General features: G+C 42.2%; 2 protein-coding genes across 13 annotated transcripts in view; one reads left to right on the top strand and one right to left on the bottom strand.

The window, feature by feature from the left end:
* Positions 1–24930, bottom strand: part of NUP205 (nucleoporin 205) — a 77994-nt gene extending 53064 nt beyond the window's left edge. Inside the window, exons 1-12 of the mRNA XM_050933881.1 lie at positions 24590–24930; positions 20858–21000; positions 19399–19570; positions 18148–18292; positions 16805–16964; positions 13656–13884; positions 11209–11373; positions 9439–9614; positions 5104–5220; positions 2454–2591; positions 1260–1410; positions 1–193 (exon numbers count right to left, since the gene is read on the bottom strand). The exon at positions 1–193 is cut by the window's left edge and continues 13 nt beyond it. Coding sequence (XP_050789838.1) covers positions 1–193; positions 1260–1410; positions 2454–2591; positions 5104–5220; positions 9439–9614; positions 11209–11373; positions 13656–13884; positions 16805–16964; positions 18148–18292; positions 19399–19570; positions 20858–21000; positions 24590–24617 — 1817 coding nt within the window. The 5' untranslated portion in view covers positions 24618–24930. The remainder of the gene's footprint in view (positions 194–1259; positions 1411–2453; positions 2592–5103; positions 5221–9438; positions 9615–11208; positions 11374–13655; positions 13885–16804; positions 16965–18147; positions 18293–19398; positions 19571–20857; positions 21001–24589) is intronic.
* Positions 24931–52018: 27088 nt separating this feature from the next.
* On the top strand, positions 52019–182729 carry CNOT4 (CCR4-NOT transcription complex subunit 4). 12 transcript variants are annotated; one of them, XM_050933923.1, is made up of 15 exons: positions 52019–52239; positions 54290–54379; positions 60825–60912; positions 115989–116255; positions 131690–131887; positions 135254–135340; positions 135933–136034; positions 136615–136740; positions 141424–141557; positions 146462–146617; positions 149769–149826; positions 150175–150424; positions 153044–153541; positions 180373–180585; positions 181347–182729. In XM_050933923.1, the coding sequence occupies exons 4-15, from the start codon at positions 116082–116084 to the stop codon at positions 181646–181648; spliced, it is 2298 nt and encodes a 765-aa protein (XP_050789880.1). In that variant the 5' UTR covers positions 52019–52239; positions 54290–54379; positions 60825–60912; positions 115989–116081; the 3' UTR covers positions 181649–182729. The 12 variants fall into 12 exon arrangements, with proteins under 12 accessions (XP_050789880.1, XP_050789870.1, XP_050789861.1 ...); XM_050933913.1 differs by lacking the exon at positions 60825–60912 and having other exon boundaries at positions 54290–54383; XM_050933904.1 differs by lacking the exon at positions 60825–60912.
* Positions 182730–218712: the final 35983 nt, after the last annotated feature.

Raw genomic sequence — 218712 nt, forward strand, 5'->3', positions numbered from 1 at the left:
GTAGTTGTAAGCTGTAAAAAGGAAATCAATCCATCCTGTTCTTTCTGGGTGATTCCTCGGAGAGGGAGGGGACGGTATTGGACACTATCTGCACTTGGCAAGTCCTTCCTTAAGTGCTCGTGATATAGCATCAAGGAGCGGAAGAAATGCTCCCAGGAGACAGGGCTGCCACTGGTTCCTTGAATGTTTTCAGCTAGGAAAGAAAAATGTTTAAACTCATTACAAAGTAATTTTGCTCTTTTACAGGGTGGCAAAGGGGATACCAAACTTTAAAAAAACAGCCCTTACTTGTACTCAGCAAAGTATTCTGGAAGCTGAAGTAGTAAGAAATTCTTCTATGTATGAGAAGTTGTGTGCTTTTATTATTTAAGTTAATGCCCGCAACATGCGAGATGCTTTCCAAACATTCTCAATGAGAGTTGAGGGGAAAAAAGTGCCTATTGGCATTTGTAAAACAAACACACACATACCCTTCTCCATAACCGTCAGTACCCTGCAATAGCACACCAGAACTGAAGAGATAATCAGTGATCTCAACTTTCAGTTCATATTCAAAGTGGGACAGAGAGGAAAATAAAGTTTATGATAAAAACCTGGTGTTGGTGACCTTTGTGCTCTTATGGTCTTTTTGAAGAGCTATGATATTACGAATATGATAATCAGGTGCAAAATAGGTTTACTGTTTTAATCATGCTATCATATGGGTTTATGAATCAGAACCTTTGTAATGCTGAATGTGTAAAGAAGTTAGTCTAGTAATTTTTTTCCCCTGACAAGTTAGTATGAAAATAAGACAGAAACTAGTCTCTTACATTAACTGTGTTACAAATGATGGCACTTTCTCAGGACACCTCTAAACGCAAGCTCAGAAATGCCAGCCATCATTTAAAAATGTATTTGCAAATACACAGCCTGGCTATTTTATGCTAAGAAGTGACTCTTCAACTTGCTGTACTGAGCTAAACGTGATATATTGAAGCTCTCATTGATTTTAAAATATTTTATAGCTTTCTGTTAAACATATTAGGAATTCAGCCACTCCCATAATCAGGACACTCAAATATTTAATCAACATATATAAACCAGTATCTTTATGCAGTTGAAAGTGAAAATGAGTTTTACCTCCATACTAAAAGTGTAAGACTAATAGTAGCTAACTAAGTAATAAACTACAATTAATCTCATCTAGGTCTAAATTCTTGTCCACCTTGTCTAGGAGAAGATTGGGAGGTGAGCCTACTGTCAAACACCTTTCTTACCATGACTGCTGCCATTGACCTTCAGCAAACTGAAGCAATAATGAGCACACTGGGGCCCACTGGCCAATCCCTGAAGCATTTTCAAATATGGGATGTAAATTGTGGAGGGGAGTAGGTCTCCCATCTGTCTAACGAACTTGGACAAGACGACCTGCAACAAAAAAAGGTAAATGTTTAAAAAGAAATCTAATCTTATTTTGGGGTGACAAGAGACACCAAAATGATAAAGTATATTCTGGTTTGGACTTAAAAAACACAAAACCCGCACCATAACTCCAAAATAAATATATTTGTGAACTGCTTGTTCTGTTTCATTGAATAGAAAATATCCACATTTTGAAGAAAAAAAAGGATGCAAAAAATATTCAGAATATTGCAAAGGAAGACATTAATCAATAAGGGTGCAATAATCTTTCATAACATTAGCTGCAGTGATGCCAAAAGGGGAAAACTATGACAAAAATCTAATATATGCCTTTAAAAATAAATCTAATCTGAAACCAAAAATGCTGAATTTGGTAATTACATGTTCCTACAGGGCACAGCTAAGGTTGTTTGGATGCCTTAATTGTGCATTTCGTACCTTAACATATTTGGATTGTTTTTAATCCTAATCTTATATCCTTGGGTTTTAGATAATTACAACATCCTCGTAATGTTTTCTACCCTTAAGAGACTAACTGCACCTTAACAGAGTTTTTCTTCTGGGAATATCAACAAAACACTTCGATATAATCAGAGAGAAGGTACAACATAAGTGCAAAGCATTATTATTAATAATGTTCACTGAGAAAATGTAGCTGCTTGTGTAGAAGTCTTCGATTAGGTAGCTCAAGCATAAACAAAAGCTTTGAAAGAGGTTAGATTCTTTCCTATTAATACCCGCCGATACCCCAGAGAACAATCTACAGCCAATGACAACTGGGAAAAGTTCCCTTTATAGCATGCCAATGGTGCCCATATAACACTGGGTGGGAGCACTGCACTAATATCTTGGCAATGGATAACAGGTTCTTAAGACCATATGAGAGTGGCTCTACCAGTTCCTCAAAAAACATCTTTACTCCTCTTGATTCCAGGAGCTACTGCTGCTCCAGCCTCCAGCTTTTAATACCATGACACTAAAGTAAATGACAAGTTAAAAAAAAAAATTCCACTGCAAACAATGGAGGAAAAATGTTGAATTTATCTAACCTGGCGTTGAGGAGGTCTCTGATGGGCTACTCCAAGATAAGATCCCATAATGGTGGAGCTTTGGAGAGGTTCTGAAGGACACCAATACTCAAGAGCAAGTTCCAGATTAAAGGGATCCTTCCTGTACAACTCCGCAATCTGTAGGGGGACAGAAAATAAGTTTCTAGAGCGAAAAAATGTCAACACAAATAAAAAGGCCAAGTAACAATGAACACTACTTCAGCACAACCTGGAAATACAGGAAGAAAAATAATCTCATTGTTAATACACAATTTTTTAAATATTCCCTTCCTGAAAATGGCAGCTTCTATGCAGTAATGTGACAACAATCCATAGCTAAGAAACCCTGAAATTTCCAGATTTTTTAAATTATTTTTATTTGTAAATTTCAATGGTATTCTCCCTCTGTTGCCTATAAAACCCTGGACATCAACACACTCGTATTTCCTTTAAATGAGAATTTGGGTATTTGTGTTGCAGTTAGTTTAAAATCAATGAACCAATGTTGGGATGAAAAGCTTTTAACTGTTCTTTGACTGCTCAAATTTCCTTCAGAATTATTTCTGCTTCAAGTTCTTCATTTTATAGGTGTGTTATAGCTTTGTACAAGAGCCATAACAAGTTCTGGTTAAGAAGGCTTTTTTATTCTAAGCCACTTTTTTAGTGGTTTATAAAATTGTCTAATTGTTTTTGTGGATAAAAATATTTTTAATGTGTCTCTAGCTTTAAAATGGCTAGACTTTAAAATTTCAAAACTTGCCTTGTGCACTGTATTTAAGGATGAATTTTGTATACTTCACCAAATTCTTTTTATTATAACATTTATTTCTTAATGATGGAAAAAATGTACACTACCCACATACAGTATTTGAATATGTTATCTAACTTTAACAATCACAAACTGAAATAAACACACAAGACCAACTTTATTTCTTTCAAACAAAGAAATAGAATGGAAAAAGACCCTTCTACAGAGGCAACATTATGGCTGAAGTTTTATGCTAATGAAACACAGGAAATTTAGTTATAATTCCCACATCAGCTGTAACTTGGTCTTTTTGCATTTAATATCTCAACACTATGTATAAAGCAACCTTGAAAAATTGTCATGAAAAATTACAAGATCAGATGCAAAAATCTACACCCACACCTTTTACCATAATGACTAACGATCATGTAAAAATTAATGATATTTTATTCACCCAAGGTGAGTAGATAGAATTTTGATAGGATGATGCAGAAACACAAAACACTACATAAGCACAAAGTGGCTGAAATATTGTTAGATGGGAACCATAGTTCTGAGATTTGTAAACTTGGAATTTCAATTTTAAAGTTGTGTTAAATGAGGGGAGGGGGGTACATTTAAAATACTGCAAAATGTATGTACAGTCATATGTCAAGATACTCAGGTATTTAAACTGTTGCACCACAGTACTTTAATTGCAACAAATGGTGCAATATTTATATGTTGAACAAAATAAACTGAGGCCTGGTCTACACTAGTCTGTTATTTTTGAATTAGCGGAGTTAATTAAAAAAAAAAATTCCATCCACAAGACCAAACTGTTTTTTTTAATTTAAAGGGCTCTTTAATCCCAATTTCTGTACTCCAACTCGGCAAGTGGAATAGCGCTTAAATCAAGATCGCAATCCCGGGTTAAATGTATTGTGGACACAATTTGATGTTATTGGCCTCCGGGAGCTATCCCAGAATACTCCCATGTAACCACTCTGGACAACACTCTCAACTCTGATGCACTAGCCAGACGGGCAGGAAAAGCCCCAGGAACTTTTGAATTTCATTTCCTGTTTTGTTACCATCAGCACAGGTGACCATCAGAACAGTCCACCATCATAGGAGATCACGCAGTCCTGGATTCGCAGACGAGCTCCAGCATGGTCTGAACAGGAGGTACTGGATCTCAACGCATGTTGGGGAGATGAGTCTGTTATGGCAGAACTACGTTCCAAAAAAAGGAACACAAATATATAGGAAAGCCATGACGGAAAGAGGCTACTCCAGGGACACAGAGCAGTGTCGTACAAAAATCAAGGAGCTCAGGCAAGTGTACCAAAAAGCCAGGGAAGCGAATGGGCGCTCTGGGTCACAGCCCCATACATTCTGCTTCTACTGTGAGCTGCATGCAATTATGGGGGGTGACACCACCACTACCCCATCACTGTCTGTGGACACCTGCAAGGAGGGAGTTGCACGGAGCAAGGAGGAAGAGTCACTGGAGGAGGAGGACAGTGCAGAGGCGGCAAGTGTGGAATCCGTTTCCCCCCGTAGCCAGGAATTATTCTTAACGCTGGAGCCAATAGCCTCTCCCCACTCCCAAGGCAGGCTCCCTGACCATGACCCTGGAAAAGTTACTTCTGGTGAGTGAGAGCCTGATCAGAGCGACAGGTGGGAGGCAGGGGGAAAACCTAGCCGCACTGGGCTGGTTGGGTTTAGTTTGAAAGGCTCATCCCTGATCAGAGCCTCATCGGAGCCACGCGATGGGGTGGGCGGGGGAAGTGTTGTGTGAACTGATCATCCCAGAAAGCCCACAGGCCCTCTTTTTATATGGCAAAGTTATCAGAAGTTTTCAATAGGAAAACCTCTAAACAATCCCTTTTTACAAACATAATTAAAAGCAGGGCTTACTAAAAGCATAAGATGTTCCAGATCCCGCCGAAGGGAAATAGGTGGCTCATTACCCATCTGCATACTCATGTGGATCATACGAGCGTCTTCATCTGCACGGTTTCTCAGCTGTTTCACCTACACAATTTATGCAGTAGAGAAAAATGTCTATTTTTAGCCAACAAAAAAAATTATCTTAAAGATTACAAAGAGCAACCTAGTCTTATCTATTTTTATAAAACAGATTTTAACATTCCTTAGCATGTCCTTAACAAACAAAAATGCTATTGTAATAGATTGAAATTCATCATCAAATTGCAGGGTTTTATTTTAATTTTTTGTTTAAATTGTTACCATATCATCCAATAGTGGGAAGAAATTCTCAGTGGTTCAAGATATAAATCAAATGACTGATAACCAATAATATGATAACATCGTGATTATGTCCACATGGATCCCTTCTTCCCTGCTACTATGGAGTCTTTCTCCTCTAGGACAGTGGTTCTCAACCAGGGGTACGCAGAGGCCTTCCAGGGGATATATCAACTCATCTAAATATTTGCCTAGTTTTACAACCGGCTACATAAAAGCAAGAGCAAAGTCAGTACAAACTAAAATTTCATATTATGACTTGTTTATACTACTCTATATACTATACACTGAAATATACCACTACCCCGAAATAACGCAACCCGATATAACATGGGTTAACATACAAGGCGGTAAAGCTCTGACACGCTGCTCTGAGCAGCGTGTTAAAGGTGCCAGGCCAGGCCGGGGCCGAGGGGTTCGATAAGAGGCAGAGGGTCTCGGGGGTGGTCAGGGCCCTCCCCGGGTCTGGGTGACAGGAGCTGTGGGAGGGCACTTTTGGGGGCCCCGCAGTCCCAGAGTGGCCCAGGGGATTAGCATGGGGCCGGGAGCAGCCCGCTCCGCTTCCCTCACCCCGGCCCCAGCCGTGTTGCTCGGAGGAGAGGGCTTGGGGGAAGGGATCCCCCCAACATTCACCAGCAGCAGCAGAAGTGGAGCAGCCCAGCCCCAGCCCGTTCCACTCTGCCAGCTCCCAGCAGCAGCACTCTGCTTCCCGCTGCAGGTGAGTACGGGGGGGGGGGGGGGGGGGGGAGCGTCCTTTTCCCAACCTCCCCGCACTCATCTGCGGTGGGAAGCAGAGCACCGCAGCTGGGAGGTGGCAGAGGAGAGAGGGCTGGGCCACAGGTGAGTACGGGGGCGTCCTTTCCCCAACCTCCCAGCACTCACTGGCGGCAGGAAGCGGAGCAGCCCAGCCCCTGCCAGCTCCACTCCGCCAGTTCCCAGCCGTGGCACTCCAGTTCCCGCCGCAGGTGAGTGCAGGACCTTTCCCCAGCTGCCCTGCAGTGACACAGGTGGGGCTGGGACTGGGGCAAGGAAAATGGAGCAGGCTGGGGTCGCGTCACTCTGCTTCCCACTGCAGGTGAGTGCAAGGGGGACATCCTTTCCCCAACCTCCCCGCACTCACCGTGGGCAGGAAGCAGAGCACCGCGGCTGGGAGGTGGCAGAGTGGAATGGGCTGGAGCTGGGCTGCTCCGCTTCCTGCCTCTGCCAGTGAGTGCCTGTCAAGGGGGGAGGGGGAATAGGGGTTGGAGAAGTCAGGGGACAGGGAACAGGGGGGCTGGGTGGGGTCCTGGGGGTGATTAGGGATGGGGATCTCTGCAGGGGGCAGTCAGGGAACAAGGATCGAGGGAGAGCAAGTTTGATATAATATGGTCTTACCTACAACACGGTGAGATTTTTTGTCTCCCGAGGACCGCGTTATTTCAGGGTAGAGGTGTATTTATATTCCAGTTGATTTATTTTAAGATTATATGGTAAAAAAGAGACAGTAAGCAATTTCTCAGTAACAGTGCGCTGTGATACTTTTTTATTTTTATGTCTGATTTTGCAAGGAAGTAGTTTAAGTGAGGTGAAACTTGGGGGTACATAAGACAAATAAGACTTCTGAAAGGGGTACAGTAGTCTGCAAAGATTGAAAGCCACTGCTCCAGGATTCTGTATTGGTGAAGGAACTGAGGGATGCTTTGACCTGCCCAGCCCATTATGCCCTCCGGTGAAGGGGCACAAGGTTCAGGCGCGATTCCAACAGACACTGCCGGGAAAAAGAATTCCATCATGTGTGCATGGAGAGCATGTACTCCAAGAGCAGGATCCATGTGGACAAATACTTGAAGAACCACCAATAATTTGTGGAGCCAATAATCAAGAAAGAAATATTTAACCACTTCCTTTCTCTCAAGGCTCTTTGCATCTGCAGTGAGAGCCTGATCCAAGTCAATGGAAGTATTTCCATTTACTTCAGTGTGATTTGGATTGGGCCCCAAAACTACATTCTCTAATATTTTCAATTTGGAAAACTAGACAGATTAAATGAACTTCTGTACCAAAATCAAAAATTTAAGTTAATTATACTAATAAGTTTGTGTATGTGGAGAGAGAAAACAGAGGTAGCATTCTAGGATAGTGCCTTGTATGAACAGAATTCAGAAGAAAAATTCCTCAAGGAATCAGCTACTATACTGAATGGTAGCAAATGTCTTCTTTATCTTTTTGAAGAGTTCTGGGGTGACCTAGAGAATTACATGCCAGTTAGCATTGCTTCAATAGCAAGAAAATTGTTTGCTATAATTAAAGTGTTAAAATGGCTAGATGAATGCAATATGATGGGGGAAAGAAAAAAGAAAATTGTGCCTCTCTAATCTACTAGAATTCTCTGAATGTGTCAACAAATCATTGGATAAAAGAAACAGATGACATAATTTTTTTGAATTACAAAAAGCCTTTGACAAAATACCACACAAGTGACAACCACAGTTATCAGTGCACTGGCCCAAAACACAATTAACCTGCAGAACTCTCTACCAAAATGTATCATCGAGGAAAAAAGAGTTTAGTAGGATTAAAAAATAAGATGAAGCATTTATGTGGATAATAAGAACATTCAAAGTTCTATAATGTAATAAGGATATAAATTCCACAATCTGACCATTAACTAACAGGGATTGGAAAGGATTCTTTTATAAGCAGGAACTCTCTCACTGTCTGCTACAAGGATTTTACCTCTGAAGCAACTATTACTGGCCACCGACAGAAACAGGATACCAGAAAAGATGGACAGACCACTGTTCTGATTCTATATGGCAATACTCTGTTTCTAAATAGAATCCCTTCATACCTCTAGGTCATCACTTTAATCCAATCCAGGGCTGTAGCTAATGGAAAGACATCACCATACTGTGACTAGTCAATGGATTACATGAAATGAGCCTATTTCCTAAGGGATACGTCTGTATCTCAGCCTTAGCAGAAAGGCCAAAGCCTGTTACAGCATGTTACTCCCCTCTAAGTGTTTGTATGTGGTCCCTACAGAAGTGGATTGAGGCACACTGGTGAGGCTGTGTACACAGGATACTTGTATTGACATTGTCAGTGTTGTACTTGCTATGAAGTCAGAAAAGCTTTTAAATCAGTTCAGCAATTAACATAATAAACAAAAGAGAATTTAAATTAAACCGTTTACAATATGTTTATATGTGCACTCAAAAAGATTCTTAAAGCGGAAGGAATTATTTTTTTCCCCAGACGTTCTCATGCCAGCCTAAAATGAACAAAGAGATACCCATAAAAAAAGAATTAAAATTATGACTGCTCAGTCATTATTTGGCAACTCAAATGCACACACAACTGCTCGACGCAAAAGACACAAAATAAAGCTTTCACCAATTATTAAAAAAAGTCACTACACTGTCTCAGAGCTCTTGCTTTCAATGCATGGATACAAGTTCTTGCACAAATGAAATCGCTCACACTGCTAAAAACACATCCTTTTCATTTTTGCAGCACAAAAGTTTGAATTCCTGGTAAATTAAATTGTTATTTCCATAGGAACAGTATTCTGCTGCAAGGAAGGATAGCACCCCTCTCAGACACGTACGCAAAAGTCTATTCCTGGCAAAAAATTAAAAAACACTGACACAGTATGGTGGGATTACTGATCTTTTCCCATTCACAAATTACTTCAGCTTGTGGTACTACGTCTATAGAAAAAACTGGCATTTACTAAAAATTGTAAGTACTACCACATGAACAGTTTGCTTTTAAAATTTCACTATACTTATGTAAACTTTGATTTTTAGAGCATCGTTATTTGGAAACTAAACAGAAAACTGTATTAATTCCATTAATCAAATACATAACTAATTGGCAGTTTTCTGAATCCTAGCACTTCAAGACCATGATGATAGATGCCTTATCTAGTCCTGTACATTAAATATGGATTATACATCCAAAATGCTCACGAACCGCCAGTCCACATGCATAACAACTTACTTTCATTGGCATGAGTGCAAGAAAGTCTGTGACAAGGTTATGAATTTTGCGGATGTAAAATTCTTCCTGGTAGAAGTTTTCAGACCCCACCACAGATTCAGTAAGGAACAGGAAAACATCATCAGCAATTGCTAGTTCTGCCATTGCCTCATCTGCTTCAGTGAATTCTGCAAGAGCTAGAAAGAATGAAGAAAGGGGAAAGGAAGAAAGAATGCAATTATCTCACTTACCAAAGTACGCATGTTTCAAAGTTCCTGGCTTACTTGCAAATCAACATAAATGTATATCACCTGTATCTTTTGGATGTTCAAAAGAACAGTGGACTGTAAAGGTTATGCCAATACAGTGGGACATCCAGTACTTGAACTCTGACCGAAGAGGAAAGAAGTGCATAATCCACTTAGTTCTCTGAATAAATGTGACCAAGTCCAGTTATGCAGGGCTGTAAGCCCCTATTATTTATAACAATCAAAAACTATCCTTTAAAGACCGTTAGTACTGTGAAGTTTAATTATCATTTAACTTCACAGAAAGGATATTCTGAAACTGATCTGAGGGCTTGGCTATACTTGCGAGTTAGAGCACATTAAAGCAGCCGCAGGCGCCCTAGCTCATTACCCGTCCACACTGGCAAGGCACATAGAGCACGCTGACTCCACGGCTAGAGCACTCGTGGTACTCCACCTCAGTGAGAAGATTAACGCTTGGTGCGCGTTGGCTGAAACACCCACGCATCAGTGTGAGCATTATGTGCTCTGATCCACCTCCAGAAACGTCCCATAATCCCCTTAAGTCAAGTGGCCACTCTTGTCATTGTTTTTGAATCACTACAGGAATGCGGATATGCCCTTTGAAAGCTCCATTTCTGACAGCTGGCATGCTTATCTGCTCCGAGACAAAACAACCATTAGTGCGGAATGCTGTGTGGGAGAGAGGGGTGGGGGAGGAGGGGGGTCTGCTGCGGTCTGAACTTACAAGACAGCATGCTGACATGCTCTTAGTCCCCCAAAAACTCACTCTCTTCCCCCCCCACACATACACACAACACACTCCGTCACATTCCACCCCACTCCACCCCACCCCCATTTGAGAAGCATGTTGCAGTCACTTGCATGCTGGGATAGCTGCCCATAATGCACCGCTCCCAATGACACTGCAAGTGCCCAAATGTGGCCACACCAGTGCGCCTGAAGCTGTCAGTGTGAATAGACTGCAGCACTTTCCCTACTGCGCTCTCCAAAGGCTGTTTTAACTCAAAGCGCTCTACATCTGCAAGTGTAGCCATGCCCTGATTCTGATCCACTACAGCACTTCAGAAGTCCACATCTTTTGGAAGAAAACTATCCATGGTCCTCAAATATCCTTTCAGCAGACAATGTGTGTTACAATATCCAGCTACAATGGAGCTGCCTTTAAATCAAAGGCTTTTACACAAATTGGAATCTATTTTTGTTTTTTTATTGGTGGAGTTACCAGCATAGGGCACCAACTGGTATTAAATGAAATGTTATACATTTTTTCAGCACAATATTAATTTGTTATTGAAATGAAGGGATATTATGGAGTTTATATCATGAAACAGTAAGTATTTCTAAACCTGTGTACTTTTCAGACTAATATAATTCTCAAACTCTCAAATACAAGTTATCAGTGGCACAGTTCTGTGAGAGGGCAGCTACTGTTCCCCTAAAAAGTAGCAGCTGCTCTGATTTGTAGTATTAAGGGGCCCTGAAGACTTAGTTACAGCAGTTCCATTTTGGATTCATTTACCTGTCACATCAGACAGTTGGGATATTCCTCGCAATGCTAGTGCCCATGCTAATCTAACAGTAGCTTGCAGCCCCGGTAGTTTCCATGGTTGAGAATCCTGAAGGCGAGTGTGGATTGTTGCTATGTACTGTCTCTCTGTTAACAGAGGCAACTGGTGCATCAAATCTGGAAAAACAAAATGACTCATCATTATATAAAAAAGTTTCCATTAAAACAAATATGAACGATTCCTGAAACGTTTACCCTTGGAGAACAAATGTAGCTTCCTTCTCCAATTAGCTATTACAATAATTGTCACTTTTCGTATCTCTTTAAACTGATCAGTTGATTCTTTCAAATAGTCTGAAGCCCAAACAGTATACAGTAACTCCTCATTTAAGATTGTAGTCATGTCCTGAAAAATGCTACTTTAAGCAAAACGATGTTAAGCGAATCCAATTTCCCCATAAGAATTAATGTAAATGGAGGGGTAGGGAGGAGGTTTAGGTTCCAGGGAAATTTTTTTCATCAGACAAAAGACTATATCTTATATATACAGATATACATAAACACATATGTACACACACACAGAGTATAAGTTTTAAACAATTTAATACTATTCACAGCAATGATGATTGTGAAGCTTGGTTGAGATGGTGAAGTCAGAGGGTGGAAGAGGGTGGGATACTTCCCAGGGAATGCCTTACTGCTAAATGATGAACTAGCACTCGGATGAGTCCTCAAGGGATAACACATTGTTGTTAACGTAGTCTCACACTCTACAAGGCAGCATGAATGGAGGGAAAGGGGACAGCATGGCAGAGAGAGACAGACAGACATACACACCGTGTGTGAGAGAGAGAAAGAGAGAGACACACATTGCCCCTTTAAGTACGCTGACCCCACTCTAAGTACACTGCCCTTTTAAGTAGTCAGCAAGTTGAGACAGCAGCTGCTGCCAGCAAGCTCCCTCTGTCCTGAGCCCTGTCATGTCCTCCTCTGCTCTGCTGAGATGGTGTAAAGGAGATGGGGACGAAGGAATGGGGACTCCCTGACATTAGCACCCCTCTCCTTCTCCCCTCCCCACCCCCCCCACCACCCACACAGCAAGCAGGAGGCTCCCAGGGGCAGCTCCAAAGCAGAGGGAAGGAGCAGCACACGGCAGCAGGGGGAGGCACAACTGAACTGCCCAGCAATTGATAGCCTGCTGGGCAGCTGCTGCACAGGGAACTTAGGGGAGCAGGGGGCTGATAGGGGGGCTGTCTGTCCACGCTGATTACAAGCCCTCACCAGCTAAGCTGCAACGGGCTGCTCTTCTTGCAAGCATTGGACAAAGCGGGCAGCTGCCAAACAATGTTATAAGGGAGCATTGCACAACTTTAAACGAGCGTGTTCTCTAATTGATCAGCAATGTAACAACGAAACAATGTTAACCAGGACGACATTAAGTGAGGAGTTACTATACAATATGCATTAATTTAAAAGTTTTATGACTCAACATACATTTTATACTATTTCTTTCTCTATGTAATAAAAAAAGCAGCCATAATTCTCAGGATGCACGTACAAAGCTATGAAAAAGACCACTACTACCACCAAAGTCAACCTAAATGACTCCCTTCCAAAAAACAAAATTTGACTCTGTCAATCTGCTTCCTCAAACAGAAGCCCACATAAATCAATAGGCCTTGCAACAAACTCTTAAAGTTATAAATGTCAGACTCCATCAATATAAAAGGGAAACAGAATCTCGCACCTTCCCTAGCTTAAAAAAAAAGACTGCCCCATTGTACATTGAAATAAATACACTAATGTGCAATTACTTACTCACATGCTCCTCCCTTATTTAAAAAAGGAGAGAAATTCCATGAAGTTACTTTACTGCACTCTTAGAGGTGAGAGTTTACATGAACAAGTCAGAAAAGTTGAGTCAGTTTTAACTGCGTGTGTGTGTGTGTAAACAGCTTAATGAATCGTAGAACAGTATAGTTGTTCATCTTCAAAACTCTTTCAACATGAATGAATTAAAAATCCACATCCCCGTCAGGGTATTCTCAGCCCCATTTTACATGAGGAAATTGAGCCATAAATAACTTAATTCATTTACCCAAAGCCACAAAGGAAATCAGTAAAATTCAGGATTACAACTCAAGAATATCCAGGATTAAAACTCCAGCCCCATACTCAGACCAGGCCCTTCCTCTATTACCTACATAACTGAACCGAGTTTTTTTCCATCTAGTATCAAGTACAGCACTATAAGTAGGTTTCAAGTCAATCTTTACTCCACTGCAGTATTTTCACTGTATCAGAATTTTTCTACTTAAAATGTATACCCCACTCAAGTATGATGCCTTACTGTAGTAAATAATTATTAAAATGTTAGTGATAGTAACAATTAAAGCTAATACATTTTGTGGAATAATAAAATACCTATCTCCACAACTTAAGAAAACTCTCCCAATTACCTTCCCGATCCTCTGTGCTCTGTTCTAGAAAGCTGACATCAAAGCAGTAAAGTACAGCCATGAGGAGGGCCAAGTTCACAGAGTCCAATAAGCCATCAGCTTCAACTGTCACTTTCTCCAGATAACTAATAAGGATTAAAGTATCATCCTTGCTCAGTGGAGACTGGCAGGTCCAGACGAACAGGCTCTCAGCCAATGACTGTCGGCATTCTTTGATAAGATCAGAAACCTAGTTTAAAAAAAAATCAATCAAATTTACAGTTATTTTCATACAATTATCTTCAAATTGTTCAAGCTTGTCTTGCTCAGTCAGTCAATATGACCAGGACCAATTATACAAGCTTATTGGAATCCCAAATGAACTTGTGAAACTGCTGTTCTTTAAAACATGATTGAATCAATTCAGATTTATTCTTGGCTTGCTATATATATATATGCCATCGCCATTAACATGAATAGGATTTACACATGCGTATAGATAGGGCCTTAACAAATTCATGGTTCATTTTGGTCAATTTCATGGCCAGGAGGATTTAATATTAGTTAAATTCATGTTTTCAGATCTTTACATCTGAAACTGCAGTGTTGTAACCATAGGGGTCCTGACTCAAAAGGCAGACAGGTTGGGAGAGTCGCAAGACTATTGTAGGGGGGGTCATGGGATTACCACCCTTACTTCTGCCCTGCTACTGGCAGAGGCACTGTCTTCAGAGCTGGGAGGCCAGAGAGGAAGGTTGCTGGCCAGGCACCCAGCTCTAAAGCTATCACCACCCAGCAGCAGCTGTGCAAACGTGAGAGTCGTAGGGTATGGGGCTGAGAGGGGGCTTTGCCGTATGTCCGGTTTTCCCAGCAGTCTCCCACCTATGTAGGGAGTTAACAGCTGGCACCACCCCCACCCCGCGCAAGGTGGTGACAGCTGGCACCGAGGAGCTTCCTTCAGCTGGGGTTGATCCCTGAGATGGGTCTGACTCACCCAGAAGCAGCCCTTGCAGAGGAACAGGAAGTGTGGTCCGTTCAAATCCCTGGCCTGGACTAGCAGCTAGAACCCTGTAGAGGGTAGGAGCCCCTGGCTGGGCACCAGATTTCACAGGGAAGATCAGATTCCACGTCCATTACACATTTTTCACAACCAAGAATTGGCCCATGAATAGGGCCCTAGATATAGACAACCCTGAGAGTCTGAATCTGTGTACTTTTTCAGTCTCCATTAATGTATGGAATAAAGTGTGTAAACTCATTTTTTCTTTCTAATGCATACAGCATTTTCTAAGCATGTTCTAAATCTATATTAGTATTCAAAGCCTTGGTAAAATCTCAAACTAAAAAGACCCCTCTCACAAAGCCAATACTTTAATTTATCCTAACGCTAAACTCATAAATAAGATTTTATCTGTTAATAGATTCTCTTCCTTTCCCCTTCTCCACTCCCCCAAAGACCTGTATTTGAACAGCTTTTGTATATCAGCTAAAGGGGAAAGAGTTTTCAAACTTGGAATATTCCCCCTACATCACTGATTTGGTGCCTTTGGGTGACTCAGTAAAAATCAGATGTCATTTGGCTGTATTTTATGAGTTTCTAAACTGCATTTGACAAATGCTCACCATTTCTGATAAAATATAAAAACTAACCATCTGCCAACATCCCATTTTATTGTGCATTTTTTATTAATAGAGTGAAAAACTGATTAGATAATCTTTTAATATTCCAATGGATTTGTGCGTGTATGCATATTATACTTGAGTACAGTATCAGTTTTAATTAATATGCAGAATATTCTGGAGTACCATCTGTAAAATTGCATATGGAAGGAAACAAAGGTCTGAAATAAATTTCCTAATCACTTTAATGTTGGTTTAACATTCATACACAAAAATGTAATGTAAACATCATTGTTCTTTACATGATTCCTGGAGTAACATCAATGTAGTTGAGAGACTAGCTCCTTGCTTTAGGCCCCCAAACTGCCAAGACCATATATTATTATACTTTTCAGAAGGACTGTCACTATGAGCTGTAAGCACAGAAAAAAAAAAACTTGTAATGTTAAAGTTTGGGTCTGATCTACTTCCTATTGCAGACAGTGGCTACAAGCACAATCACTTTAAAGGGTGCAGAAATTAGCACTCTATTTTCAAGTACTTTTTGGTATTTACTATTTAACAGAGGTATGTGTTGCCATATTAAATTTAACACAGCTGGATATACAAAATATGCTTAAGTGACTGGACCCTATTTTGTCCTGTTTACTTTTGAATTTTAGTTCTCCATTTTTAATCCCCCTCCTTTTTTTTTTTATTTGTAGTGCTTAAAGTAAAATCAAAATTACTTTGTGTTTTAGATTTTACGCGATATCTTTATATTTAAATTTTCTCTTCTGTTGTCCTTGCTTCTACTTCTTTGCTGAAGGCAGAGAGGGGCTGCTCTGGTAAAGAGTTGGGGAATTCAAGCAGAACAAGCATGCAGAAACTCACCCCCTGAACTGCGGAAGAGAAGTTAATAATAATATTTCATCCAGTGACAAAGGATGCAGAAGTAGAGAAGAGGAAAATAAAAATAATCTCATAGGTAATTTTGGAGACGGAGGGAAAGATGCCACTACAACTCACCAGCAGATCTGAAGGAAGGAGGGAAGTCAGAATCACAAGCAAGGGAAGGAGATGACAAGAGTATCAATAGCAGATCAGCAGGCTGAGAGAGAGCTTTTCATTTACCTGAGCAGTCCCTGTCTGAAACTACTATCAAAAACCAGAATTTTATTTTTTACTCCTGAAAGCTGCAGCATACAGCCTCCATTGGGTCTTTCCTCACCACCCAAACACAACTATGGGCACAAGTTCTTGCTTCCTCAAACTGAATCCTCTCTTTTATTTGATGTAGTGTCCCACCCTAAAAACTGGAACCGTCTGGTTGATCCATTTCTGTTCACTGTCTGATCTACAGAATGTCCTGGACCCTGCCCTCAATCAGTTAGTGGAAGAAGTAGCAGATGAGGAGAAAGTGACCTAAAACCGAGTATCACTTAAAAAGAAATAAACGGCCAATGAGATTTTATTAAAGAGAAGACGCACAAATTTAAAACAAAATATTCTCCAGGGGATTATAACCACATTTTAATCTTTGCAGTAATTTGGCAAAGTGATTCTCTTACCTCTTTGCGATGTTTCTCACTGCCTAGACCTCGCTCCCTCTGTAGTTTCTCAAACTCATTGTTCACATCTATATGAGATACCAGAGTTAGGATCTTCTGAGTCAAACCCTGCTCCATCAGCTCATCTGTAAAGCGCGTTGTCATGGACACCAACTCTGTGCTATAATGAAGAGATAACATATTAACAACTGAAACAACAAATAATGCTATTCCTGATCACAGTAGAAGAAATGTGATGAATAAGGCTACGATTTAGTCAACAGAGGTCACAGCAGTCATGGATTCCGTGACTTCTACGCTTCAGGAGGCAGAGGCGAGACTGTGCGCCCCTGTCCTGCAACTGGGGCTGGCAGGAACCAGGACCCTGCAGCCCCAGCCCTGGGGCTTCCGCTGGGGACATGCGCCCTTGCCCCACTTCATCCTGGGCTTGGTGGGGGCTGCAACCGCAGACATGTGCCTCAGCCCCCCAGCTTCCGCCAGGGGCTGCAACCGGGGCCGTGAGCCATAGCCTCCCAGTATACCAGGCTTGGTGGGGGCTGCAGCCAGGGCTGTGCGCCCCACTTGCAGCTTCCCAGGGCCGTGCACCTTTCTAATTCCTCCATTACCTTCACTGTAAGTAACAATGCCCACAGTCACATTCTACAGACTTCTCTTCCTCAACAATCCTTGCAACTGGGCAAATTTCCATAACCCCACCACTTCGGTGAGAGATCCATAAATTGGTCATCCCTATTACACTAGGGTATGTGTGATTACACTATATTCCAACTGAATACAAACTGTATTAGTATAATCTATTTACATGGAGTCAACCAGCCATGGTATGTGTCTACTGTATACTGTGTTTGTTTTGTATTTCACCAAGAGCACCTCACATGCATATAAATTTCTACAGTAAAATTTGCATTTAAATAAAAATAAGTTAAAACTTCTCAGCTTCCCAGATTGTAAGAGCTACGAGTCTTGCAAAGGCCGAGAACTCAGTCTCTGTAGTGGACACAAGCACTTCACATCATGCTTGAGTCACTATCACTTGTCAGTGCTTGGAGCAGCATTAACTGGCTCTACAAGGAGCAGCACCTGCCACAACACAGAGCCAGAAGGTGAAGGGATATGCAGGAGCAGAAGAAAAGGGGACTCTGAGGTAACCAATAAAATGTATTTACAATATGGAAGAATACTTGCTGAAAAGAAGAGAAAGCAACACCATCAAGTTATAGTGAATGAATCGGAAAATTCTTACATCCCCAAAAGCTAACCCGCCTAGAATCCATCAGTGGCCAACACAGAGAGCTCTTTAGCATGCCTCATATCCAAATCCCAGATATAACTAAAAGACAGACCTGAGTTCCAATGTCCATGTCTTGCCCCGCCGTGACTGGATGAGGGCTCGCAGTGAATTGGCAATGCATCTTTTTCCATCCCAATATAAAAGAACTGCCACTAAGCCCCTTGTAAGTCCAGGAAAATGAGGTTGCTGGTGCTCCCCTACAGAATGAAAAATACAGAACCACCAAAATAAACGCCTCAACATACATAATCAAATCACATCTTAGTATTTGATCATCTTATTTTTTAAAAAAGAGAAGTACAACAAGCCTATAACAAAGCTCTGAGTCCAAATTATATTTACAAACAAATGTTTATCTTAGCCTCATACACTGCATAAGCAAAGGCCAATAATTTAATTGTACTTAAAAGTCAGTATTTCAGGGCTCATTCAGACAGAAAATCTTAATTTCCAATTTTGTTTAACTTGCTTCAGGACTTCATAGTGACCTTTCACAGGTGACCAACACGGTCATACCCACATTTAATAAAAATATTCCAAAACTTGGTATAAGATGTGACAAAGTAGCTAATAATGATTCCTAATTGAATATCTTTCTTAAAAGATAGACTTTAAAGTCAGAAGGGACTATCATGATCATCTAGTCTGCCTTCCTGCACATTGCAGGCCACAGAACCTCACCTACGCTCTCATGTAATAGACCCATAACCTCTGGCTGAATTAGTGACATCCTCAAATCATGATTTTAAGACTTCAAGTTACAGACAATTCAAAAACATCACCACTTTTCTGCCTGCCAGATAATGTGGATTACTTGCAATCATATTATTCATATCCTGAGCATCAGTTTCTGTGTCATGGCACATAGTACAATTAATACACACTTCACAAAATGAATCACTACTACATTGTTTTATCGAGAAATTAATAAATCAGTTATAAAAAAAAAATCAATTTCTTGAATCCAGAGATAAATTACTTGTTCAAAGTAACTAACAATATTGATTGTTAGCTCCCTACAGATTATTCCCCCTTTTACAATGACTGACTAAAATAATTTAATGGAATCAAAATAATATTTTTCTACTGCATTACAGCGCCAGGAATAATTTTAGATCTTTATGAACAATTTATAGAGTTGAATACTAAAGCCCTAATCCAACAGAGCATTTAAACATGTGCTTAGCTCTAAGTAAACGAGTAGGTCCAATAAGAAGCCTATAAGAACTGAATTTCCCCAAACTCTCAGGACACATTTAGTGTTCAATTAAACTATTGTCCCCGCAGTTCAGTGCCTCCTTACCAGCTAGAAGGAGCTCAACAGCTGCCAGCTCTCCAATATCAAAGAGGTCACTCAGGATAAACGCTTCTTTGATGAGCTGTTCTGGCAAAAGTCTGGTACCCTGCTGACCCTGGATGGCAACCCCTTCAGTACTTGCCTTCTGAATCTTCTCGTGCTGTTGCACATTCTTTGGCTATAAAAGAAATAAGTAACAGAAGTTCCCAAAATGGCAAGATGCTGAACAATTATTCATTTCTGTCAAAGCTGATCAGAGAGCAAGCAAAGCTTGTCACATTAATTCTTATTTACAACTACCACTCTGACATGTAGGCAATGCTTGTGATGAAAGCCTAACATTTTTTACATGTAGATAGTAAAGTTGTCCTCAAAGTTATTTCATATTGTAATGAAGAACAGGGCCTCTTGTGAGGCTATACCAAAAATGACCTTATATCATCAGTGCTGGAGCTTACTTTACTTAGAAGAATTTAAGGTCTCAAAATAGCTTTTGATATATTCCCAACAGGAATTTTCCCATCAGAAACTGATCTAACCTTGATGAAAGTCATGTTGATGAGAAACTGTTAAAGAATAAACTGTTTTACAAATAAGACATTATTCCTTTTTTGGATGTCGATCACCTGCTAAAATGTAAAAGCAGCAAAGAGTCCTGCGGCACCTTATAGACTAATGTCTGTTAGTCTATAAGGTGCCGCAGGACTCTTTGCTGCTTTTACAGATCCAGACTAACACGGCTACCCCTCTGATGCTAAAATGTAGAGAAACGAGATCCTATATGTGCCTGAAGTCTTCAACCTATCAACTTTACAAATAAAAATGAAAACTTCTACTATAAATGTTGCAGGAAAGGTATTTTTTCCTTACTGTAATGTTATTTCTAAACAGATATCTACTCCTCCATCAGTAAAGTGCTAAATGGGTTTTTCCACCACATCCCACAATCTTCAGAAAGAGCATCCTGTATGCTTTTTATTTTCAGATGCTTACCTGCTTTGCCTGCTGGCATGCTTCAATAACTGCATCATAAGCATGGAAAAAACACAAGCAGAAATAATTATGTGCTTCATCTCAGAAGCCTGGATCAAGTAGAAAAACCCATCAGCACTTGATTGACTGAGCAGAAGGTATCATGATGGATAAATAAATTATTCCTCTCCATACAGTCTGTTTGAAAACCGATGAAGCAAAATTATGATCAACATCAAATTATTTAAGTGTTCACTTGCAAAAGAAGCCAGATAAATAATACTCTTTCAAGTAATTTTTATTCTTATAGCACCTAAGGGTTCCAACCAGAATTGCGACCTCATTTTGCGAGGCATTTGATAAACATAAAACACAAGATTATAACTCTATAAGGTAGGGGTTAATTTTAAAAAAGAAAAAAAAAAGTCAAGACAAACAAAGCACACTGGTCTCTCCCCAAACCATTACAAAAGAGAAGAAGTTAGTTAATTACCGGATTTCTGTACAGTGAGATAAAGTCAGGCTTGTGTTTCTTTAAAACCTGGTCCAGGAGATGGATGGCTTCAGGTTGCCTTTTCCAGATAGCATTTACCACTGTTTGCCAGATGTCCTTGTATGGACCCCACAAACTGGCAGCTAAAAAGAAAAATTTGAAAAAAAAAACAAATCATATAGAAAGTGCGAAGAGTAGAGGAAAGATAATTTCTCCACACAGTACATTCTAGAAACAGACTTATTTACATTTACTGCATAGTCTCAACGTGAAAACACAGGAAGTTATGCATACAAATCTTTTACATCCAAAATGAGAATATGCCACTGAATAAAGACAATGCTTTTCTTATTTTGGGAGGTGGAAATCTCCTTGGATTGGGTAGGGAGGGGGCAGGGAGTGGAGAAGAGATAAAGGTGACAGCTGATAAATTCTGGAACCATATTTTCTTTACACAGACATATTTGTTACAAATATAGGCCTCATCCTGCATCCTATCAACTTCAGTAGGACTACTGGGATAAGTAAGGGTTGAAGAGTGTACCAGAATCAGAGGCAAGGCAAGCTTCCTGATTTCAGCTGTTGATACAACAGATCAAAATGGAACAAAATCAATAATATCAGAAACCATACTTGAACAACAATGCTCTGTCATACTTGATTTATCATTACATCTGTCTATGTAAAACATTTTGTTAAGCTACTAAGTTTATATATATATATATATATATATATATATATATATATAAACAAACACCTTTAAAATGTAATCATCCTTTTCTGTTTTTAACAGAAGTACAGTTTAAAAGATGATTTTTATTTACCAGATCGTACTATATTAATAAGTTTTTTTCCCCGACGTTTGTTGCTGCCATACCACATAATGACAGGACAGTGAGAAATATAGTAAACAAAAACAAAGAATACTAAATAAAGCATTGCATTGATAAACATCTTACCGAAGTGTAAATTCTGGCTATTAATATTTTATACTAGATTCTTAGGACTAGATAATACATGTTCGTCCTCTACAACAATAAAAAAGTCAGTTATAGAAGTATGAATTTGTTTTACAATACAAAAAGATTAATGAACCAGCATTAAATTAGTACACTGAGATGCTTTTCACAAGGGTTACTTTTGGAAGCTACCCAGCATCACCAATTGTTATTTAGGCCAAGTCTCAGACCCTACTCTATAATCCAACTCTCCTCCTTCACTTGTCGCCACTGGCACAAGTTTTGCTTGGAAATGCTATATGTGAATTTAGCTCTGAGGATGAGCAATCTCTCCACATTAGAAAGGATATCATTCTGGATTAAAGTTTCTTTGCACAGGGAGGAATTTAGGAAGCTTACACTAAAAGTTTACTTACTTTCTTTCATCAGCACATACACAAAAACAGCATCCTACATTATCTATCAACAACCACCTTAATATTCAAACACTGATACCATGCAGAATCAATCTTCAATCTAGATAGTAAAACTGGCAACAGTATGAAGGCATGATATTTGGTAAATAATTCCTGCCTACAGAGTATAATCTAGTATTCTGATTGTTTACAAAAAACCTCTCCAAATAACCAGCCACCAATCTAACGTAGAAATTCCAAAGTTTTGTTTGCTGGATATATCTGATATTACTTAAACAACTTTCATATTCTTCTCAAACCAAATCACCACCAAGAGTACTGTATTATTATTTGTATCGCAGTATGCCTAGAGGCCACCAAATCAAGGATCAAGGTCCCACTATGCTAGGTACTGCACAACACATATAACATAAAGATAGTCTCTGCCCCAAAAAGCTTTCAGTCTAAGGCCTTGTCTACACACACAACTTGAAATACTTAAACTAAAACTGGGTTAGGCTTTGTTTTCACTGCAAAAAAGTGCAACATCTCAGGGGTAAACTCATAGTGGAGACAAGGCACTGATAGTTTTTAAACTCAGTGTTACTTGTAGAGGTCAACTTTATATTGGCAACCTGGGGGTTACCTTGACTGACTACTCAAGGAATGAACTACCCTTGCCTTTTCTCCACCATGAGTTTACACTAAGATAGTCATACTTCTTTGCAGTGAAGACATAGCTTTAGTTAAACCAATGCAACCTCTATATACATGTACATAAGTCAGTTTACACAAGGCTTATATCAATTTAGTTTAAGTCCAACTAGCAATTCCCCCTAGCCAACCAGTGAAAATAGTAGCAGAGCGAAACTGACAATTCTGATCTGTTTCATTGTTTCTTAACAGCCTTGGAAACAGCAGCAAATGGAGCAGCAATCATGTCTATTTCGCTCAGTGACAGCCAGAGGAAGACACCAAAATTTGTGAAACTGGGGAAGACAAAAAAGGGGAAGGGAACAAAAAAACTTTGGAGAGTGAAGTGCTTTCCACTCTATAGCATCTAGAAGATGAAAGAGACTGGAGACACATTTCCACCATTTATTAGCTAAACCTGGATTCTCTGAGCAGGGTCCAACAATAGTACCCTTGTGGGAATTACAGCATGTCCTCCCACTAAGCTGGATAATGTATGTGCATGTTCATGTGCATGCAGCACTCAATTACTAAAAGTTCATTTGGCCCCAGCTGCAGCCCCATCACTCTCTCTCATAATCTCATAGGAGTTTTATTAGTTTATTTCAAGCCACAGCAAAGATTCTCTCTCATGAAGAATAAGCCACATGCTATGGCCTCAATCCTTAACACACGTACATGCTTCATTTTAAGCAGGGGAGTATTGCCATTGGCTTCAAGTGTTCATAGGATGGGGCTAAATCTGGTTCCACTATTTCCAATTTATGAGTAGGGCTGTTTATAAAAGGTTAGGGTCTAGATGTTGGAAATCTAAGGGCTGAAGGGAAACGCCTTGCACCCATTAGGCAGCCATAAACACACCAAATGGCACCACAGAGCAGGGAGTTCTGCCTCCCAAAGCCTTATCTTCCTCATGTTACCTAGGCTGCCAACTCTCACAATTTCATTATTTATATTGCTGTAGTGGCTATGAGCCCTAGTCTTGGACCAGAACCCAACTGCACCAGTCACTGCGCAAAAGAACAAAGAGTCCCTGCACAGAACAATTTACAGGCCGAGAGTGAGACAAGAAATGAGAGATGGAGTCAGCAGACGGGGGACTACAAGGAAATGAGACAGCATTGGTCAGCACCATAATCTGTGGGCTCAGCTCACCAGCAGCCTAACTGTTGTCATGGGATTTGCTGACTAGGGGCACATTTTGTTTTTCTTAAAGCTCCAGCTCCTGGACTCCTGTCACTGAGACTCAAAGTTTTCATTTCCATGCTGGGGATGCGTTTCTAGCCTTGGCGGCTGCTGAGAACCACGGGGGAGGGGGGCAAGAGCCCCTACGGGCTCAGAAACCAGAAGGCAAAGAACAAGCCCCATTTATTCCTTTGACTTCCCCGGGGGGCCGCTGGCGCACGCGCTTTACCAGCTAGGAACACGGCACCCGGCAGCCACCGCCGGACCCAGACTCCGAGAAACGGAGGCCCCGACTCTTCCTGCCCCGCCCAATACGCCCGTCGAGCCCAGGACGCGGGCACAGGGGCCGGAGACGGCGCCTCCTCAACTGCTGGCCCCGCGCGCTGGGACAGGGGCCGACGGGGCGCCCTCGCCTGCCGACAGAGGCATGGGGAGCACGAGCTGCTGCTGCTGCTGCCGCGCCGCCCTCGATAGCGGCCTCGCCCTCATTCTCATTTTACCTGAATTTACCGCCAACAGCGCCGCCATCTTGGAAATCAACGGACAGGCAGGCGCCGCTGCCGCAGAGAGGCCCAGAAAGAGCTGGGGGCGCCGGAGGTGCTGCCTGCCTAGAAATATCACTCTCCTCCCCGGCTACAGATTTCGCTGCTCCCCATAAAACCCCAGTGGGAAGGTCCCTAATATGTTTGTAAACTATACGGCCCACCCCATGTAGTGAATCGCTTTGAAACAGGCAGGGCTGCCTTTGGAAAGCCGGGGGTCTTCATGGGCAGAGCGCGATGCATGCTGGGAATTGTAGTTCATTTCTGGATCGTATGAAGTTATGCAAGCGACTGAACTAAAATTCCCACGTAGCCCATCTGCCCCACACTCTTTACCCAGGGTGAAACAGGATGGATGGATGTGTTCAGGACTTTTATTCTGCTCAATACAAAACCACATTATTAGCTTACTATCATGCGTGCAAAAAAATTCATATGCACAAGAACCACACTAGAGATAAACTCTACTCACCCACCCTTGAATGAGGAAAAAGTGTTATCTTACTGTCCTGTTTAATAAATAAATAAACTGTTTGCTTAAAAAAAAAACTAGAATTTCCAGAGCTTATATTAATAATTTATTTTAGTCACAATGATCAACCTTTCCTCCTCTATTGGACCCTTTATAGTTGTCTCAGAAAAGTTTTTTTTTACTAGAATGTATATTAATAAGCTGAATTGCAATGTTACATACTAGATCAAGGGCTGAAAAGGAAACAGACCTCATGTCCCTCGACTCCTGATTTTGCTACTAGAAGCCAGTGGAGGTACATTTACAAAAATGACACAACTGTAATAAAAACAAGTATCAACAGTGTGCAACTTAGTTTATATTATGGTCTGTGAAGTGAGTTCAACAGCAGTTATAGTATTAATAGGAGAAGTTATTTGGAAGTGTTAGGGTGACCAGATGTCCCGATTTTATAGAGACAGTCCCGATCTGTGGGTCTTTTTCTTACATAGGCTCCTATTACTCCCCACCTATGTCCTGATTTTTCACACTTGCTATCTGGTCACCCTAGCCTTAGTGTGCTTGTTTCCTTATTAATTATATATTTCATATTAATGGTTTCTTTGTATTAATGTGTTTTCTACTTTTATTAAAACATTTTCAGTGGGACTACTCACAGTAATAAAAGGAGGCATATGTATAAGTGTTCACAGTATCAGGGCCACTGCTGGAACCTTATGAGCCAATCAGACTCTATGCATACAGTGTTGTTGTAGTCGTGTCAGTCCCAGGATATTAGGGATACAAGGTGGATGAGGTAATCTCTATTTTTGGACCAACTTCGGTTGGTGAGAGAGACAAGCTTTCAAGCCTACATAAGGCTCTTCTCCAGGTCTGAAGTTGGTCCAGAAAAAGATATTACCTCACCCACCTTGTCTCTCTAATCAGATACTATGTTTCATAACACCCATCTTACATAATGAAAATAACATATATAAGTTTTATCCCTCTCAATTTTTTCCTCCCTTCCTTTTTCAGGTCCTGATGAAGAAAGTGCCTTCCATTAGGTGTCTCTCCTTAGAGCCATCACTGTGGGAAAATATGCCTGAAGTGGGTGCCCTAAGCAAAGTATATGATTACATTCATTTCTATAGACAAAAAATTTCCCCATTTTTCAACTAAAAGCCATAAACCAATAAATACATTTCAGGTTTTCAAAAACTGAGTATATTCAATTTCTGCAGTTGTTCATTAAAAAACAGGGAAATTTTGAAAGAAACAAATATTTTCAAAACATGTTTTTTGATGAAAAATGGCCTTTGTTCTGGAAAAAAATCATTTATCAAAAAATAAAACCAAATTTTATTTTTAAAAAATCCTAACGTTTTTGACCAATTCTAAAAGCAGGTGTATTGGATTTGGAATCAAATCTCTTGTAGTCTTTGATTATGGACTAGAGTTTCCTACCCTGCACACTAGGAGACCTAACTATCCCAATGGAGTTCAACATGGGACAAGGAACATTTAAATTGTGACAAAATCAGTAGTCTCAAAAGAAAGTTGAGGAAAGGACTGTCAGAAATTAAGAGGAAAATGCACAGAAGAGACTCGAACACATATCTAGAGCTAAGGAAGGTGTATTAATATCTGACAAGTCTCCCACATCTGAATATCGCCTACTGCCCTCCTGCTTTGAAATATCTCTTGCAAGCCTCTTCTAGCCATTATAGTGATTGCAACTTATCTTCAGCATATTCCCATAGAGATCGGAGATGCCTTCAAGAGACACATTTATGTCAGTGGTCAATAGCCTAATATTCTCCCACTTGAACTTTATTAAAATTAAGTTTCTCTTGCTGCAAAACCATGTTCTACAAACTATATCCATGGAGAGCAGACAGCAAATACTAACGAAGTAGAGGGGAGACAGACAACAGGATAGGAGAGGAAAGAAAAGAGACAATACAGAGAAAGCAAAGATAGTCAGGATGAATTAGGGAGAGACAACTAAGGAAAAGAGACAAAAGCCAGAACAAAGGGAATTACAGTGGAGAGTAGTCTAAGCAGAAAGAGGAGAGATGAAAAGAAAGGAAAAGAAAGAAAACCCATCCTGCCAGAAAGAATTCCTCTCACGGAGCTTGAAGAGTAAATATTTGAGAAAGGGATATCTTTTTTTTAGACCATTGCTTACATTGAACTAATTAGTTTATTTTAATAAAAGAAATTGTATTCCCCTAAACTCTTCCTCATTCTGGTCCTGGCCATTTGTCAATCATAGATCTAGCCCACTCAGGGGTCAGAAATGACAGGTAACAGGAGACTCAAATTGTTTGATCTCCGGTAGGAAAAAATGGTGCAAGAGAGGGGGTGGAAATAGAAAGTAAAAAAGATAAAGGAGAAAACAAAAATAGGAAACAGATTTCTTTTGGCAGAAGGGAAGGTTGTCATATTTCTTTTGGCATTAAAATGTTTCCAGATTGTATACATTTAAAAAAAATTCCATTGAAAAGGAGATCCTGTGTAACCCCCACAGATCTAACATTTAAAACTTCCAGATAATTCATCAACCTGCTCTGCCAATAGCTTAGATAGCAGCAGCAACAACAAAATACAATGAAAAATGAGTAGGAGAAGAGGTCTTTCAGGAAGAACAAACTGTTTGGTCAAGTCTATTTACAGTTTTTACACCAGTTCAACTTTGTGTGGGTATGATTTTTTTACCAAAATAGTTATATCAATACAACTCCTTGGTTGAATTCAGTTATACTGGTACAGTAGTGTCTAATAGCAGTATAGCTTATTCTCTTTATTGTATGTGAATAAGTTATATTGGTATAAGCATCCGTGTAGTGTTCAAACTAGGGAAATTGTAAAACTTTATCTATGCTGATATAGTCCACACTAGGGAGGTTGTACTGCTTTAACTATACTGATATAGTTAAAGTAGTACAACTTTTGGTGTAGACAAGCCCTTAGGCAATGATCCTTTGCTTATTCCTACTTTATTTGTTATCTTGCAATTTATGATCCCATTGTTCATCGAGAATCACAGAAAGGTGTAATATGTCTTAGTTTACACTTACAAGTTATATCAACATAGCTACATCACTTAAGGTTGTGAAAAAAACACACACACACACCCTGACTGACGTGCCAACAAAACTCCCAGTGTAGATGCAGCTATGTTGACGGAAGAATGCTTCTGTTAATATAGCTAGTCGTTTGGGGAGATGGTGTTCCTACACCAATAGCAAAAGTCCTTCTGTCAGCATAGGCTACATCTACAATAAGGGGTTATGCCGGCATACCTATGCTAACATAGTCCCTGTAGTGTAGACACAGCCTAAGACTCATTGATCCTGCTGGCTTGGAGGGCTCACGTCATGCCTGGTTTAGCCAATGGAGCATGACCAGAGATGGATTTGATGCATTGTGCTTTAATGATATTCTGAGATAGAGTTTAGACACAAAACAAGAAAAACAGTCAGTTCTGTGGCTTTTACTGGGTATTACATATTTGGTTGTGATATATGAGATCCTCATATGAAAGGTGCTATATAGTGTAAGTGGAAATTATTCCTAATAATTAAAATTATTAGCACAGTGGGACCCTGATTGGCATTCTAGGAGCTACCTACTATAATACAAATAAATAATAGTATAGATAGACATCATGGTTGTGAGCTAAGCCACACATTTAAAACAATGGCATTATTTTAGTATCTTTTTCAATTTACCATAATTTCTTTCCTACGCTTAAGTCATAGTGGCCTTGTTATCACCTGCAGCTTGATGAGCTAGAGTGAAAATTAAAAGGCATTTCTGCATTGTAGCAGACAAAAATGGTTTGTAAAAGAGGTGCTCCTTTATGTAAATACAGTACATTTTTTAAATTGTGAAATGTGCTTATGCATCCCAAATGTTGCAAGAGATGCAGTGTTGACTACTGATCAGAGCAGAAGAATTTCTGAGACCTGTCCCTGCTCTGACACTATCTATGTCCCAGGTGTGTCTACACTATGCACACTATGCCAGCAAAGCTATGTCAGCGTAGCTGTGCCAGCATAACCCCATTGTATAGACACAGCCTACACCAACGGGTGGGGTTTTTCTATCCCTGTAGAGATGCCACCTCTGAACAACTATAGCTAAGTTGACAGAAGCATTTTCCCATCGCCAAAGCAGCATCTATACTTGTAGTTAGGTTGGCATGGCTCCGGCATTCAGGGCTGTGTTTTTTCACATCCCTGACTGACATAGCTATGTAGATCTAACTTTTAAATGTAGATCAAGTCTCAGTTTACTCATCTGTAAATAACTGGTATAATATTTTACAGTAGGTCTGGACTGCTGAGCAGTTGGGTGATGATTATGGTAGAGATTGTGTCCCTGCTTAGACTTGCAAAAAGGGTGTATTTTTCAATTGTGTTAGCTCAATTGGATGAAAAAAACCTTTACCACTTGTTAACATGCAGGCTAACATATCTGAAACCAAGTTAGGGGACTATGGCTATGTCTTCTCTGAAAAAAAGCTATGTTTTATACATCAGCTGTCTCAAAGTAAAATATTAGCGGAGGCAAGCCACAGGTAGTTTTTACCTTGCTGTAACTAGATCAACTGGAGGTATAGGGCTACAATGAAGCAATAACTACAGTGCCTTGTCTCTAGTAAGATTTTACATGAGTTGGGGCTTGTCTACACTTAAAATGCTGCAGCTGTGCTGCTATAGCACATCAGTGTAGACGCTATCTATCTAGGTAATCCATCTTCACAGGGGGCAGTAGCTAGGTTGATGAAAGAATTCTTCCGTTGATCTAGCCCTGTCTACATAGGGACTTGGGTCAGTTTAACTATGCTACTCAGAAGGGTGGATTTTTCACATCCTGACCAACATAATTGTGCCCATCTAGTTTTCTAGTGTAGATGGAAAACCACAGCTTTTTTGCAATGATGACGTTACCTGTGCTGTCACTTAGGGAGGAGCATAAATTTTAACTTCATCAGTTTAGCAATTACAATTTCTATGTCATGACTAGAGTTTTAGAAGGTGTTAATCACCCCTCTGAATCCTAGTTTAGACAAGACATTTAGCTAAATAGGTTTTCAAAAAAAAACATACTTCTATTTGACTTCCCATCTTAGGTACTTCTCATGATACCTAGACTAGTCAGGAAAACAATACTAGGTTGTTGCTAGTACAGTTGCAACTCTGGTAAGGAGATGGGTTCTTTCTACTCCAAGGCAAAAAATGGGCTGAGAGGTCTTAGCATTTCTTGAATACCTGCCTCAGAATTTGTATGGGAGTGAACACTGACATCTATTGGCCTTCTTACCATAGTTGCAACAATTAGCAATTATTATACTAATAATATATTTTGAAATAATTATTTATTTGTTTGATAAATAATATCAATAATCTTTTCTTCTCAAAGGCTGGATCTCTCCAATCATACATTCATGCTAGAGTGGTCAAATAATTACTGTTATTGGTCAGATAATGCATCCTGATTTGTGTGGTGAATGAGACTTTTCATTAGATAATTCCTGCTGGCTGGCCTACTAGTCTGTCTATCTTTTTCATCTTTGTTCCCTGGCATGGGGTTAAGAATATGTTTTGCTCTCCCTTCAGAAATGACTTCTGATTTTAGCTTCTAAAGGGAATGGGGATGGGTCCAGGTCACAGAAATAATCTGATGATTGTGACAATTTATCAGCTGGTGGCTGATTGAAAAAAAACATAGTTAACATTTCCCTATTACGATATAAACTAGGATTCTACCACAAAAAGTGACTCTAAAAAGGGCAGTGTGGAGTTCCATATTACTATTAGTAATTTGTATTGTAGTTCTGCCTAGAGCTTCCAGGCCCCATTGTGCTAGGCACTGTACATATGTAAATAAAAAGACAGTCTGTGCCCCAAAAAGTTTGCCATTCTAGTATGATGCGAGAGATCATAGTTGGGTAAAACAGACAAAAGGGAGAATGAAGCAGGAGATCAAGGTACCAGGTAATTATAGGCCTATCAACCTGACATTGACCCAGGGCAAGATAATCAAGCATGAAGCATCTGTGTGAAGGCATAAGGGATACTGTTTCCCTGGGTCAGAGGCCTGCAGCTGGCTAATTAGTCCAGCCACTGCACCTGGGAAAAGACCACCAAACTTAACTGGCTGATCCTCATAAAGAGAGGAGGAGGAACTGGAAGGGGGTTGCAGTATCTACCAGAGGCTAGAATAAGTGTTAGGAGGAGGAGTACAAATAGATAGAAGATTGGGGTAAGTCCTGGTATCACAGATCCGCTAAGATAAGAACCAAGAACTTTTGGGTTGATGAACTTATTGGGTGAGGATAAACTTGGGGTAAGGGATTTAATCCCTACAGACTCTGAGGGGAGAGGCTGTGAAACTTTGATCCTGTTTCTGTTAAGAAGGCTGAAATAAAACCCACAGCAATTAGTCTGTCTGAAAACTACCCTCCCTGGATTCTCTGAAAGACCTCCAGGCAGAATTTGCCTAGGGGAGAGAGTGGGCTCAGATGGAAGAGGGTGCTAAAAGGTAAGCCCCAATCCTTTACAAATCAAGTCCTATGCCAAGCTGTAAAAAATTAAAGGTTAATGTAATTTCATGCAAATCAACATGGCTTTATGGAAAATGGATCCTATCAAACTAGCTTGATACCTTTTTTGATGAGAGTTTAAGTTTGGTTGATAGTGTTGACATAATATATTTAAATTTCTGTACCACATTTTGATTAAAATTAGACCAATATAAAATGAAGATGGCACACATTACATGGATTTAAAAACTAGCTAACTCATAGGTCTCAAACTGTAGCTGTAAATAGGGAATTATTGTTATAAAGGGGATATGCTTCCAAGGGCATCCCTTGAAGATTAGTTCTTGGCTGGGGCAGTGAGTTATATGGGCCCATGTTCCAACAACATTCAGGGCCTTGGGGCCTGGCTCCACCAATGTTTGGGGCTGGGTCTCTTTTGCCAGGCCTACCTGCTACCCCTGTGTGTCTCCCCCAGAGTGTCCCTGCCTGGGGGGCTGCTCTGCACTGCACTCCCTTGCCTGCCGCTGCTGGTTACAAAAGGGAGCAGAGCTGGTGGCAGGCTGAGCAGCTACCACCTGAAGGAGGAGGAGGAGGAGGGAAGGTGGTGCACACATGCTAGCAGGCCCCCTGCCCACCAGTATGGAGGTGAGGGGGCTTCCTCAGCCTGATGGTCCCTAGCAGCATCTGCACTGACAGTGGTGCGGAGTGAGTGTGCTGGAGGAAGTCAGAGGGGGGCTGCTCCCTTCCCCCCCCGAGCTTGCTGGTGAGGAGAGGGCTGGGGGGGAGTCCTCTCTATCCTAGCCCGGGAACAGCCTGTCTGTACCCCCAAACTCCTGATCCCTGGCCTCACCCCAGAGCCCATACTTCAAGCCAGAGCCCTTACCCCCTTGCACCCCAGCCCTGAGCCCTCTCTTTCACCCTGAGCCCCTCAGCCAGAGCCCTCATCCCCCCAACCTTCTGCCCTAGCCCCCTCCAGAGCCCCCACTCCCTGTCAGAGCCCTCATCCCACCACACTCTCCACATTGTGCAATAGAGGGAAACTATTAATGTAAAAATGGACAGTAAGCATTTATTTAAAAAAAAATCAGCTTACAAGGCAGAGGATGGGCAGGACTTGGACCTGTTCTGGCCACCACCAAAGATTATACAAACTTGCTGACCCACACTGGAACCTATAGGGGATATCATCAAACAATTACATTCCATACTCAATAAGGACTATATCCTGAAAGAAAGCTTTCCCAAACTCCCTCTTCTGGCCTTCAATCAACCCTCCAGCCTTACCAAGCTCATAATCCGAAGCAAGCTCCCCACAGGCTAGGACACACCAATTTGAAGTGGCACTGGACCCTGTCAGAACAGCAGATAAATCCCCACTGCTACAATGATCAATACCCACCACAGCACACCTTTCCAAGATTCATGGGTCCTAGATGGGCATGTCACAACAGGTGGTTTACTTCCAGTGCATCAAATGCCCCAGTAACAACTATGTGGGTGAAACCAGACAATCACTAAGCTTTTAAATGAACTTGCAAACAAAAATGATAAAGACAACAACTCCATATCACCCACGGGTGAACATTTTTCATACAGTGATCAGTCCATATCTGATCTTTCAATACTCATCTTTAAAGGAAACCTGCACAACACTATCAAAAGACAAGCTTGTGAACTTAAACTCATAGCTCTGCTAGACACCAAAAACCATGGACACTGGTTTTATGGTTCATTACAACAATTTGTAACTCGCCCCAATGCCTGCTCTTTAATTGCCCACTTCAAACTCCTTATGCATAACAACCTAATCCTCAATTGCTCACTTCTTTTCAAGTGGCATCCTACAACATATTACCTCTTATGCTTAACTATCTGTCCCAACTTCTATTTAGCTCAGATGCTATTTATTCCTTTCCCCAGACCTGAAGAAGAGCTCTGTGTAGCTCAGAAGCTCTTACCTACCAACAGAAGTAGGTCTCGCCTATCTTGCCTCTCTCAAATACAAATAGGCATATGGACCAATCTGAAAAGAGCTTAAAAGAGGAAAGTGGTTTTCAAGTGGATTTGAAGAAGGAATAGGAGGAAGTTTGGCACATGGAAAATGGGGAACTTCACCACGCAGGAGGGGCAACATGGAAGAGGTTATAAGACAAAGAATAGGAGGAGGAAAGGATAAGGGAGTAGAGGAGTGAGGGGAAGTGTAGTGGGAATTGTGTAGAGGCTTGAAACTGGTAAAATGACTTGAAAAGAGTGTGGCATTGCAAGCAGCAGGAAGCATCTTTGTCTTCTCCACTTCACCTGCATGCTAACGTTGGTTTGAGTTTTGTAGAAGGAAAGGATTCTCTGTAAGAACCTTTAGAATGTCAAACTGCAAATATCCTTATATCAGATGATTCCATAGTCCTCTTGGAACTAAAATTGGAAGCAGAGACTAGAAACTTTTATAAATGAAGAGCTAATTGGTTTCTTCTACAGGCTCTATGAATAATTCAGGATCGTTAAAGAAGAGAGCTCAAACTGAGCCCATCTTTGCATTCCCATTTCCTTGTTTTTTTCTTTAGCTACTAAGTATACTTAGTATCATTTAGATTTCATCATAGCAATTATAGGTCTGTTAGCCTGACATTGATCCTGGGCAAGATAATGGAGCTGCTGATATGACAATGGATTGATTAAGAACTAAATGAGGCCAGTGTAATTAATTCAAATCAACAAATTTATGGAAAATATATCCTAGCAAACTAACTTGATAGCTATCTTTGAAATTACAAGTTTGGCTGATAAAGGTAATAGTGTTGACATAATATACTTATATTTCTGCAAAGTGTTTGACTTGGTACCACATGACGCTTTGATTAAAAAAACCTAGAATGAGATCAAATTAACATGGCATCTGTTAAATGGATTAAAGACTGGCTAACTGATAAGTTTCAGACTGTAACTGTAAAGGGGAATTGTCATTGAGTGGGTCTGCAAGGATAGTTCCTTGGTTCTATAATAGTTAGCATTTTTATCAATGACCTGGAAGAAAACATAAAATCACTGATAGTGTGCAGATGATACAAAAAATGGGAGAGTGGTAAATAATGAAGAGAACAAGTCACTGATTCAGAGGAATCTGGATGGCTTGGTAAACTGGGCATAAGTAAACAATATTGTATACATATTAAAACACATCTAGGAGCAAATGTAGGCCATACTTACAAAATAGGAGGCTCTACTCTAGGAAGCAGTGACTCTGAAAAAGATTTGGGGGTTGTAGTGGATAAACAGCTTAACATGATCTCCCCATGTGAGGCTGTGGCCAAAAGAGCTAATGCGAACCTGGAAAGCATAAACAGAAGAATCTCAAGTAGGAGTAGAAAGGTTGTTTTACCTCTGTGTTTGACACAGATGTGACTGTTGCTGGAATACTGTGTCCAGTTCTGGTGCTCACAATTCAAAAAGGATGTTGATTAAATTGGAGAGGGTTCAGAGAAGAGTCATGAGAATGATCAAAGGATTAGAAAACATGCCTTATAGACTCAAGGAGCTCACTCTAGTTAGCTTAACAAAAAGAAGGATAACAGGTGACTTTATTACAGCCTATAAGTAGCTACATGGGAATAAATATTTAATAATGAACAGTTAAATTTACCAGAGAAAGGTAAAACACAATCCAATGTCTGAGAGTTGAAGATAGACAAATTCAGGCTAGGAATAAGGTGTACACTTTTAATAGTGAGTAATTAACCATTGGAACTATTTACCAAGGATGCTTGTGGTTTTTACATCACTGACAATTTTTAAATCAGGATTGGATGTTTTTCTAAAAGATAAACCCTAGGAATTATTTGGGATAAATTCTCTGGCCAGTACAGGAAGTCAGACTAGACTATCACAATGGTTCCTTCCGGCCTTGGAATGTGTTTAGTATAATAAATTACAGTGTCAGCAAATCAACTGCCTTATTGGCATTCACTGTGTTCAGTAATTTCCATATCTAATTTGCAGGCAGTAGATGTTTTTTCTAACTGACAGCCCCACAAACTCAGTCTGGGTTTGGACAATTGAGCTGGATTCTTTCTATCTTGTATATCATTTTGCACCAATTGTATACCTTCTGCAGACTAAATTTATGCCCTTGGTTACATTTGTGCAATCCCACTGATTCCAGATTATGAATTTGGTGAAATGGGTGTGACCCGGCACAAAGGTAATGGGATTGCACAGGAGTCAAAGGCACAATCAGAAGGTAATGGGATGCAGAAGCATATCTGTGGTCATAAGATAACCTAGAGGGTCTCTATTACTGCAGGAGATAAGGGGGAAAAAACCCAGCTTGATAAATTGGCAGAGCTGGCCATTTAATACTTGCAAACTAAGCACACTTCCTACAGGAATAGATGAGACTCAGTGAATATGAACCCCACATTTTAGGGTAGAGACATGTTTTAAAACTTCACAAATTATATTGCTATACCATTCATTATTTTGCAAGGTGCAGGTTTCTTTAGCGTTCTGCATGTATTCCTATTCCAGTAGGAAATTAGAAACAAAGCCTTGTTTGAACAGTCAGCAAAATCAGTACACATGTAGGAAACTGTAAATGGAAGGAGCAGCTTTCTGCTCAGATGTTTAGCACCTACTGGCTTGGCTATAAGGAGGTTCCATTTCGGTTCCCCTGAACCTGTCTATGGACCACAAGGGTCTTTGTTCATGCCTTGGCAGCAATAATTTGAAGGACACACGAGTACTGAATCTAGTCACTGATGGGGCAACTCTGCTAGTTGACTGAGTCTACTCTAGTGTCTGACCTCCAGTTAACATGGCTACAACAACACTGCATACTCCAGTTAAAAAAGTATTGAATTGCAAACCACACATCTGTTACAGTTCCCTCTTTCCGTGTCACATGGGCTGTGTGTGGAAAGATGATGAGATGCAATCTCAGCTACTATGGGGCTATTGTAGCGACTACAGGCTCAATAATTCCTAGTGAGGTGACACCTTAGATGTTGGGAACATTGAACTACCTGACGTGCTTGAGTGATGAAGGCTGAAGTTTAGGTTCATGCTCTCTCAGTTGCTCAACTGCTTATTAGTGGGGTAGGGAAAAACATTTTTCTTAAGTGCAGGTTTCTTGAGCTGCTTGGCATTTGTAACTCATAAATCTCCTCTGAACAATGTTGGTTAGGTGGTCAAAATACATGGTTGTGACCCTCCCTAATACTAGAGAACTTTCCTATCCTACAACAGCCTGGTTCAGGGAAGTTAAATCTCTGCCTTCAAAATCTGGGGCTGAAAAACAATTGATGACTAGACCGAACTCTAAAATAAAATGAGCACCAGCCATTAAAGAAGATGAAATTCTCAATGTTAAATTTATATGCTTGAATTAGCAGGAAAAGAATGGCTCATTGATGTAGATAGCAATTATATTAACTTGAAGAAATATGGACCCTGTTTCTTGATACATTTGGATAAAGAATGCTGCAGTGGGTCAAATAATGTCATTCCATCTGACCGTTCTGCTTTTTCCCTACATCTACCCAGCTGTCTCCTTTCCTTTTTTGCCTTGTCTTTTTTTCATCCTTTTCTTAATTGTTACTCTCTATCCTAATGTGTTCTGTCTGTGTAATATTGTCTGATTTTTGCCTGTGTAATATTGTCTGTGTAATTTTGTCTGGTCTTTGTCAAGTTGTATATTGCATAACTGCTATAATTTTATTAACTATCCTGTGAAATGTTATTTGTTACCATATTCAAGGTGCAAGTTGTTTACATCTTTGTATCTTTTATTTTTGTTTCTCAAGTAAAATTAATAAAAAATATTTACAAAAATGTATGTCTTACAGTGACAAGCATACTGGAGTGCCAATCACTGACTGGGACTGCTAGGCTCTTCTGCAAGTCAGATAAATAATAATTATAATAATAATAAAGTGAAACTTAGGGGAAGCATAAAGGAGGATGAAACTTACTTGGGAGGCTATCCTTGTATCTGTTGTCTTCAGTATAAGATATCAATTTGTATATATAAAACTGAGTTGAGAAGCAAGGTTTCAGAGCTTAAGAAAACTCACATCAAACAGTGACCCACTTCAATTGTGGGCTTGTGTCTGCACAGAGACATCACATCTGTTGTCTTCTTTTAATATTGTGGTAGCTACAGCTTGTGAATACGACTTCAGTAAATACAAGATCATAAGTCTTTTGTTGTCTTTAGAGAACTCAGTCAATACTTGCCTGACTTCTCAAAGCGCTCAGTAAACATCACTGTGTTGCATCCCTAGGTGACATGATCTCATTAATTACATCATTTCATAGCTTTTTTTAATATCATAGTTTTAGCATTATTTAATGTACAACAAGGATGTACAGTTTAAAGGTCAGGGCGGAGTAGGAGCTGGGAAAATCTTGAGTTACTGATTCATTGTACAGCACAGGGGATGAGGCTTGCTTTATGCCCATTCAAAACAAGCAGCCATACGGGGAGAACCAAGCTGTAAGAGGCCATCAGAGAGGGCTTGAACTTTATTTGGGTTGCAGTGCTCTGTTTACAATGCGCTATTCTGGAGATTCTCCACGTTCCATGAACAACCTTATAACAGAAGGATCCTCCCAAAAACCCAATCTCTCACTGTTTAGTTTTCTAATGTCTCATTCTGTGTAGCACCAAAAGAAGGCACCACAGACATATTTGAGAACCACTTCTCTAGACTAACTCACCTGGTAGTGGTCCTGAGTTATATGCACTTGCCGTCCCATTAAACACCATGTTAAAGAATACACATCTGTGGTAACTTTTGTAAAAGTTGCCACTAGAGGTAGTGGATACTAACCTGTCATGTGAAAGAGGTACTCATCCTTTTTGTAACCTTAAGCCATGTCAGGTTCCTGGAGACAGGAAACAAAGTCTGGGTTTTTATCAGTGCTCCTGTGGGTCGCACCTTATTACGCTTTACCTCCGGGCCACTACACTGCAGCCATTAGCCCTCTACACCTTATATTTGTCTCCCACTAAAATAGTCATGGCTCACTTTTAGTGTGCTTATTTGAATAGCTGCTGTTGGTCTGGCCTATAATTTTAACAGGGGCAGTGTTCTTACTTTTGAATGTCAAATCAATTAATGTCTCTGTCGACCAGTGGGACCAGGAAACATAGTGCTTTCTCTTTCCATCTTTTCTTTAATATTAAGTCATAAAGCTTTAATTTTCTTCATAAAAACTCCTTTGCTTTTGACCCCTTATGGAGCACTAACAGTTCACTTTAGGTGCTGGGGGTGAGATCCTCAGTGGCAGGTAAAAGGGCTGGAGTGGTGTAAAAAGGTTCTAAAAGCCCTGCATCCAGTTAGGGTAGAATTCCCCAAGTGCAAGCACTGAGCAAGACAGCCTCCAGTTCAGGCTGCCTTCTGAGACCTCCTTCACAAGCCCTGCCACAGAGGGTGTTTTGGGAGCAAAACATAGACCTCCTCTGACCATAATCATAGCTCTGTCACATACCTTAAAGTAATCCACACACATCCTCATGTCACAAATATACCTTTACCAAGCAGGCCCTACTACTGCCTCCATCGTTTAGTGTAGGTATACTGAACACCCACCCAACATGCTGACTGAACCTATGATGTATTCAAAAAATTCCCATTAGTTGTTGCCAGGGGAGCCGAATGAAGGTGTTGCGTGCCCTGGATAGACAATATCCTGTAATATCCTGAACACTCCTTATGGAGTTAGGATAAACTTTACTGAATGAAGATGAACCTTACTGAGTTAGGGTTAACATCTTTTGCGTTCATATGACAAATGCAAATGTTTATGTACTGTTGTGAAATTGTATGACACTTCTTTAGCAGGAAGACAAAACTAATGCAATCTCTGGAAGATATGAGGGAGTTCAAAAGACTGAAACAATATGTGAAGTGGATTTCCTTAGGATATATATTGAGGTGAGGGGAAGAATTTGTCTTCACCTCTGAAGTCAGCCTTTTGAAGCTATGTCCTAGGGTAAGAACCCCTTTGTATACAAACTACCTGTTTCTGAAAACTGTATGAAAAGGCAATTGAACATGTTATAAGGGTGCTTGTTTTGAGCTGAAAATCTGAATGTGTAACCCCTAGAATGCCCCTAGGGTGGGGCATTTAGACTGCACTTGCCAGAGCACTTGTAAGAATTGGGATGAACTTTGGTAAGCTTATTAGCATGAGTGTAGGTTCTTATTTTTTAAAAATGTTTTCTCTGTAATGCTTTGTACCTTAAGAATAAAGTAAGCTTGTTTAAAAAACTGTGGTAACTTTTGTCTCTAACAATTACATTATTGGTCTCGAGAGAGAAAGCAAGCAGGGCAACCCATCTGTGCTAGGAATGACATGGTGAAAGCAGGGAACTGTTCAGCCTGAGAATGCCATGGTCAGAAAGGAGAGAGGTGCATGTTTCCACCCAAGAGAGGCAAGAGCTGGAAGCCTGAGGGTGGGTACCCTTGCTGAACCCCTGAGGGGAAATACACATGCAGTTGACCTCAACTATGACAGCATGAACTTTCTTTTTTGAGGGGGGAGTTCTTTAATAGATGGAATCCTGTTGGTGAGCATGAATGGGTTGTAAAAGGAGATGAAGAGTTTGTACATTTCAGCAACTGTGGGATTGGCAGAGTAAAGGTATAGGTGGTGTTGGGGCATACTGGGGAATTGCTGAAAGAGGGCAGAGGTAAATATGCATGGGCAACCTTAACTCTGCATTTTCTGGTTTTCAGAAGTTGAGTTTTGCTCAACTCCATGTTCTGCAAAGTGGATGACATACCACCATGCAACCTGAACTTTGTGTCACCAGTTTTTTGCCATTGGATTTGTCATTACTTTGCACCTTGTGGAGTCACTTATACCTTTGAATAGAGGGTATAAAATGCTACCAAATCAGAATGGGAAATGTCTATACAAGATGTAATAAGTGGAGAATCAAGCTTCAGAAACCATAAGGTGCCCCTGTTTGGGCAAGTTATGTCGTCTTTGTGCCTCAGTCATCCAAGATGGAAAGTTTTTCTACTCAGACTAAATATGGTATGACAGATGAGTTTCCTAGAGAAATAAATTACCCACAAAATCACTCTTTAAAATTTTTTTGGCTGTTCAGTGACATCAATAAATATAAACTTTGCATAATAAATCTGAATTAAGCCATCTATTTTTCTGTTGTGTAATAGTACAACAGAGCCATTGTTACCCCCTCAATGTTTCTATTTATATATTATGACTCACCAAGAAAGGTGTGTGGTGGTATTCCACCTTTCATGAAAATAAAAAGGTCTATGCAGCGATCTGCATGGGATTTTATGCTGCTCTTGATGCAATAGTATCAACATCTAATCGGTGAATGGCAAACCTGAAACTGAAACAAACATATTTTTCTTTTATTTGTATCAGCTGTTCTTCATAGATTCCAAGGCCAGAAAGGACTGTTGTGATCATGCAGTCTGATCTCCTGTGTAATACAAGCCACAGAACTTCCCTAAAGTAATTTATAGAGCAGATCTTTTAGAAAAACATTTATTACTGTAGTTTAACTGACAACAAGGCTTAAAGGTCCTGGAAAGGAAACCAATGAGGTCATATCTTCATTAGCATGCGCCCCAAGTGTTCTCACCACACAGTAATTAACCCAAGGTAAATCCTAGGGAAGAGAACTCAGTTTATAGTTTTCACATGTTAACAGGTTGGGGCAAAACCCAGGCTCCCCACTATTGAACGTGGGCTGCTGGTGGCCTGCTTCTTCACTCCTATGCTGAAGAGAGAAGTCTGTTCACCAGCCTTGCTTCCTTCACCAGGATTTTATCTCATGTTACAGTGAGTTAGCTAACCCATGGTAAGAACACACCTTTCATCCTAGCAAGCACAAGGCCTGAGGCTCTTTCCATTGATTTCCATGGTTTTTAATCAGGCCCAAAGTGAAGAAAGGTATGTCTTGTGCATGTTAAGGAAGAAAGGCTGGTCAGAAGATTCCATCTCCAAAGCGTGCAAGTGGAGTAGCAAGCCACCAACAGTCCATCTTCTTCCATAGTCCTGATTTCTGAAGGAGGAGCAGACTTTCAGCAATCTCTCACTACAATCCATCTGTTATCCAAGCGAGAAGAGACTCATTCGCAGCTTTCCCCTATGATCCTGATCCTCCTCTTTCCATGGGGGAGGCGGGCAAACTGACCACCAGGATCTCACATGAATTGGTTTTCTCTGAAGAAGACCAGAGCTGTTCAATCACCCTGCATCAGAACCTGCTGGCACACATCATCTTGTGTATCTTGCAGTATTGTAAATTCTTAATACTTGTCTCAGCAGATTTTTAATTACCTAGAATTCTGCTCATTGTGATTTTTTTAACCTGAAGTATTTCTAAAATGTATCTGAACATACGCAGTTAAGCCTCCTAAACTATGAATAGTTTTTTAGATTACATGTTTTATTGTTTGGATCCTGGTACTTACCTATTACAGCCAAAATTTTGATATGGATGTTTAAAATTCAGCACATAAATCCATTCCGCTTATGTGGAATGACTTTCAGAGGTGCAGAGCTCTCACTGACATTACTTGAAGTTGCAGCGGGCCAGCACATTTAAAAATCACTTTTTTTAATGTCTAAAATATGTATTTATGTGCATAAATTAAGCATCCCATTGATAAATGTTGGCCTACAGATATGGAAAAGAGATTACATTTATTAATTGAGGTCATTTGTCTGACTGAAAAAATCTCAGCAATAGAAACTTACTAAAAACACCCAGTTGTACACTACATTTCCGAGGTTTGGCCCAAACTGATTTTGTACAAACAGTCAAGCTGTCTAGAGTGGCTCCAGAGCATGAGTAGCAGCCTCAGGGCAGATTGTTACAAACTAGGGCACAAACCCCAAACTGATTGTGAGTTCCATACATTGATCTTACCAACTAAGCAAGTACTACATGTCCTTTAGGGCTAACCTGGGCCAAGCACTGGGGATCTTTTACTTATGCTTAGTAATCCTTGCCACTCAGAATCCAAGCAGCATAAAAGCTACAGTTTCTCCTTGTCAGGGATTTTTATTCCCTTCCCCTAGAGTTCAAGCTGATGGAACAAGTGCACAGGCATGTCTTCTCTTCGTGTGTGTGTGGGGAGAGGAGCAAAGTATCTTGTCCTCAGATGTTCCACAGTGGTTTGTCCAGTGCCTATGGCCAGGAGCGGCGCCAGGGTTTTTGGCACCCTAGGCAGGGGTCCTTCCTCGCTCCCGGTTGTTGGCGGCAATTCTGCAGTGGAGGGGGGTCCTTCCGCGCTCCTGGTCTTCAGGGCACTTCGGCGGCTGGTCCCGGAGCGAGCGAAGGACCCGCCGCAGAATTGCCACCGCCGACCCAGCGCGCCGAAGGACCCCCCGCCGCCAAATTGCTGCCGAGGGCAGCACAATGCCACCCTCCCAAATCCTGGTGCCCTAGGTGACCGCCTAGGTCGCCTAAATGGAAGCGCCGGCCCTGCCTATGGACCTTGCTTTGTTGGGCAGGAGATACCACCTCCTTTGGCAAACTAGTATTTCAGTTGGTAATGCTTCTCTCTTGCCTAGTGGTTTAGTTTTAGAGCAAACATTTAAATATTTGCCATATAACATGGGATATAGATATTATAAGTGAGATTAATACATGCAGCAACATATCAGCATTTTATATGGGCTAAACATGTTCTTACAAACCTAACATCTATTTTAACAATGCTAACACACAGGTGAGCCAAAGTGGTTTCCAACTACATATTGTTCAGTTTAGGTCTATGGGCCTACGCATGAGTTGACACCTGGTCTTCCAGCATCACACAAACCAATTATAAACACCTCAGAAAAGTGTGACATTGTACCAGGGAAGTGCAATGACAACAACTTTAACTGTAGAAGCACAAGAGTTGCTATTGTGAAATGGGTTATCAGTCTTATTTATACCTGAAACTTTTATATAGTTATTTATTATAATAATGGTATAGATATTTTCTATAAATAATTCCATTTTGGGTTTTAAGATATGAGATACTACCACAATCAAACTGCAGCTTGCAAATAAAAAACACTAACATTTTATAACCAAGTTATAAACTAGAGTTAAAAAAAAATATTGCTTCCTCCTGACCTACAATTCAAAGTTGGCTATTGAAGGCTAAAAGCTGAGGGGTGTTTATTTTTTTAATCCAGATTAGAGTAATATTTATTAGCTCTATTCAACATTTCAATCTTACAATTGGTCCTGTAGCACTGAATTCTGTTATGATATAACATAGCAAATATTTTAAAAATTCTATAGAAAAAAAACACATTCCCATAATACATTCTCTGTTTCCTTGTTTAACACATACTTTAAAACCCTCCCCTAAAATATAAATTTCTATATCCTTGGTGGTCATGATACCAGGCTGGCATCTATTCCCCTCTTGATACATACCCTGTCAACACCTTCAGTGGCAGTCAATTTGCCCCTGTAATGCCAAATGGCACTCAAAGGGACATTAACGCAGCAAGAGAACAGACCAGAAAACAGCACATAGCATAACCTTCAGTCTGTCAACATGTCAAACATAGGCTGTAAAAATGAGGAAATGTCGTGTATCAGAATATAAACCTCTAGTTCCTTTGTACAACAACCACATTTGTATGCCATGTAGTTGTGATTAAGGCTTTGTCTCTATGCAAGACCGATCTTATTGTTCTAGGCTCTCTAATCTGTCATTGTAATATGTTTCTTCCAACTCTGTAGGAACATCTTCACATTCCTATTTAACATACTTTGGCTTTCTATTTAACCTGTTTTAATTATTCAGTCTGTCTAATGTCAGGCTGTCTGTCAAACACCAGGATTAATAAATCAGTTGTGTTATCTAATATTTCTCTGGCAAAGGAAAAATTAAGCCTGGAAAATTGCAAATTATAGCTGGAGCTTGTATGCTGTGATCTTTTTGCTAGTGTGTGTGTGCACCACTACCCATTACTGAAGGCAATGTCAGATCTTCTCTACATGTGGGATCATGTCACACCTGGCCCATGGAGGATGTAAGCCTTAATGCAGGGATCTCAAACTCAAATCACGGCGAGGGCCACATGAAGACTAGTACATTGACAGCCCTGCCCCTTCCCCACCTTTCTCACCCCTTCCCTGTCCCCATTCCAACCCCTTCTCCAAAGTCCCCACCCCAACTCTGCCCCTTTCCTGCCCCTATTCCAACCCCTTCCCCAAATCCCTGCCCCTGGCCTGTCTCTTCTTTGCCTCCTCCCCTGAGCTTGCAGCTCCCTGCTCCTCCTCCCTCCCTTCTGGAAAGTGCAGTTGTTAGGTGGAGGGAAGCACCTGGAGGTAGGCAGATGAGCGGGGATGCGGTGCCCTGGGGAGGAAAGGGGGCAGGGAGTGAGGGGAGCTTGGCGGCCACAGGAAATGCCTCCCCTCCTCCCTCCTGGAGTTAGGGAAGCTTGGTGGGCACAGCAAATAACTTTGTGGTCTGCGTGTTTGAGACCCCTGCCTTAATGCTTAGAGTTAATGGAAATTCTCTTCTAACTAAAGTGTTCTATTTCCACAATGGCCATGGAATCAATACACTGGGCAAAGTATTGCATTTTCCCAGTTCATGCACTTTTTACTTAATCTCAGCAGATCCCTTACATCTGAAGCATTGTTACAAGAGAACTACTAAATTGAAAATCTGGAGGAAGTACTACATGCTGTTGAATGCCAGCATAGGCAGTGGAGAAAATTTTTTTTTTTACTATAATAATAAATGTGCTTAACTAATAAGTTAATACACAATATTTTCTTCTTATAATGTATGTTGCACTCTTTTAAAAAACTGATCACTCCTCAAAAACAATAACCAATATTCTGCTTCGGCCTTGTCTAAATGGGAAAGGTTTTTTTTTAATAACTTCAATTTTTCCCCCACATAAACGTCACTGTATCCAAGCACAATTCCGCCCTCCCCCCAAAATCTGGCTTTTTATTCCAAATTAACTAATTCACTGTGAAAGTTAAATACTCTGAGTAATGAGGTTTTTTTTCTGGAATAAGGTTTATGTGGATGCATATAACAGTTGTCATATTTTGGATTAAATATTCCACTTGTGGCAATTCTCCCACTGCTATCCCGTGCTGCTTTGCTTCTTGCCTGGCCTGGCCTGTGTGCCCTTTTTTGCTCCGAGATCATCATGACCAGAAGTGATCTCCCCATTTAAATGCTGGTACACTGCCAGATGCGTGCCTTTTGTGATACCAGCTTGTAGCAAGTTCACACATCCAGAATCACATATCCATTATTGCAGCCATGCCCTGTGCTTCTAAGCGGACCCCGCAGGATGTCCTGGACTTCCTTTCCCTCTAGGCCCCTGAGAACAGCAGTTATCAGAATACCAAGATCTACAAGCGGTTGGAAGAGCAAATGCAGGAGAAAAGGTACTTCTGGGACATGGACTAATGCTGTATCAAAAAGAGCTCCAGTAGAACTATAGGAATAAAAGGCACAAGAACAGGCCCTCCAGTAATTTTACCTACCTATACTATCAGGAGCTGGACTGAATTTTTGCAATGGAGGCCACTACTGAACGCTGGCATGTGGCTTTGAATAGTTTGCGAAGGAGGGCTTTGGAAGGCACCCACATAACCCTGAACCTCAACCAGGAGGAGATTCTTCCAGACAGCCAAGATCCTTTCAGTACACACCACACTCAAAGTCAGAGATCCAAGTGCTGGAGATGCCCTGCGAAACCCAAGCAGCAAGCTAGCCTGAAAATGGAGCACTACTAGTAATGTGCTGTATTACAACCATATAAGGGGGATTTAAAGAACTTTGTTCTGGGTTTCTGTTGGGTGCTGGATGTGAGCTCTGAGCCTTTCTTCACCTGTTTGGCTTCCTCACCATGAGCATGCTCAAAATGTTATCCCACAGCTATTGGCCAAATGTTCTTCCCCTCCAACCTGCTTCATGTGTTGTTCAGTTCTCCCTCTCTCTCCCAGTCGACCATGGCACCACAGGGGTTAAAAATCAAACATACTGTATGGTACTCATGTTTATTGTAACAGCAGATATAGAAAGAGAAAAAGCAATAGAAAAAGTACTTTGACTCAGTGTTTGAGCTTTGAGCCGTTTTTACATTTTCTGAGGTAAACTGCCAAGATTAGCCATAGAGTTTATAGCCATGGCTATTTTTCATCAGAGCCTCAGCATTGCTAACCCCTTGGTTTCAAACTAATTACATCAAAAGTCTATTTATTTTGTAGTGCACTTTTAAAGAGCATTTAAGGCAAATTTCCATTTTGGCATGAACATTACCAGGTAATACAGCTTTCTTGGGGGAGGAACAGCCTGAGCCATTTTGCCAGCCAGAGCAGAAAACACCTCCTGAGCAGTAGAGTAACAAAAAGATCTCACCCCCCAGCCCCACACACAAAAAGGCTGAGTGCAGCAGTTCACTGCCCTTAGGAAGTCGGTTCTGCCATGCACTGCATCCCCTAGAACCATTCCTGCTTTCTAGGGACGCCAAGATCACCAAGACCAGATGGTATTCACCCAAGAGTATGAATGGAACTTAAATATGAAAGTGCAGAATTACTAATAATAGTTTGTAACCTATTGCTTAAGTCAGACTCTATTCAGATGACTACTGGCTAGCTAACATAATGCCAATTTTTAAAAAAGGCTCCAGAGGTGATCCTGGCAATTACAGGCAAGTAAGTCTATCTTCAGTATCATGAAAATTGGTTGAAATTATAGTAAAGAAAGGAGTCACCAGACACATAGATGAACACAATATGTTAAGGAAGAGTCAACACAGCTTTTGTGAAGAGAAATCATGCCTCACCAGTCTATTACAATTCTTTAAGGGGGTCAACAAGCCTGTGGACGAGGGTGATCCAGTTGATACAGCATACTTGGACCTTCAGAAAGCCTTTGACAAATTCCCACACCAAAGGCTCTTACGCAAAGTAGGTAGTTATGGGAGAAGAGAAAAGATCCTCTCATGGATCAGTAACTGGTTAAAAGATAGGAAGCAAAGGGTAGGAATAAATGGTCAGTTTTCACAATGGAAATAGATAGATAGCAGGATTTCCCAAGGATCTGTACTATACCCTGTGCTGTTCAACATATTTAGAAACGATATAGAAAAAGGGGTGAACAGTGAGGTGGCAAAGTTTTCAGACAATATAAATTTATTCAAGATAGCTAAGTCTAAAGCTCATTGTGAAGAATTACAAAGAAATCTCATAGAAGTTGGTGACTGTGCAACAACTAATGAAATTCAATGCTGATAAATGCAAAGCAATGCACATTAGAAAATATAATCCCAACTATAAATACAAAATCATTCAGTCTAAATTAACTATTATCACTTAAAAGAAAGAGATCTTGGAGTTATTGTGGATAGTTCTCTGAAAACACTGCCCATCGTGCAATGGCAGTCAAAAAAGCTAACAATGTTGGGAACTGTTAGAAAAGGGATAGATAATAAGATAGAAAATATCATCATGTCACTATATAAATCCATGCCATGATCATACCTTGAATACTGCATGCAGTTCTGGTCAACCCATTTGTATTAGACTTGGAAAAGGTACAAAGAAGGGCAACAAAAATTATTAGGCATATATAACAGCTTCCATATGAAGACAGATTTTAAAAAAACCTGATCAGATTAGAAAAGAGATGACTAAGAGGGGTTATGACAGAGGTCTAGAAAATCATGAATGGTGTGGAGAATGTGAATAAGGAAATGTTGTTTACTCTTTCACATAACACAAGAACTAGGGCTCATCTAATTAAATTAATAGGCAGCATGTTTAAAACCAACACACAGTCAACCTGTGGCACTTGTCGTCAGGGGATGTTGTGAAGGCCAAAAGCATAACTGTATTCAAAAAAGAATTAGATAAATTCATGGAGGAAAGGTCCATGAATGGCTATTACCTATGATGGTCAGGAATGCAACCCAGCGCCAGAAGCATGACAGGGGATGGATCACTTGATAAATGCTCTGTTCTGTTAATTCTCCCTAAAGCATCTGGCATTTGCCACTGTGGGAAGACAGGATACTAGGTGAGATGGACCATTGGTCTGACCCAGTATAGCCATTCTCACATGGCCAGGTGGTTTTCCCCTTCCACTCCTGTACCAGCTAGGTCAAAGCCAAGCAAACTTTTTGGCCTGAGGGCTGCATTGGGTTTCCAAAATTGTATGGGGGGCTGGTTAGCAGAGGCTGTGCCTCCCCAAACAGCCAGGTGTGGCCTGACCCCGCCCCCTATCTGACCCCTCCTGCTTCTCGCCCCCTGACAGACCCCCGGGCCTCCTGCCCCATCCAACCCCCTCCATTCCCTATCCCCTGACAGCCCCCGGAACCCCTGCCCCTGACTGCCCCCCGCCACCCAATCCAACCCCACTTCATTCCTGACTGCCCCTTCTCCCGGGACCCCTGCCCCATCCAACCACCCCTTCTCCCTGACCACCCCCAGAACCCCTGCCCCTGACTGCCCCCTGCTGCCCAGTCCAACCCCTCTTCTCATTCTTGACTAGCCCCTTGGGACCCCTGCCCCCATCCAACCACCCCTTCTCCCTGTCCCCTGACTGCCCCCTACCACCGCATCCAAGATCCTGTCTCCTTCCTGACTGCCCCCTGGGGACCACTGCCCTCATTCAACCCGCCCTCTGACCGCACTGACCTCTGTCCACACCCCTAACCCCGACTACCACCCCAAACTCCCCTGCCTTGTATCCAAACCCCTCTGCTCCCTGCCCCCTTACTGCACGGCCTGGAGCACCAGTGGTTGGCAGTGCTACAGCCGTGCCGCCCAGAGTGCCAGGACAAGCAGCCACACCACCTGGCTCGAGCCAGCCATGTCACTGCGCAGCACGGAGCACCAGGTCAGGCCGTGGCTCTGCAGCTGCGCTGCCCCAGGAGTTTGCAGCCCTGCCGCTCAGAGCATTGTGTGGGCGGTGGAGTGAGCTGAGGTTGTAGGGTAGGGGGGTAGCCTCCCAGGCCAGGAGTTCAGGAGCCGGGCAGGAAGGTCCCGTGGGCCAGATGTGGCCTGCAGGCCGTAGTTTGCCCACCTCTGAGCTAGGTGAACATCATCCTGGTAAATAGCAGTGGTGTATATCTTCCCAGTTTGCTCACTACCTTTTTTAATAAGACTCTGCCCTACCTCGTGGGGACATGGCTCAGAGTAACATCCTCCAATGTAAGCATAGCCTGCAGAGAGACACATGCAATTACTAACCTGCACCCTGCTGCCTCCCCACCTGCCAACACTGACACAACATTGATTCAGGGATTCTATAGAAAGGAAAAGTAAGGTAGAAAATGTCTTACTATCTCCAAGTGCACCTCATACTGGGAAAATCAGATGGCAATGGCATTGCAAAATTGAGAAGAAATAAACTTTCCATCTTTGTTGATATGAAGACTAGTATTGGGACTCAGGGACTGTGGAAGAAAGAGAAGACTATTTATAAAGTGGGGAGATTTGTGTGAGGTGCTAGCTAGAGAGAGATGAAAGAAAAAATCAGCTGCCACTGATCACAGGGCAGAGGTACTTTACTGGAGGCTTCCTGCATGAAGGGTGGTGTGCAGTTTATTACTACCTCTGCTTAAGAAAACAGGACCTGAGTACATTTTGTAGTTAAACATATGACACCAAGAAAATACCCCACTCAATGTCACCGATTTCCATTCCAAATGAGAAACTGACCTGCAATGCTCTATAAAAATGCTACTGCAATAATGATTTAATTAAAAGGGGTAATATATAAATTATTACTATATAATAATGAGGTCTGTGCACACACAATGCTCAGAAAAAAAAGAGAAGAGGTTTACAGTGATGCTGAGTATGCCAGGCAAGGCAGAATGACAGCTGCCACTGGGGCAGCAGCAAGAAGTGGAGCAGTATCAAAGGCTAGGACATGGGGCGAGGTGCAGCAAAGACTGTGGATGACTGGCAAACTGATTGGTGGAAGAGGAAATCAAATTCTGCAGATTCAGAGGCAGAGGTCCTCATGAAGATGGTATCCTTCCCATCAAGAACTGCTACTTGATCTCTATTCCCAGAACATCTCTGCAACTGTGGGGCTAGATTAGAGGGATGGAGGCAGCGGGGAAGACCTACCACAGCTGGGCACTATGGTAGTCAATTAGAGGATATTAAAAATGGAGAAAGCTGTGGCACTGAGTCAAAAAGGTGTCATAGGACCTACAACTTGCAGGGTGTATAAAGCCATCAGGAGACAGCTTGTGTGTATTCACTATCCAGAATAAGAAACCGCTACAGGCATCCCTAGTGTACACCATAACAGGTTTGGGCAACAGGACAATCTGTCAATGGGAGGTCAGGGTGCAAATATCTGTGATCTCTGATAAGGTAGCAGAACACTGAAAACATAATTTCTCACACCTGAGATGTTATCATGAAGATTTCCTGCTTATCTCATGCCTGTAAATGAGCAATGGTTGTTATGAAATGTATTTCCATTTAAGTCAATGTCAAAAAAATCCACTAACATCAGCAGAAACGGGGTTGGGCCCATAAAACCCACTGAAATCAATGGGTTCATGCTCAAAACTAATCACAGTAAGAATTTTAACAGCTTTCCTTAATGAAATCCTATTGCTTGAAATATACCTGATACCCATGAATTTTTAAAAGAGAGTGAACTACATGGACAATCTAAAGTGGGTAATTAATAACCAACTGGTTTTGAGCGAGGGGAGAACAAAAGAAAGTTAGGCAAAAGCCAAAATTTGAAATCAGCATAACTTTTGAATGAGCTGTAACAATACAACAGTTTGTTGACTTTTCAGCTGACTTCGCAGAAATGTTCCTCCTTTGCCCTCTAAATAAGTGTGGTTAGGTCACCAGTTTTCAGGTTTGGTGCAAACCGTGGCCATGGTGGCAACTTAGACTAGGGGTGAGGCTGGAAAGTGGAGCAGGTTAAAGCTCATGGCAGGTTGTGAGGAGGGGCAAGAATAGGAAATGGAACGAGTCAAAGTCATTGGCAGGTTAAAGTGACGGGTAAGGCTGGAAGGAATTTGGATGAGTGCGGGATGGAGTAGACGGTGGCAGGGCAAAGTAGACACATGGTGATGCACGGTAGAGCGGTCGCAGTGGGGAAGAGGATGCCGGGGAGGAGATAGGGTGATGCCGAGGCCTCAGACAGAAGCTAGCGGGAGAATCAGACAGCCTCAGATCCGCAGCTGGCAGGGGCAGGTTAATGCAGCCCATCACCACTCATCCGCTCCCCCAGCCGCCTCTGTTTCCTGCCAAACCAGACTACAAGTCCCATCGTGCCCCGGGCGGCCGTCTCTCTCGCGGCACGTCTCCACCCCGCCCCCTGACGGCTGGTGCGCAAGCGCGTTAGCGGCGGCGTCTAGGGCAGTCTCCCTAATGTAAGATGGTGGCCGGCCTGGCGGCGGAGCGCACGGAGCCCGGAGCTTACCCGTCTCTCACATAAAGGTCGTCAGAGGAGCCACTCCGCTCCCTCCCGCCAGGCCCGCGCTACCAGAGGTCCCGCCCGACAGCGCCGCTGCCCCTGCCGCCAGCCAGCCGGCCGCCGTGAAGCAGGAGAGACTGCGGGCTGGGAGGGACGAGGAAGGCGGGTGAGTGTGCGAGGAGGGGCCGGGGGAGCCGGGCTACGAGAGAGCGGAGGCTTCGCAGGGTCCGCGCAGGCCTCAGCCTGGCCCCCGGGAGCGGCGGGACCCCACTGTCTAGGGGGAGCGGGGGCGCCCCTGCTCGAGCGGGCTCGAGGAGCGCCCAGGGTCTGCCCGTTTTCCGTCTGCTCGCGGGGAGGGAGAGCCCGGGGCCGTGCTCGGCACCGAGGGGCTGCCGGAGTGGGACGTGGGAGAGGAGGGGGCTGTGCCCGGGAGCGTCTCGTCTCACCCCACCCCACCCCACCCCCCTATCTCGTGGGGAGGCCGCACTGCTTTGAGTTCTCTATTTCAGTGTGATTCTCCTATGGCTTGGTGGAAATTTCCTTTTTTCCTCCTTCCCCTCTCCAAAACTGGGCTCCATTTGTTCTGATTCTCACTTTTGTGGGAGACAGATGGTAAATGGCAGCCTCCTCCTTCTTCCTATTATTTTGGACAGTTCATTTAACCTCCTCAGATTTGTCTCTTAGCAAATCAGCATTTAACTTTCCAGGGCTTCTAAAACATGCTCAGTCCTAGAAACCTTTTCATAGGTTGAGTTAGGAGAAGGAAATGACAAGGCTATGGGCTCACATCGTGTTCCACGGATTGCCATATGCTCTATCTGCTAGTTTCAGTGTGAGTTGGTGGTGATTTCATGTACACAATAAAAGGAGGAGATATCTGCTGAATAGTCATCCTAGAAGACTTCACTGCTACAGCTCAGAAGATTCATATGGCTTTGGCCTGTGTGCTTGGGACAAGATTAAACAAGGAGTTATTAGGAGGGAGATAAATGCTATGTAGGATATATGTTACTCTTTAAGCTGGGTGTGCAGGTCCTGAAAAAGGTTGGCTTAATTTTACCAAAAAGTTGCGAAGGTTATGTTAGTATATAGCATATTTACAGTCTCTGTACTTATTTCCAGCTTACCTGTGCTTATATGCAATACTGCCTGTGTTACATTCTATTTTAGTTTTAAAATATCTGAACTTCAGTGAACAGAGATTTTTGACATCACACTTACGTGAGCATAATCACAGACATTGACTAAAAGATAAACAGTAATACTGAAAGGCAAATCTGTCGAAGAATCAAATTCCCCCCCTCCCTTGTATCTGGAAATTCAGGCTATGAAAAGGAAGAAGAGCGAACAAGCAACGTACCTTAGAGGTTGGATGGAGTTCAGGTGGCCTATGAATACTCCAAATGTACATCTCAAGCATACTTCTAGTTTCTCAGTAGCATCACTAATAAAGTAGTTCACAGTCTAGAAGTCAAGTGTATCACACCTCAGGGTTTTTATGGTCCTCTAATAGACTCTTTCCATTCCATAAACAAGACTAACACATGTATGAGTTTAGAAACATTTGGCAGTCAGACTTGGCTGACTGTCAAGGAAAGCTCATGCTAGGAGAGGATTGTTTTTGTATGGTAAGGGGTGCTGACTATAAAATGCACTCTTGTTCTAACTTGCATGTTTTCCTTTTAAATTCCCATTAAAAGTTTTCAGGAGATGTATTTGTTACAGAAAATGTTGTAGGTGCTTGTCAGGCTTAGGGCTCTAGTTTTTTTTTAATTTGGAGTGGATTATTTCAAATGGATGACATTGTGTAAACACAGAACTTCAAATTGTCTGATTATAAAATGTATTTTAGGCCTTAGGTAACCAAATCCATCATTCATAGACCTGCCTCAGCTTACAAGACTATACCTTACCGTATGGTGCAACCAAACACAATTGCTTGGCAAGGCCACGGTATCAGAGGTTCTCAGACTTTCACAAGGGTGAACAACATTTTAAAAGACTATATGGACCACCTTTCATCCCACTTGCAATTGCATAACATCCCTGTGACAACTTCTGCAATTGCGTTCTTTGTAAAGTAATATTAGGAAAGTATTCATATATTTTTAGCAGTCTTTAATATGCAGTTTTCTTTTTTGAGAAAGTTAATGACACTGTCTTTAACGTTCAGTTCAATATATTTCCTTCTTTACTATCTGTCCTTTTTCTCCCAGCTGGAGATGACCAGAAGAGTCTGGGCTATAGGACTGCCCATCTCTGTGAACTACTACTGATCCTTTGACCACAGTTTGGGAATCTCTGCAGTAGGTGACAGAAATAATACTCAGTTCTTAAATATTGTCATCTGTAGCTGTCAAAGTGCTTTATAAAGGAAAGTAGTAGTATCCTTGTCTGACCAATGGGGAAACCGAGGCATAGAAGTAAATTATTTGCCTGGGATCACATGACAGACTTTGTTAGAGCTAGGAATAGAGTTCAGGTCTTCTGTTTCCTTAGCAGTGTGTTGGGCCTTCTATCAAGATCTGTGTGGTTTTGCTGTGCAGGAGGGAGTGCAAGATTTGAGGCACTCTGATGAAGAGTCTTATTCCAGGAGAAATGAAAGGACAACATTGATTGTAGATAGTGGGTTGAAAAAAAGCATTTCTGTAAATAAAATTGCATCATTCCAGGGTAAATTATTTGGCTCAAAGATAGCAAAACCAGATAATACACACACTTTCTACAGATATTTACTGAACCAGAAACTTCCACTATAAATTAGTAATTTTGTAAGATATTTTCCTATCAGAATAAGCAACCTTAAAGCAAAAATTGTCCAGGCCCCACATCCTATGTATTTTCCCATAGTTGATGCAGTGGTTTTGAAGCTACTTCAAGTATCAAATAATTTAAAATTATGTTTCTAGTAATGCAGTGAACATTTACAATCACAGGCTTGACTTCTCACTCTGTTTGGAACTCTGGTCATCCTCATGTACGTTAGTGGACTGACCACCTGTCTGGCTTTGAAAGAGAAAATACCTAGTGATTTGTAAATGGCAGAACAATGAAATTCCATTACTGGAGATCGTTCAGGTGTTCTGGGAACATTGTAACTAAAATGCACTATATCATTTCTCACAGACTTTCTTCACCCAAACTAAGCCCGTAAGTACTTCTAACCACACAGATTCATCTTATACTGAAGAATGCTTGAAATATTCTGGAATTACAAAATAGTATTTGTGTGACTTAGCAAGGTTAGGAAGCTTGTATCCAAATTTATACAGGAATTCAGAGGCCGGAGAATGACATTTCTTTCCATCTCCTGCACAATCTCTGTAAGATGTATACACAGATTTTTGTTTCTAGATGTTATCTTAGAGCAGCGGTTCCCAAACTTTAACAACCTGTGAACCCCTTTCACTAAAATATCAAGTCTCATGAACCCCTTCCTAAAAAAAAAAAAAATTTCCAGAGATTTTCTTCTTTACTTGAGTATAAACTATAAAAGCAGTGATCTTGGAAATATAAAATTTGTTTCTATGACATGCTTGTTACACACTATTAATCATTGCAGTATTTAAAAACAATACTAGCTGCCTATTTAATTTTAAAAACAGCAAAAAAAAATCCACCTCCCTTTCCGTTTCTTATAAGGAGTCTTGATAGATATGCTTGCTTTGATCTGCTTAGCTCTTGGAAGTCCAGGGGCTCCGAACTGCTGGCCCTGGGGTCCCTAGGGACAGCTCTGTCTGCCATTAGGGAATTTTTTCCCGAGAACCCCCTGTAACATTTCGTGAACCCCCAGAGGTTCACGATCCCCAGTTTAGGAGCCACTGTCTTAGAGTTACTTCCATAGTCTGTTAAGTATATAAACAACATTTGACAAACCAATCATTTGATCACAAGACAGAAGACTTAACCTTCTTGCTGTCAGTACTCAAACTGGTAACGAGTTGAGGTGGTGATGGAAAGGGGGCTGTTATGTCTGAAACAATTGTAGAGCTTTTTACAGTTCAGTGATAAAATGTAGATGGATGCAGAAACTTGAGTAAACACTACTGAGGTGAGTGGAGACCAGTTGCTTGGAGAAATCCTGTTCCCTCAGCAATGGGGTGGGCCTTGTGTCAGGATCTGTGCAGGAGGGAGTTCAAAATTTGGGGTTCTCTTGTGAGGGTTTCCCATGTGCTGCTGCACAAAAAGGATTTGGGGCATGGACTGCTGCCTTACCTCTCCACGTAGGGGAACACACAGTGGGAAGATGGCTCCAGCCGTAGGCTAAACTACTGGCTATAAAGAGGTTCCACTGTTTTATGGTGGTGAAGTTTTTTTGTGGGTGTGAGGAACGGTAATATATCACTTCTCCCATTCTAGTGAAATTCCTAGGAATATCCGAGCCTTAAACATTTACACTTGTAGAGTTTCAGGTTGACTGCATGAAAACTACATGCATTTGATTGATACTTAGGTTTACTTTGCAACTGAGTGCTAGAAATGCACTTATTTGGAAGACTAAAGATTATGTATTGATGCATAAGTCTGCAAAGAAATTGGTGGCTAACTGCCTCACTTGCCAGAGAGTGGCAAGTAGAAAATTGGTGAGTAAATTTATCAAATCCTGAACATAATACAAGCAACATTACAGTAATGACCAAAAAGTTGTGATCATCTTGTGATAGCATTGGACATGAGCAAGTAATTTAGTGAGCATCCAAAAAGTACTTTATTCCTAATTGTTGGTTCTGCACACTTTAGGCTACAGGCCATCTAACCGTAATCTTGTTAGGTCTTCAGTAACTGAAGATATAATTTGTTTAGTAATGTTGGTTAGAGGGAGTGATATAAGTGGCAGTTTAAATTCTCAGTGTAAGAATACTCTGAACTCGTCTGTATTAAACTGGTAATCATAAAAGGAAAGCAGTGACTGCTGCGTGAGAAGGTTCATCACAGTTGCTTATCCCCTTGCTGCTCTGCTTTACAAAATATTTAACAAAATTTGAGGACTGGAATGCAAAAGGATAGTGTGTCAAAATAGAAGTACCTTAAATGATTTGCATTAGAAAGTTCCAGGTGGGTGGAGGTTTGGTGTAAGAAAATGCTTGGGGTAAAAAATGGAAGTGTTGTGGCTGTCACTCACAATTTCTGGTTTGCAGTACAATTTAGAACAACAAAAAAATAATGAGGTTGGGAGGAATTTAGCAGTAACAACTAAATGTCATAAAGTGTACTTAAAGTCTGTGTTTCTGTTCGTTCAGTGCAACAAATAAAAAGGGATGAATTGATGGGCAGTGCTACAGTAAAAGATTTGAAGCTTCATTATGATGAGTAGAAGTTACCCTAGGCTTTCAAATGTATTATCAAATAGAAACCTCCCTCTTCCTCCATTTGTTTATCTCCTGTTTCTCGGAGTAAAATGTAGACTGAAGGCTTGTCTTCATGTACATAGCTACTGTGACAATAGGAGTGATCCCATCTGCTATGTTGATGTGAGAAGCTCTCCTGCTGATATAGGTCTGTAGTGTCGACCTGGCCTTAGCTTTCACCATCTATTCATTCCACCATAAAGTCTTCTGGTAGTCCCTAAACTAGTAAGAAAACTATAGGTCAAAATTGTTATAGGTCAGTTTACCTTGTAGTCCAGATCTGTTTACATGTTTTTCCTATTGTATTAATATTATGGGCCTAAATCTCATTTACGCTAAGGCTCCCTTATGCTGTCAGAATTATGTAAAGAGGCCTTAGTGTAAATAAGAAATAAGCCTATTAAAACACCTCCAACTTGGCTAGTGACTCAGTCTCACTGCTGTTGTGGATCCATGCAACTGTTTTTCTGTAAAGCATACCATTTTGTAAGTTTTCTGTTCATGTTCTCCCTATAAGTTGGAGAACTGTCCTTCCAGCTTTTGATAAAACATAAGTATTGGGGCATTTATAACAAAGAAAACTTGTTTTCAAATGACAGCTCATTTTTGTCCTTGAAAGCAGCAGTAAAGAAATTTTCAGCAGTCATCTGGCAAAGCATATATTAAGTTGAAACTTTTTATATGTATAGCTTCATCATTAATAGCCAACTGGCTCCAGGATGCCAAATTGGAAGTCTCTGGAAATTAAATGATGGAGAATTATGCAGTTTATTGTGGCACACCAATTCTACCTCAATGTTTTTGTGTAGTTTAAACATTATTCTTTTAAAATATGAAAGACAAAAGTTGGGAAATTCAAGCAACCATTGGCATTTACAATAATCTGCAAAAGTCTGGAGAAAAAAAAAGTAGCTTAGAGCTACCTTCCTTCCTGTATGGGTGGTAGCTGAGTAGGAATTAATACTAGAACTATCATAGGTGAACAGCTCAGAACTATAACAAAAAGATTACTGACATTAAGATTTCTAAAGTTTTTTGTCAATTTAAAAACTGCATGACTTGAAGTCAGCTAACTATGTGCTATGGCAGGCCTGTCCTCCTATCCATTTGTACTGTGGCTAGCGTACTGGGACCCTAAATCTGACCTGAGGCCTCTAAGTATTACTGTTTATATAGATATATAGCACAGTGAAACTTCATGCAGGCTACCTGCCTTCGGCGAGCACCCGAAGATATATTCCCAGATAACACTAAAATGCTAGTTTTAAGAAAACATCTTTCTATGATAAGGGACAGTCTAGAATTGATTCCAGATACAACAGTACATTTTTGAGGAAAACAGCTCAACTACTTTTGACTTTGCTGTCTGTAAAGTGCACACCATGTATAGTCTTTTCAGAGATTTCTGCATTTTCCTTAACTCAGTGTATAGCAGTAAATTATTTTTTTACACTGAATCTCTGGAAAGCAGTTAAATGTAGTAGAAATTCCATTTTTATTTCACCTGTGCTGAGTAACTGATGGACAGAGCATTATGGGCTGCAACAAGTAACCTGTTATATACTTTAAGAAACAAAACCCCCCCTCCTAATACAATATTTGTATTTTATTTTTATAAAATACTTTAATCTAAATATTGGTAAATTAAGTGACTTGCAAACAATAAAATAAGTTTTGGAATCAAGTGTAATTTGGCTTTGTGGAATTCCTTTCAGCTTTCTGTATTAGTTCTTTTTATTAAAAGACCCAACTTTTTATCAGTCCTTGAGTGATCAGTTAATATAGTTTCCACTGTACTTAAAATGTTTTGACTGAGAGAATGGTGGAAGATAACTTCACTGAAAATTGGATTAGCATTTGACGGCACCAGTTCATTGTTTGATGTTTATAGTGGGGTCAGATACTGCTGAAGACCAGAAAGTTGCCAGTGTATAGCAGCACAGGGGAAGGGGGAAGGAAGTGCAAGTGCATTGAGACAACTAATATTGTTATGTACACTATTTCAGAGGTGCCTTTTCCCCTCAGTCTAATTTAGCACCAGTAGAAATATTTTGGGGCTTTCTTAGTGTCTATGCCAGTGGTCCCCAACGCGGTGCCTGTGGGCGCCAGGGCGCCCGCGTTGTGCCCAGCAGGGGAGAGAAGCCATGGCCTCACACCTGCCAGGGACAGAGAACTCCGGGGCTACAGGCTGTGGGAGCCAGTGTTCTCGGTCCCTGGCATGTGCAGGGCTGTGGCTTCTCTCTGGTTTCTCTGGGGCTGCAGACTGCGGGTGCTGGTGTTATTGGTTCCTGGCAGGCGCGAGGCCGCGGCTTAAGCCAGAGAGAAGCCGTGGCCGGAGAACTCTGGGGCTGCGGGCGCTGGTGTTCTTGGTCCCTGGCAGGTGCGGGACTGCTGCTTCTCTCCGGCTTCTCCGGGGCTGCAGAGTGCAGGCGCCGGTGTTGAGTACCTGGCAGGCGTGGGGCCACGGCTTCTCTCCATCTTTCAGAAACCGCAGCCCCGCACCTGCTGGGGACAGAGAACTCCTGGACTGCAGGTGCTATTGTTTTCTGTCCCGGGCAGGTGCGAGTCCTGCCTAGTGCCCAGCAGGAGAGAGAAGCCAGGGCCCCGTGCCTGCTGGGGACAGAGTACTCCAGGGCTGCGGCTGCTGGTGCCCGTGTTCTCTGTCCTCCCGGCTTCTCTCCGGCTTCTCTCTGCACTGCCCAGAACTGGCACCAAAAAACTAAAACCAAAACCAAACCAAAAAACTCTCCGACTCTGCAGAACGGACGGAATGTTGCCCTGTAGCATGTGCTGCCCCAAGCACGTGCTTTCTCCACTGGTGCCTGGAGCCGGCCCTGTATGTGAGTAGTTGTTGGTGCCCGCCACGCTCTTCTGAAAACATGAATGTGCTACTGGCCACAAAAAGGTTGGGGACCCCTGGTTTTTGATTTTAGACTTATGCTTACATTCTCAGTCTTTCTAACTGTTCTTCTCTTGACCTTATTAAGCCGACCTTTTGCATGTAATATGTTTTGGTTATTATATTTTTTCTATCTGAAGAAATTTGTCAGTTCTATGAGGGCAGTAGAAATGGAAGAACTGTTTTATATTAAGTAGAAAATGACTCAAGGATCCAGCCTTTAAAAAGGCAGATGGCTGAGCCAGTATGTTTGCCATTAACTTTCTTTTCAGACGAAGGTTTTTTGCGGTATACGTTTGTGTGTTCATAGACTAACAGATAACTTGCTGAAGGTGTTAACTCTTGAGTTTTTGTCCTGCAAGAAAGGACTCAAGTTTAGCTACCCAAATAGATCCAGTCAGGTGTAGCTAGACAATTGGGGTGATGACAGGTAGTGAACTTGTTACTGTTTTTAGATTGTAAAAGATATTTGATTTAATGCTTTGCTTTTTGGCACTTTCCTAGAATGCTACCATCGCTGATGCTTCTTATGAAAGATGACTTAATACAAGAAAACTACTTGCATAGGAATTTTTGTCCCCTAATAGTTCAGGTAACTTTTAGGTTTTCTTCCGTTTTCCAGTTCTCATATGATCCTCTCCGCCATAACCTTTAAATCCGTGGCAATGTCCTGAATGTGGTGGTCTCCAGAATCTTTCAAATGTATCATCTAAGATATCTATAAGTGTTTATGCCAAGTAGTGATGCGCTCCTATCCGCTAAATGTGTTTCCTTGAAAGTGCTCCCAACTTCTTTGACCTTGTGTAGTAACACACATTTGTATTTCCTGGCATAATGGAACCAGAGGTTGACATTTGATGTGTGATCACAGAAATCCCCATTGTTCTTCAACTTTTGCAGTTTTGAGTGAATCTTGCATAAGACCACCATGCTTTTCTGGGTTTCCCACAGGTGTGCAGAGAAGCTGCTAAAGCATCCTGCACTCCTTGTAAGTTTTACCTGCTTCTGTTACCGCAGTGGTGCATAGGTATTAAGTGCAAGATTCCCTCATTCAGCGCTTAGAAATATGTGACTGTATAGCGATGTTGTAATCTTGATCCAAGTTTAAAATAGCTTTCTTAAAATATCTTTTGTCACAAGATAGAAATGAATGACAAGGCCACACTAAAATTCACCTTTCTTATATCTAGACCATTTAAAAAAAAATCTAGACTTGATTGGACACAAACAGCTAATTCTTGTTTTTGTTGTAACCTGGAGGATTCTAACTTCCATTCTCCCCCTCCTCTTGAGGTCCTGTAAAATCATCATTATTATTAAAGTGTAGCACTATGTGATGCTGTTCTAGGAGCCTGTAAACTTCACCCCGTCAGCCACAGTAGCAACATTTAAGTAATACAAAACAATCCTTCCATCTGATGAGCTTATTTCCCTATGGTAGGTCTTTAGCTACTTTAAAGTCTTCGACTTGTGCATTTATCAGCCTTTGTCTTTGTCTCTGTTCATGTAGACTTTGTAAATTCCTTACCCCTTATTTCCCTTGGAAATATTATACTATAATTACTAATGTGGGCAGTGTAGATTTTTTCCTCAGGCTGTCCATCTTAGAAAAAGACTGCCAGTAATTTTTGTCAAGGATATAATGTGGATGTTAAGACATGTAGACTTGTACTTCTGAGACTTGAATCCAAAAATACCAAAAGTGAGAGATGATGTCTTGAATATTGTAACTAAGGTTGTACAGAATGTTTTATTTAAATTAGCCTTAAAATTTAAATCAGACTTACTTGCATTTTGTTGGTTCTTCACTTTATTTTGCTAAAGTGAATGTTGTTTTTTTCTTGTTTTTTTGGAATTAGTGTCATTAGTAGAATTTCAGATTTTAGATAGAGGTTTTCTCTTAAAAAGCTTCTCACTTAATTCTTCTTTATGCTGAAAATGACCAGCCCATGGTCTAACTATTCCTTACTATGAGAATCAAAATTTTTCCTCCAAAATTGACCCACTTCTCAAAGATATTAATTGCCCCTTTAGCCAATTCACTGTAAATCTGCCTTCACGTCCAACCTGTATCCCTTTACTCTGCCACTTTAGAAAAGTCTGGGAACAGTTTCAGTATATGCTTTTCTCCTTGTGTTGCTTCTGGGGAAGTACTCAGGGCAAAGACCAATAGCTCTCTGGTATGGTCCGTTGGTGGCATTGTTCTGTAAGACTGTTTTTACTGAATTGTGTGAGGAAGATACAGGGTTTGTGGGTACCCCATACCAAGCTGATCATAGTTTGAGAGTATGAATCTGCTTGTTTCAGTAGAGGTTTGGAAGTTGTGTTGTCTATTGATTGGCCTATATGAAATGAATGACTAGCCCTAGCGTGTGTGAAATGGATTGCTAGCTTTAGCAAAGAAGAACCCGCTTATTGAATGGAGACAGACTAAAAATAAGCTCTCTTCCTGAGAGAGATTTCTTGAAGTGAAGGCTGAAACACACTTGTGTGGTATAGAGAAATCTGTATTACCATTGTTGCATCTGATCTGTTGCTAGAAGACTTCAGTTTTTAGAACCGTCTGTCCAGCAGCTTTCAGAAATGCAACATTTCAAATTCAAAATGAAATGCACAAAAGTGGTAGGAAGGTACTTTCCTGTACTCTGTCCATGGTACTGCATGTATGTGTCCTGCCCTTAGCCACCATAGCAGGGGTAGGCAACCTATGGCACATGCACTGAAGGTGGCATGCGAGTTGATTTTCAGTGGCACTCACACTGTCCGGGTCCTGGCCACCAGTCCAGGGGGCTCTGCGTTTTAATTTAATTTTAAATGAAGCTGCTTAAACATTTTAAAAACCTTATTTACTTTAAATACAGCAACAGTTTAGTTATATATTATAGACTTGTAAAAACGTTAAAATGTATTACTGGCACGCGAAACCTTAAATTAGAATGAATAAATGAAGACTCAGCACACCACATCTGAAAGGTTGCGGACCCCTGCACTAGAGCAAGTCTGAAAGGGTATTTGAATCCTGGCTCAACAGCATATCACTTCTGCATCTTAAGGCTGGAGCAGAGGTATGTGTATTAATCACAAACTATGGCAACGATTTTTTGTTTTTGGTTGAGATTACATTTATTTGCCCTTCATGATTGGTGCTAATTTTTAATGCCCCAGGAAATAATAGTGGCCTGGCATATGGTTAATACTATAGATGACAGTGGTCCCTTCTCTATATGGTATATATGAATAACTTAAGTGAGACTGTTCACTACTTAACCTTAAAATGTATTTTTACACTAAAAAAAACTCCAAATTACTTTATACAATTTACTGCAAAAGCATCAGACTGATTTGTTACAAAATGTGAAACTACTTTGTTTTGTGGTTAAACTAAGAGAGGTTATGTTATGGCGGTCAGCAGTAAGTTTTGAACCAAATGCTAGATAAAAGTTCAAATTGGTTGCTGAAGGTAAATAGAGTAGTTCACTGCTTGTGCAGTGTCCCTTCAGGAAATGCCCAGGAAAGGAGGGCTGTCTGACCTTAACATATGAATACTGTCTTTTGCTCTGGAGTGGACCTGCCTGGCAGTGTGAATTATGGCGTTCATCATGGACTTGTCAGGCACTATCTATGGATTTGAGGATTTGTTTTTTTATGCCATTTAAGAAAATGTTTATAATTAACTTAGTCATGTTAAAAATGTTAGATTATAGAGCTCAAGGGTATAGAAATAGCTGCAGTTTTTTTTGGTACTTGAATTACTGAGTCAGTAATTGAGACTAATAACTCTTTACTCCTTGAACCCAACCTTTTAGCCGTACAGAGGCTTAGGGTGGGGTAGTCTTACGGAGAACAACTTATTTATCTAGTGTACTAGGACAGTTTAAAAAAAACAAAACAGATCCCAATGTTTAAGAATTCTGTTGCATCTTGTGAAAGTGCTGAAGTGACAGTACTGCATATTGAAGCCCTCTAATTGTCCAGTCAACAATTACAGTTTGGATAATGATGATGCAAGGTTCCTCTACCAATGGACTGTGACCTTGAAAGTGAGGATAGCTCAACCTCCAGGCCGATTTAATCCTTGGCTTCTTTAGATTCCTGCTAGACTGGTGTGTGTGGGTAAGTACTGCTAGTATGGCCCCCTGTCAGCTGAACTGGACTGTGACTGGCAAATATGTAATAACTTGGATTAGATTTGAACAGGTGAGCTAAAGGTGGAAAAATGTAGAACTCTGTTACTAATTCTTGGTGTAAAATAGCTCTCCAGAGAGCACACATTTGAGTTCCTCTCTGACGAACGCAATGGAGATGACTTTTCTAGCATTTTCTGCCTAGATGCATTAACTCTTATTGGAAGTGTCGAACATAGCAGGATTATTCTTTTGTAATTTGCCTACCTCTATAACTTATTTGTGAACTGCATTTAGCATCTTTTCACATCTAAGAATTTTATTGAAAGCAAGTGTAAAATATCTTATTAGCCTTTCCTTGTCTAAAAGTAAGAATTTAATGTTAATTTCAAAGTTGTAAAAGTTTAATCTTCTTCTAAAAATTTCCTCCCCTGCTTTCCTGAAAGGTCCTTTAGTGTCCTCAGTGAGAGGCCTCTCACCTTAACCCCTCAGTTCTTCATGTGTAACAAAGTGGTTGAATATCTCTGCTTTGTATGCGAAACTCAGCCTTAACTATAGAACCACAAGTGGTACTTCCATAATGTAACCCTTCAGAATTTATAGTAAAGAGTTCTATGGTCTAATCTAGCCCAATTAGTTTGTACACCTACCATTCAGTCTTATGTATAGCAGTGCATGAGCCAGAAGCTGGAAATGGACAACAGGAGATGGATCACGTGATGATTACCTGTTCTGTTCATTCCCTCTGGGGAACCTGACGTCAGGCACTGCTGGAAGACAGGATACTGGGCTAGATGGACTTTTGGTCTGACCCAGTATGGCTGTTCTTATGTAGTATATTTCTAGGAAAAATATGCTAGAATTGTAAATGTCACTTAATTTAAAACACAATTAGAATTACAAAAAACTGAAATAGTTTCACTGAAATGTTACTTCTGAAAGTGAACATTTTCCCCCCTGACCTGTGTGTGTGGTTTTTTTTTTTTAAATAAACCATGCTAGAGACAAGCCATATTCTTCATAGTGGAAGGTAGAAGCATTTCCTTGGTAGAATTCTATATAATTTGCCTCATTCCCCTGCAATTATGGTAACAGTGATTGCTTGAAAAACAGGCAAGAGACTCTGGCACCAGCTATTTCAAAGACCCATATTGCCAAAGGACAGTAGGGGTGGGGAGGGAACACCTGTGTTGCTAACATCCTCAAAATGTTCATCCTGCTGGGAGGGAAAGCTCTTTCTGTGTCCCATAAGTACTATAGATTCTTCAGGAGATACAAGGTCTTACCCATCTTGAGTCTTGTACCTATGGGTCTTTTGAAGTTGTAACAGCAGCAAGAGTACCTTTTCTCTAAGCAGCTGTTGGTTACCTCTCCCTGTCATGTAATCTTGGGATCTATCTGGGTGCTGCATCTTTCTAAAATGGGAAGGAGGGTGCAGCTGGGAGCCATACATGTCTAAAATTTGCAACTGCATCTTTAAAATAAGAAAGACTTACCACTTAGTCATGCTTGCCCTTCTTCATTACAAAAGTTGCTGTAAGTGCAGCCATGTTAAAATTCTTTAGACAACCTTAACTCTGATCCTTTACTAATGTTAATATATTTAGCCATTTGAAACCCCCTTAATCACAACCATTACTCTCATTCATGCTTCCAGTAGTAACCACAAACCTTTCTTTACCTCACAGTGCTGTATTACAGATATAGAACCTGTCAGTCTGATATTGGCCACAAACTCCTTCTCTGGTTCATCCTACTGGTCACAAGGCATTTCTCTATAAAATCTCTCCTTTATATTGCACTGCTTTCCTTTCTACTGAAATGGCAAAAATTGTTTAAAGGCCCAGAATTAAATCTCTTGCAGGGATAATTTAGCAGTATCCTGAAAGGACATGGTTCTGTTAGAGGCAGCAAAACCACACCAACTGCCCTTTAAAGTACATTGTTAGTGTTCAGCACCTTGCAGGAGAGGTCCCTGTACCCTAAATACGTAGTCACTTACCATGGTCTGTAATCACACAGCATCCTTCACAAAGCTGGGAATGCATGTTTGATCCATTAGTTTGTTCTCCCACTTCTGTATACAAAATTTCAGATGAGACATCCACAGTTTCAAGACTAATTTTGGAAAACAGATGCTTTCATAAAGTTAAGAAGAGAAGTAAACTGTGTTCTGTCTTTTCATAGGGAAATGGAATCTGATATTGTTACAGGTAATGCCTTTTGCAGTATAGTCACTACGTGATAAACATTAGTGTAAAAATAAATCTATCACTTAAAATGGAGAGAAGTCCTATGTGATGGTCCCTTGCATTTTGAACTTGCCGACGAGCTGCAGAGGACAAGAGGCACAGAAGGAAGGAGATACTGGCTTCCAGTCATGGTCAGCAACCTCCTGCTGAGCCCAAAAACATCTGCCCTCATTGCAATAGAACTTGTGGTTCAAGGATTGGCCTTATTAGCCGCCTGAGGACCCATAACTCCTATGGAAGATGATCATACTCGGTAATGAGTGGTTGCCCATCATCAAAAATGCAGAAAATATTATATCCTATAAACCATCCTAATTCCTTTTATTAGTATGATTCCGTATGCCAGGAGAATGGGTATTCTAAACATTAAACAGTGATTTGGAGTAGATTGTTCTTACGGAGTGCAATTGTTGAGTTGTTTAAGGCTTATTTGCATAGCTAATATTTCAATTATTTTGATTAACATGGGGCATGTGGCTGTTTAAAATCTGCAAGTAGACTGATTATATTCCCTTCTAGAATTAGCTGTGCAAATAATTCTCCTGTAAACTAGTTGTTAGAATTTTGTTTTTACAAAAGGCAGTTTTGGAGTAGGTAACCCCCTTCTTCATGGGATAGCATTGCAAAAGTGTTTGGAATGTAAGCAACAAAAGGATGGAATGTAGTACTGACAAGAAAATAGTGTTTAAGAGTGTAATCATAAGTGATTGATCTGTGAAGACCAGAGTGAGGATGTTAAACAGTCTTACAAGTATCATGAGACGTCTTTACATTTAATGGATCACAGCACTTGTGGCTTCTTATATGAATGGGTCTTCACATTTTGGAATCAAACTAACAATGCACATTCCTAGCTTGCACTGTGCTTTGTGATGCTACATGAACATCATAGCTTAAAATGTTAGTTGTTACATCTGTTTTACACACACAAATATTATTTGGCTCTACTAAGCTTAATTAAATTCAGGATTTTACCTGGCCGATCCTGGACAGTGAAAGTTACCTTCACTAGTAAGCAGAATTTTAGCTAGAAAGATGCTAAGTTTGTAGTCTGGGCTTTAAAGCTCTTAAGGGCTTAGGACTGAGTACTAGCAGTCTACTATACAACTCATTGTAGAAATTCACCTTTTTGCTAATACAAAAGCACCGAGCAACAAAGAATGAAAATGAAACATCAGTATGTAGTTATACGTTTTTGCATATTTGACAGATAATTTTGAACTCTACATGATATCACAAACACAGAGGAGACTTACATACTAGATCAAACATCAGGAAATATTTTTCAGCTCTTCATCATTTCCCAGTGTATAACTATGGGAGATCATAAACTTGCATGACTTATATACCTGTTGCCTGGTTAACTACTGGTAACTTGCTTCAGAAGTGCTTATGAAGTTACCAGTCATGGAATATTTGTTTTGCATTTTTTAAAATCAGCAAGTCTGACTATTCAGCCTTTTTGTATTTATAGCTTATTCCGTTTTTTTATAAAGTGCGTATTTTTGTTTCAGTTGTTAGTGTGTAATGTCTTCAGATAGGAGGGAAGGTGTTTTGTAAACAGCTTTTTATGCTTCTATTCAGTATACCTGCAGACCTCTGACCTTGTGCCACACTTTAGTCACACAGTTTAGTCAATTTTACGCTAAACAGCCAGCCATAGCTGTAGAGTTAGGAAGTGAAATTAAAAATGTGTGTGTGGGGCAGAATATCATCCAGAAATACTTCCAAATGTAGCCTTTTCTTTCAGTAAAGGTTTAGTGATAAATATTTTAAACTGTTGTAGGTCTGTATTTCCCAATAAATATAATTTTGTTCCCTTTCCCCGGCATTGAGTGGGAGAACCCTGTTAAGTTCTATAACTGTTTGCGTTTTGGCTGTGTTTTCATTTAAAACAGTAGGTTATTTCACTTTGAACCGGGAATAATTGAAAGCTTGAAAAATTTGCCAGATTCCTGGCAGCCAGAGATTGATCTGAAAGATGAGATTGTAGGATTCTGCAATTAAATTCCAGGTTCATTGTTATGATAAGAAGCCCATATCCATCTTCTGGTGATGGTGCTGGGATGTTTTTAAGGATGTTGTATCTGGATCCTGCTTGGAAACTTTCTTTGTGTATCTGCATTGGGCTAGTATTTGTGTAAATTGGAAGTCCCCAGGAGGCTACTGGAAGGGAGGTGGAGTTTCTCTTCCACCTACACAGAGTATCTTGATTGGAGTAGGGTTGGAGTTTCCGCTATTCTGCTTCTGCCAGTCTCCTGGTGGGAATGCAGAAAACAGTTTAATTGCTTTCTGCATGGTAATGAATATTGGGAGTGAAACAATGAATATCAGGAGTGGAATGGACTAGAGGCTTACTGTAGTTCATTACTTAGTTCATTGCTGATGCTTATAAAAGCTGAGTAGCAGCAGAAACATTACCACTTATTTGTCTGCTGACAGGAAGACTACTGTACAGGTTACTATCTGAAAGGTAATCCTCACAGGTATTATGCCTAGAAACTTAACTTCATGTTGAATGAGGATAACTTTTTTCTAGAAATTGTTGTGGGTTTTTTCCCCCATCCCATCTCACCAGTGATAGATGTTTACTTGACAGAGGTGATCAAACAAGTGAATTTTTCAAGCATTAGAATGTGTGGCAGCTTTGAAACTAGGAACTTGAGGAAATGGTGGTGTGGATTTTTTTGTTTTGTTTGGTAGAATAAATGAGAAATGTATAGATTGTTGTTTCCTGAAGAAAAACAACATTCTCCACCGAAGTTAACTTGGATTGGCTAAACTGTGTACCTTCTTAAGGATGCTTACAGGTATTTTCAGTATGAATATTTATCCCTTCTTTATAACCACTGTTGGGAAATTTAGAACAGGGATTTTAGCTAATGTGAGGACCTGAATTGCTAGCACAATTCTCACTGATGGTAATTATGAAGAGAGATAAAGGCTAGTTTGTAAACTCATTTTTGTATTGTTCACTCAGCGAGTAGGGATGGGAATAATTCAGGACACTTTAGGCTCATAACCATTCTCTCTTTTCCCTTATCTGTTCCTTTCTTCCACATTTCTCATCACTTTTGGTGTCTTTGGGTTCTTCAGTGTGCAGATTCAGCACTGGAGAGAACTTACTTTATGAATAAAAAAACGAGTAGTCCTTGTGGCACCTTAAAGTGTCAAATCACAAATTTATTTGGGCATAAGCTTTTGTGGGCTAGAATCCACTTTATCAGATGTATGAAGTAAAAAATACAGGAGCCAGTATAAATACATGAAGGGATGGGGGTGCTTTACCAAGTGTTAGGTCAGTCTAACAGGATAAATCAATTAACAGTGGGATACCAAGGGAGGAAAAATAACTTTTGAAGTGATAAGGGAGTAACCCATTACAGACAGTTGACAAAAATGTGTGAGTAACAGTAGGGAGAAATTAGTATTGGGGAAATTAAGTTTAGGTTTTGTAATGATCCAACCCCTCCCAGTCTTTATTCAGGCCTAATCTGATGGTATCTAGTTTGCAAATTATTTCCAGTTCTGCAGTTTCACATTGGAGTCTGTTTCTGAAGTTTTTTTTGTTGAAGAATTGCTACTTTGAGATCTGTTATTGAGCAACCAGAGAGGTTGAAGTGTTCTACTGGTTTTTGAATGTTATGATTCCTGATGTTGGATTTGTGTCCATTTAGTCTTTTATGTAGAGACTATCTGGTTTGGCCAATGTACATGGCAGAGGGGCACTGCTGGCACATATGGTAGATGTACAGGTGTATGAGCCCCGGATGGTGTGGCTGATGTGGCTAGGTTCTATGATGGTGTCCCTTGAATAGATGTGTGGACAGAGTTGGCACCGGGGTTTATAGCAGGGTTTGATTCCTGGATTAGTGTCTTTGTTGTGTGGTGTGTAGTTGCTGGTGAGTATTTGCTTCAGGTTCGGGGGCTGTCTGTAAGTGAGGATTGGCCTGTTTCCCAAGGTCTGTGAGTGAGGGATCGTCCTTCAGGATAGGTTGTAGATCCTCGATGACGCTCTGGAGAGGTTTTAGTTGGGGGCTGTAGGTAATGGCTAGTGGCGTTCTGTACTCTCTTCCTTTTTCGTCCCCTGCTGTAAGCAACTTTTGCTTCCTGCCCCAGGCTTCACTCAATCCCTTTTCCCATGTCATATCTTCAGTGCAGTCCTCAAAGAATTACCTTCTTCAGGGATATTAGGCAATGGATCCTCTCCTTCCCCAGTCTTTCATAAGAACAGTTGTTTTACAGTCTCATGCATATCTGACACTAAACTTGATGCATTAGCCTTTATTTTTTTCATGTAAGCTCCACACAGTTCAATGAGCTGAACCTAGCAAGTTTGTGTATAGAGATGCTACATCTGTGCCTAAAGACACCTAGATAGCTGGCTGGTATATGGATTGATAGAGTTCAATCCAATGAGATGCTGAGTGCCCTTTGTGTCTTGCAGGATCAGGCTCCTAATGAGGAGTTGTGAGGAAATTATTTCCTTTATTATGTTTATCTGATCAGGACTTCTAAAAGACTTTTGGTGGGATGTGCCCAATTACTGTATCATTATGAATAAAGCTCATTCTAGTTTGGCAAAAAGTAATGGTTGTATAAGGGAACCAGAATTTGCTTTTCCCCAACCTTAGCTTCACCTTAACAGAATTGGGTAGGAATTTAAGGCAACAAGGAAAATGACATTTTACATCTGACCTGCCAAAGTTTGTAGTTTATTCTGTCACAGCATCACTTGCGCCAATAGCCTGTATTTTATACTTGCAATTTAATCGTACTGGTTATGCACACTAAGACCAAGATGAATTGATTCATTTTGGGGGTGACTAGGGGAGAGAGAAGAGGCAAGTGAATGCTATTTTCTCTTTATATATTTTGTATTTTTAATTTGTAATAACTATATTCTGGTCAGTAAGTGTCACTTGCACTGGACAGATTTATTGCATTCAGATAAAATATACAAGACAACTTGAATAAACTTTCCAAAATCCATCTTAAATTGAATGTAATCCTATTTGTTTAACTTCAAATTGGGTGAACATTTGTCATTTCTTGGAGGGAATGAGAGTTGCAAAAGGAAGGAACAGAAGATGGTGTGGCCTAAACCAGTTCAAATGCTGTTCCTGGCCTCGTATAGAGTGAAACAAAGTTCGAATCCTGTCATGTGTGGTGACTGAGCCAAGGTTGGTTGGTTGACTTTGGTTTGGCATTTTCTTTAGCAAAATATCCAGGCCATGAAAAAACCTGCTGTCCAGAAATCAACAAATAACAGATTGGACAGATGAAATGTAATATACACTGGATGTGTCAATGACCACTTAATATACCTGGATATACTGACCTCTGTATCCAATTTTAGGTTTGAAACTAAGTTGGTTTCCTTCCTCTGTTTCCTATAGTGTGAAAAGTGCTATATAAGGTACGCATTCTGTATTCAGAGCCTGAAAATTGGGAGCAGGTTATTTTTCCATATCTGCAGATTCATTCTTGATCTGGTAAGCTGCCCTTAAGAGTATTTTCTTAGAATAAGAAATCATCTCTGTACAAATGTGAAATACAAACTTGCACAGCCAAACTTATCTGTGCCTGGATTGAATTTAGAGACACTTGGTTAAGAAAAAATGAATAAAACACACTTTTCCCTATAAAAAGAAGGGGAGTTAGATTAACTAGAATCTTTAGTTTGTTTTAATGCCCTTTTAACCTGACTATTTAGCTTTAATGGAAGTTGCTGAGTTTTCTCCTTAAAGTATTTGCAGGTTATCTTTACATAAAGTTCAAATAACCAAAGAGAACAGCTAATTTATGAAGCACAGGATCAGCTATGTACATAAGAGGGAAGGTGTATGTTGTGTGGTAGGACAACCTACATAAATACTTATTAGGATATAAACCTAAAAAAACTGCTTTAATGGTGGGTGGCAGGAGTAGACTTCATGAAAAATGTTTGGGCAGAGGTTGAAAATAAGAGCATGCTGCCACATTTTCTCTTTACTTTACATTTGAAATGTCTCTTCCCTATTGTGAATCTACAACACTTCAAAGAAAACAAAACAGCTTAGTTTCCTTGCATCCTTACCCATTGGCTATAACAGTATTTCCCAAACTTGGGACATGGCTTGTGTAGGGAAAGCCCCTGGTGCGTCGGGCCGGTTTATTTACCTGTTGTGTCTGCAGGTCCGGCCCATTGCGGCTCCCAGTGGCCACGGTTCGCTGCTCCAGGCCAATGGGAGCCGCTGGAAGCGGTGACTAGTAGGTCCCTCGGACCGCGCCGCTTTCAGCAGCCCCCATTGGCCTGGAGTAGCGATCCGCAGCCAGTGGGAGCCGCAATCGGCCGGACCTGTGGGTGGGGCAGGTGAACAAACTAGCCTGGCCCACCAGGGGCTTTCCCTACACAAGCGGCATCCCAAGTTTGCGAAACACTGGCTTATAGGATCAGGGATTCACTTGTAATGTCAGGAATTTATGAATTTTCAGCCTCCAGCCATGTATGTAACATCCAGATGTTAGATACTTAGTTCTAAATGGAAATTCCCAAGGTAATGAGTGAATCAAGCAGAGGCTGAAGCTCTGCAGACTTCCTCCCAGAATTCTAGGTTAGCTAAAGTAGATGATAGGACCCTGTTCCCTCCTGAGGAATGAGGACCCTGTGGCCTGATCTACATTTAAAAACTGGACCAACATAGCTATGTCATTCAGGGTGTTTTGGTGCTGGGGGTGAGAAGCTACTGCTTTCAGGGATATGGTGTTATGCTGGTTTACCCTCCTGGTGTAGTGCAGCTGTGTTGATGGAAGAATGCTTCCTACACCAATGGAAAAAACTAGGGCTGTTGATTAATTGTAGTTAACTCACGTGATTAAAAATAAATCATGATTAAAAAAATTAATTGCGATTAATCGCAGTTTTAATTGCAGTGCTAAACAATAGAATACCAATTGAAATTTATTAAATATTGTGGATATTTTTCTACATTTTCAGTTACAACACAATACAAAGTGTACAGCTCTCTTTTTATTTTATTACAAATATTTGAACTGTAAAAATACGATTTTTGAATTTACCTCATACAGGTACTGTAGTGCAATCTTTGTTGTGAAACTGCGTCTTACAAATGCAGATTGTTTTTGAGTGCAGTTATTTAACAAAACAATGTAAAACTTTAGAGCTTACAAGTCCATTCAGTCCTACTTCTTGTTTAGCCAGTTGCTGAGAGAAACAAGTTTATTTACATTTGTGGGAGATAATGCTGCCGGCTTCTTACTTACAGTGTCACCTGAAAGTGAGAACAGGCATTCACATGGCACTTCTGTAGCTGCCATTGCAAGTTATTTATGTGCAAGAATGCTAAACATTAGTATGCCCTTTGTGCTTCGGCCACCATTCCAGAGGACATGCTTCCATGCTGCTGATGCTCGTTTAAACAAATGTGTTAATTAAATTTGTGACTAAACTCCTTGGAAGAATTGTATGTCTCCTGCTGTATTGTACCTGCATTGTGCCATATATTTCATGTTATAGCTGTCTCAGATGATGACCCAGTACATGTTTATTTTAAGAATACTTTCACTTCAGACTTGACAAAATGAAAAGAAGGTACCAATGTGAGATTTCTAATGATAGCTACAGCACGTGACCCAAGGTTTAAGAACCTGAAGTGTCTTCTGAAAGGCATGCTCCACACCTTGTCCCTCATATTTCAGAAATCTTAAAAGAGCAACAGTCTGATGCGGAAACTACAGAGCCTGAACCACCAAAAAAGAAAATCAACCTTCTGATGGGATCTGACTCAGATGAAGAAAATGAACATGCATTGGTTTGGATTGTTAGAACCCATTAGCAACTTGGACGCATGTCCTCTGGAATGGTGGTTGAAGCATGAAGGAACATACGAATCTTTGGCTCATCTGGCACGTAAATATTTTGCGATGCCAGCTACAACAGTGCCATGCAAACACCTGTTCTCACTTTCAGGTGACGTAAACAAGAAGTGGTCAGCATTATGTCCTGCAAATGTAAACAACTTGTTTATCTGAGTGGACAAGTAGTAGGAGTGGACTTGTAGGCTCTGAAGCTTTACACTTTTTTAATTTTTGAATGCAGTTTTTTGTTCATAATTCTACATTTGTAAGTTCAACTTTCATGATAGAGATTGTACTGTAGTACTTGTATTAGGTGAATTGAAAAACACTATTTTTGTGTTTTACAATGCATATTTGTAATAAAAAATAGTGAGCCCTGTACACTTTGTGTTGTAACTGAAATCAATTTATTTGAAAAGGTAGAAAACATCCACAAATATTTAAATAAATGGTATTCTGTTTAACAGTGCGATTAATCACATTTATTTTTTTTAATCGGTTGACAGCCCTAGGGGAAAAAGCCTTCACTCAGTGTTGGCTGCATCTACACTATATGGAGTTACAGCAGTGTAGCTGCAGTGACCTAGCTATGCCTGTTTAATCTCCATAGTGTAGGCATACCCTGAGTCGCAGTGCTGTCAGTATCCACAGATGGTGTATGATATGCCAAGAGGTTAGAGGATGCTTCTGGTAGGAAGTTAAAAGCCCCCATGATACATTGAACTCTGTAGGATTTTGATTTGGGGAAAAAAGAGACTAGATGCAGTATTGTCTGCATATAGAGGGCATCACAATGGGAGATATCAGTTGGTTCTCTTCATTTCAATAGGATATTAACTGAAGCTTAATTTAAAATCTCTAACTATTTCATTGATTTTTAGCAGAAGCTTTTGTCAGAAATTAGTCATTGCTTGACTTTTCTGTCCCTTGTTTAGGGTGTGAGGAGTAAGTTATAAACAAATCTATACCACTTTCCCAGAGTTTTGCTCTCCATCCACAAATAAGTAACCAAAGTAGCCTCATTCCAGCTAACTGAACAGCTAGAGAAGGGAATTTGGAAGAAGACACCTAACAAGTAGGTAGAGGCACAGAACTAATGTTCTCTGCTGCACATTATCAAAATTTAACCTTACCAGGTAGGGCAGATTGAAGGATAGCATCTCTACAGAAACAGTTAGTTACCTGTGTGCCGTGACTTTTAAAAGAAACTCAATTTTTCAAAAGTACAGAAATTCATAGGCAAGTCTAACCTTAATTCTGAACTTCCTGAGTTTTGAACATGTGGCTTTTAATTCTCATATATAAAGTTTAATGTGCACTGAAACCACTGGTACAGCCTTGGCTACACCTTAGCCAAGTGTTTTGTATAGGAATAATATAAAGGCCAGTCAGTACAGCTTCTGTAAGAATTGTGCCTCTCTAACATGAGACTTCCAACATATTAAGAAGAAAACTGATATTTCAAAGACTTTAATAGTCCTTCATAAGAGTAGTAACTGATGAGAGGTAATAACTCATGCATTTAAAATTCTCTGGGAGAGAAAGCAATAAGAATAAATGGCCTTTTCCTAGTGTAAAGAGAGGTTAACAGTGGAGACCTCGTACTAAGATTGCTATTGTATGCTTTCGAGAAGATGGCTGAATAGAGGTGGCAAAAGCTTTTTAATGACACTATTTGCTTAATCAAAACTAGGAAAAATTGTTAAATTCCAGAAGGATCTTTAAGTGTGTGGGAGAACATGGTAAATAAAATTCAGTGTAGGCAAGCATAACATGATGCACATTAGAGAAACTAAATTCAGGATCTGAATTAGATTCAACATGTTATGAAGGATCTTTGACTACTCATTGAAGTCTTCTCATTTTGCAATAGCATTCTGAAAAGCAAATAGATTGCCCTATAAGAGGATGGCAAATGTTATATAAGTTCATATGCTGTTGTGTTTAATACAGTAGGATTTGTCTGCCTCATCTTGGTCCTACGCAGTAGTAGAAACTGAAAAGCTTCAGGGAAGGGCAATAGAGAGAGAGAGGTATACGAGCAGGGCTTTCTGCAGGAGTGATTAGAAGGAAGAGGGGAAAAAAGGAGCTATACTAGTGGTCTGTCAACTGTTGCAGAAAGGCCAAATAATATGTTCATCTGAGCCTATCTTGTAATACAAGAATTAGGCAATACACTTAAGCCAAAATTAAAACTGAACATAAGAACTACCGTACTAGGTCAGACCAAAGGTCCATCTAGGCCAGTACCTATCTTCCGGCAGTAGCCAATACCAGGTGTCCCAGAGGGAATGAACAGAACAGGTAATCTTCAGGTGATCCATTCCCTGTCTCTCAGTCCTAGCTTCTGGCAAACAGAGGCTAGGGACACTATCCCTGGCCATTCTGGTTAATAGCTATTGATGGACGTATCCTCCATGAATTTATCTAGTTCCTTTTTGAACCCTGTTACAGTCTTGGCCTTCACAACTCCCTCAGGCAAAGAGTTCCACAGGTTGACTGTGCATTGTGTGAAGAAATACTTCCTTTTGTTTGTTTTTAAACCTGCTCCTTTTAAATTTCATTTGGTGACCCCTAGTTCTTGTGTTATGAGGAGGAGTAAATAACACTTCCCTATCTGCATGCAGTGTTCAGGATGTGGGCGTTCCATGGATTTATATAGAGGCAATATGATATTTTCTGTCTTATCTATCCCTTTCTTAGTTATGCCCAACGTTCTGGTCACTTTTTTTTGACTGCTGGTGTACATTGAGTGGATGTTTTCAGAGAAGTATCCGCAATGATTCCAAGTTCTTTCTTGAATAGTAACAGCTAATTTAGACCCCCTCTTTTTATATGTACAGTTGGGATTGTTTTCCAATGTGCATTACTTTGCATTTATCAGCATTAAATTTCATCTGCCATTTTGTTGCACAGTCACCTAGTTTTGAGAGATCTTTTTGTAGCTCTTTGCAATCTGCCTGGAACTTAACTATTTTGAGTAGTTTTGTATCATCTGAAAATTTTGCCACTTCACTGTTCACCCCTTTTTCCAGATCATTTATGAATATGTTGAATAGGACTGTTCCGATGCAGACCTTCCTGGGGGAGACACTGTTTGCCTCTCGGCATTCTGAAAACTGACCATTTATTCCTACTCTTTGGTAACTGCCTAAAAGATAGGAAACCATCTATGAGAAGACCTTCCCTCTTATCCCATGACAGCTTTACAACTGGTAAAAAGTATTCTTCTATGCAAGCCCAGATGTTGAATTTTAGTCTCTTCTTGCTAATACATGGAGACAAAACACCTGAATATTTGAACTTACATTCTTCTGAGGATTCTGAAACAGCAAAATCCTTAATTGTTTGTGTTGAGCAGGTAGAGGAGTTCTTTAGCCCCCCACACCACAAGTTTCAGAGAGATTCTACGTACTTCAGGCAATACGTGAGCCAACACTTTGAGGTGGAGCTGCTTACATATCATGGTTATCAATCTAAGTGGCTTTAGTTCTCAGGTACAATAAGCCCCTAAGGCTACTTCTGTAGCAGGGGTGGCCAAACATACTGACCCTCTGAGCTGTATATGATCTTCATAACCTTGAGAGATGAGCGCACCTGCCAAGGCTTGGGGCTTCAGCCCTGTGGGGAGCACCTGCTGGGGCTCAGGTCTTCTGCCCTGCAGCAAGGTGCTGGGGCTTCTGCCCCATGGGAGGCATCTGCCAAGGTTTGAGGCCCAGGCAGGCATGGCCTATGGGACTGAAGCTTTGAGCCCCACCAGAAGGCAGAAGTCACGAGCTCTCCTCCCCACCAGTCTGTTAGGCGAAGAAAAGGGGGGCATGGTGGACTCCAGGAGAAGCACTTTAACTGTAAAAGAGCCACATGTGGTTCATAAGCTGCAGTTTGGCCATCCCGTTCTATAGGGCAATGAAGTATCTGTGGCTGGCCTGCATCGACTGACTCAGGTTTGTGGGGCTTGGGTTGCCGAGCTATAAAATTGCAAGGTAGCTGTTCAGACTCGGGGACTTGCAATATGATGATTACACTATGATGGGCAGCATCAGAAGCAATAAGAGTGCTTTAAAGGCTCTTGCCCATCCTATTACAGCATGCATTCTGTCCTTTAGATGTGGGTCTTTGAGGATGGTCCAAAGTCAAATAGCTTTGAATTTTTTTTAAAAGGTTAGACATTTAGTTTCAGCATATTTGCTAAGATTAAAATGTCAAGGGCTACCAGTCGTACAGTGGAGTTGTGAATTTATATGTAGCATCAAGAAACATCGCTTAATGTGCAATACATCGTTAGATGCATTTTACTGGTTTATATTTTCCCTTGAAACCTCTGGTCTCTCCACTGTTGAAGATTCGATAGATTACAGGTATATAGTGGTATCGTAACTGATTTTTATTACGAGGATTTGTGAGGAGACTAGGGATCACGGCAATGGATCTTAAAGTCCTATACACACAATGTAACCCATCTGATCCAATTTTTGTGGACTTATTCCACAAGATTATGCCAGGAATTTTACGAAGCAGCTAGCAAATAAGTGGCTGTACTTCGTATATTCAGATCATATAGCTGAATGGATACTATTTTGTATTTCAGTATTCTCTTATCTGTATAAGGTTCTGTGTATTTACAGCCTATATAATATTGTAAATTCATTCTCTCATAATTACTTCAAGTGTTACATCATGTTAGTTAGCCTATAGCTTAGAATTGCCCATATTGAGTGTTCAGTTAGATTAATTTGCCAAATTGATGTTCTACTGAGGTGTGTGTAATCTTGTGGGATTAATGGTTTTGTGTTATGTAGTTTGATCTGTGTGACAAGACTAGCAGTCTGTTAACCGCTGTCACTTTCACTTTACATTTCAAGACTATGGCAAGTATAGATGATCTGGAAAACAGTCATTCGGTTATCTGAAGAGCAGTCTGAGTTGTAAAATGAAATGGTGCCAGCAGGCGGGGAGGACACTTGCTGAAGGACTTGACCTAGCCAATTAACACCAGGAAATGTCCACTCTGGAAATCATTACTGCTATTATGAGCTAAAAATGTAAACACGGAAATGGACTTATGATAGAACTCCCAATTATCTAACACTTAGAATCATAGATTATTATGGTTGGAAGGGACCTCAGGAGATCTAGTCCAATCCCTTGCTCAAAGCAGGACCAATCCCCAAATGGCCCCCTCCAAGGATTGAACTCACAACCCTGTGTTTAGCAGGCCAGTGCTCAAACCACTGAGGGTATGGCTACATTTGGAATTTCAAAGCGCTTCCCCAGCAGCGCTTTGAAGTGTGAGTGTAGTTGGAGCGGCAGCGCTGGGAGAGAGCTCTCCCAGCGCTGCATGTAAACCACATCCTTTACGGGTGTAGCGTGCAGCCCTGGGAGCTGCGCTGCCACCCTGATTACACTGACGCTTTACAGCGCTGTATCTTGCAGCGCTCAGGGGGGTGTTTTTTCACACCCCTGAGCGCGAAAGTTGCAGCGCTGTAAAGTGTGAGTGTAGCCATGGCCTGAGCTATCCAAAATAGACTTGACCATGCTGGTTGGTTCTCTTGATTAGACAATTGGTTGACTTCACCAATAATCTTACTCCCTGGGGGAATTCTGTGCCAAAATATTAAATTCTGAAAATTTTATTTGTCAAAATAACACTATATAATCATGTTAGTTTTGATTTATTTTGCTAATTTATTTCAAAATACCTCTCTGCAAGTATGTCTGTAACAATACAGACACACACCAAATTTCCCCCAGGAGTAGAGAGTTAAAGAATTCCCCTATGACAACCCAGTTCCTGTTTCTCTGCTCTCTTGCTGCCTGGCCCCCCCAGCCCAGACACACTCACTCCCTCCCCCTCAGAGGCCAGCTGCACCCTCTCCCCCCCCCCCCGGCCCAGATAGTCTCACCCCTACCCTCCTAGAGCCGAGGGATCCAGAGGGAGAAACAGCCTGATTCTATGTCCCAGGCTTGCACAGAGTTTCCTGCATGCCACCATCTCCTTCCTTCAGGGTGTGCTGGAAAATGCAGTTGCTGGGAATCTTCCAGTCCTCTCCTCTTCTCTTTTCCTCCCCCCCCCCCACACCCCCTCCCATGTTGCATTTGTGAGCTGGGCTCTGCCAGGTCCAGCGGCCTCCTAGTGGCGGCCAACATCTCCGCATTCCTCATTTCTGTGGGGGGGAAAAGGAAATTCTGCATGCACAATAATTTCTGCAAAATTCTGCATTGCGCAGTGGTGCAGAATTCCCACAGGAGTATAATTTCCAGCTCAGTAGAGGTGCTAGAAGAGGCAACTCCTGGGAGGAAAGGGATATGTGTCTGGAGGATGAAGCTGCGGGTGGCTGTATTGTGAAGAGTTTTAGGGACCCAGAAAGAGACCTTCCCACCTTAGAACCTCATCCAGGCTTCACTTATTTGAAACTACTGGTAGGACATTACTCTGCCTTGGTGTGTCATTCAGATAATTGAAATTCTACTATAATTGCCTTAATACGACTCTTGAGCTGTTGGTGCTTCTATATTTAGTGCTGGGCTTCTAATAGACCAGTTACAGTATGACTTCATTCTAAATATTTTGTTCGAAACATATAATTCACTTTGTGGAACTTCATAGTAACATTATTTTTCTTTCATATCAGTGTGCCAATGAAAGGTCTTTATCGTCTCTTCCTCCATGTGATTGATACGCATTTTAAAAATGTTCAAAAGCCTTTTATGTATTAAGCTCTTTCAGATCTGAGTGTTTTGAAGAATTTAAATAATTTCTAACAAAATAAATGTTGTTTGGTCTTATCCTGCCATCATACCTCAAGGTGTGTTATAAGAAATATATTTTGCAGTGCTAGGTGAACAAATGGAAAGGGAGGTCATGGTGGGCCATATGAGTCCTTGGTTTGATTTAGAGTATAAGAGTAGCAATGCCCCTGACATCTTGGCTCAGGAATTGTCCAAAAGGTAGCATTAAAAATGACTGAAATGACAGCAACAATGACAGTGTGTACATCAGGAAACTTACCCATTTGTTGACAAATGGGTATCAGTGACTGGTACTATTAGATTGATTCTGAGTGCTTTAACTGCAAGCGTGGGCAGTACCCTTACTATGTTCATAACTGCTCTAGAAACTGATTGACCTTGGATTTGATCCTGTTCACGTTTGTGGGGGAATCATTCTTGGTGCGGATTCAACTGCACGTGACATCTTTTAGCAATATGCAAATTACATGGCATATGCAAAGCTTCAGTGTTGCATGCTTGATATTGACGTGTTCAGTCCAGCATCACATTATCACAGTTGATTCATGGGCATGTATGGAGGATCTCTGTATGGCTATGTCTGTGCTAGCCTTTTTTCCTTAGGTTTTGCACTGTTACCACCACCAGTATTAGCAACAGTGGAAATGCAACACCTAACATTTTAACCAGTCATCTAGACCTGCTTTAAAGCAGAATTAGGCAAAGATGTTAATGGCTGCTAACATCTTGTCTATACAAGTGCTACTACTGGTAGAGCTGTGGAACTCGGAAAACTAAGTTTCTGAAACTAGGACTGGGAGAAACATGGTCTCTTATCTTTCTGTTTGGATCAGCCCTTATTTCAGTTAATAGTTGCGAAAGATGTTAGGATCATACAAGGTCCGTAAGCCTATAAATTCTGTTTTGTTTTATTTATTTATTTTGGCCTGTCCACTTCTATTTTGCTATTAAGCTTTTTTTCTTAGTGGAAAGTAACTGATTTACAATTTTCATTCATATTTTTCATCTTTGAGATGATCATCCTACCAAGGTATATTTCATTATACTGCTACCTCGATATAACATGAATTTGGATATAACGCGGTAAAGCAGTACTTCGGGGGGGCTGCGCACTCCAGTGGATCAAAGCAAGTTCAGTATATAACACAGTTTCACCTATAACACGGTAAGATTTTTTGGCTCCCAAGGACAGCGTTATATCGAGGTAGAGGTGTACTGGTTATGTGAAGCCCTAATATTCAGTGTGGCTTGATTGAGGTTGCTGATTTTAATAATTTAAGTCAGCAAGCAGGAAACCTTGATTTTAAATAATTGATTTGAATTGTGCTTTTGCATTTTTACTTTTTAGTTTCCTAAACACACAAACAAAAAACCCACATTGATTCTTGTTGGCTTGTAACCATTAAAACATGTTGATTTGCAGCTGAATATAGCAGTTGCACTAAATTCGGTGGTCCTTACTAATTGGAAGACTCTAAGCACATTTATTTAATCAGTTTATATTGCTTAACTGACAAACTTTTACTTTTTAAAAAAAAATTGGGTTAGAAAATGGCGAATGACATTTCTTAGATTTTTTTGGTTTATTTTTTACTCTGGATTTGTCAAGTTCTGTTTGGATGGAAACTGGAATTCAAGTAATGTGCAGAACAAGTATTTAATTGTTTTATGTGCTGAATGCATAAGGAAAAAGATAAAATCATATTTTGCATTCAAAAATGACTTAATAAAGGAAGTATTAACTGACTGTCTCTGATCAGCATGTCTATCAAGATTTTAGAATTAGTAGATCTCATCCTCTCACCTAGTTCTTATTCACAAATTGGAAGAAAACAATCTCTCTTGCTTTTTTCAACTCATGTAACTGAAGTAGTTGGTTAAACTGAAATGAAGAAAACATTCTCTGCCCCTGCAGAAGACGCTACTGCTGTCAAAAGCAGTGTGTGTTCTTCAGCATTCTGATTCCATGTATTTAGCCCAATACTTCCACCAGTTCAGTGCTTTGACTTTCTTTAAAACTTCTTCAGAAAACATAGCTAAATCTCATTCTTATTTAATTATTTTGATAGATTTAGGAAAACCTGTATTAACACCTAACTTCAAATTAAATTTTAAATAGGTTTATTTTTAAAAGTATTTCATTTAGGTTAAAATCAGACTTTAAACTCATTTTTGATTATTTTTTATTTAAGATGACTTTATATCCACCCTGTTAATATCTAGTACACTTTTTCAGACGCCTTTTTGTAAAATTTACTAAAGCTTACATGTGTCCAGCTAGTATCTGTGTATATACAGACGCTCTCTGGGTTACGCAAGACCCGACTTATGCGAATACGCACTTACGGAAAAAGTTCCATAAGCCAGAAATAAGGTTTTCGAGTTGCAGAAGTTTTTATGTAATGTACAGGTATACGTTTCTGACTTAGCAAAATTCGAGTTACGCAAGGCTTTCTGGAATGGAATGATTGCATAAGTTGGGGGGCATCTGTATATAGATATTAAATGTGATACTTTTGTTAAATTAAGCATATAATTGCTTTTGGTGCTCATAATCACTGTTGCCGAGTGAAAAGCTGAGTGAATAGGAATCTTTTTCTGGTGAATGTCATAAAGTAAAATTTAAGCTTTTATTTAAAATGTTTCTTGCCCTGATGATTGCAGAGAACTCTCTAAATTTGAAGTGGTATAGTGTTCCTGATCCTTCAGATAGCTGAGATTGGATTACAGTAACGTCATCTATTGAGACTTATGAAAGATACTGAACTTAGTGCCGAATGTCTGCTGCCTTTGTTAAGCAACATGTCATATAAAATACTCTGTACTAGTGTCCATACTCTGCCATGGCTGCCAATAAGTATCCAGGTAGAGCTAAAGGCATTAGAGTAGTGCCTAAAATCTCAGCTATTGGCTTTAGATTTTAAAAGACCTAAATGCTTTGCAGCCTGGTTGCTTCGGATCAGCAGAAGCACTCAAGTTGGAACAACACCTCAGCTTAAACAGAAATGAGCTGTAGAAAGGGCTTTTTAAATGAAAGTTGCTCTGCTTTGAGACTTGCTCCCTCTTGATTTAACAGCCTGTATATTCTTTCTTATACCCTACACAGCTAGCAAATTAAACTAGTTGACAAGGAAAATATGGAAGAAATGATTTGGTTTCTTAATAAAACTGATTTCATGTGTCAACATGTTTTGTATCTGTTGCTGTTTTTGAAGGTGGTCTACAAAACACTTTTGGGTGCTGTATGATGTAGAAAGGTCTGAAAGTTTTTCATTTTTTTTTCTCACTTATTTTATTTTGAAAGTATCAGATATTTCCAATATGATCTTACCTGGTTTTCCTGGAGAATCTTTGGAGGAATTGTAGCACACAATAAATATCGTAGTGCTTTAGTTGATGAAGAGAGAGTGTTGAATCAAAGCTTGGAATAAAGGAAACCTTTGTCATTTGAAGCTAAATGGATATTAAACAATAAACAACATTTGTACACTGAAGACTCTCTTCCCCTCTAAATTGCTTAGGTTTCACACTTTGCTTTAGTGACATAGCCATTAGGGCTGGGTGAAACTTTTTGGATGAATAGTTGATTTGTTGAAAAATGTAGTTTGGTCAACCCAGAGGCCTATTTGCCTAACAGTTTGTCAGAAATCTTTTTGGGTTAGATTCACAAGGGGACTTTGCCATTCATAAAACAGGACTCAAGAGATGCTGATGGTAGTGCTCCTTTAACTTTAAGCCCAGTGATTGGGGCACTCACCGGTGATGTGAGACACCCAGGTTCAGTTCTCCTTTCTGCCTGATGAGGAACAGGAATTTTAACTTGGGTCTCGCACCTCCCAAAACAATGTGGGTAATCTGGGGCAGCACTCTTGTCTGTTGAAGCTGCTTCACTTTTTATGAAATACTTGAATAGTTATTGAGACAGAGAGAGAGTGTGACTCCAGCATGGTGGTTAGGACACCTGCCTGTTAGGAGGGAGATCCAAGTTCAGTTCCTTGCACCACTGAATATTTAATTTAAACAAAGAGGAATAGTGTGAACTGGCCCTGGGGGAGGAGGTTCGGGTGGCCGCCCACCAGGGCTTTGACGCTCACCCGGCCTCCCAGGAGCTGCTGGCCACGTCCTTCCTCGCCCGCTGCAGTGTGGAAGGCAAGGCGGCTGCAGGTATGAACATCCCCCGGGAGCAGCAGCTGTACCAGGGGCTTATGAGCCTGCAGGTGCCTGCAGAGGAGGTGCTGAGCTGCGCCCTGCAGGAGAAACTGTCGTCTGATCCCAGCCTGAACCCAGCAGGGAGCCTGCCCTCGAAGGTCCGGACCTGCTGATGTTCTACGAGCCCCAGGAGCTGTTCACGGAGAGCCTGTACTTGGGTGTGGAGGGGCTGCCCCCCCTGCGGCTCCAGCCCCATGTCTGACCCCCGGCCTCCACCTTCCTCATGTTCCGCAAGCTCCAGCAATGGGAGGCCTAGCAGGGCTGGGACGCGGCGGCTGCCCCCCAAAGAGACTGGTTCCATGGGGGGGTTCTCCCCCCAACTTACACATGTGGTTCTCACTCTTTGTACCTGCCCCCCAATAAACCCCCCATAGGACTCAGGAGAAAAGAAAAAAGAGAGATTGAGACCTACTTCCAAAGTAGAAGACCTAAGTCCCTTTGCTTGCTGTGGAGCAGAGATTTGGAGGAATTGAACCCATGTCTCCCACTCCTGGGTGAGTGTCCTAACCACTAGGCTAAAGTTACAAGGATAGCACCTTCTTCTTGGCCATTTGTGAACCTAGTTCTTTAAGAATGTCTGGAAACTAAATTTTTTTCTGATCAAATCATGTGCTTCGTTTGACTCAAAAATGGCCTCTTTCTATTTGTTGACCTTTGTTTGGAAAAGTTTCAGTTTCGGCTTAACTCGTCCTCCCAACCTCCAAAAGAGAGCCTGCAAACCAACCCCAACCCCCAATGTTATTTGCCAGCCTCCAGTGGCTGTAGTCTTCAAACCTAAACAGGCCCCAAATTTTTCATGTAAACAAACAAGCATACATCTTTTGGGGGAAGCTCTCGGGCCATTATACATTAAAGAAGCAAATGACCCAAGTCCTTTTTTTCCCCTTGGGCCTTCTTACGTTTTGGAATGTCAAGAAAGTGACCCTGCAAGACTGAAAAACAATATATTCCTTACCTCAGAAACTCTTGACTGATGGAGTGTGGTGTAGCTCATTTTACCCTTTTTCTCTGACTCCTGGATGCTGCAAAGGTGGAACTGTGAGGCTGTCCACTACACTTCTGTACATCCTCTTTTCTGTCTCCATTGGTTGGATCTGCCCTCCCCTTTTATTATCTCCACTCCCTTGTCCTGCTTTTGAAGTGCAGCATTAGTGTTTAAGCTGACTCAGTTCTTGGTTTCACTGATGTCAATTGGATTCTGAATAGCAAGCAATATTGAAACTGACCTGGTGCTTTCTTGTCACCCTTCCTTGTTTCTTAGAAAAAATGTTCAGCAACAGAAGCATTGGGGCAGCCATCACCGCAGTGGCTCACATTTGGAAGTTTATATTTACTTCTATGTAAGTGCTAGAAACTTACTTTAAAAGCTTAGGTTCTTCAGAAATTAATGCCTTGGACCAGGGTTTCCCAAGTTTTCTCCTCTTAGTGTGGACTATCTCCTTCACCTTTCATGATTCTGTAGCATCCGTATGGAAACTGCAGTTGTTAAAATATTGTGTTGAGCTGATTTAATGCATTTAACAGCTGGTCACAGGATTCTGGCTCTTCATTCCAGCTAACTTCCAATAGATTACCAGCAAAATTCTCTACAGGCCAGTTTAGGAGCTTCTGTCTTAGTCCATTCACCTACCCACTTGCTATGGGAAGGTTTCTGCTTGCCTCTGGACAATGGATGTTGCTTTCCATAGGGAGTTGAATGTTTCTGGGACACTGGTGAACAAAACTCTCTAATCCATTAATGTGCTAGGGACAGAACCCACTACAAATCTTCTACAGGATTTCTGTAGTATGCTAGCTGTCTCTGTCCTAAGAACAGAACATAGTGCCCAGGTATATTAAGCTACTTGAGATATGAATACTGTCAGGTTCATATAACTAAATGAAAAACTTGTTATGTAATGCACCTTAATATATTATTATTTTTGTTAATTACACCATATGCATGCAGAAAGTGCAGTATGCTATGAATGACTCAGTGGCATGTAACAGGATACTTACAGTTTAGAGGACGGTAGTTATCTAACTTGATGCCAAAAATATGTATAGGGAGCGGACTGAGGGAAGTCTTCTGGAATTGAAGGTTCTCTAAGTTCATTCAGGGAAGACCAAAAGACTCTTAGCCCTTCCCAGCCCCCTTCTAGGAACCAACACGGGAATCTGTGTACTGCATGTGTTTTGGTCCTAAAACAGTGTTTCCTTTGTTATGCTATTTATGGGCTGCAACAGGACTGAGTGGTTTTATCTGACTTCTAAGACCACTGTGCCAATCCTGCTCATTGCAGTATCATGAAAATTTAAAATTCTTAACTTAAACCTCAAACTATTACCTTATGTAAAAACTGAATTTCACGTAAGTAATTTTTTTTACATGTATTGTTAACTACTTTCTAATAACACTCAGTTGTGGTGTTACATTCCATGCTGCAGTGCATTTCAGTGGTGAAGTGACTCCTTGTGCGTGGGTATCTGTGGAATAAGCCCAACTGTAAGATTTATTTATGGGAACTATTTCAACTGGATTCAGAGAGTAAACAAAAGTCCCAGTGTCAGATTATTTATTGGATAAAATGGCTGCTGGTAGGTGGCTCCACAATGCCAACTATATTTAAATTTTACAGTCCCCCATCTCTACGTGGGGTGAAGTGCTTCACTTTGTGAATTTCTAGGTTGGCTTTCAGTGCAAAATATAGCTCTCTTCAGAATTGAATGCTGTCTAGAATTGAATATAGGAATATTGGCTACATTAAAGGTCTAGAGAGAAACTAGTGTACAAGATGATTTTATTACAATTACCTGTTCTCATGCCTCTTCACTGAAAGAAGGAAGCAGGCTGAATGAAAACCCAAATATGCAGAAGCCTTGGACACGGAAAAGTTGGGTTTCCTGCCTGCTGGACCAGTTGGGAATATGCTGAGTGGCATCTGACTCAGCAACATTGAGATGCCAGTCAGAGGGGAGAGTGGTAGAGGAATAAAGAACTGAACTGACTTGGGGAGAGGAGAATGAGCTAGCTGCTAGTCAGAGGGGCCTACCTGGTGTAAGCCACACATGTAATGCCTTTGGAGAAGGAGAGAGAGGACCAGAAATGTACTGCTGAACATGTCTTGAGTCAGAGCCTCGGTTGGAATGTATTGGGGCTTGTCTGCATTAGAAAAACTGCTCATGTAATTGGATTTTAAACCTCTCTAAATCATTGTAAACACCTAAAGAAGATGCACTTAAACAGTTTTAACCTTCCTTATCAATTTAGCTTATATTGGTAAAATACTGAATTAAGCTAAACCAATATTAAGCAGAACTTAAATGTTTATCTCTAATGAGAGTTTGCACCACTGTCAGTTAATTCAAAATCAATTTAAAAAAACAGGAGTACTTGTGGCACCTTAGAGACTAACAAATTTATTTCAGCATGAGCTTTCGTGGGCTACAGCTCACTTCTTCGGATGCATAGAATGGAACACAGAGACAGGAGATATTTATACATACAGAGAACATGAAAAAGTGGAAGTATGCATACCAACAGGAAGAGTCTAATCAATTGCCATGAGCTATCATCAGCAGGAGAAAAAAAACTTTTGAAGTGATGATTAAGATGACCATAGAAGGTGTGAGGAGAACTTAACATAGGAAAATAGATTTAAAAAAAAATCAATTTAGTTAACCTGGTGTTGTTTCTAGAGAAGTGCATAGCACTTTGATCAGAGGTCTTTGGGGAGGAGAGCAATTGCTCTGGGCTTTTTAGTAGGTCAAACACTATCTTTTGACAGGCTAACATCAGGTTTCCAGATGAGACAGTTGCTTGTGCAGTAACATAAACTTCAGTTCGATTATTTACTATTTTAGCGAAACATGATTTAATATTTTTAATAGGCAGATGACCTTTCTCTAACAGTCTTGTAACTGCAAAATAGGGTGGTGCTGCCTAGCACAAAAACTTAATTTGCAAATTAGTCCTTAATGATTTTAAACACATTTTAAAAAACAAAAAATGATATGCATGCAGCCTTGTTTGGGGTTTTTATTGAAATGTGTGGAACTCCTCCAAATACCCAGCTGGGGTTCTTTAAAAAACAAACAAAAAAAAAACCACCTGACTCAACCAAGAACACTGAGGGTTCTGGGTCATATAAGCATGTAAAATACGTGTGGTAAGAGAAATTTAGATGTAAAATTTACTTTCCAGAATTCATGGAAAGCTACATGTTCATGAACCTTATGTCAGAAAGATGAAATATTTTTGTATTAATTGTAGAAAGCATGAGAAGCTTTTTTTGATACAGGCAACCCTACTATGCTTATTATAGCAGTCCTAAAGGTATGTTTACATAGCCTGTGGCAGCGAGCCTCCCAGCCCAGGTTCACAGACTCAGGCTAGCTGGGCTTGCGCTAGTGCTATAAAAACCAACTGTGTAGACAGCGCTTTGAGGTTGCAGCTTGGACTCTGAAGCCTAGGGATGGAGTAGGGCTTCAGAGCCTGAGATGAAAACTCAAAGGACTTTCTACACAGCTATTTTTTTAGAGCACTAGTGCAAGCCTGGCTGCCCTGAGTTTGTCAGCCTCGGCTGGGTGACTCGTTGCCGTGGGCTTTGTAAGCGTATGAGTCCAAGTCATAGACTAGGACTGTGTTGTGCTAGATCAGAAGTGAGCAAACTATGGCCCGTGGGCCACTTCCAGCCTGCGGGACCGTCCTGCCTGGCCTTTGAGCTCCTGGCCGGGGAGGCTAACCCCTGGTCTCTCCCCTGCTGTCCCTCCTCTCCCTCACTGCCATGAGGGAAGCACTCTGGCCCGCTGCTCTTGCTGGGCTGCGTGGCTTGTGCCCGCCCACCTCCTAGGCTTTCCAGTAAGCCAGTCCTGCCACTCTGAGTGGCAAGGTAAGGGAGAGGTGATCTGGGGGGCATTCAGGGGACAGGGAGCAAGGAGGCAGTTGGATAGGGGGTGGGATACCAGGGGATGGTTTGAGGCAGTGGGTCCTGGGGGGTGGTCAGGGAGCAGGGGGCAGTTGGCTGGTGTGGAGGTTCTGGGGGGGGGGGTTCAGGGGATGGGGGGTTGGATAGGAGGAGTCCTGAGGGGCTTGTTGGGGCGGGAGTGTGGATGGGGTCAGGGCAGTTGGGGCGGGGAGGGGGGTTGGATGGGGGCAGTCGGGGACAAGGAGCAGGAGGGGCTCTGAGGGGAGCAGTCAAGGGATGGGAAGTGGGAGGTGGCGGATAGGGGGTGGGGGCCAGGCCAGGCCTTCCCTATCCAGCCCTCCATACCATTTTGCAACCCTTATGTGACCCTCGGGCCAAAACGTTTGCCTACCCCTCTGCTAGATGCTGTACAAACAGAGCAAAATACTCCTGTTCCCCAAAGAGCTTACTATCTGTAAATATAAGACAAGGAAGAGATGGATACAGACAAATGGAGGTCCATCCAACCCAACATCCTGTCCCCCAGCAGCTGCCAATGCCAGGCAGCCCAGAGGGAAGGAACAGAACGGGCAGCCATCAAGTGATCCATCCCGTGTTGCCCATTCTCAGCCTCTGGCAAACAGAGGTTAGGGACACCGTCCATGTCCATCCTGGCTAATAGCCATTGATGGACTTATCCTCTGTAAACTTATTTAGTTATTTTTTGATACCTGTTATAGTTTTGGCCTTCACAGCATCCTCTGGCAAGGAGTTCCACAGGTTGACTGTGCATTGTGTTTAAAAAAATACTTCCTTTTGTTTGTTTTTATACCTGCTACCTATTAATTTCATTTTGTGACCCTTAGTTCTTGTGTTATGACAAGGAGTAAATAACACTTCCTTATTTGCTTTCTCCACACAAGTCATGATTTTATAGTCCTCTATCATATTCCCCCTTAGTTTATATATTGGAATTAGAAAAGGTTCAGAAAAGGGCAACAAAAATAATTTGGAGTATGGAATGGCTTCCATATGAGGTGAGATTACTAGAACTGGGACGTTTCAGCTTGTAAAAGAGACAACTAAGTGACACAATTTTGGCTAGTATGATGGGCAGTGGTCTCAGTTCATTAACTGCTTCATGGTAGTCAAGTGTAAGACACTTAGAACTGATTTTTTTTTTTACATGCAGATTAGAGCACTGTTCATGTGAAATGCGTAGAAATAACAAATATCACTGTCAAAGTTCCTATTGCTTAGTTGCTCCCTAAATAGATCATGAAATCCATATATTTTCCATCTTGCTTAACACCATTTAGTCACTAAACATGACTTCCATTTGAGAGATTTTTGAAATACTCCAATTTACAGGTCAAAAATCACCTTAATCTTTGATTAAATGATGTTACCATTCACAAAGTGAAATGTTATAGAAGCAATTTCAGAATCTCTTAGGTAAATTTTACAAGTGTATACAAATAGCTACATTTTATTGTGCTTGCAGAAGATTCCACTGGCTGGGCTGCAGCTGATCAAGAGTCACTGTACATGAGGTTTGTGTAGGAAGAGAAACCTTATACTTTACTTCCATAATATACGTGGAAGCTGGGACACTTAGTATTGCGTAGAATAAGAACAACTTTAAGGGTTGTAAGGTTTAAGTGAAAATAACCTAATTCAAAACTGATTGGCCTGAATTCAGTTGGTCCATCTTACTGATGTATTTGGGGCAATGGTAAACTATATTCATAAAATATCAAGGTTGGAAGGGACCTCAGGAGGTCATCTAGTCCAACCCCCTGCTCAAAGCAGGACCAATCCCCAGACAGATTTTTGCCCCAGATCCCTAAATGGCCCCCTCAAGAATTGAACCCATAATCCTAGGTTTAGCAGGCCAATGCTCAAACCATTGAGCTGTCAGAAATTGGGTTGCTAGTCTGGCCAGATCACTGCTGGTGGTAATAGGAAAAAATTACTTGACTGTCAGCCATTTAAAACACATAATGTAGAAATTGAGCTTAGGGGCTGATGCTGCCTCAGTTAGGGATCGTCTTAGGGCAAACAAACTTGTGCGCATATCATTTCATGATCTTAACTGCTGTTAGGACTGAAGTTTTGTTTCCCTCTTCAAGGAAAGGATCTCTTGTTAGATGCATTGCACAGGCTGTGTCTTTATCACCGAGATTAGGGCCAATGTTGTGATCCAGACCAAGAACTGCCGTGGCTCTGTGTCCCACTTTGTGCGAGACATCGTTCCGTCTGATCTTTTACTACCCTTTTGAGAAAAGCGGAGATAGGGTTAGAACTGGCAGTCTCAGCAGCTGCATTTCGCGCCCGATAGTCCTGCAGGAACAAAAATACACCGCGTCCACAGGGGGTGTTGTATCTGGAAATATAGTTGTAAATAAAAAAAAAAATAGAATTAGTTTATGCAAACAACTTCATTTGTGAAACGTGAACCCACTTTAATTTACCATTTTTGTCTATGCGGTAAATGAGAGGGCTGAGACGGTCCACTATGGAGTAGAGACCGGTCCATTTTGACTCCAGTGTGCGATCTCTTTTGCCCAACTTCAAATACATTACCTGATCCCCTGGTTCCCACAGTAGGGAATCCCCATTCTTATTTTGATCCATTTTTGTATTCATGAGCTCAATGGCTTGGCTTATTCTATGCTGCAGGGTTGCTTTGTCTTCCTGCAACTGTTTTAATCACTGCCAGTGCTCATGAGTTGTAGTCTCTGATTCTGCTGCGTTGTTCTGGGTTGATGACCAACCTCATTGCCTGTCCAAAGAGGATCTGGTATGGCTGGATCTTAGTTTTCAGCCTGTTACTGCTGCGAATGGCTGCTAATATTAGCGGCTGTTTTTCCGGCCAGTTCTTACCGGTGTTGTCTACAACTTTCCTAAGGGCTTCTTTAATAGTGCGGTTAATTCTCTCTACTTGTCCAGAAGACAGCGGTCTGTATGGGACATGGAGTTTGTGTGAAACTCCTAATGCTTTAAGTAGTAGAGTAAATATGTCTCCCACAAAGGATCCCCCGTTGTCTGAGTCAATAATCTCAGGAGTTCCATATCTGCAAACTACTTCGGAGAATAGTTTTTTAGCAGCTGTGCGGGTGCTATTCCTAGTAGGGAAAGCTTCCACCCAACCTGAAAAGGAATTTATAATTACAAGTAAATATCAAAATCCTTCTTGACTCCTTGGCAATTTATCAATGAAGTCAATTTGGATTCTATGCCAGGGTCCCAGTCTTCTTAGATGTAGCATCTGAGGCTGGTGTGGAGGGGGAGCTTAATCTTTGGCACACTGTATACAATTTCTGACCCATGTATCCACATCGTCTCTCATCCCCTTCCATTCTGCCACTTGCTTTAACCTTCCCAGCGTTCCTTCCACTCTTTCATACATGAACTGATGAGCTATGTTCACCAGTTCCTGCCTTTCAGTTCTTCCTGGGATGCGGACTGCTTCTAATACCTTCTTTTTCTGCCTTGGGTCACCGCTGCTGTCCCTTCATAGTCTCTGCTATCAGCACGGTTATTCCATACTGTTTCAGCTGCGGAGCCTTTTCCATGTGCCTTGACATGCTTGATTTTAAGCTGGTGGGGATGAGAGGTAACCAGGCATAAATCCATCTCCATTCATCTACGTATGCTATCTCTTTCCCGTCTGCTGCTTTCCAATTGTTCCTCTGCCAATCAAACATCCAATATTGCACTCCGTTTACACAATAATTGCTGTCAGCATAGATTTATACAGTCTTGGGGCAGTTCTGTTTCATATTGTTTTAGGACTTGGTATATGGCATGGAGTTCAGCATGTGCTGAGCCATGATCTAAGTACCCCTTCAGTACTTCCTCTTCTAAATTGATGGCTGCATATCTGATTCTCTTTTTACCATGCACCACCATGGAACTGCCATCCATGAACCAAATATTTCTCTCCTGACCCACGGTATCCAAGTCTTCCGGGGGAGTGCTTGGGCTTGTGCTATTCTTTGTTCTAGTGTGACTGCTGGACATACATGCTTAGTCCCTTTTTCAATAAGAGCATGTGTCAGCATGTCAGGTTTAGATACTGTGTCAGTCTGGACTCCTCTGTTTACCAGTGTTAGAGTCCATTGTGCCATTCGGGTGTTAGACACCCTGCCTCCTATTAGTTTTCCAGATAGGATGTATGTCAGAGGCATATGTGTGCTTTGTATAGTAATTGGGGCACTGCCGGTAAGCGGCTCAAAAGACTGAACGGCCCATACCGCTGTCAGGCATTCACGTTCACAGGCGTCAAAATTTAGTTCAGCTCCCTGTAGTTTTTTAGATTCATAAGCCACAGGTACCAATGTTTGGTTTTCATTTTGTTGAAAGAGAGTAGCCGCCATGGCTACCTCATTAGCTGCTAACCGGATGACAAATGGTTTAGATTCATCCGGGAAGCGTAAAGCAGGGGCTGTTAAGGCTTTTTGCTTCAGGATATTTAAGGCATTCTCCTGATCTGGACCCCATTCCCAGTGCGTCGTCTTTTTTAGCAGTTTCCACAAAGGAAGTGTAACTTCTGCATATTTGTATATATGGGATCGTAGAAAGTTAAATCCGCCCAGCAAAACCCTTGAGTGCACATCGGTAGGGGCTGGCATTTCAATTAAAGTCTGTACCTTTCTTTGATCTACCTGCCTTCCCTCCTGGCCAATGATAATACCTAGATAGATGACCTGGGTTTACACCAATTGTGCTTTTTCCAGGCTTACCTTGAAGCTGGTATCCTGGATCAGTGCAAGGACGTCCTCTGTAAGTCTCTGCACCTGCATCTCGAGCTGGCCAAAAACCAAAATATCATCCACATAGGAATAGACAAGTGGTCAATCAGAGGGACTTAACTGGTCCAGCATATCTACCACATGTTTGTGGGCGATAGCTGGAGAGTCTTGGAATCCTTGGGGTAGGTGCCGAAATGTGTACTGCTGGTCTCTGATAGTGAAGGCAAATCGGTCCTGTGAATCAGGATGTAATGAGATGGCAAAGAAACAGTTAGCCAGATCTATAACTGAAAAATACCTGGAGGTGGCTTGCACCCTTTGGATGACCTGTGTCATATCTGCCACGATGGGGGCCATGGGTATACTTCCTTTGTTGATTCTTCTATAATCAGTGGTTAGTCTCCAGGTTTGCCCGTCTGCCTTCATGACTGGCCAGACAGGGGAGTTAAAAGGGGGGAGTTAGTTTTTCTAATTACTCCCTGCTCTTCCAGGTCCTGAATGATTTGGATAAGCTGTGTTTCTGCTTCCCTGGGATACTGATATTGCTTCTGTGGGGGCACCAGTTCACCTACAATTTTAACACAAGCGTTAATTCTACCACAATCTGTTTTCTTCTGGGTCCAGACCGTGGGAAATTTAAAACGCCACTTCTCCTGCTGTTCTGCCGTGAGTGCAGCAACTAGATTATCACTTCTGTTACTGACAAACTTATCACGGCTTGCTGTAGGGAGATAAGGGGGGAGGGTTTCTAGTCTCCATAGAGCGCTTCTGGTGAGATCAATAATAATGTTTATTTTTGAACAACCAGTCCGTGCTTTTAAGTCTGAGGCTGATGCTGGAACGATAGTGACCTGTTCATTTTCCCCACCGTCTACCGGGGTGGTCACAATGCGCCGTTCTATGGCTGCTACCGGAGCCACAAGACCCTCTTGTGGGTCATGCCAGATATCTCTCTGTCCAATTTCTCGGGGGTCCCAAATACCTGTGTCCCAATCAGATTGTATTTTACATTCGGTTTGGTTCCATTTTCCTGATGTGACAGCAGCTGCTTGGCTGGTTGCAAAACCTAATTTGTGTTTCAACTGCTTAATAATAGAATCACAGTGGGTATAGTTTCCTGAGGCTTTGCCCTGTTCTAATGTTAATTTCTTAACCATGCCTTGTAGGATTTTGTTTTCTTTAATCAAAGCCTGGTTTTCTTTTTCTAATTCTGTGAAGGCTGTAATTTGGTCCGTCAGGAATCGTTCTTTACTTTTACTTTCCTGTAATGCTTGTTTTATTATTTCCATTTGGTTGTGAGAATTTGTTGCCATCACTTTCCAATTTTCCACCCCTTTTTCTAATTGGGATATTTTTTCTGTTAAAAATACTTTTTCCTCTTTACAGGCTATTAGTCGGAGGTAGCTGTTATTACAAGCCTCCCATAGCAGCCAGATCCCTGCAACGTCTCTTTTTGCTGCAGTTAGGGGTTTGCATATGAGGATATATTGGGCCAATCTATCCTCTAGGTCTGAAATGGCGCAGGTATCTGCAAGGGCTTGTTCAGTCCAAGGACTGTGCCCATATCTTTGAAGGATTTGTTGAAAAGGCGTTATCTCTTTAATAAAAGGTGAGGTAGAAGCTACTTTTGACTTCATTTCTTCCTCTAGGATTGTTTTCCCTTGCCTTTTCTTAAACATTTTTAATTTTGTTCAGCAAGCAGCACTGTCTGGTCCCTGAGACCCTCTTGTTGCCCCTGATTTTTCTTTCTTTTCCTGCTACCTGTCCGGAGGCCAGCAGGTTTTGTTAACAATTTTATGAGCTCTTTATTTTCCTGCTACCCACACGGGGGCCAGCAGGTTTTGGTTAACCAAGAATAGAACCGTGCTCTGTAGAGCCGGTTGTGTGCACATAGATTGGTTTACAATAAGTGAGGCAAAAATATCAATAATCCCCCTTTCGCTATTCTCCACCAAAATGTTACACCAATTATATTAGTCCAGTAAAAACCAGCAGGATCTTATTAAAGGGGACAAGACATTTGTCACATTTATTGTCAATACCATAATAAAATAAAAGATAACAGCAAACAATGTTGTTTGGCTACGTATTCCTATGATTACTTATATATCCATTCACACCATCATTCATACAAGTTCTGTATAGATATTATAATTACCAGCCTAAAGTTGCTTGTGACAGAATACTGGCCAGGTACCCTGTACACAAGAGTGGAGCCAAGTCCCGGTCAGGTGCACCTGATGCTCCTGGAGGCTGGCAGCAGAACCATAGACTCAAAGTCCTCAGTCTTCAGAGTCCAGTTTTATAAGGATTTTTCCCTATGTTAGTTCATGGGAGTTGTTTCATTCTGCTGTTGCTAGATCAATCAGCAGGTGGCTGGCTCCATTCTGTCAGATGTTTGTTAGGTGCTTGAGGTGGATTCCAGTTCGCCCTCCTGGGGTCATCTGGTTGATTCCACTTGACACCTTCTTCGGCGGACACTGAATTTTTCAGGCTGGTAACTCCATAACCATTCATTCATCATTTAAACTAAGCACTCATTCACATACACTGTTTATCTTTTGGGGTGTGACACTCCCTGTCTTTAGATAAAAATGAATTTACAGAGGTGGGGTCTCTATTTGTAGTAATTATACAGTTTTGCCTGAGGCATAGGGTCAATTGATGGCTTGCGCGCTGAGTCAATTAACCAATTTAGCAGCTTACGGAGTCTATTGACTGCTCATGCTCTGAGTCAATTGACCAATTTAGCAGTTTACAGCGGCCATTACAAATTAAAGTAGCGACTACAAAGTTTCACTTAGAGAACAGGCACTTAAGAGTCCATTGACATTTAACAAGTTTTATACAAAGTATCTCTTTTGAGTAGGCTTCACACAGACACAGCTATTTCTAACAATAAATCATTACAAATTTACTTCAACATAAACCTTAAGTTATAAAGTATTAATTAACAATAAATCAATAAATCATTTCTGACATAAACCATGTTTAATATAAACCTTTTTTTAATATCCCTACACTATGTTGGAACTCGGAGCAATGAAAGCCTATCTTGGCCATTACTTCTAAATCCTTACTAGGTATGGCACCCTGGAACAGGTACACGTTATTGAGGCTAAAGGCAAAGATATGGAAGCTCACCTCCCGCACCCCCCCAATGTTTGAAGCTGCTGCTGAATATTCACCAGGCCACAGTGACCACCATTTCCGCAGAATTTGTGTTGCCATCATGGTTTAGTGACTAAAAAATATTGGCCAATTATGGTAATGCAGAAATTGACAGTCTGCTGGACTACTTTAAACAGATGTTGAGTGCCCTATATCAGTGACTACCTTTACAATTAAATACTGTATTATCCACAACAAATTACTGCACACGAACATTCAACAAAGCTGTTAACCACTATGCCGTCTGCCTTTCAGAATAAATTGTTCTTGGTGGAAATAATGGTGTAATTGTCCTATAGAAGTAGCTTTCAACCTGTGGCCCACAGACCCCTGGGGGTCCCTGGTCTGTCTGAAATTTCCAAATGGGCCCGTACTGCCAATAAACAATTTTTAGGGGTCCTCAAATGAAAACAGGTTGAAAACCACTATCCTTGAGCACTGCAGTGATAGAATGTGGGTCTTCCATAGGGAAATCAATCCAGATGAGCCTGCACATGTGTGTAGCAAAATATATTCTAGGTCTTAATAAAGATAAATATGAGTGGCGCAAGTACAGTGGTTGAACCCTGTCAAACAGTTTATTTACTGGCTTGGAAAAGGGACCAGAAACAATGCATCTTAGTGGAATTGGCCCAGTGACCATTTAACAGCAAGCAGCCCTAGGGGAAGATTAAACTATTGTTACTGTGTGATCAGATCTAGATTTCAAACCAGGTGGACATTATAATGATATTTTGATATTGGATTTCTTAAAAACTTGACATTTGAATTATATAATCTTATTTCTGTCCCTCTTTTGATGCTGAGAGGCATTTTAACTTTAATTAAAAAGATGGTGAAATTACATGTAAAAAGCAAGTAAATGGACACACACACAAGAAAGTATAAATTAGAAACTCTGGCAATGTAGTTCAGACCAAGCGGAATGCAGTGAAATTCCTTTAGGTACTCTCACAACACTATTTCACTTTAATTGAGAGAATAATATATCCCAAATACTGGAGCAAGCACATGTCCATGTTGGACAAGACCTGAAGTTTTGGCTGCTTCTGGACAAATAATCAGAATCGTTTGTTCCTAGCCTGTAAAGATTATTAATGGAGGTCTTGATACTGTCCATGGCACACAGTGAATCAATTCCTTTAGAATACATAATTTCTTAATGCACATAATTTGAAATAAACATCTGTTATGTATGGTGTGTGCTGTTAATCTAGCTGTGCATAATGGCATAGTCTCAAATTTATTTTTATGTAAGCTTAATGTGGTGGCCAACTTTTGTTTTGATTAATACAATGGAGAATTAATTGTGTAGGTTTTTTTTTCCTTTATCACATAACTATCTTAAAATAGTTCTGCTGAATACTAGGTCTATAAACAGTGATCACATCACCTCTGATTCAGCAGTTGGCCATCTGACACCTCTGTTTTGGCTAGCAAGATGCCTTGAGGCCATTCTATTAATTCTTCAACTTTATGTAGAGAACTCTCTTCGGGGGCATTGTGCCGACTAGCTTGTGGCTTTCATTTTGCCTGTAGAGTTGCTAGTGGATATTGCCTGGTACTGGGGCCTACACTGAGAATCAAGTAGTCATCTCAGTATCTTGCTAACCTTACTGTATCCACCCCTTTGACTCTGACACTTGTGCAATGGTTGTATTATGGTTAAGTGGGTAATGTCGACCACAATACAGCAATCTGTTCTTCCAGAATGAAGACTGGGGGAGAAGCAAATTGCCTAATTTTAGGGTAGGAATTATATGAACTTTTCAACTACCAATATGGCTTAATTTAAATGTTAACTGGATTGGTAGCGGAAAAGGAAATAAGAAATAAACCCCTTTCTCTTGTCATCCACAGAACAAATGAAAATAAAGCTGGATGCTTGAAAGGCCCCTTCCTGCTCAAGAGTAGGGAATTTTGCTATCAGTCAGCAGCAGTAAAGTAAAATTTGAAAAGTCACGATCACTTTTACTGCAGCTATCCACAACCTTCTGATTAGCAATGTCACTGACCAGATTGTTGTGTAAATCATTGCTGCTTGAATGCTATGAGCCTTAGAAGCAAAATGCCTTGATTTGATGTGAGGGTGGGGTAATTGGGAGAGGTGATCTCTTAATTCTCTACTCACTGGAAGGGTGAAGTATCTGCTATGTTTCAAAAAGTTAAGGGTAACCAGAAGACCAGTGAGCAGGAATGGTCAGCAGGGGGAAGAGAATGGGACGTTCCCTTCACTTCTCATCAACTCGGACAGTGTGGAGCTTCTGTTTATAGTCAAGAAAAGCAAAAGTGAAGCTTCATCCCCTAATGATTTCCATACTGATAGGTTAAGTTGGGGAAGGGCAAGTTCCAAGAGTGTGTCATTTGGGAGGCAAGGGTCAATACCAATGAGGTCATCTCAAACAGGCCTAAAGAGTGACTCGGTGAGAACATCATTGCCACTTTGCTAAAACTAGGAAAGGAAACAGGCATGTTGGGATCCTCGCCAAAGAGCAGTAGCCAGATTCTGTTTGAAGTCTTTATTTTTATCAGCCTTTGTTAGTAGATGAGTGAGGAAACTTCTTCTGTTTCTGATATTGGCACGTTTCTGCTGGTAGAGAGAGAGTTGGTTCAGTATTCATTTGTGACTGCTGTGTGGCAAACACGGGCGGCTCTATGTATTTTGCCACCCCAAGCACGGCAGTCAGGCGGCTTTCAGCAGCATGCCCGTGGGAGGTCTGCTGGTAACACAGAGTCAGTGGCATGCCTGCGGGAGGTCCACTGGTCCCGTGCCTTCGGCATGCCCACCGCCAAAACCACGTGACTGGCAAACCTTCTGCAGGCATGCCGCTGAAGGCAGCCTAACTGCTGCCCTCACAGTGACTGGCAGGCCACCCCCTGCGGCTTGCCGACCGAGGCGTGTGCTTGGTGCACTGATCCCTGGAGCCGCCCCGGTAGCAAACCAGAGTTGGCTGGGTGCAGTTTCAGCACCTTAGACTGTTACCACAGTGTTCCCAGCCATTTCCTCCTTGAACTCCTGAGGGGGGAGGGAGGGAGGGAGAGAGGGAGAGAGAGAGAGAGAGAGAGCGACCGACCGACCGACCGACCCCTTCTTTGTAAGGATCCAAAATAAGGAAATTTAAGTAGCAAAAAAAGGCAATTAACATACTATTCGAAGTTAAACATTGGCTCTCATTTTGAAATGTGTAGTATGTACAATTTGTTCCTGAACGCTTACAAAAATTAAATTCTGGGGCCTCAACTGATGAACAAGCCTTGGATTCCTCTTTCCCTCATGTGATGTTTTTCCTTCCCTGCTACCACCAAAAAAATCTGGCCCTGTCCAAAAGTGAAATAATAAAATCACTGAAATGTAGGCCTGGAAGGGACCTGGATAGGTCAACTAGCCTAGCCCCCTGGACTGAGACAGGACTATTATCTAGGCCATCCCTGATAAATGTTTTTAAGAACAGGTTAGACAAACACCTAATGACAGAGATTTCAGTCTCCCTAGTAACTTGTTTCAATGCTTAACTGCCCTTACCGTTAGGAGGAGTTTCCTAATGTCTAACCTAAATCTCCTTTGCTGCAAATTAAGCCCCTTATTACTTATGCTGACCTCAGTGGTAAAGAGAATAATTTATCACCCCTCTCTTTATAACAACCTTTTATTTGCAAAGATTGTTTATCATGTACCCCCTCAGTCTTCTCTTCAGACAAAGCAAATCCAATTTTTCCAATCTTTCTCATAGGTCATGTTTTCGAGACCTGTGGTCAATTTTGTTGCTCTTCTCTGGACTTTCTCCAATTTGTCCATATTTCCTGAAGAATAGGGCCCAGAACTGGACATATTACTCTAATTGAGGCCTTATCAGTGCTGAGTGGAAGAATTATTTCTCGTGTCTTGCTTACAACATTCCTGCTAATACATCCCAGAGTGATGTTTACATATTTTTTGCAACAGTATTACATTGTTGACTCTATTAATTTGTGATCCACTATAACCCCCAGATCCTTTTCTGCAGTACTCTTTCCTAGGCAGTTATTTCCCCATTTGAGCAATTGATTATTCCTTCCTAAGTGTACTACTTCGCAGTTTTCATGACTGAATTTCATCCTGTTTCGAACCATATCTCCAGTTTGTCAAGATAATTAGAGTATCTTATCCTGTCCTCCAAAGTGCTTGATCTCACCCACAAATTTTATAAGTGTACACTCTGTCATTATCCAAATCATTTATGAAGATATTAAATAGAACCTGTCTCAGGACAGATTCTTGCGGCACCCAACTCAATACTACTGAGTATGGTTTTCCAACCAGTTGTGTCTCCACCTTACAGTAAGTTTGTCTAGCCAGGGGTCGGCAACGTTTCAGAAGTGGTGTGCCGAATCTTCATTTATTCACACTAATTTAAGGTTTCACGTGCCAGTAATACATTTTAATGTTTTTAGAAGATCTTTCTATAAGTCTATAATATATAACCAAACTATTGTATGTAAAGTAAATACAGTTTTAAAATGTTTAAGAAGCTTCATTTAAAATTTATATTAAAATGAAGAGCCCCCTGAACTGGTGGCCAGGACCCGGGCAGTGTGAGTGCCACTGAATATCAGCTCATGTGCTGTCATTGGCACCTGTGCCATAGATTCCCTACTCCTGGCGTAGACCTGAGGGCTCTGCATTTTAATTTAAATTTTAAATGAAGCTTCTTAAACATTTTAAAAATGATACTTACTTTACATATGACAATAGTTTAGTTATATATTATAGACTTATAGAAAGAGACCTTCTAAGAACTTTAAAATGTGTTACTGGCACGTGAAACCTTAAATTAGAGTGAATGAATGAAGACTCAGCACACCACTTCTGAAAGGTTGCTGACCCCTGGTCTAGGCTATACTTCCCTAGTTTGCTATGAAAAGGTCATGGGAAACTATCAAAGGCCTTATTGAAGTTGAGATACTCAATATCTACTGCTTCCTCCTATCCACAAGGCTTGTTACTCTACCAAAGAGAGGTGGTATTAGGTTGGTTTGACATGATTTATTCTTGACAAATTCATGTTGACTGTTATGTATCTTCTTATTTTCTTCTAGATGGCTATAAATTGTTTGTGCCATTATCTTTTAGGGTACTGAGGTTAAGTTCACCGCTTATAATTCCCTCAGTTGTCCGTATTCCCTTTTTATAGATAGGTAGTACATTTTGCCTGTTTTCCAGTCCTCTGGGGTCTCTCTCATCCTTCATGAGTTCTCGAAGATAATCCCTAGTGGCTCAGAGACTCTTCAGGTAGTTCATTGAGTATTCAAGGATGTATTTCATCAGGCCCTGCCAAACTGAAGATCTCTAACGTATCTAAGTTAATTCTTAACTTGTTCTTTTCCTGTTTTAGCCTCAATCCTACCTCATATGCACTGATGTTCACTGTTAGTTATCCAATCTCTGCTAACTTGTTTTGGTGAAACCTGAAACAAAAAAGGCACTTCAACTATTCCTGCATTTTCTGGTATTGTCTTCCCCTCCTTATTGAGTAATGGGCCTTCCCTGTCCATGGTTTTCCTCTTGCTTCTCATGTATTTGTAAAATGTTTTCTTGTTACTCTTTGTCCCTAGCTAGTTCAATCTTGTTTTGTGGCTTGGCCCTTTTAATTTTGTCCCTACATGCTTGTGGTGGTTTTGTTTGTGTTCATTCTTTGTATTTTGACCTAGTTTCCACTTTTTTTATGACTCTTCTGAGTTGCAGGTGGTTGAAAATCTCTTAATTAAGCCAGGTTGGCCTCTTACCATACATCCTCTTTCCTGCACATTGGGATAAGTTGCTCTTTAAAAAAACTGCCGACTCTCCTGAGGGGTTTTCCCTCCATAGACTTGCTTCCTATGGGATCTTACCTACTGGTTCAGTGAGTCTGCTAAAGTCTGCCTTCTTGAAGTATATTATCTTTATTCTGCTATTTTTCCTTTTCCTATTCCTTAGAATCATGAGCTCATCATTTCATGACCACTTTCACCCAAACTGCCTTCCACCTTCAAATTCTGTACCAGTTCTTCCCTATTTGTGAGACTCAAATCTAGATCATCTTCTCCCCTAGTTACTTATGCACATAGATGAGCATTTATGTGCATAAGTTTAAGAGAATTGATAGTTACAATGGATTGAAAATGGGGATTTCCAGTGGAATGGGCCTTTTAGTCTATGCTGAAGGTAGCTGTAGTATTACGTAGGCAGAATAAGAAATAAGTCTACTGGTCGTATTTGAGTCTCTGCAGAAGTGGAGTTTCAAAATATATTAGGGCTTTGTAAAAAATCTCCTAGTTTGTTTGCCTGCATTTCAGCAGATCTTTTCTGCAGGTTCAATCCATAGACTTTGTGACCTGCTTCATTTCAAATTACTGGTACATTAGAGAATTCAGTGAAACATAAACCGAAACTCACCTGCACTTCCCTACTAGGGGTCCCTGGTTGCCAGAGGTGTTCTGAAAGGCTAGTATTTTATTCATTTGTCCTCAGCCTCATTTTGATGGAGTTATTGGCTAGTCTGCTTCCTAAGTTTAAAAAAGAACTAGATAAATTAATGAAGGACAGGTCCATCAATGGCTATTAGCCAGGATGGGCAGGGATCATATCGCTAGCCTCTGTTTGCCGGAAGCTGGGAATGAGCGACAGGGAATGAATCATTTGATGATTACTTGTTCTGTTCATTCGCTCTGAGGCACCTGGCATTGGCCACTGTTGGAAGTCAGTGGGCTAGATGGATCTTTGGTCTGACTAAGTTTGGCCATTCTTTTGCTGCTCCCGCTTGAGCCTTAGAACACGACAAGCACACTATGTCTTCTCTATCCCCTCCCCCCAAAAGTTCCCAATATTCTGGGTATTTAGCCCCTTTTCTGCAGGCGAATGTTTAGAATCGGTTCACTCATGCAGCCACAGAACAAGAGAGCTGCACCCTTCTGGAAAATGTAAGGTATTGGGTTGCGCAGAAACAAGCCTACCTCTTGCCAGTGCCCTTTAGGGAACAACTAGATTGGGTTAAAAGCTGTCAGCTCTGTAAAGAGCTGTGTGGAGTTGGTGAGGTGGTTGCCCCTTGAAAACCTTAAATACGGAAGATAGCACACCACTGCTGCCCCTCTTCTCCCCCCCCCCCCCCCCCGTCCCAAGTAAAATAGGAGGAAAGGAGTGGCAGGGTGTATATCCTAACTAAATCCAAAACTGGGCAAAGCCTTCCAGCCAAGTAGAGAAATCCCTGAAGGTCACTAAACTTTAAACTTGAAGTTTTGGCAGTTTTCAGCCCAGAATGCTCGACTAGCCTTTGTCTTGGGTTTGGTTACAAAAGGTTTTGAGAGACTGTTGTCCCTGCCTGCAGGTATATGGGATCTTGGGGAGCAATTACCACACAGGTGGGGTGCAAAATAAACTTTATTAAGAAAATGCAAAAACAGGGAAAATTTAATAGTGAGGGGTATGGGGTTTGTTAAGGTAGGCAATTGGGGAGGGAGTTCTTTTAGTATAGTATAGGGGGTTTCAATAGTGGGGTACAATACAGTGGGGTACAATACAGTTGGTAACCAACTAACACTGAAGTATAAATGTAACAGGTAGCTAACAATTTCTAGGTAAAGGGTGTGTCACAGCAGCATATAATCAACTAACAGTTATGGGTAAAATGTGTTAAATAACCAACAACTCTAGGTAAAAATGTGTCACAGTGGTGTAAATATAAAATGTGAGGTGTGTGAGAGAGAAAAAGGGTAACCAATGGGGTTTTATGCTAGACTTCAGTAATACAATTGAGGTTTGGCAGCAGTAGGAGCGGGGTGAACACGTGGGGGAAGGGATTAAAAGAGAGAGAGAGAGAGAGAAAGGCAGTGGTAGAGGAATGAGGTTAGGGGATGGGGGAAGAGGAGCACGTGGTGGAGCAGAAACCAAAGATAGAGGCGCTACAGAGGGAGATTTAAACTCAGGGAGACACAGAGAGCAGACAGGCTGCAAGTTTAAACAGCAGAGAGACTGCAATGAGTGACTGGGGAGCTCGGGGGGGGAGGAGGGGATTGGGGCAGTGGGAAGACAAATTCAAATAGTAAAAACCTTATCTATCCCCTAACTTAATCAAACTTATATAAAATGACAAGCAGCTACAGAATACAACCAGGCAATGATTTTCTAAACTTATCTTAACCAACAATTAGGCAACACAACAAATATCACAGAAAATTACAAGCTCTACAATCTTAACAAAGTATGACTTATTAAATTAAAAAAAAACAAGACCTATGGTGCACCTTATGCTATGGGGAGGTTACAGAGGGCAGAGTGGTATGTATCCAGGACCCAGCTCCCAAGGAAGCCAAGGGATGGTGGCTACAGCGGTGGATACAGCTGAAAGCAGAGAGCCCCAAGGCAAAGCCCACAGGAGCAGAGCTTAGCAGTGGCAAAGAGCCCTGTAGTTTAAGAGAGGTTTTAAGACACAGACCAAGGTTTAGCTTGAGTCTGTGTGCTGGGGAAACAGAGCCAGCAGCTAAAATAATAAAATAAAAGTATAGAAAGTTTTTACAGAGGGATTCTTACCAGTCCCCAAGGCAGCAGCAAAGGCAGAAGCAGCAGCAACATCAGAAGAGGCAAGGAGGGTTCGGTACAGTCTCAATAATCAGGAGATCTCTCAGGTAGCAATTCGTTCTTCGTGGGGGGGTTTTTTTCAAAAATGGGGGTACGCTCAAAAATAAAACGAGAGCGGAGAAAGGACCCCCCAGAACCCCTGGCTGATCAGACCAGGCAGCAATGCAGGAACCTTTCTGAGGTGTGTTTCAAAAATGTCTGGTTTTAAAGGCAAACTTGGGCAGTTTCCCACCAGTAATCCTGATAGGCTCCCTCTGTCACAGGGGAGGGGGCACAGGGGAAAAACTGAAGGTAAGCCCAGAGACATGCCTGGACATAGTCCTGTGCAATAGGTGACTCAAGAGCACATGAGACTGACTCATGCCCAGGATCTTAAAACCACAATAGGCCTTGCAGCTCTGGACATTGCCTACCCTACACCAAGCCCAGGTTCAACGAGGTGATAACAGGACTAACCCTTTGAAAAGGGCAGTGGTCCCACTTAGCATGCAGCACAAATGGCCATCCCTTTGAGAAGGGCAATGGCTCTTGTTAAACAACTTAAGGGGCCCTCCCTTTGAGAAGGGCAGTGGCCCTGGTAAACAACTTAACAGCCAGGGAAGGGCGGCCACAGGAGAACAGAAAACAAAATGGAGTCTGGGGAAACAAAATGGAATAGGGGAATAGCTGTAACGGACAACTGTCAGTTTAGCTGGTTTCAAAACAATCATCTTAACATAAACAAAGAAATATAATCCAAATCTCAATAGCACACCCTTTCAGTAGCATGCCCTGATTTTTTTTTTCTCCCAGTGTTCTGAAGGTTTTTTCTGCTGTGCTTTTATAAGGTTTTTTTAGGGCTGTCAATCATAGTTAACTCAAGTGTTTAACTGAAATTGATTGCGATTAAAAAATTAATCTCTAATTGCAGTTTTAATCACACTGTTAAACAGAATACAAATTTAAATTAAATATTTTGGATGTTTTCCTACATTTTTATATAGTAGTCTGTTGTAACTGAAATCAGTGTATATTTTTATTACAAATAATTTGCACTAAAAAGGATAGATTAAAGAAATAGTATTTTTCAATTCACCTCATTCAAATACTGTAGTGCAATCTTTGTCATGGAAGTGCAATTTACAAATGTAGATTTTTTGTTATATCACTTCACTCGAACAAAACCATGTAAAATTTCAAAGCCTACAGGAGCACTCAGTCCTACTTCTTGTTCAGCTAATTGCTAAGACAAACCAGTTTATTTACATTTAGAAGAGATAATGCTGCCCTCTTCTTATTTACAATGTAACCAGAGAGTGAGAACAGGGATTTGCATGACCTTTTTGTAGCTGGCATTGCAAGGTATTTATGTGCCAGATATGCAAAACATTCATATACCCCTTCATGCTTCTGCTACCGTTCCAGAGGACATGCTTCCATGCTGATGATGCTCGTTTAAAAAAAAAATGCATTAATAAAATTGGTGACTGAACTCCTTGGGGGAGAATTGTATGTTCCCTGCTGTTTTCCCTGCATTCTTTGGTATATTTCATGTTAGAGCAATCTTGAATTATGACCCAGCAAATGTTGTTCATTTTAAGAACACTGCAGAGTTCACAAAATGTAAAGAAGGTACCAGTGTGAGATTTCTAATGACAGCTATCGTACTCAACCCAAGGTTTAAGAATCTGAAGTGCCTTCCAGAATCTGAGAGGGACGAGATGTGGAGCATGCTTTCAGAAGTCTTAAAAGAGCAACACTCCAATGTGGAAACTACAGAACCCAAACCATCAAAAAAAGAAAATCAACCTTCTGCTGGTGGCATCTGACTTAGATAATGAAAATGAACATGTCTGTCCACACTGCTTTGGATTGTTATTGAGCAGAACCCGTCATCAGCATGGATGCATGTGCCCTGAAATGGTGGTTGAAGCATAAAGGGACATATGACCTTTTAGCGCATCTGGCACATAAATATTTTGTGATGCTTGCTACAACAGTTCTATGAAACATCTGTTCTCATTTTTAGGTGACATTGTAAACAAGAAGCAGGCAGCATTGTGTCTCCTGCAAATGTAAAGAAACTTGTTTGAGCAATTGGCTGAACAAGTAGGAGACCGAGTGGATTTATAAGGCTCTACAATTTTTACATTTTTATTTTTGACCACAGTTTTTTGTACATAATTCTACATTAGTAAGTTCAACTTTCATGATAAAGAGGTTGCACTGCAGTAGTTGTATTAGGTGAATTGAAAAATATTATTTCTCTTGTTTTTACAGTGCAAATACTTGTGATCAAAAATAAATATAAAGTGAACACTGTACAGTACACTTTGTATTCTGTGTTGTAATTGAAATCAATATACACCTCTGCCTCGATACAATGCTGTCCTTGGGAGCCAAAAAATCTTACCGGGCTATAGGTGAAACTGCGTTATATCAAACATGCTTTGATCCGCCGGAGCGAGCACTGCCCCCGGGAGCGCTGCTTTACTGCATTATATCCGAATTTGTGATATATCGGGGTAGAGGTGTATTTGAAAAGGTAGAAAACATCCAAAAATTTCCAAGAGCGAAATGGACTCTCTTGGCTTGGCAGAACTTTTTATCTTTATGATTTTGATGAACAAGATTGGTTTTGTTTTTAAGCATTTTTTATTTTGGCTATTCAAATTTTCATAATTACAAGAAATGAGCGGTCAGACAATTTTATGACCTGTTGAGATTCAAAAAGTTAAAGCTTTATCATTAAAACACAAATTGTCAACATCTGGTGTCAAAATGTGTAACGTAAATATTCTTATGCCTTTAAACTCTTAAGTTCTCAAGCAGTATTTTTCTTTCTTTGTCTGTAAATTTTGATTATTATAAATGAAAATATTTGTCAGTTTGTGTATGGGGAAAATCAACTTTTACCATCATTTTACCAATAAAAATCAAATCCTTCCAAGTCTAACTTGACAGTGGATCAGTGAAGCTGACTAGACACAGCTGTCAAGGGAACCAAGTAAACAAACTGAAAAAATGGAGAAACTTTTTCACTTCTTTCTAGTTATTTGGATCTTGGGTGTTTAGCTGTGGTAGGCACACAGTTTTCAGGCAAGTGTAACTTTCAGGTTGAAGGTGTCCCTGGCAAGAAGCCTATTAATTAGTTTCATATTTGACATATTTGCTTTTCTTATGCAGACATCCAACAATCTGGAGGACAGTGCTAGATAGTGTCCAGCTGTGCTGCATTGTTGTGTAATGTTTTAAAAGAAGGTTGTCACCAAGGCTCTCCCAGAAACAGGAAGTGCAACTGTTAGAGCCCAATTTGGCTGTCTTGTGTTGTTGGACAGCTTTTACTTTTGGTACCTTTTGAGCTTTTTCTTCTGAGAAGATATATTTAGTTTTTTAACTTTTGGAACGTGATCTTGAAAACCAGATACTTTTTGATTAAATGCAAGATATTAAAAGGGGATATGATATAGTGGGAAAGCCAAGATGATGGCAACAATCACACAAATATTCTGAACTGCCCTCCAACTGGTATGACCTTATTGCTGATTAAATATCCCTATGTATTTTGGTCACTCTATATGAATAGTCCACTAATGCTGATTTGTTCTGTGGATAATGAGCATTGTTCTGGTGTGGCAATGGCACACTATCCCGGTGTATTATCATCTCTGCAATGGGGAGAGACTTGTGTGGCATCTCTTTAAATAACCTTTTCCAGAATAAATAAAAATGTTGCTTTTCTCTTTGTTTCAAAACCACAGCGCACAGCTGCTCTTTATCCTTGGCTGGAATATAAAACAGGCCTATGGCAGACTACACAGCAATCTACTGGCTTTATTACCAGTAGCTGCTGAACTCTTAGTGCTAACTTAAACAGCTCATAAATGTTAATCACTTCGCAGTTTTGCTGGAGAGCCTGTCTGCATGTCTGAGGCGCTGGCTAATAAGTTCCATGTTTTTCATGAACTGGTGACTTTTTTTAGCAGAAGGTCCAAATAGCAACTTAAGTTGTCAATAGAATTATTAAATGTTGGCATCCTTTCGAAATTATTGGCATTGCTTGATTCATACATATTTGCTGAACATGCGGTGGAATGAGTAGACCATTCAACAGAATACATTGTTGGCTTACTGGCCTGTTTTGGACATCTCTGACTAAATTTAATCCAAATCTAATCTGAAGAAATTCCATACAATTCTCCCTGCACTACTTAGATAGAAACTAATTCCACCACTTATTCAATTTAGGTAGTCTACTTCCAGCAAAACTGATCAGATTAAATACATATGCAATAACTATATTTAATTTTTTGCAAATTTAATGTCAGGAAATGTAAAATTTAAGGTTTTAACTGAAGTGTTAACTTGACATTGCATGCATTTGCTTAGTAAAACCTTAAACAGCAATGTGTTAAGGTGTCCGTTTTAACAAGAGAAACAACATAATACAGATCCATAAAATAAGGGCAAATTCCAAGGCATGGGAACTTTTACTTATTTTATTTTTAATTGTTTTGTACAGAACATACTACAGAAGGGCCCTGAATCTGACTGGGGCCTCTGGGTGCTACTGTAATACTGCCACTAATAAAAGATTTGTCTTGTAGCAATCCTAACTCTTACATTAGATTCTTAACTATATATCCTACATTTAGTTAGTATGTTTTTTGCTTTTTACTTTCCTAGGGAATCAAGTAGGAAGGAAAGGGGGCGGGAACTGGGAACAGCAGAAATATTAACTGGTGCATGCCAACTAGAAACATAGTACCTTTGATATGTCTGCTTCTTTTAAACTCATCATTACATGACCATTAAGGATAGTGGGCACTTAAATACACACTTGCTTTTTTTACTAGGACTGCACCTGACTTCATGTTCTTGAGGGCCAATGTTCTATTTAATATTTTCCATCCATGTTCAAAATAAATTTTATGTGCACTGAGGTATCTGTGGCTGTGTGCCACCAGTAGAAACAAAAAATCTAGAGATGCATACTTCTAAAAAAGTTACCATAGGGATAATTACTCCAGCCAGGACAGGTTAGGCATTTTAGAACTCACACTTGAATTCTTTGCGTAGTAAGGGGAAAAAAAATGAAATGCATATACCAGTCAAAACACTAAAATAATACACTTTGAAAGAATAAAATTATGGCAAATATATGTGCATTGCAGGAAGTACCAAGAAGTAATAACAATAATACAAGTATGTGTTGGGAGGTGAGTGTGAAAGAGACTGCATGTGATCCAGAGACTGTGTGTATGCTGGCTGCTGGGGAAGTTTCTGAGGGCTTGTCTACATCAGAAAGTTGCAGCGCTGGTGAGGGAGTTACAGCGCTGCAACTTAGGAGGTGTACACATCTGCAGGGCACCACCAGCGCTGCAACTCCCTGTTTGCAGCGCTGGCCGTACTCCCGTTTTGTCTCGGGTGTAGAGGATCCAGCGCTGGTGATCCAGCGCTGGTAATCAAGTATAGACACTTACCAGCGCTTTTCTTGACCTCCGTGGAATAAGCAGGTATCCCAGCATACCTGAGGAAGCCTCTGGTAATCAAGCTGGTCTCCTTCCCCGTCTTGCTCTCGCGTTCCCCGAACCCCGAGCAAGCAGGTCTCCTTCCCTGAGGTTTGCTGGGTGGTTCCGGGAACGCGAGAGCAAACCGCGGCGAAGCTGGTCTCCTTTCCCGGTTTGCTCTCGCGTTCCCCGAGCAAGCAGGTCTCCTTCCCTGCGGTTTGCAGGGTGGTTCGGGGAACGCGAGAGCAAACCGGGAAAGGAGACCAGCTTCGCCGCGGTTTGCTCTCGCGTTCCCCGAACCCCCGAGCAAGCAGGTCTCCTTCCCTGCGGTTTGCAGGGTGGTTCGGGGAACGCGAGAGCAAACCGGGAAAGGAGACCAGCTTCGCCGCGGTTTGCTCTCGCGTTCCCCGAACAAGCAGGTCTCCTTCCCTGCGGTTTGCAGGGTGGTTCGGGGAACGCGAGAGCAAAACCGCGGCGAAGCTGGTCTCCTTTCCCGGTTTGCTCTCACGTTCCCCGAACCCCCCTTGAAGCCGCCCAACAGCGCTGCAGTGTGGCCACATCTAACACCACTTGCAGCGCTGGTTGCTGTAAGTGTGGCCACTCTGCAGCGCTGGCCCTATACAGCTGTACTAATACAGCTGTAACAACCAGCGCTGCAAAATTTTAGATGTAGACATGGCCTGAGAGATACCAAGCACGCCGTCTTTAAGTCACTCCCTGGCAACTCTCTTGCTCTGTCCTGAGCCCTGTCTCCCCTCCCCTGCTCTGCGGAGGTGGGGTAAATGGGCTAGGGGGAGGGGAAGAGTGTGTGTGTGTGTGTGTGTGTGTGAGGGAGGGAGAGACTGATAGCTGGGGAAGTCTCAGAAACTATGTGCTGTCTCTTTAAGAAAGGCACTTGCTCAAGGTTCAGACCTCAGACCACACTAGCTAAGTCCTGAGCTCCTCTGTGGAGATGGAGTTCCGGGGGAGGGGTAACACTCTGACATCAGCTTCCATCCTCTGCTGCTCTGCTCAGGCAGCAGGAGGGTCCTGGGAGCAGCTGCAGGACAGAGCAATATGGCTGCAGAGCAGTGGCAGGAGGGGCACCTGAACACATGCTACTGGATGTGCGCACACTGCTAATCAGCTGCCCAACCGTGCAGCTTACAGGGAACACAGTTGAGGATCCTCCCATTTCACCAGACTGGATTGGTATAAAAACCCTCCTTGTCGTCTTCCCCATCTAGGGAGGGGAGTATGTGACAGACCTGCTCCTCAGACATGTGATCTGGGAGCGGACTATGGACTTGCTCCCAGTCATGTATTTTAGGCTTCCTCTATACCAGGGGTAGGCAACCTATGGCACGCGTGCCGAAGGCGGCACGCTAGCAGATTTTCAGTGGCACTCTCACTGCCCAGGTCCTGGCCACTAGTCTGGGGGGCTCTGCATTTTAAATTAATTTTAAATGAAGCATCTTAAACATTTTAAAAACCTTATTTACTTTACATACAACAATAGTTTTAGTTATACGTTACAGGCTTATAGAAAGAGACCTTCTAAAAATGTTAAAATGTATTACTGGCACGTGAAACCTTAAATTAGAGTGAATAAATGAAGACTCGGCACACCACTTCTGAAAGGTTGCCGACCGCTGCTCTATACTCTTCATACAGGCAGTATGTCCTTCCAGTTCTCTTACAGTGGCCAACCACACTTCTTATGGTGCTCAAGGTCCCTGCAATGACAGGAAAATGATTAAATGAGATAAATGTCACCTGCACCCCTGTGCTGCAGAGGAAGGCGAGCCCTGCCCCATCCCCTAAAATCACTGCTAATCTAATCTGGGGAAAAATTCCTTAATGACCCATATAATGTGATCATTTAGACCCTGAGTATGTGAGCAAGAGCTAGCCAGCTAAGCACCTGAGAGAATGAGGTAGTACTGAGCAGAGCCCACCCCACCAGTGTACCATCTCTGGCTGTGGCTGTCCCTGTTACTGCAGAAGGAAGAAGAGAGGAAAAACCTCCCAGAACACATTGGGGGAATATCTTCCTGGCCCCCTGTCAGTGGCTGGCTGAAGCATGAACTTCAGGAACTTAAGATATAAACCGGAAGTGAACCCCTGGGCCGTTGAACCCTGCTCCCCGTCCTCACAAACAATATGTTGATGTTTGCCTGCCAAGTTTCAAACGTAAAAGTAACAATTCCCCAGTCACAATCCCTGGATGTAACTGTTTATCAAGAAAAGCTTAGGGTATGGCTACACTTGCACTTCAAAGCGCTGCCGCTGCAGCGCTGCCACGGCAGCACTTTGAAGTTTTGAGTGTGGTCGCAGCGCCAGCGCTGGGAGAGAGCTCTCCCAGCGCTGCATGTACTCCACATCCTCTACGGGTGTAGCTTGCAGCGCTGGGAGCCATGCTCCCAGTGCTTCAGCACTGATTACACTGAGGCTTTACAGCGCTATATCTTGCAGCACTCTGGGAGGTGTTTTTTTCACACCCCTGAGCGCGAAAGTTGCAGCGCTGTAAAGCGCCAGTGTAGCCATGGCCTCAATCCATCTCCTCCGTCAGCGTGCGCACACAAATGGATTTTTGTCTAGGCTTACAAATTTTACCTTTGAGCAAAGCCCCCCCCCATTTATTGAAAATCTTTTCTGAAAACTATCCTTTTGGAAGAAATTGAGTACTGAAAATGGATGTTATAACAGAAGCTGTTTTAAAAACTTAGCTGTAGTATTAGTTATGCACAATGTAATTAGGTAAGCAAATGCAATAATAGCTTTTGGCAGCATACCAATGTTAGTGTGAATTTAACATTGATAAAAAGCTCCAGAGTGATGCCACTAGAAAAAAGTAATAGGCTGGTGGACTACAAAAGTGGGTTGATCAGTTGTGGTGAACAGGCATATGTACATATCAAACATAACTTAATGGGCAGCCTTCGCTACTCTCAGCAGTGTCTGAGAATGCAATAGATGCAAATTGAATTCCTCTCATATAGTTGTTTCAGGTCAGGGTTGAGGAAAAGAGCGTTGACTGCTTTTTTGTTAAGTTCTGTGCTTTAAAAATTTGTTTCTTAACCTACTGACTGAGACTGAATTTGAACCAGTGAGCTTGAAATGTTTCCAAATCTCTGCGATATTTTATAAAACAAGCAAGTTCAGTTTTTCACTTCATTGCCAATTCCCGAATTCGACTTCAGACATTCCCTAAATTGATCCAGGAAGGTTTGCATATATTTCATGTATTGCTTTTAGGTATTTGTGCTCATCTTCAATTACAAACCTAGGGTTTGTTGGGCAAGGGCACTTGGTCAGCAACAGTCAGAGCAGTGTTCCCTTTCCTAGGTAGGGAAACATCAGTAGCACCTTTCCAACAGCTCATATGACTCAGAAGCAGAAGGAGAGGCTCAAGTTTGACTTAGTGAATAACTTTTGTAGGAAAGACTACGGGAGTGTAGAGAGGAAAACCTGTGGAGAATTGAATAGATACAACCAAAAGTCTAAATCTGTCTTCTGGGTTTTCTGTGCTGTTAAAGTGAGTTTTGCAGTACAAACTTGAATACTAACTCAATGACACATTTGTCTTATTTTCTTGCAGATCTTCAAGTTGCTCCATTTTAATTTTCAGTGCAGACCTTTCTGCTCCCTTAAGTTATTATAATCTTTTTTGCTGCTCTGCAAAGACGTGAAGATGTCTCGCAGCCCTGATGCGAAGGAAGACCCTGTGGAATGCCCCCTTTGCATGGAGCCCCTGGAGATTGATGACATCAACTTCTTCCCTTGCACCTGTGGCTACCAAATTTGTCGCTTCTGTTGGCACCGTATCCGCACTGATGAGAATGGACTTTGTCCTGCTTGTAGAAAGGTAAATATCCTGGAATAACTGCTTGCTTTGCCTATGTCATGAGGGTCCTGCATTGATTAGTACACTCTTACATCAGGGAACCTTGCTTCAAATGACAGTATATATCTGGTGTGAGCATCTCATTTTCTGGATCCCATCTGTACATATCAAAATCATTATGCAACTAGTAGTCATCTCTGCAGAATAAATCCAGAAGTGGAATAGCAGTGGAGCATGCAGGTCAGGACTGAGGTGTGTGGGTGGAGTTGTTAAAGGAGAACTTAAAAAAAAAAAAAAAAAAAATGTGGGAATCGGGATAGTGATGCACTGGTGTATCTGTTTGTGGATAGATGGTGAAGATTAAAACAGCTGGCTATGCTGCAAGTGAGCATAAAGGTCTGGTGGTAGAGCTGTGCAGGAGTTCATAAAGCACCCCTTTTTGCTGTACCTGTTGAGCCAGAGCTATTCACTTTTATTGACACCTACTTTACAAGCTATTAATTCTTGGTGAGAGTGCTTGACAGGTGTCTAGTTTCTTCTACCTTTGTCACCAAATGCTCAGATGTACCTTGAGTGCCATACTTACGACTTTGCCCATTCTGTCCAGTCACAATTCCAGTTACCTGACATGTTTTGATTGTCTGCTACCCTCTTAAACTCTTTAAAACTGATCTTCAAGTCTGCTGACCTTCCTGTCTCCTAGGGTCACAACTTTGGAATCTTTGACTTTTCTCTTTTCTTTCCTCCTCATGTAGTCTCAGCTAAAATCTGTTGCTTCCTTCTGCCTTCATCACCCAACACACCTCTTCAGAAATCCTTGGTAATGTCTCCTTTGATTATTATAACTTCCTATCCTGTCTCCTAGCTTTTCACCTTTTTCCCTCTAAACCCAGTTACAGAGGTCCCCCTTTTTTCCCTGTTTTAAGCATGTACCTCTTCTCACTGAGTCCCTTCATTGGCATCTTGTCTCTTACGGCATCAGTTCCAGCTCCCTTTCTAGGCCCTAAGTAACCTTGCTATACCTGCATCTGTGCACTTGCTGCCTCTTTCTTCCATATGCACCTTCAGTCATCTTACCATGTTGCTCCTTTTGGGTCTTGACTACAGTAAAGAAATTTTGGCATGCTAATCACTATTTGGACTCTCTAGCAAGCCTGAAAAGCACCACACATCAACATACACGTGTAATCAGTGGTGCACAGAAGCTAGCTTCACTGTTTTGGATTGGACTTCCTAAAAGGAAGACTAATCAGTGTCATCAGTCACTCTCTGTCTCCACCAGTGCAATGCCATTGTCGACAGTAAATTCTGTTGTAATAATGCCAATGATATGATTATTCCTTCTGCTACAGTCCCACAGTACCTGTCACTGCTTTTGGAGCCTGTCTGATTTATCTTCTATACTCTGCTGGCTTGAGGACAAACTTTCTGGAATCTTTTTACCTGTACAAATACTGCTTCATGCCCCTGAAATGTTGTTGTACAGTATTTCTTGCCAGTATTCACTCTTTTGTGATTACTGTGTGCTTGCAAGCTGGTTTTGGAGCATGTCTCAGAAGCCACCGTAGAAACATGCTGCCAGGTATTCCTCAGCAGACTTTTGAGCACTTGTGAATGTCTGGATTAAGGAAATGGTTACAGCTGACCCCTGTAATTTGGAACACTTTGGCTCACGACTGGGTGTCCGAATGCCTTACTGAGCTGAATGTCATTTGCTCAGGAAAATAGTGCTGGGAGAAAAGAGGAGGACTGGTGGTGCAATATTAAGGCTGGGGATGTCAGCAGCCATTCCAGGGCAGGGAGAAAAATCTGCCTTTATGATGAACCAGACAATGTTCTTGGCATTCTCCCATCTTTGGAGCATGAGATGCTTTTGAACAGAACTGTGGCACCCACCCCTGGGCTGTTGAGGAACCTGGAAAGAAGAGAACACTGCCTTCCAATGCGCTGTGTGAAACCAGTTGGGCAGATGAGGACCTAGGAATGCCAGAAGCTTTGCCAGGATCCCAGTAACATCTCTGTCTAAAACTCTAGAGATGGTAGCTGCAGCAAAAGCAGTCATATTGGTTTGTGAAGATGACACCTTTGGAGACTGAAGGAATATCTGTGCAAGGTATATGTGTTTGTTTTTTTAACTCAGGTTTTTGCATGGTTGGGGTTTGGGAGCAGTTTTCTGGGTTCACATGAACATTCGTATTGGTGTGAAACAGGATGAAGATGTAGCATCATGTGAAGATAGGAGTTCGTCTCTTCCTACCTGCCTTTTCTAGTTCCCCTGGTGCATCAGTGCTCTAATTCCCTCATCCTCTGGATATTGCTAGTTTTGGAAGTCCCACCTGTAACCCCCATCACCACCTTTCCACATTCAGCTACATGGATCAGTTCTGAGGGCAGAAGCACCCTAGTAGCTGAGCCATGCCTTGTGATCATTCTAAGGCTAAGTGCACTGTATGGTCTGGTGTAAAGTATTCACTACACACCACACCTCACCAGCACAGGTATAAACATCTCTGTAGATGGTGAGCCATTGCTTAGGTGAACAGAATGTGCCAGAACCTTAGGGCATATACCTTATGTGGTTCTCTGCTCAAGCAGTGTCTCCCCAATCTACACTGCTGTTTTTAGCAATTTAATGTCCGACTCTTGGAACCTGACTCTCTCTGCCACACAGAGAGACTATGGCAGTAGAGACAGCAGGCAGAGGCTCATTGACATAAGCATATTGACTCACTCCATATTTCTCATTTCAGAGATCACTTCTGCAACAAGGCAACAAATGGGAAATGTTTGGCATATCCATTACATGGCAGGAATGTGACCATGCATCTGGGAATACAAGAAGCAGAGTGCTTGACAGATCCCTTGGGCAAGGAAAAAAAAACTAGATCTGTTTTTCAACATTTAGAAAAACATGTAAAGGAACAATTTTAAGTTTGAAGGAAAATGCAACTTCTTTTTAAATGCCAAGGGAATTTATCCAAGAGGACAAAGAATGTGTGAGGAGCTATGTACATCATGATAAAGAAATAAAACTTCAAGACAGAGTTCCCCTGTGAACTTTTGATGGAGTACATGCAGGGCCAACGGCAGTTTGCATAGTTAGCCCAAATTTCAGCATAAAACAAAAGCTGGCTTGCTGTCTTTTTGTTATGTATTAGCTACTTTTTTGAAGGTAGCTTCCATGTTTCGTGGTAAAATAAATTTATGCAAATTAATCTCAGTTAATAGTTCTGCAGGCATAGTTGAATTACCTTAAGCAACACTGCTTTACTACCCCCATATCCTCTGTGTCCAAAAGCATCTAAATGCTGGTAATATTTTTATTAAAAATTAATGTATTGATGGTATCAAACCCAGTAGCAACTATAGAATCAGTGATATTACCTTAAACTGCTAACATTTCAGTATGCTGCCTTCAAGCATTAAGAGTATTGATCCCTTTGCATTCCTACAACGGCAGAATATGAGCACAAAGCAACTCTGGTTTGGTTCATATGCCTGTTGCAGTGTTCATAATTGTCACACTTTTGGTGGCACATCTTCACTGTTCACCTCATCCTTTGCTGCAAGACTCATGCCTTCCTCTGTTCATTGTCAAACACTTCCTTTGCTTTTACAATATTGGACAGAATACAAGAACTGGATATCACGACGCTGTTCACTGTATTCAGTAGGTATTTCCACTTTGCTTTCAGCGGCACACTTGACCACCTTCCTGCACACAGTTTGTAGCTGTACCACTGTCCGGGCTTGTGTAATTGGGATGTGACTTCTTGACTGAGAGACGAAATTGATAAGCAGTTGCTGAGAATCTGTGGAATGGAAAGAGTACTCCTCTGTCCATTTCTGAAAAGTTGTCTTTAAAAATTCTGGTACAGTGCACCCTGCCTTCCCTCGCCCATTCCAGTAAACATCTAGGAACTATGCACCATGATCTTGTAAGGCTTTTGCCACCATGGAGTGGTAGACTTTTGTTTATTCCTGGCCTTGATCAGGTGCACATTGGTTCATCTATAGCTCCAGCAATTCAGGAAACCCAGTTGTTCGAATCCATCAGTGGTCTTGCAAATGTTTGCTTGCTTGATTGTGTGCCCCTGAAACACTTGATCTCTGTTGCGATATTCAAGGGTTTCCAGTCCGTCTGGTGCCTAATTGACTGGTTGGTATCCAGGGTATACACCTTCCTTGGGACAAACACTGCTTTTTTCTATAGAGAATGATGCTCTCATGCAGGTGATCTGAAGCTTCCCAAAGAGGTGCAAAAGTCTTCTCCTTCGAGTAGTGTCCCTATGGGTGCTCCACTGTAGGTATATCTACGTCCCTGTGCCTCTGATTGGAGATTTTGGTAGCAGTGTTCATTCGGCCTGCACATGAGCTCTCCCTACCTTGTGCTCTGCCTTGAGGCTAGCTAGTAATGCGTGGTTGAACCATCCCCAGTTCCTGTTTAGCTGCACCTGGCCTGAGACAGAGCGAATAGCGGTCCGCTTTCCTTGTCAGAGTTTGAGTTCAGTTTCTTAGCTTCTTTTAGCATTTCCATTAGAATTTTCTTAATTTGATAGGGTTTCTAGGTTTTTTACTGTTTATAAAAAAAACAAACAAACCAACCTTTTTTTCTTTCCCGTTTCTTCCGTTTTTCCCATCTGGGGTCGCCCCCCATAAGGGGCATGCCTGACTCTCCTGAGTTTAAATGGTGTCTTTCCTGCAGGGAGGCAGTACCGATTACAGATGACACTGCTGCTGCGTCCGATGCCTATGAGAGGCTCACATTCCACAGAAATTTGCCTTCTGTCAGCAGTTGAAGGCTAGATCCTGAAAGAACCAGGAGTTAAAGTTGAAACTCTTTGTGGAGGATGTTCTTAAACCGACCTTTGACCCTGGTCCCGCATCCCCTCCCAGTGAAGATTGTCCCCAGAGCCTTCTGCGTCTAAAGAGGGAGAACCAAAGAGGAAATCTTTGTACTCTCCTCTCAAAGCCTCCAAAAGGAGAGCTGCAAGTCCTCAAACTGAGCCCTGGACCAGCCAGAAAGATCTCTGGCATGGTCAGTCATCTCGGTACTGATGGCTCCGAAGCACAGTGTCCAGAGGACACATGGGTCCTCCGGTGCAGACACCATATATACACGTAAAGACCTGAAGGGTGGAGGCCCTGAAACGGTGGCACCACCTGTCAAGGGCAAGAGCAAAGACAGTAATGTCTCTGCAAAGGCAGTACTCACGTGGAAACCCTTGGTACCAACTACTTCCAAACAACCCTTGGCAGACTGATCATCTCATGCAAGATCTCTACCGATTTTCTCAGTATTGGGGAATTGGCACCAACAAACTCTGATGGTACTGATCACTTCAGTACTGCAGGAGTTTCATTTTCCCAGAGATCTCATGGTGGCTGAGACTCCAAGAGTCTCCTGCTTGCTTGATATCAGGGCCCCGGTACTGAGCACATCTCGATCCCTGGAATCACCACTGGCACCAGAGTGTTTGCTTCCAGTCTCCTTGATGGTTCCAACACTGTCCAGTGAGGACTCAGATAGTGACCAGGATGATATCCTCTTGCTACCCTCACACCATGGTCCATCTCTTCATCAACCAGGGCCCCTCTAGTTACACCGTCAGTCCAAACCTCAACCTTCTTGGTATGATCACCTGTGGGTACCACCATACTGGGAACGTGCACAGCCTACAGGTACCGTACTTCTCAGGCATCTGGTCTCCTTCAACCTTTGCATCCAGAGCCCCAGAACCTCAAGAGAAAACTTGAGGGGTAGGAGGCCAGAATAAAGAGGCAGTACACCACCAACCAATATCTCCTCCTCCTCACCAGATGAGACAGTGGTGGCCCCTCCACCATCCTTAGTGGATGATTTTAAACTATTTCATGATCTCATAAAAAGGGTAGCAGACACTACAAATTTCCCTTCAGGAAGTGAGACCTGCCAAACCTTCCGGTCCCAACCTGCAGATCCTCTGACTCAAGACATTGTTCATGGTTCCAACACAGAGTTGCTGCTCCAAGGAGGTACAAGAAGTGTTGTTACACAGTGTAAAAAAAAAAAAAAAAAAAAAAAAATTGGCCACCTGCCACATTTACCTGCAAAAATAGAAAAGATTCCAGATTTGGTACAATTCTAAACCAGTTACCTTGGTATCTTCCTCCCTCCCCATCTTGCTAAACTACATAGCCCCATCCTCTTGAGGCCTACTATCTCTCAGCTCACTCAAAGTACATCATGCGGCCATAAGGGCTCTCTACCAGCAGATAGAGGGATACTTGGTTTTCACCCATCCAACAACAAAGAAATTCCTCAAAGGCATAGGAAACCTCTTTCCTCAAACCAAGCACCCTATTCCAGTGAGGGATCTAAATGTAGCTTTAAAGAGCCTAACTAGACCACACTTTGAACCTATGACCCCTTTTTCTCTTACACATCTATCAATGAAGACAGCATTCCTTGTAGCCATCACCTCAGCATGGAGAATAGGGAAAATAGCAGCATTAATGGCACATACCTCCTTCACAATTTTCTTTTAAAGTCAATCACTCTGAGGCCACAGCGAACGTTCATCCCATAGTCTCCTCATCTTTTCACATGGAAACAGTTCATTCACCTTCCTACCTTCTACTCAAAGCCTCATTGTGACAACAGGGAGGCTACACTACATACACATGATGTTAGGAGAGCCGGGGCCTTTTATTTGGACAGGACAGGCCTTTAAGAAATCTCCTAAGCTCTTCTTCTCAATTGCAGAAAGGTCAAAGATGCAGCAATATCAGCTCAGAGACTCTACAGATGGGTCTTGAATTGTATTAACTAGTGCTACCATGATTCATAATTCACTACCCCCACCTGGAATCCATACACATTCCATGAGAGTGTTTTCCACCTCTGACACCTCATTAAAAATGTTCTCATGTCAGAGATCTGCAGGGCAGTGACTTGGGTATCTGCTCATACTTTTGCAGAACACTGTACAATTACTAGATTTTCAGCTCCACAGTATTGTCATCCATAATAGACTAGACTCAGAAACTCTGACCCTGCATTGGGGATACTGCTTAGGAATCGTTAACTGTGGAGCACCCATAGAGATGCTACTCAAAAGAGGAAATTACTCACTTTGTGCAGCAACAATGGTTCTTCAAGATGCGTGTCCTTGTGGGTGCTCTGCAACCCACCCTCCTCCCTTCTGCTTCAGAGCTCTCAGTAGGAGCGCTGCAGTAGAGAAGGAACTGAGGGTGATTCACCCACATAGTGTTAGTTAGCCTCAAAAAAGAGCACAAGGAAGGGAGAGCGCATGTGTGGGCCAAACAGTGCTACCAAAACCTTCGATCAGGGACGCAGATACACATACAATGGAGCACCCGTGGGGATATTGTTACTGCACAAGGTGAGTAAGTTCCTCTTCCGCACTTAATTCTACAGTTACCTTGGGTAAGCAGCTATATCCAACAACCCTCACACCATTTGTAAGCATGCTTCTGACCCCAAAATGGCATGCAGTCCACTGAACTTCATCTTGAAGTAGCTCATGGAGCTGCTTACTTTGATCGTGGTGGATAACAGAGCCTTTCACACAACATGAATCCACTGTTGGTCTCTTCCTCTGATTTACTGCGTGTATTGCTAGAATTTGGTGCCCTTTCTCTCCTGGGTTACCTGGGATGCTTGATGATTTAATATTCAAGATCTCCATTCTGGGAAAAAAAGATACATAGAATGGACACACTACCCATATGCTTTACATTGGGGCAAACTGTTTTAGTTTTAAGTGGTACGGTTACCGATTTGTAGATGCAACCTTGGTTTCCTTCTGTTCTTAGCCTCATGCCTCAACCCTCACTATCCCCTATAACTGAAAGCCTTCTCGTTATGTGCCAAACAGCCTTTCCTGCAAGTTCCTCCTAAGAAATTCCACCTACTTCTAGGTAATATTCTTTATCCTCTTCATTATTTAATCTGCATACAATTAGACAAAGAGCTGTTCAAGTTTAAAAAAAAAAAAAGTTCCTTACCTCAAAGAGCCAGCTATCTGTGAAATGTCCTATTAACTTAATGCTGTGTCCTTATAAAAAGTTTACCTATGTCTGTCCAAGACAGACATAACTTGTGATAAACATGGCAGTGCCCAAGCCTCACGAGTGGATCATTGAGTATGATCCAACAGTTATTCAAATGAAGTGTGCATGAAGGATCAACTGTTGCATGGGGTTTGTTCTTCAGTTGTGGTGCTACAATACCTTGATTTTGGTCACGTTTCCTTAAAAATCCAAGTTCAAGGGTAGATCAAGTCAATATGGTGTTGCTATGCGTGAAGTTAAATACATCTTTTCCATTAACACTAATGGAATGTTTAGACTTTTAAAAATTCCTGTGCATGGCAATGAAAAAGTATATCCCCTATACTTTCAGCACAAACCCTATCCTCTGCATACCAGCTCAGGGACTTCAGGTTAGCTATTTGTCCAGGACCGTGTAGAGAAACAGTTTCTGTTAGGTATCCTGCTCTAGCATTGGTCAATATCTTGTGCTTCAGGGGAAGTTTTAAATTCGTCTGTAATGCACTAGTCAGTCAAGTCTGTTGGGTGTTAGAATGTGGGGAAAGAATTCCCTGTTTTCCATGTAATTGAGTAAGTTTCACATTTTAAATTGTCAGCCTCAGAGGAAATTCTGTAATATGTGCACCTGTCATATCTTTAGCATTACTTCAATAACTTCATTCTCATCAATTTTTTAAATATTTTTGTCTTAAGATGCATTGTGTATATATATTGTTATATAAACTCTGTTACTGTATACCTTGAACTGTTATGAAGACTAGTTATACATTTTATAACTTTGTTTTGTTTTCAGGACTGAGAATTGGGCATGAGTGCCTTGCTGAGCAGCAGGGTGTGGAGGATAAATGTGTAATAGTCTTGACATGCTTTCTGAGTTGTATGTCTTCACTGCAAAAAGGGGTAGTTTTACCTTAAGATGGCTATCTCAGTGTAAAGCACTAGGAGTGATGAGGCACTGTAGTTCTTGTTCAAATGCTTGCTCGTGTCCATTCCATGTTACGTATATGTGTGCTGCATGCACTGTTGCTGGAGATTTTTCCCTCAGGCTGGCATCCATCAGGCTGGCTCTAGTGCCTTGTGCGCCATATGAGTGCCACCAGCCATGGACCTTCTTAGTTCCTTCTTACCAGCTGTGATGGTTGCTGAAACGTCTCCCCTTGCTGCAGCAAGGTGCCTATGAGTGGTTTTCTTCTCTGTATTGTAAGTTTAGTCTAGTTATAGGGTATATATTGTAAATAGTGTTACTGTAGATGGAATCCCCTTCCCTTATCGTTGAGGGGTTCCCATCACCCCTGGAGCTGGGCTTCAAATCTTCTGCCTCCTGGGGCAAGCCTATGCCTGTGAGCAACCACATTCCAGTTGTCTGAAGTGTCTGAGAGAATCTCATATGAAAGACCACTGCCAATTTTTTATCGATACTTTAAGCCTTGCAAAAAGGACAGAGATCAGACATAAGGCTGTCTTAATGGAAGCCACTTTTTAGACTGGCTTCAGAACCGAGCTGCTCAGATTCAGCACCGAGCACTTCAGCCTTGGAGCAAAACACTCCTCCGGCACTGTGCGCATCCCAAGACTACTCTCCATCTCTGGTGCTGAAGAAGCAGCACAAAAGGCAGCACACTGACAGAGGGCACTCGCCAGTGCCAAAGAATTGCAGTCAAGGGGAAGGCAGTGGAGTTCAACCTGTTTCGGGCCACTCTTCCACCTCCAGTCCCAGGGCGGCACCGTCGAGATTGAGTCTGGTGCTGGATCCTTCACCGACACTGGAACATCATTGCAGTGCCAGCAGAATTGTGATGCCTCCAACTCCGGACGCCTTTGCAATGGCCAGAGATTTGCTGTCATTCCCGGTCCCTGCCTACCCTGTTACATCAACTGCCGGCTCCATCAGCCTTGAGCAAGAGAGAGCATGGTGCTCTGAGCACCTTTGACTCCTGGTCCTCTGGTACCTTCTAGAGGGAAGCAGTCTCTTTTCTCCTTTTCTAGTCACAGGACCCTCAGCAGCAATTGGAGGCAGCAAGAGGGACTGCTCCCCCATGGTCACCTAGAGAGGACTCTAGGTTGAACGTAGGATTCTGCACTGGACTGAAAGAGCCATCAGTACCCATCCTACATGCCATCGGACCTCAGTGCGGGTTCCCCCGCTGGTGCCTGGCCAGGAGAACAACAATCTATGCAGTGGTCATGCTGAAATCCTTGGGGTTTTCCCCTGGTACTGGATCCGCCCTCCCACCGATCTGTTGCTTCTGAGAGGCAGACTCCCCCTCCTCCACATTCAGCACCAGACAAAGACTCCAGTACTGAATCTAGTACTGATCTGCAGGATGTGCCCCCTATGGAGGTTACTGAAACTGAAAAAGAGAAAGAAGCCCCCTTTTCCAGTACAGGCCTCCTCCTTCTCTGCAGATGAGGCCATCTCAGGTCCGAGCAGCTCGCTACGACAAGATGACTTTTGGGCTCATCAACAGCTCCTAAAGCAGATAGTGACTAACCTGGGGCTAGAGATTGAAGAGCTCAAGGAATCATCTCACAGCCTCATTGACATTCTGGCTTCAGCAGCTCCATCTAAGGTGGTCTTATCCATTTAATGAGGTGGTAATGGGTCAGGTTGAAGCCCTGTGCCAGACCCCATCTTTTTGAAATTATGGGGCAGAAGAGAAATCTGTGCCAGCCAGTGGGTATGAGTATCTGTACTCTCCCCACTCCGGGATCCCTTGTACCACTGGCTAACGAAAGGGACAGACAGGGCCAGTCGAGGGCTATTCCCAAACAGAAGGATGCAAAGAAGGATGTGATCTATTTGGGAGGAAAATTTATTCAACAGGTGGTCAGCAACTACATATCTCAAATCAACAAGCCTTACTGGGATGATACGACTAGAATTTGTGGGTTTCCTTGGCCAAATTTAAGAACTTTATGCCCCAGGAATTCTCAGCCCTCTTGGAAAGAATGTTGCCAGACCTTCTCTCCAGGTGGCACTGGACGCAGCAGATGCATGGTGAGGACAATGGCCTCTGCTGTCACCATGAGATGATGCTCTTGGCTGCAGCCCTCAGGACTCCCTCACAAGATCCAGTAGTCAATCCAGGGCCTCCCTTTCGAAGGCTTCTCATTATTTTTGGAGCAGATGGACACAAGACTGCACAGCCTGAAGGGTTCAAGGGCTAGCCTCATGTCCCTGGGCCTCTGTGCTCTGTCTACTTCGAGGAAGCATATCAAGCCCCATCAGCCACCACACTTCCCAGCTCTGTGTCTGAGAAGGAACCCTGTAAAAGAAAAGGGAGAGTTTATAAGCACTGTCAACCACTTCCATCCACCTCAGCCTCCCAGCTGGGCTCGTGTAGGCACTTTTGGTGGGCTTAAGCAGGCCTTTTTGAAGTTGTGCCCCAGGGCGCTATACCAGTTCCCTCCCTCAGATCCTGCCTCCCCTTTATTTTTGGACTGGTCCCACGTAACATCAGACTGCTGGTTGCTAAACACATTTTACATCCACTCCTCCCTCCTGTCCCCTATCTCCATCCCTTTTCAGGGACCCTTCTCACAAGCATCTCCTCACCCAGGAGGTGCATACCCTCCCACAGATGGGTGCTGTGGAGGAGGCACTGCAAAACTTGGGGGAAGGAGATTTACTCCCAATATTTCCAAATCCCAAAGGCCAAGAGAGGCCTTTGATCTATCCTGGACCTGGACCATCGCCTCAACAAATATCTCAAGAAATTGAGATTCTGCATGGTCTCCCTGGCCTCCACCATTTTCTCCCTAGATCCAGGGTACTGGTACACCGCCATCGACTTGAAGGACACTTATTTTCACATTTCTTTGTTCCAGGGCCACAGAAAATTTCTCAGGTTTATTGTAAATCAGACTAATTTCCAGTTCACTATTCTTCCCTTCAGCCTGTCTGCAGCCCTTTGGATCTTCATGAAGTGCATGATGGTGGTAGCTGCCTTCCTCAGATGGCGAGGTGTTCAGGTCTGCGTACGTGTACCTCAACAAGTGGGTGATCAAGGGTTGTTCAGAGGCTCACGTAAAGACCAGCATTAGCGTGGTTCAAGCTGCTTTCCGAGTGCTGAGCCTCTTGTTAATTGAGGAAAAAGTTGACTTATTCCAGTTCAGAGAACAGAGTTTATCAGGCCAGGGCTTGACTCGACCCAAGCCAAAGCCTTCCTCTCAGAGGTCTGATATCCAAAGTCATCATCCATCCATTTACAACAGCCTGGGTTTACCTCAAGCTACTGGGTCACATGGCCACATGCAGTTGTGGTCTGGCATGCCGGCTACACCTCAGGCCCCTGCAGACATGGTGAGCTTGATTTTACTCCCCGAACGGACACCAGTGGACTCAGTGCTCGCTGTTTCAACACTGTTTCTCTCTTCCCTTGACTGGTGGAAGGACCCACACTTGGTAATAACGTGAGTCCTGTATCTTGCCCTGACTCAGCGTCCCTAGTCTCAGACATGTCAGACCTAAGTTGGGGAGCCCACCTCAACAGACTCAAGGCTTGTGATCCCAGGAACGTCTGACCCTGCACATAAACATCAGGGAACTCAGGACAGTTTGCTTAGCCTGCCAACTGTTGCTTCCCAAGGTGTCAGGCAAGGTGGTGTGAGTTCTGACTGACAGCACCATGGCCATGTTCTACCTCAACTAGCAGGGAGGTGCTCAATCCTCCATCCTGTCAGGAGGCTGTCCGTCTGTGGGACTTCTGTGTGAAGCACTCAATCCACCTCAAGGCTTCACATCTTCTGGGAGCCCAAAACACACTGGTGGATCATCTCAGTAGATCCTTTTCCTTTGACCACAAGTGGTCCCTTCACCTGGAGGTCACCAGGTTCATGCCTCAAAGGTAGAGGTCTCCCCAGGTGGACCTGTTTGTGACCAAGCAGAAAAGAAAATACCATGAGTTTTCTCTTAACTGCATGGGCACAGTCCAGGCTCGCTCTCTGATGTCTTCCTGTTTCCATGGACAGAGTTCCTGTTCTATGCATTCCCACTGGTTCCTCTGGTTCACAAGGTCCTCCTGAAAATCAAACTGGACAAGGCAACAGTTATTCTTAGTTTTGGTGTGGTCACACCAACACTGGTTCAGTATGCTATTAGATCTGTCAGTAGCAACCCTGCTTCCTCTCTGCCTGGACCTAATCTCACAAGATCATGATCACTCACTCGATCCAAACCTCTGCTCCCTTCATCTATCTGTATGGATGTTACATGGCTGAACCCAGAGGAGCAGACTTGTTTGGAACAAGTTTGACAGGTTTCGCTTGGTGGTAGGAAGCCGTCCACTAGGGCTACCTGCCTCAACAATTGCATGCGTTACTTGATACGGTCATCCCAATGAGACCTCTCTCCAACTCGGTCTTCCCTTCAGTCTATCTTGGACTACTTGCTCCATCTAAAACAACAAGGTCTGCCTCGTTTCTATCATGTTGCATTTAGCACCAGTTTTGGCCTTCCACTGACCAGTGAACAGCGGGTCAGTGTTATCTCATGAAATGATGGTCCCTTTTCTTACAGGGCTGGAGAGACTTTATCCTTAGGTCTGCAAGCTAAGCTGATCTCCCCTCCCCTTCCTTCCCCCCGTGGGACTTAAACATGGTTCTGTCAAGGCTCAGAGGTCCTCTATTTACATCGCTAATGTCATGCCCTCTACTGCTTCTCTCTTGGAAGGTCACCTTCCTCTTATCGATCACCTCATCCAGAAGGATCTCTAAAGCCAAGGGCCTTGCATCAGAGCCACCATACACAGTTTTCTTCAGGGACAGCGTCCAACTGCACCTTCGCAAGCCTTCCTGCCAAAGGTGGTTTCACGGTTCCATTGCAACCAGGCCATTTTTCTGACAGTCTTCTTCCTGAAGCCTCACAAGAATTCAGAGTGGCGACTTCACTCATTGGCTATTAGGCATGCCCTTGCCGCCTTTGAGAGGACTAAACCCTTTTTGCAGATCCACTCAACTTTTCGTAGCAGTAGCAGAAAGGATGAAAAGCCTTCCACTGTCAGCCTAGAGGATCTCATTCTTGATGACCTCCTGTATTCGGGCATGCTATGAGCATGAGAATGTTCCACCTTCAGCCATCCTGACCACTCACTCCACTAGAGCTCAGATCTCTTCAACAGTGTTCACCGCAGAGGTTCCAATCCACAACTTGGGTGTTAGTGCCTATCTTTGCATCCTACTATGCCATCACCCAATAGCTTGAGATGATGCTGTGTTCAGGAGAGTAGTGTTGGAGTCTGCATGTCCATGAGCTCCAAGGTTACCTCGTGTGGTACTGCTTGTGAGTCACCTTATGCAGAATGGACATGAGCAAGCACTTGATGAAGAAAAATGGTTACTAACTTTCCCGTAACTGTTGTTCTTCAAGATGTGTTGCTCATGTCCATTCCATGATCCACCCTCCTATCCCTCTGACAGAGTTGGTCATCAAAAAGAGGCTGAAAGGACGCATGGCCAGCAGCATCCCCTATACTAGCTCATAAGCACATGGCACCAGAGGGCACTAGAGCTGTCCCGACGGATACCAACTGGGGAAAAATCTCTAGCAGTGGTTCACCTGGCACACACATCTAATGTGAAATAGTCACGAACACATCTTAAACAACAACAGTTACGGAAAGGTTAGTAACTTTTTAAAACTCTGTGTAGCTTGTTGGGGTGAACCCACATTTGGTTTACTTCAACTAACTTCATTGAGGTAAAACCTATAGTGCTTGTCTTCATTGAGAGAGCTATCTTGAAGTAAAAATGTGTTTGTCATCACTGCAAAAAGAAAAAAGTCTGAAACTGCTAGGCAAACATGTTAACAGTACTATGAAATCATCCAATGTAGTAGTAGTTGTAGTAACCTGTCTCTGTACCAAGGGAAGGTAACACAAAGAATGAGCAGTACAATAGCAAAATTCTCTGATTAGAAAGCAAAGAGGACTCTTGAAAACCCAGAGGTGCCCGTTTTGATTTCATGACAATGACAAAATGAATTCTTTTGTTTTACCTTATAGGTTGGCTTTTAAAATATTCTTCATACATATCACGGTATTAAATTCGATGTGGGATAACAGGACCCTGCCTTTTTCCATGCTTAGTGTGCTGCCTTATTGAAATTCCTTGGGAGGATTCTGTCGGGATTGCCAATGCTTGTAGAATTCCCCAACGGAGCGAGCAGCAGAGTCAATGTAATTCTTGTCAGATTCATTATTGCTTGAGTGCAAGTAGGGAGATTGTTTGTTTGTTTGAAAGTAACCTGAGATTTCTCTCTCTCCCTAAGATGATTTCCACAGAGCTGCCAGCCAGGAAACTATGTAACATTAACCTCAATTTGAATGTCTAATTACTGAGAACTGCTTTCAAATATTTAGTCTCTTACCTGGGTTGCATTTAATGGTGTTTTTTATGTTCAGCCATATCCAGAAGATCCAGCAGTGTACAAACCACTCTCCCAGGAAGAGCTGCAAAGGATAAAAAATGAAAAGAAACAGAAGCAAAATGAGAGGAAGCAGAAAATATCAGAGAATCGCAAACACCTGGCCAGTGTACGGGTTGTACAGAAGAACCTTGTCTTTGTTGTAGGGCTGTCACAGCGCCTAGCAGATCCAGAGGTAAACAGTTCACATATGCCAGATCTCCCTGTTGCTTAAATATTACCATAATCAAAATGTCTAAAGATCACATCTAGAGTGTGGTATCCTTGTGCTTCACTTGGATGGCAAACTGCATGTTGGTTTTTACTGAATGCCAGATAAAACAATTGTCTAGAAATGGCTGCTCTGATATGCAGAGTCCCTTCACTTTAAGGGCGTGGATGAAATTCCTCCCACCTTCAAACCTCATCATCTGTTCATTGTTTTTGTTTCTGGTAGTACTAGGTACGCTAACCTTTTTTGGTTTCTTCAACATAAAATGAGCTGAAGGATTTGGATATATAATGAGCTTTACCTGTGCTAGACCCACAGCTACAGCACCACTTTCCATTGCAAGTGGCTTTCCTCTACTTTTATAGTGGTGGTGGTGGTGGTGTCCCTCTTAGTCTCATTTGGTCCAGTCGCCTGCTGCAGCAGGTGTTCAGTTGAATACATGCAACTGGAGGCAAGTGGCAGATACCTTCACATTGAAATAGTTAAGTATTAGCGGATAGGGCCAGGGAATCCCCCTGCTGTTCCACTGATAGATCAGACTGGTAGAAGTACTTCCCAGTATTGCCTCCATTCAGTTGCATTTTCTTATGGCAGCCTTATCTGGGAGGGGAAATAAAATCCAAACATAGGAAGGAAGATCTAAGCATCTGGGTCAAGTATGGGGACAAAAGAACTGAATTGCCTAAATTGCAGGACCGTTACCTTTTATCACTCCACTCCTCATCGAAGAGGAGTACAAAATTTTCTGGTTAGTGGAGTGTACCCACCACTTTCTATAATTTTGCTTTAATTTTAAAAAGTTTCTAACCTTCATAGCTGCAGAGAACCTTCCAAAAATGATAAATGTAGTTCTGTCTTCCTGAAACTTCAGATGGTTTTTGAGTACAGATGTGAATTACCAAGGCCCAAATCCTGTCCCCAGTATGCAGTCTAACTGCTGGACTGTGCACTGCAGAATTTCTCTGTGGTTTGAGTTGGAGGGAAAGTACCCCCTTTCACTTCTCTCATGCTGTTCCTTAGATGCAGAACCACTCCATAGTTGCATATCCAGCCTCAGAACTGGATATGCAACTTGCTGCTTCATCTCCCTCTACACTTCCTGGGAGAGGGCAGTGGCCAGTGGATTGATACTGCAATTCTCTCTGCAAACTCCATCATTGCACAGGTAGCTACTACACAGCTGGGTGCCTTCTAGTGTGTAGGAGGTGTGCCTCCCTTGCATGAGCTCCCTATATCATGTTCCTCTGTGGAGTGGCACTACATGGATTCTGCTATAAGACAACCCCTTGCTGCGGGGGAGGGGAAAGCTCTTTAAACTGCTCCAGAGATGATCCTCGCAATTGCAGGTTGAGAAGCCTAACTTCATAGAACCATAGGGTTAGAAGAGGCTACAAGGTTCATCTAGTCTAACCTCCTTACAAGATGCAGGATTTGTTGTGTCTAAACCATCCAAGATAAATGGTTATTCAGCCTCTTTGAAAACTTCCAGGCAAGGAGATTGCACAACTTCTGTAAACAGTTGGTTCATTGTCCTACTCTTCTTACAGTTAAGTTTTTCCTGACTTTTATTTTAAATCCGCTGTGCTGTAGTTTGAAACCATTGCCTCTTGTCCTGCCATCTGTGGCAACAGAGAACAACTTTTCTCCATCTTCTTTTATGGCAGCCTTTTAAGTATCTGAGGACCGCTGTCATGTCCCTTAATTTTCTCTTTTCTAAACTAAACAGACCTAATTCCTTCAGCCTTTGCTCATGTGGCTTGCATTCCATCCCTTTGATAATCTTTGTCACTCACCTCTGGAACCCCACTTGAGACCTCCTTCCCATCTGACATTATACCATTAGTAGTTACTCTTTTTGTGGCTGTTTAATCAGTTATGTATCCACTTAACAGTACTTCTACCAAGCCTGCACTTCCCCAGCTTAATTAGGACAATGTCACACAGGACCATGTTAAAAGCCTTGCTAAAATCTAGGTATATTATGTCCACTACATTTCCCCCATCCACCAAACCCATAACTTTGTCAGAGAAGGAAATCAAGTTGGTTTGGCATGATTTATTCTTAGTAAATCCATGCTGGCTGCTAGTGATTATGCCTTCATCCTCCAGGTATTTGCAAATTGAATGTTTTTATACATTTTTCTAGTAGCTTCCCAGGTATTGAGGTCAGACTGATTGATCTATAATTCCCTGGCTCCTCCTTTTCCTCCCTTTTAAAGATGGGTACTACATTAGCCCTTCTCCAGTCCAGGCAAATAGATTGTAATTTTAGTAAAGACAGAATTATCAGACACAGATGAACATATGTTGGAGAAGAATCAGCACAGAGTTTGTATCAGGAAATCGTGCTTCATCAATCTGTTAGAATTCTTTTGAAGGTGTAAACAAGCATGGGGACAAGCGTGAGCCAGTGAGTATAGTGGTCTTGGACTTGCAAAAAGCCTTTGACAAGATCTCACACCAATGGCTCTTAAGCAAGTAAGCAGTCAGAGAATAAGAGGGAAGATCCTCTCATGGTTCAGTAACTGATTAAAAGATGATAGGAATCAAAGAGTAGGAATAAATAGTCACTTTTCTGGAAAGAGGTAAATAGTGTGGTTCCCCCCAGCACCTGTACTGGAACCTATGCTGTTCAACATATTCATAGATGATCTGGAATAGGGTATGAACAATGAGGTGGCAGAATTTGCAGGCAATTGGAAATTACTCAAGATGGCTAAGTCCCAAAACTGATCGTGAAGAGTTAAAAAGGAGTTTCACAAAATTTTGTCTCAATGTGCCAGGGTCTCCGTAGATGAGTTTTCAAGTCAGCTTTTAAAATTAGCATTAATACAATTGTTTCCTTACTCCAGAAATTACAAAATGTATCTTTAAAACATGGGAAAATATTAGATCAACCTGATCACCCATGGGTTAGCTTTGTGCTCCAGTCAAGTTCTGGGGTAGCTATTACATAATTGTGTGGTATATGCACTGAGGGGGCAACCCTCTGTAGTAGGCATTAGCTGATTATTGCAGGATTTGGATGTCTTGAGTTAGAAAAGGAGCTAGAAGATGCAAGTGAAGATATGCTGAATGCCTGTCATCCTGGCTTTTTTGGGGCAGTGTCAATGTTACCAAAATTTAAAAAAAGGAATGTAAATCCTTTTTTTAATTGAAGGTTCTCAGAACAAACATATCTATATGATTTTGTCCTCTCTCATTTTCACTAGTTAAGATCTTAATTGCAAAACTAAGTAAAGGATTAATTTTTTTAATGAATAAGCAATATTATTTGAGTTGCTATTGATTTCCCAATATGTCTGTTTAATTTACTCATTCTTCCTGCAGGTTTTGAAGCGGCCAGAATATTTTGGGAAGTTTGGTAAAATACATAAAGTTGTCATCAACAACAGCACATCATATGCAGGCTCACAGGTAAGCCATGATAGGAGGCTCTTGGGCTTTTGTCGCAATGGTATTGTGGTGGCACTGTTCATGACAGGAGTTATGGGTTCAAGAATAATCTGGGCTACATTTTCCTGATTGAGTGGAGACTAATTATCATGGCAGGTTGTGGGACTGGGGATTGGAGAATTAATACTACAGCAACAAAGTACGTAGAGTAATATTGATTGTATCCTTAAATGACTTTGCACATGCAATACTTGGAAAGTGTCTACAAAATAATGGAGGTGGTGGTAGGAAGAAAGCAAAAGAGAGAGAGAATCTTCAGAAAAGCCCTCTGGAATAATATTGTGGTATCTATTTCATTTCCAGCTACCAAGTACTTTAATAAACCATATTTTAATAAGCTTTAACATTTTAACAAATGTTTGAGAGCCTTAAGCTTCCTTTTTTCAGACCTTTACATTTACTACATTTCAAGTAAATGAATTGTTTGATTTAAAACAAATCTAATTTTAAACTTTGTTAAATGTCTAGTTTTGAATTTAGCCAGATAGTAAAGGAATAATTAAAAAAAAAAATTAACCAGAAAGAATTCCACATTGTTAAATTCTTTCTCTAGGGTCCGAGTGCAAGTGCATACGTAACTTACATCCGATCAGAAGATGCTCTCAGAGCCATACAGTGCGTCAATAATGTGGTGGTAGATGGCAGAACACTTAAGGTAGTATTGTTTTGCATTCTGTGATTAGCACATGTAAGGACATTAACATCTAGTGCAGATTCTAAAAATCTGTTTCAGCTATGTTGCTATATTTCACTCAATAAAAACATCCAGTTAGACACCGTATTTATATAAACCAGCAGAGCTGGTCATAGAATCCAAGTGTCTTGAGTTTGAGCTCTTGTGCCCAGTGTGTTTGTGGGAGGGCTCAAATGAATAGGGGATTAACTCAGAAAATACTAGCTTGTAATTGAGATTTTTTTTTTCTTTGGCCCTACCTTTACAAATATGAAAGTAAATCTCTACTCAGCTTTGGTCTGTCCTGCTTTTATTTTATGTGATGAAAATTTGATTTTGAAGTATTCTGATTATCCAGACCCTGGATATCCGAGTCTCTCGTGTTACTGATATCCTATTTAGGCCTTATCAAAAAAACTTGTTTCGATGAACTCCAATTTTTATGAGGGTATATTGTCTTCTGAGACCTCTGTTAAATTGAGGAGGATTTTTGTGCTTGAAATGTGGCTTATAGCTTTCTGTGCTTAGCTCAGCTACTCAGTCTCACTTTTTTCTCCTTCAGGCATCTTTAGGTACAACAAAATATTGCAGTTATTTCCTAAAGAACATGCAGTGTCCAAAACCTGACTGTATGTATCTACATGAGCTGGGAGACGAAGCAGCCAGTTTCACAAAAGAGGAGATGCAGGTAGATGCGCACAAAAAGGAGGATCCTAAATTGTAGCGTAAATGTCTGTTTTTTTTTCCTGTGTATGACTTATATTAAAGTGTAGTGAAGCCAACCTTTAAATATTATCATGGCAAAACTATCTTTTTTTTTTAAACTCAAAATATATTTAGCCAATTGGATGCTGGTGGTTTATCAATAAGTGCTATTTTTTACAGGCTCAAAAGGAGTCAGTCCTCCCAAGTATTGGATAGTTAAAGGTTTGTAAGACAATTCATAGACTCTAGGGCTGGAAGGGACCTCAAGAGGTCATCGAGTCCAGTCCCCTGCCCTCATGGCAGGACCAAATACTGTCTAGACCATCCCTAATAGACATTTATCTAACCTACTCTTAAATGTCTCCAGAGATGGAGATTCTACAACCTCCCTAGGCAATTTATTCCAGTGTTTAACTACCCTGACAGTTAGGAACTTTTTCCTAATGTCCAACCTAAATCTCCCTTGCTGCAGTTTAAGCCCATTGCTTCTTGTTCTATCATTAGAGGCTAAGGTGAACAAGTTTTCTCCCTCCTCCTGATGACACCCTTTTAGATACCTGAAAACTGCTATCATGTCCCCTCTGTCTTCTCTTTTTTCCAAACTAAATAAACCCAATTCTTTTAGCCTTCCTTCATAGGTCATGTTCTCAAGACCTTTAATCATTCTCATTGCTCTTCTCTGGACCCTCTCCAATTTCTCCACATCTTTCTTGAAATGCGGTGCCCAGAACTGGACACAATACTCCAGTTGAGGCCTAACCAGCGCAGAGGAGAGCGGAAGAATGACTTCTCCTGTATTATTTACAACACACCTGTTAATGCATCCCAGAATCACGTTTGCTTTTTTTGCAACAGTATCACACTGTTGACTCATATTTAGCTTGTGGTCCACTATGACCCCTAGATCTCTTTCTGCCATACTCCTTCCTAGACAGTCTCTTCCCATTCTGTATGTGTGAAACTGATTTTTCCTTCCTAAGTGGAGCACTTTGCATTTGTCTTTATTGAACTGCATCCGGTTTACCTCAGACCATTTCTCCAATTTGTCCAGATCATTTTGAATTTTGACCCTGTCCTCCAAAGCAGTTGCAATCCCTCCCAGTTTGGTATCGTCTGCAAACTTAATAAGCGTACTTTCTATGCCAGCATCTAAGTCGTTGATGAAGATATTGAACAGAGCCGGTCCCAAAACAGACCCCTGCGGAACCCCACTTGTTATACCTTTCCAGCAGGATTGGGAGCCATTAATAATTACTCTCTGAGTACAGTTATCCAGCCAGTTATGCACCCACCTTATAGTAGCCCCATCTAAATTGTATTTGCTTAGTTTATTGATAAGGATATAATGCGAGACCATATCAAATGCCTTACTAAAGTCTAGGTATACCACATCCACCGCTTCTCCCTTATCCACAAGGCTCGTTATCCTATCAAAGAAAGCTATCAGATTGGTTTGACACGATTTGTTCTTTACAAATCCATGCTGGCTATTCCCTATCACCTTACCACCTTCCAAATGTTTGCAGATGATTTCTTTAATTACTTGCTCCATTATCTTCCCTGGCACAGAAGTTAAACTAACTGGTCTGTAGTTTCCTGAGTGGTTTTTTATTTCCCTTTTTATAGATGGGCACTATATTTGCCCTTTTCCAGTCTTCTGGAATCTCTCCCGTCTCCCATGACTTTCCAAAGATAATAGCTAGAGGCTCAGATACGTCCTCTATTAACTCCTTGAGTATTCTAGGATGCATTTCATTCAGGCCCTGGTGACTTGCAGGCATCTAACTTTTCTAAGTTATTTTTAACTTGCTCTTTTTTTTTCATTTTATCTTCTAAACCTACCCCCTTCCCATAAGCATTCACTATGTTAAACATTCCTTCAGACTTCTCAGTGAAGACCGAAACAAAGAAGTCATTAAGCATCTCTGCCATTTCCAAGTTTCCTGTTACTGTTTCTCGCTCCTCACTGAGCAGTGGACCTACCCTGTCCTTGGTCTTCCTCTTGCTTCTCATGTATTGATAAAAAGTCTTCTTGTTTCCCTTTATTCCCATAGCTAGTTTGAGCTCATTTTGTGCCTTTGCCTTTCTAATCTTGCCTCTGCATTCCTGTGTTGTTTGCCTATATTCATCCTTTGTAATCTGACGTAGTTTCCATTTTTTATGACTCCTTTTTATTTTATAGGTCATGCAAGATCTCGTGGTTAAGCCAGGGTGGTCTTTTGCCACATTTTCTATCTTTCCTACACATCGGAATAGCTTGCTTTTGGGCCCTTAATAGTGTCCCTTTGAAAAACTGCCAACTCTCCTCAGTTGTTTTTTCCCTCAGTCTTGATTCCCATGGGACCTTACCTATCAGCTCTCTGAGCTTACCAAAATCCGCCTTCCTGAAATCCATTGTCTATATTTTGCGGTACTCCCTTCTACCCTTCCTTAGAATTGCAAACTCTATGATTTCATCATCACTTTCACCCAAGCTTCCTTCTACTTTCAAATTCTCAACGACTGTGGGACTGTTTTTATGAAATCTTAGTTGAATATATTTCCTACTGTGTATCATGAATGGGTGCTAAGCATTTGGAAGAGTATTAAGATGTTATGAGGATAATTTACTAGAGCGTAATACATCTGTAGGTTAGGATGCATTAACCAAATGTTAAGTTCATGATTATCATGAACTTCTTAGAAAAGTGGTTTTTGTTTAGGGCTTGGAAGGAAAGCATACAGGTTTCTGCTCCTCCCATAATCCAGTAGCTTGACTTTCATGACTGAAGGTGTGGGCTTTGAAGGATTGCTTTTTGAGTATAGATCAAAATAATGTGATGGTGTCATTAAAAACTGAGTATAATTTTTTAAACTTTGCCTGATTTGGAGACTTTAGAGAAGTCTTGTGCCACTGAAGAAGTATATAAGGTCTCCAACTCTGATTGGATTGCCTATCATACTTAGTGGAAGTGGGTTGCATAATCAGTATTGTTTGAGTGAGCCTTAGTAAGGTAAATGAAGAAAGGACTGTCTCTCTCCTGGTACTTTTTAGTTTCATATGAAATGGTTTAAAATGAGAAACAATACTTCTGCTGTTTTTAAAAATGTAAGGCTAAAGGTTACTTTTTGATTGAGTTGTAATATAGTACAGTATTTCTGGGATGACTTGACATTGTCATGAATAGTTTAATTGTATTTATCTGCATTTTTTTTAACCTTGTTGGGTATAACTGAGGGCTATTTACATGAGTTGGCAATGTACACCATGGAGGGGGGGTGATTTGTAAAATGCACTAATGCTTTGCACATTAATTAATCTGTGTAGACCCTGCTGGTGCACACTAGGTTTCCTGGTGCATTTCAGCCTAATGCTGTTTGAAACAGTACTATGTTAAAGTTTACTGGGGAATACTTAGGGTCTACTTGGACTGGTTAGTGCACAACAAGTTTGAGTGTTTTAGAAATCACACCCCATAATATGCATCATTAGACATAACATTTCATGACACTGTGTACAAAATAACTATTAAAGGTGTAGTGAACACTTGATACTTGCGTAATGATATAGCTCTAATTTCACAGGAGGTCTTTTTGCTTCTGTTTCTAAAGTGCCTATCATAGTGTCAAGGGTCACTGGGCACAAGTGACTGGGAATTTTAAGTTCAAGTTGTTTGTATTTCGCAACTTTAGATTTAATTTAAAATTATTTTAAGTATATTTAACTTGCATGTAATATTACATTGTAACCATTCTAACCAAGACTCATACCAAAAACTTCCTTCAAATTTGGACAGCTTTGGTTATTGGACAAGAGAAAAGGCAAAATGTTTTAATATTTAGTCTAACCCTATTTCAATTGTCACTCTTAGTGCCTTCTCTCAAAAAATAAAGAAAACAGAGAAAAAGCTACTCGGCATTAGATTAAATAAACTTTAAATAAACTGTTCTAATATATTCTAGGAATGCAGAAGGATAGACCTGGATTGAAAGAATTTCATCCCCTTCCTCACTCAGAAGTAGAGTCTGCACAGTATGAATAATTCAGGCATAGAAATCTCCCCAGTTCCTGAAAGCAGCATGCTCGTCTCCCTGTAATTCTTCGCTGTGCAGAAATCCACTTCTGTATTGAACAATCCCCAGTCACACTAACCAGAGTGCTTTTTCTTACCCTATTGACAGCTGCGTGATGCTTTTGAAATAGTCCTTGGAATTCAGAACTGTTTACAACAGCAAAGAAACTCTTTGAAGTTAAGAGACTATCTCTTTCTTCCCTCTAGAGAGCTTAATATACATTAGGGAGATGTAAAATGCAGAGTACACACTTCTCTTGGAAGCTTACTTTATTTGGACTGTACTACAGCAAACGTTTTTGCTTGACCTGGAGAATAAGTCCTAGGAAGGCTTGAGTAAACTGATTTTCTGCTTTAAAAGGTACCAAAAGAGAAAATAATTTTCATATTAAAAAAGAGCAAGTAATTTGGCAAATTCAGCTGGTTGAGTATATCTGGGAGCATAAGCCTCTGACTCCTTGGAATAACCTTTTGACTGCAAAATTGGGAGCCTAAACTTTCTATTAGAGAGCCAAGCAAAGCCTTATAGTTTTGTGCCCCCAAGATCTTTCAAATCAGGGAGGGAATATGAACTTCAACTCAGGTTGCATTGAAAACTTTAACTCTTTCCCCAGGCGGGTAAACACCAAGAATATGAACAGAAGCTATTGCAAGAATTATACAAACTAAACCCCAACTTCCTCCAGCTGTCTACGGGTACAGTTGACAAGAACAAAAACAAAGTGACAGCACTGCAGAGGTATGATGTGTAAGTACTGACTCCAGACTGACTGACAAGACTTTCCTTTTAAAGTTATTTCCATTAAAATTCCTGGTCCTCTCTCCCATCTCACCCAATGCTTGCTGTTTAAGATGGAAGATATGGAATGTTCCATCTCAAATTTTTGCTCACATACACATGCAGGATTATGCAGTACTTCATTCTAGTCATAACATATGCTGAATCTTGTTTGATAAATGAAAGGATTCCCCCTTCTTGTATCAGATGGATTTGTGCACATTAACTCCAAACAAGCTGTCATCGTGTTGAAGCAGGTATCAGAAGGGTTTTATTTAATATTTTCACAATTTTTGCAATAACATTAATGCAGTTCAGTGAATATTGTTGAGCAGCAAATTCTTGGTAATTATAGCTAATGTGGCATTTACTTTGTGATAAGAGGGCAGTCTCTGCTGTCACGGTGGCTGAAATGTCCAAATATTTGATGTTTTGTATAATATTTAACATACTTCAGTGTTAAGATTTGAACACAGACTAAGGTCTAGTCTACAATAGGAAATTAGGTCCATATAACTGGGTGATTCAGGAGTGTGAAAAATCCACATCTCTGAGCTATGCAATTAAATGGACGTAGCTTCTTGTGTAGACAGTGATAGGTTGATGGGTGAATTCTCCTAGTGACCTAGTTGCCACCTCTTGAGGAGGTGGAGAACCGATGATTACTAGAGAACCCTTCTCATCAGCATAGGTAGCATCTTCACTGAAGCCCTATAGTGGTGCAGTGTTTTAAGGGCATGGCTACACTTGCAGTCATAGAGTGCTGGGAGTTAAACCAGCCTTTGGAGACGGCAGCAGGGAAAATGCTGTCAAGTGTTTACACTCTTAGCTGGAAGCGCACTGGCATCGTCAAGTTAGCAGCTCTTGCAAGGCCCCAAAGAGCAATACTTTGTGGTAGCTATCCCAGCATGCAAGTGGCTGCAATGTGCTTTTCAAATGAAGGGGATGGGTGGAGTGCGACAGGGTGTGTGGTGTGTGTATGTGGAGGGGGAGAGAGTGGGATTTGGGGGTCTGAGAGCGTGTCAGCATGCTGTCTTGTAAGTTCAGAAAGCAGCAGCCTCCCCTCCCCCCCCCCCCCGCCCTCATAGCAAGCAGCATTCCTTTGTCCTGGAGCAGATGAGCAGCCACCTGTCAGAAACAGAACTTTGAAAGGGCATGTTCGCATTCCTACAGCAAGTTCAAAACAATGACAAGAGTGGCCACTTGACTTAAGAGGATTATGGGATGTTTCCAGAGGTCAATCAGAACACAGTAATGCAACACCTCGTTCACACTGGCACCGCAGCGCTCCAGGAGGAGCGCAGCAAACGTTATTTCACTCACCGAGGTGGAGTACCAGCAGTGCTGTAGCTACAGAGTCAGAGCGCTCTACGTGCCTTGCCAGTGTGGATGGGTAGTGAGCTAATACACTTGGAGCTCCTTCATTGCGCTGTAACTCGCAAGCATAGCCAAGCCCTAAGTGTACACAGCCCCTAAAAATCATGGAAATTCAAAGAGAAACAGTTGAACTTTCATCTTTTCTTTTACCTTTGGCTGAGAAACTGGCACCTGGCGTGAAATATCCTTGGCGCTAAATCCTAGAAAACATAAATGGTGGTTAAATATTTGAATTGTAACTTTTTTTTCTTTTCATCTGTCTTCCCAATACTGCGTGTTAGATATTTTTCAGCTGTCTGCTTTCCAAAAGCCACCTCTTAACAGTTTTTTTTCATCCAGTAATTTACAGCCATACAAAAATATAAATCAAAAGCTAAAACAATTAGCTGGTGTGTTTGCTAAACATCTTAAATTTAAGATGAACAAATGGGAGCTATTAACTATTTTCCATTCAGGAAGGGACTTTCATACTGGGGGTAAACTTTTAAAATGGGCCTTACATTTTATATAGCACTTCTGATTCAGGATCAGATTTCTTTGTGGGCTTGTTCACCCACTACTGAAATGAATTCCGGCAGCAGCACTGTACAACAGTTTATGCAAGAAAATGAAGAAAACCATATCAAAAGGAAACAGCCAGGGGAGTTTGGATAATTACGTTCTGTCTGCCAGCGTTGGACTCTGGCTAAGAGACTAGGATTATCTTTGCCTACTCTTACGGGAAGTGTCATAATCTTTAATGATTGCAAGTGATCGGGATCTCCAGTTTCTCATCTGAAGCACTGACACCTATTGTCATGTCTTGAGCCTTGGGCTCAATACTACCTTGGAGGGAAGAATGCAACCAAGTTAACCCAACACACCAACTTTTGCAAGATTTGTGTTGATGGGTTTCACATCCAGGGTCTGAACCAGTCCTGCTTAACTTGAAACGTGATGGGATCCCAGCACAAGATGTTACAGAACAGGAAGTGAAGAATTGCTCCATCTAAAACTGCTGCAGGAATTCAGGTAGATGGAAAGCAGTTATGAGCATTGGAATCTGGCCTGGTCCCAGAGCTGCCGTCCTGGCACTTGTGAAAAATGCCATGAGATACTTTGACTGCAAGTGGACTGAACTTCAGTTTGTCATTCATCTGAAATGTATAACTACAGTGGGAAATGGATTCGGTACTGATGTGGAGTGGTGGACAGTATTGCCTGGATTGCCAGTGTCCTTTCAGCAGTGAGGAAGTTGGAGATCTTCATTCAAATATTAATCAGACATGACCATATGTAGTTTGAGAGCTGATTAAATTATAGACTAATCATATTTAAATAGCTAACCCCTTCACAATTTTCTACTTATAAACAGCTTCTCATTTGTCTGATTCTTTGATATGCTACTGTCTTTCTCCTGTTAGATTCTACATCTGAATCAACAATTTCACAATCATTCTCTTGACTGTCTGGTGTTAGGATTTCACTGAGGGATCAAGCAGAAGCTGAGCTCTGAGAAATGTGTTCAAATGTAAGCCTGCAGTAATAGTAGAGAAAACATAATTACTAGGCAAAAACTCTTTGTATAAACGTTTTCTTTTTCCAAGTTTGTTCCAGTGTGCAAGTCCCTCTTCACGCTATTTTTCCCCCTCATTTGTGTGAAAGGCAAATGCTGTAATTTCCACCTGTGTGGGGGTGTGTATGTAAAAAGTACCTATAGGCACAGCATTCCTTAGTTATACAGTAGAGGTAATGACGATTGTATTCATTTAAAATATAGGATGCTGATAGTGGGTTGATTTTAAACAGTTCTGGCCCTCATTTTTTCTTCCTCCGCTTTCCTCAAACTTGTTTTTAATGGGCCAAAATGATTAATGCTTTCTTGTAACACTAAAAATGTTTGTCACTAGCACCTAGGGTATGGGATTCTTGCTGGAGAACAGCTCTTTGGAAGCATTTAGCTTTCATGAGCACTTTAAAACATTTTGTTTTCACAGGAAAGTCTATGCTATGATTTACATATTTTGGGATCCGTTAACCCATTAGACCTTTTTTTGGAGGGAGAGGAAGGAGGAAATGCCCATTGCAGTCTGAAGTCGCATCTACACTAGAATTAATTTGAAGTTTTGTCTGGGTTAAAAATTAGTCTCTTGCATCACGATAGAATGGTAAAAAGGGCAAAAAGAAAATTTTTAATCATGACATGAGATGTAATATAAATTGATTCTCAATTTGGCGAGAGGGAGTTGATAGGGTGCTGTATTTAACCGCTTCTCTCAAAGGTGTAGAGATCTAAGATGAGTTTTAGGTCAAATCTTTCATTTATGCATAACTTAAATGTACATAGGAGTTGACCCACAAAGAGAACAGTAGATGGAGATAAAATAGTAAATCTTGCAATATCTGAGGTGTGGGGACAGCCAGAATTATAATGAAATATTGAGGCTAAATAGGAATTTGGAAGACAGTGCTGTAGCTAAAGAGCCATAGGAATCTTCCTGGTCTCAGTTAAGAACTTGTTAAATCCACCTGTATGTGTGGAATGAATGCTTGGGCATGCAATAAGTCTGTTATACTTTTGAACAGAAAGTAGGTGTGTAAGACTCGGCTTTTAGTGTATGCCTTTTTACAACGAAGCACTTCCACACTGTGCAATCACTTGCCTCCAATAGGATGCTGTTTTCTAAAGTGGATAGGAAAGAACAATAGGAAAAAATGAAGGGGGTCAGAAATGAATAGGTTTTGTGTTGTAGTATTAGCTGATATTTATTAGATAAATGTACTTTTACAAATAGACACATGGAAACTGGCTGAAGTGTTGTCTAATGATGTAATTCCCTGCAGCAGTAAATAAATTCCACTTTGACTACTCACTCTGAAGTCATTCTTCCAGATCAGATACATTTCATGGAGTGAACTCTACTTTTGTTTTGTAGAGGAAATGATACAGGTTTTAGATTAAAAGAAGTGAACCGGGCAGTAACTTGGATAGATTGCTTTAAAGTGTGCTGGAGTGGCTAATTTCATGGTCTAGTGATGGTGCTGTGGACCATCAGGCAGGCAACCAAATTCAATTGCAGCTCTCTCAGGCCAGCCTGGGAAAATCCTCAGGGATATGGTGGGATGTGGAAGATTTTCAGGGGAAAAAAAAAGATCAGTTTATAAAACTACTAAATACTTCTGGGATACAGTGAAGAGAAGCTTTAACTGAGAGCAAGCCCATGGGTTTTTGTACTTGAAGCTGTGTAAATGGATATTTTACAGTTGAGCAAGTTTTGACTCCAATGTAGGCAGTCCAATTATCTAATCAGTGGGCAGAACTATGTTTCCTTCAATCTTCTCTCTTGAGGAGCCTTTTTTACCCATCAGCATTAAAATCTATTTGAAAGATATGCCCAGATAATTCCATTCCTATGGACTGTCTGGTACAAGGATTAATTTCCGCAGTGTTTAAATTTTTTTAGAACACTTTCTTCATAACTTGAACTCTTCTTTTTTTCACTCTTGCCTTTTTCCAGACCCAACAGTAATAACAAAGATGCCTGGCCATCATTACAGAGTTCAAGTAAATCAGCCAACGGTTTAACAATGGAACACAGGAAAACGCCTCCTATATTAGAAAATGGCACAGACCCAGAACACATGACTCCAGATGGTCCAGACTCAGATTTCGGGTAATTGTGCTGCCTTTTATACTTTAGCTAGCTTGCTTTCTCTCTCACTTAATGGTGTGGAGGGATGGTTCTCCAGCCTCTCTGGTTGGAGAGCTGGATTCAAAATTTCATGAGGTCACATACAGAAACTAGTTTGGGCTCAGCCTAGCCTCTACCCCATGTCAAAAACACTGCATGTGTGACAGTTTGGGAAAATCCTAGAGCTAAGATAATAGGTGATGGTGCAAGTAAGGATTGAGGTGAATTGGCAGCACTACAGTCACGGGAAGCTTGTGTAGAAGCTTCCCACACTAAGCATGTCCTAGCCAGGGATAAGTCCCCCACATTTATGAACAACTTCAGAAGTTCTTCAAGAAAAGTATAATTCTTGTAGTGCATTAGGAGGCTTTTAGTTGATGGCTTTTGAAAAGTTGGCTTATGATGGCCCAAAAGGTAAAAATTGTAATACTAAATATTTACTTCCATCTCTTCACCTTGATGTGTTCTAGGAACTTAGTCACAATATTCAGGGTTTCTTGTGTTTTTGTACACTAGCATGTATGGCAGGGCACCACAGTTTGCTGAAATTCCTTTGTGCCAAGGAGTCTCATCCACTTGGTTGACAGTTTCCCGACATACTGTTATACGGGGTCTCTGAATTTCTTTATAGTACTATTGGTATCCACTTCCATCATAAACATTGTTGGGCAGATTTTGCTACATCTTGCAATCATATCACCACAGGCTGTGATTCCATTAGATCTCTTGGGCTAAACTGGGTTGGGCTAATGCAAGTTTTAAAAGGGAGAGGACAAAAGGAAAACCCAGAATATCACAGATGTAATGGTGGTGATTCAGCAGCTATTCTTCCTTTTTGGGTCAGCATTGAATCAAACCTTAGCATAAGAGAAATTTCACTTTTGAAGGTCACACCTTTTGGTTGAGATGTAAGAGGAGTCATTCTCATTTGTGTTCAGAAACCCTATGGTGCTTCACCCAAGAGTAGGAGTGTTAACAAAAGTGTCTTGGGCAAATTCCAATTAGGTAATTTAGCTTCTAAAATTTCCCCTCTAGTTTCAGTTAACTCTGATATTCTTCACTTCCAGTCGTTTATTGCTGTGTGCAGCTAAACAGTTGCTAAGTTTCACTCCAGCGGTGGCTGAATTTCAGCGGTGGACAAGCATATTATAGGCTGTGCTGGGATCTTTCTGAATGGAATTCACTATATAAGCAAAATTATTAAAATATAAGGATTCATTGATAGTTTTGTTGTTGATGGGGTTGTAACTATAGCTTGTAAAACCTGTTCACTTAAAGACCCTTTGTATAGATCTCAAGTATAATCTGTTTTGCTTCTCAGCAATTGGATTGTCATAAACGATCACATACTTGCTTCAGGATACAGCAATACTATTATTGTCAATGTCTTTGTAGGGCTGAACATCATTTAAGCATTTTTTTCTGCCAAGAACTGAATACTTAGGACATGGCTACATAAGGACATGCAGGAATGTTAATTTGAATTAACTAAAGGTGTGAATGTGAAGTGGATTAGTTAAAACCACATTAAATCCCTGTGTGGATACTGCTGTTCAGAATTAATGGCCTTAATTTGGTTTAGTTTAATTCACTTCAAAGTTAATTAAGATAGTGAAATAAGGCTACTGTAGTTAATTTGGATGAATTTTCCACGTCTCTGTGTAGACAAGCTTTTAGTGAAGTTTGCAACAGAATTCTTGTGCTGTAGATATGCATTAGCCTTTGTCATAAATCTCTGTTCAAAACATAAATAGGATAAGTTATTCTTACAGAACTTGATTTTGCTTGAGATGAGCAAGAAATAATTAAGTGGACTACCTTGGAATAGGCATCTTCTACGTATCTGTTCCTATGTGATTTTTGTCCTTCTAAATTATTTCAAAGTAGTTAAGGCCCAATTCTAATCTCTGGTCTAAGGTTTAACCAATGTGCTTAAGCACAGCAGTTGCCTTTACCCAAGTCCTGTGCTCTCTGATTAAGTTTTAATTTAATTCTGATCTCTTAATTGATGGTGTTTTCTGGCTAGCCAAATGGCCTGGTACAATAATAGGTGTCCTGCTGCTGTGAAGTTTGGGCATTTTAACAACTGGCTGGGGTCTAGAGGGCTGCGCCCAAGTAAATAACTCAACATTAATATGAATTACTTTTGCACCAAATACAGTTTGTAATATGACCTGTATTGAACTGTGGCTTTCTAATAAAAATATAATATTCTAAAGTTCTTCATGTTACTTTTGATATTCTTTCTCTGCAGAGGCAATCATTTGGGTCTGTACAGTCTGACACTTGTACAAGCCTCTGCTATGCTAGGAGTAGATATACTATATTTGTGGTCATAGCCTGAATTTATGGGACTTTTGCATCTGGACCTACACTGATTCCCTAGGCTAGCGTGGAATTCAGAGCACTTCGGACTGCTCCTAAATGGCTGTCAGAATCTTTTAGAATGGCTGCAGTGATTCTGAGGTGGCATTTTTGTCCTTTTCTCTTTGTTTTTCATTTTTTCTCTGCATTTATCTTCTGTTTTTAGACCTTGCCTCTTCTCAGATTTTCTGAGTCTGCAGACTTAACTCCCTCTCCACCTTAGTAGTTGTCCAGGTCCAAGTTGAAAGACCAGTGATGAGCCATTCTGGGAAGTTGAACTGCCACTGCCTTGTCTATATCTTTCTCTAGATGAAGGATGTCAGTCTTCAAGGCAGTTAATCTCATACCTCTTATAAACATGAAATACACATTAGGGGCGGGGGAACTAAGTTCTTTGTGCCTCTCAGTAACAAACCCATGGTACTAAAAATTTTTTTACAGAATTGAAGGATAACAAATTTGGGATTGCAGATGGACCATTGGCTGCTCAATAGAACAATGCACAAGCAGAATAGAGTGTATGAAATACACCTCTATGGCTATAAACTAAAACTTGGCAAATGGTAGAATTGGAACACTTCTGATTTAAGAAGTCGTCAAACAATAGGTGGACTTTCCTTCATAATCTCTTGAAATTAGTTTTGAGCAATTTCTGTTCTAAGTGTTTATACCACAAAATAAACCAGCTTCTTATGTTCACTTTGGTTATTCTGATGTTTGCATATATCTTACTTGATTTTTTTTTTTCCCTCGCCATCCCTTTTTCCAGCCCTATCGACAAACCTTCAGACGCTCTCAGTATAGGAAATGGTGACAACTCACAGCAGGTATGGCCTGAAAGCCAACATTATGTAAATGTGAATTGTATTTGTTTGTTTGAAGTTCAGTTGCAACCTTTATTTTGAAAGAGACGTATTTTTTTGTGAAATATCAGTGTGGCATGTTAGTTTCTTTTGATAACGGTTGACTAATTTTAAATGTCTTTTGATCAAAAAATGGGCTGCATCAGGCTGATTTGTTTGACATTTAAACTCTGTGCTCACAGAAGTAATCTTAATTTAATCTGAATTTTTCTAGTCTTCAAACTGAATTTTAAAATTTTTATTAATAAGGAATGACTAAGTCTAAGGATACATATCTTATTCTGTTGTATTTTTTTTCTCCCCTGCCACCAGATAACAAACAGTGACACACCTTCACCACCACCTGGTTTATCAAAACCCAATCCAGTCATACCCATCAGTTCATCCAATCACAGTGCGCGGTCTCCTTTTGAAGGGGCTGTAACAGAGTCACAGTCGCTGTTCTCGGACAACTTCCGGCACCCCAACCCCATCCCAAGCGGGCTCCCTCCATTCCCCAGCTCTTCACAGACTTCTAATGACTGGCCCACAGCACCAGAACCACAGAGCCTCTTCACATCAGGTATGAAAGCCTGGTTAAGGTATTGGAAGTCACTTATGTTTGAAGTTTATGCCTCTTTATTTTTTCTCACCATTATTTTAATTACATTTGAGAGTCAACTAAATGCATGTTTACTTAATTCTTATCAAGAAATCACTCTTCCCAGCATCCCAGCTGCTTGTTGGAGTTCTCAGAGCATCTAGTGCAGTAGTATTCATGTCTGCTTAAATGCTAAAAATACAATTTATTACAGATCTTAGTGCTGAAAGCATGTTGTTCAAAATGTTTTGCTTAAAATAACAGAACAACATAGAGGTAGGAGCAATATATACCAAAAGCCATATTCGTATTATAATCTGAAGATCCAGCATGCACAGGTTTGTAATTATATTTAGTGAAGTGGTTATGACAGAATTTTTGGCTGATGGTTATGCAAGCTACCTTAGTCTTCATCTTTTTTGGCCAGTGTTTGACTACACAATCATGGGCCAGCTGCAGCCACTGAGAGGTAACTACATTGCATAGATGTCAAGTATCAGAGGGGTAGCCGTGTTCGTCTGGATCTGTAAAAGCAGCAAAGAGTCCTGTGGCACCTTATAGACTAACAGACGTTTTGGAGCATGAGCTTTCGTGGGTGGAAATTTCCACTACATGCATCTGAGGAAGTGGGTATTCACCCACGAAAGCTCATGCTCCAAAACATCTGTTAGTCTATAAGGTGCCACAGGATTCTTTGCTGCTATTGCATAGATGGTTTCTTTTAGAATATCCATTCACAGGAATGGGATGTTGTGCTGTATCAGGTACATGAACTGAAATTAGACATACTCTGTGGTGATAACAAGTATCTAGTGGTTAATGGCACATAGATGTTCCATAGGAACCTGCAAGGTATTTTAAAGAATTCTGCCTCGTAGATATCTTTCATTTACCAGGCAGTGTATTACCAAACATGTTTGTTCAAGATCAAAATGCTTTTTGCTTGAGTTAATGTATTTTTCAATTCAGGTAGAGAATAAAACACGATCATCCTGTTTTGTCATCAAAATTCATACTAAGGAAATGATAGGTATTGGAGATTGATCATGTAAGGAATAAGCAACAGTGGCGGGTAAACTCCCAGGCAACATAGATCTGGTTTCCACTTCTGTCATTTGTGCTTTATGGATTGTTGCCACTTAAATTTAAGTTTGTCTAAACTGTGGATCTTGCAGCAGCACAGCTCCATCACTATTGCTCTGCCACTGTAAAGTCACCAGTGTAGCTGCTCTTTCCTGGCAGGAGAGCGCTCTCCTGCTGGCATAATTAAACCACCCCCAGCGAGTGGTGTTAGCTATGTTGGCAGGAAAACCTCTCCTGCCGACATAGCACTGTCCACACCAACACTTTTGTCTGTGAAACTTATGTCAGTCAAGGGTGTGGAAAAAAACAAAGTTTAACTGACAAAAATGGTAGTGTAGACAAAGCCTAAACGTGGAATATCTACTTTCCTCATGCTTAGTGTCTCTCTAATTCTCATACTGGGGACAGAAGTGGAAGTTGAGGTTCTAGTCTTCTGAGAACTGATGCACAGAGCAGTTTCCGTCATTTTCTCCACTCTTCTCATAATGATGTGTACTCCTCTAAGCAGTTTTTTCCAGCTTCTCCCTCCCAACAGAGGGAGACCATGCAAATGCTCATTTGTGATACTGCCTTATAGAAGGGGACTTGCTGGCTCAGAATCTGTCTCCAGCGTGTTGTCTGTTATACTTTCCCCAAAAACTGAATGACCGCTTCCAATGTTCAGAGACTATGAATTTAATATTTTTAAAACATGTATAAACAGTAAGATGAACTAGATATACACAAAGGAAATGAAAATGTGAAGAAGAGTTTTTGGTTACTTGTGTCCACAGCAGTGCTTCAAAGCACTTATCAAAATGTACAGTACAGCTATTTTTCTTCAACTTCCCTTGTCAAGGTGCATATTTTACTCATTCATGTAATTTGGTTTTGTTTATACTCTGCAAGATATTTCCCAGTGTTGCTCAGAAGTCATCAGTACTTGTTTTCAGAAGTACCAGAAGCGAAATCTTTTCCCCTCCTACAAAATTGTTACATATCAGCCCTGAAATACATTAGAACTGAAAGCAGACTATTGAATTTAACAGCACCTTTATTTAATAAGACTAAGGAATTTTTACTTTGTCACTCTGACTAATGCATTTTTCAGTGGAAAGCTTTTACTAGTAAAAACTCAAACAATATTGTGTTCAAGCACCGGTTTAGTCATCCTATATTTCTGTTCTTTGCTCTTACCAAATAAATATCTTCAGTAAGGGCTTTCATTTTTTGCATGTCAGACCTGTTTCTGCTGTATCCTGCAGTGAAATCAGTCCTGTCTGTAATATCTCAAATCGTCCCATATTCCTAGTTAGTTTGTAGTGGGGTGAGATAGAAAGATAAGATGGGCTGTGAAAGTGGAAGCACTTGTTCAAATACCAAATGTTTTTGGAGCAATGTCATAAAAATGTATGAATATGAAAGGTGACTGGATGTTGACATTTAATAGTACTGGATCTGAAAACTGCAGAAATATTAAAGACTAAAGAGGTGAGATTAGTTCAGATGTTAAATGTCATCCCTCTTCTCCTCCAACAGAAACCATCCCAGTATCCTCCTCTACAGACTGGCAAGCGGCATTTGGGTTTGGCTCCTCCAAACAGCAAGAGGATGACTTAGGGTTTGACCCCTTTGATATCACCCGCAAAGCCTTAGCAGACCTGATTGAGAAGGAACTGTCAGTCCAAGACCAGCCTTCCCTCTCACCCACATCTCTTCAGAACCCTTCCCTGCACACTACAACCGCCAAAGGGTCAGGGTCTGGATTCCTGCATCCTGCTGCGCCCTCAAATGCCAACTCTCTCAATAGCACCTTTCCAGTCTTGCCACAGAGGTTCCCGCAGTTTCAACAGCACCGAGCAGTTTACAACTCCTTCAGTTTTCCAGGCCAAGCAGCTCGCTATCCTTGGATGGCCTTCCCACGCAATAGCATCATGCACTTGAACCACACAGCAAATCCCACCTCAAATAGTAATTTCTTGGACTTGACTCTCCCGCCACAACACAGCACAGGTCTGGGAGGGATCCCTATATCAGGTAGGTGAACCAAGGCAACCATGAACGTATCACCTGATTCATGCCTTCAGCTTCTCTGGGCCAGGGTGGGAGGAGGGGGATAGCCAGCTACCAGTGCTAGACTGCTTCTGTGATTGTCATCCTGGGCTTCTTTTGGGGCAACATTGTCTTAAATGGGCCCTCTTTCATTTTTTTTGGAAGGTTTAATTGGATGTTTAGCCTTGTAACATTGAGCTTTATAAGGAAGGTGGAGTATCTTGTGCCCAATTATTTCATTTGAAAAGAGATTGATATTTCAGTTCTTCAATCTTGCCAAGGTCTGGCTTTCCATGAAAACTTAAAAGGAAGAGTAGGCCTTGGAATTTCAGTCAGACTCCAGTATCAACATGCAGGTGCTAATCCATGTTTTAAAAAGATATGCAAAAATTCTTTGCAAGCATTAAGGGATCAAGCCACCGGCCAGCTGTCTTGGCTAGATTGTTCCCTTCCACATGCAAGCAAAACAAACTGCATATTTAACAGTCCATGCCATTTATTTCTGCACTCCAAATGGTTTTAATGTTTTACATGCAATCTTTGATGTCCTAAGAGAAAACAGGCCAGTTCTGGACCATGGCTGGATTGGTGGGTTATTGCAACAACACATTGTGACTAGAGGGCTAAATAGCCAGAACGTTGGTCTGGTTCACTTCTGGGATTTGAAGCTCATCCTGTACTCCCAAGCTGCCTTTAATAATTTGGCCTAAACAGGTGTTTTCCAGGAAAAATATATTTATATGGAATTTTGTTTTCAAGATGACTAGCAATTTAAGGAAGAAAAAGTCTCCTAAGCCATTTGCAGTCATGGATTGAGGAATGCTGCTCTGAGACATTGCCACTATTTTCTTTGAGCATTTTGGAGAAATATGTTGCAACTTCTGAAGTGTAAGAACAGTAGGACAATGAAACGAACAGCCTAGGGAGGTTGTGAAAGCCCCTTCACTGGAGGTTTTCGAAAGGATGCTTGATAGCCATCTGTCTTGGATGGTTTAGACTAGTGATTCTCAAACTTTTTTTCCCCTGGACCCCTTGAAAATTGCTGAGGGTCTCCATGGGCCACTTAATGATCTTTCCAAATGTTGTTTGTACCGTTAGCTAATTATTGTAAAGTGCTTTGGATAAAAGCACTATATAAAAAACACTTAATTGTTTTTGATCTACAAATAGAAGCACACACCTCATATTTTAATATCAGTAGTCTTACCTTTCTAATGCGATGGATGTGCCCTCTCTTCTCCGCCACAGCAGACCCTGATTTGGGGCTAGGAATGGGGAGGGGTCTCTCCCTTGCTGCTGCTGCTGCAGCCCCTGCTGGGAAGGAGGGGGATCTCTCCCTCTCTTCCCCGCTGCCACAGCCCTGAGCTGGGGAAAATAGTCTTTAGCCACCGCAGCCCTGCATGTCCCAAATTCCCCCATTCCCTCTTCTCACTCCGTATTCTCCCCCGCCCCTAAGGCCTCCACCTCACCTTACATGTGCATCTTCTCCAGGGTCCAGGCACCTAATTACGGAGCCATGCAGGCGTGGCTCCACTAATTAAGTGGATGATGCTTCATTCTATTGTGTGCAGCCACATGGGTGCACACCTTAGAGGGAACTATCCACGGGCCACCTGAAATGGAGCTCGTGGACGACTGCTGGTCCACAGACCACAATCTGAGAATCTCTGGTTTAGAAACCACAAATCCTGCACTTTGGCAGAGGGTTAGACTTGATGACCCTTGCAGTCCTTTCTGACCCTACGTTTCTATTAATCTAATGATTAAGAAAATCTAAAGGCGAGTGGCCTAGAAACTTTTTACTACATATTTTTGCTACTCAAGTGCAGAAGCTAATTTTGGCAGTTTCTTCCTTCTGCTTTGTCCTCTGAATCCTTGCCAGAGCCCGATCATTTCCAGGCTTTTTCCTAGGCTTCTCAAGGGTAAAATAAATATTTGTAGCCTGGAACAAACATTGCGAGTGTCCAGACTAGCCTTTACAATGAAGTTGGCTCCCTCAAGTTAAATGATGATTAACTCGAGGGTTGTTTTATATTTTTTTAACACACCCTTTAAGGTAAACAAGAAGGTCTCTAGTTTTTTGCTACCTCATTAAGGTGTTTACACTTACAGCCTAACAATGCAAATAGATATTTTCACTTTTCACTAAATTAGATCAAATTTATTTGCGCATTCAGACACTGAAAATTATTCTGAGCTCTGTGACTTGATATAGTTTATCCTGGATGAGTGGCTAAAGGTGCTAGTCCAAGGGACCAATGGTAGGGTTGAGGTTAGATACCTTGAGTCATTATGGTTTTAAAAAAAAAAAAAAGTTCTGTGGTGTTTCAAAAATAACCTCAGCTTTTCAATAAGGCTTTTGATTCTGGCAAAATGAGTTTTCAAGGTCATTCTTAAAATCACATCATTTAATTGCCTTTTGGCCATGCTGTTTTCCCTTTTTGTGCTGCACAGGACTTGAATATCCTTCTTGGTATTGCTATGGCTCCATGGACTTTTGCGCCCATGACTAGTATATAGCCTGTCACTTACATGTTTCACTGCCTGTTTTTAAAGGACAAAAAATATCCTTGAACACCAATATTTTCTCTCAGTATGTAACTATTAGAACCAATTCATCTTCCAAAAATATTTGCAAGTACAGAAAACACAAAATAAACATCTGCTGACATTTCTGTCGAAAGTCCATCCTGCTAGCTTTGAACTCTTGTTAAAGTGCTGAAGGTTACCTAGTTCAGTCTGGCAAGTCCACTAGCTCTCCAACCCACATCCATAGTGGTTTTAATAAACTCCTTCAGAGGGGAATGTCCTCTGCATGGATGCACTGGCTAGTCTGTTTTTCTCTGATCCAAAATTAACAGAAGTTCATGAAGGTCAGATCATTCTGTTGGATTATGGATTTTTATTGTATGGATTTGTTCAGTTTGCATGGAACATCACAAATGGGTCCTGTTCAATGATTGGGGGCTCCTCGGAATTACTGAAATATAAAATAATTATTCCTGGAAGATAGGAAGTACACTGACATTTCCGCCTATATTTTCCCATGGCATATTGATCTATTAGAACACATCTTTTATTTCCCACCACTCACTGATAGAGTTCTCATTTCAGATAGGTCTCTGATCTGCAGAGCTTTCTACAAAATTACTTTTACTTTTTCATGTGATAACTTCCCATCCTTGGGCTTCTCTATACATATAGCTAAAATGGTACGACCCCCTTAGTGTGGTTGTAGTTTTACAATCCATATGGGAAGAAAAAGTAATCCTGGTATAAGGCACCTTTATATGGATAATTGCATCCATACTGGGCGGTGATACTTGTATAACTAGATTAAGGCTGTGATTTTACCAGATAGTTATACCAATACTAAAATAAATCTGTGTAGACTAGGTTTTTAAGGCTGTATTTACATTAAGGGGCTGTAACTGTCATCAGTGGTAGTACTTTTGTAGACAGGGCTCCAACAGCATCCAGCATTTTACTGACATGGTGATAAAAATACTAAAAGCTGCTGGTGTCTTGTCTACACTAGGACTTACCAGGAAGCTGAACACTTCCATGGATCAGAGATCAGAAATAAATGCTTTCAGGTTGCATACAACTTACAAACAATAATCCTGGACTAGTGTTTAGAAAGAGGACATCTGAGCCTTCCAAGCATCATCCCGTTAACTTGCCTTTCCACTCACCCAGCCATTGTCAACATTTTTTTAATCTATATCTATATAAAATCAAACCTGATTAAAAGAGCCTCACAAAACTTTGATTTGAAATCAGCATACTGTTTGCTAGACTCTTCAGTCCCATGATTCACTAATTTTACTACAGAAGTTGGAGGATGTTTAGCCAATTAAATTGCGGAACTTTTTAGTGCTATAATTTTGCACGAAGAAGTTACTTAGTGCCATAGAGTATGGCTCTTTCAAATGTTCTATTTTAACTATTACAGATCCTTTTTTAAGGTTACAAAGGGAGAGAACATTTTAAAATTAATATCAGTTTACATTGGTATTCATTAGTTTTATTTTTCAGTGTTAACTTTAGGACACCGTATAAATTTTATCTCTTTAGTCCAGAACAGAATTATTTTCTTTACTTTGCAGTCCTATAATCCCAAAACAGCTGTTTATGATGCCCAATCATATAAATGGAAGGACACTCAGGGCAGGACACCATCTAAATGTATATAGGATCCATATTAAGAAAAAAATCAAATGTGCATTTGACTTTATGCTTGTTCTGATGTGATTCATGAAGAAAATGTGTGATTGGAAGATAAGATATGATGAGTTGCCATATGACTCAAATGGTGGGAGAAGGCAGAGTGATAAACCTCCCAGATGTGGAGTGTTACATTAAAAAAGGAACACCAAATAGGATATGAGAGAGAAATAATTTCATTTGCCCTCTTTGCCCACCCATCTTTTCTAGTCTCACTCCCACTGGCCACTGTGTTTGAATGTTCTCTAATGCCTTGCTCAATTTAATATTTCCACCTTTTCATCTTTTTCTTGGCCAAGTGCAAAGAATTTCCATCCACCTTTAATGTAACTGGCCAAACTTGCAGCACTGTCACAGACACTTTATTCACCTTCTGTCACCCTTCTGACATAGTACTTTACGGAAAACTACCTGTTTACTTGGCACTCTTTGTCATTTGGTCTTGTCTCAGCAGCATTGCTTGCAACATTTCTACCATTATCAACAATTCCTTTTCCTTCTGCTGCTACCTTCCCGACACCCGAAAATCTACTGCTACTCACTCTTTCGTAATCCTTTCTCTGACCATGACCTACACACTAATCATCAAAACTGAGCAGTGATTTTAGGTGCCCATCTTCAGACACCTTAAAGGAGTCTCCATTTTCAGAAAGTGAACACTTGCTATCAGATGCCAAGCTGGTACCCAAGATCACTATTCAGTTTTGAAAATCTTGGCTGATTTAGTCTTTAACCCCTTCTTTCTTAGCAAAATGATTGTGTTGCTATCAATGTTCAAACCACGTTTTGCACACTAGTCTCAACTATTTGTAATTCAGGTTTCACTATGACAATTGCCTAGTAGCATCTGTGTATTCAATCTTCATCAGCAAAAGTTTGTCTTGACCTCTGTGTAAATCTTGGCACTCACTGATTGACTTTGTCCTCCTGAATACTCTCTGTAACTGTTCAGGTGTTAGGTTTCTTTTCATTGTGGTCCTTCCCCCTCTAACAGTGCTTTGTCTCTGGTGATTCCTCCTATTGAAGCTCAAGAGTTCAGTTCTAAGCCCTTTACTTTGCTTCTTCTGTCACTTCTATTTTTAACTGTTACTTTTTCCTGTTATCCTGATAAATTTTTCAGTGGGTTCAGCACAATACATAGTAGAGGGTAAATCCACTTATAACCAGTTTTCTGGGATTTCTTTAGTCTTATCTATCCCACAGTGCTAGCCGTATGAACTCCATTGAATGTCTTACACTATACAGGAACAACTATGAACTATCTTTTAAATCAATGGTTTTCAAACTGGGGGTCGCGGAATGTAAGGCAATGGGTCACGGTGACTCTGGTCAGCACCACCAACTGGGCCATTAAAAGTCCCGTTGGCGGTGCTGCCCGGCTACAACAGGCTAGTCCCTACCTGTTCCGACACTCACGCTGTGCCCTGGAAGCGACCAGCAGCAGGTCCAGCTCCTAGGTGGGGGGTGGTGGCAATGGGAGCTGGGAGGCAGGGCTGCTGAGAGCGGGTTTGGGCCCTGGTGAAAATTTTTTTGGGAGGCCCCGAGCAAGGGCAGACTGGCCAAACAGGGCTGGGGAAGCCGGACCCCGGGCCCCCTTCCAGGCCCTGGTAATTTGTACTGGCTTTCTCCCCCCCCAGTTGAACCTGCTGGGAGGTGGGGGTGGTGTGCCTGTGGGCAAGAGCCACTTGCGCGCCTCCGCCTAGGAGCCAGACCTGCTGTTGGCCGCCTCCGGAGTGCAGTGCGGTCCGCGGTGCTAGGACAGGCAGGAAGCCTGCCTCTGCACCCTGGCTACGCCGCTGACCAGAAGCCACCGGAGGTAAGCCTGCTCTCCAATCCCCTGCCCCAGCCCTGAGCCTCCCTCAAACCCAGAGCCCTTTCCTGCACCCCAAACCCCTCATTCCTGGCCCCAGCCCAGAGCCCTCACCCCACCCCTTCCCACACCTACTCCCAGTCCCATCCTACAGACCTCACCCCAAAGCCCTCATCCCCAGTTCCGCTGGGTTGCGGGCATCCACTGGCTTGCCAGAAAAAAGTTTGAAAACCACTGCTTTAAATTACCACTCTTAACCAATTGTCAAGTCTCTGTTTACTTCAGCCATGTTCACTTATGGATTAATCTTTCACCTGAATATCAGTCAAAGGTTTGTGGGACAAATTTCAAACTCTATTCTGCCTTCTGATCTCCCATTCTGCCTTCAGTTCCCATAACCATGGCCCTCTCCTTGACTCTGATCTTCCGATATATGCTTTGTCTGCAAACTTGCCTATTGTCACTTCTTCAATATTGCCTCTGTGTACCCCCCCCCATCTTGATGCCACTTCTGCAGAGATCTTTATCTTGCTTTGAATACTGTAACCCCTTTAAGAGTTTCTCCAGTTCCTGATTGTTCCAACATGTTCAAAATGTTGCTTCCCACAAGTGCATGTACCCAGGCTCCCTACTAATTTCAGGGACCAGTCTGGCGTTGCCTTGTTTTTAAAAACCAACCATAGACATGTTTCATTCTGCCTCTTGAATCTTATCTCTTTGGTCTCCATTTACTCCCTCAGCTCACTTACTAAGTAAGAAGATATTGAGAGAGAAAGTCATGTCTGTTCAAGAACTTTCTACACATCATCTCCCATCTGGAGCACTCATTGTTTCTCAAACTTTTTTTTAAATCTCATTTGTGCTCTTACCTTTTGATGTTAATTTTGTAAGTGTATTTAACCCTGAGGTGTTTCAGATACAGTTGTGTGAAAGATGCTATTCCTAATAAACCTCACTGTATAAATATCAGTGCACTAGTCTATAGCAATGGTTCTCAACTTTTTTTCATTTGCGGACCCCTAAAAAACTTGCAATGGAGATATGGACTTCTTTGGAAATTTCGAGTGGACATGCCAGACCCCTTTGGAAATCCATTGTTGGTGTGTATATATAGTTGAATTCTGTTCTGTCACTTTTCAGTCTCTTTTGTGAACCCCTTAGATATAGTCCGCAGACTGAGAACTACTGCTTTTACAGGACATTGTTTTGTGCATTTGCAAGTTTTAATAAACTTTCAACCTGAACTGTCCTAACCTGATGAACTAACTCGTACACTAGCACTAATAGTAACACTGAGGTTCCAGATTTTCAAAATGTTTTGAATGTTCCTAACTTACAAAATTAGTAGCATTTTAAAATGTTTCAAGAACTCTTGGAGCCAAGTTTTTTCTCCCTTAACTGCAACAAATTCAGATGGACTGTGAATGTCTAACACAGCTAGGATGGAAATAAATATTTTACTGGTGAAAATAGACTTCTCAGAGGACTGAGTAAGAGTGACTTCCTCCTTTAGGTGTTGATTGTGACCAAAGATGATATTTGGTGGCATTTTGCTGTTTGTTTCACTTTGTAGTGGATAGATGGTTCATGCCCTTCTTGGTAGTTGCGCTAGAGGAGCAAAGTATTCCATTAAAATAGATTGTATTCAGTTTCCATCCCTAGTGGTGGGGAAAGTTAGCACTCGTTTTGTGGGGTAAAAAATACTTCTGTCCTCATGGCTGTAAATTCTTCATGTTTCAGTGCTAAACTTCGTTTTGCTTTTTGAAAAAGGGATGAATTGAAAGCTGAAAGATGTCTAACCAGAAATCAGCGTATAGACAGAATAAGTCCCCAATTCTGGTTAGGGCCTCTGGATGCTATGGCTGTAGAAGTAGTAGACTTCCCCTTATGCTAGATTTGACATGTTCCATTTCTTGAAAGCACTTATCCTTAGGATCTAGAGCTGCTGTTGCACATTTTTAAAACTCACAAAGTAAAATTCAAAATGTACAACTTGCCTTGTGAGTCAGTCTAAAAAACATGTTACAAGTAGAATAGTTAGCACACACTAAAATGATTAAATAGATTTGAGCTTGGATAGACTGAGAAGAGGTCAAAAGTTGAGGTCCTTCATTCAAAACTCCCTGCAAGTGCTTTCTTTTTAAACCAGAGGATTTAGTATGCACGTTTCAACAGGTTGAATGCAGCAATATTTTAGAGGAGGAAGATCTCTCATTACTGAGGGCCCTAAGTTGTTATAAGGCTTTATTGGTCAAAACAGATATCCTAAAATTTCAGTTAGAACCTATCTGGCAACAAATGCAGATTGCCAAACTCTGATAGGCATTCAGCACAAGTGCACATTTCTGAATGAACGTGTTTCTGAGTAGAACATAGCTTTTTGCTATCTGCAATTGTTTTTAAAAAATGGAGTACCTTAAGCTGGTAACTTAATTTGTTAGAATATAAAAATCTCAATGTGAAATTAGGCTGTCTGACTTGTTTCAGTATATGCAAATTTCATCCCTTTCCTCAGCATTGGAATCACATGTTGGGAAAAAAGATATTAAGCTATTTGTAGGCAAAGGTATCTTTTTAAACAAATTTTTTTTGCTTATGTAAGTGAGTCAACTATATCTGAAGATGACCTGCAATAATCATACTGAATCTAGTTTCAGATGCCTTGTTTTCTTTCTTTTGTTTCCTTTTCTACTTCTCTCATCTGACCTGATCACAGAATAACTCTATAAAGGTACCTGCAAATATACATTAATGCGTAACTATCCTAATTTATTTGTTACAAAGACAGAAAAGTCAAGAATGGCTCCAGTCGTCCTCAGTGTGCACACATGCACTGCACTAAATTTATTCTTAGCTCTGAACATAGAATTATAAGATCCTAGGACCAAAAATCCCAATTTAAAATTGTCCTCTGCATTCTCCTTTTAGGGTCTGGAAGTCTTTTTTTTCACTGATTTACAATTTTTAAGTGAAGGTTGAGGTTCTACTTACAGACTGCATCAATCATTAGCATTAAACATACCCAGAATAGGTTCATTTTGATCATCCCATGTGCATGGATGTTATGTACCACTCCCATTTTTAACCAATATGTGCTTTGTCTATATCCCAGATAAATATTTCCACTTGTTTCAGTGTCGTCATTGCTTCCTCTTCAGCTCGTCATTGCAAGTATTGGCCCTTAGGCTAGTATATGGTGAGAATTGCCAGTATAGTATTTTATGTGCTTTCTGAATAAAATGAAAAATGCTCAGTTACTATCAGCCAGTAAACATTCTGTGTATATAATGGCAACTAGGTGGAGGTCTCTATTGATGAATTTTTCAATTTTTTTTTAAATAAACTGAACTGATGTCACTTTGCATGAACAGGGCGTAGTGCAGTGTGGCCCCAAACTGATTAAGGCTTCTAGCTGTTGCAATATATAAATGTTTATTAAACATTTAAAAATTCAGCATCACAGATGCAGGTGTGGTCTGTGAAAACCAGTGGTATGAAGGCATGTATTGCTTTCAAATAACCTATTTTCCTCCATATGTTTGTGCAGGCTGTTTTCTCACAGCTTAAATTAAGTGGCCTGCAGCTGTAATGGCACCAAATTTAGCTTTGTTTACATAACCTTGATTTGTGAGCTGAAGATTACAATCACTCTCCTGAAACTATAGGCAAAAATCTCTTCTCAAATCCACTCAGTAGAACTCCATTTTAGTCTTCTCTCCTTACACGCACAGCTCTCCCATTGAATATCTGACTCCAGATATGCCTTGTGGTACTCTCGAAGTGGAGGGTGAGTACTCTTCCCTTGAAAATAAAATTGGTAGGTGGCTCCTTTTTAAGTCTTATCCAGTCACTAAAGGCCTAGTTAAAGATCATAACTCCAAAGAATCTTCCTCCCACATAAGATAAAATTTAATGCTCACAGGAGCTGAGCTGAGTTCCAGCACTTCCTCAAAAGAAACTTTGAAGTTTGTTTCCCGAAAGCAATAACTGAGTGAAGGTTGCATGAATGAAATAGATTAGAGGAAATAAAATATGAAAGAGAAGAAATGGGAGGATCCGTTAGAACCTATTCTGAAGTTCATACGTGTTCCACATCTACAACTTGGGCTCTGTTGCTCAACCCAGAGCAACAATGCAGTGTTATGAAAATTCCCCTGCTTTCTCATCTGCCCCATGTTCTACTTAAAAGTGCATTAAAGGGGATTCTCTGCTTTCTGTTCCCCATTTTCTGCTCAGAACCGCGATGCAATGCATTCTGTGAAGGGTGTAGTTGTTATACACTGTTGTAAAGAGGTGTGATCCCTTGCTACTCTTCTGTTGCTACCACAATGGAACTGCACCAGTGGTGAATTTAAACATCTGACTTTTGCCTATGCAGATATATGCTAAGAGTTTCCATTTTATTATCATTGGTAAATGACACTTCAACTCCTTGTTTTTTCATAGGAGACGCATTGGCTATGAGTACGACCCTACTAAATTCGTCTTTTTGGTCAATTTTATGGCCATAGGATTTTAAAAATCATAAATTTCATGATTTCAGCTGTTTAAATCTGAAATTTCCCAGTGCTGTAGTTGTTGGGGTCCTGACCCAAAAAGGAACTGAGGGCGGGTTTGCGATCTTATTGTAGGGTGGTTGTGGTACTGCTACTCTTACTTCAGCACTGCTGCTGGCGGTGACGGCACTGCCTTCAGAGCTGGAGAGTGGCAGTTGCTGGCCGGGAGCCCAACTCTGAAGGCAGAGCCACTGCCAGCAGCAGCGCAGAAGTAAGGATGGCATAGTATGATATTGTCACCCTTACTTCTGCATTTACTGCTGGTGGCGCGCTGCCTTCAAAGCTGGGCGCCCAGCAACAGCTGCTGCTCTCCAGCTCCCCACCTCTGAAGGCAGCGCAGAATTAAAGGTGGCAATACCATGACCCTTCTAAAATAACCTTGTGACTGCCCCCCTGCAACTCTCCTTTGAGTAAAGACCCCAATTTGAGAAACGCTGGTCTCCCCCATGAAATGTATATAATATAGTGTGTAAGGACACACAAGACCAGATTTCATGGTTTGTGATGTGTTTTTCATGGCCATAATTTGGTAGGGCCCTAGCTATGAGCCCTGGTCATTAGGATTTTTAGACCTTTTTTTTTTTTAAAAGGTTTTACCTGCTGATGTCAATGTAGGTTGTAGTCAAACTGAAATAAAATGGTAATGGTACTTGTGCAAGCTTTACCCACTTGGTTCTCAGAATAAGAACCTTCACAGCAGATTGTGTTGATCTTCAAAATAGGATCATGCATGTCATCTTGACTCCCCCTTGGTGGGACTTGAATGCCATCCCAGGCTTCCTTATAGTGTGTCCTCCAAGGATCAGATTGGGAAAAATTATAAATAGTGGTACACTCCAAAGCTCCACTCCCAACCCAAGCTTTGCACCTTTGTGATAGCAAAGGGATGTTACTAATAGTACATTGCACAGATCTTCATATGATCACTTCTCTCCTTTCTTGCATGCTGTGATCAATAGTACATTTGTAATATTTCATATAGATAATCAGAAATGGAAATTATGTGTGGTATTGTTTCAAGTTGCCTAGAGACCTAGGCAGACATTACTCTATCAATTTAGATTTTGTTCATATTTTGAAGGTTATCTTTGCAACCATAATGATTGCTATTTTAAAATAAAAGCTTAAATTCTGAAGGACAACATGGTAGCCACAAAGAAAAAGTGTTGGCTTGTTGGGCTGCTTGTCTGTCATTAGGCTTTTAACTAGGGCTGTCGATTAATCGCAGTTAACTCACGCGATTAACTCAGAAAATAATTGTGATTAATTGCACTGTTAAACAATAGAATACCAATGGAAGTTAGTTAAATATTTTGGATGTTTTTTAACTTTCAAATATATTGATTTCTATTACAACACAGAATACAAAGTGTACAGTGCTCACTTTCTATTTTTATTACAAATGTTTGCACTGTAAAAATTATAAATATTTTTCAGCTCATCTCATATGAGTACCATAGGGCAATCTCTTTATCGTGAAAGCGCAACTTACAAGTGTAGTTTTTTTGTCTTTGCTATGTAACTGCACTCAAAAACAAAACAATGTATAACTTTAGAACCTACAAATCCACTCAGTCCTGCTCTTCAGCCAATCACTAAGAGAAACAAGCTTGTTTACATTTATGGGAGATATTGATGCCTGCTTCTTATTTACAATGTCTTCCGAAAGTGAGAACAGATGTTCACATGGCACTTCCGTAGCCGGCATTGCAAGGTATTTATGTGCCAGATATGATAAACATTTGTATGTCCCTTCATGCTTTGGCCAGTATTCCAGAGGACATGGTTGCATGCTGATGATGTGCATTAAAAAAGAAAAGTGTTAATTAAATTTGTGACTGAACTCCTTGGGGGGAGAATTGTATGTCTCTTGTTCAGTGTTTTACGCGCATTCTGCCATATATTTCATGTTATAGCAGTCTTGGAGGATGATCTGGCATGTTGTTCATTTTAAGAACACTTTCACTGCAGATTTCAGAAAACACAAAGGAAGTACCAATGTGAGATTTCTAAAGATAGCTACAGCACTCAACCCAAGGTTTAAGAATCTGAAGTGCCTTCCAGAATTTGAGAGAGGCAGGGTGTGGAGCATGCTCTCTGAAGTCTTAGAAAAGCAACACTCTGATGGGAAACTACAGAACCTGAACCACTAAAAATGAAAATTAGCCTTCTGCTGGTGGCATCTGACTCAAATGATGAAAATGAATATGCATCGGTGTGTACTGCTTTGGATCTTGGCAGAGCAGAATCCATCATCAGCACGGACACGTTCTCTGGAATGGTGGCCAAAGCATGAAGGGGCACATGAATGTTTAGCACATCTGACACGTAAATGTCTTGTAACACCAGCTACACAGTGTGAGGCAAACGCCTGTTCCCACTTTCAGGTGATATTGTAAACAAGAAGCAGGCAGCATTATCTCCTGCAAATGTAAACAGACTTGTTTGACTGGTTGGCTGAAGTAGGACTGAGTGGACTTGTAGGTTCTAAAGTTTTACATTGTTATTTTTGTACATAATTTTACACTTGTAAGTTCAACTCCCATGATAGAGATTACACTACAGTACTTTATTAAGTTAATTGAAAAATACTATTTTTACAGTGCAAATATAATAAGTAAATATAAGCTGACTACTGTACACTTTGTATTCTGTGTTATAATTGAAATCAGTATAATTGAAAATGTGAAACATAAAAATTATTAATATAAATGGTATTTTTGTTTAACAGCACAATTTTTTTAATCATTTGGCAGCACTACTTTTAGCTTAATTTTTTGCTGGTTTTTGGAACACTCATGAAGATATGACTTGCACCCCCAATATATCTGAATTCATAGATGTGGGAGAAGTATAGACATGTAGGAAGAAGCATGAGTTTTAAAAAAACGTAGTTCATGCAAATTGGTTGAAAGTACATGAACAAAAAATTGTTCCTAGAGGGGGTCTACCAAGTCTAGTTTATGGCTTCCTCTGCTCAATGTTCAAGTCCATAAGACCCTTTACTTTGAATCCATGTGGCAGAAAAAAAATCAGGAGAATTGTCCTGTCGCTTTTTACTCTCACAGAGTCCAATATGTGCCACAGCTAGCTATCTTTTTTTAACATGGAAATGTGGCCTGCAACAACAGGTTCCAGCACAAGATATTGCTTCTTGATATGAGCAGCCACTGGCTGTCTGCGTTCTGTCTGAGTAGTGTGCTACATTTTCAGTTTTTATTTGTAAATAATTATTATTCTGGGAATTTTTTAGTCTTTATTTTCTAAATATTAAAACTGGGATGAAATTGGTTTAAAAAATATGGAAAATCGTGGAAAAAATTTTCATAATATACACACTTTATTACCTTTGTACATAAAAACGTTTCAGTTATAATGTATCTTGTGTGTCTCAGAGCTAGTAATTTTACCAGAAATCCTGGTTTGTGTACACTTGCATAATTTTCTTCCAAGTATCCTCATTCATGTTCAGCCTCTTGCTGTCATGGAAGTAGTCCAATTTTGAAAATAAGCACTCTACAACATTAGATCCAGGACATATGCTCAAAGCGTGCCATGCCACTTTTCTGAAGTTGGGACGTATGTCTTCATGACTGTTCCAAAAAGCCAGGACATCCACTTTCACATTGTCAGGGTTAAGCGTGCTTATGTAAGTAGTAAATTCCCCTTTCAGATGTGAAGTTTCAGCTGTACTGTCAAATGGTTGAAACGCTCTAGCATAACGCTCATAGTCTGCTACAAAATTCACCTTGAGGAAGGGGTGCAACACCTGGATCACATTTCAAAAAGAATCTTCAGCACCAAACACTTTAGAGTTCCGATTTCGGGCCACTGTCATCTCACCGTTGTGTTGAAGGTTTTGAAAGCATTTTTGGTTTTCTCATGTTCTTGTATCAGAAGAATTTCCAGCAACACCTGGGTTTTCTTGCAGTATGTTTCTCATGCAGCTTTTATTTTGGTTGTCAGGATCCAGTAAACATCTGTATTGGCAAACGGCAGTAGTCTGAGAATTCCAGTTTTTTCTGTATGTCTCAGTGATTCCAAGTTTTCATTAAGTTGTGTTGGTGCGCAGAATCTGGAAGTCATTTTGGTTATATGCCAGTTTAGTCAGATTTTCTGCTTTAGAACTAACAAACTAAGGATGGTCTAGGACAGGGGTGGACAAACTATTTGGCCTGCAGGCCACGTCGGGGAATGGAAACTGTATGGTGGGCCATGAATGCTCACAAATTTGGGGGTCTGGGTGAGGTCTCTGGTTGGTGCCAGAAATGAGGTCAGTGTGTGGGAGGGGGGTGTGGCCTCTAGGGTGGGTCTGGGGATGAGAGTTTTGGGGCACAAGAGGGAGCTGTGGGCTGGGATTGAGGTGTTTGGGGGTCGGGGCTGTGGCAGGGAGTTAGGGTGTGGGACAGGCTCGGGTGCAGGCTCTTGGCAGCACTTACTGCAAGCAGCCTCTGGAAGCATGCCCCCCCTCCAGCTCCAAGGCACAGCCAGATGGCTCTGCACGCTGCCCTGTTTGCAGGGGTGGTGCTGGAGGATGGGGCATTGCGCATTGCTGTCTGGCCGCACCTCCGTGTACTACATAGGAGCCTGAGGTGGGGTCATGCCTGCTGCTTCTTGGGAGCCACGTGGAGCGGGGCAAGCCCTCAACCCCACTCTCCAGCTGGAGCGCCAGAGCAGGACAAACCACCGAGCCCACTCCCTGGTGGGAGATGAGGGCCAGATTAAACGGTTTTATGGGCCGGATGTGGCCGGCGGGCCGTAGTTTGCCCACTCATGATCTAGGAGATGCATTAGCTTAGTCAACACATTATGTACATAACAGTCAGTGAAGTACAAAATCATCCACCAGTGTGGGACAACAGGGGTGGGTAATCAGCTGTTGGCTCTGCATTTGGCTCAGCACTACCTAAAACAAAGCCTTCAGCTTGTTCACATGCTTGAAAATGGCCCCAGACTCAATGATGCAAGATTTCATGTCTGTCTTTTCTTCTGTAGCCAGTAGCTGCTGACAGCGCAACATTAGTCAGATAAGCAGAACAGGTAATATGTAGCAGCTCTGGTTTCTGAGTGAGTTTAAACTCCAATGCAAACTTAGCCATGTAGGAAGCAGAATCTGTGTTCGTTGTGGCTACTTTTTCCCAAGTTTGTTGGTGTGTCTCAAACATGTCCACTACTACTGTGTTGACAAAATGGGTGTCAGCTGAGCAGATGAATGTCACAATCAGCACAAAAGAAGGCGGGTTTATTTGCTTTGAAATAAAAAAATGAAAACAAAAGGCCAAGAATTGGATGGTCCAAAGCATCAGAAGACTCGTCAAAAATCAGATTAGACACCATATTTCCATTTTTGTTCCATCAGCATTGTCATTATCTTTCAGATATTTGAGTGAGATTGTCTGTCTGCATTAGGAAGGGTTTTTCCTGCTGGACAGCATTGTCTCACAAAGTCACTAATAGGCTCCTCCGCAATTAACAGCAATTGTCCAGTGAAACAAAGAGCACATACACATTCATTGACACAGTCATGCCGTGTCTTTTCATTCAAGCCCCGGTGAAAACTCTTGATATTGGCTGTCTACCCCAAAGCTCACTTTCTTCTTTAAGCTTCTTGTCCATTCCTTTTGAAATGCTCCTTTATTTTGTCAGTGCAAGCACAGACCTAAATGCTGCCGTACTTGCAGCACAATGCATCGTCTTCGCTTCTGTCTTTACTTTCCTTGACAATGTCAAAGGACTGATTTTTCTTGTTGATATTCAGGCATAGATTTGTGGGTTTTGCCCCATGTTTACCTCTTTATCTTTATCTGTGGAGGATTTATTATTTCAATTCAGCTCCGCACTAAACGGATGCAAAGAAATAAGTGGGCAGAGTCTCCTTCTGAGGCAATCATAGGCCATCTACACTACCGCAGTAAATCAACCTAACGTCAGGTACGAGAATAATGTAGCTGGAGTTGATGTATCTTAGGTCGACTTACTGCGGTGTCTACACCACACTGGGTCAATGGGAGATGCTCTCCCGTTGACTTACCTTACTCCTCTCATTCCTGGTGGAGAACCAGCATCGACTGGAAAGCATTCTGCCATTGATTTAGTGGGTCTTCACTAGACCTGCTAAATTGACGTCCGGTGCATTAATCGCCAGAGCATTGATCCCCACAGTAGTGTAGACATAGCCATAGTGTGATATTAGTGTTTGATTTTTCTAACCCCAACTGTGCGTGTGTTCTGTGTTTTAACACTGCAGAATTGCTTCAATCTTGGAGCTGCAGGACACAACAATTGTGGAAGATGTTAGTGTTTAGCAAAAATAAGCACCCAAAAAAGTGAGTGGATTGATAAATGAGTGAATCCTAAACTCTTTTAATATAAAAAAAGTGAAAATTAATTGGTCAAAACCAGTAAAAACTGAAAATGCAGAGCACTATGTCTGAGCTGCACCTCCATAGTGATGAGGGTTGGAGTAATGAGTGCACTAAATATTGTGTGGTTACCATGAGTCACTGCTACCAGAATCATAGGTGTTCTGGATAGAGGGAAAACGTGGAGTCTCCTAATCCTGCCGTTAACTCAGCTACTAACAGTTTAAGCTTATCTCTCACTAAACTTCTTAGACTGTTTTATATTTTAGTTATACTTTGATTGAAGTCCTCATTTATGTTTAGACTAAACCTAAGCTTATTATTTCTGCACAGATAAGAGATTGTACTTAAGGTCAGGGGTTCTAAACTCTCTTCTGTGGTCTTATTAGTGCCTTGCTTGTATGTTATGTATTCTTAGGATGGCTTAAGGGACTGGTTCCTCTCATACTTTCCAGGAAGTGCCAGTTCTCGATGAAGCATTACAGGAGCCAGCACAAAGGATTGTCTTAAGAGCTGACAGATGCTGTGCTATAAGGGGGCATGGTTTTCTGGTACCTCCATTTGTGGTTGTGACCAAGTTGATAATCTATCCTAGATTTTGGTGGGTCTCCTTTTGGTATTTGTTATACCACAATCAGCTCTTTTCACTCCTGCCATTGTATTAAGCTGTTCTTGCTTTTTATGTATGCATCTTATCTTTGTGGGCCTCTCTTCTCTTCCTGCTGTAGTCTTGTGATATTCTGGACTACTTGCAGCAATTGAATGACCTTTTTTAAAAACTGATCAGTACTGTACATGGTACCCAGGGCTGGACAAGGGCCTTTATACTTTTAAGCCATTTTAGTGCTGCCTATTTAATAAATCTCGTTATTCTTTTCACTCCTTGTGTTGCTATATGGTGCAATCAGTTTGGTGGCATTGCTAGTATAATAGTTTCTCATCTGTGTTCTACTGAATTTTGCCTGTGTTGGGTTACTTGAAGTGCCCAGCCCTCTGCTCTGTTGTGCTGTTATATCTTACTCTCGGTAACACAAAGAGGTCACTATAGCATAGCGATCTCTTCATCTAAAATTACAGGAGTGTTTGCTTTCTAACCGAACGAGAATGTATTTAGTATTTTGGCATAAATGTTTTTGTATTTTATTGTTTGACTTTGCAACACATACTTCAATAATAGTTCTCAATGTAAGAGATAATCCACATGAGGCATTTATCCTTATAGGATAGGAAACTTGATCTAAATTAGACAACAAACTGTTTCCATATATCTATTCTAGACTCTTTTGGTGGGAAAAGTCAAATTCATGTGGAATAGAGTGTAGAATGCTATAATGATCAGTCAGTTATACAGGGTTAGTAAAAAAACACTATCTGCTTCTGTATAATCCATCAAATGATAGGATTTATTATTGAAAAAATCAGAAAACCAATTACTTTTGAGGAAAGCACAGTTAAAACAGATGCGTCTAATGGGATGTTGCTTTGTCTTATTTAATAAAAAGGCAAGAGTAAAACTAAGTTTGGGTTATTCATTATGTAAAAGCTTCAAAACAGAGCATATTTCTTGTCCGCATTGTTTTGTGGTATATCTTTATTCTGTCTTCTGGCTGAATTCAGATGAGTGTCCAGTCCAGTTTTTTGCAATATCTTGAGATGTAACTAAAGTTTGGCAAGACAAAGGATTACATATGCCTTAAATATTTATTTAATAGGCATGTTATTTTTTGCTATAAATAAGTAAATCTGACTAACTGAACATTAATTCTTTGAGTGATTGCTCACATGTATTTCACAATAGGTGTGTGTGCTCGCCACGTGCACCAGTTCCGGAAGTTTTTCATCTAGCAGTACCCATGGGGGGGAGCGCTCCCGTGACCCCTGCAGTGGCGCCTGCCTGGCATGGTATAAGGGGAACTGCACGCTTCCCCCACATTCAGTTCTTTCTTGCCACCAGTGAAGGTGCATTGGAACTGCTCTGCTCTAGCTTTGCTGTAGCTCACCCCCAGAACTGTTCGTTCATTCAGCGTTGGTACCTGTAGTTAGTTAGCTGTTTAGTCAGTCAGTGAACCCGGGCCAGGGCATGCCCCATGCCCCCGGATTTAAGTCGTGTGGCTGTTGTAGGCGCTGTATGCCAAAAAGTGACCCACACGCAGATTGTTTGCAAGAAACCCATATCAGCGAAAGGTGCAAGATTTGCAAATAGTTTAAGCCTCAGACCAAAAGAGAAAGGGACATTAGACTCCGGGCCATCCTGATGGAGTTGGCGCTGACTCTGGCGTGCCGCTCCGAACCGGTATCCAGCACCGTGGCGTCGGTACATGGTGGCCCTCCGGTGCCATTGACCAGCCGGCACTGTTCCCTGTCCGCAGGCATGCCAAGAGGGCCAGGAAGACCCCCTCTTTGCAGCGGCACAGAGGGAAGTCTGGGGCAGAGGCTAGGCCCATGTCAGGCAATCCTTGATCCCCGCCAGGCCCCAAGCCTCCAACTCAACCCTTTGGGACAGGTTTCTCTGGATGCCATCCATGCTGAAGCCCTCCAGACAGCCCAGGATGTCATGTCCATGCCGGTGCCTGGAGCGTCGCCAAAGTCGGTCCCGCGCTCCAGAGGCAAGCCACCTCCGGCCCAGTCTTGGTCAAGGGAACATTCCCAACGCTGATCACTGCCCAGCGACCGCTCGGGGCGCTGTCCAGGTGGATCGCCCTTGATGCCAACCAGACTGTCTGGCTGGGTCCCATCTGGCCAGGTCTTGCAGCACCGCTCATCCTCAAGGAGCTAATATCTACGGGATCACAGCAGGCGTCACCATCAGTCCTTGTTTCCAAGAGGGTATCATAGTTGGTCACGGCACAGTCATCGACGCCATTCCCACTCGGACTCTCTCTCCAAATGTCTGCCAAAACATCGCAGCCCCAAGTGTTGATTGCCGGCGTCTCACCATCGCAGGTCCGCCTGTCAAGGCCATTCACGGAGCAGCTATTACCGTCGGTACCGGTCATCTATGTCGATCGTGCTCCCGTGGTCGTCATAGTTTCTGGCACTGCCACTCCTACTGGTCCAGCGACAGCAGCAGATCTTATGCTAGCCCGGTCTCCATTCGTAGCAGTCCTTTGATGGGCCAGGCCAGCCAACCCGGACAGCTGGCCCTGCCGTTGCCACAGCAGGTGCAGTGGCACTGAGTGTCATGGCCGGCCCAACGGTACCAGTGAACACCGTGACCTCCAGCACAGCATCTGGTGGGAGCTCACTTGATGGCCAGAGCTTTGGAAGCACCATCAGCCTCCCTCTCCAGACCCCTGAGAAAGGAGTCGGTGGGACCTATGTCCTCGGCATCGTGCCCAGAGTCCAACCAGGTGGTGGACCCTCCGGTACCTGCCAACTCCCAGAGCACCTCACTGGCCTCTTCACCCTGCCCGGAGGAGGCGATTGCAACCCCGTCCCCCTCCATCTCGCAGGAGGGCTTCATGGCCTACCAAGAAGTCTTAAAGAGGGTGGCAGCAAGCCTACACCTACAGGCAGAGGAAATGGAGGAGCCCTCAGACTCCCTGTTTAACGTATTATCCCCATCGGCACTGGGTAGAGTGGCCTTGCCCTCCTTGAAGGGGTGGCAGAGATTTCAAATGCCCTCTGACAAACACTGACCTCGTTGGTCCCCATCTCTAAAAATGTGGAACGCAAGTACTTTGTACCCACCAAGGGGCATGAGTACTTGTATACTCACCCAGTGTCCAACTCCCTGGTGGTCGAGTCGGTCAACCACAGGGAGCGGCAGGGTCAGCCAGTCCCGACCTCAAAGAACAAAGACTCTGAGACTGGACTCTTTTTCAGAAGAAAAATGTATTCATCTTCGAGCTTCCAGTTACAAGTAGTGAACCATCAGGCTCTCCTGGGCCGGTACAAATTCAGTCTGTGGGGCTCCCTGCCTAAGTTTGAGGACTCCCTCCAGGAGTGTGATAGGAAGGAGTTCAAGACGCTAGTGGAGGAAGGGGCAGCGACCACTAGGGCGTCCCTGCAGGCAGCCTCGGATGCTGGGGACACGGCGGCATGATCAATGACCTCCACAGTGTCCATGAGACGGGCGTCATGGCTCCTGCTCTCTGGGCTGTCCAGCGAGGCAGTCTTCCATGCAGGATCTCCAGTTTGACAGGAAAGCAGATACAAGGCTGGTTGGCATGAAGGACTCCTGCACGACCCTCCAGACTCTGGGCCGCTATATCCCGGCTCCGGCAAAACCTAAGTTCAAGCCACAGCAGACTCCAGCCCAGACCACCCTCCCAAAGTATGAGGCCGCCTATAAGAAGCAGCGGGGCTATAAGAGATGCCCCCAGAGGTAGTCTCAGCCTGCCCCCCAGCCTGGGTCCTCCAAGGGCAAGCAGGCAGGGAAAAGGCATTTTTGATGGGATGCTCGGGGGTACCCCACCAGTCTTCAGCAGGTATCCACCCCCAAATAAGCTTCCCTTCTCCAACTGGTTGTTAGCTTTCCTCCCGGAATGATTGCGGCTGACCTTGGACCGATGGGTTCTCAACACCATCTCCCAGGATTACCCTCTCCAATTTATTTCCTCCCTGCCCAACCACTTCCTGCCCCTGTCCTTCTTGGGGGACCACTCGCATGAAGCTCTGCTGAAGCAAGAGGTGGGGCGGCTCCTAGGACTGGGAGCAATAGAAGCGGTGCTTGAGGAGTTCTTGGGCAAGGGGTATTACTTCTCTTGTTTCCTTATCCTGAAGGCCAAAGGGGGCTCAGGCCCATCCTGGACCTCCCAGGCCTGAACTAGTATATGGTGAAGCTCAAGTTCCGCATGGTCTCCCTGGTCGATCTCCTCTCAGCGGCTCTCCAACTGGATCACCTTGTGCATCTGTACCTATTATGACCTGGCGGGAATCCCAATTGTGAAGGCGCACTCAACTCGTGTGCAGGCCTCATCGGCTGTCTTTTTGGCCTATGTCCCCATCCAGGATATTTGTAAGGCTGCTATATGGTCTTCAGTTCACACTTTCACCTCGCATTATGCGATTGTCTCCCAAACCAGGGAGGGGGCTGGGTTTGGCAGGGCCCTGCTCTGTCCTGAGAAGTTATGAACTCCTACCCACCTCCAACAGATATAGCTTGGAATCACCTACTGTGGAATACACATGAGCAATCACTCGAAGAGAAGACAGTTACCTTTTCTGTAACTGGTGTTCTTCAAAATGTGTTGCTCATGTCTATTCCACATCCCACTCTCCTTCACCTCTGTCAGAGTTGTCTGGCAAGAAGGAACAGAGGGTGGGGGGAGCGCGCAGCTCCCATTACACCACACCATGGAGGCGCCACTCCAGGCGTCGCTGGTGTGCTCCCCTACAGATACTGCTAGGGGAAATACTTCCGGCACCAGTGCACGTGGCGAGCACGCACACCTACTGTGAAATAGACATGAGCAACACATCTCAAGAAACACCAGTTATGGAAAAGGTAAATGTCTTTTGTTTCATGGCCAAAATTTGGTTATAGATCTACATGTTGAAATTCAAGTGACAACTTGATATTGGTCTAAGTTTGGAAAATTTCCTGTCAGGCACCTTGTCCACCATCTAAATTAGACTAAAGTAGGGAGATAAGGTAGGCCATACAAAGATCAGATGCATACATGAGAAGCCTAGGAAGGACGTTCAAATTTCCAACCAAAACTGCTCCAGGGTCCCAGATTTGGAGGTAGCTTACTCAAAACACACCTTCATCAAACTACTGTACCTCCCTCAAAACAAGCTGAATAGGGGGTCGTGAAAACTGAGTTTCAAAGCTCTGATTGTTTTACAAATTCCCCTATATGTACTCTGAAATTTAGTCAAACTGATGTTACCAGTGTAGTGTCTAGGCCTTGTCTAAGCTAGTATAGTGTCGTGTCTAGGCCCTGTCCACATATGCAGGCACATGCTGCCCACCTGATTTGGGGGGATAATCTTTAAACATAAGGATATTCTAAAGTCCTTTGTATTTGCAGTAAGACTGCCCACTAAGGTGTCGTTGTGACAGTAGGATTTTTTGTGATGTGGAAACTTGTCCATTAGGAACTCAAAACTTATCAGTTTTCCACACAGGTTAATGCTCAGACATCAAGTGGTGGTATACTGTTGGTCATGATCAGTGTGGGATGAATTGAACGTGTTGTGTTGATTGAAAGCTTTTTATCTGTCACTATACTTCCCTAATTTATCCACCATAGGGAAGGACAGGTGCTAATGTGCTAAGCTTTTTAGCTACCGCCGTTGAATTTCATGCTTGTGTATTACACTGGAAACTGATATTTTCAGCAGAGTGCCATACTTTGGAATCTGTTCACCTCTCAGTGGGGATACAAGTTTCCATCAACATGAATAGAGTTTATGAAATAATGCACACCGAGAGAACAATAGACGTTGATGACTGAAATGCTTGGTTTTACCTGAGCCTGTTTTTCAGATGGGAGTTGGCTTTTTCATTGCAGCTTTACCAAATTAATCCGTTGCCCTAGGAACAAAACCAAGATCTGTCAAACCTATTTCTAAGATTATCTTCAAGTCAGAATAGAAAACCTTTCCAGAAAGATTGCGATTGGTAGATTTAGACTTGGCACGAGTTCCCCACCTTTTCCCACCCTCCTCCACACACTGCTTAAGTTACTGAAAGAGGCTATGAAGAGAAACAAGTGTGAGGATGAGGAAGTGTTAGTCTCATATTATCAGTTTAATGGTGGTAAACTGAAACAAAAGTCTAAAAATATTCAATTACACCACCTCCTCCCCCCCCCCAAAAAAAAAAAATCTGGTAGAAGTGGTAGGGGAACTTCTTTGACAGACCCAGGTTCATCTGGGGTTTAAATTATTTTTTTCATTTTCCTGTTTTTATATATTATGCCAGTCTTATGATGCAACTGGGATTAAAACTTGACTTTTAATAAAGAAAATAGGACCAGCTATGGGCTTCAGGAGCCACATGCTTGAATAACATCTAGGAAGCTTTATTATAAGTGGAGTAGGTAATGATGACCATAGTTAAGGTTTCCCAACACTTTCCATATACAACTCTGTTTTCAATTGCTTATAACTTTGCTGAACTCTAACCGTTTGGGCTGAAATTTACCATACAGGGCTGCAGAAGTATTGCATAAGAACAGAGGAATTGACAGACAGAACACCTATCTGACATAATGTGACTTTAGCCACAAATTGAGACTTTAGAAGAAGGTGCAAGAAACTGTGATCTTTGTGAATTGCAGAGGCCAGTGAGGAAGGCAAACATCTGAAATTTTGACCAAATGGCTGCAACTTTAATTTCTCAAGGCCATCTGTCCTGGGTGCACTGGGGAAGGCAATAGATGATTCACCTCTCATCTAGCCTCCCAGTTTCAATGCTCAGATCCAGAGCATCATGTTCACAGTATTCAACCCACCCACTTAAAATCAGACCTCATCAAAGTCTGTATTATTCCAATCCCTACTGCATTTTTCACTGGTGGGTGGAGTGGTAAGAGGTTCTCTTCTGCTTAGCCTGGCCCTTTAATTAATGTCCCTGTGTCCCAGCCAGCCAAACCAGGAGCTAGGGTTGAAGTAAGTTAGTCTTTCAAGTCTTGATAGGCTTGAGAGAGAAGCTTCTCTGATCTCCTTTTCTGCTGTAGCATGTGAAGTTTGAACCACTTTTGGTACTTGACTAATATGCAAATAGTCACTCGGCAGGCTTTTGGATTAATAATTTCTGCTGTTGGATTTGTTGACTCTTGTGTCTCTAGTCTTTGCTCACTGGTTGAGACTTGACATTTGGTTTTGCTTCTTTTCTTCAGATGTTACTTTATTTGCTGACTTCTGAAGGATGAGCAGTTCTCTAGCCTCAGCCAAGGGGCAAAGATAATATTAAATAATTGCAGGCATTACAGTTTAACAGCTGATAAGATAAATTTTGTATCCTGAAAATTACTATGAGGTGTGATGACCAGCCTCCAACTACTGTGGATAACTTTAGTTATCATCTTGGAAGTGATTTGATGCCTTTGTCCTCTTCCCTGGTTTCCACACCAGATACTTAAGTCTGACTATACTGTGCACAAGGGCCTTCACCCTTATGTTCTAGATTCTGCTTGCTGCCATATAGGATGGCATGCTTGGTCATGTTACATAGATATAAAGAGATTGCTTAGAAAGGCTATTGATCTTTTTTTGGCACGTGAAAGGTCAGGAATACCCTGCTGCAATCCTTATGGCACATAGACTGGATGTAGTGGATTAATATGGTAACTGGACTTGCTATTGATGCCATGGGTTCAAGTTTGGCTTAGATCTCAAATAACGATTTAAGATATTGAACCACTTATCCATATGCTGAGCAAAAATTCCTTCCATATGGAAATATAAACATTTATTCTCATGAGAAGTCTTGGAGAAAGAGATGCCATATCAGGACAGAGGAGTTGTTGGAGAACTTTCACATTGCATGCTCCCTTTAGGTATAGGCACTCACCAAGGATATCTGTGTTTCACTCTGAGCAGTCAGACTTACAAATGTCACTGAAGAATGGTTGGAGGTAGGGGAGTACCCCATCCTTCCTCTTCTCATCTTGTTGGATTGGAATCACAAATTAGATGCCACAAGGTCCATTTGGTTGCAGTTCAAACTTCCCGCCAGGGATTAGTCTCATCCAATGCTGGTGGAGCAGCATTGCCCTACAAATACTGCCCTGTCAGAGGCCACTCTTCAGATATGGCATCAGACATCTCTTTTACTCTCTCTCTGGCTGTCAAGGGGGAAGTTGGCATCAGTGATTTTAAAAGACTAAGGTAACTACAGTGTGCTGGCAAACATTCCCTCAAATAGAAAATGAGACCTTGGCTGACTGTAAATTATTGTTAAATTGCTGACACAATTGCTGCATCATGAGTATCTTGGTCTGTGAAGTGCTTTGTTATCCCTGGAGTAGAAGAAGCATTGTATAAAATCAAGGTGTGCTCTGTTTGACATGTATCAGTCCCTACTGTTTCTGTATTAGTGTTCCATAAATCATTAAATGTAATCGTCAGGCACTCAATTACTGCAGTGACGAATGCAGTATAAGAACCTACGTAGAAGAAAATTTTCTGTTATCCCATTGCCCGTCTTTGGTAATGGATGCCCTGAAACCTTCAGGGCGAAGGAGTTTAGCGTTCACTGTTTGGTGTCTTGTTTCAGCTGGAGCAGATTGCAATGCTGGGAATTATTCTGAAAGATCTTTTAGGAATTTCCTCCTTTGCCCTTACGCTGAAAGAGAGAAATACATTCTTTCTGACTTAATGCACATATTGCTACCTTTTCCTTTTGAATAGCATCTGCAGCGCTGTAAATGAGCAAGCTGTAATCAAACAGCCCCCTTCTTTGGTTTTCCCAAGTGACTAATCATGTTAGGCTAGGGCTCTGCTATTGAAGTCTTTCTTCACTTTAATATACTGGAATGCATTCTCAATGCTTTAGCATCTGCTGTCTATTCATAAAGTAGATGAATTGGGTAGACGAGATGTGTGATGGCAGTCCTCTGATAAAAGATCTTGTGGGTCTTCTCCCACTGGTAATGAAAGGCGAGCCATTGTGCCCTTGACCATTCAGGTCTGTAACTTGAATAAATGATGACATGAGCGGGGAAGGAGTTAAATCTTTCTCCTGCACCATTACACTAAAAAAGTGAAACAAAAAAAAAAATGCCAAACCCATCTTGATTCATAGTCCATATTAAAATCCCTTTCCCCAGTTTCTTGATAGGGAAATTGTATTAAATGCTTAGTAGAGAAAGAAGATTCCCTTCCCCCACCAAAGGAGGACACCTGTTTCTAACTTCAGCTTTTTATTTTTTTATCTTTCATTTTTTTTGTTGGTAAATCTCCCAGACAACAGCAGTTCTGTAGAGAGTTTAAATATGAAGGAATGGCAGGACGGGCTAAGGGCACTTCTACCGAACATTAACATCAACTTTGGTGGGCTGCCCAATCCTTCTTCCCCCTCCAACGCCAACCACAGTGTACCAACGTCCAACACTGCCACCTCCGACAGCCTGAATTGGGACAGCCCTGGCAGCTGGATGGACCCCGCAATCATCACAGGTAACCATTTCTCACTCCTTCAGCTCCACTGGCAAACATCAGCTGGGTATTTGGTACAAACTAATCGGCATCTGAAAAAAAAAGTCTGTATGCGGTGGTCTATTCCAGCTTCCATCCACAAAACCTCAAGGAGCCAGGAATCCTTGTGGAACAAATAGGTATAATAAACCCCCACGTAGCTCTTTCCAGTGCATGCCCAGGATCTTCACAGGTGGTTAGGATGCTCAGTGTATAACTGTAGGCTCATGTTGGCGTCCCTTCCGCTGTATGGCATGTCCGGTATGTGCACTGCTGGTCTTCTGTTAATGCCTTCAGTGCCTGGACTTCCTAATTTAAAAATGAACATACTCCACTTGTTTATAAAGCTCTCTTTTATAAGGCTGTCTGGTTGTGTATCTGTTAGATAGCTGAAGCATGATTCAAGAAGGGAGGAAAAGCATGCAGTAGTGGTAGAACTGGGTTTGGGTAGGTAATGGACAGAGACCTGGACCTTGTGATTAGGGGGGCTTGGCAAATGCTTGATGTAAGAATATGGACTTAATGACAAAAATGATATTTCTAGGAGGGAAACTCTCCTATTTGGATTTAAATGCTCATCTTTGTGAGAAGAGTGAGAGATAAACTGTATAAACATGTTTTCTATACAAACTAATTGTTTTCTCACCACTGCCATCTATTAGGTTAAACTGACCTCCTTCACACTGAACATGTTTCTATCATGACTCACCTGTTTTTCTCCCACTTTTTTCTTCTCTTCACAGGGATCCCAGCCTCCACAGGAAACAGTTTAGACTCCCTTCAAGACGACAATCCACCACATTGGCTAAAATCTCTTCAAGCCCTCACAGAGATGGACGGCCCCAGTGCAGCCCCGTCACAGACCCACCACAGTAACCCCTTCAGCACACAGATCCCTCTGCACAGAGCCAGTTGGAACCCCTACTCTCCCCCTTCAAACCCCACCAGTTTCCATTCCCCTCCCCCAGGCTTTCAGACAGCCTTCAGACCCCCCAGTAAAACCCCCACAGATCTACTACAGAGCTCAGCGCTGGATCGTCATTAGGAAGGGAGGAGGAAAAAACATGAGAGATGCAGGAATTGCCCCATCCTGATTCCTCCCCACGCCCACCCACCATTCCCTTCTCATGTCTTTCTTTCTGAAGAATCTAGTTCCTGATCAAATCTTCTCCTCCACCCCCAAATGCAATGCGATCACAGGGTCATGACCGTATTTTTTTTGTTGTAAAGTTTCTGCTGATCCAGTGTTTGAAATACACTGTTTAAAAATATTTCCTTAAACATTGTAAGAAAAAAAAGAGAGAGAAATCAAAGTGCTGTCTCAATGCTTAAAAAGAGAATATATCTGTCCTATGTCTTTTGCACATAATGAGCATTTCTGCCTAGCGGAAAAAGTCAATCTACAGTAGGGGAGAAATGTAATGCTAAAATGTAGAATCAATTACAGAAACATGAACATTTTTATTTTTAGTTTAAACAAAATTACTAAACATGTGGAGGAAAGCAGTGGCCTCGCAGTTATTTTGCATTCAGGTGTCACTACACAGGGAAATTGCTATGTATTTTTTTTTGGAAGGGAGTACTTTGTGTAAGTCAGTAAGAAGTTTGACGAAGTGGGTCAAAGGACAAAACTTGTAGACGTAACTGGCATGTTGTTAAAGAGTGGTTTAAAGAGGGGGAAACGTTTTTTAAAAAAATTTTGGCTTTAGATTTAAAGTAAACTTTAATGTTTTAAAAGTATTCACAGATTTAATACCTAACATATAACATAATATAAGCAGCTGAAACACAAGTGATATTTACGTCAGTCTTTCTGTCTCCTCTGTCAATCTCTCTCTTTTTTTTTTTTTTTTTTTTTAATTCACCTGACTAGGGCACTCTGGGATAGCACTGCATTGGGGCCACATGATCACCATCAGGAGCGCAACCTTTGACCTCCTCTGCCTGCAGCTTTTACTTAACCCTGTAGTTTCTGGACGTTTGTGCAGTATTGAAAAGACAGGAAAAAAAGAAACAGATAAATAAACATGGTTATAACCTGACTCTAAAACTAAAAACAAGGAAATGTACCTCTTTCTTCAGAATTAAAACTAAAATCTTAAATAAAACAGAAAACTTGATGATGACTTTGTTTTCCTTGGTTTTTAACTCTGCATGGGGTTTTATGGAGTACCAGCAAATCCTACTAGCTTCTTCCCATTCATCTTAAACTGAAACTACTCATTACAATAAAAGTATTTAGCATACCCAAAACATACTTTGAGCCTCCTCCATTAGATTGGAGGACTGTGTATACATATAGGTGAAAAGCTATGGAAAAACAAAGGGATTGTGACATCATGGTAAGTGTATATATTTAGAGGCGACCTACAGAGAGGAGGGTATTTGGTTCACACCTTATCTGCTTCTTTGTTTTGCTTGTTTTACTTGAGAAATTCAAATCTTGTTTTCCCTGGGACTGGGGACAAATAGCGCAGTGGTAACATAGTAGCATGATGGCACTGAAAGCTGAGCAATGTGGGGAGCAGGGGAGGGAGTTCTAGTTACTGCTTAAAACTTGGTTTTTCAGTTCTGTACCTCCCAATGCCTAGTGAACATTTGGCAAAGGGACCTCTTCAACGACTCAACGCCCCTGCCCTTGGGTGCAGGTGTGCAAGAGCTGTTTACATACATGAGACCTCTAATGGCACATCTACACAACGAGCAGCAAAGAGTCGCCGAGCCCAGGTCAACAGGCTCAGACTCACTGCCATGGGCTGTGTAGATGTACCCTAAGAGGTCTGCCAGGGAGCCCAACTTTGGTTGTCATGGTATTTAAAATAAGCAAACTTTTTGATGGGTGGGAGATGAGATTAGGGAATGATGCTTTCAATTCAAGCCCTACCTTCATGTCCTCTGCAGGAGACTTTCTATTCTAATAGCCCCATAGTCCACTAACCAGCTGCAGACTTGGCAAGCTTTTTAGTGTTGGTGACTTTAGAAAAGCTACTTCCTTTCTTCTCATTCCACATTGCCCTTCAGTGCAGTTTTCAGAGTGATTGCTTTTCCTAGGAGCATTTATTTACTAAGGCTTGTTAGCTCAGGTTACTGGCTGTAGACAGTTGTCATTGAAAATAAGTTTTGTGCCCAGAGTGCTCAGAAGAATGCTTTTCAACCTGTTCATGCCAAAAAAATTACTTGCCTGAAACCTATCGGGTGTTTAATGGCCTCTGAATTAAAAGATTTTATTTAACAAAAAATGAAAATTAAAGTTGATGTGGACTGAAATCAATGTATGAGCGCCCCCTGCTGCTCCCTAGCAAGCAATTCCTTCATAAGCATGCCAGACACATGAATTCTAGGTGAAGAAAGCAAGTTGGCTTTAATTTCCTTATTGAGATCATGGTGAGGATTGGGGTAATTCTAAGCAAAAACCTCTACCATTAGCAAAACTTTCAAACTTCTGTTAAAGGACTACAAATCCCTATAAATAGCCCTCATAAAGGCTGGTGCAATTAGTTGCTGCTATTTAAGGTAGCAACTCATGAAGCTTACCCACTTCCATGTATTTGTATTCAGTCCCGCTGCCAGAGTTTGGAACGTTTTAAAACAAAAACCTACGTATCAAATTCTCATGACGAGCATTGGGTAGGCCCAATGGATTGTGCTAGCCGTATGAGAGTCAACTCACCATTCAGAAGTTTCATGCTAGCTGCATTCTTCTCTTCCTGGGGCTTCACCTCTCTGCTCACAAAAACAACTCCCTAGCTGGTAACTTTGGGTATAAAGATGTTATTGCAGCCATCTTGCCAGTGTATGGTATTAACTTGTAACCTCTCAAATCTAGATTTAACAGAGTGATAATGCTGCAACAGACAATACATCAGATGGGCTTAATATGTTTGTTGTCTAGTTGTCTCATCTGCTGTCCATGGCTGATTCCTTCACTGGGAGATAAGCCCAGGGTGGTTTTTAAGCTGTTCAAGTGTATTGCATCGGAAAAGTGATGAGGCTTCATTAGGATCTTATGTGGCTCTGGTTACCAATATAGTTTTCTTTTTTTGCATCAAACTCGGTACCAGTCCTTTTATTGAAAGACCAGTTTACATTTTCATCTGTGTTCTGGCCTTATGTCCTTATCTGTGCATGCTTTGTTGCTATTTAATATGTTCTCAGTGGCTAATTTATTATACTGTTTGCATATCTTTGTAGTAGTCAGGCCAGGAGAAGTTCATGACCTACTGGTAGCCTCATGATCCTTGACCAACAGACAAATTAGGTATAGTGAGGCCTATCTCTACCCAAAATAAATTTTGGATGGGAACTGAAACAAATACACCTTCAGAACTATAGGTGTCTTTTCTTAGCAAGGGTCAGCTCCACCTCTGGGAAGTCAAAGGTTCTGAACACAGCAGATTTGGTTACCTATTTAACAACCTTTTTCATGGAACTGTAGAGGGTAATAATGCTGTAAAGCTGAATAGTCTTTAAATTTAAAACACATATGTGGATGGTGGTGGAAAGGATGGGCATAGTGATTACAGCCATGCTCTGTTCTCCAGGGAATAGATTGACAAATGTGCAAGTACCTACCACTACAAATGCAGTCCTAGCAGTACCATTTAACACTGGTTAACACAGTACCAGAACACTGCTGCCAACTCCAGGCATTCAAAAATTGACTGGCTTAAAAATCATAAGATATTTTTAAATTGGCATATTTTCCTTATAGTTTTTGAGGCCTTAAGATTCATGTTTTCAAGTTTTTCTCCACAGCCATGAGTGCTAGAAACATTGTGGTGGCAGGAGGGAATCGATGAAATCTGAGAATCTCATGTAATCAGATGGCTCCAGGCGCTGGGACTTAAAAAAAACCAAACACGCCAACTGTCACAAAACTTATGGCTTTATTAAAAGAATTGACCGTGTTTTCATGGAGGCTTCTTTGGCTTAAGCACATATTTCCCCCACACTCTCATGCCAGTTGTTACTTTTCTGAGGAAGGGCCAGATTTCAGATTTTTTTTCTGAACACTAGATTTGAAACGTATAAAAAGATAATGTGACTGGAGTTATTGTACTTGCCTCTTGCCTCAGGACACGGAGATGCCCACCCTATTTAAGTCCCAGGTGAGTTAAATCTTAGTCTTATCCTAGTCTGTAGTATGCATGGATGCACTGAATGAGAGCACCACACATTGCAGCATGATTGGCCCTCTCTGCTGTGGTGAGACAGAACTGGAATAATATAAGGGGCAATAGTTCAGAAATGAGGTGTATTGGCAGAAATGGGGGACAAGGCAGGGAGCGGTCCAGTACTGGAATAATGGGAGCCACTGCAGGTGAGCATGGAGGGGCATTAACAAACTTCATGTTTTCAAATAAACACCTTCCCTGAGCTCCACTTGTGCTTCTCTCACTCCATGTGAATTATTTTCTATGTATGGAATGTGATTGTGTGAAGTGATTTTGCGGGGGGGTCCGTCGCATGTTGCTAGGCAGTTTGCCTTTAATATTCCAGCATTACCTAGCTGCTTCCCTGTACTAAGAGTGCCTTTCACCAAACTAATCTCTTCTGGGGGGTATTAGAGCTAAATGTGCAAGACTTTAGTGTATGCAACTTCTCCATTTGCCCACTAAATCCTAACCTAGCTCCTCTCTGTGGTCATTCATACCTAAGCTTGGAAATTCCTCCTGTGCTAGCTGAGAACAGCAGCTGGTCATCCATCTAGACACTGGTAAGTCTCGCATTTAAATCTGCTGCTTTAAGCAAGGACCCCAGACACAAGGTATGGTGCTGAGAAGGAAAACTTGAACACTATTAATTCTGCCTCCCCAACTATAAAAACAGTATGGGTGTGGCATACAGTATTACAACTGCCTTGATGCCTTGCTTGTGAAACAGATCTTGGTGGTTTGCTGAAGAGGCCTGACTTGATTTCCTTCCTTGATTTCAACCCTAGATTATACCACCATTCTCTACATAGCAAAGCAGTGGCTACTTAATGGGGTAGGAGACCCTGCAGAGTCATGGTTTATGAAGGTCTTTATCCTAACAAGAGGGCAGAGCAGGATGCTTCCCAGAAAGTGATAAGCATTGACTGAGCTGCCCACTTAAGGGAATTCACCATTGAATACACTGTTGCTTCCACAATTGCTTAATTGGCTGAGTGTGCCATGAAAAGACTTTTTTCATGAATGAGAAAGTGCTGGTGGTTCAATGTCAGACCCAGTGCAAGCTGCTTATTTGTGTTTCTTGAGTTTCAAGCTTCTTGAATGAGAAGCAGCTGCCACTATGGAAGAAAACTATATAGAATGGTAACTGTTCTAGACAGGAACCTAAACCACTGGGTGCTGGGGGAGGGAATGGTTCTTCCTGTCCTACAGACAGGTGCAGTCTGTGTTACTGTTTAAATGATCACTGTGTCAGATTCGTTGCTCATAGCCATGGAGTCCTGGGAAAACAGCATTTCTATTTTTTTTCCCCAGCCCTGAGATAAATCTGGCAAATCCCTGTCAATTCCAAAACAATGTTGGTGAGGGTAGGATGTGACTTAGACTAGAGAGCATCTGTGCTCTTTCCACTTACTGCCGTAATGGTGAAATTTAAGATGAGTCTCTCTAAAGGTTCACACGTGGCAAATCACTTCCATTGCAGGTTCCCATGAAGGTATCAGGATGAATCCCAACCTTCTAGCTCTTGAAACCATCAGGTCTCCTCCTCCCCCTGCAGAAGTGGCACAGTTATCCTGACCAACACTGTCCAGTTAAAGACAAACACAGAGGGGACTGATCTCTCTTGGCAAACACCAACAAGTGGTCCAGAAGGCACTGAAGAATAGAACTGGGTTTTAATTTACATCATCACAACTTGTGCTCAAAGCAATGGCTTTGTTTTTTTCTAACTTAGCATTGGGAGCGGAGATTTTCAAAGCGAGGAGCCTACAGTTAGACTCCCTCAATTTCATATTTGGGCACTTCACTGGCATTTCTTTAAACATGCTGACCGTTCAGCAGCTCCTGGTGACATCAATAGGAGCAGTTGGATACTGAGTACATCTGAAAATAAGGCCACTGACTTTAGGTTCCAGGTTTTGGACATCTGACGGTCAGTATTAAAGGTCATATTTGTTACCTGGAGACACATCTGTAACAGAGAAACAGGTCATCTCCTTCATGTGGTCTTTTCTGGTCACACAATCACCTTTATGGCATGAGACATTTTATAGCTTCCCTATTCCACCCAACTGTGCTTCAGCATACAGCTCACAACTGGATAGCCAGGACAATTGATTAGGTTGCTTGAAACTCTAGTGTCCCACTCTAGTGGAGAGAGAGCCAGAGTCACTCAAGTGGCTTGAAGGAAGGGAGAGAGAAAGCCAGAGCTCTAGCTCTTAAGTCTGAGGAGCACTAGGTGGGAGGGTAAGATCCCAAGGAAGGGTTGGTTGGGGTGTGTGTGTGTGTGGAGTAGGAGATGGGTGCCAAGAGATGGCTGTCCAATGGCAGAAGGGGAACACAGATCATGATGGCAATATGCCTTACTAGCACTTTTCTTCTGGCCCATCTGTTTCTATAGAATTTAAATGTTCATTTCCACAAACTAAAGTTCTGTTCCCCTACAAAGAAAACTACTCAAATGTGGAAGCTGATGGTTGCTGCCCTCCTGACACTACAGACAGACAATACATCTGAGAAACTCCACTCTGCTGTTAACTGAAGCCTAACAATTGTCAGCTTGCTAACTCACTGCTGGTAACTTTAGCAGATACCTATAACTTGTCTGGGACTCAAGGAGAAGCTTGAGTAAACTACCACCACTTCTTCCAGTCTGATTCATGGGAATGTGGTCAGAAGAGTCCAGATGAGGGATAACAGAAGAAATGAAACACAAGTTCTTCCTTGTCCCAGAAAATAGCGATATCCAGTCGATAATGTAAGAGCAAGCCAAAGGCACAGAGAAACTACCACAACTCTTTAGCTATTTTTTGAATTGTAATATATTTTTAATATTATCCTGCAAGAATGCTGAGTAAATCACGCTTGGCGGCTGACAAACCCTCCACGTTGAGTTATAACATGCATAGAGCTGGACCAATGACCTAGAAGTCATCGAGCTGCACGTTGGGGTTGCTGATGATGACAGTGCCAGGATTCGTTGAGCTGGTGCTCGTGGAATTTGGCTCGCTGATTGGATCATTAGCTTCCCTGACTGCTGTCAGGTACTGGAGGATGGTGCGACAAGGACACAGTTACATGCCACCCTGTGTATCATCTCTGGCATCCTGCGTCCCACTCCACTCCCATGGCTTCCAGTTCTGAGCAATATTTCTCCTCCTCATATCAGATGAGAGGTTGCCACTGGCAAGTTACTAGAGAAAGTACGCACCAACACAAGCCTATCGCTGCACAATGACCTTTTAAACCACTAGCTGCATGTTTGCCATCACGTTGCCCGTTATGGCCTCAATTGCCACACCAGAATGTTAGGGCAGAAACACTCTGGCGAGAGGAATGGAATCTGTTATAATCCGCAACCAGTTCTTCTTCGCCAACTCCACAATCTGCCCACCTGGTTTTGACCTGCCTCGTTGCCAGTGGTCCCTGTTAAACAAGTTCTGGCCTGGGCACGGTCTCTGTGCAGCCAACCAGTATTGTTGGGGCCTTCGTGACAGCCCTTTGTGCAGCTGTGATGCAACACAGACGATGACACACGTTGTCGAATGCCTGCTGACTAGGTTCAGCGGTGGCCTAGAAGAACTGTCCCACCACTGAAGATGCCATCGCTTGGCTAGATGACTATGCACACGCCAAATAAATATTATCCTCTTAAATCATTGCTAGGGAAATATTGTGCTTCTCCAAGGCTCTTAGGAGCGACTATCTTTGTATAACATTTGCCAAAGAACCATAAAAGCATTAGTGAATAACACCTTAAAACTGCACAGCAGTTTAGAAATACTGGATGTTTTGAAGTCTCTAAGTAATGGGAGTTCTTTCATGTTGGGCTGCCATTCTAAAGGTGCTTCTCATCACGGTACAAACTAGGACTGAAACATCCCTGGCAGAAACCACAAGCAGATGGAAAGTTCTAAAGTGTGTAACTTAAACCCAAATCAGTACACTTCTGCCCCGATATTACTCTGTCCTCGGGAGCCAAAAAATCGTACCACGTTATAGGTGAAACCGCGTTATACTGAACTTGCTTTGATCCGCTGGAGTGTGCAGCCTCATCCCCCCGGAGGGCTGCTTTATCGCATTATATCCGAATTTGTGTTATCGGGTCACGTTATATCAGGGTAGAGGTGTATTTAACTCCACTATATGCTTAGATGGTGGTAGGAGGTCTCCTGCATGGAGTGATGTTTACTCCTATAGTTTTAATAAAAATTAATCCCACAGTCCTGAACTCCAACATGTCTTTCTCCATTTTCTTTTTTGGTAAATAACCCCCAAATGGAAAAACGCTCTCTCATACTTGTCTTTCTCACCCAAAGCAGGTGTTTTGCTTCTCTCTAAAAATTTTGTGGACAATGTGCCAGGACTCCAGGCAGTTCAGACTTGTTCCCCTTCACTGAATTGCACTGCTTTTAGAACTAGAGTTAGTCAAAAAAAAAATTGACAGATCTTTTTCTGTCGAAAATGTGGCTTCACTGAAACCAGAATCCTGCAGGAAAATGTCAGAATTCCAGTGAAAATCTTCCATTTTCTGTCAAGAAAATCAAATGTTTTGTTTTTTTGAAAAAGCAGCTTGAAAACGTGGTTTCAAACTGATGCTTAGAAATGCAAATGTTCATTTCAAAATGTCAATATTTTGTTTGGGAAATTCCAGCATGTTTCATTTGGAAGTTTCTAAACTGAACATTTTTACCACTTGTTTGGGAATTTTTTTTACTGCTTGTCCCAATTTTGGATGAAAACAAACATCAATCTCTGAACTTCATTCAGGGTGGAAATTCCATTTTTCTAACCAGCTCTTTGAACTGGATACACTGTTAGGTCCAGAGTGTGTCCCAAAGGCTCTCTTGAATTTAAAAACCCAATTGTGTGTACGGGTTGGGGTGTGGGTGTGTACTCATTAGAACTGGTGGGAAAATATTTTATATTTTAACTGACCCCCCAAAAGGCCATAAAATATGAAATTCATGTGAAAATTCCTCCCTTTTTTTGTGTTTGACTGGTTTAAATCTCATCTAAGTGACTGAGGAATCGAATGGTGTAGTTTTCACAGCAGAAGCTGTCGATTCCCACCAAATCTGTTTCAGTTATGCTTTTATTTAACATTGTCTCTGTGGGATCTTGGCGAAACATCTTCTAATACCTTTATTAAAATGCCATTGGCTCTCACTAGATTTACACCTTCTAGGAATCATTTCATATTGGCAGCTGTGATTGGAGAATGCTGCCTTGTCCTCTGCCAAGAATGGAGCTGTTTCACAAGCTTCAGGCGTGCTGTTGGAGAGCAGAGTGCCGTGAAGTTTGATTCTTCTTTTGGGCAATGGCCTTTATTACTGATAACATAAGTCCTAGTGATTGTTTCTCAGTCACGGGGAAGGTCTGTGTTGAGAGAGCAGCGTGTGCCAGTTCAGCTTGTCTAGTCACTCCTCCAGCAAACAGTAACACTTTTAGAAGGATGGATGACTTATATTTTCTGCTACAGCACAGCTGCAGATACAATCTCATTAGAGGTGGCTAAATATTTTTTTTTAACAAAATGTTGACCTGCAAAAGATTTCTTTTAAATTGTGCTTTGGCCCTTTTTCTGCTCCTTTGGTGTTTGAAAGGAAGATCTGAAAGCTGGGCATTCCTAAGCTTTTTTTCTCTCTTCCTCCCCACCCCTCCTGCATTTTTTAAACATAGCTAATATTTCTGTCAGCTCTTCTCTGGCTTTGCTGGAGGAGCCGCTATATGTATTGTCAGGTCTCGCCTTAATTGAAGAAATGAGATGTTGACTCTACCATCACAAAATCCAAGTGCCAGTTGAGCTGTTAAGAGGGGAAGGGATCTTTAGCCAGACTGTCTATAACTTTGTTTTGGTTAACACCTATGTAACTGCAATGGCTAATTAATAAAGGTTTCTTTAATCAAAAATTGTGCATTGCTCATTCTTCAGCAGTCCCCATTGTGTTCGGTAGACTAGACATGACGTGAATTTCTAGTGCAAGAAGAAAAACATTGGGAGAATGAATTAAAAACCTTCATCCTTCTTGAAAGAACAAAAAGCGCACACACCCATTTTTCTCTTTGCTGTCACCTTTAAGAATTTGTTACTATATTGTCGGTCCTTGATTTTCTATGTAGAAGTGATAAGCTGTAAAGAATAAATATTAAAATAAAAAACCCTTTTGTTTCACCTAGTCCCAAACTGCACTCCTAAACTAGTATTGAAGTAGTTTCAGTTACATTTCCACTTCCAAAAACCCTCCTCTCTGTACACATTTTTCTTTTGGAGATGTGACCCAGGAATCCCTCAATACTAACTGGCCAGGGCATTGCAAGAATATCCTGATCCTGGTATGTGCATTCTGTTTCACCAAAGAATATCATGGGAGGTCTTAAATGAAAGTCGGGATCACGGTGATTGTTAATATTGTGAAATGTATGTACAGACACTATCTAAGGATTTATATACGTATGCTGAAAATATGTTCCAAATGTCTGTATCAAGGGAAAATTGACAGAGGTTTTCTGGCAGACCTCTCTCTTGGTTGGCATGTAAGTTAGGCATTGTAAGCCAACACAGCAGAAGCCCCACTAGGGAGGATGTGAAATCCACAAGGAAAAAGCAGGCCTCAGGAAAATAAGTGATGGGCAGGGGGTTACTGTCTCTGAGGACTGGCAGTGAACCTTGGGAATATAAGAAGACAACAAGGAGACACCCCTTTGTCCTGCACCTAGGAAGTAATTAGGCCGTGCAATTACTTTAATAAAAACAGGATCTCAACTAGGCTTGGTTGAAATGCTACCAAGGACATTTGGAGTGAGATAAACTTTAGTCAGGAGGTTTGATCTTTAGAAATAGTTACGTTTGCGTTTTCTATGTAACCCTTTTGTTCCCATTATCCTTTCTCATTATTCTCTTGAATTTTGAACCTTTGTTAATAAACTTGTTTTCACAATAAATATATCTCAGTGCTGTGGTGTTATCCAGGGAGCTGATCCTGAGTTGAATCATACAAGCTGGTGTGTGCACTGTTCCCTTGGGACAGCAGGCCTGATATTTCTGTGAGTGTTCAATGGATAAGGGACTGGGCTCTACAGGGGAAACACTTCAGAGGGGCTCGGTGACTGGGGTGCACCTATTGTGAACCTGCAAGGCACAGTGAGGGTGGGCAAAGCCCAGAGGAGAGTGTATGGGTAGCTAAAAGGCTGGAGTCAGAGAGCTGACACCCAACTGAGCACCAGCAATTCTCCTCGCTAGGCGCTGGGGGTGACAAGGTGGCTCTCAGCCCTGGGTGCCCTGAGAATCATCACAGATGGGCATGTTAACTTCTTTCAGAGTTTAAACTTATGCACAGAATAGATGGTCAGAATGGTGTGAAATGTACAGCCTGAGCACATGTAGGCATTTCTGTAATCTTCAGCTGTTCACTTTCTCACTAAAACAATCAGGATCCTTATAGCACATGACCTTACATGTTAAACAAGCATGTAAACAGCCTGGGTGCAGAAGAAAATAAGAGTGGAGTCAAATATACTTTCAACATGAAATGTCACTCTCTTCCACCTGTTTGCAATAGACAGCTTGAAAATCCAGTCAAACTGATTGTCATATGACTCGGCTTGCTGAGCTCGGGAGACTTCCAAGGAATTTGGTGTTAATAAGGAATTGGGTGATGGCTTAAAATTGTAAGCCGATCGCTATCAATACAGGCTTAAGGTCTTATGTTCTTCATATCCTCTGTAGTAAGCTGTGGGTACGTCTCTGGGGGAGTTGGCATGACAAGGCATTATAGCCAGGGAGATATCTCCTGGCTTCTGGGGCAAATGAATGTACATAGACGAGGCAGATGGTGTTGCACCTGGCCGCAGAACCACTTGTGGGAAGACATGGATTTCAGAGCATAAGCTTTGCATGGCTGGCTGGCGTGAATTCTCCTGACTCCTGTTAAAGGCAAAAATGAGAAGAGTGAGAACAAGACACGCTGCTAATAGGACATCTCCCTCTGTTTCAGCCCAACCAGTCCTGCTCCATTCTATTAGAAATATCCAAAGACAGCAGCGAATTATCATTTCTGTCCTGGGGGCGGCATGTTTCAACCTTTCAAAAGGCAGCAGACAAAAGTGCATTTAAGTTTCTGCATTGCTGAGCAGGTATTGAGTTAAGGAAGTGGGTAAATATATTAACTGTTCCCCACTGCAAATGTGCCTCTAGTCCTTAGGTGTAATACAAAAGAAAATTGAGTTTTGGATTAGTCCCTACTAAGTGTTCTAGTTACACAGCAAAATAACCACATCTGGTAAGTCAGGAAAATTACTGAATTCCTAAACAGAAGAGACCCAGTCTTGCAACAAGGGTTGCTACAAACCAGGACTAGGGTGCTTTAGCAGAACCCAGCACTGGAACAGCCGGGACAGTTGCAGCTCGGCATTACAGCATAATAGCAGGCCTTTTATCCCAATCTGATCAAAAACCAGGGAGAAAAAGCTCACTATTATGTTCTGTCACTGATGTGGATTTGAAAACCCTTTGGGGCATGTGTGCTGTGAAGGGGAAGTGATCTGGAATTAACACTTTTCCCAGTGAGGAAGCCAGTCTTTGACTTTAGGGGTCTTCCTACCAACATTGTTGGATGCAATCTCCATGGGTGAGCGGTCCCTATTGGGTAATGGCAACAGCAGTACCTTTGGAATCCCTGGTTACTGCACCCTGCAAGTGCCCCAGGGTATACAGAACTACGGAGGGCAGAGATGCGGTAATCAAGCTTGCGATGGTGCTTCAGTTTCCCAAAAGCTCCTCGTTGCTTCTCCGTTTCCTTATTAGTGGAATCACCCCGGCACATCCTGCCATGCTGTTGCCTAAAAAGTGAAAAGAGAAACAATAAAACACAAAGCAGAAATGTTGAATGCGCTCAAGTTTTGGTGAGAATCAGTTATAAAGATGTTTTCAGTAGGACTGGTGTTGAGAGCTGCAGAAAACAAACTGCAATCTGTTGCATTTTTTCAGAGCCATTTCATCAAAATGCTGGGAACTTGGATCAAGAGAATATAGGCTGACTTTGCTAAACATGAGACATTTTGCCAACTAAAATGTTGGCAATGTTGATTTATTCACAGAAAATTATGTTGGTTTTGATAGAACATTTCTTGACAGAAAACTCCATTTTCATTCACAAAATTTCAACCTGCTCTGTTTTGAGCCTTTGGTCCCTGACCTGGTAAGGTAAGGAGTACTGTGTAGACGTTGCATGTGATCACTGGGAGAGGGGAGCTGCCTTCAGCTACTCTCACTTCCTCCAGGCAGTCTACAAGCTCAGGAATCTGGCTACGAGGGGGTGTGGCATGAAGTCCTATTCAGACTTCCACTGCAAAGTGAGATTGTGCAAGAAATGAATGGGTTAACTCTTGCTGTGGCCCCTTTTTAACCCTAAGGCTTTATATTTATATATGTAATTAAGGAGTTACTTTAACTCAAATTTATTCTATTTAGACTTTCAAACCACATTGATCACAGTGATACTTTGTCCAGTGTCCTATCTCTGATAGTGAGCAGTATCAGATGTTTCAAAGCAAGGTTAAAAACAAGCAAATTCCATTACACAATTATGGAATAACCTGCCTTCTAGGAAAAGTGTCCTGACCCCACCATTCAGTGGTTTGCTTGTACCTTGAAGCATGAGGTTTTAGAGCCCTTTAAAAATATCCTTACTAACGTAGCTGTAGATTTTCCCATTGTGCGTGTTAATGTCTAATCCTTTTTTAATCCTAGCATTACAGCCAAGTGCTTAGTATCTTGTAGCAGTGAGTTCTGCAGGTTAAACTGTGCATGATGTAAAAATGTTTCCTGTCACTGGTTCAGTTTATCCTCATTCAATGTTTCTTGGAACGAGGAGCTGACCCAGTTCAAAAGGGTTCTAATTACTTCTGGCTGTTCTTCACTAATCAACCAGAGCAAGGATTTGATTCACAAAGGTGGTGACTTCCATCTACTTCAGAACATCTAGGGCTTTCTGTTGTATGAATGGATCAAATTAATTCAAAGAGAGTCTATCAGATATTGGGCATACACTTGGTGTCTGGTTCCAGGTGTCCTAAGAGGCCTCCTGGATACATGTGGTGGTCTGAGCAGGAAAGTGGCTCCTTGCCATGAGCAATGATGCGTTCTATTGTGAACGAAAAAAAGAACAGGAGTACTTGTGGCACCTTAGACTAACAAATTTATTTCAGCATAAGCTTTCGTGGGCTACAGCTCACTTCTTTGGATGCATAGAATGGAACACACAGTCAGGTTCCATTCTATGCATCCGAAGAAGTGAGTTATAGCTCACAAAAGCTCATGCTGAAATAAATTTGTTAGTCTCTAAGATGCCACAAGTACTCCTGTTCTTTTTACGGATACAGACTAACACGGCTGCTACTCTGAAACCTGTTGTGAACTAGTCACTGTCTTGATGAAGCCGTTCATCACCCTGTGTAGCTCTCTTGGGCATGTTTTGGCAGTTGCTGTAGAGGAAAGGAAGGATTTCATAGGCCCTTTACATAGGTGTACAAAGTATTTGTGTTTCCATTTGCCTTGGACTATTTTTCTGGCATTGTTGCTTCACTTTTTCTCTCTCAATCTGAGGCAAATCAACTGTGATTCATGTAGCAAACCTCTGGCTTTCACTGCCTGCCTGAAACCACTGTAGAATGCAGCAGCTGTTTAACAGTAAACAGCCACATTACAGTGTTCAAGGGGGAAGTGTTACATTCTCACTGCGGTTAGATACAGTATGTATGTAGGAAGAATGTGATTACACAGGCTGGAATTTCTGAGGGCCAATGTATCTAATCTCCTACTTTGCCATGTGATTAATTACCACAGGTACAGGTATGTCTACACTGGAAACTTCAAAGTCTCCATGGGATACTCCAGCCACAGCGCTTTGAAGTGCGAGTGTGGTCACAGGCAAGCGCTGGGAGAGAGTTCTCCAGTGCTCCTGGTAATCCACTACCACAAGGGGATTAGCTCCAAGTACTGTAGCTTTCCTCTCTGTGCAACGCTACCTCTGTGGCACAGGCTTTATCATGGGCTAATGATTATATGCTTGCAGGAGTCCTGTGTTAAAATTCTAGCACTACTTCACTCTTACTAGTGATACAGGTGTAAAGGGACTTCTACATTTTTTTCTTTGCAAAACAGGTTTTCTACATTTTACTATAATACATTGACTGCACCTTATCTGTACTCAGCCAAAGCTCTTTTCCTGCAAAACATTTGGTAGCGCCAAATGATATATATCTACAACTCCGTTATTTCAGTGGAAAATATGAACTCTCTGTATTCTTTGCAGTTGAGCATATGGAACCATTGTAACATTTGTGAATTTCAAGATAGTGGAGCTCTTTTGCCAGCAGGTGGCATTACCAGTTTATCAATTGGCTCAATAACAGTACTGATGTGGCGGTTTGTTCTCTAGTTAGATCAGGGGTTGGCAACCTTTCAGAAGTGCTGTGCCAAGTCTTCATTTATTCACTCTAATGTAATGTTTTGTGTGCCAGTAATACATTTTAACATTTTGAGAGGGTCTCTTTCTATGTCTATAATATATAACTAAACTATTGTATGTAAAGTAAATAAGGTTTTTAAAATTAAATTAAAATGCAAAGCCCTCGGACCAGTGGCCAGGACCTGGGCAGTGTGAGTGCCACTGAATCAGCTCACGTGCCGCCTTCGGCACTCGTGCCATAGGTTGCCTACCCCGAGTTAGATGATCCAGTACATCTGCAGTGTACGACATAATGTAAACTTGTGTGTGTTGCTGTAATAATAAAAAAGCAAAGGGTGACCAAGCATCATCCAAACCACCACTGATGAGCTAATGCTTATCAGGATGTTTCACAGCGATGAAACTGGAATTCAATGAGCATTTCTCTTTTCAGAGTCTTTAATTTAAGCATCCCCCATAGCAGCAAACCTGAAGAGCAAAACTCTGGAAGTCTAAAGGAAAGCTTCCTGAGGCTGTCCACACCGTAAATGCTACAGCAGCACAGCTGCAGCTACTCCAGCATAGTGTAGATGGTTCCTACATCAACAGGAGGTTTTTTTTTCTGTCAATAGAGCTAATCCACCCCTCCATTGATGGGATTTGCTGTCAACCTAGTTGCATCTATGCTGGGGGTTAGGTCAACCTAAGTAGGGTGCTCAGGGTGCAAAATTTTTTGCAGTCCTGAGTGATGTAGTGACATTGATCTAATTTTGAAATGTAGACTAGGCCTAAATATGTGTATTTACGTTGGGAGGGAACCTGCAACCCTATAAAATCCTCTAATCTCATCTGAGAGCAGTTCAGCTTTCTCACAGACTGGCACAACTGGAGTAGCTGCCTGCAGTCTGTAAGGTCCTGGGGCAAGTTTCTCTGGTGTAGAGAAGTAAGGTGCTTGGAATGCTAGATTAATCACTCTAGAGCAGCAAAGCAGTCCTGTGTTTAACAGAGACTTCCACAATGTATGGAGAAGGGCCAAACTACAGGTATATTTTGCCACACGTATAGAGCTAAATCACACCACATGCTGCACATTGATTCCCCCCTGCAATAAGTGACCACAATCCATACAGTGGTAAAGATCAGTTTTGAAATAACAGAAGATAATGCACATTCTGGACCTTACGGAATACTCTATCTCAGAGGTTCAGGCTAAAGTCCTGACTTTTTTCTGCTTTTCCAGAGAGAACTCTAGTCAAGGGACACTGCCGCTAGGCACTGTGTGGACATTGCTGATGTTGCATTAATGTGACTTGGAGGAACACAATCTCATGTCTGCCCCAAGGGGCCAATGAAGAGTGTATTAAAAATAGGGCTGGTGCTGCCACCATCCTTCTTAGTCATAGTTTCTGAGGTCAGAAGGGACCATTGTGATTATCTACTCTGACCTCCTGTGTAACACAGGCCACGGACAGGAGCGTCAGAAGTGACCTAAAAGGGGGGGGGACTGCTGCTGCTCTGCGGCTCCTTCCCATCCCTCCCCTTATCCCCAAGGCCTCACTGTCTCTTCCCCCACTCCCATAACTCCACCTCTGCTCATTTCTATCTGTCCTTGCCCTCCTGTTGCTTGCCGTTATAGGTGGTAAAAAGTGGGAGGACATAGCCATCCCACTTTTAGAAGTGATGGGGCCAGGACCCCCACACCCCATTCCAGCACCCTTGGTCAAGGAGCTCCCCCAAAATAAGTCCTAGAGCACATCTTTTAGACAAACATCCAATCTGGATTTAAAAACTGTCAGTGACGGAAAATCCACCACAACCCTTAGTAAATTTGTTCGTGTTTATACTGTTTAAAAATTTACACCTTATTTTTAGTCTGAATTTATCTGTCTTCAGCTTTTAGCTTGTGGTGGGGTGAAGACTCACTGGCGCGGTGCCTCATGCTGGCCATCTTGGGAATTAGCTCTTTCCAACCCGGAGCACCCTCTGCAGGCTGGTGTCTCGCCTGCCACTGTCCCTATGTCCCTCCCAGACCCTGGTGCCCTTTTCCCAGGGGTTCTGCCTGCCACAGTACCCCCTCGCTCTGGGTTTCCCCTCCCAGGGGAACCCCCAACCCTCTAAACCCACCTTGCTTCAGTAGCTACTGCTAGTCATCATCTAGCCCCCACTCACTGGAGCAGACTGCAGTCTGTCATGGCCACTCATCACTGGCAAGGGGGTAAGGACCTGCTGCCTTTGCCTATCTCTGGGCTGCCCCTCTCCAGCCCCAGTACTTATTTGGCCCTTTTTGCAAGGCCTGCAGGCTGGGGGTTTTTCTGGCTGGAGCTCCACAGCTCCCTCTACCCTTCCCCAGCACTGCTCCACCTCTGGTACCCTTCTCAGCTCCCAAGCAGCCCTGTCCTTCTCCCTCAGAAGCTAGAGTGTATGTATGTGCACTAGCTTCTGGCCCACAGCCCTCTTATAAGGGCCAGCTGGGCCCTGGTTAAGCTGGCCACAGCTGTGGCTGCTTTCCCCATCAGCTTCCCTCTTCCCAGCTACAGCCCTCTCCAGGACTGCTTTAACCCCTTCAGGGCCAGAGCAGGGTGACCACACCACTACATAGCTATTGGCTTATCTTCTACATCTCTCTGCTAGTTGGAAGATGCCATTATTAAATATTTGTTCCCCATGTAGATATTTATAAACCGTAATCAAGTCACCACTTATCCTTCTCTTTGTTAAGCTAAATAGATAGACTTAAGGAACTCAATCACTGTAAAGCAGGTTTTCTCATCATTCTTGCAGCTCTTCTGATGCCTCTCCAATTTATTAACATCCTTCTTGAATTGTGGACATTGAACTGGATGCACAATTGCAGCAGGGGTCATACCTATGCCAAATACCGAGGTAAAATATCCTCTCTACTGCTATTCAACTGTCTCCTATTTATGCAACCCAGGATGGCATTAGCTCTTTGGCCTCAGCATCATTCTGGGAGTTCATGTTCAGCTGATTATCCACCATGAGCCCCAAATCTTTTTCAGTCTGAAACCAACCTGCCTCACTACCCCCTCACCCCCGGTCACTTGTTAGACCAGGAGTAGGCAACCTATGGCACACGTGCCGAAGGCTGCATTCGAGCTGATTTTCAATGGCACTCACGCTGCCCGGCCACCGGTCCGGGGGACTCTGCATTTTAATTTAATTTTAAATGAAGCTTCTTAAACGTTTTAAAAGCCTTATTTACTTTACATACAATAATAGTTTAGTTATATATTATAGACTTAGAGAAAAAGACTTTCTAAAAATGTTAAAATGTATTACTGGCACGTGAGACCTTAAATTAGAGTGAATAAATGAAGACTCGGCACAGCACTTCTGAAAGGTCACCAACGCCTGTGTTAAACCTTCTTATGAGACCTCGTGCGCTAGGAATTAGCAACTATGATAATATATCATCCTGTCCAAAATCCAAAGGTACTTACTCCTCCCTGGTGTCCAGCTGCTGTGCACTGTTTCTCAGCAGCCTGTCACGCAAGCAGCATGCAGCAAAGGAGACTGACATGGTCAGAATGATCACGCCGCTGATGAGAGAGGCTATGACTGCTACCCGGAACCCTTTGTCAAGGGGCTTTGGGATGGCTGGGGAGATAAACATGGAACACGCCTGTAAGGAGTTTGAGGCTGGCGCAACAGTAGCTTGGTCAGATGGAGGATGATCCCTTGGTGGAGTTAAGCAGCCCTCTTACAGAGCTACTGAGAGCACTTTCTACAGGGCGGTTGGCACTGGCTCTCATTGATCCTTTCTCTGTTTTCGCCAGGGCCAGGTCTATGGCCTCACACGATTGCCAGCTGGTTCTAGCACCTGAGGCAGCACCTCTTTCTCTCTTGCTACCCTTCCACTGGGTGGCTTTTCCAGTTGAGGCAACCCATTGCAGTCACTGAACCACAACTCTAGAGAGGGGGAAAGCTGCTTCCTCAAACCTTCCCTATTGCAGTCTGTCTCTGTCTCTGTCTCTCTTTCTTCCACTCCATCCCCACTGCTGCTTTATTACATCACTTCTTTACTGCTGCAAACTCTCTGCCTCCTGTGAGCTTGGAATTGTAGTTAAGAACGTACAGCTTTTCTGGGACCTTGGTGAGATTTGGCTGAGCCCCCTTCTGTGAAATGAGTTTTACTGGGTCTCAGGGTCTGCTTACCTCTCACTTCCTTCCTCCGGCCTCCTCCCTGCTTACGTTCTAGTTAAACAACTCCACCTAAGTGTCAGACTTTGAAGAATGGTAGATGTAATGTGGGGTATGGGCCTACGTCACAAGCAGCTGCACCTCTGCAATTGCCTGTGCATGCTAGCAGATGGGAGCAGAAAGAGCTCTGCCATCCCAAGATAAAACTGCCCCTACAGAAATTCTTTGACTTTAACTACCCAGTCATTCACTCAGCTGCACAGCTACCCCCCAATTCATACATCCAGCCATTCATGCCTCTAGCTATCTGCCATTTCTTTGCAGTGCAGTACTCTCTTAGACCTCAGCTGAGACAAGGACCCCCGTGTACTGAGTGCTGTACATACATATAGGAAGAGATAGGCCTAGCCCCAAAGAACTCAGTCGAAATAGACCAGATAGACTAATGGGAGGACAAAGACTGTGTCATTAATCTAACAATATTCCCTTTGTCCTCAAGCTGCTGTGACAGGGTCTGGCTAGCGGGCTACAGGAGAGTGATAGAAGGCAGACATATTAGCCCCAGGTTAAGCAGGTCCCTTTTCCCTGGGTAAAGTAACAGGGGCAGTTCCAGAACAATCAGAAACTTGCTGGAACCAATTAAGGCAGCCAGGCTAATTAGGACACCTGGAGCCAATCAAGAAGCTGCTAGAATCAATTAAGACAGGCAGGGTAATCAGGCCACCTGGTTTAAAAAGGACCTCACTTCAGTCAGTGAGGGGCATGCAAGGAGCTGAGAGTGAGAGGGTGTGCTGCTGGAGGACTGAGGAGTATAAATGCTGTCTGACATCAGGAGGAAGGTCCTGTGGTGAGGATAAAGAAGGTGTTGGGAGGAGGCCATGGGGAAGTAGCCCAGGGAGTTGTAGCTGTCACACAGAACATTGTAGACAGCTGTGATCCACAGGGCCCTGGGCTGGAACCTGGAGTAGAGGGTGGGCCCGGCTTCCCCCTATCCTCCCAACTCCCTGTGGGATACAGGAGGAATTGACCTGGACTGTGGGTCCCACCAGAGGGGAAGGTCCCTGGCCTGTCCTCTGACCCACTAGGTGGACCAGCAGAGACGGTGAGGATTGTTCTCTTCCCTTTCCCCATGCTAGTCAGTGATGAGGTTAGCTGAGTGAATGGCAGGTTTGAGCCCCTAGCAAAAGTGGCCAAACTAAGGGCTGCTGTGAATCTCTGAGGCGAGCTAATCCTCCAATAAGCACAGGACCCACCAAGGCAGAGGAGGAGCTTTGTCACACTGCCTAATCGCCAAGAAATGCAACACCTTTCATGCCCTTGTTGCTCAATTCTGAGTATCCTGGAACTTGAGCAGTTTTCTAGGACTTTCCATGACATTTTTTCTTTTAACAAATGTAGCACTTGGGAGTGGTGCCAACTGCTAGTCTTGCAACGTAAAGTCCTCTCGCTCTCGCCTCATAACTGGTGTAGCATAGGCAGTAGGCAGGTGTCGTTTTCATGTGTTGCTCCAATAATGTCCTCCCTCCTCCAAAACTGGAGGCCCCACCTCCAAGGGTATTGAGGTAGTTCAAATGCTCTAGGGCTTACTGAAACTCCTACCGAACTATCCAATGAATTGTAGCCACACCCCCCTGGGCTAGTGATTTGAGTGTTGGAGAGACTTGTCCATGGCAAAGTGGACTCAGATTGCTTAAGGCTAGAGGAGTTATAAGACACTAGTGTAAACAATCTGTTAAGCCAGTGCTAGCTGAAGTAAAGTGATGGATTCATTTGGTATTGCCTTACCCTCACAGTGAGGTGCTGGGTGGCTCCAGTAAGAAGTGCTGTCTTGGAGGAGGCAGGCCAGCTTCTCACTGCCCACCAGTTGATACCCCTCTCTGCACCAGTACACAATGACTGAGCCCAGGGAGAGGCCGGTGCCCTTCTCGATGTAATAGGATCCGTAAGGTGGAGGGAGGAGCGCCATGCACTGAACTGAGAGAGAAACAAAGCAAACCAATGCTGATAATTACACACAAGCTATTTTTGCCCTAGAAATAATAGCTGGAGGACTGTCTTTGGGTGCTTCAGGGATTTACATTGTGAGCCCTCAAACCTTATTGAAAGAGAAGAGATGATGGATCTTTAGCTCCCTTTCTTCAGTATGTTAATTAGTCACTGAAGTTACATGTGTTTAAGATGAACATCACAATGGATTCGGTTAGTCTGCCTGGAAAATCTCTTCCCCTTGCTCCATGTGCTTCTTCCAGTGAAGTCATTTCCTCCATCAAGGCCGCTATTGTTACAGGCCATTTGGTGAAAGCAGTGAAGCGTGTGCTTCCATACTAGTCTGAATCAGGGCCACAGTGCTCAAGGCCAATTCACGAAGACGTGAATTTCATGTGTGTGGGTGTGCATACATGTTACTGGTGTTACAAGTAGTGAGGCTTCCAGGTAAGATTGCCAGACACGTTCCATTATTCAACCATATTTGTTGTTGTTTAACTTGTTTGGGCTGAAATTTTCCACATTGGGTGTCTGCTGGAGGCTGATTTTTTGTGCAGGGAGGAAGAAGGGGAAAGTTTCAGCTACAATAATTCAGCTGTTTCCCAAAATGAAATTTGTTTTTCCCATATTAAAAAAAAAATCTTAAAGCCATTTAGTTGAGAAGCTTTAGTCCCTCCATGCTTTGGAACAGGGCCTTGACATTGGGCAGTTCTCATCCTGGTGTCAGAAACATCTTTTGGCTTTCTTGTGAACATTTGCCCAAGTTTGGCTAAGTTTATAAGCCCTCCAAAAAAATGTGTGCACATGCTCAGCAGAGGTTTATTTAGAGTTTGACAGATCACAGCTGTGAGGACACGAGCTCCACTGAGCATGCTCTAGCTCCTGTGTGCAGCTGGGACTGCACAGGAACCATGTCCACTGAGCAGGGGAGCATTCTCCATCCTAAGGATCCAAGGGCTGGCTGAGCAAGGTTTTATTGCAATGGCTATTTCTGGCTGATGTGGCCCCGGGCCTGAGAGGGGGGAGACTGTGCAGTGCACCCCGAAAGGGAAAGACTGGGGGACAACAGGGATGGAAGGGTCTCTGGTCACTAGACACACTGCTGCACAAAACCTAGAGTTGAAAACATTATTCCTGAGTCTCAGTAGTCCTTTGCTGGCTTGCAAAGTGTCTGTGTCCCCCTTTCATGGATGATCCACTTAAAAGGTACCAGCCTTCCATGCCCAGGGCTTCTGTGATCTCATATGCTGTGGCTCTAAACATTCCAGCCCTGCTTATGGCTGCATGTGCAGCCTGGATTCAGCCTCTTTGTGAGATGGGTTCTGTGGGGGAAAGTAGTCTACGATTATGTAATTAAAGCCAGTATCAGAATGCATGCGGACAGAGTGGCCAAGTTAAGGTACTACAGTGGCCAAAGCATAAGAAAAGTATGCTAAATCTTTTGGCGATCCGTCTTAATTGTCTTGGATTCTTTCCTCTTTTCACATATCTCATTTTCATAGTGTCTGGCCTCAGCCCTTGATGACAGAGGTTAAGTTTAGGAGAAGAATAGATGAGTTCAGCAGTGTGACACAGGTTCTTGGGTGACTGGATGCTCATAGCAGCATTAACAAGCTCTTGAGGATGCTCTGTTCAGACCTCTTTGACCAATAGGCTGGTCATCATGGGGTGGAGGGAGAAGTGAGGGTAGCATAGAGGAATCTCCCCTATAATTAAAGAGGGGTCAAAGCTTTCACCTCACCTGAAAATTTTGCCTATACAATTACAGAGCTCTTCCACTGCAGAGATGTTGCCATAGTGCTTTGGGGCAATAAATACGCATGTTAAGAGCAGAGTGACTCTTCCTGCTTATAGATACCGGGTCTGCCAGCAAATGTGCATAACAGCACTAATTATCCTACCACCCACTTGTGCCTTTCATGCCAACCGGTTACATGGGCAAGTGAGACCCTCATCCACCACTCCGCAGTCCTGCCAGTGTTTGTTCTGCAGCGTGAGGGAGAGAGGGACACTGGCTTACTACAGTACCTGAAAGGTTGCCACAGATGTCCGTTCTATTGGTGAAGTTGCTCGGGAAGTCCCTTCCGATACTTCCAGCTCCAGTGAAGGTGGCCATGGAACTGATGGCATCACTCCAGGCAAAGCAGAGACAACTCCAAGCCAGCATGCAAAGGGCTAGACATTTCCCAGACCTTTGTCCCTTCATGCTGTCAGGAAACACTGCATCCTCGGCACTATCCCACACACATCCCAGTTCCCTCACTGCCTGTGTTTTCTTTTTCCTTCACTCTGGGGCAGGCTCACAAGGCATCCCAGTCTTAAGGATTCTTAAGACTTTGTTAAGCCACCAGGAGCAAACATGTTGTTCTCAAGAGGATTGTCTCTGCTTCACTTACTCTGACGCAAGCCTTGGGCTGAGCCACTTGTCCCTCTCTGCTAACAGCTGCGAATGCTGCACAGTGTTACTTGCCCGTCCTTTTCCTTCCAGTCAGCCCCTTGCTCCACCGGACTTGGAGACAACCGGTGTTTTTGCCTCCCTTTTCCTACTGCAGTAGTTCAATGACTATCAGAGCTTGCTGCCAGTGCCGGAAAAGCAGGAGCTGCATAGAAAGTGAGAAGTAATAAGTGGTTGGAAGTGTAATTTCCAGCCTTCTCTTGCAGGGCCTGAGTCTCACCATTTTGTCCTTGTGAATTTGCTGGCTGTTCTAGCAGTAGCTCAGATGCCCCCATGCCACTGTCTGCCAAAATCAGTGCCTGTAAACTGAGGTGAAAAAACATCTCAAAGATTTGCATGAAATTATGATTTTGATCCTGTTCAAAGAGTGCACTCTCCTGATGTCCTTCCCCCCACCTCCTGACCTTGGATCCTCCTCAGTCCCTTTCGTCCCCATCCACCAATGCTCAGGATTAATTTTCTGTAAAATCAATAAAGCTGAGTATGCTATCTCTGAATCATAGGGGATTTTTATAATGATACTTCATTCAACAGCACCAACAGGGGAACCACTCAAGCAATGTATTTCCTTTTTGCCTTGGGTATTAATAGGCAACAGGTTTTAAACAAATAAAAGGAAATTCTTCTTCACGCAACGCACAGTCAACTTGTGGAACTCCTTACCTAAGGAGGTTGTGAAGGCTAGGACTATAACGGCATTTAAAATAGAACTGGATAAACTCATGGAGGTTAAGTGGCTATTAGCCAGGATGGGTAAGGAATGGTGGCCCTATCCTCTGCTTGTCAGAGGATGGAGATGGATGGCAGGAGAGAGATCACTTGATCATTGCCTGTTAGGTTCACTCCCTCTGGGGCACCTGGCATTGGCCACTGTTAGTAGACAGTTACTGGACTAGATGGGCCTTTGATCTGACCCGGTACACCTGTTCTTATGTTCTTATTTCCACCCCGGATGTCTTCATGTGTCTTTTACATATCTGCCTAGCACCTGTTGAATGCTTTATAACTAGTGTAGGCTAGACTGGTGATCACCTGTTGACTACTGAGATTTCTGTGACTATTAGAGCGACACAGTGAGTGAGATAATATCTTTTATTTGCTCCTGGGGGAATTCTGTGCCATTGGGTGGGTGCAGAATTCATTTTCCCCACAAATTTCTTTGCTTCCCTGCAGAAAACTGACTTTCTGATGGGGAAGCAAAGGGAAGCTGCAAGAGCGGTCATGCGCCTGTCCCCAGCAGTACTAGCACGTCATTTCAGGTACGTGGAGCAGCCAGTAGAGAGGTAAATCACTGTGGCGGGCAGATGAGTGAGGCTGTGGACATGCTGGCCGGCAACTCCTATGCTGGACTAGGCTCAGCTGCCAGTCCTGGCTAGGCTGCAGCAGGAGAGGATGGGACTTCCTCTTCTCCTGCAAAGAGTGGCTGGGACTGTGTCAGACTCACCCCCAGAAACCTCCCTTGGCTGCAGGAAGCTTCATACCCTGTGCTCCCGGATCCTGCCTGCATCACTCGTCAGCCATAGGGGGAGGGTTCACTGTATGGGGAGTTGCTCCCCTGTTTGCATCCCCAGGCATCTGGAGCCACCCAGACCCCCTGCCAAGCCCCTATCCCTCCTGCTGAGCCCCAACCACCTTCACCTGGGCCACCCTGTAGAGTCCTATTCCCCTGCACACGCAAGCCACTGTGCATCCAGATCTCCCCAGCACCTAGACCCCCACCAAGCTGCCTGCACCCAGATTGACCCACACAGAACCTCTCATGCCATACTTTGTTCCCCCCCTCCGCACACGCTAATCCCCTCCACACTTGAATCCTGCTGGACTGAGTCTGCTTGCCCCACATCTGGATCAGGGGCTAAGGCTAGGAGTGCTTGCAAAATTCTGGCCTTTCACACATCTAGAGATCTGGGTTCGGGTGTGCCTAGGTCACCAGTGGAAATGAGTTTGGGAAGCTCCTCCGCCTGTTGTCCCTACTACACATCACAAAATGCATGCCAGAATTCCACATGCCTTGTGCTCTTTGCTCCGGCATAACTGCCAGGCAGAAGGTGAAGAGCTCCAGGTCAGGAATCGGAAGGTGCGGCAGCCTGGGGAAACTTGTTCATCCCCACCTTGTGCTCTTCCCGGTTGTAGCTAGTGCTGCCAGTCCCTGATTTTCATGAGTCGCTACACCTCCCCAAATCCAGGCAGAATCGTCCAGGGGAACACCCAAAACTCAGAACACTCAGCCCCCCATTACTGATTATCTGGAGTGAGCAGGAGGCACCGTGGGAAGGATCGGGTCTAGCACCTCCTCACTTGGCACCAGGTGAGCATTAAGCTGGGATTCAGACCTCTCTCCTTCCCACCCTTTTTGAGCTCTGCTGACATTAAGTAGCTGGCTAAACGAGCACGTGTCACCAATCAGGCCTGTGTTGCACAGGCCAGGATAAGTCTTGTCACATGAGCCAAGAGTGAGCCAGCCTGGCTAAAGACCGTGGACACAATAACCGTTATTGATCTTGTGCTCAAAATGCCAAGTAGATAATGATGTGGATTTTTCTTTTATTAAAGCCCTTACAAGCTATTCCAGGACCCAACAGAGAGAAAGGGCTCATTCATTAGAATTAACATGCTGCGAATACATGACTTTAAAGCTGGGCCTTCTCCCACCTCCAGCTTTAGTCATCTGATCCAATACCAACAGCCGGGCACTATGCTATGTAAGAGGTGGGAGTGGATTATCCCAGTGAGGGGGACCAATCACAACTCCAGTGGGAGGGTGGCGAGTGGGTAAAGACCCTTTCTTCTGTGGTTTGTTTCATTAGAGAGAAGCCAGAAAGGATGAGATCTGTACAGAGAATGGGATCAGCTGGCTTAGGAGCAATCAGAGGCCAGCCGTTCTGGCCACACATTTCATAACTGCAGGGTTTTATTCATGCTCATGTTCACTCTGAGAAAGAAAACAAAACCAAATGGTCTTATGTAACTGTAGTAGAAAGAGCGAGCCTGACACATGAGGCCTAGTATAAGGGGGCCTGGTGTAAGGCCTAAAGCCTGAACTGAAGTCTCACCCTGCTGGTATAAAGCAAAGTTAGCAAAGTCAGGCTCTGTTACAAAACATGCCTGCTTGCACATTCACAGAAGCTGACAAGAAAGGGCTCGTATTGCAAAGAAGTGTTTGGCAGAGAACACTCACATGAACACATTCCAGAAGTGTAGTACCAGGACCCACCAATACCAGACATGGCGTAAACACATTCCCGAAGATGGTACAAGGACACAGTGACCCCTCCTAAAGATAAGATCAGGATGACAAAGCATCTCTATCCATCACTCTGTTTGAACCAATAGACAGGGAGGAAGTGAGGTTTGATCCAAGGGCATTTGGTACTGACTTAGGCCACGTCTACATTAGAGAACTCAGTCACTTCCACTGTCCCCACCACAGTCTTCCAACCGCATGATCCCCAGTTCCTGCTCTGCAGTTCCACAGCAAGCAATCCAGTTTGGATCTGCTGGTGAGATTGCAATTGCTGCTCTTCCCATGAGCATAATGTCTATTTAACGCCCCCACATTAATGTTCCTCCCAGGCCATGCTCTTTCATGCTCCCCTCTCTGGTAGCTGCACATTTCTTCCTGCAGCCAAAAATGCAATTTACACCTGACCGACAAAGCCACACCTTTCCTAGGAAAGTAGGGCAACCTACTTCCCTTTGGAGACAGATGGGGTAAGCAGAGAGCTGTCTTCATCTGCCCATCCCACATACAAACAAATCAGAGGCCTCTTTAATCGGATACAGGTTTTTACGCCCAACTCTACCCACACCCACATAACACTTCTCAGTTTTTTACATGGTTCATCAAGACTGGTAGCTCCATAATTTGTTCTCGTGTTCCAATGCAGAACAGTTCCCATGATGCCAAAAAGCACAACGTTGAAGGAAAGCAAACACCTCTCTCCCACACTGCAAGAACAAGAACTTCTCAGGGAAGCTTGACGGAGGATCCCAGGTATGTAAACATCATTGATAATGATAAAAGGCTACTCAGGGCTTTGCTGTCTGCGAGCCACCTGGGTTTGATTTTTGATGCACTGCACAGAGTGACTTGAACTGGCATGGGGATGGACAGCAGACAGGACTGGGTAGGAGAACAGGATGGGGATGAGAATGAGGAGCAGCAGATGAGGTGGAGGTGCTAGGGATCGGACGTAGAATGGAGATGAGAAAATCCATAGCATCATCCCTGGCAACAATGTGTGAGATACCCATGATCAGATTAACTGGTGGTGATGCAAAGGAGGGTGGAGGTACACTGACAGGTGTGTGTGTGTGTGTGTGTGTGTGTGTGTGTGCACGCAGGGGGCATCCCCGCTTTGGGATAGTGGGGGTGAGGAGTGATCCTGCAGCTCCAGAGGGAGGAGATACAGTAGGAAATATTGCCGATCAAGACTGCGGTGAATTAAAGGCTTGTGCTGGGGATGCTTACGCAGTACCCACTGTGTTGCATCTGGACCTAGCCAGTTATGTGTGTGTCCTATTTGAGACTGTGCAATCTCCCAATGACTACTACAGCAATTGCCTACATGAGAAAGTAATAGTGGGGAAGTATTTATGTATTTCAACTGTCTTTAATGTGATTGGTGTCTTTAAAAAAAGGGTAATCACAGTTTAGCTGCCCTCATGGTGAAGGTGCTAGATTGGGACACAGGAAATCTGTGTTTGAGTCTCTGCTGTACCACAGATACTTTTGTGTAATCTTGGCCAAGACACTTAGGCCCCATCTACATTGGCAAGTTCGTGCACAGTTAAGCAGCTTTGAGCGTTGTAACTCTTGAGGTGTACACACTGCCAAGCCACTTGTTGCGCAGAAACTGCACAGATGCAGCACTTTAAAAACAATACCCCAATGAGAGGCGTAGAGCTTTCTGCGCCATGGCTACAGCGCTGTGGTGCCAGTGTACACATTGTGGTGATTACAGCACTGCGATTGACCTCTGGGAGGTATCCCATAATGCCTTCTCTCACCTCTCTGGCCATCAGTTTGAACTCTACTGCCCTGCCCATCAGGTGACCAACCGTCAGCCCCACCCCATACATTTCTTTGCAAATTTGAAAGTCCCCTTCCTGTTTGCTCAGTGATGCGTGCAGTGGTCTCAGTGCATCTTTCCAGGTGGCCATGCCCGCTCCTCGCACCAGGTGTACCCCTGCCTGGAGCAATGCTGATCTGCTGGACCTCATCGGCATCTGAGGAGAAGAGGCAGTGCAGTCATAACTGCGCTCCAGCCATTGGAATTATGATATCTATGGACAGATTTCTTGATGCATGATAGAAAAGGGTCATGACCGGGGCACATTGCAGTGCAGGGTCAAAGTGAAGGAGCTGCGGAACGCCTACCACAAGGCATGGGAGGCAAATTGCCGCTCCAGTCTGTGCCCATGCACTGCTGGTTCTTCAAAGAGCTAGACGCAGTACTTGGTGGCGACCCCACCTTTACTGCGAAGGCCCCTGTGGATATTTTGTTGTCTCACATGCCAGTCGAGAGCGGACTGAGCCAGGAGGAGGCAATCTTGGATGAAGAGGGGGAAGGGGAACCAGAGGCAGAGAATGAGTCGGAGGCCAGAGATGCATGCAGCCGGGAGCTCTTTTCTACCCCAGAGGAGCCTAGCCAGTCACAGCAGTCAGATCTTGGCAAAGTGCAAACAGGAGAGGAGGCCCCGGTAAGTGGATCTGATTTTGGGAGTTGCTGAAGTGAGTTGTTGAGGGCAGGAGGGTTGCAGAAAGCAAGCTTGTCTCCCACCTTATGCCTTGTCTAGCAGCAAAACAGGCTGTTGATACACTCTCTCACTTCACGGGAATCTCCCTGAGATCTCCAGGAAACTCTCGTAGAGATACTGGGAAATCCACTCCTGCAGGTTCCTCGGCAGAGCTGCTTTGTTTTTTGCCCTATTAACTGTAACTTTCTCATGCCACTGTGCCCTTACGGAGGTGGGGTGAGACCATTGCTGCACACAGACTAGCCACATAGGGGCCAGGGCAGAAGCCGCAGGCTTGGAGAAGACCCTCCCTTGATTCCCTACTCACCTGCAGCAGTGAGATATCTTTCATAATGATCATCTCCTGTGGAAAGTGTGGGGACAGGAACGATTAACAGGCCCACCCTACAGTGCTGGCTCTCCCTACATGCCCAAGAGCCACATGCCCAGTGTACAGCGGGGTCCAAGAACAGTGATTTACTCTGTCCCTGTAGCTACTCACCATTTTGGCTTATGTGTGCTTGCCTGGGGTCAGCCAGTTAGTGACAGGTGTATGAGTACTGGCTGTGTTTTAAAGCAATGAAATAATGTTGTCTGTGTAGTAAAAAATACTGCTTCTGCAAAATGTTGCATTTAAACTTCACAGAGATGATCTTGGGAGCACAGCCTCCCTCTTTATTATTGGTGGCAGCAGAACGGTTGCAAAGAATTAGGAAGCATCCAAGAAAAACTAAGGAGGACTTTATGCATGAGGTTATGATGCACTCTGTCGCCAAGAAAAAGGAATTGAAGGAGTGGAGGGACAGCAAGAAGAGGGAACAAAAAGAGAATGCTGCACACCAAAAAGAAGCCAGGGAGCGGCTCTTAACAGTTATGGAGCGCCAAGCAGACACGCTGCAGCTCTTCAAATGGAGCAACTCCGCGCCCGCCCTCCACTGTAGCTACTGTCACAAAACTCTTTCCCATGCGCTCCCCCCCACTGCCAGCACATTCTTATCAACCTCCTGGCTCCACTCTCCACCCGCAGCATTCCACTTCTCTCCTCTCCCAGTTCAGAAGTGTGGACTCCCACTACCCGCTGCACTCGACACCCATCTATCTGCAGTTTGGCCCTGCTGAAGTACAGCACCCACTGCATCGTGATCCAAAGGAGAAGGTTGGGTATGATCCCTGGACATACACAAATCTGTAGCCGTTCAGGGACCCCTCCTCATCTTGAGACCTTCCATTCCTCCATTTGCCTCCCTCGTGATGAATTTTTTCATTTGACTCTCTCCTCTGGTTGTTGTCTTTCAAAAAAAGAATTGTGTTTGTTTGAAAACTATCTTTATTCTATTAAATGAAAGCAAAATGGCACGACAAAGCAACATACAATTATGTTAAGGCCCTTCTTGCATCATGTGCACCAATCACCTCCTAGCATTACAAGCACTGAACTCCTAAGCATGGCAACAAATATTAGCGGCTTTCAGCTTCAAATTGCTGCCTCAAAGCATCCCTGATCCTTATGGTCCCGTGCTGTGTCCATTTAATAGCCCTGGTCTCTGGCTGTTCAGTCAGCCTCCAAGTGCTGAGCCTCTGCAGTCCAGCCTGGAGTGAAGCTTTCACCCATCCCTTCACAAATATTATGGAGCGTACAGCATGCAGCTATAAGCATAGGAATATTGTCATCGGCCAGGTCCAGCTTCCCATACAGGCATTGCCAGCGGTCTTTTAAACAGCCAAAAGCACACTCCACAGTCATTCTGCACTTGCTCAGCCTGTTGTTGAACCACTCCTTTCTGCTGTCAAGATGTCCCATGTATGGCTTCATGAGTCATGGCATTAAAGGATAGGCGGGGTCTCCCAGGATCACAATGGGCATTTTGACTTCCCCTATGGTGATCTTCTGGTCTGGGAAGAAAGTCCCTGCTTGCAGCTTCTTGAACAGGCTAGTATGCCAAAAGATGCATGTGTCATGCACCTTTCCGGACCAGCCTGCATTAATGTCTGTGAAACGCCCACGGTGAGCCACAAGCACCTGGAGAACCATTGAGAATTACCCCTTGAGATTAATATACTAAGTGGCTAGGTGGTCTGGTGCCAGAACTGGAATGTGTGTGCCATCTATTGCCCCTCTGCAGTTAGGGAAGCCCATTTGTGCAAAGCCAGGCACAATCTCACGTATGTTGCCCAGCATAGGCATTGACTTCCTCTTGACCCCCCCCATCCCAACCCAACCCATCCCCTGCCTCTTCCCATCCCTGTCCTGCCCTCACCGCACTCCCATTCCACCCCATCCCCAAAGTTGCCACCCCACTCCGCCTTTTCCTACCCCAGCCCCACCCCCTTCCTGCCCCCATTCCCCCCCTTACCCCAAGTCCCCAGTCCTCACCCCTTCCCTATGTCTTCTCCACCTCCTGAGTGTTCCGCATTCCTGCCCCTCCTCATCCCTCCCAGAAAGTCCTAAGTGCCTCCAAACAGCAGTTAGGCAGCGGGGAGGGGGCAGGAAGTGCTGGGAGGGAGTGGGAGGAGTGGGGAGGTAGCACGCTCGGGGAAGGAGGAGGTGAGGAGAGGGTGAGGGTTGGGGGAGCTTGGCTGCCGGTGGGTGCAGAGCACCCACTATTTTTTGCAGAGCACCAGCCCTGGAGCACCCATGGAGTCGGCGTCTCTGGTGCCCAGAGTCATGGTCTTTCAGAACAAGATGGCCCTGCACACTTCCATCACCATGAGTCCAACAGTCGACTTTCCCACTCCAAACTGGTTAGCAACCGATCAGTAGCAGTCTGGAGTAGCCAGCTTCCACAGTGCTGTCACGATGCACTTCTCCAGCTACAGGGCAGCTCTCATTTTCCTTTCCTTGCATCGCAGGGCTGGGGTGAGGTCATTACACAGTCCCATGAATGTGGCTTTCCTCAGCTGAAAGTTCTGCAGCCACTGCTCGTCATCCCAGACATGCGTCACGATGTGATCCCACCACTCAGTGCTTGTTTCCCAAGCCCAGAAGCAGCGATCCACTGTGGTCAGCACCTCCGCGAATGCCACAAGCATTCTCAAGTCATAGCTAGTATGCCTGGTGAGATCAATGTCACATGCCTCTTCCTTTGTAGTTTAAGGAATAACTCTACTGCCACTCGTGACATGTTGGTCAGAGTGAGCAACATTCTGGTCAACAGCTTGGGATCCATTTCTGCAGCCAGAAAGAGGAAGGGCAGGGCGCGCAGTACACAAACCATTGAAAAATGGTGCCAAATGCAGATGGAAGCACAGGGATTGCTGGGATACATGGCAATTCATCACGGGGCATTGGGACAGGACCCAGGATGCCCTGCGACCCCTTCTGCCTTCCCACAAGTCTTAGCGGCAAAAGAAAGAGGTGTTCTGTGGTGTAGCTGCCCAGAATGCACCGCTCCTTATAGCGCCGCAAGTGTGAACACACTATTGCGTGGGCAGCTCTCAGTGCGAACTCATAACAATGGTTTTCCTTCGGCGCTCTGAGTGGCGCTGTAACTGCCAGTGCTGTGACTCTGCCAGTGTAGACATGCCCCCTAATTGTTCTGTTCCTGAGTTCCCCCATCTGAACCTGAGGATAATAGTGTTTTTTTCTATTTATAGCTCTTTGGACAGGAACCGTCTCTTACTATCACGTTACTGTCAGAAAAACGGTAGTAATGGGCAAACATTACAGAAGCTCTGAACTTTGACTATTTAACTGGATTTGCTTTGACCAGGCTCACTTCCTTGTTGTGTTTGCTTTCTGTGATCATTCAGGCAGTCCAGCTTTGCTGTTTACTGAGAGCTAATTTCAAAACTTCACATGTTAGGATATACTCTTGAGCAAGCATTAGCATTTAAAAAAAAACTACATTATTTACTAACATCAAGTATGTCTGAGGGAATCCTGTTTGCAGAAGTTCTGTAAGTAAAAGAACAGAGTTACATTCATTGGATACATTATTTGTTGGTAATTATTTGCTCTGGTCTATTGCTCAGCTGTGGGAAGCATATTTAAAGTTCTTTCCTCATCTAAACCAACCAAAGCTGCTGAGAATATACAAAACATTTTCCATGAAACTATTCCTATTTTCTGTTGCATATTTTTCCAAGTAGCTCTACTTCCAAGCCACATTACTTTTATTTCTCACATCTGACTGCTCTATAATTCAGTGTTTTCACAACTGGGGAACACGTATCCCATAAGGGGCATTAGACTCTACTGGTGAGGAGCTGTACAGAGCTCTCTGCTGTCACGTCTGCTTGTATTTTGGGGAACATTTTACCATTTTATTTTTTTGGAACATTTGTTCCTGATATTAGCCCCGTTGACCTTGCTGTTGGTTTATAGTTAGTCACTTGGTTCCAAGGGACCAGCACACTCCTCGTGTGTTTTTTGATTGTCCATGATGAGAGGTGAGGTTTGTGAACTGTTTTTATTGAATTTAAACAATTATGAATATATAGTTATTCATGTCAAATATTGGGAGGACTTTTTTTTTAATTTACCAAGATTTGTGCCCTGACAGTGTGCCCTTAGAGAACCATGTATGGCTGTATTGATGATAACGTCACTTTCATCAAGGATCCCAAAGCGCATCACAAAGTTTACACATGTTCTGCTCTCTGCTGAATGACATGGTGACAAAGTCTTTTCTCCCTTGGCTCCTACACAACATGGAGTGTGCATAGCACACTCAGATACTGTTTTGAGACCCGAAGTGAAGACAGCTGCTGTCTCCATTCTAAACTGCAGGGACATTTAGTTCACCAGTATGTAATTATCTAGGGTAGAGTTTGGCCAGGATACCCCTTGAGGTCTTTAACAAGGAGGAGCAGTCAGAAGCAATTCAGTTTTAAATCTTCTCTAGCTAACACTAACTAATGAAAAAAAGTTTAAAAAATCCCCCTCTCCCCCCCAAAATTTGCTTAATAATGGTGTATGGAGAGTTAAGCGAGAGGACCTGGCAACGGAGCTGGAGATGTTATGCATTTGTATCATGGGGACGTTCCAGGCTATATTATCAGATGGGGGAAAAAAAAGGAACATTGGCTAATCAGAGTCCAAATGTCAGCTGGAGAGATTGTTGTGACAAGACTTTGTTTTTCTGAAATAATCACTAGCTAAATGCTGGAGTAAGGCCAAAGAGTTTTTTATGAGGGCCTCCATAAAAGAATGTTAAGGAGGTGGAATAATCACAGAAGGAGCAAAGGCTTGTGAAGGACTGAAAAAACATATGAAGAGGTAGGAAACATTGAATTCCAGCAAATGGATGCTTCTTTCAATAGAAAGAGGTTAATATTAGGGAATCAACATAGAAGGAAAACGAGGGCAACTGCTGAGGGTGTGACAACATATGAAAGAGCACATAGGGAAGGGTGGATGCACTTAAAAAAAAGGAAAAGTATTAATCATAGTCTCATAATTTAACAATGATATAACCTCCCGGGTAATATTTATTAAGCACTATTATTGTACCTAATGTTGCGTGAAATAAGTAGTAGGCAACGTGGTTTAGACACGCAGTGCACTGGATAGGCAGGAAATGGTCCATTCTCCAAATCAGTGTAGTTTCCATGCTCCCACCACCGCCATATGCTTGTTGCTCGTTTTATGGTGGTTTAGCATTGATTGGCTTCATGGAGGAGGTGTTTTGAGGGATTGGCATGTTTAGAGAGTGGTTATTTGGGCTCTGATTCTCAAAGCTGCCTAGGCACCTCTGAGGATCTCAGAGTTGATGCACAAGGAAATGGAGCTGACCTGGGGGGTCATATCCAGTTTTGGTCGCCTCAAATGAAGATAGGTGTAGCTGTAACTGCAAACTTCTAGAAAAGGGCAATACATGTGGTTAGAGATATGAGGAGAGTCTCATCTGATAAGATTGCAAAGCCTAGAGCCAATGTTTTCACAAGTGTTCCCTGATTTCATGTACCTCAAGGTTTGGAGGCCTGCATTTTCAGAAGTCCTGAGTAGCCACAGCTCTTATCTGAAGCCAATTGAAGAGATGGTGTGGATACTCAGCAGCTGTGGAATTCAGGCCAAGGGTGCTTCAGGTTGGGCACCTAAAATCAGTGGGTAATTTAAAAAATGTTGCCACAGGATTATTTAATCTGATAAGGAGACAAGTTACAGGAAACACGATTGAACATTTATGATTATGAACGGTATATAGTCAATGTCAGACAAAACCACTTTTTTTAAATGCTACTTCATAATATGAAAACAAAGAGACATTCCAAATTAGTGATCAGTATATTTAGGTTGAGTGCTGCTTCATACAGGGGACAGTCAATCTATGTAATTCACAGCCTTAGGAAGCCAGTGAGTTAAATATTGACTTTTAAAGGGGCTGAATGAATTTATGAACAATAATATGTTTCAGCTGCACTTATTAAGAAGAGGGTAAATAAATCTCATGCTTCAAGTCATCAACTATGTCAGTGGTCAGGAGCCCACATCCATGCAAATAGTTGCACCATTGACCAAGTGTATTATGGGTTTTTTCCATCTTCCTCTGAAGTCTCAAGTATTGGTTGTGGTCTGAGATAGGATCCAGTTTGTCTATGTTCTTCTTGCAACATGAAGAGAATGGTTCACATACAGGATGAATGGGTTGTACCTGAGTCGAAAAATACAATAATGCATTCCACCCCATTCATCATGCAGAGTAAGGGAAGGTGTCAGAGAACTGAGTTTATTAAAGAACAGTGGAAGCCTTTTTAGAGGACCCAACCCAGATGGAAGATGTTAATCTGAGCTGAATCAACAGTGTTGCCAACAAGGAAATGTTTTGTTTGACTGCAATCCCTTACCTAGCAGGGAAGGATTTTCTGTCACCTTTCACTGATGCAATCTATTCAGGGAAGAGTAGCCTATCTGCGTGCTCTAAACTCTGATTTTCTAATCAACAGAGACAGTAAATGATTTACACAGGACAAAAAATAAGATAAGAAAATTCCTTTATAATTCTTCTTACATGAACAGCTGGGACTGAGTTTGGGCTCCTGGAAATCAGGCTTCCTGTGCTGCTGAATAGTTGTTTGTTCAGGATTTTATTTACTGGAGCATGAAGTGATTTTCGAAGATTCCCTTCCTCTATTCTTTCTTTTTTAAAGTGAGCCACTGAAGAAAATTGGAAGGAATGACACAATCAGCAGTCACACAAGATGTCAATGGGCTGGAGAACCCCAG

Source organism: Gopherus flavomarginatus, chromosome 1, assembly GCF_025201925.1.
Source record: "Gopherus flavomarginatus isolate rGopFla2 chromosome 1, rGopFla2.mat.asm, whole genome shotgun sequence".
In the NCBI taxonomy this organism is placed as follows: domain Eukaryota; kingdom Metazoa; phylum Chordata; order Testudines; family Testudinidae; genus Gopherus; species Gopherus flavomarginatus.

Excerpts from the sequence above, each read along its gene's own strand:
- CNOT4 (XM_050933913.1), top strand. The coding sequence starts at position 116,082 with ATGTCTCGCAGCCCTGATGCGAAGGAAGACCCTGTGGAATGCCCCCTT. Across the intron at positions 136,035-136,614 it reads TAGATGGCAGAACACTTAAG|GCATCTTTAGGTACAACAAA; the intron begins GTAGTATTGTTT and ends TTTCTCCTTCAG. Across the intron at positions 146,618-149,768 it reads GGTCCAGACTCAGATTTCGG|CCCTATCGACAAACCTTCAG; the intron begins GTAATTGTGCTG and ends CCCTTTTTCCAG.